This window comes from Pestalotiopsis fici (genome assembly GCF_000516985.1).
Source record: "Pestalotiopsis fici W106-1 unplaced genomic scaffold PFICI_Scf_6, whole genome shotgun sequence".
Classification (NCBI taxonomy): Eukaryota; Fungi; Ascomycota; class Sordariomycetes; order Amphisphaeriales; family Sporocadaceae; genus Pestalotiopsis; species Pestalotiopsis fici.
In genome coordinates this window covers 988,080-1,262,892 of record NW_006917096.1, presented here as the reverse complement: position 1 = coordinate 1,262,892, position 274,813 = coordinate 988,080, and the positions used below count along the sequence as shown (strand labels likewise).

Here is a 274,813-nt window from a genome sequence, read left to right as displayed (position 1 = left end):
GACCTCATCCTGAGGAATATTGTAGTCTTCGCAGAGTTCTTTCCACATGCCTGCCCGCGGTTTTCGGTAAATGTCCTTGCCGGTGGCTGCATATAATGTTGTGGGCAGATTGAGCTGCGTCAGCACCGCACTGCATTTTTGCTTGAACTTGTCGACTTTGGCCTTGGCGCCGGCCTTTGGACCCTTGGACTTTGGGTCAGGATGCAGTATCAGTCCGCCCTGATTGCTAAGTATTACAATCCGGTAGTTGTCCTCGTAAAGTTGCCTGAGCTTGGACGGCACCGACGAATGCCACCATTTCCAATCTGCCGGATCGTCTCCGAATTTCTTGCCCGAGGCAGTCGTGATCAAGGTCGAGTCCTGGAACGATACCTCGTCAGCATTCAGTGCTCATGTACGGCGGACCGACCCTTCATACCAAATCAAATGCAGCAACCTTTTTCCGTTTCCTTCGATCTTGTTCGGCCTCGGTTTCGTTCTCGGGCTCGTAGCGTCCGACCAGCAATGTGGCAGGCGTATCCTCGTCAGGCGTTCTTTCAGACCATACCGTCCGCTCCTTTGGCTTTTGCGAGGTGGGCGTGAAGAAACTGGCGACGGAGCTCTTGGTGATGGAGCTCTGCGCCTTGCGCTTCACTGGGGGAGGTGAGATGGCGGCGTCAACCTTGCGTTTATTCGAGGCCATTCTGTAGAAGCGGACGAGGGGAACCGTACGTAGTCACTGCATTGGAAATGAGAATGTGTCAAGATGAAATAGCGGGGGTAAATGAACTCTCAAACACTGTGGCTTTGTTGTAAACGCCCAAGGTTGTAGGCAGGCAAGGCAATTAATTGCATCAGCCTCTGTGAAAGCACTTTACGCGAGCTGGGGCCCTGAGAGACGCGTCGAGCTAGAAGGTGGGGCCCCGGAAGGTACTGGGCTGGGGGGTACCTATCACATAATGTGCTAACCTAGGTACCTATCTACTTCGCTTGGTACAAGACATTTACGAAGTATATCAAGTACATCAACCTTACGGGGCTCAATATACACCTGGGTATGCAATTGATGTCTATATTGTTCATTCTTAACAATGATCGCCGGAGCTTGCCAGCATATGGGCATCAGTAGCTTTTTCTTGTCCAAATCCCTTCTCAATAAGTATCTAATATCTACAAAAACTCAGCGCTGGTGGGTGCCGGATGTTGACGTTTTTTTTTTTTTTCCACTGCATTCTTTACCCACACGAAAGGGACCAGCTCGCCGCATCGAACAGTGGGTTGAGTAGACATATATATCAAAGCCGAATTTTGAGGCCCTTTTTACAGAGCATCTTCACTGCATTTTTAACCATCACAAAAGGGACATAGATTACACTACATCGGATGATAAACGCCGAATCTACTTCACTGCATTTTTAGCACTAGCAAAGGGGACCTAGCTTGCAACTCCAGAATTGACAGATAGACTGCCGCTATTATTCATCGAGACATCCAAATAACATGATAAGTCAACCTCGTTTGAAAGCATTCATAGGTAATTTGGCAATATTGGAAGTCTTACAGTTTCTGCTGGTGCAGCAAGACCGACGTGTGCAAAACGGAATACCATGCATCTACTACCTAAGCACGAATCTTGAAAACCTCAAGACTTATGAAGGAGGCAGTTGTAGAACCTTGGAATTTGCCAGATTGTCTTGAGCTTTCGGTAAATGGCGATGAAGCTGTCCTCTTCAGAGTGTGTGGAATATCCTTGTACGACAATGTAGACAAATCGCAGGCTGGCGCTGTTGACTTGCAGGCACTTGTGCAGAACTCCACGAGACGTGACTATCACCCCTCGCCATCATGCACTATGCAAAAGCGTGATGAACTGTCACGGGTGGCGAGAGCATGCAAACCGGTGTGTCGCCTGAGTGGCTGGTAGAGTCGGAGTCGTACCATTTGTTATTGGCTCATATTCACGGCCCGACGGTAAGGTGGTATTGATGCCATGCGGGAACCCCCGCGGACGGCCCGTTGGTTCCAAATACGGCTCAGCCTTGCACCGGCGATGACGAACAGAATATTCTGCCTGCAATTTGGTCATGGATCCCCGGTTGTCCATGGCCTGCTAATGTGGTAATGTGGCTTCGGTACCGGAGCGTCGCTACAGAGCATGCCTATTGAAGGATCCTACTGCACATCATGCATGGTCGACCAGAGTTGTTCGTCCCTGTATGGCGTACCGACATTCCAAGAAAAGTGGCACGGCGCCTAAACATGTGCATATATTGTGGTCGACACGTCACACGCCACTGCGATATGCATCGCACGCCTGATATGTTACCTCGCCTAGGTCATCAGAGTCTGATCCATGGTTCTCACCGAGATAGCAGCCTCATTTCAGTGATAGCGACATGAGAATTGGCGAATCATTAGATTTATCTCGTCTCTATTGAACTTTATCTTACTGGTGGTGTGAAGGGAAGTGCAGGTTGAACACTACGATATCGAGTCTTGTTCCTTTGGAGGTCCTTGAATACGCTGCTGGTGAGGTCATTCGAGGTCAATCATGTTAAATCATCCTCGGTGCCCACAAAAGATGGGATCCTAAAAGCACCAACATACCTACCTATTATTCATGTTCCACATCACATCACACCTTTATTCTGCATTATGGCTTCAGAATTGAACTTGTCCAAAATGGTTGAGACCATCAAGGCAACACTTGAAACTTTAGCCAAAGACAAATCATTTCAGCATCTTCAAAAGGTCATCACTCAAAACAAGGAGCTGACTCAGGACAATGAGCGTCTGCAGAGCCTCAACCAAGGCAACTTGGGCAACATAGCAGATCTTACAGTCCAGGTTCGAACTACCGAGAAAGCTGCGGAGAAGAGTCGTGCCGAGCTTCAGTCATGCCACAAGAAGATTACTTCGCTCTCTGATAGTCAAGAGAAGGTTGCGAGTCAAGTAACCAATCTTGTCAAGAAGCTCAAAGAGAGCGATGGACTCATGTCAGACTTGCAGAGAAAGGCAAATCAAAAGCAGGACCGCATCACAAACTTAGAAGACGAGTTGGCCCTGGAGAAGAAAAGGCTGGAAAGTGCTACATCTGCTCAAAAGCAACTACAGACTCATCTAGATACTGCAAAACAGCGTTTGCTCGAAGCAAGGGCCTCTCTTGAGGGCTATACATCACTAACACGAGAAGTGGTCAATCTTGAAAGAGATGTCATGTTAGTAATATATTCGATAGTTTTCGGGACACCACATTAATCTTTTGACCATAGTATCAGGACTTTGGAAACCATCATGTCGTCGATTTGCACACTTCTCATCACTTTTGTGCATACGGAGCTATCAACAGACGCCTTGTCTCGTGTTTGCAAATTGGCCAACAAATTCACCAACAAATTCCCAAACATTCCAATGCTCAATTCAAACTCCCCAGATGCAAGACATATGCGCCTGGCCGCAGCCATGTTTCTTGCTGCCCGAGCACTTGAGGAGCACATCTTCCAGGCTACTTATCTCTTGGAGGGTAATATTTTGTGTCAGCTACTTTCGGATATGGCAGAGACGGATCCTGTACGCGAAGCACATGTCCGAGCTGTGTTATTGCCAGTTGATCCGCCAGACGACTTGATACAAATACGCATTCAACAATGTGTACGACAAATTGAATCCACCGTTGGTCTCATGGTGGCCGAAAGCCGCAAGGAAGAATTCTCCTCTGCACTTGGCCAAGCATGCGAGCAGATTTGCCAGTACTGGATGGGACTTCAAAGGGTGGAAGGAAGTCTTGAAGTCAATTTCAATCTACACGACTCGTTGGATGAAGATAATTACATGCTACTGTCTCATTTCATCCCGGATGACCTCGAGAAGGTACAGCGTCCAGGTGATCCCAGCACAAGATCAAGCAATGGGCAGAATGCTGCAAAGAAGGGGCCTCAGTCTGTTAGTTATGAGCAGGCTGGGCCAGTCGTATGGCCTGCATTCATCTGGAAGTCTCCAGATCGTAGGAGGGCCGTTTCTTTGCAGAATTGCATTGTCCTCAGTATTGGTCAAGTCGATAGTGCAAGAGAGCGATCTCACCGGGAATGGCGGCAGGCCAGGAGGGAAAGCACAAGCTCAACCAAACCCGATGATAGCAAAGCAGGCAAGGATTTTTTATCAGGAAGCTCAGCAAAAAGGTCAAATCCTGGTTGATCTCAGGTCGCTGAAGCATCATCCCCGTTAATGACTCGACTTTTGTTCATTGAGAACACTTTCTTTTTCTTAGTCCGCACCTTTTCTAGTTACTTTTGGCTGTCGGGCTCGCGAATTCAATTCTTGGCAGATTGATGTTATGAAACGCGCTCTTAGGTATTTGGTTCTCAAGAAAATTCAATCATATTTTCTGTGCCAGAAACTTGTCTTGGATTTTTTTATGATTTCAAATCTGGGGGAAATGAATAGTTTAGCCCGCACCATAGCAAAAGTTTTCGCCATCTTGACTTTCTTTAACAGCAGTTAAGATCCCCATGTTCACGATGTAGATCTCATCATCACCCTTTCCCTCCTGTCACCACCAATAGCACCGTTCTGCAGTATGCAGTGAATGCAGTACCGCCAAACCATTGCCAGCATCGAGGACCTGTTCGAGCAGTAGGGTCGGCTGTGCATTGATTCATGTGTCATCGGTCCTGACCTCCGATCGACTGGCTTCAAATGCAGTCTCGCAGGCTACCTATCGGTGCTTACCGTCCCCTCAGAGCTGTACGTCACACCGAAGCGAACCCATGGAGGCCTACCAACTGTCAAGCTGCATATACGGTAGCACATTTTCATGCAGAACGGCTCAGACTACATGCAAGGAGGCCCAACAGATAAGGGAGGCCCACCACTTTGGAGAGCATTCAAGTCAGCCTATCATTCCAAGACACGATATGTGTTGTATGGTGATGGGATTCTATATTGATTTTTGGAGGCAGAAGCGTTACCTGTGCTTTCACCCAGGATAAAGCAGGATAACTTCCCCGTGGAATCCGTCTTTGAGTACTCATCTTTTTTTCAAGTCATACCCCAAAGCTGTCGTGAAAAGTGCTTATTACCTTCAAGAATCTTCCCCCCTTTTTGTTACCCATTGGAAACATGATTGAAGATCCCATCTACCCAACTTCCTCGAGTTATGAGCCGGACCATGGATCTAATATTGTGACCATTGATCCCCGACTTTTGGATGTCCGAAACCTGACAGTCAGTAACCAAGAGCCTAGCTTGGAGGTTACGGACAGCCCAATCAGTCATGTCCCCGTCCCCAGTCCGTCCAGCCCCCATACAGATTTTGGATCTACCGACGAAATGAGCCATGACGGTCGATTGACGCGACCTGTGCACGACGAGCATTCTACTCCTTAGAGTGGGATGTCCCCTCCGTTGGGGCAATCTTTGCCCCTTGAAACGTTTCGTCCATGGCACACTGTCAATCAAGACGCTGTCCGCTCTGTTGAAAATGTAGAACATACCGCCAATGTCAGCGCAAGTGTTGACATCTCATTTCCGCAATCTTCCAATGACAAGGCTTTGCCCAAGATCAAGTTTGCAGAGTACCCAATGCCGCCTTTGGAGACTTTCAAGCCTGATGCAAACGGCAAGTTTTGGTGTCCTTGGGAGGGATGCAGACATTACTGTGAGAAAGAAAAAGGTAGAAGTGGCGCAAGCCACCTGCTGTAGGTGCACATAATGATCAGCCTGACTCTTCTCCTTATTGACTTTGACTTTGAAACAGAAAACACCTCCGCAAGCACCTCAAACCTGTGCGATGCCCGATCGCAAATTGCCGCAGTAAGAAATCCAGAGCAGCATGGCAACGTGATATGAAAAGACATGTCAAATCGACCCACAAGCCCTGGGCAAGACAATATGGTCTGCTTTCATACAAATACACTTGCAAATTGTGCGGCCGAGGGTTTCCTCGTCGTGATCACTGGAAAAGGCATAACGACGAGCAACATTTGAAAACAAAGAAGCGGTCTTCAATTCAGAAGAAAAGGGACTAATGATTACTTGTGTCTTTTCGGCTTGCGGGTTGTGTTTATTTTTTATTTTATTCTATTTATTTTTGGCTATGGGATTATCTCGCGAAGTAAATGACCAAGGGCCACAAAGATGTTTGCACACGCTTCTATGAGTATTTGATATACACGGACGGATACAGATCATACAATTCCCCTCAATACTATGTTCTCCGACCAGCATCCCATGACATTATCTTGTCCTTCTTCCTACCAAACTGTTGTTTCTCTGGCCTATATTTGTCATTTATGATAGCGCCTGTCGCCAGCGACCATTGACTTTTTAATGAAAAGTCTTTCTTTCAATTTTTCTTCACCCAGCTGTGCCTTTGGAAGCTCCGAGTATACTATTCTGCATCAACTCGGTCAAGCCGTCTAGATGTGAACATAACTCGGAACGAATATTGAGACTTCTTGACAATCTTGACGCAGGTAGAATTTCAGTGTCCCTTATATCACATTTATCCGTACAGAGTCGCCAATTGAACCTCATATTTACTCCATATCTACCGCGTATCTCATTCAATTTGTTGTGCCTGAATCAGAAGCCACTATCGAAAGGGGATGACCATATTTCCCCACGTTCACACGGTAAATATGCAGTATGCTTGTCTCGCTTACTTCCGCGAACAATGACAAGTCAGACGGCTCCAACTAAATTTGGTGGAGCTATGCGAGAACGCTGTTGGTGCTGACCGGCTAATGAGCCAAACTTTGAGAAATTGACCAGTGTCCTTTTTGAAAAGTAATACTCAACTGTTCTCACCGTGGCTATCATCTTCTGAGCAGTACTTTTTACTCGTTGAATCGTATCATGCCTCATATATCACTGCGCTGGCTTCTGGGCTCGGGAGCACTGCTTCTGGCACTATTTGCAATTGTCTTTGACTCGTTCCAAGCATTCATACTATATGAATATGACTTCAACCTACCAAATGCTATATTCGCGGCTCCTGTCGTCGTGGATCCGCGGCACGATATTGAGTATAAAGGCAGCCTCGCACCGGGCGTCGAGCATTTCCAAAACATCTTTTATGCGCAAGACACATCGGGCCAGAACCGCTTTGCTCGGCCGGTCCCGCTCCGGTACGCCCGGGGCTCCGTCGTCGACGCCACAAAGGAGGGCGCCTGGTGTCCGCAGGGAACCGGCGACGTGCTGCCCTTTACGAGCCGGGTGAGCAATATCAGCGAGAACTGTCTCAGCCTGCGCATCGCCCGGCCACGGGGCACCAAACCAGAAGCCAAGCTCCCCGTCATGGTCTGGTTGCACAGCGGCGGACACGCGCTCGGCTCCGCGTACGAGGTCCTGTACACGCCGGACGGCATCGTGCGACAGGCAGCGACTGACGGACGTCCTCTCATCTTTGTCGCTATCAATTATCGCCTCGGCATTTTCGGGTTCGCAACCAGTGAGGCGTTGCGTGAGGCCAAGCAGACCAATGTCGGACTCCGGGATCAGCGCGCAGCCCTCGAATGGGTGCGCGACAATATTGAGATATTTGGGGGAGATCCAGAGCAGGTGACGGCCATTGGGCATAGCGTGGGAGCCAGCGATATTGGCCTACATTTGACCTCGTACGGCGGAACCAAGGGCGTGCCGTTCCAGAGCGCCGTCATGATGTCTGGTTCCCCGGGCGTCAACTTTAATACGATGTCGGACCTTGTGGCTAACAACACAGCCGATGTTGCTCGAAAGGTTGACTGCATCGAGGGCAGCGGTAGTCAATCCCCCGAGACGTTGGCCTGCTTGCGTAATGTTCCTTTTGAAATACTCACCAATGTCTCGGTCACTGCCGCTCGTACGGCCCGCCCAATGTTTGGCGAGGGCTTCTTTCATCCTACGTACGATGATGATTTTATTCTCGATCGAGCATCACAGCTTATACGCGCCAGAAAAGTCGTCAAGGGTGTTCCGATTATTGCGTCTTGGACCACCAATGATGGGGCCTGGTATCCTCGGCCCACAACATCGACGGACGAAGAAGTACTTTCAAGCTTCAGTCTCTGGCTCATCGGTCTATCCGAGTCCACAAAGCAGAAGCTCCTCGGGCTCTATCCCCTCAAAGATTTCAAGGCAATGGTACGACCAGACCACGACAGGGGCGTCTCGCCACAATACTACCGCGCCGCGCAACTCAGCCGCGACCTCTGGTTTACCTGCCCGGTGCTCGACTTTGCGTGGCAGTACCTCAAGCACGGCGGCGTCGAGCCATCACAGGTGCGCCTATACGAGAACAACATGACACAGTTCACGCCCATCTACGAATATGCCATGAAGGTGCCCATGTGGCGTGTCTCCCACCTGAGCGACATTCCGTACGTGCTCAATATCCAAAAGCTCCCCAATGCGGACAATAGTCGTCCCCAACTGGAGAGAGCCCTGGAGGTTAGTCGGCGGATCGTCAGGTTTGTTACTACGGGAAGTGCAGACGAGGACTGGCCAGCAGCTTTTGATGGCGTGACCAAGACAGAGCTGGAGAGCGAGTCACCCTCAAAGATCTCGCTTGAGCTGTTCATGCCACACGGCTCCTTTCCTGTGACGTCCCTCAGGTCTCAAGAAAGCTCTACAGTCAGCGAGACTGAAGCCAATTTGGAACAGCTGTTCCAAAGGTGTGATTTTATTAATAGCCTAGAGGTTCGAAGGGAAATGGGAGTGTAAGAGGCGGCCAACGACATGGTTTCGCCGTGCTCTAGTCCACGTATACCACGCAGCTGATGGAGAATTGCCATGCCGAACAATTTGTTAGGTGGTGGCAGAACGGGGACACAAGCTTTCAAGTTCTGCCCTTTTTGGAAATCCGCCGACTTTCACAGCAATTTTAACCTCCGCGGAGGGCATGGCTGTCTTTATTTAGCTGAGCCAATCATGACTAGGGTAATCCAGATTGTTGCGCCCGACTGAGCTGCAAATCTCCAAATCCTCCATGTCATGATTCACAGCACAAATAACAAAATGCAGACCACCTGACGTTTGCGAAAAGAGTTTCTTGAGAGTAGTGACATGGAGAAGGGTGCTGCACATGAAAATAAGAGATCTTTAATGGTGTCCATTGACTATAGTAGCGAATAGTCATGCCACAACGACAACAGCACCATTTCTTTTTCTTTAGCCTCGCAGGGGAAACTTTGAGATACTCCCGTCACTGGACCCTTTGGAGGGTTTGGTAGTAAACGAGAGATTGAGTTAGAATCAATCACAAGATACTTCCCTGCGTGGCCTCATGCCGGGGTGTGGACGTTGAAAGAATGTACTGGTTCTGGTAGCTCGTAATGATGTTGGGTAGTTTTCCCCACTATTTGTGACCAAGTAACACCACCACCTAACAACGTGCACGGGCACGGGTAGTTAAAGCACGACTTCACTGCAATTTTAAGCCTCCCAAAGGGCTTGGATGTCCCAAACCATTTTAGATATAATAGCCTGCCACATGTGCATGGTTTGTCACAATCCGCAGTTGGCGACAGACTACGGCTGCATCTGATTTGTTTCTTCAACATCATGATTGTTTTCAAACCTGACATCAAGAACCCATGTGGCACGGAGTCGTTAGTGTAGACCAGATATGAATCTTCTGCAGTACCTACCAGAATCTGCCGCGGCTCGTACTGCGGTGATGATATACACACAAAACGGGAATATCTTGGTGAGCACATCGAAGAACAATTAGATGACTGATCACAGCCCTTCTTACCTTTACACATAAAATCATTGGCATGTTGTAATGACCATATGGCCATTAACACGCAGACGAAAATTTATAAATTGATGTCACTGCACCAATTGCCAGCTTAGCAGCTCAACAAGAAGCTATCAGCCATGATCAGCCAAACAACATTCCGCATAGAGAGCAAAGGTTTGACTATTGCCAAAAATCTCTCAAATAGTGACTTTTATTTATTTACGTATCAGACTCAGCTACTTATTGATAACGGCTTCGTTCTGCCCAGACCCTCGCGGGCATAGTAATCCATGGGATAGACACCACCAGTCTTTGCCCAATCCTCCCTCTCATTGAGAGCAATGAGAGCCTCATAGGGCGTCAGCAGGGGGCGGGGGAAAGCGTATCCCCAATCAATGCTGAGACGAGGGCAGGCGACCTGGACCCAGCACTCGACATCCGACATGAGGGCGAGCTTGCCAGGGAAAATCTCGCTGAGCAGGAGGTTGACCCAGGGGATGCCGGCGGCCGTGAGCTTGGACTCAATGAGCGACATGGTGTGCGGGTTGCCCTGGCGGCCCAGCGAGCCCAGGATCAGCCCCCACTTGCGGGCGCCCTTTGCCGTGGAAATGGCCGCGCGCCGAAGGCCTTGCATCTCGTCGTGCCCGTACGTCTCGCGCGTCAGCTTGCGCGAGTACGGGTCGTACCGGTAGGCCGGGATGGCCGGGTTGTGGATCATGATGCTCTCGAGGTGGAAGCGGCCGTCGCCCAGGTAGAGGATGAGGTCGACGTTTTCCGAGTCGGGCAGCCGTGGCGACGTGCAGCCGAGAATCTCGCCCTTGGACAGGGGCGCAATCTGCGGGACCAGGACGCGAAAGCCCGCGCGCTCGAGCGCCGACCGCGTCCCGTGAATGGTGGCGTTGAACTGGATCGTTCCCACAATGGCAATGGTCTTGGGCGCGGCAAAGTTGCGCTCCAGCGTGGCGAGCAGGTGCGTCGTGTCGATGCTAATGTCGACAAAGACGTAGAGCGTCTTGATCTTGGTCACGTCGACGGGGATGAGGCAGCTGTGTGCATAGTGCACCAGCAAGTCGCACCCGAGCGCCCGCGCCGTGTAATCGTCGATGCAGCAGGCGCCATAGGTCACGTCGCCCATGATGAGCGTCTCGATCCCGGGGCAGAACTCGGTTAGTATGTCTGAAATAGTGGTCGCAAAAAGAAGAAGACCTTCGGGCATCTGCAGCGCGACCTTTTTGGCCCCCGACGTCCGAATGCGATGGACGGTCTTGGGTATCTCGAACGAGTAGTTTGATGGCAGAAGGCTCATGGCCTCGTTGAGGGCCGGATCATTGAGGATCTCTGGCGGCACCTGGTTCAGTAGCCTTGGTGCCCTCCGCGGTTGTGCGACTATATGATATCATCAGCACATGGGATTCCATCTCCTTTGGCAGTCTGGCACTTTGAACATAGAGCCAGACTCCCAAGACCCAAACTGACCTTGAATGGCCCCACTATCCTCGACTGATGGTACACCTCCATTGCGCGAGCCCTCGCCGGCTTTGCGTCGGCCGACGAACCTCTTTCTTGGTTGTCTCTGCACCGGCTCTGGTGCCTGAGCCTCCTCAATGTCGGCAGCGATGCCGAGATCTGCTTGTGCCCTGTCGTCTTCCATTCTTTGAAAGCGATATGGCTTTCAGATGTGCCCCGCTTCTTGAATGGTTTTGCCCCTCGTCCCTAAGACGTTGTCGGTAGTCAAAGTTTTGCGCAAACCTGTCTCCAAACTTCTGGCGGGTTTCAAATGTTCTCTGAAAATTTTCTCTTTCGTAGAATCAAAATAATAAGGCTCAACAGCTGGAAAGTCGGGAGACTGTCGCCGAAAACAAAAAAATTTCATGTGGTGTGTAGGCAAAAGAAGTGGGATCCACAGTGGCTCGAGGCAAACAATAAAATTGCATCAATCGAGGCTATGCAACTCGGGGTGTCCCTTGAAAGAATATACTCTATAGCCATGGTATGAACCAATACACAACCACAAAATCATAAAAATTGGGATTTCCTTCAGGTCATCATGTTAAATTGTCTCAATTATAATAAATATTAAAGTTTGTTTGACACGAACTAAATAGAGGTGGGCGAGTGCGAGTGCATCTCTCCGTCTTATATCCCCTAGTCCTAGATCCTTTTTTATTTTATTTTTATTCTTATACTTCTTTGGCAAGGTTCGCTAAACAAGAAAGACACACAAATCTCTTAAGAGCTCGTGCCGTTGATGCTAAAGACATAGCTAGCCTGCAGCACGTATGGGTCACCACCAGGCTCATAGATTTGTTTCTTCTCGCGCTGCCATGAGGGCTGGTTAATGGCGTCGATCCAGTCCTCAACCTCGAGCACGACGCAGCCGTACTGGGGAATCGTTCGCGGGAAGTCGGCATTGTCAAAGAGACCCTGCGTCGTCTTGAGCGCTACGCTGCCGTTTTGGCCGTTGCACGAGTACATCTGGAAGGCTTCCTGGTCAGAGTAGACGTCGAGCTGGATGCCTGACCAGGGCGATGCGAGCTGGGCGACGAATCCGTCGGTTCGCCAGTCGTAAGGGCCGTTCTGTTCTCGGTTCACGAGCCAGCAGTTGTCTGATGGCAAAGTCAGTATTGGTTCATTTGACAAGGGGAGCAAACAAATAAGGAGCATTGTCGAGGGACGCATTACTTACCATATCCAGTGCAGTTGAATCCACAGTTACCCTTGAGCTCGGCGTCGCCACTGTCGAAAGCTGCGCCAATCTGCTTGGGGCCACTCCAGAAGTCGTTGACAGAGCCTGGCTGATTGGCGAGGATATCTCCCGTGGGAATGAGAATATTGTCGACACCAACGCGCTGGCCACTGTAGGGCAGGTAGAAGGTGTGGTTCAGCACCAGGTTGGTCTCATTGTTGGCGAACCCATCGAGGTTCCAGTAGGTGTGACTGCTGAGCATGATGGGCGTCTTCTTGGTGGTCGCGAGAGCGATCATCTTGAAATCCCAGGTCCAATCGTGAACGGTGTAGGTGATGTAGGAGACAACCTCGCCGGGGAAGCCCTCCTTGCCGTCCGGATCGACAATGGAGAAGGTAATGGAGTCGTCGGTGTAAGCGACGACGGTGAAGTTGCGGTAGTCCCAGCCATCTGAGCCACCGTGTAGAGTGTCCAGACCACCGTTCTCGTTGGCGTCGACCTTGTACGTCTCGCCGTCGATCTCAAAGGTGCTGTTCTTTATGCGATTGGCATAGCGACCAGGCACGCCACCAAAGTGGTTGTGCTGCTTGTCGATTCCATAGTAGGTGGCATTGTCGAATCCGGCCACGACATCACGCTGAATACCATATTGGTCGTTTATAAGCAAGTGGCTAATGGAAGCGCCGTAAGCAATGAATCCAGCCGTGAGGCCTTCGCTCTTGATCCAGTAGATGCCATTCTCATCCGGGCCTGTGGAAGAATTGGACTGGGCCGAGGCAATTGGGATGAGCGATGCCCCCAAAGCGGCGATTTTTGCTGTTGGGAAACGCATTGGGACGGTATACTTATTGCAGAGCTTGGGATCACCGTTGGAAAGCAAATTGGATGAAGGGTGTACAGTCGAGGCCAAGCCAAGAGACACAAAACAAATGCGACAATTGGGGGTGCTTATATACACACACAGAGGGGAGCAGAAAAATGTAAGCGAGACAAACCACTTCCGCCAGCCAGGGAGAAGGCAAAAGAAAACTTGGACAGGAACAGAATCAGTACATTAGATAGACGGCAAGGAGCCGAGCCAGCAGAGTCAAGCATATAATGAGCGACAAGGGTCCCTTCTAGTGTTGACTTTTGATCACGAAAAAGTCAAGCTTCTCCCCGGCGCCGGTGCCATCATGCATGCATGCAGCTAGCTACTCCGCTCTGGAAAGTTGGGGTAAATGGTGTAGACGACGTAAAGCCGGGCCCCAAAGTGACAAGGGTAAGGGGGTAAGCCTCGAAGCGCACGACGATCAGTGGTGCGTTTGTGCAGCTTAGATTGGGGAAACATGATGTGGTGCAACTGTGCAAACGGGGAAAACAAGCTGCTGGCTGGTCTTTTTGGTCTGCACGAACGAGGCTCGACGTGGTATCGTCATGTACATGCCAGCCAGCCCAGAACCCCCTCCCCCTCCGTTGTACGTACGTAGGTGTCGATGGGTGACGGTTAATATGTAAGTAGGTATCTTGAGTTACTGTAACAGTAGGTAGGCATGTAGGGATCGGAAAGCCGAGCCCTGACCCAGGAGGTGGAAAGAGACAGCAAAGAAAAAAAAATTAAAAGATTACAGAGTTGATGCAGTCATGTCACGACCCAGGGACAGCTTATGTGACTGGCTCGTTTCCGTCCTCATGATCAATGTCGCTCGAGCCTGACCCATGGCCGTGGTACGGGCAAACTTCAAAAAGCATGCAGCTCGACCTCGCATCCGGCTGGCAGACCCAACATTGAACAAAAGTCCGACGCACCAGTCACCGTCTCTCTCTCTCCCCTTCCCTCTCTCCTCACCGTTGGGACTTGTTAACGTTCTGTCATCCCTCGTCAATGATGCCGTTTCTGCTGCTGCTGCTGCTCAAAGGGGGGACCAAGGTAGGTAGTGTTAAAGTAGACAGAGATGCGGGGATCTGATCTGGGGTTTGAACAGCGCGAAGGAAGACGATCGTCATTCGAAATCCTAGTTTGGACTGTCTGGCGTGCTCATGTGCCTTACAAGTGCTCGACACTGGCCGTTCCAATGGCAGACGGCTTCTGCAACTCATCCACTTGGTTCAGATGCTAGTTGGGCACATTGGAATAGGAATGCACAATTGCTCAGGTACCTAATGAGCCATGCTACCCTACTGGACACTAGATACATGATAGATCCCAAACAGCCACGAGCATTTGATGTCTTGCAGATTTCTCAAACCTCAGCTCGTGTACATTACATGTGTGAGCAGGACTGGTACATGGACTGAAGCAGCTCGATTGATGTCGTCAGATTCGGGGAAAGACATACATAATGGAGAGATTAACATCTGAGGGTGTGGCATACGTACATCCTATGTGTGTATGTTCGGTACGTTGCACGGAAGGATCGCGCTTTGCCTACATACCACAATACTTGCGTGCATTTACATACCGCCATATGGAATACATGAGAAGAACTCGACAAGTTCCCTGTGAATCCCCATGCAACAACAATCTTATTCGGCTCTTGTTCACTTATGCGGGGTTCGCTGCTGGCATTCCAATTGGCGCAGTAATACACCAGACCCAAGACCCCCGGCATCTGTGTGCTCGCCCCATTTCTTTCCCCGCGTGGGCTTTTCAGTGCGGTCATGGTGGCTGGTGGCTGGGCGGGCTAACCCACGAGCCGCCCGCGAGAGATCTTTGTGGACGTCGTCAGCATCGTTCTTTTTTGGTGCTTGTTACACCGAGCAAGCCGAGCAAAAACACTATCTGCGCCTTTTAGCCTTGCATACCTTGCTGCTGCCTTGCTGCTACCTTTGAGGCTTGATCTCTACCACTACAAATACTGGATCCAGATGTACCTAATGTATGGTATACTCTAGCATCCAGCTGATTCCGTACCGCAATACCTACCAACAACATTGAATGGAATCTGGTTGCCAGGTTCGGGTAACTTCAGCCGTCCGGTCCGAAGACATGGGACTCGACCATCATTGGCATCGTCATGTGAGCCAGGGCAATGCAAGTGTCGAGTCAATTTATGAAAGTATAATTTCAATCTAGGACCATTTCTTATGCAGCTGTCACAAATATGTGTTTCCAAACTGTATAATCATTTTGCTTCCATAATTGGCAGATGTCATGGAGTCTCGTGACCATATCGGGCTTGGCCTTTCTCTCTCTCTCCCTGTATCAAATTTAGGTTATTTATCTGCATTGGATCAAACATATGCTTGATTCTAAACTCCAACCAAAAACCTTGATCATCGAAATCGCGTGTTGAGCCGAACTCATAGTCTTGAATCAAAATAACGGAAAGTATCAATTGCAAACAACTGTCGACAACGGCTCATCCATCCTAATCGGTATACTAACTAAATATGCTATACACTGCTTTATGCGTCAATGAGGTTCTCCTCTTGCTGGTCTTCTGGGTGTGTCTTCTTGGTGTCCTTCTCCTTCTCCTTGCCCTTTCCTGCCGATCGCTGGTAGTACTCCTGGATGACCTTGGCGGGGATTCTGTTGAGAAGTTCCTTGGGGTAGATTCTCAGAAGGCTCCAGGCCAGATCCAACGACTCGTGAATGGAACGGCTCTCGTAGGCACCTTGTGCCACGAAGCTTCTCTCGAACTTCTCCAGGAATTCAAGCGACAGCTTGTCCTCGTTGGACAAGGCCTCCTCACCGACGACAGCCTTCATGGCTGCAGCGTCACGACCAATGGCGTACTTGGCGTACAGCTGGTTGGAGACATCACCGTGATCCTTGCGCGTCATTCCCTCGCCAATGGCAGACTTCATCAGACGAGACAAGGACGGAAGAACGTTGATCGGCGGGTAGATACCACGGTTGTGCAGTTGTCTGTCGACGAAAATCTGACCCTCAGTAATGTATCCAGTCAAATCAGGAATAGGATGCGTAATATCGTCGTTGGGCATGGTCAGAATGGGAATCTGGGTAATGGATCCATTTCGGCCAGTGACACGTCCAGCTCGTTCGTAGATGGTCGACAAATCAGTGTACATGTAACCAGGGAAACCACGACGTCCAGGAACTTCCTCTCGGGCAGCCGAGACCTCTCGAAGAGCGTCACAGTAAGCTGACAGATCGGTAAGAATGACGAGAACGTGCTTCTCGAGCTGGTAGGCGTAGTATTCGGCAGTGGTAAGAGCAAGACGAGGCGTGATGATACGCTCAATGGTAGGGTCATTGGCCAAGTTGAGGAACAGAGTGACACGCTCCAGACTACCGTTCTCCTCAAAGTCTCTAGTGAAGAATCTAGCGGTTTCCAAGTTGACACCCATGGCACCAAAGACAATGGAGAAGTTCTCCTCGTGACCGTCGTGGGTTCCCTTGTTGGTGATGCCGTGCTGTTGGGCCTGCTTGACGAGGCCAGCCTGTCTACAAATCTGGGCGGCAATTTCGTTGTGCGGCAGACCAGCAGCAGAGAAGATGGGAATCTTTTGACCACGGGCAATCGAGTTCATTGTATCGATAGTGGAGATACCAGTCGAGATCATCTCCTCGGGGTACTCTCGCGAGAACGGGTTGATGGGCTGACCGTTGATGTCGAGGTAGTCCTCGGCCAGGACCTTGGGGCCCTTGTCGATGGCTCGTCCTGATCCATCAAAGATACGACCCAGCATATCCTCGGACACACCGAGCTTCAAGCTCTGGCCTGTGAACTCAACCTTTGTCTTCTTGACATCGATACCCGATGTACCCTCGAACACCTGGACGACTGCGCGGTCACCTATTCAAACAAGGGTCGTAAGCACATGGGTTTCGCAAAGAATGGCTTCAAAACGGGAGAAAGTCATCAGCTGAACTGACCTCTGGCCTCCAGGACCTGACCAGACCGCTCTGTGCCATCGGGCAGTGTGAGGTTGACAATTTCATTGTATCGCGGGAATTTAACACCCTCGAGGATGACCAGCGGTCCGTTGACACCTCCGACGGTGTTGTACCGAATGCGCGGCACGATGGAGTAGGACGACGACTCGCGGGGGTCCGCCATTGTTGTAGGTAGAGAGGATCTGACGGATAACGGGTAGTGAATTCGGTGAGCTCGAAGCTCAAGAATGTCGTCGTCGGTGGAGGTTGAACTTAGGTTGACCTGATGATAGCTAGCTTGGAACTGGGGTGTGAGCTGCTTGCTTGCATTGGCCGACTGACTGACGTTGTTATGGCACAGCCACCGCCCGCGCTAGAACCGTTTTGGGTGTCGAGCTTGCTTGTGATAAGGCAAGCGCAGCCACTGATTGCAAGTGAAACACGACCAAGAACATGCGTATTCTTTCACATTAAACAGAAATAGTTGTTGTTATTTCAAGTTGATTTGATTATAATTCTTAATTGAATTCAACCGTCTGTATTGCGCCTGCATCAAACCAAGGACAATGCATGCGCAAGACGATGAAAGTCCAGTGATGTAAAAGCGGTGTGTGGTGCTACACTGGTTGCTACCACTACCGTTAAGTTGTTCTAACAAGTGGATATATAATGGTTTCGTGTCATGCTCTAGGTATTTCTATGATATGTCAAGATAATTTAATACAAGTGGCATTGCTTTCAATTTTGATATTTATTCATTTCTTATGCACAGGGCATTTATGTCCTAAAGTTGAAAATGCCACTACCTTACAGCCATGTAGACATACTACAACATACAGACCTACAGTTTTGCCGTTGCTGATCCAGAAGCACGACGAGCGCCTAGGACGGCCTTTCCGACGGCAGCATCATTTGGCTTGCCAATCTCCCCAGTGATCCATTGGCCAATGTCAGAAACGGCATCCAAGTCAACACCAGTTTCCATGCCGAGGCTCTCCAGGAAGTAGACCATGTTCTCAGTGGCCACATTGCCAGTGGCTCCAGGGCTGTACGGACAGCCGCCTAGGCCGCCTACTGCACTATCAAAAGTCCTGATGCCATGTTCCAGAGAGATGGCGGTGTTAACAAGTGCTTGGCCATATGTGTCGTGGAAGTGCATGGCAATATCTTCATTGCGTATACCAGCAGCCGACATGCAGCTCAGCAGCTCCTTGGTACGAGGCGCAGTGCCCATGCCCGTGGTATCCCCGAGCGAAATTTCATCGGCGCCCATTTCAAGAAGTGAGGTTGCAATCTCTGCAACTTTGTGAGGGTTCACATCGTAACCCTCGAAGGGACAACCCAGCACAACCGAGATATAGGCGCGAGCCCGAACTCCTGCATTCTTGGCCCCTTGTATAACATCTCTAAACCTCTCGAGCGATGTAGCAATGTCACAGTTTAGATTCTTCTTTGAGAAGCTCTCGGTCGCTGCGGCGAAGACGGCCAATTCCAGAGCAGGCTTGCCGCTGTTATCTGCACCGGCAATAGATTGGGCTTGAGTGAGGTACGCATCGGGGCTCTTTTGCAGGATGGCGGTTGCGTTTTCCACGCCTTTGGCATTCGGCGCAAGGAAAGAGTATGTGATTGGAACAGGTGACGGGATCCGTGATGCTAGTACGTGCTCCAGGATCTCACTCGAGTTGCTCATCTACACGCGGGTCACGGTCAGTGGATGCCAATCTACAGCCTTCTGCTTGACCGCGGCAGACAAGTTAGATAGCGCTCAACCTACCTGCGGCACCCATTTTGGCGAGACAAACGAGCCTGCCTCAATGAAGGATAAGCCTGTCTTGGAGAGCTTTTCTATAAGCTCGAGCTTGGTTGCCAGTGTAATGGACTTCTTCTCGTTTTGAAGGCCATCTCGAGGTCCGACTTCGACGATGCGCACGTAGTTGTCGGGCAATTGGGCTGAGTTGTTGACGTCGGAAGCGGTCGCATACTTTCGGAGTTGTCGTGCTCGGAAGAGAGCTGGAGCTGGAGCTGCTCGGGTGCGGGCTAGTCGGATCATTGGACGTAGCGACGCCATCGTGGGCTCATTGCGGAATAGCAGCAGCGCCCAATCCGTCTGTCTATTCTGCCTTTGTCACTTGCAATCAGGCAAGTTTCGATTTGACGTGATGGATTGATACGATGGCAATCGACGAATGCACCCGAATAGAAGAAGTGACGTCTGTTTCGCAAAGAGGTGCGGGCGACCCCATCTAAGCGACTTATCACGGTTAGATGCATGAGTGCTCGTGCCATATTCACTTGCCATGGCGGTTTGCATCGGCTTGCGATAAGTGTCTTCCCTCGGCTTAGAAGAGTAAGAATGAACTCGACATGAGCATTCAACCCTTTGTCAAAGATCAGCAAATTGATGATTGTATTATTTATAAATGCCCGCTGAGAATTAAATTCATTTCTCACGGATCCTGCCTTGAATGTCATATCCGCTGTCCTCTTAGAGTCGGATCATATCTGATACAGTTCAATTGTAGCGCCAGACCCTGCCTACGTTTCTCCTCCTCCAAACCATGGCTTTGCGCGAGTCACCCGACGGGACCAAAACAAATATGAATACAAAGGAAAATCAAGGCCCTCGGGCTTATTGTTTTACGAAACCGTGAACTCAGCAAGATGTTGCATCATTGAAGCGCCCTTGACGGGCTTCGATTTTCCAAGGTCTCCATATCTTGATCGGCCATTGTCCAAGGATTCCGAGCAGAATGCGTGAAAATATATAATATATCCCTATACCTACCTACGTTTTGACACATCTAGAATTTCTGTGCGACCAAATCACAATATTTTTTAGAATCACGGTCCTTAAATAGCAAACTCGAAGCGGACGTTTACGTCCGTATATGACAACCATTCACTTCCTTACAACAACGAAATTTGAGATGCAACAGAAGATGGTTCTCGGCTACGTGTCCAAGGGGAAATTCTGACAGTAATAATAAGCCGAGGGAATTGGCAAATGTAGGTAAGCAACACGAATACAATCTGCATTGGTGGAGTCAGGCTTGAGTATCCAATAGTAGGACTTCAAATTTATATCGCTTTTATATGCACATTCAAGTCTTGGTATACGAGACAACTCAAGACGCGAATAATTATTAAACCATCTCTTGGATCAATTCCTGATGTTATCCAGTCCGTCAACTCCTTTCACTGCACGCAACGTGATTAGTCACTCGGTAGTTGTGTTCGAGACAACCGCGCTTATAGATGAACGCTGATTGATGCATGCTGTAAAATTTGTTCACAGGCATGTGATCTTGTATGCCGTATCGGCGTGCAACCCTTTATCTCGTTCACAATGTTGATCAACATCAGGCATGATGTGATAATGTTGCCAAAGGCAGCGACGTCAGAAGTCGGAAAACATGTGCCACAAGTTGTCCACCAATCTTGGGTGCAGGAGGCACGGGAGGGGATCATTTGCAACCCTGGCCGTATGCATAAGATCTCGACGCACCCACAGACGCTGCAACAAGTATTACGACACCGTTGACAGGTGCGGCGAATGCAAGGGTTGGCGGCAACCCACGTGTCCACGATCCAGAGCACGAACTTCGCAAAACACCAGAAAACGTGTTCTGGACCAAGTCACTCAAGGGCGAATGGAAGATACTATTCTTTACTTTGATAATAATCTACCGGCACGGTCGAGTTACACCAAGTCACAGAGGAGGTGGTCCCCCCATCCCGGCCTTTGAATGGAATGCCTGACGGCACACAATGGACCACTTCTCCGCCCTGCCGAGAGTTGTGCCGTTGAACGGTTCACGGAATACAACCACCAAACCCCAACTTCGTCAACGGCTGCCAATCGCATGAATTCGTGTCATATGGTTGTCCAATATATATTGATTGAATAGCATGGATGGCGACATTTGTCCTTCGGAGCCATGCCGTTTGAGGAAGCCTTTAGCCTGAACCGGAATATACAGCGATCGTCATCTTGCCTCTTTAGGCAGCTTCGGCGGTGGCTTAATGGGACTTGCATATGGGTCCCCTAGACTATTAACAAACACCGACTATAACACACAATTGTCATCTCGCCACGACGACAATGACATGACTTTTGCTACCCGCCGACGAAACCATGTGAGGCATTCGCAGGGCGCACGCGTGCCGGGCCACGTCCACGGTCGTCGTGCGGTAGAATGGAACAAGAAGAAGAAAAAAAAAAAAGAGTGTGCGGGAGATCAACCCAACCTGACCCAACCCTCCCACGTTTTCCATCTGCCCATCCACATCATAAGCCTCATACCTACTCCCACACAGACCTATCATCATCCTCGGAGCCAGATAGATAGATTGCGACGACGGGAAGTCACGGTAGCTTCAATCTAAGAGGGAGAGAATTAATCCCCCGAGATCCTGGAGAAAAGCCCAGTCCGCAGAACCGAAAACCCGGTCTTTCGTTTGAATGTCCCCCCCTCCCTTACTTACCACCCGCGGCTCAAGAGGTTTTATTGAAGGAATACCAAAAATTAAAAGGACACCACTTCCCCTCTGCCCTCGCGCCCACGCGTTGCTTGGGCCAACCTCACCAATCCCATTGGACTTTGACTTTTGATTTGATTCTCCTTCTTTCCCATTCGTCTTCTTTTCTAGGTCTGGAAAGGGGGAAGGGTTTTTCCTTGCCATCTTGACGACGACCGACCATGAACAGTCCCAGACTCGAGCTGCCAGACTTTGACAAGTTTGCAGTGTCGTTTGATGAACTTTTGCAAAAGGGCATCGCAGTCAAGATCGAAAGAGGCGATCCGAAGCGAGGCCACCCGCAGCACCTCATCTTGGACCCGGCCACATTCAGAGAACGGTACCCATGGACAGACATTCCGTCGCCGTCTATCCAATTGTCCACCAAGGAACTCGAGGTAGCCCCGCGACCTCCTCTCTACAAGGACAAGAAGAGGGTCATCGTTTTCGTGGGGTTGATGCTTGCCTGGTTATTTGTAAGTAAAATCATAAACCTTGCTTTTTTCTCTTCCCCTATCATGTTGTACATTTGAAGCTGACACTGCAAACAGAAAGGATTTGATGATACGGTCATAAGTAAGCATACTCGTCGACAAGTTATGCTCTTGCTATACTGACTTGTAACACAAGCAACAATTGTGCCTGCCTTGTGTCGCAAATTCGACAGTCTCCCACAGATAGCATGGTTCTCAGCAGCGTACTTCTTGCCGCAGGCATGTTTGTACATTGGATTCGGAAAGTTGGCACAAGTAACAAACTTGCGGTGGATGGCCTTGTTTGATGGTCTCGTCCTCACCAGTAAGTTCTGTTCAGGTAAATATCGACGAAATCTTGGCTCACTTTTTGAAAAAGTCGGTTCCGTGATATGCATAATAGCAAGCTCAGCCCCAGTGTTTATTATAGGACGGGTGGTAACGGGGATTGGTATTGCAGCGGGCGTTCCTCTTTGCGCAACTATACTGATTGATATCACGAGTCCCGAGGAGAGGGCCACGTACATGGCATCGTGCGTGGGCGTCGACGTGATCAGTCTGGCTTTCGGCGCGCTGCTCGGTGGTTACTTGGAAACCAACATGGACTATCGTAAGTACTCAAGACTTGCACTTTTCTCAACTTCTGCAGGGGTCTGGTTTTGAGAACTTGTTTCCCAGTCCCAGATTCTGCCCCGGAAAATAACCACTGACTTGTCATCCGTGGCTGGATCGTACTGGGCACTTGTACACGTTTAGTCAACGACTAAGATGCTGACACATTTCGACTCATTAGGGTGGGCATTTGCCTTTACCATCTTCGGCGCTATTGTGTCTGTAGGCCTGATTGCCGCAGCCTACGAGCAGCCGCCGCGAGAGACGGACGGCCTGCCGGCAAGCGAACATCTCCGGCGGTTCGACTTTTTCGGCTTTGGCTTCCTGTCCATGTTTAGCGTGTTGCTGTTGATCGGGATCCAGCTGGCGGCGCAGAACAATCAATGGCTGTCGGCTCCGGTCATTGCCTGTTTGGCCGTGTCGGTCCTCATGTTCTCGTGCTTTGTCTTGCAGCAGATCAAGTACGATGATCCCGACAATAGGCTTTTGCCCCGCGGCTTGTTCAATCGCGATGTGTCGCTGCTGATGGCGTTTGGCTTCTTTGTCATGTTTGCCATGTATGGCGTATATTATTATTTGTCGACATATTTCCAGGTAAGACACCACCCATTGGTAATCTGGGTACCTGGGGCTAACGATGGGTAGACCGTAAAGGGACTGTCGTCTTTCGACGCGGCAGTATCTCTCTTGGCCTTCTTTTTGGCTTCAGGATTTTCGAGCATCGCGACCGGTGCCTCCATGATGTGGCTGCCCTACGCCAACATTATCATACTTGTAGCATCGACACTCGCAGTGGTCGGCACCTTTCTCCTGACCACGATGAACGAATACACAGAACCGCTACATGCAGGCCTTCTGAGCATCATATCCGCCGTGGGATTCGGAGCGTCGCAGACCCTGGCTATTGTTTTTTCTCAAAGCTGGGCAGCGCCCAAGCACCAGTCCTTTATCGTTTCGGTAGCGTTGATGGTGCAGCTATTTGGCGGAACGCTGGGCCTCGTACTGGGAGGATCGGTATTGAATACCCAAATATTGTACAGAGTGGAGGAACTGGACGGCAAGTTGACAGGAGACCAAATCTCGGCGGTTACGCAGGCGCTCGCTATGCCTGATCGGATTCGGGAATTTGTTCCAGATGATTTGATTGAACCGCTCTTGAGTGTGTTTTCATCGTCCATACAGACTGTGTTTTACGCCTGTTCAGCAGCGGTCAGCATTGCGTGGATCCTGTCTGTGTGCATGAGGTGGCACAAGATGAAGTAAAAATGGCCGAGTTCCAGATGTCAGGAGTATTATGAGCGAGTAGGAACATTGCTCGGAATTAGTTATTTCGAGAAACTAATATTGTAATTTTTTTCAGACAGTGCCAATTATCCTGATGACGGTCATCCTACTTTGACTTGAAATCTTGTCTTTGGCTGCACAAAGCCATTATTGGCATAACTAGTGAGCCATGGCCTTTTAGATTGGGCACTACGTATGCTTGATCATTTATTCTGTATAACTCTGATTTGTTGCGTGCCAATGATCCCTTTCAATAGCACTGGAAGAATCCGGACATTGATCAGATCTTCCATCGCAGCCCCAGTTTGCGCAAAGAGGATGATATAAAATGTACCGAAACATGAAAGACATACACATCTGCCAAATACCCAAGTATAATAAGCGAGATTTGCACAGCCTTGACGTCGGAGGTCGATGACAGAATGTCAAAAAGTAAATCATCAAGCTAGACAAGGGGAGCATGAGAGCAATCACGTAATCCCTGGCGGTAGAGTCACTTCGGGCACAAGAAGCAGAATGCAGTTCGTAGTTGAACCGTACGATACGCATGAACTATACGCATCTCGTCTTGCGTCTTGGTTCTTCGCCAAGATGGAGTCGACCAGGCTGTTTCAAGCAAACTTTCCAAGGACCGAATCAGGGACAATTGCTAAGGAGTGGATGTCTTCTTTGTTCTCTGTCCAAGATCGTGGCAGTGCCATTGGCCGACCTTTCTTTCCTCACTGGCATAACGACTTCTGGGACCCTTGGAAATTTTGGAATGGTTCTACGTATTTCCGGAATACCCAGAGCACACCGCAAGTTGGAATAGTGCTCTATCAAACGATCGAGTTGGGGTCTGCTGATGATCAAAGATACCATAGACGTTGCTCAATCCCTGTGACGATTTGTCGGAATGATTGTCAAGCTGGAACAGGATGGAGTAGACACTCCCCCCTTGTCATCTTCGGCAACAGGCGAACCTGAACTTCGGAATATTATGAAACCTAAATGGTTTAGGCTGAGCAGAACAGACTTCATAAGCAAGGGACACCGTAGTTGAGAGGTTTGTCCAGGTCTCGTTGGTCACTGGCTAAATGGACCGTACATTCAGTCGAGCCCCCATTCCAGTCTACTATTCCCGAAGCCGATTCTCGGCCGAAAAGATATACTAAACCGTTTAAAACATCACTCGAGGGGTCAATTAGTTCTTCTAATCGGCCTAGTATGTTTCATTCAAAAAGATAAAGTGACGAGAACTAGAGTAGGACAAGTTCTCGACCGCAAAAGTGGCATCATAACTCGACTCGTGTTCCCTGTCAAACCGTTGGGGCCATTACTGTGTACTTACACAGCAAGAGAGGGAGGGCCAGGATCTGGTTCGTGATCTTTCCAAAGATGGCGATTTCCGCGATGCTAGCGGCCCATTACGGGGAGTGGATTAGGGCGATTCCAAGGACGTTTTAGTGCAGGTTCAGGTGCGTACCCAGCGAATGGAACGGGGCGCCCCTCCCTTTAGTGGTTAAGATGGGCTTGATGGGGGGACTGCAAATCGCCCCCCCCCCTCTGGAATGGGATTTCACCGGATTGGTTCGGCTAGTGGGGGGCACATCGCAGACTTGCCAACAATATTTTTCTCTTCTTACTTTTCTCTCTATCCCCGACTAGTCTGACCCGCCGTATGTCCCCCTCCAACCAAAGATCACCCAATTCTCAAATCGTTCCGCCTCTTTTCGAGTCTGTGCTGTGTGTTTTTCTTTTTCGCGATCCAGCCTGAATTTCGATTGTCAGGTGGATCTTTCACGGTCCAATTATAATATGGCCGTCATCTGATAAACAACGCGGCTATGATGTAGTGCCGTGCAAGCCCTGTATTACAACAGACAGACAGTACGATCAGTACGCTATTATTGAGCCTCCGTGTGGGTACATTCCACCGTTCGGGTTACAATAATACGCGGCTAGGGCAACAGGCATCCGACTGTCTGGCAACTGGATCCCTCACACATTTGCCAGGCATCGTGAAGCTGAAGGAAGCACTTTACTGGGGGGAGAGGGCTCCGCGAGTCGTGCGGTTTGCAGGTGGACGCATTAGCATCAAACTCACTAATGGGCATCTCAACAAGCCTGCCAAGGGGTCCCCATTCAGGATCATATCATATTTGAGCTGAGTTCAAGGTACGATATCTAGTCAACTAGTGTCTATCTGGAGCAGATTCCCTTTTGATCGTCGAGCGTTATGTCATTCAAAGTCAGCTTGGCTGGTATCATGTATGATTCAGCTCAAGGCTAATCCCCGGCTCAGACCATTAGTAATCTTGACCCCCAGCGACAATGCCGGAACTATTGACTCGACCTGGTAGTGCTTGGAGAAGATTGCAAGCACCAGGCACTTGCAAGATTGTCTATCTACGAAGAGGCATGTCGACCCCCGGGGGGGGGTCATCGAGTCAGTGTTTGCTCGCCACCACGCGGCAGTTGTTTGTGTAGGCATGGATAATCTGAAGTGTGTATGGTGTAGCACATAACGGCTCTTGTTCAAATTACTGAGCTGACTGCATATGCCAGCCAGGGCTCCCCATGCATGAATGAATGCAAGTTGGCCAGGTACGAAGTTTGTCCATGCCAATCGGTCTAATCACTTTGCTGATACGACTCCGCAGCAGTTTGGCGCAACGGTGCGACTTTTTGATCCTTCGGGAACCTGTTCCGCGTTTTCCTTTTGATATTCGGTCGCCTTTTCATCCATTCTGAGGCCTGTTTGCTTGTCTGACGTTGGTTTCTCTCCATCGTCGCCTAGAATATTGGCTCTTTTTGGGAAAAAAAAAAAAAAAAAAAAGGGGGACCATGGCAGGGAGGACAGACCCATGCCAAGCATGCAGAGAGATGGAGGGGCCAAGATTTCAAGAATTGGCCCCTTTCAGCAACACTGGCTCGGAAATTGATCAACACCAACGATAGGACGACCCACTGTTCAGAACGGTTGCAGGGCCCAGCATTCTAGGGACCCTGGTCGCTTGCTATATCCGCAAGGCTAGAGGCAGTCTTCCTACAGGCTGGGCTTTTCTCAGTGTGCATGATGGGCATGCTAATCGGCCGCCCCGCGGATGCAAAGAACGCATCCTCCAGAATTAAAAAAACGCTGGGCAAGCCTGGGGTCGATTTGCAGATAGGTACTCCATACTGGTAGTTTGTATGTATAATCCCATCATCCCACGCGGCTGGCCCCTGGTGATCTCTGCTCTCTTTTTCGATCGATGCTTCCATCCTGCCGCGATACGGCACTCATCAGCAGCCGGACAAATGGTAAAGCTGTAGCAGCAGATTGTCGACGACACTGAGCAATGGCTCCGTGATTTCGAATATCATCGACAGCCACCGACGAACCCAAGAATTTTATATGGCGGATAAAGACGTGCTTCTCTCCATTCTGGGAGGGTACGACAATTCGGCTGAACCGACGCCAACATGGAACCATAAAGAGCTCATCATTGGCCTGAGCATTTCTTTTCTTGTGAGTGTATAATCTGATCTCTTCCTGTCCGAACACGATTTCTAATCAGAGAGTGTAGTTGTTATCGTGGATATGTGTCGTGTCCAGGCTCTACACGAGAATCAGAATTATCAAAGCTCCAGGATGGGACGATCTACTTGTACTGGTTTTCTTGGTAAGCCTATTCCATACTTTATGTGGAGCTTCCTTTATGCATAGACAGTATCAACTAACGAGCTGAGCATAGTTATCGGGGACTGCCAATGCGATAGGAATTTGTCTAGGTAAGACTTCAGAGCATGGTATAATACAAGTCGCAGTTGTTGACGCGGTATAGCCGCCAAATATGGGCTAGGCAAGCATCTTCTAGAACTAGAAGAGGATAATCTAGTCGCATTCCTCAAGGTAGGCAACACTGTCCAATCATAGTACCGTACAAACTGACATGATGTTTGCATCTTTGCAGTCCTTCTATGTCTCCAACGCATCATACGCCATGTCGACCGCGCTGGTCAAGGCATCGCTTCTTTTCCAGTACTTGAGGATATTCAAAAGTGGCTGCCACCGCATCATCTGCATTGTGATTCTTGTTATTACATGCCTTTGGGGCGCCGCGTACACCATATTGACTTGGTTTCCTTGCAAGCCCATCCATATTTACTGGAACTGGACTTCGGGTGGTGGTCACTGTTGGGCATTTGCATCCCTTCACGCAACACAATTCTACGGGGCATACTTCAGCCATGCCGTGACCAACATGGTATTGGACTTTTGCGTGCTGGCCATCCCGATGCCGTTGTACTTTCGTAGCACCACGACGGGGCCGACAAGGAGGAGATTACTGATGCTTTTTGGTGCTGGAACACTGTAAGGCGGCAACTGCACTCTTGAGTTCTCGGCTGGGCTAACGTGAGGACAGGGTAAGCGGCGTCTCTATTTGGCGCTTGGCTGCTTGCATCGAACACAAAGCAGCGACCGACCCGGTTTTTGATCCGACGTGGTACGGAGTGCCAGTGATAGTGCTGGGCATGATGGAAGTCAACGCAGCGAGCATATGCGCATGCGTTCCGGTATTCTGGCCGGCCCTGACGGCGCGAATGGACCAGATATTTGTGACGCAAGAAATCAAAATCACGAGAGAGCGCCGCTTCTCGGAGGAGGGCGACGACGAGATCGAGCTGCAGGATAGCAACAGTCGCACGCTAAGCATGTCGAGCCAACATAATCTCACAAAGAAGGAGATGCATTACATGGACGATTATGTGATAGAGCAGGTCGATCCATTGAGGGACAAGACGCGAAACGTCGAGGTGTCGACCGAGCTGCCATCTAAAACGGTGGGGAGGAAACAATCGACGAGGAGTATGTATTGACATTTTATATAAAGCGAAACACGAAGCTATGCATGAGGTTCCTTCATTATCCATGTTGCTTTCTACTTTTGTGTAGCCATGGCCAGTGCAACGCATGTATGAACCAGAGTGGCGAGTCAGCTCGGGCGAATCAGCACGGGACCGGGCACAACGAGCAACGTCTTGGCGCCTCCTTCAGGAGTTGTCCGACATGGCAACGAACACGACCATAGGCCAGTTGGTCATCCTGAATTAAACGAATTTCAGGCGAAGTCGAAATGAGGCTGTTGCGGGGCCGAAAAAAATCGTCGAGGCTTATGCCATCTAAGGTTAATTGAGCCACTGGGGGCCACTTTGGCAGCCTGCGCCGGTCTAGACTAGGGGTTCAGGGCGCCTAGAATAGCAAAGAAAGAATATTGCTTTTGAACAGCGCAGCCTGTACTACAGAATACATTGTACTCCATACTCAATAGGCACCCACAAGGCAGCAGCTGTGGACTTTAAGTAGTAATCATGTCATGGATATTTCCAGAAAAGACCAATGATGCATCCAATAATAAATATTGCTTGACCATTTCTGCCTTTTTCTGCCTTTTCCCTTTCCCTCTACTGAAGATTTTATCGTTGGAAACAATCATAATTGCTACGTGCATCTTTTTCTTCTGTTTTAAGCCCAATTAACACGAGATCAAGCCTACTTCTGTACAATGGCTCGCGTTGATTTTGTCGACGCCGCCTTCAACGGCCCCGAGTCAACCCAGGCTCGAGAAAGTTACGCCCCTCCCCCTCCTCGCGATCCTCCAAAGGCCCCCTACACCACATATCACGGCCCGCCCAGCGAATTTGACAGGACGCTGCGCAAGGCATCGGCCGTGGCCCTCGCCATCCTTCTCTACAGCGCCGCGATTCCCTTTCACCCGGTCAGCTGGTTTCTCAATGTGAACGGCGCCTTCTTCGTCGACAGCCTCTGCGCCGGCATTGTGTTGCTCTGCGCATGCTACTTTCAGTGGCGGATCGCGGGACTCGGCCACGCCCTCGCCATCACGCTGCCGGTGGGCAGCTCCGGCCCCCAGATCCGCAACGGCCGGATCGACCGCGACGCCCCCGCCAGCAGCACCGTATTCATCTGGCAGTCGGCCCATTACTGGCCCTACGCCATTTGCGAGGCTGTCTTGCTGGGCCTGGCCGAGTTTGGCCCCAGCGAGTACCTGCGCCGCAGCGTGGTCATTGGTGTCATTGCGGGCCTGTGGCTCGTCGGCTGGCATGCGACGCCGAGATCATACAAGCAATGGGCTTGGGGCCACATCAAATCATTGTGGTTTTGGATGATCCTGAACGAGTTGCTGAGCGTTGGGCGACCATCTGTGGGAAGACGTGCACGAAGATACTAAAAAGAGATACCAATGAGGCCTTAAGATTATCATGGATCACGGTCGTGCTTTCATATCTTTCCCCCCAAAGCAGAGTGGTGGAGCGGGTGTACGACAATACGACAACGGTGCACTGTATTGCAATCACATCACGACAAAAAGCGCCAATTTGGAAAGGTGATGGTTGCGACTTAACATTTGTCCACGATACACAATGACTACAGACATGCGAATCTGTCATATACCATCAGTTTACGCTACAAAAACATAAAAAGCATTCCAGCCGTTGCTTAGTATACAATATGATCCTCTACCAAAAAGTTTAAAAAGTCAATTCTGTATTTTGCAGCATAGAACCTCGAGATGAAATTTGGGACAGGCAACATTTGTCCCGGACCAGACCGTCCGGGCCAATAGCTTCAGTGCATTCACAGCGATCTGGAACCAGCGAATAGCCGTTTGATCAATCAGAATCAACTAACCTAGACGGACATGATGGTGGCCGAAATTCCAGCCATCTTTTATTGATATGGATACCGTATTGTTGAATGCATCGGCCCACTCCACCCAAACTGCTAGATGACGCACCCGGATCTCACATGCTCGCGTTCAATTGCAGCCTGAACGATAACATTCAAACTCCGAGACGAGGCATATACATGGCAGACGGGCACTAATCAACACCTCTGTTTAGCACAATTCTTCTTTTGCAACCACATGCATTGTGAAACCCAAATACTCGAATTGCTCACTATAGTCGCCCAACCAATAACAATAATATCGTGACAGCATCAGAAGGCACTTGGAATTCCACTCTAGAACTCGGCAAAAATGTCTCGCCTCACCTGGCCGCACGTCTTCAAGGACACGCGCGCCTCTCACCACCTCTGGCTATTCCCGCTCGTGGCGGGCGGCGTCTGGTTCATTACTCTTAGCATCCTGCTGATCCGGTGGTTCGCCATTGGGCAACCGCGATACCCGGGACAGGTGAACCCCGACGTGCCCTTCATCAGCGACATTGCCGCCTTTACCTTTAAGCCAGTGTTCGTCACGGGGTGCACCATTGTCGGCGTCGCGTTTGCCGGCACCGTCTTTGCCGTCCACCACGTCCGCTACAGCCCCGAGTTTTATGGTCTCGTCTCGGACGCGCCCTGGCGCCAGTTCACTAGCTTTGCTGCCTTGGTTGCTGGGTTGGCGGCCGCGTTTAATTTGTTCTTCCTCAGTGTCTATGATACTGTGGATGCCCATGTTCGGCATCGGTATCTGCTCATGGGCACGTTTGCCGGGTTGGGTCTCAGTGCCATCCTTACGACGGCCGTGTGGTGGGATCAAATCTGGGGACCGCCACGTTGGGCTGGGCTGAGAAAGTGGTATGTTCCCTCAATATGAAAGAAGAGACTCTCAGGTTTTTGTCGGGCTTGCTAACACGGGCAGGTGCCTCTTCAACACATTCCTGGTCGTCTGCCAAATGGGTATTGGTGTATCATTTGTCGTCTTCATGTACACTGGACGCTACAGGATTTCTGGGTTCCTAGAGTGGACTTTGACTTACTTGGGTTGTTTCTGGTTACTTTCATTCATCGGTTACACAAAGTAAGTCTTCAATAATTGAGAAGCACCACGAACTGCTGGCTAACAAAAACTAGATTTCGAGAGGGTGAGGATCCAAAGCCTCCAACCGAAGCGGAAAGAAGGCCCTTGTTGGCCTCTGAGGATTGAGTATCCTTATACTTGCTTGGTTCTTTCTCGGCATAAGAAATTTGCCAAGAAAACATAGCCGCTCATGGAGACTTGTGATTTAGAGCGACTGATATGAATGACCGATGAAATTATAGATAGAAATGATGCATATCCTTCCAATGCAGTATGCTTAGCATCACACCTGCCCATAGCTATCGCCCATCCTGTTCCTCTGCCATTCTCTCACTCATACGCTTGTTCTCAAGATCCAGGAGCATCTACTTCCCAGGGTGTTCAATCCTCATCGTCAGACTGAGTTTGAAGACCGAAAAAGTTCCTCAGTCTTTGCAAACCTCGTTCCACGTCCGAGTTCTGGAAATATTTGTATAGCCCTCTCCTTGGTCTTCCATTGGCCGAATTCATCAAATCTTGTTGAAGCTCCAGATAATTTGCCATCAGTTGCAACATTCGCTCCAATTTTGACTTCAAGTACCAGACGCAGTTTGTTCCCCAGGATCTGCGAAGTAGCAGAATTTCCCCAAGGCCAGCAAAATTATGACAGGGGCTGTCGCTGGACTCTGGCATTACGTGATAGTAGAAGAACACTTGGCCATATGGTCCATGTGGATAGCCATATCTCCGCCAGCGCTCGTAGCCACCATGGAAGTGCTTGACCATTACCACTCTTCTGAGCCAAGGTGGAAACTCATGGGGGAAACGGTGGTCGACGGCTTTGTCGGGCCTAAAAAAGTACTCGATCACCGTCGACATGCGGACAAACTTGTCAACATGTTGTTCTTGGTAGGAGATCTCGTAGTTATGCTTGGGACACCCAATTCCTAACCGAAACGACGGGTCCACTCTGCCATGAAACTGCTGGTGTATTCCCACCCTGGGCGGCTGGTGTGTAAACATTCGTCTCCACGATGCTTCTACTCTGCTAAAAGCTTCTGCTTTGTCTTTGATTGCAACCAGCTCAGTTGAATTTAAGTTCCGATTAGATAGAGTGGAGACATCGTTACTGGGGGGAGTACGATCTTGGGAGATGTATGTTTCCTCATGGGTATCTTCATCTATGGGACGGGGATGCAAGCAGAAAGCAAAGTACTCTAAGAGCAACGGATTGACCGTACTTCCCAAGGCGTCGTGGTCTGGAATGAAGAAAAGTCGTTTCTGAAAGTTGGGATTGCCAATGACATTCCACCAGCGTTTGTTGACTCTTTGTGCAGAGACAAGTAATGTGCGGTCGTCGACGTCGAGAAGTATGGCTTCGAGAAGCTCAAAGATATGCAGCACGCGGTTCGCCGCGGATGGGATATCTGAATCTGTTGACATGGCTGAGGCACTCGAGATGGTTCTGAAAGGTGCGGGACAAGAGGGTAAAATCTCCGTGGGCTGGTTTTGTTTTGTGGTTGACTTTAGTTTTGTCAAATTCAAGTGGAATCATCCACCGCGCCCAGACTGACATTATTAAATCTCTCAGTATGTTACCGACAGTGATTAATTAACACACTATTCTAGGAGTATTGCACTGACAAAACTTTGGTGAATAACACAGTGAATGATTTAAAGCTGTCAATGCGAATCATCTGCCCATCTATCAGAAAAATACGCGCTTGGTATGAATTGACTTAATTAAATGTTACAGAACCGTCTATGATCAACCATCTCCCAAGTTCATGGCATCGAGTCGTGTAATTAACGCACAACAATTGAGCTACCGCCCTCATCCGTAGTTCAGTAAACAGACGCAACTCGCTTTCAGTAATCCTCAGCACTCAGCAACGGCAGCGAGCAACATTTCACTCATTTTCTTGAAAACGACGGGGGGTGTGTTGCAGGCGAGATCCCCTGATAGGATATCGACAACGAACACAGCAGAGCGTGGCATTGGCGAGCCTCGATCGGACCAATATGTGTCGTCCCTTTTTGCAAAGAACGCGCCGACAGCTTTTTCACAACTGTGCGGCTCTTCCCGGCCAAACATTGATTGTATTAGCGTTGGCATTCGGATGATCAGCTCATCTTGTGCCTGTGTACGTGTGTGCACCTTACGCGGAGGAGCTTGGTTGATGAAACCCAACCAAAACTCCCGGCTTATACCCTGGAGGGGAGGCTGGTGAGTATACATCTTCTTCCACGATGCACCATGTCTCTTCAAGGCTTCCAACTTGTTGGCGATTTCCTCTGTATCGATGTAGCTCAAGAAAGGGGTCCAGTTGAATACTGGAAAAGAGCAATAGGCGGATTTTGCGATGTATGGCGCGATAAGGGGACGACGGATATGCCGTTGCACCACAGGAAAGCAGAATGGGAAGATGTGAGTCAAGAGAGGGTTGTGTGCGCTGTGACGCGCGCTGATTGAGATGTCATCATCTGGCTGCGTTCCGTCTGGCAGGAGGAAAAGCTTTTTCTGTAAGCTGGGCGTGTTGTTGACCATCCAATGCCAGGAGCGCTTTGACTCTCTGCGCTGACACCAGGAGAGTTCGCATATCAAGATGTGCGAGTATGGAGACAGCCAGTTCATTGGTATTTAAAGCCCGATGGGTGGCGGAATGGCAAGAGCCCCATTCTGTCGACATGACTTGGGACCGTGGGGTATTCGTTCAACTTGATGGTCAAGTCGTGAAGGGCAGTGGATGTAGTTGGCTGTTTTGTCAAGCGGTTGTTTGGCAGCATGATTCTTTTCCGAGAAGTATGAACTATAAATACTATGGTAACAATCAAAAAATTGAAAGGGCCTTGGGCGTTACTAGACTGGGGAGTTGAAGTCGACTCAGCCAGGCAACAATGGGCATTCTGAGGAGCAAAATATTACCAAATTGTTGAGCCCGCACTTCCTCCATGGATTATTCTCTGACACTCATATTGACATCACGATCTCAGAAACCTGAAGATGCCTGAAATCATATTTCATTCCAAGTTGAACAGTCAAGGGCATAATATTCTAGCAACGACGTGAAATTGGGCTAGAAGTCTGGAATCGAACAAGTTTGTCAAATACAGTACAATTCAATGGGCTATGATAAGTATTAGCAAGGGTGATTGTTCTTTTGGACGCATTCCTATTATTGCCCAACATGGATGAACCATGATTGCAAGGCCGATCTGGGAGTACTTTAGAAGGATGTACCATTCATTAGAAGTCACTCGAAACTTGCTGATAATATGTAAAAGGGGAGCATGTTTTACAGTCTCACAACTTCTAGGTCACTCGTCATATGTCGAGTATACAGAGTAATGACCATATTTCAATATCACACTACACTGCATAATTGTATACAATATTGCTGAACCAGGGTTTAGAGGGCATCGGCTCACCCCGCCAACGTCATCGGCGCCAGCGCGGGACATCCCACCTAAACACATGCCACCCGCATATGCAAGCTTGCGACGACTCTTGCAACAACAGGCATCCATTATACCAACAGCCTGAGCGGACCAACCTAGGCGTTGATTGTTCTTTGTTAATTCTAGCCCTGGGCGATTACTCATCCATAGACGAGCTCAGCGAGAAATCGACTCTCAGCGGCCCCATTTCCTTCGCTGCCCAACGAAGCCCCGACCGTCGCTACAGACCGACTGTCCATCTCAGGCCCCGAAAGAGGGACAAGCAGGCGGGAAGAAACAAAAGGAACAAAACAAAACAACACAACACAATACAGACAAGATGAACAGATTATTTGGCAGCGGGTCCAAGGCGCCCAAGCCGACGCTCAACAGCGCCATCTCCAACATCGACGGCGGCATCGCCAAGCTAGACGTGCAGATTGCGCGCATCAACACGGAGCTGCGCGAGCTGACGGGCAAGATGAACCGGATGCCGCCGTCGGGCAAGGCGTTTGCCAAGAAGCGGGCGCGCGACCTGCTGACGCAGCGGCGCAAGTACGAGCAGCAGCGCGAGCAGCAGCAGCAGCAGGTCTGGAACATGGAGCAGGCCCAGATGATGCAGGACAACCTCAAGGGCGTCATGGCCACCGTCGACGCCATGAAGACCACGTCCAAGGAGCTCAAGAAGCAGTACGGCAAGGTCGATATCGACAAGATTGAGCGCCTCCAGGACGAAATGGCCGACCTCATGGACGTTGGCAACGAGATCCAGGAGTCCCTCTCCCGCGCCTACGACCTGCCCGACGATGTTGATGAGGAGGAGCTCGACGCCGAGCTCGAGATGCTCGGCGCCGAAATGGAGATGGAGGCTCAGCAGAGCATAGGCGCCGGCGAGGTCCCTGACTTCCTCAAGGATGAGGTGCCCGACTTTGTGGACGAGCCGGTAGAGCAGGGCAAGGTCCAGGAGGCAGCCAGGTGACCAAATGCGAATCCAAGTTTGATGGCAATCGATTTCGGTCACTTCATATCATGGCGTTTTCTGGCGTTTTGGAGAATGAAATGCATACGGGCACAAGGTTGCAGATTCTATGAGATTAAAGAGCATATTATTCCAAGCACATTATGAAAACACATGTTTGCACATCTTAGGGTATGCGGCCTGTCAATTTGCAACTCTTGTGCGATCGTGTCAATTAGCATCTACCATGCCACGCGCAGCATGCTTTCATTAATTACATTCCATCATTCGTCGCTCTATACGTCTTTTCTTCCGCTTGAAAACGCCGGAATAGCAATGTACCGTACAATGCAACGCCAAATCATTAGTTTCATATGCATACCATAGCCTGCTAGCAGTCTTGAGCCATCGTCTCCTCGATCCTTCTCTTAACTAACCATCAAAGCGCGCTGAACGAGGTTCTCGTTGGTCAAATCCATAACCACAACCCAAACATTCAGTGAACACTGAAAAACATTCCATTTTGCACATAGATCATTCCACTTCGCATATAAAGCATTCCGTCTCGCACGCCAGAGCAACAGGGCATACAGAACTGCTGTTTCTGGCCCGGCATTCTCCCATCCCGATCGCCGGCAGAGTCCAAGTATGAAGGTTCCCGAGGCAAGGCTCCATAGTCGAGACATGCAGTGTCATGGCCAGTTCCACTTATTTTTCGTGTCTCAAGTCCTTACTCGATCGGAGCAAAGAAGCGAGCGACAGCCTCGAGTTCACTGTCACCATTGCAGAAATCCCAACCCACAATTGTCGAAGTCTGACTACAACAGATAATCTTGTGGGCATCGAATTGCAATTTGAAAACTCTTGGAGCTTGCTGGTCATTCTGTGGTATGTGGGGATGGTGAATGTGCAAAGGTCCAGGGACGGGAGGAGGTGCTCCTACGACCAGCGGCGGCTGTGATTGTTGATCCAGTAGTGCAAGCCCAGCATGATGAGCCGCCATTGTCGGCGGTCCAGCCGATGCTTGCACAGAGCTTCGAGGCAAGGACGTTGTCGTAGGGCTTGCTGCGGCCGAAGAGGACGTGGCCGAATCAGCCGATTCCATGAGGTGTGCAGCACTCGGAAGCATCTGCCGACCTGCCTGATTTCGCGACAGGGAAGTATTGGTTGGGCGAGAAGGTTGTCTCGAGGGCCGCGGGTAGGGGGCTTGCTGTGCCAGTTGTGCTGGTGCGGCCTGTCCTTGCGAAGAAGATCGCTCTGTCAGCGGGGCTGCCATTGCTTGTTGTACAGAGTCCCGGATCCGGCCTTGCTGCATTTGTGCTTGCTGAATAGCAATGGAAACAACTAATCTGAGTTCTGCTCGAGCTGCAATATCAGGCACTCTGTCGATCGCTGCCTGGATATGGGAATTGTATGCCAGCATGGTGCTGTGCGTGCCCAATGCTTGTTGAAGGGCTGCCGGCCCTTCTGCCACAGTATCCTCGATCATTCTCGTATAAGTCGCTGTCGTCTGGGGAACGGCAGTCGGGCGCTCGACGTGTCTCATGTCCGCACCATTTTGCATTGCAGGAGGAGCACTGGCTGGGGGAGCTGGGGGCGGCGGCGGGTGTCTTGCAAGGGGACGCGCATTGTGATGAAGAGAGGGCAAAGCCGCGTTGCTCCCACTCGGAATCGGCGAGCGGCTGGGTGATGGTACCTGGCCAAAGGCTGTTGAATTGGTCGACAGTCGCTTCAATTGTCGGTAGGCATTCGTGGCAGCTTCGGCCTGCTGGAGAATATGGACATTTTTCCATTTTCCCTCCTTGTTACGACGCCATATCATGACTGTCTGGTCGTATGAGCCAGATACAATGCGTCCATATGGCCCACCTCCGCCACCTGGAGGTAGTTTTGCACCGTAAGCTGTGATATCCTCAGGTCGCCGGCTACCCGCGTTGGGAGCTTTGCCTCGACTGCGCTGGGAATCATCCAGAGCGCCGTTGCGAATGGCCGCAAAATACTCGTCATCAATTGCCTTGGCAACTTTGCGATCCTCCTCTACGCTGTAGGGCAAGTCACCGAAGCCAGCCTGCACGGTGCGCACGAGATTAACATGGCCACGCAGAGTTGCAACTTCAAGACCAGTCTCTCGGTCAAATACCTTGACCTCATTATCGCTACTTCCACTAATGATGCGGCGCCCATCGTATTGAACACAAGCAATACCCTTGTGGTGGCCCAAAAATGTTCGACGACAAATCTGCTGCGGCCAGTCCCAGACCTTGATATGTCGGTCTCCGCTAGCTGACACAATCTCATCGTTATGTATCTGGACCGCATTCACGGCAGCGCCGTGGCCTTCGAGACAGCCGATCTGGGTCCAGGCAGGCTTGATCGGCAACTGAGCCAGGAGTGTGTCGTCGTATCCATAGTTCTTCAGGCTGATGGGTACCGGTCCAACGAGCTCTTCAATGTTTCCGTAGCCCACCTCGCCAGCCCGCAAAGGTCGTCGATTAAATATCTTGATACTCTTATCCTTAGAACATGTAACCAGGATGCGCTTATCGAACTTGACGTTGAGGACGGATTCGCTGTGCGCAGAGGAAAGAACTTGCAGTTTTTCACCTGTGGAAAACTTCCAGATAATAACATCCGAGTCACTGCTGCCTGACACAATGATGTCTTCTTGCGGGTCGGCGTCGAATTGAAGACACAGAACCGAACCGCGGTGACCTATGAGTGGCTTCCGCGCTAGGCGGCGAGTTTGGAGATTCCAGATTCGTATGGTCTTGTCACGACTTCCGCTGACTACCCAGTCCGGATCGTATTGCAATGAGTAGACACATTCCTTGTGGCCTTCATGAGGGTGGTCTGGGTGCGGAAGCTGAAAGTTGGTGTATTTTCCCGCCTCCCAGTTGTACTCGAGGCGCCGGCGCATTGTGTATAGATAATGCCAGTTGATTCGATATATGTCGCTCAGAGAGTCGTAGACCCACAGCGATGATTGAGGCAGGTCGGGCTGCACTATCGATGGGACAGGGCTGTCGTAGATTTGCGTCGCTTTGCCCTTGCCTTTCCTGTCGACGGGCATTGGGCTTGGCGATTCCATCATTAGATGTCCCAGATGCTGCACTACACTGCCAGTAGTCTTGGAAGAGGACGCACTGCCACCAGGCTGCACACCTCCACCAAACAAGCTTGCGCCAGCGCCTGCCACTTCCGTGTCATCATCGTTGTCGATGTCCATGGCGTCCTGCTGCACGTCTTCCTGGGCCGGATCCGAGATGGCTCTCTTTTTGTGAACATGTCCATATTCAGATGACCGTAGCCGTTGTGGCTGTATCATTCCGGAATGTCTTGCCGCCTCGCGAGAATTCGTCCGGGCCTCAGCCATGGAGATCTCTTTGGGTATGGCCTTCCAACCCTCGAGATGATACAGGCGCTCCCATAGCTTGTGGTCGAGGGCCAGATTGTTCCATGCCCGACAGCATACGGCAACATTTATTAGCGATACGGGGTCGAGGTATCCGAACACCTTGAGGCAGATCTCGGCAGGCAGTTGATGGACAAAGTCGATGTAGAGGCGGGGGTTCAGTTGCTCGACGACGATGTCTTGTATGATTGTGGTGGGGAGTTCACTGAGGAGCGACATGGCCAACTGCTTCTTCTGTGCAATAGTTAAGCTCGAGATTCGGGGTGTCAACCATGACACAAAACTTGCGGAATCGTGGGAATCAGCAATAGGGCCGAAGGTATTCTCCAAAGACGATGATAAAGGGTGTTCACTGTAACCCTCGTCGGGCTGCTCCGTGGTCGGGAATGACTCCATGGGTTCGGCAGGACCGCGTTGAGTCCGGGGCAAAAGGGGACAAAAGCTTGCGCAGCGCAGCCCAGCCTTGGTTCGGACCCGCGTCGGGGGCTTTCTTCGTCTGGTTGTGGATGGAGCTGGACGGAGCTGTTGGAGACCCGGAGTCGGGCTCAAAGCCTAAAGTGGACGTTGCTGCCTTTCCCGATTGGCTGCGGGACGTGCGTGTTGAGGAGGGCACTGCCTTGTTGAAGAATCAGAAATGTACCTCTCTCTTGTGAAGGAATGGGCCAAAATTGATTACCAATTCTCGTCGCAGTCGGTTTTCTAAAGAATGTTGTCGCGACGTCAATGGTGATCAAGGCAGAAGTCTCCGAAAACAGGTTAGAGGCTGGAACCGCCAAAGCGCGTCGGTCAGGTCGCTAGGCGTCTTGGGGGTGGGGTGAGATTTGCGGCAAGCGCAGGCCAGAATTGTCACCATCGACGACGGGTTCCACACCCTTGTCACACTCCTCCACTTAAAAAATGGAGTTTTTCAGCTGCCGCCGTCCACAACAGTTTATGGTTATTCTTAGTTTGTTCCTGGCCAATACATAATCAATACTCCTACTTGCACACGCATCCACTGTAGCATTTTTTAAAAAATACCAACAAAAAACACATTGGGTCGACATTCTATAACCAATCGATGGATTGACTTCACTCTTGTCGTCTGCAGAATTTGACCAAGACAGGAAAGAAAGATACCTATTCATGACTCTTGTCAGTCTCACCATCTTTGGATTAGCCCAATGATGAAATTATGAGTAGTTAGTTGTATGTGGTTTTAGTCAACATTATGGCGGCAGTGCTCATTGTCATTGCCTTCCTTTCAGGAAGCTTCTGAGGACCCCAGGTGGGAAAAGAAAAAATAGACTCCCAAGGGACAACGGCGTGGCGGCACCAAGAAAATAGGAGTCAATCGTTGACCACAGCATGACTTTGTATGTTCCCATCTCTGCACAGATATTGAGAAACTAACTAAAATTAACTTGTTGGAACCTTTAATAAAATGCTTGACTGTGCCAAAAATCTACATGTTTTGATTTCTCCACCATTGATTGCTTCTAATCCAAGTACGTCTGTGTTCATATTATGTATCGTACACAAAACCTTTACCCTTGGATTGACTGGCTGCCCTTTGAAGTTGTTTAATCTGGGATGCTGGTATAGACCTTGGCTCATCTGACAAGTGACGTTGTGGTCACGAGCATCTGATTTTTTTTTTATTCCAACATATTCAAGCCGTTTGTTATAATGGCTAGCAGGGCATTTGGCTTGTTGATGAGGGTAGTTCTCGTGCTGGGCGTAGATACAATCTCCCTGTGGGAACAACCAAACAAAAGACTGACAATTCCTCTTTCTACAAGACTGTGTTGTAGCTCGACTCAGCGGATCGTCACACGTTCTTGACTTTGAAGACCCAAGGTTTACATGTATGGCTTCAGTTCATAAGCTAGATATTGCATAGGAACGACATCTTTGCAGGAAATGAATTGTAATCATGACCATTGTCCACTCAGTAGGTGCTGGATTGCTAGAAGCAATCATAACTCAAATCACTGATTCCAAGGTAGCACGGAAACATCGATTACAGCATCGGGATTCTGGCCGTAGTAGTAAGGAGCGCCAGCGTGTCTATTCATAAGAGCAAACATTGTTTTACCCCGTTCCATAGCAGTGCAATGACTAGTAAGACACCACACTGGTTTTCATTCTTATCGAACCCCCAAAATTCCAACGTAATTGACTGATTCACTCTCCAATGAATTCAGCCACGGTGACTCGACTCTCCTTGGTCTGACATCAAGTTTTTTTTTTTCCCAAGTCATTCATTCGTAGGTGCCGATGCATCCACTTAGAAAATAACCCCAGATGTTCGAGATCTTTTGCCGAGAGAGCCTCATATAGTCAATTTGGGCGATCAAAGCAGCAAAAATGAGATGAGGATGCCGTAGTGTTGTAATACGTCAACAGATCCTCATCCATCGCAGTGCTTATAAATTTGCGCAATGTGCTCTTGGTACCTCTAAACAGCTCCTTGGTCACGACATTTAATAGTCTTTGTGTAAAAGTCAATATATTGCGTTTGCGCTATTCTCGTTTGATAAGCGCGAATGCATAAGCAGAAATGAAGTTATCGCAAGATTCACTTATTGGATATTTCGTGTGTTGTGGACATGAACGATCATGAGCAAGACGAAGCCTGCTCAGCATCTTTGCTTCTTTTCTCTCATATGTGAGGATCATCCAAGTTTTGGATGGATATGAAAAGCCCTCTTGAGTGAGCACTTTTCGTATGTCTTGAATACGAACTGAGATGTGCAAGAGCTCCATCTTTATCAGATCGTGATCAGCGACCAGGTCCACACATCACGTCACTGAGATATGCCTCGCAAATCGCCAGTGCAGTCCTAGAAACATTGTGGACTTGGTACTTGTTCTGGTCGGCATAAGGGATTTGGATGATAATGACTACCGGCCAAATTCTTTTTCCCCGAGGTTCATCGTCTCCTTCGGTAACTCCACCATGAACTGAACTTGGCCTGCAACATTAGGTCAATTTTATGTTCCAGTTTTAAATATTTCGACTATGATCTCAACTCTTTGTGATCGTGCTCTGGGTTGATACTTTGGTCATTCCGCTTTAAATCGATGTTTTGAGTCGTGAATAGGAGGTGAAAGTGGTTGTATGTGGGTACAATTTCCAAAGCATGCTGCGTTCACAAGCAGCCAAAATCTTCTTGACTTGGCGATGAAACACTTTTACTATTTGATATCATGTTTTAGAGGTAGATTAATTAATATTGATACATGCTTTCATTCCGGCCGGCGTCCATGTACTCTTGCACCTGTGTCTGTATGAAGCACATGACGGTGGAGCGACTAGTTGCCGCTTTACAAGCGAAAGAGAAACTATCAAAATTGGGGCATCAAGATATATCACGTCTACAAACATTCAATGATGATTGCCTAGTATTCCACTTGTAGCCAGCAATTTGAAAACAATTACAAAAAGAGAAAAAAAAAAAATGGCAAAAGCTGAAAAATGCTGCAAGACTTTGCTTGTATCACATGTTCGCTGCATAGCGGAAGCCAAACTCGCGAAACCTGGAGCATTATAGCCGTGACAGGGATGACGGAGCGGGCCTCTTGTACATACAAATGAGAATACCACCCTTGTCCATGTTGCTACGCATTTACTACTACTGCTGTCTATAACGCTTCCAGAAGGTTTCCAAGACATACGCACGCACGCAAGAACACAAACATTCGCAGACGCATGACGTTTCTAGAGTCTCCAAGGGTGTCCATTGGGCTGCTATGCCTTGGTGCGGCGTTATCTAAAGTGCGTACATATCGGCTTATGCGAGGCGGGCGTGTTCGTGGGGGTCCGCTGCGGCCATACTGCGACCGCCCACGGAGCATCGCGGGGTAGGATTGGGTCTTTCGCATCTGTAAATGGTAGTTCAGGGTCAATTCGCAAACTCAAGACAACATGACATGCAGAAGCCGGCTCGGTGTGGGAGGTTGAGTGAGATAGTTTTCATCGAATATGTGAACAGTGGTCTGGGGTACTCGGAGCCTAGTAAGAGCGCTGAACTGCTGGCGCCGCAACTGGACACCAAGTGTACTATGTACCACGAGGTTGATGTTGGTTCGTCAGCGGGGCCAAATCCTTGGGCAAAGCACGCAGGTTGGTAGTTGTCTCCAGTCCTGCGTGGTGGTACCAGCAGCCCAAGTCTTGACTCGCATGATGGCCCGTTTCAAGATGACGAGTCGAGATGCCTCGCGCCCCCTTGTGGATGGGGCGCACGAGTCGAGATATGATTTGGGGAAAGACGAAAGCTTGACCTCGGAGGACGGTTTTGGGATGCAAGAGAAGAGTCGAAGAACATTCTTTGCGACTCCTCCTTCCATGGGCTGCCACACTCCATTGGCGAGGCTAATCGTATTCGGCAAGCGTAGGTGATCGCCTGATGCACCCTATATTGGGCATCCTTCGTGTGGTATTCGTCCGCTTGGGATGCTGCTCACCATTCAATATGGAAGACGACGGGTGTTTAAGCAGATGCTGATGGCAGTCCCGTCATTTCAGTGTTATTCCATGAGATCAGCAATAGCAACGCTTGCTGACTTGAGGTGGGAGGTTGATCTCGATTTGATGACAGAGATGGCCGAGGCCGACCAAGTGTACGGAGTACCTACTTCGTACACTCCAATGTAAGAAAGAGCAGTCTTCTTACCAATCTGATGGTTGTACAACCTTGGGCAACGGGGCTCCATGCTGGCGCATTTGCGACCCGGGCTGACAGCTTGAAGAGCTCAAAATCCGATGGATTTGGCAAAGAATCACATCAGATCCAGGGTGAGCTCACTGCTAACTCCGAGACCGCGTAAGCTCTAAACACTGGTCCGCTCCCTGATCCAGATTATCTACATGTTAAAAGACCTACGCTTTGATGCACGCCGCCACGGAGGCAACAAAAAGGATCCATGAATGGTGCCAAGATGGACGGCATGACATGATCAGCCATCCTCCCGAATACAGGCAGACAAAGAATCGAATACCCTCTATGGGACAATTGAACAGGTCAGACCATCAATCGTTGTATCCGCGGGTTGTGCGAAGCGTAATAGGGAGGTACACTTGATGGTTGCACATTGACGGCGACTCGGGGTCAAAGAAAAAACTTGGGACGACGGACTACTGTTGCTCCCTGCTACTAACCCACCTCAACCCAATCTCCCCATTAATCTTCATTTGAGTTTTTGCGGCCCGATACGCTTTTGGTAGTCTAAGTGCTTTTAGTCGCACCGACCAGGCGTATTTGCTCATGCGCCCGACACGCAAATGTTGCTTACTATGTACTAGACCATGTGCATGCGGAATTTGACTGCGCATACACATTAGTCGAGCACACAGGGACCAGACGGCCGGTAACGAGAGGTGTAGGTAGCGCCAACTATATGAACGGTGCAATGCATTGTTTTGCTGATTGTCTCTGGTGTCCTAATAAGGTCAATAGGTAGTGATTGTATGTATATACTGTGTACGTTGGTGTGCTGGGTCATTGTAACACTACGGTGCTACCTAGCAAAGAAAAATCACAAGATGAATAACAGGACGTGAGGTACGGTGGACACTGGGCTTCTACTACTGAGTAGGTCTGCCTCTGCGTTATTCCCATCTGAACCGGTCCGCCGATGTCTGCTGCAAGGACAATAGAGACAACATCGATGCGGCGATACACAAAGAAAAGCAGTGTACCTACTCGCTCCTGCAGTGGATGATGATATGATTGTCTCGTCCCACCGGGAATCTTTCGGTCCGTATTCCGTTCAGTCCGCACGATCCCTACCCTCGTCTGGACTCTGGGCCAACAAGCGAATGGCTGGAAGGATGGATGAATGACCTGGTTGATGCAATAGGCTGCGTATGGATGGTGAGGTCCCAGGCGTTGTACGAAGTATCTCGTCAGCGCATTAAGCACACAATCCACTTGTCTCGGGAGTATCCTAAGTACTCGGTTGAAGTGGTAGCGATGGATTTTTGGCTTATAAATGGCCCAATATCGAAAGTGTGTCCGGCGGTGTGGAAAATGGGCAGGATTGGCAATGGGGAAAAAATAATGAGCTGCCGGTAACGATATCGAGAAAAGAAAAAGTGTGCGCTCATTCGTTCAATAATCTATTGCCGCCGACACGATAGTTGCGATAACATGGGCGCAACAATCAATACTGACCATGTCCAATTCCACCATGGAACACGTTATATTCACCTGTATCGAGGTTTGGCGGGGGTCATGGGCGGCGATTTGGTTCAACAACGACGGGGGATGTGTGAAAGGCCCCATTCCATTCCACTCCAGCTTGTGCTTGGAGCGGCAGCGAGGGGTGGCGGCGATCATAGTAGGTTTTTGGGTAGTCGGCTCGTGACGGGCGGTAGGCCGACCTAGGCATAGCGCAGACACCCGCTAATTTGAAACAGGACAGACCCCATAACCATCAATGCCCAAAAATGCTCTTACCCTGAGCTCTGCTCTCTCTTTCAAGGCATCTTTGGGTGCCAGGTGCCTCCCCTCCAGAGTCCCTCGATTTTCTCCCCCTCCCTGCTCCCTTCCCCCCTACCCAGATCTGCGGAGAGGAGCAAGCAACACTGCGCACTGTGCTTAGTGAGGGGTTCAGTACCAGGGTACCTCAACTGACTGTCTTGGGCTGTACAAACTGCGGATATTCGATTGGAGTCAATACCTATTCCATGGACACACGACAGCAAACACAGACTACATGATCTTCAAGTGAAGCTTTGTTACAACATTTACACATCCTAACAGCGTCACCATGGACATGTATTATCTTAGGCTGCGCCTTTGAAACATAAAAAGAGATATATTCACAAGAATCATCGTCTATGTGCCTGGATGAAAAGTAATGACGGTATTATCACTATTATTTTTTGGCCACTCTGAAATGCAAGTTTGCGCTGGCTGTCTGTCTAGTGGCACTCAAACTCACGGCACCATGAGACGCCGACGCGCCACTGGTCATGTTGTTGTTAGTGAAATTCTTCAGGTTATGCTGTGCTATCTCTTTTATATATATATATATCTTGGATGAAGGGTATGCAGATATGTGAGCATACAGGAGATATATTTTTATCTTTATCAGTTAGCTTAAAGACCAAAGACGAAATTCGACGTTGGGCATACATCTGCTCACGGATCGCACGCAATACTAAGTCTGCCATTGCCAGGAATGATATATGCAGGCTACATGCATGCATATATGCCTACGTTACCACAATAATGTAAGTACGCGCATACATTTTCGACGAACTTGGGTGCCTGGTGTTGCTGTTGAATGCTGTAGCGGTATGGTGCAATGTATCCATAGTACATACCTTAAGTATTCTACCAAACCAACCTAAAGCTGCAAGACCCGGGGGGCCATCCAGTGGGCGGGTCACAGTGCCCACGATTTTTCATTGTTACTGCAGCCCTCCCTCTGGCTTGCAGCCGTCGGCAGAAAGGCATTGGCGACACAAAGATACCTTCCACCTTGGCCTAATGTAGGTCCATGGTATTCCTGCCTCACGACCTCTTCTTCAACCTCCTTCCGTCCCATACAACTACACCTTGAAGGTCAGACGAAAAACGCCCAACAACAGGCCCCTTTGAAAGGCTAGAGCAGATCTTCGGCCGCAAGACCAGAGATCGCCTTCTCCATCTGCTGGTAGTAATTTCATATTGCCCGTAGTACGCAGCCGCCCACTTCGAGACCGCCGTCCTAACGGTCTGCAATTCCTCCGCCCCATCGCTCGTGGAGTCGACCCGAGATTGGCCTCCTAACCGCCGCTCTCGGTCATTGTTTCACCTCGCCTTATCGGCCTGACCTCCCGCCTACAAAACAAATCTCCAGCCTGGCGAGCCCCACGGATTTCCGATCTCAGCTCCAACACTGACTGTACCTGCCTGCTGAATCCTCGCGCGTCAGTCTGACCACGCCTGACCCCAGACCAGACCACCGCGGAACAGAGACGAGGGGCAGACAGCAGGAAAAGCAATCAACTCTCGCACCCACGCCCTCGCGCTCGAAAATTAGGGAGACATTTCGATACCCTACGACTCACCAGACGATTCAAATTCAGAGCAAGCAGGAAATCTCGCGAGTTACTTGACGTGAAGAGTTTTGGGAAGCCTGCAGCGCAAAAGCCGGGAATAGCAGTTCCAGCAAGGCAAGACTCGGCAGAGGTGATAGAAAAGACCGGCTCGACACAAAAAGGAGACTTGTGGCACGATAGCGATTCCATCACAATCACGACCACTGGAACACACCATTCACCATATCAACAAGTGACGCACCAAACGTTTAGGTCAGCTTGATCAGAAGATCGGCGCCTCGCGATATAATATCCCGTTTGATCCCAACGTACCATCCCTTTCGCTCCAATAACTTTCCGATCTAAACAAGCAACATTCCAGCCCGTCACTTAGATACTAAATCACGAACCACGATAATATAGCATTCCTCAACCTGGCGACAACTCGCTGGTACATCTGGCGCAAGCTATCACATTCCACCGAAACCGATAGAATCGAATGGGGTAGAGAGCGATGGCACATGCTCCAGCGCTTCTCAGGACGAACACGGCCCCGGTGTTTGCTGCGGATAGGAAAGTTAGCATGTCCGGTGCTTCAGGTATAGCAGGTCCCCGAGCAAGCCAGTTGTCTGGCTCAACCATCTATGCTTCTGCGTCCAACCCCTCGTTGTCGTCCATGGCAACGACTGTGGCCGACGCAGGACATGTGATCGCGACAGCCAATATCATAAATCAGAAGGCCGATGCATCGAGGTCTCTGTTCCAGATATGTTCATCCCTGAAGCAAAGATTACAGCAGGTTCCTGGTTTCGACCAGTACCAGGAGGAGCTCGATGAACTTACAGAGAAAAGCGAAGGAGGCGCGGTGGACGCTGTATGGCAATTGTTGCGGACTGGTCACCCCCTTCTGACCATCTTCAACACCCTCGAACCGGATCGTCCTCTAAATGTCGACAACGTTCCTGGAAGTGCCGCCAAAGTATCCAAGATCGCCGTGTTCAGATTTGTTGAGGGCTGTCTCCATCAACTGGGCATGAAGAGCGACGAATGCTTTGTCATCAATGACCTCATGGGTAATGACACCACCGGATTTGTAAAGGTAAAGGCCATCTATCTGCAAGTTTGAAGAGTGATTCAAGCTGATCAAGATTCAAGGTGATACAAGTAGTCAACAATGTCCTTGACATTGCACAGCTGCAATGTAAACTGCTACAGCCTCGTCAAGCATCTGTGTCGGAAGCCGCTGCTGGCGACGGTAGCAGTACTGGTGGTTCCATGTCCTACCGTGACCATATTATCAAGGAAATGGTAGATACCGAGCGTAAATATGTTCAGGACTTGGAAAACCTTCACGATTTGAAGAAGGCTGTTGAGCAGCAAGGTGACATCCCAGGTGATATCGTTCATCACATCTTCTTGAACATCAACTCGATTCTCGACTTCCAGAGACGATTCCTGATCAAGGTTGAAACGATGAATTCCATGCCTCCTGGAGCACAGCACTGGGGCACACCGTTCGCTACATACGAAGAAGGTTTTGCAATTTACCAGCCATTCATTGCCAATCAGCGAAAAGCGGCACAGGTGGCGAACCAAGTATTTGAGCAGATCAGGGTCATCCAACACCCAGTCGCATGCGACTTTAATACTCTGGATGGATTTCTTCTGAAACCAATGCAAAGGCTTGTAAAATATCCTTTGCTTCTCAAGGTAAGTTTTGCAATTCTTTTAGCAAAATACCTGGCTTCTAACCATGAGCAGGATCTTTTGAAAAAAAGTGAAGATGCTTCCATCAAGGAGGATCTTTCCACAGGTATAGCAGCTGCCGAGCGGGTACTCTCCAAGGCGAACGAGGCCGTCAACCGTGATATGCTTGACGAGGCGGTCGAAGAGCTGAATAGAAGAGTTGACGACTGGAAGAGCCATAAAGTGGACCATTTCGGCAGTCTTCTCTTGCACGGCGTGTACACCGTCATTACTGGGCGAAGTGACCAGGAGAAAGATGTAGGATTCCTGACTGAATACTGCCAAGCTGGAGTGCCACTTACTGATCACGATTATAGTACGAGATTTATCTCTTTGAGTCTATTTTGCTGTGTTGTAAGGAAGTACAGCCAACTAAGAGCAAGGAGAAGAAGGACAAGACGAAGTCAAACATACCCAAATCACGGAACAAGAACAACAAGTTACAGTTGAAAGGTAGAATCTTCATGACGAATGTGACGGAAGTTCTTTCGTTTGCGAAGCCCGGTAGGTATTCTCTTCATCACACTCCCTTGTTCTTGATCGCTGACATCTCTCAGGATCGTACACTGTGCAAATCTGGTGGAAAGGGGATCCTGGCGTCGAAAATTTCGTCATCAAATTCGTCAACGAGGAGCAAATGAAGAAATGGGCCACTGGCTTGGACAACCAGCGGAAGATCAATGCCCAACCAGTCACCGCAGCTCCAAACGGCGCAACAACCGACTTTGCATGGATGCGTAATGCCGAGGGTCTCGAGAATCCTTACAAACAACAAGAAGAAAGCGATGATGAAGATGCATTGCCTATAGCACCAGCCGAGGTTGCATCCCCGAACATTGGCTTCGGTAACATGCCACAGCTACCACAGTCAACAGGCGGTGTCATGACCCGTAATGCATCCAGCACCAGCTTGAGATCGCGCTCTGCTACAGGCGAGAGCACTCAATCTATTGCCGGTATGGCTCGAGCGCCGCCACCAAGATTCCCTCTGCCCGCACCGCCGAATCAGCTCAGCTTGCAAACAGGAGCTGGACCACCGCAGGGAGCCGGGTCGCCAGGACCTCGTCTAGGGGATTCATACTTTTCGCCAGCGACCGAGTCGCCCATATCGACGCGTACTAGCGCTGCCAGCAGCATGCAATTCACCGCCGGCTACCCGTTTCCAAAGGCGGGTACGCCCCTAGGAATGGAGGATAACAATCGTTACACAGCTCCTGCGATGCCACGGGCACCTTCACGAGACGGCTCATCCCCGGTCAACGCGTATGCTATGAGTGGAAGAAACCCCCGTGGACCCTCGATGCCAGTCATGGCCTCTCGAGAGAGCCTCGCTGCTCAACAACGTAACCGATCTTATAGCACCCCAGATATCAACGGTCAGCTCAGCAACGGCCGCAGATCGAACAGCACCACGCCGGTGCCCGCTGTCCCCGGCATACCTTCTCATCTCGCCACTCACGATCCATCGGTCCCCCGTTCTCAGAATGGGTCGCCCATGCCAGATATGCCTATGCGGACAAGCACCCAGAGCCCCGGTGCTCAACGTACGCATCAATCACACGGCTCGCTTGGAGGTCAAATGGGTCAATTCCCTGCAAAGCCGCTCTACCCGGGTCGCACAACGCCGGCACCGAGTGGAGCACCGTCGAATGTCCCAACGCCGTTGCAGCTGGACAATCGCACTGCAGTCTCGCCATCGTTGCCTACTGCAGCAAGTTCTCTCTTCAGTCCTGCGCCTGATGCGATGCCCACGCAGCTCAAGGTCAAGGTGCATTGCGATAGTGGCAACTATATTACACTGGTCGTCGCCTTTAACATCACATATCAGTCAATGATTGACCGCATCGATGCAAAACTATCCCGATTCACTGACAGCTCAATTGGTAAGGGCAACTTGAAGCTGCGGTATCGCGATGAGGATGGAGACTTTGTCAGCATAGAGAGCGACGAAGACATACAGATTGCTTTCTTGGAACACCGGGAAGGCTCCAAGAATCAGTACAACCTCGGCGGCGTCGGAGAAATAGAACTTTTCTGCGTCGGCGACATGTAATGCCTCTTATCAATATTATCCTCCTTGCATACCACGGCAGCATTCAGGCTCAACTTCCTAGATCATATACAGCAACCAACGACCTCGAGTTGCGAACAGCATATACCATTACCACATTTGCACGACTTCGATCATGGCGTACACCAATTGCATAGACAACGACAACCACTTTGATACCATAACCCTGCCTCGTTCTGTTTTGTTCTGCTTTCTTGCTGGTTTTTTTTTTTTTTTGGGGCAACTTCTCAACTTCGGCAAACGATTACACTCTCTTCACGACTTTACTTCTACGCAAATATTATGATACCAGATATTATGATACCAGACACTTCGGCGTATGTGGGCTGGACCGACGCTCTTTGTTACCACTCTTCATTACCATTTCCTTTTTTTACAACTCCCTTTTCCTTCGTCGCAAATGGAATTTACAGAAACTCTGGTTCGACTTGGGGATCGTGGTCGAACAACTATTGCTATGGATAGGTTGAAAGCCAAAGCGCATTGGATTTTTTAAATCTACACAGGCCTGATGCTCAGAATATACTGGAGAAATGGTCGGGGAACTGGGGGGTTGGCGGTGGAACTGGGGCGACGCCAATCTTGGCTTAAGTTGATGTTCTTCTTGTGTTATGCACAGTTCCGGCGCTAGTTATAGGCTGAACGGCGTCCATGGGGATTTTCTTCTCGTACAATGGAACTGCAGAGAGGAGAGAGAGAAGATGGTTGCGAAAACAATCAGTTGAGGTGGTAGGCTCTCTTGCGTTCCTAAATTATAAAGGCCCAATCGAGCCTGCAAATGTCTACTGCATCATGTAAGCATTGGACGGCGAAATACGAATCAATTATTCCACAAGTCTTGACAGCTACACAGAAAGTGCCTATGTTTCTCGTGAGCGTGCCCAAAACTTTTTGTCGTATCAAGTAGATTGAACGGGGGCTGTCTTCCGTGACTTACCCTTTGCGGTTGGGAGCCCATAACACTGGAGCATCCCCCATCCATGTGTCCCTATCCAGTGCCACGGTTCACTTGACATTGATGCTGTTCACTTGCAATAGTTGTCTGGTTGCTTCGAGCAAGAACATATATATTTGTCGTTGCTGACGCGAGTGAGCACAGCCAAGAACTAACTTGGATCTCCCATCCCTCAATTGTGGGTTATTGGATATAATTACTTGTTGAACGAGCTCTATCAAATAAGTGATACCACGAAAGTTAAAGGATCGACTTCTTGATAACCACCATGTTGGCTGCGGTACCGGTCTTATTTCTGGCCACTATGGCCGCGGCAAAATCGTACCAGATTCGCAGTGTGTCGGATCCAATCTACCACTTGTACCTTCAGTCTTATCCATCCGATCGTGAGTGCAACTCCCCATGTTAAATTTCCAAAAGGATCAAAACCATGAGGGCGAGGAGACGAGAAGGAAAGAATATGCAGAAGAGCAAAAGACAAGGTTGAATTACACGAGCTTACCGGTGGGAAAATTTTACACCCAATTAGCCTCGATTGCCGTCATGGGCCCCGAGCCCTCGTCCGAGTATTTCGACATTGCCGGCACCATTGCGAGCACCAACACGACGCGCTACTTCAACATTGGGTCGGACAGCACGAGCTACAAGACGCTGACGCTCGACGAGACGGCCAATACCACGGCGTGGGGCCTCGAGGGCGATACCATTATAACCACGACGGGCAGTACCTGGGGCAGACGTGAGTCTTTTTCATTCATTGTCGTGAATCATTTTCTGTGTTTACCTTTTTGTTGTTTTTGATTTCGAAAACTTTTTGCTGGAGAAAGGGGAGGGAAGAGGGGCGAAAGAAGGATAAAGAGACAAAATCTACGCATGCTCAGATTAATACTTGCTGACCACTACATCTTTAGAGCTGAATTTCCTCGCTTGTCAACTCGATGATTCGTACTGGCAGATTTACCTTCAGACAGGAAGCGACGTGCCCAGCGGGGCGACTTGCAGTAACTACCAGACCATACATTTGCCGTGCTTGTGTTGAGGCCAAGTTCGTAGGTGGTCGATGGAGTCTCATATCAGGATAGAGGCATCATATCAATATATGGAATTTCTATCAATTGCATTCGACTTCAAACTTGCATGGCTTAACCGTCATATTGACGGTGTTATTTCACTTTTTTTTCTGTTCCATTTGTACAAGAAATTATACAGAGTACGTTAAATGAACAAGATTCCCGTGCGAAGTGTCGGGTTTTCTTTGTCTCTTAAATCAAGAACGCCAAACCCAATGCTCTCCCCTCTTAGGCTACCGTTTGTCGTTCGTCGGATATCGTACAATGATTGGGACAAAATCGAGTTCTTCCCAGGCGCAGGGGGTGTTTTGCTAGTCCACCCATTGTTTGTCGTGGCATATTTTCCCGCCCATACATGCACATGACGGTGCCCGTATTTTGGACCTTTGGCCTTGTCGGTATCTCTTGTCCATCCGGCCGCCATATCTTTACTATCCTGCCATTGTCGTGCTGGCGCAGATTGATGCGAGTGTAGCCCTCTTTATCCAGCTTGCCAACTCTTCTTGCCCTCTCCCTTTCCCTCTTCTTAAGGCTTCTTGACACCAGCAACCCTCGACTGGAATCTCGACAAGTGGTAGTTGATCTCGCTCCTCCGGCCCCCCGAGGGCTGCGGGCCATCCATACACGCTCGAAGGGCCTGCTCCATCTGTGCGCAACCGGCCGTGTTGTATCCTGCCGAAGCCCAGCATGCTATTTCGAGAGCCCCCGACGTTAGTGAGCGTTTCCATCGAACAAAGTGGGGGGCAAAAGGGACTTGGCATCAAAGAAATCAGCGCCCAAGATTGGAGGAGCTTTCCACTCACCGAGGACCGAGGACATCATAGCCATGCACGGCTTCTCGCCCTGGCGGTTTGGGTTCTTGACGCGCAGAACCTTGAGCGGTGGGAGCCGCATGGGCTTGTGCGTTCCAGTCATGATGTGATGTGAGTTCGCGCGTTGGGAAAAAGTACGTAGAAGATGAGGGCAGCTTCTGCGGCGAGGAAAGGTCAATTGCTGAGGGGCGACAAACGGATTGACTCTCGTTCAAGATCTGAAGCTTTACAAAAATCTTAGCTCTGAGAGAGAGAGATGCGCTGCAGTCCCCATTTGGGGGAATCGCTGGTCTGTGCTTCTAGCGCCGCCAAAGTCCCCTGATTGGACCATATGCCGCCTTCTGGTACCTCGACGGCCCAGCATGTTGTTGTGTGTTCTTACATGTAGGTAACCGGCCGTTGAATATGTATTCCGCTACATAAATGTTGCAAATAATTAAGAGAAGGCCGTTTCCAAACTAGGGTTTGAAACAATTGCAATCATGTACATTTACAAATGTTGCCTAATGTAGGCACCATAACAGGTTGTATGTGAGCAGACCATGGAGCTTGATGATGCGAATAATTGTACTTGATCTTTACCCAGGTACCGACTGGTGGATCTGTATGTTTGCTCGGATCAGAAAATAACGAATTTCACATTACTAGATTCCATTGTTTCCTTCGAATATTAGGCATGGAAATATACTGTCACATGCCTTGTCTTGGAATATATTCTGCCTTCGAAAACCCACGGTGTATTCCTCCGAGCAACACACACACACGCGCGCGACTCTGCAATTATCTAATCTATGTGGGCGGCGCCTAAGGGGCCGTGCATTAAGCCAAAGGCGCCAGGGATTGGAATAAAAATATATCAAACTCCAATGACGACAAGCTTGCTCCAGTGGATATTCACTTTTCTAAATCCCCAAAACAAAACATAACCTTTTTTTATTACTCTCTTGCTTGCTTGCGAAACCTCATTGACTTGCAATCGCACAACAACCGCCATCTTACCCGACCCGCCTTGATTGTACAGATCCGAACCCAACAACAAACAACGACGTCCTTGCATACGAAATTGCACCCGCCGCAAAGCTGGCGCCGCGCTCGAAAATGTCAAGCGGGCTTGACTCCCAGAAGCTAAGCGCCGTCTTCAAGTCGAGGCCCGACATCCTCAAGGGCATCCAAAAGGAAGCCGACACGCCGAGTCGAGTAAAGCTTTTCAACGACATTGTCAGCTACGTCTACGAGCAGACTGGTGGCGACTCGGCAGCAGAAGAGCAGCCTGCCCTCAAACGGCGGCGAGTCGACATTGACCAGAATGGCAGCACCTCTTCCTCCTCTAATGGAGCTGCACCCAGTGTAGACGTCGCGAGTGAGGATGTGTTGTTGGAGATCAAGGACATCTCCGTCTCGATCCCTCAGCGCAAGAAGTTTGACCTATGCTTCACTGCGCACCACATCTACGCCAAGGCGCCCAACACTACGGCTCCGATTCCTACCATCACATACGCCTGGAAGGATTTCGAATATGTATTTTGCCTCCCTGTGCCCGAAAAGGCTCAAGTGCAACACAACTACGTCCTCCTCCCCCGAGGCTCAGCTTTGGCATCGCTTTCCAAGGATAGCCCATCTACGGCTGCTGAACCTCTCGTCTTCACCATTGGTGCCACAGCACCCAAGCCAGGCTCGATTGGCGGCAAGAATGCTGCAGCCGCACAGGCGGTTTCCGACTCTTACAAGCAGTTATTCAACTGGGCGCTCAAGATGTGCCTAAACGCCAGAGCCCCCGACGTGCAAATCGTCGAGGCAGACCCTTCAAAATTTCACAGCCAGGTACGGCAGGCTCATCGACCAAAGGAGCAGGCCGTCCACGTGGCGGCACACCGAGGATCCAAAGATGGCTTCCTCTTCTTCCTCGAGAACGGAATCTTGTGGGCTTTCAAGAAGCCCTTGCTCTTCATCCCGGTGGACCGTATCGCCGCCATCAGCTACACGAGCGTCCTGCAGCGCACCTTTAACATGGTGGTAGAGATCTTCACAAAAGAAGGCGGCGATGACGAGGCAACCGAAGAGATCGAATTTGCCATGTTGGATCAAGAGGACTATGCTGGTATCAATGAGAAGTATGTGGCGCGCAAGGGTCTGCAGGATCGAAGTATGGCAGACCAACGCAAAGCCAAGAAAGAGCTCGCAGAGAATGGCAAGGGCAAGAAAGGAGTAGACGCCGAAAACGGTGATGACGATGATGGAGCAGCGCCAGGCGTCGGCTTGGCAGAGCTTCAAAAGACCGATCTCTGGGGAGACGATGACGAGGAAGATGAGGAGGACTACGATCCCGGTTCCGATGGAGAGAGTGAGGGCTCTGGCAGTAGCTCTGATGACGATGACGACGACGACGACGAAGATGATGATGCAGGAGAGGATGGCGAAGATGACGACGAGATGGACGAAGACAATGCCGGCGCAGCTGACGATGAATAATAGACGCCTGCTAGACTGTACCATAAATTCTGACGACTTTCACGACTGAAGGGAATAATTTGGCATGAATTCAATCCGCGGGGTGTCCTGAGGAAATATACCAATAAGCATTCTGCGGGCCACTGCGACTACTATTGATACTTTAAGGGGCAATCTTGGTCAAGTCGTGTATATTTCGAGCAGAGAATAGTATCATGTAGTTATTATACATGATCTTGAGCCCCAAACCGCAAGCCACAGCGTGTACCGTGAACTAACTAACCTAACCTAGGGGACTCTCCAGCCCCACATACCCACCCCCCACTTACGATTGGGCAACTTCATCAATGCATTGAACATGGAGAGCGACAAAACAACAGCGTTAAACTATCTATTACTTCTTCTCGTTCCTCTCGTACACAGCAGCATACTAGCTCGCTCTATATCTCCATTCGGGCGTTATACTGGGATACTTTGATACGGTCAAGCTTCGAGGGACGACGCTGCAACCATGTCGTTCCCCAATGTGTGGCACCACCGCAAGGTAGCTGACTCGGCCGCCAAAGGTTGTGATATATGCTTCAGGCCGAGCACCAGCGTCCTGGTGACGCCTGAGAAGCAAGATTTCTTTTACGTATGTCCCGCACACCTCAAGGACACCAGATTTGCCACGCCCGTCGTCGACGAGGCCGCCATCGCCGCCAGGAAGAAGAAGGAGATGGACGAGGAGCTTGAGCGGGTCAAGAAGGAGTATGAAGAGAAGCAAAAGAAGAAACAGGACAAATCCAAAGGAGAAGACAAGTCAAAGTCCGACGACAAAGACAAGGATTCCAAGGAAGATGATAAAAAGGACGAGTCAAAATCCAAGGACGAGGTTGGCCTCCCTTGGTCCTCGCAATGTTACTATCTCCTGCTAACCATGTCTAATAGCCAAAATCTGAAGTCTCGACTCCAAAAGAAGAAGAGCCCAGGGTATTTTCTCTTGCAAAGTAAGCGTTCGAGATTTTCCATGTATCGTGTCGAAACTAGCTGACACCTTTTTCAAGGAGTTTCTATCAGGGCCGCCTCACCAAGAAGCATCAGGCAGAATTGGCCAAAAGGAACCGTGAACGAATGGCTACTCCGGGATTCTTTCCTTCAGTCCCCAAAGATGCACCATAAATAACAAATCACATTTCAACGCCAATTATTTGCAAATTGCTCCTCGTGAGCTGCGCGAGTCGTATAATCAGCTCGAAACTGGCCGCCAAAAAACGCCACAGCTGGAATGACACCTTGCCGAATATTGACTGACACCTTACCCACGAACCGTGAACAGGCTTGGTGAGGTACTTTTATGAAAAGTACACGCTCGAGTTCTATGGACGTGGCAGCCATATCAAATGAACATACATGACCACCCCCTTGCAACCCCAATGAGGTTCTGCCTTGGCTCGAGGGCAGGCGTTTGACCTCTTTCAGCATAGTATTTCGGCACCTCTCGCAAGATGCCTGCATATAAGAATACCGAGCAGCAAATTCAATAGGCTCCAAAGACCACACCATCGCAAGCGATAATGCCCGGACCTCTGTATCTCCAATGTACTCGAGCTCTGTACATTTCTAGAGCCACACCCGTTCTCGCAAGTGTGGGCCTTGTCCCGAGCTGCAGTCAGCAGCACACAATGAAAGGACCGAGAGATGCCGCTTAGGCCTCTTCCGCGGGTTGGCCCGAATGACTGTCATTTTGGTGAACCAGTCCAGGCCGATATGATCACATGATGATGATGATGATGATGAGAAATCGATCGTCTTGTATTACCACCAACCTGTCAGCCTTACCGGGCGATGGTTCGAGACGCCACGAAGGCGGCAGGCAGGCTTATGATATCCGGCCCTTCCACGACGTGATTAGCTTCAACTACAACCAGCCGAGCCTGCCGCCGAAACTTGTGTCTCTTTCTGTAAGAAGAAAAAAAAAAAGTACAGCTCCTGTGCCCGGGGATTGCTACCCAACAAAGTCCGGCCCATCAGCCCCGTGGTGTTTGTCCCACCCCTGAACGGGGCTAGTGCTTACGTCGTGGAGGACAAGATGGCAGAAGTCAAATCGTTCTCACGATCGAACAATGCGGGGTTATCTGCAAAGGATACCGTGATTGCTACCTCGCTTGCGTTCATGTGCTGCTATGCAGCTACCGCCATCTTGAACTCCAACTTCAAAGAACGACCCGTTCCCATCTGGCATTATTGGACGTCAACTAATGGCTATATGTATATCGGCATGGGAGGATTGTCGTCCGCAGGGCATCGGCAGGTCCATACTGGGAATTCCGAGTCCTTGGTATTTAGGACAGGAATCCTTCCCGCCTTTTATCGTGGAGAAACGACCACGGTCCGGGACCTTGCATATGATCGGTAGATATGCTATATTTCGGCCGTATTTCCGATAATGCGGGAATAAAATCATCAGAAATCTTACAATCCAGGAAACAAACTGACCAACTGCAACGATACGTCCCTCTTACCCGGAAGCAAATTGTGATTTATGACCAGAGATGGAAGTTTCCCCTTTCGGCCCTCTTGCAGTATACCAGGCACAATAAGGCAGTTCTGCAGTATGAGCATGATGCGGCCGCCTGCGGATCTCTTCTTTGAGATTATGCCTTGGCAATGCAACGCCATAATATGTCTCGCCCAATCTATCGTGATCATGGAAACTTCGACTTGGAGCTATACAATGCTTGTCACAACGGACATGATGCAGGCAAGGTCAGGGATGAATAGAGTGCCCGTTTTCAGATTAGGCCCACGGCTTGTGTCAAACTACAATATATACCTTTGGATATGAAGTTGCTCTGCCCGTATGCAACGAGACCTTGCCATGAACGACACATGGCGATCCAATTTCTGGCCCCCCAACATTTTTATATGGCTGCCTGTCCTCAATGATCCACTTCTCCCGGGACCTTTCAGACCAACCTAACCAAGTCTTTTTCTATTTTATTATTATCTATTTTATCTCTTTGCGTCAAGCTCCTCTTTTTTTTGGAATACGATGGTCTCAATTTCTTGTCCTTGATCTTGATCCCTGTATGCCTCGCGGTAGGGCAGAGGGCGCACGGCACATGGAAAATCTGGTGTTACACACCTTTATGTGGGAGTTTCATTAGGGCCCAAACTTGTCGTAAATGCTCGGACTTGTGAGTCAGTTGGGTCTTTTGCCGTGCCGGGCGATTAAACTTTGATGGCAACCTATACTGTCAAACTTGTCTCTCCCCCCCGTTGTGTCAGCGCACATTGGTGCCGAACTCCGAGATTCACCATAGTGGGCTGAAACTCGAGGAAGACAAAACAAAGCTGCTATCCGTGTTTAGGACATTCATAGTCGGGCCACTTTTCGCCTTGTTCTTGATCGCTTGGAAGGAACTTTTGCAGATTGATTCATCCTGTTCTTTGCTGGTTGTACACCTTCCGCGGACTGCTAGTACCTGCTCACCTGGTATAAGATGGGCATGCCTCATGGAAATACGTTCCAGTTTGGACGTAGATAGATTATCTTGTGCATTACACCGATACGTACCCTTTCCCATCTTCAGCAAGTCAAATCATTCATTGCGAATAAAAAGAGACCACTGGGCAAAAGGCCCAGGAACCGATATGCAAATATACGTCTCCCGTCTTTTGACTGACAGGGACATGCTTATACTCCGAGTACACTCCCCAGCCGGGAGGAGAAAGTTTATCTTGTTAGCTCCCGCCCTCCTCGGCTTCGTTCCGCAGGTTCCTATTCGTTGTACGTCTTGCCACCTGGGCGCCTCGAAGGCTAATTCCGCCATGTCAGGGAACAATATAGACCCCAGATGTACAAATTCAATCTGTACATGGCTGGTTTCTAAAAAAGAAAAATCGCCTGTATCTTGGCTTTGCGGTCCCATGAAATATTTACCATGTTGCTTGATGAGAACGTAGGAATACCCCATCTCATTCAGATACATGGCCAAATCAAACAGCTGCTCCGCTGTTTATAATGATGCCTAAGTGTACATTTATACAGTCTTGATACAGAAAGCAGTCGTCGACTACCTAGAAAGTTTTCCAGGCAGCAATGGATTCGGCAAAAGACATCAATTAATAACGTCCAGGGTACATGAAAGCCCTCTGGTACCTGCAACCCGAAACCGAGACCGAGACCGCCATATTTTTTAAAGAGAAAAAACTCAAACAAACTTCCCAAATGCAACAAAGCTGCGAGTGTCTTTGCCTCGTTACGTTACGGCGAGATATTTGTAAGTATGAAATAAAAGATGATAAAAATACGAATAGGTTCACCGTGTTTAACATGCCAATTCCCTTCTACCACTAGTTACGCCTCTCATTGACTATAACAGGAGCATTTGCTCCATTTCTTTTTAACACGCTTTACCATTGAGATAGCCAATAGCGGCGGATCGGATAAATGTAGTGAGTGAAATGACTCCATGCACAATTTTTTATTCCCCTTTTCCCTCCATGTACAACTGCTCTACTTGATCTATCCATGACCCTTGGGAGCTGCTACTCAAGGGACTGCAACTAAACAGCGGCCCGGATCGCGTGGGGGTTAGTCGCCAGATAACTCGTCCAACAAGGAAATATAGCACAAGAGCAGAGTTTCCAAATAAATATATTACCTAGAATGGCCGGCCACGTTTGGCGTTATGATGAAAGGGATCAGAGGCGGACCTCTCTCGCTCGTGGCTTGTCTTATTCCTCGATTTGGAAAGTTACCATAAATTCCCAGACGCCAAATAACACGCCATGAAATATATTTCATGTCTTTCCTCTTTTAATTCTTTGTTATTCTTTTTTTTTTTGTTTTTCCAAATTAAGGAAGCAGATTCTTTACATACCCCGGTGTCCCCGTTCCCCGGGAACCCCCCGCACGGCCGGTGTGGAGGAAAGGGGATCCGGAACCCGGGCATCGCCTTTCCCGCGGCAGGGGGGTCCATGTCGGTTCCCTTTGGTATTTGATCTTCTTGGTACTTTACGACTGAGTTCTTTTGTTCTTGAATTGGCCAATCATAGCGTGGACAAGGGAAAGAGAAAAAAAAAAAGGTTATCTAGTTTTTCTTTCTGTTGATAAGGAAGAGACTGCTTCTCATGTGTGCGGCCCGTTGTTTGCCTGGTACAGGGTCTTCAGAGCAAAAATCGGCTCGAACTTAATTGACCGTGTTTGTTCATCTCTCATGTCCTGCCTTTGGAACCTTTCAAAGGAGTAGGCTGATTTGAATCACCAAATCATACTATTCGTGAGCGTCGTGTTGTCCCTCGGAGTGTACGCCGCATCGTCTACTGCAGTGTGATACGTCCATCGGTTTGATCCGGTCGAGGCGAACGAGCGTTGTAGTCAAAGCGGAGCACCATCGGCAGTTGGAACGCGGGTTGGGTTTTATTTTATTTGATTCTACGTATTTTAGTTGCTTTCCATTTTCTGTTTGTCCTGCAATGGGTATATGTATATCCGACTCGGCCTAATTGATGCTCCCATCATACTAGGGGTCCTTGTTGTTCTTTCTTGCATCGAAGGGGTTTGGGCATGATGTTTACAAATCACATCCCATTTTTGGTATATGGTCCTCATTGCCATTCAAGGTACGCCCGCGGGGTTCTTGTGCTTGGCAACTCGGGTAAGCCAAAAAAGCGAATATGCAAGGCGATGCGAGTTCAAGGAATCGAATCCTTTTCAACGTAGCCTTGTTTCTTTCCGAAGGCGGCCTTTTATCTAGATTGGAAAAGACTCTGAGCTTGTGCACATGCACGGCACAGCACAATGTGACAATGACGCTAACATGTAAGTCCCATGATCTGATGATATCGATGCTCTTTCTTGCCCTTCTTTGCAAACCGCCTCGCTTTACACTTGAATCCTTGCCCCATTCAATAAGTTGGGGGCAGGTTTGGGAGTCTTTCGGAAATTGTTGTCAGCATCGAGAGGAAGCGGGTCGGAAAGATTCTTTTGGTTTGTGAATATTTCAAGAAAATTTGGAATATAACCAAGTTTTTTTGACAAGATTCTTGCTGTGTAAGTCGGGGAACCATTTTCATCATATGATGATAAGGATGGGGGCCCCTTGAGTACTGCATCTCCCCCATCCTGCAAAGAGCGTGCCTAGTGTAGAACTGGGACCATCAAGCGACCAGAGGACAGGGTGGATATGCGGGTTTGCGGCTGCGGCCGCGGCCACCGCAAAAGGCGTACAAGGCCAAAAGTCCATCATATGATACCGACAAGGACCAGAAAACATGAGGATTTAGGTACAATTTGCGGATGATCGACAGCATGGGGATCGCGGGAATCCATAACGGTGAAGTCGATCTAGTCAGCGGGCCGCCCGCTGTTTTGATTTTTGGGGGCTCTTTTGGTTTTGGAGGGGGAGGGGGAAAAAAAAGAAGAAAGTATATCAGAATTCCTTTAAGGAGATATCACTATATTTGATCATCATCAGCCAAATGTGGAGAGATTATTCCCAGAGGATACCTAGTAATGGAGAGACTGGCAGAGGATGATGAGCAAAACCGTCATATGCGACCGCCTTGAAAGGGGGCGTATTCCTATACATTGCAACACAGCACCGAAGAATAACGTCTCTTTAACAGTTATGCCGATATCTACAAGGATCTACTGCATGACTTTGCCGTGTGGGTCGATTTACTACTACATATCTCACCTACTTACTTTCTGTGCCTCTTTCTCTCTCACTTTTCTGCGATTGTCATGATCGCGTATATACGCCAATAGACAGCCATCTATCCTGCTGGCCCCCTTCCGCGCCACATGCGCCGCACCATACTACGCAAATATCATGATGCCATAACGCTCGGTAAAACGGGCAAAAAATTGACATGTGGAACGGATGAGGGGGTGGGGGACTTGTGGTGACGGATCTTTTTTCCAGCTCAAACATATCATCCTTATTTTTAAACCCCCATCTTGGGACGTTGTTCAAGACGAGAGTGACTTTGGAATATTCCTTGCAAAGGCGGTGCCAAGAGACCGGAAGTAATGCGCGGTGAGAATCAACGTCAGCAAAGGACCCGGGGGAAGAGAGAGACAAATTACCAGTGCGGTATTACCCAATTGGTAATGGGTGATTAATGAGGGGAAAGTTTGGGGGGAGAGATTTGACTAGAGTCAGAGGATGCGAAAAAAATAAATCAATAAATAAGTTTTTCATCTATACAGGGCGCGTCTTTAGTTTCTGCTCACCAGCAGTACATTGTATATTGGACCCTGTTCTAGCGCGCGCAAGCGCACAGCTCGTAAAGAACATGGTGGCTCTGGGATTGGTAACATCGCATCGCCAATACGTCTCGTGATTCTGACCCAGACAATCTTACTTGCGGGAAAAGGACATGGGATACAGTAAGGAAAGGAAAAATCCATGATAATGACCTCGGGAAAGAAAGAGAAAAGGAAAACGGCCACAATGCCCATGTTGTAACCTGCTTTGGGACCTACACACCTATGCGTACATGCGCGCGCACAGCAGTGACATATCACATTGCGAGAAAAGCATTGTGTGTTCTAGTTTCCTTGTGCTCCAATGCCGTCAGATGCGTAAAAAGGAATTATGGCAAGAATTCCGGGCAAGAACCCGAGCCTTTTGATTTGCTGGCTTCGCCTTCGGGATGGCAGGTTTTTTACATACATGTGAGGCTAGTCTGCCCAGCCGACTTTTGGCTTTGCCGAGAGCCCTTGTTTTGTTGCTGCTCTGGCCAAGGGCTTTGACACCACAAGAAGATGCTTTATTCATGGCCTGGCGCGAGGGTTGTATGTGTTGGAGCCCGAGCTTTGTGCTCATTGGTGGTTGTGTTATATACGGCGGCGGCCAGTGTCCAACGTCAGCAAGCAAAAGCACCTACCCTAGCTTTTCGGGATCTGGAAGTTTAGCTACCCTGGTCAGGTGTGCCTATACACTGAGCTGAAGTCATATAAATTGAAAAAAAAAAAAAAAAAAGTTTGGGCAGTTTGATATGTATTTCTTTCCTTGTTGAGCTTCACCGAGGCTAGTCTCAGACTATGGATTATGCAGATATTTCAACGTCCTTGCACCGATCCCTGCCATCACTAGGCGTATTCTCACGAGAAGAATAAACCAATGGAACACCTTGTTCTATCCCATTTACTTACTTAGCTGTGTACTTTCGTTTGGGGGGGGGGGTCTTCATCCGAGTGGTTGACTACAAGCTGCCGTTGCGACCCGGCGGCATGCGTATACCCATACCGGTCGGCCGATCCAGGACCTCATCCACGCGGCTCCGGTGGAGGGAGAAGGCGGGACAAACCCATTCCTTACAACTGCAGTTGAAGCCCCTCCAATCAAACCGACCGACAACGGCATTGCATTTGGCGTTTGGACATAGCAGGCGCCCGTCCAGAGCCCCTTCCTGCAGGTACGGCCGCATCCACGATAGCGTCTCGACAAAAATGTGCTGACAGTCAGCCTTCTCCTTGTTGTCATCCTGTCCGGTGCCGTTGTGGTCGACAATGAACTTTGAGTTGGCGAGCACGCGGCGGCACTTTTTGCATCTCATTTGCTTCCCCGATGTCTTCTGCTCAGCCGAGTCATCTGCAGGCTCGGCCTCGTCCTCGAAACGGATCCAGTCGGCATCGGGCGCCATACGGGCGTCTCGGGCCTCCTTCAACTTGTTCTCGTATAGCCACTTTTGATAAATCGGATGGTTCTCCACGGCATCGTCGCTACCAACGGGACAGCCCATCTCCCACCACAGCTCGAGCTGCCGCATGAAGCCGGGGTTGGGCTCGGCGAGGGAGCGAGCTTCTCTGACCGTGCTGAGGGCGCTCAATACTGCCTCGTATGCCGTCTGCCTCCGCTGCGCCGCTGATGCTGCCGACGGGACAAACTGTTTCCCGCCGTAGCGATGCGGGTACTTGTAGAGCAAATATGCAACCACGCACGTGACGGATCTCGACTTGCCCATGGCGCAATGTACATATACTGCGCTCGAGGGCTTTGTGTCGCTCTCGTCGTCGCCATCTCCTCTTTCGCTACCAGTATTTGTCGGGTGCAAACCCCGGTCAATGAAGCGCACGGCCTTGGACAGGTGAGCCAAGAGATCTTCGTCCTCCATGTCATCCACATCAATGCTCAAGTGCTCGAAAAGCTTGGCCTTTTCACCCCATCCGTCGAATGAATACTTGATTACCGACAAGATAGAGGTGATTTTTTTCTCTTCCATTTTCTCCGGGTTTGTCAGGGCAAAAATGCTATGGTAGGTAGTCATGTCAATACTCTGCAACTTCACCATTCCAGAAATTCTTGAGCTGTACCTACCCGCCCACCCAAAGGTTGTCATTGCCGGGTATCCTGTTCATAGCCATGACTTCTTCCTACGCCACTGACCGAGTGCAGTATGATTTGTCGCCCAAACGCAGGACTTGAGAGTGAATATGTGACTTCTTTTTTTGGCGTGTGGTTCCCTAAAGGAAAGCTTGGGATAATTGTCCTGCACAGTGACGTGAGATGGATAAATTCAAAAGGTAAATCGAACGACTAGCTGCGACTATGCACATAACATATACATATATAAACGTAATAATCAAGAAGAACAGGGGAAATAAAACCGAATCGTCAATTGTTTGGGTGCTGGCAGCAGTAGTCAAACTAGTTGTGATTCACACAGAGTAGAAATCACCGTTGAAGTTTCTTGCTGCCGCAAACCCCATTCACCTACCCATAGGGCTGAGTGAGTTTTTATCATGTGACGCGCTAGCTGGCTCAAGGCTCTGTAGCTGCTCAAGACTCCCCCCCCCCAGTCACTGACTGCCTATCGCAGTGGGCCGGCCTATTTATTCCACGCAGTGATTCATCGAGTGCTCGTTAGTAAGGGGCGCAGCCATCCTTTTTTTTTTTTTTTTTTTTTTGTACACACATTTCCGTTTTCCCGCCTGATCATGAGTTCGCCAAACAAATATGACTCAATATTGGCTACAGAGCCCCTTCTTGTTTCAATTGATTTGTTCTTCCTACTCATCAAAGCAATTTCACCCACCGTATCAAATGTCACCTACTGCAAAAAGATTGGCATGATTTTTGACATGTCTCATTTGAACTTTTATATACTTTTTGGCTTTTTTTTCTTCCTTCTTTCTTCTTTTTGGTTCCCATATCCGCTTTCCATCCAGTCCCAATCCAATGCCAGATATGTGTATATATCAACAAATATATGAGGGTATCGTGAGCGCTCGACGATCATCTACAGCTACATGTTTCTCTCTCCTTGAAACAGCTGGTTAGCAAGGAGGTTTGAGGAGCAATCAAGTCCGATGTGTTCATCTTCTCAATCCAATACAAACTGTCGCTCTGTTGTCAACCATGCACACCCCCCCTTTTTTTTATTTGCAGAGTGCTGCAGTATTACAGGTCTGTGCCAAGAATTGCTAACCATGGTGGACACGCCGGTCCCCTCTTCATGACCAACCTCTTCTGTGGACAGCTTAACGTATAGATAGGTAGGTATTTGTCGTGCGTGTCTCTGCATGGCCCCCAATCTGCGAGTTGTGTCCCTCTACGGCGCATTACATTACATGCGCTGATGATCTTGCCGCTACGTGTGTAATGTAAGCTGGCTGACAGCAGCTGCAATGGGCTCGTAATTTCGTCCGCTCTAGGCAACCGCTCTCATTCCCCGATACGAATGGCCAAGATGCAAGGTGACTGACTGGTACTTTCGGGGGGGATGCTCACACAACAGATGCGAGACTGGCAATGCGCTTGTGCCAATGAGGTGAGTCTCAATGGCACGACATAGTCAACGATCCGTTGACCATACACATTGAGACTTTTGTCCCTTTTTTCTCCGCGTGTGTTCAGATACGCTTGAATCGTAATGGCTACTAGCAATGAGCTAGTAGCAAACATAAAAAGAGTTGGTCTTTGCGCATGTTCAACGAACAACTCGGAAGTGTACCGCCTTGAAACAATATTGGTTTGTCTTTTCCTCAGCGTGGTTGAGGAGGCTCCTCCTCAATCATACACGCAGTTTCGAGCATATTTGTCCATTTACCGCTTGTACCTGCATGGCTGTGTTTGAGATGTTGCCTGAAATGGTCGGCGCGGAAGAATTTCTTGCTCGAGTTGCATTCTCTGAACTTGTGGACCTCTTGGAGATGGCGAAGCCGGTCGTCCCAGTCCTGCTCTGTTGGAAGACGTGCACGACCAGCACCACCACTCCGGAGAAATTCTTCGCCGCAATAGCCACATGCGTCAGCTTCGCCGGGGCGGTTTGTGCTCTCGTGGAATGCTTTGTCATAACCCGCGAGATGGAGCGCTGAGCATGACCAGCTGTGCCGCCGAACGTGCAAGCTATTTTGGTGGCGTTCGGCCTCATTCTTATTTTTGAAGCGGTTGCCACAGAATGAGCATTCATATTGCTTTTCGGCCGCGTGAGCACTAGTCGGATGTCAGCAAACTGACATCGGGGTAAATTGGAGCCCCACAGCGGCTCGGACGGGGCACGGTAATAGGCACCGCAATGGGATAAACTTACCTTAGCTCTTCGGCTGTCTCAAACTTCTTTGGTTTCTTTGGGCAGCATTCGCACATATAGAAGCCTTGAATGCGGGGGATGCTGGCCTTTGGCAGCTCAGTCAGCTTCCGCGGTGAGGACAATGGCCGGCTTTCGCTAAGCTGGCGCTGATGGGGGATGCGTGATATGGCGCTCCGAGGTGAGTGGGTCAGTGAAATCGGTGTGTTGAAAGGTGAATTGCAAATGCCATCGACTGGGGACATTGCTCCTGGCGAGAGTCCTCCAGGTGACCTTCGACCAAATGACCCGGTCATGCTCGTCGTGCTCGTAGCTGTGAGGGGAAGCGACGGCATGTATGAGTTGGCGCTACGGCCAAGAGACGAGAGTGAAGATAGCGAATTTTGAGGAATTGTAAGCCTGGGCGTTGGCGAAGCTCTGGAAGCGCCTTCTCGGCGGCGCAGCAATTCACCGGCGCCAGGAAGTCCTTGCAGGCTGGATTCCTCACCCAATGGCGAAGATGCCCGTCGTTTTTGCCCAGTAGTGTGATAATCCATTTGTGAATTGGACATTCCCGCATCCTCCATAGGAAAATCAGTGTCGTCGGGATTCTCATAGCTGCCTTGTGTGGAAATAGTAGCATCATCCGCTATGGATCCGCTATTAGTCCTCCTTGACCGATGAGGCGGCGAGCGGTCCATGTCGGTAAGCTCGCGAGCACCTGCAAAGCCCATGGTCAAAGCACTCTGTCTTGGGACGGCCGGGTGTGCTGGACCCTCGCCCAGCTGACGGATTGGTAATGACATGGCCCCGCGCGGATCCAAAGTGGTCTGACGTGGCACAGTATCATTCAAGGAGGCGCTGAAAGGAGCCCTTCGTGGAGGTGATCGATTATCCAAGGCCCTCCGACTATCAAACTTCTTGAGCATAGATGAGTCCAGGTCATTGGCGGGCTTGAATTTGAATTGGTCATGAGACATGAACATGGTCTTTGCGCCTGCATCTTGATGATATTCCCTAAACGAAAGATTGTTAGCAAGCAGATGACAACGGCCGTGCCCAAGCTATTTGCAAGCCAGCCCGACTTACACAGACATGAGACTGTGGTAGCCCTCGTCTCGATCCGTTGTTCGGAATTCCCGTCTGTCTCTCGGGCTATTGTCCAAGCTATTGTAACTACTCAGGCTGTTGCCCTTGAAGTGAAATTCTCGAGGCTGATAGCTATGCAATGGAGGCTGGTGGTCGTCCATAGGATACCTAGGGGGTGGTAGTGGTGGAGGGGCTCTCTCGTCTTCCGTCGGTTGGTGTCCGTTGCTGATATCCCTCGCCATGGAACCCGGGGCAAAGTGCTGTGAAGAAAATGGTTGAGGAGCCCTGGTCTCTCTATATCGTTCAAAAGGGTCGGTGTATATGTCTGGGGCGCCGCCCGGTCTCCTCGAGGAGAACCCCGGTATCGCCATTGTGACTTATATAGATCTTTCTTTGTACTTAATTTTTCTTTCCTCCGCTCCGGCCGTGTGCCAGGACTAGTAGTGTTGCGGAAGAGAATATACTTCTTCCCCAACGGCTCAATGATCCACTTGCCACGACGGCAGCTTTTCTTGTTGTGTGAACAGCTGGATCAAATCAGGGTTTAACCGAGGTAGGTACGTTGCGTCGGCGGTTCGTGGTTGTGGTTTGAGCGCACTGCAAGCTAGGAAGCAAGCACATGGGAGTTTTTGGCTACCTCGATTCTGCTTTAGCAAATATTTGTTTAGGTTGCCTCAGCAGGGGGGAGAATTGATTCGTATAAGTCGTCGTGTGCCGTTTCCGAGAATCAAATACTATGTTGCAGGAGTTGTTGGTGAAAGTGGTCGCGTCGGCGGTTCCGGTATCATGGGCTCTTTTGAGGCGCAGTCGACCCTTGTGCAGCAGACGGTCCCTCGTGTATTTGGAAGAGTATTAGAGCGAGGGCGAACTGCTGCTGCTGCTCATGCTGCGTTGGAAACCTTGTTGCCAGCAAAGGGTGTAGTAAAAAAAAACTAGACAAGGTCGAATTGTTTTATAAAGACAAGGATGGTAATGGAAAAGGGCAAATGAAAAGTATAAAATAATATCCAAGGTTTGCAGGCTTGTCTGAGCGAATACGTTCGTTCTTTCCTTCCTTCCTTCGAATTTTTTGAGACCTCTTGGTTCAATGACAGCTGCGACCTTTCGGGGCAAGTCCAAACCCACATACACTGGACACACACAGCTGGACGGGACAGGGCGATGACGGCAATTCTTTTTTTTTTTTTTTGGAGGCAACCCGGTACGAGACACTGGAGCGGCAACTCAAAGCCACGAGTTGTAGATGGGATTGGTTCTTCGATCTGGTACCTTTCAACAACGGTACAAGTAAAGAGCAATAATAATCGACAGGAAGAAGAAACTCGTGAGCACAAGGCAAGAAATATACGGCTTAGATAGAGACTATGTATGTCAGTCTGTCTGTCCGATGGCCGAGTATGAATGTATGGGATCTATGAAGGAGGGGCGGCGCCCATATTATTTAGTCTGACTTTGGGGGACTTGCTTGCTGCCCACGCCGCTACTCTGCTTCAGCCCTTTTTCTCTTCCATGTCCCAGGGTCTCAGGTTCGAAAGGGCATGGGCTGGGGTCGGACGGCTCACTAGCACTAGCGCCCTACAGGGAAGCGTGTTAGGCAGTGTAATGTTCTGTCTGGGTGACCAGCAGCAGCAGCGGCGGCGGCAAGCGGGTACTGACTGGGCTGGCTGGGTAGGTACGTACATGCTGCTGCTGGCTGCGCTGCACTTCAAGGCCTAATACCTACATTATCCACTGACGTTACCACCCCTGCCATAAATGTCATTCAACTGTCGGCTGCAGTACATCGTCGGTCGGGGTCTGGTGGGAATCAATGGAATGGGATGGTATGGGATTGGGATGGAGGGTTGGGGGGGGTGTAAGGTAGCCTGGGTAGGTACCTACCGGAGCGCAGGTAAGTGGTGGTCCCGCAAGAGGAGAAGCACCTTGCCAGTGCTACTCACTACCACTGCAGAAAGTAATGTCGGTACCACGTAAAGTACCTACCCACAAGCGTCCCATGTGGCCCATACGGTAGGGGTGGGAAGAAAAAAGATACATGGTCGCTGGGTCTCGCTTTTTTCTCTCAAGTTCGGGTATGGGATAGATGTACGTACATAGCGCGCCTGGAAGAGAGATCCAAGTCAGGTCGGTTTTGGTACGTAGATACATGGTAGAGTCGCACTCTGGTCTCTTAGCTCTGCAGACACTCAACTCACATTGCCTGTCCTCTCTCCTGTCTGTTTCTCGCCCTTGCCCGCTGCCCGCACGCACGCAAGCAACATGAATGCCAGCATGCCGTTGCCGCCGCCATGCTCATGTCGCGCTTGTCTAGTCCTGCTTTGGGGAAATCTCTCGAGTACCTCGAAATCAATGTTCACTCTGGACGTTTGGCAGACAAATTGCGGCAATTCTCGATCAAGGTACATTCGCTCAAAGTACCCACCCAATTCTCTGTCTCTGCCCTATCTATCATCACAGTATCTACTTATGTATACTCTTCCAGTTAGAATTCTCTGATTTCATCGTGGCCTTGTGCATACGGATCAGTAAAGTGTAAAGTGACTTTTGATTCATTCCACGCAAAGTCATTGGGCAAAAGTACCTTTATGCAATCATCCAAGACCAATATATACACGTAGTGTGATGATTTACTATTGGGTACTATGGTGCATGCAGTTGGCGAGGAGGTCATCTTCATTCTGCAGCCTGCCAAACACACCAATAATGTATACATGGTGCATATATTCTTCCATAGGTAGGTGTCGAGCCCTCCAACACACAATGGTCACGCATAATGCAAAGAAAAGCAACCGACCCCTCCTCAGCCCTGTGCGCTCCTGTTACGTGACGGAAATGCAGAGCTCCATCCATATTGGCGACAGCCGTGAACCCGTCGTTTTATTGAAGCATCGATTGTCCCTCGATCTCGATCTCTCTCTCATCCTCTCTCTTTCTCTCCATCTCTCGCGTGCGGCACACACGTGGAAGCCCACGTTGTGGTCACGACCGCCACGAGATCTACCTAGCAGACTTGCATAGCACATACGCTACCGAGCCTCTATATCTAACGTGTTGCCTGCGGGCGATTCGATCCCGCTCGCTCTGTGTGTACAATAAAATTCCAATCCATTATACCGGCCCCGGATGGTTGGTTTACATAACCAGACTCTGGAACGTCACTTGCGGGCCCTTGGTGCGAGGCCAACACCCACCGGCGCCCATACTAGGCGCGTAGCTTCCGCTACCTTTTCCGCTGCGGGCTACAAGATCCGCAAAGATATTTTGCAATTTGTGGAGCGAAATACCAGTAGTAATAGTGCAAAAAAAGAGGCGTCGGTCGAGTCTGCCGTCGAAAGTTCCATATTGAAATCTCGTTACCCGTATTCGATCTATTGCATTCATCGTGATTGGAAGAAAGGGGCCGAACATGGGCAGGCTAGTGTAGTTTCAGGGACCTTTTTCTCTTCTACTTTCTCTTCGAGCCGAGGTTCAGTTGCCTTGTTACATACTGCCACGACGCTACTGTTCTAGGTCGGAGATTCAGTAATAAACACGTTCCACCGTTGCATGAAACGCTTGTAATAGATTGTCCCAGGAAAATGGCAAGGTAAAAGTAATACTGGTAAGGCCTGCCCTGCGCCCTAGCTAGCTCAAGGCTGAGTCCTTTTCCCGAGTCCCAGAGATCATGGATTCAAGTCGATGTACCTGCCTACACAATAGACCACCACACAGCCCAATGCCGCTGCGAAATTGGACAAGAATTTGGGTCTGGCTGCTTATGGCACCGCAACTCACAAGTCAGTCCACGTTGCCCCACTATACCTGCGTGTATACTATAACCCAGGATCAAAAGATGGTGATATTTCAGCCCTAATCAAGAGGCGCATGCCAATGCCCCATGATTCCATGAGGAAAACACGTTTTTCTCCTTGAGCATGCGGCTATACTTCTTTTTTAGGCATCGGCGTCGTCAGACGCTCGCGTGGTGCCACCATTTTGGTCTCCAAACAGTTGGTTATCAATGTAAATATCGCCCAAGGAAACCCTCGTTTTGGCCTCCCGAGGATCATGTCAGCTCGTGCCACTGCTATAGGCGAGTAATACTCTGGACACATCTAAGAGGGTCATGGTGCCGGCGCCACCACTAATACGACGACGACGACGACATCACCCTCTTGGGTAAAACTGCCAAGGCTCAGTTCTTTGAGATGTCTCCCTACACTACTACACTACAGCACACATAATCAGTGCATACTTACAGACATGCAATCACCCTACTTTGTGCCGGCATCGAGGTCAGGGCTTAGGCATGTAATGGTTGCCGATTCATATTGGAGAAGAAGTCCCCCTCCTAGTCCCGCAACAAGTGCCGACTTGGGTAAAGTCGCCTCCTTCCCCCTACTAAGCGGAATACTATGTATGGCCGGAACTCTACATCACGTTTGGGCTGCCAGTCTTCTCCGGAGCAGGCTACTGGTTTCGGAGATGCACTCTTCGTGAAATGCTGGGTCGCCGGGAAAGGGGGTGCAAACTCAATTGTTGATTAATCGATTGGCTTACGCATCTGCAACGCGGCGCTCGTTCTTCAGGGCATCGTCGACCATGCCTAGAAGGGCAGTCGTCCCGCCATTTTAAGATTCGACGGCTTTGAAGACGATCGTCTTTCTAGTGTGAATTCATATTGGACGTTCTGCGTTGCAAAAAGACGGTAGATGGCATATCGAAACTCTGGATATTACAAGAGCAGTACTTTAGACTAGAATAATTATTTTTGGTCTCTTCAAGAAATAAGGTCGGGGATAGGCGCTCCAATGAGATGGGTCGAGTCATTGATGTTGCAATGAGAGACACACACAAGCACATGAGATGAGCTGGGGGCACGGTCTGCAGGCTGCCGATCGCAGTAGGCATCTGCAAATGGGCGAAATCTGAATTTCACCACGTGCTAGAAATCTAGTCGTCATAGACTTTGTGCCTCTCGCGACATGATCACCTGGGTCTGCGTCGTGGAATTTATCTCTGCATGTTTTGTCAGAAACGGAAGAAAAAAGAAACGAGCAAGAAACATGGCGAGAAAGAGGCAGGCAGGGTTTATCGTCCCAGTCAGCCTCGCTCATATTCCCAAGGGCCAAGGGCCCTTTTCACACTCAGCCCTACAGCCCAGTCGCAAGCTAAATCGCGCCGCATCTGATGGGCTTCCGTCATCAGGCAGGGATCGGCGTGCCACACGGTACAGATTTTACGGCACAGTACACTCAGTCACTCACTATCCCGTACCTACCTTACATACCCTACTCTTATATACATACACTGCGACCCTGACCGACTAAACGAACAGCCAAGAAGCAAAAAGAAAAAAAGAAAAAGAAACAGTCCCAAGCCTCGTAGGAGTCGAGAAATGGATACACACATAATCACTAGTACAGTCAACTTCCCTGCTTCTGCACATACCCCCTTCTGCACAACCCCTACTAACTACACATATATTCGATGGATGCTTTTATTTGTACTGGGTAACTGCAAACCTGCAAGTGCACGAAGCAATCGATAGATGTGCAGATAACAGGGGTTAATAACTAGGGTATAATCCAAAAAATTGCCTATTTATACCTAAATATACGATAACTTATAACGATTATCCTAAGTACCCGAAAAAAAAAAGCAATTATATATTTTATGCTGGAAATTGGTGTATGGCGGTGGACGCAAGTTCTAGGTATGGTCCGTGCGGTGCACCTTTTTGTGTGTATTCTCTATTAAATGCATACGGATCTGATGGATGGATTAGTTGCAAAATGTGGTACATCGACTGTACTGCGCATAACCAAAACTCCCTTGCAGCATTTGATCTGGAGCAAGTCAGCAAAATGTTGAAATCAGGCTACAAGGCACAAATTGCACATACTTCACCACGGGCGCCCGGGTATGCGTTATGGTATAGCCCGGTTGAGAAGGAGGAGGATGCACATGGCCAAAAGTCGGGGTTTGGCCCCCTCACGGAGCGACCACAACCTCCTGAGGAGCACAACATTTAGCCAAGAAGCAGACCGCTCCCTTGGTTGTGTCGCAATGAGGAAATGTAAATGTCCGTTTCTTTCTTCGTTTTTTCCTTTTTTTTTTTTGTTTTCCCTTTCTCTGCAGGGAAAACAATTACCAAAGAGGTTTGTTTCTTGACATTTGTTCTAGATCGCGTACTGGTAGGTCGGCTGCAGCAAACCGCATTACGCCGGACGCCGGTTGGGATATTGCCGCTACTATTGGTTCGAATAGACAAAAAAAAAAAAAAAAAGGCGCCCATTTGTCCAAGGTCCATCTCGGAAGCAACTGACGAAATGGACTTTCAGCTCCTTGGATCTGGGCCGCCCAAAGGCAGCTAGTGTGGAAGCCTTGCTAGGTAAGATCGGAGATAGAGTCAAGCGCCATCAGGGCGTACCATACATACGTTCTACCTACACTACTGTCTGTGTATGAACGGTGTCATGACCGACGCTCGGCAGCTCGGAATCTTGAGGGGCTTTCAATCTGGTCCACTGTGGATAAGCTCGCTTGCTGCTTGCGCTTGTCCAATTTTCGTCTCCATCTCCAGTCCCAACGGGGGTTTGAGGGGAGGGGGGGAAAGGAGGAGTTCTGAAGCAAGATCCAGCCTTGTCGAAATCTCACCGTTTCAGTGCATCAAACTAGACTGACAATGTACACAATTACCTCCGTTTGCTCCATAATAATATGCCATGTACATATGCAGACAATGGGGAAATGCTCATAATCGCTGCGCTGCCCAGGACATGGGACTGACGACCTGCCGTCCCAAATTGAAAGAAATTCTCGGAGCAGGAGGTATATCATGGCCCCCACACCGGCACTAATGCTGACTTACTGACGGCCACCTCGGGACTGACTGACTGATGACTGACTTGATTTGACCGATTGACTGACTCTGATCTTTCGGAAAGTGCCAAGTAAATTGCTCACTTGGATGAACAGACGGTAGTTGGGGGTGGGTGGAAGATCAGACAAGAGTCAACGTGCACGACACATACTTACACGCGACCACGCAATGCACGATGCGATCGCCCAGATGTAGGAACGTAGTTATGCCCCAAGGCAGTATAGCTCTTGAGCTTAAAACGAGAGTCGTGGTCCCGATCCATGGAACTTGCCGTCGGGTCCGGGAGGAGCAGAGATGCGAAAACCTGGGGCATGTCGTCGACGAGACAAGAAAAGGGACCCTATCGACAAATCCAACGATTGCACTAATAGAGCAAAATGGTGCTAACGAGACCGCCAGCTAAAACGGTTCGGCGACCATTCTGCTTGTCATGCAGGGCCATTTGCTTCGAGAAGCCTTTGTCAGCCCTTTTCCGTGGTACTATTAATTCCAAAACAACGACCTTCTCTTATTAATAGTCGCGCTACTATAACTCCATTACTAGCCTCCGAGGAATAAGCAGTCTTGATTGTCGTTGGGCTCTCCCATTCAAAGTGATCGGTGAAAGAATTGATATATTTTGGCACGGTTCATTTTATCGTTCAGTAATCATGTCATGTGGGCGGGCGGGCGGGCTGGCCACTGGTGATGACTTATCAAAAAGACTGCCACTTCACTTGCCCATTTTCAGTTTCGTAGGTAGCCATGATAACTGGGCGGGTCGGTGATGATGCACGGCAGTTATACTACTGCTACATACCGAGTTTGCTAGTGTACGGATGGACCTCTGCGCTGTTGTTGTCATGCTTTCACCTTGCTAGGATCACGAAAACTAAACGGCGTGGCTTTGTCGCACCCCAATGCGATCGATACCCAGCCCAAGCACCAAGCAAGCACCTTGGGCCGGGCTTGGCTGGCGGTCTCTGTCCCCTATTCTAATCCCACTACGCCATCCTTTTAGCGAGGTATTCTCTAAAACACGCACATCTCTGCACTACTCATCAGACTGGGACCACGGGCCTTTGACGATTCTCCACCATCAAGACTTGGTTCGTTGCGTTCAAGATTCCCGGATCTTCACAGGGGAAATTATGACATTTCAAGCTGGCAAAGATTCATGAGTGGGGAAATGCGGACGATGCGGAAATTCCCTTCTCACAAAGGGTACGTACGTCCACACCCTCATACGTTTACCCAGGCCATTGGGTAGGTACACTACCACCACCACCACCACAATTCTATTGATCATCGGCACGCGGCGCCGCCATGGGTAGGTAATCTGGGTCGGTTGAGGCTTTGAACATTGTCTTCATCTCCGAGTTTTGCGTTTCGGGGACGGAGAGACCCAGTAATACATGCAGCATGGCAGCACAGCGTGGCATTGAAACGAGGCAGTCCATGCCTCGTAAATAACATTGTAAGCCCAGCAGCCGGCAGTCGGGCAGCCTTGTCAGGCACATGGGTTGGTTGTCATTGCCCGGCATAGTCCATGTTCATGCCATGTTCTGGCACACCTTCTCGAAGGAAAGAGTATCATCTGCCTAATCAACACTAGATGAGACGACCTTTTTGAATGACGACTGACAGAAAAACGGCCCCCAAACTCCTCTTTCACTGCTTTTTTTTTTTTCCTCTGTCGAACTGCCGAAACCCTACCTTGGCGGTACCCAAGCCCTGGGGGATAGTTTTCTTGCAAAAAAAAGGGTCAGCCATCCAGCCCTACGGACGAGGCGCGGTCTTTTTTCGCATAAAGAGCCAAGCTGAACCAACCTTCGCTCTCGCGTTCGCCGGGCTAGACGGGGTGGGGCTAGAGACTACATTTTTCCAGGGGTGATAGAGTTCACGATAACGTAATGGCGGGAGTTGGACTATCGCTTGGTAGTGTAGTGTTGGTAAGGACCCGCTCTCATCGGCGACGTGGGGATTAGACACAAGGTATTCCGTGACCAAAGAAGACTTGCTGATGGGCACGAACAGAAGGAATGAATTAGTAAATTACATTGGAAATGAGGAAAAAAGGAGTTCCTGCTGGAACTCCTCTGTGTGGCTCATCTGCCTCCAGAACTCTCTTTATTTTCCGATTCCATGGTTTGAATAGTCCCAAATGGCCATTGCCGAGACCTAGCTATGAAACCATTAGTGCACTCGTTTTACGTTCACCCTTCATGACATCACGACAGGCCATCCTGACATAGGGCCGAATAAAGAACAGATGATAGGTTGAGCTAAAGACTGAGATACCCCGAGTTCCCGAGCCCGTCTCTTCATTTTCTTTTTTGTACGTTTATTTCGCTGCCTGCTAGTGGTGCTGATGGCGGCGAGGGGATCACCGGTACGGAGAGTAATCCGTAGGGTATTTGCTCGCAGTATGCCCACTGATAGGCGGCCGCGTTGGAGTAGCTCGGAGATGGAGATGAAGATGTCAGATCTTGGCCTTCACATGTAATCTGTCCATACCACTCACCTCACTCTGACATGGTCATTTTGAATATTGTTGCCCATGAAGTTTCAGTCAATGAATACGCCACTATGATGGTACACACGTTGCATACATCACACATACCCTCCACTCCATTCTGACTACCTACGTATTGTTCATTGCTATTATTATGTTTTGCTGCTCCTTTCCGCATCTGACGCTGTTTCCCGTCGCCCGAGACCTCCCGCTTCTGCATGCGTTACACGTGCCGAGTGGCTGTGCAGTGGTGATAGTCTCTGCAAGACAACCCGACTACTGTCTGATGGCCTGTACGGCAAATATGCAAAGCAATGATCATACTGCTACTATTACCAGTATTGGAATTAGCGCACGGCCAATCACATGCATTCGTTGGACCAGCGCCAAGAACATGGAGTATTGGCTCCCTCCACTGCCTTGTCATAGCGTGGCGCCCTACTGGGCCGGAAAGCCCAGCGATTCGCTCCCAAAATTCACGATACCTGCCATTCCTTGGTGATGGCAAAAAAGTTGAGCCAAGGCCAGCGACCAGAGCGACGAATAGTAATCCGGTATTGATGCTGCATAGTTTGACTGGTATGCAAAGGGCCCCAGGTGCTACGGCCACTCGAGCGTCTAGTGTAGCATTAGCTGTTGTTCCTTTCTCCCTTCGTTGTCCATTCTCGGTAGATGCTCTCGGTTCGCATCTCCCAAGCGAGAAGAGCCCCTGGTTCCGGTGGATCGCCTGTGCTCGCAGATCGGTCAAACCCCCACATTTGCCCCGCGGTCTACTCGTTTGGATATGAGAATTGCGCCGGGTCTTGGACCTGCGCCTGCCAACTGCCAGCCAACCTGTGCCTGCTCCCTGAATTTGGCGCCAGTACACTACGTAAGGTAGGTAGAAAGGTACTACAGAGCAAGTAGGGTAGGTAAAATAGCTACTAGCCAGAAATCAGGCACCCAAAGCAACCCAAAGGTGGCCGCTGTCCGAAAGGCGTTAGGGATTATCTCTCCCGAGATTATGCTGGTGCTGGCGCTGGTTCTGCTACAACCTAAACCCCTCGGCTTTGCTCAAAACCATTTTCCGACAGCGACATTTGGCATTTCCTTTCTCACCATAGCCCGCGCCCATTCAAATTGAACATCCATGCCTAGGTAGCTCACGACTCATGACCGGCGAACGCTTCGGCCGTTCTTGACTTTTACAACCCCCGATGTCACCTGAGCATGCGGCAATGCGACTTTAGCGAGCCATGGGGAGAAAGAGAGGGAGAGAGAGTTGGAGGGAGGATCGCAACGGCCGTGGAGCACGACTAAAAGAGTTCCAGGTTTAGACTCAGCTCCAGGTCCTGGTCCAGGTCCAGGTCCAGGGCCGCAATCGTGGAGCACTTCATCAAGATCAGCCAAACCCTGATATCCACAACCTCATCGACCGGTCTTCTTTTTCACCGCCCTCTGCGATCATCATTGCAATGAGATGGGACTGAAAGAACCTTCCGGCCTTCTATACATCCGCTATTCTGTACAATCTGACGCTACGTTAACACACTTGCACGATGATCTATCTCTGAAGCTATCGTTTCATCGCTTCTAACGGTTTTTGCATAACGCCGGAATACTATCGAGAGTTGTCCTGGTGAGCAGACTGGCAAAGGTGTGCTTGCCGGTGCAGTTTCCGACGTCAAACCACCATCTCTGGTTCCCACAATGGCAGCACTTTGGTGCCTTCATGACTTTGACTTGGTCATGACCAGTCAAAGGAAGAACTTCCGATGCCCAAACAAAAAAAAAAAAGGCCCGAGAGCATCAATAGTTACACAATGTGCATACATGTACCGACTTCATAGTTACGGGAGTTGACCAGTACGTACGGTAGGTAGTGCCTGCTATGCCGTCCTGGTCTTCCATTTCACGGGAGTGCTATTCGTACTTTCGCCTCACCTATCTGTCATGATTTTGCTTTGCACAGACTTGCACGAATTCTGGAAGCATGCAAGCAGTTTCAGCCCCGAACCTATACATCCCAGCCCGCTCCGCCGGCTTGTGTACCCCCTTTCTCAGGATGCAGGCAGTTTTGCTCCGACCTGAGTAATGATCCCAGCCCCGAGTCTCGGTCATTCTATTCCTGCTTCATGCCTTTATTTCCTCACGGGGTGTTTCCTATGCCGTGTCATTTTCAAGCCAGCCAGCATCACGGATATCATTGTCTTTCGTCCATGTTTTACGGCCGTGTGGATGTTGCCCTCCCACCTAGGTCTCTAGTGGTGGCTATTCTCTTTTCCACCCCATCCTCGCTTGTCGTGGCAAGGTGTTCTGCAAGCCGCGGATGCTATCATGTTGGAGGGGAAACAAATAAAACTAATCATTCACGGCCTATAATATCCGCGCATATGGGGCAATTGTTTGCGGCTTGCTCAGAAGTGGCACTTCGAGCTTTTCAGCTGAAAGCATCGTTGGCTGACAAAGATCTCCCCCCTCTGGAGCGGGCAAGTCGCCTGTCCAACAAGACCAACTACTACATGTAATTGTCCTACAGGTCTGAAGGCCTCGCATGTTTCAGCACTGGACACTGACTCTCTCTTGGACGCTGTGATTCTTTCTGCTGCATTCACTTGTGACACTCGAGCGGGCGTATCAGCGGCCTGTAAGTGAGAGCTCATATTGACCTCCGACTCAATTGGCTGCACAAATGTCGATCGCGTGCAGAAGGCATCGCGCGGCTCAGACAGTGTTCCAAAGCCTCCTCGCGCAATGTGTCCCAGTCAAAACGCCTAGCCTTTCCGAGCGGGCGTCCCCTCCCTTGCCTCCAGTACTGGTGGTACTCTTGCCCTGAATGTGATGTACCCAAGCACTGGCAAGCAGTATTGTCACACAAAAAAAACGCCACTGATGCGCGGGGACAGACTTTAACCGCAGCCAGTCACAATTGCGGGAATCTATAGGGCTCAGAGTCAAACCCTACAAGGCTGAATAAGCCCATGTTGAGCATCTTTTGAGGCACACTGATCCCTGCCGCTCAGGGTTACGCATTGGGCGACATGCATTTCTTCCGCCGACTGAGCATCAATTTTGCGTAAGCGGTAATGCAGCAGCATCACAGCCGTCAAGTTCAGCCGTCCCGGCATCAAAGTCATGAGTACCGCTCACACAAGGGTGGGCCAAAAAGAAAAAGAAAAATAAGAGTCAAACTCAATGACTCTCCTTTACATTATTCCGTGCCTGAGACGGTTCGGACTCCCTGTTTGAGCCTCCCGGGCCTATAGGAATATCCGAAGGGGCATTTCCGGCGTCTCGCGGTACCACACAGTTACTTATCCGCATCTGTCCACACATAAGCATGACTCTCTTCAAAATTAGCACTGAGATCTAAATCGAATCTTCAGCAGAAAGATGCTGACGCAATTCTCAGTAGAGACGGAGCCCTACATCCCGCAGCCGCAGCAAATATATCCTCTCCCGACACTGGAGGGCTGATTTTGACTAGCTCGTTGGCTGGCGATCTCCGACATCTTGCATATTGTCGCAGAACGGTACGGGTGTATTGCCGGCGGCACCCATGCCAAGAATCGCGAGTCAGTCGAAGAAACTATGCCAGCCCAAGACCGCGCGTCTGTCAGCCGTTGCGAGACTTTTTCCATGCATGACTGAAAACGTCGGTTAACTCTAATATATTCAGGCCGAGTGCTTATTCACCGTTACTCAAATTTGGGGATTGCGGATCGCCATGGCACTTGTTAGTTGCCAAACTAGATGATGAATTCATCGTCGTCGTGGACCTAGAAACACATGGTATATTTTTCAGGGGTTCGTTCTGTTCCTCGACCGACTAGAAAAATGGCTTGTAGTAGTGTAAATCGGAGGCTTTTCCGACCACTACCGTAAGCAGAAATTACTGGACGCCCATCACGCGTGTTACGCTGTTGTGAGCCCAGATACTGACTCGCCATCCTTCTAAAACCTAAGGGGGACTTGTTCACAGCTTGGCGGCAATACCGTTCAGCCCTACGTAGTGCAGCAGATCAAAAATTCAAATCAGCTACACCGCTTACTCATTCTTCAAGTATGTACCCGAGTTTATTGGATCCCGTTACTCTGTATAGTTGCGCGCAATGGGGGGGAAAGACAATAACAGGTTCGCTGCCAAGTCACTACAGGAACTCTGTTCACAAAGTGGTCCGTTATTACATGCACACCGCTGTCGTCACGCGGCACATGGTATTATTGGCTTGTGTTTTTTTCCGCGGTATGTATCTTTGTTATAATTCAGCCAACGATAGAGAGAAACACTATTTCTCAAGGAAAGGAAATGACAAACAATAGAATGAAATGACCAGAGTATCAATAGAAGCGATTCAGGTCCGAAGCTCAGGTTGTAAGCTGCCGAAATTGAGGACACTTGAGAAGGAAGCAAGCTTACTTGATACAACGTTTTGAGTTCCTAGGTCATAGATGGTTCATACTACTAATGACTGCGTACCTAGCAACCAGTTGACCAGCAACTGGATCGTGCTTTTAGCTCTCGTGTCAGCCTGCCCAAAAGGGCATGTCCAAAGAAGACCGAGGTTAATATTCCAGAACATTTCCACTCTCGGATCTCGGTGGTATTAGAAGGAAAAAACGAACCACAACCCAAAAACCCTGGCGGAGTGGGTTCACTTCTGCCCTCCCCGTTTACCTACATTAGGTATACAATAGGTACTATCACTGTGTAGTAGGGTGGTTTAGGAACCCCCAAATCCCGACATGCCCATCTCATGGCACTCTTTTCAAAATCTTTTTGCTAGAATAAGAATGTGTAAAAATGATCAATTTCCAGAAATGGTGCACTCAGATTTTTGCTGCTGCTACGTGACATTTTTTGCCATCGTTTCTTAAAATAAAAAAGAATAATATGGCCGAGATGCATATACCAAGAGATCTCCGAGGACCACAGCAACACTTAGCGCGCACGGGGCCTCCCAGAGAGGAAGAGGAAAGCCTTCGGGAGCGCCGCGCCAAGAGAGTCTGGAGTGTTTTTTTTTTCCTTCTTATTAGAACATGAAGCATGAGCATATGCAAAAGAAATGTTGCATGGTATCATTGCGAAACACTTTGTACAACTAGAACTAGAGAGAATCTCTCCCCTTTTTGCTCAAAGAAACGGTCAAAGATGTATCTAATGCGCGTGTGGCATGATCTCGTGCGCCCCAAAGTTGATACTATTGTTCCAATAGACGTACTAGGTTAGCCACGTTCTACCCAGGCATCGTGTACGCCGTGGCTTGCTGCAGCCGGCTGGCGCTTAAAGGAAAGTCCGAGCAGAGAACTCTGAACCATATTTTCCTCAGTGTACATATCCTGTTGTAACACCCTTTTTGGGAGGGAACGGCCTTTTAAGAATTAATAAATAAATGAATAACTGAATAAAATTTATCTATACTTTGGCCTTTATCGACTGATACAAGTGTACGTCCAAAAGAAGAAGATGTCTTTCTTTCTTGGGGGTTACAGTAGCAGCCAGTACCACCGAATGCCCGTATTGTTACGAGCTTTGCGGTGGATGAATCGTTACATCTCAACGCTACATGATGAGTAATAAAATGGGCATCATGACCGAAAACAACATGGAGAGAGACAAGGGGACAAGGGGTGGGTGTGTTATACGTGTGTGGTTGTACACTAGTTCCCACGTTGATCGCCCGGGGATTGAAGAAAAGAAGAGTCTTTCTCCTCCGCTATCTCGCAAGCCCTCGTCCGGATAATTTTAAAGAGTGCCGTGGGTTTCTCTCAACGTCGCAGTATTTTGGGGGAGGGGATTGGGAGGGGGGGTTCTTGTCCCTCAATTGAAGGGGAAGGGGGGGGACCTTGCTTGCGCATTGCCGATAACCATGCAGTCAGTAAAATGCCCTCATGAAGCATCATAGTTAGTATGTACTGTAGTCATGTCCCTGCCACCAAGCCCCCCCGGCTCTCGACACCGATGCCAGAGAGACGGGAAACAATAAGAAGACAAAGTGTTTAGTGCGAAATAGTAGTCAGGGTAGTTGTTAGTGCAAAGAAAGAGAGAATCAGAGATGCCCCGCGTCCAAGGGGAAAAAAACATACTGCTGACACACCCTAGACGGATCCATCCGACGACATTAGACAAGGCAGGGCTGCAGGGCGGGACACCCCCCCATACCCATAACCATCACAAAGCAGCAGCAGGCCCTGCTTCAGAAGGGCTGTTAAATAACGCTTTTTGTGTCTGAATGAGGGAGGCAGGGCCGAAGGGACTGTGCGTTTTATTCCGTTCCTCGCTTCGCTTGAAGGGGAGGGGGGGAAAACCGGACGATTACCTTACTACGAAAACCCACCATGGGCAGACAGGGTAATGAACCATGTATGGCCTTGCTTTACCCAGGCGGGCCAAATGACGCCGGCAGCAGCAAGAGAAGGAGTAAAAGAAGAAAGACGACAGTGTCGACGACGGATGGACAAGCCAAAACCCTGGAATAAGGGGACCCGTATCTGCCACCTGCGGTCCTTGTAAGGAAAAGAGCAGCAAAAGCATTGGCCTCTTTTGGGGCAAGGGGGGAAAGACTTGGGAATTCTTGGGAATTTGGCTCTTCCCAAGATGCTGGGCCCTTGTCTCTGGGTGATTCTTTTTGCTCATTTTCACATGCCCAATATGCTCATCATTTCTGCGGAGCGGCCAGCACCGCTAGTTCCCTTGAATACATAGCAGTAGTAGCAAGAAAATGGCTTTATTTTTAAAAGTAGAATGCAGATCGTCGTCTTCGGGGGGAGGTGGGAAGATAGAGGAGGGGTTTTGGGCATGTCTTTTGCTTCCCGCCTTTTTCCTTGCCCCCCCTCTCGTTCTCTCCCTCTTAGGTTGTCGGCAAGTGTGTAGTGCATGTAGGTAGGGCACACAAGGCATAGTGTGGGCAGGAACATTGCAGAAAAAGTAGCCCTATCGCGGCTATTCAAACCTGCACCCACGACCCCGTGTCAGGGAAGACGAAGAGGGTAGGGGGGTGGGAGGACCCAACTTGCCAACCCTACTTACATTACTTTTTAGCGCCCTTGGGTACTGCTTGCTCTCCTCCGTATCGTACTCCAGAGAGAATTAGTTTTGGAACAATACGTAACATCGTGACATGACAGGGGGGATGGGTGGTGGTGGTGGTTTTCCTCGAACCAAACCCCCTCCCAAAAAAAAGCGGATGTTGTCTAGGGATCATGATCGGGCGGCCGCAAGTCATGATAGAGCGACTGGCAGTTTGTTTTTCCCTATCTTTTCTTATTGTGGCACAAAGGGCAAATTAAGCGGCGAATGTAGTAGTAGATAGGACATTAGGTAAGGCAGTTTGTGCGCTGTGCTTCATGCGTGTTAGTGTAGTAAAACTGTCAGAACTGTACCGTGGTTGAGAAGCAGAAAACCCTTGTCCCAGGTCTTGCCCTTTTCATTCAAGGAATAACGATCATGAACTTGATCCGCAGGGTCTGGAGACGACCCCGTACCACTTGCTGAACCATGTGTCGTGATGCTTGTAGCCTGACCCTCTTTCTTCTTATCCACTTACCTGCTGTTGAACCCAAGTGGCCCCGAAGCCAACATCGGCATCGCTCCTTCACGTCAGAGGAAAGCGGTCGGGAAGAAACAGCGTGGGACAAGGAGAGATGTGAGAGAGAGACTGCATGCGTGGTAAAACTCCATGACCTGATGTTAACTTTGGACCCTGTTTTTTTCTAGGCTCGCCCTTGCGGCGAAATAGTGATAGATGATCCTCTTTTCTTGTTGTCCTCGCTCCAATGAACATCTTGCTATGGGGTCCTCGCTTACTGGCACGCCGATCACTGTTGCTGCTCTCTAAAGGATATACACGTGCATACGTAGTTGTCAGACAGAAGGATCATGTTGGTATAATCCCGTCATATCATGTGCAGTCAGCAGTGGGAACGAGAGAGCGGCGCGACATCCATGAGTGAGGGTCAGAATGGCCGGTACTCAGACCGGCCTTCGGTCGTTGATTTCGGTCGTTGTTTTCGGGCCTGTCGGTCGTGACCATGGTCAAGTTGTGCTCTTCTTGGAACCCACCCTTCCGTAGACCCGTCCGGCACTGTGGCAATACGATACTCTGCGAGTTGTATAATCATGTCAGAAGTGAAAATAAGTACCACAGTATGTAATGACTTTGATGTTTTAATCAGTGCTTGATTACTGGATCTGTTATATGAGTTGATTTGCATGAGCGTACCTTGTGATGACATTTGGTTTGTGTATAGTCTCCGCCGGGCCTTTTTGGATGAGTAGTATTCGTCGTGTGTTGGGAAGGACATGTGTCGCCAGATCTAAAGAGCATTGCCGAGTTACTATACTCTATATCATGATGTCTCATTACAAGTTCTGAGAAATTTCTAAATCGTTCAAATCGATCCTCCTTTGAAATAATACTAGATGGTAGTTATAATAATGGTCAAGCCGCTTCATCATCCGTTGCTAAACCTCTTCGAATTTTGCGCATTGTTTGTATATGAGCAACGCTGACTCTTGGTTAAAGCAAGTCAATTCCACACGCGAGTCATCGTTTGAACTCTTTTGTTTGTCGGGCATCTTAATGAGATACTTGCTCTGTGGTTTTCATCGTCACAGTCACCCAGAAGCGACTCCAATAGCCATCAGAGGATGAGCGCCAGTAGATTCGTTTTTACGTGTTCACCCTCCAGAATCCAACGGGAGATGGTAGCACTGCTGCCAGCAGTCATCACCGCAGCAGAACCGAGGTGCGAGTTGCTTGCCTACATTTCTACATGCGATCACCCCCTCCCGTCGATTATTGCTCTTTGGTCGAGGGATTCCAGTATCATGAGGAGAAACCATAAGCATATTCATTTGGCTGACCACTGGTATAGGGCGTCACCACCATTTCAAGGACGTACGATACAGCCTAGACCCCTGGCTTCGGTCCCGAAGAGCGTTTTTGTTCCCTCTCATATCTCGCCCCCTTGCGTGGCATATTAAGCAGGAGCAACAGTTGTACCAACAAAATCCAAGGGGGGAAAGTCGTCACTTTCCTCGTCCGTCGGAATGATGCCGCCCAGGAACCGATGACTGGTTGGTGCTCGAAGGATTCCTCGGCCTCATCTGCCTTCTAAGCACGGTTGCTCGCTAGAAATGTGAACAGGGGAACAGCGGTGCTTCTAGACATTTTCATGGCGGAGCCTCACGAAGGGCTACTGAAGCTCGGCCGGATTGCCCGCATTGTCTTCTCCTGGCGACCGAGAACACGTGGAATTTGCATTGTGTACATTCCTCCCTCCCTCGTGGCTTGTTTGCATGGCCACCGGCAACACCCGCTGGAAAAAACCAACTGCTTGAGCGATCACGTCAAAACTCCAATGAAGATCATTGGCATGTGCGTATAAGCACATCAAACGTCGAAAGACTGTTCCCCTCAAGCCTCACCAGTGGAGGAATGAAATGGGGTTTTGGTCTACAGCTTACCATGTGAAGAACTTCTAAGGATAGCAATCCTTTTTTGAAACGTCACATAACGATATCTTGCCTTGATGTTGCACGGCATCACATCACATACTGATTTCTCTCTGGTAGCACAGAAACGCTGGCCAAAAATCCTTCAGCCGGCTGCCTACTTCGCGAACGGTTGCCATTCATATCGGCTACCCCTTTACTGATACTCTTGACTGCTCTGGTAATCCTGGCAGGCCGTCTTGATTGTCAACTTCCCATCCCCCACCTGTACCACGTGCAGTAGTTTTGTTACGCCCCCCAGGAATCCAACGTCCATCATGATTTGGTGTAAGTACTATGAAGTCTATATTTAGAATAGAGTATAGATGCTTCATCAAACGAAGATCATCTCAAGTGGAATACCATATTCTCCATTGTGATGATTTGCCGCACACCAAAGTATGGGGTACCTTTGAATCGAGCACGAGACCTCATCTAATAGTCCACTCCCATAGGAAGAAGCTTGATTGATCTGCAAATAGTTGTTGCCATGAGAGGGTCCCTGATGCCCGTCAAGTTGGCCGAAGCCTCGGTACTATGATGAGATTACTCCAGTGTACTAGAAGGAATCAAGACCTAGCATAGCGGCTTGGTAAAGCCGGTACTATACTACGACCACTCTCCTTTTGGGTACCCTCAGACGGCAAATCAATGGATGATGAGTCGGGATCATGACATGGCACACCCGATGAAAAGGCACCATTCCACCATTTGTGGTCCAGGTCCCACGGGAGCTTCCAACAAGCACTCTACAAAGCTAGGCCTTGTCGCTTTCCCGATGATAGCGGATCATTGATAGACAATCGCCGGCAGGCAAATTGGAACCTCCTCCCGCCAGATATCCGAGGCAAGGGGTGGAATAGAGAGAAGAGACACAGGAGAAGGGAGATAAACGCCGGTGCCGTCTTACCTCACGAACCTTGGCGCGCCACTCCGAAAAACAAAAAAGGGCAATTGTTTTTTTTTTTTTTTTTTTTTTTTTCCAATCAACGCTTCGGTCCCGAAGGCCAGTAAACTCGCCCTACAGGGCTGTTAGGCCACACATATCCGCCGAAGGATTTCCACCAAGGCAACCCACTAATTCGATTTTAGCGTATCATGGCCTTTCGTTTTTTCTGATACAACTATCGTCGTATGTACTAGCTAGTATGTAAATCGGAACCCCTACTTTTCAAGTCTTCATTGTACTACTCTGTACATTACCCGACTGGGTTCTTTGTGACATTGAGATGTAAATCTAAACAGTCGGCGCCGATTGTTGGTTGAAATGTCATTGTACACACAGACCGACTGCCTAGCTAGGTATGTTTCCACTCTCTTCCCGTCGCATGGACAACTTCCGATCTATTTCCATTGTCTCAACCAAGCCACTGGAAAGGTACCGTACACGTAGCCGATGGCCAATCGGGATCCTTACTCGAATCCTAGATGAGATGATAGATGGGTAATGGGACACTGACTAGGGCCCTTCCTTCGGGCATGCGTCGGTTTCGCACATCAAACTAGTTCTATTCTAGTCGAGGCAAAGCAGCTCTTACTGCTCTGCGTAGTCAAGTTCAAGACATGAAATAGAATGCGAAGAACAAATGCGAAAGAAGAGGATTCAGATGGATATCAAGAAGTTTAGTCAGCCCTTGACTGCTCTCGTGTCATCCCGAAGTCCAAGCGGCTGATAGTTTCGTGGGCTAGGGAGACCCAGCAGACTGGACCAGCTCCGCCAAAGGAAGCAACTGGGTAGACGCGGCCGCACGACAACCCACAAAATATTATTGGTCACTTCGGACTTTTTTCTTACCATCTGGCAGGCCCAAGAAAGGGAAAAAAGCGAATAAGAAAAAGAGGAAAAAGAAAGACCAGGAGTCTGACTAAACTATAATGTTCTCCAGTTACCTTCATACTATTCTAACCCAAGTGCTTACGACAGACCCAGCTCCTATAATACTGTCGTTTACCATTCCCCTCTTCCCTGGAATGGGGGGAGGACCCAAAAGTCCATGGGGCCGAATCCTTCCAGCTGGAACCAAGAAGCTACAGCACCTTATACCGAAAACAAGAAGCAAAGACCTCTCCCAGTGTTTTCTCTCTCTCTGTGCGTGTGTGTGTGTGTAAGGGTGCCAAGCCTCGAAGGATCGCGCAGCCCCTGTTCGATGTACATGCACCTCTCACTCGTCGTAGTACATACCTTACTCACCATTTTCCATTTACATCGGCAACCCGCCGCCAGGCCGTTATGATTCCCACTTGCACCCACGGTCGATCCGCTACCATTATTGCATTCTACTGTTCGGCCCAATCTGGGGTGTTCCCTGAAGGAAACAAGACAAGGCAAACATCCAACGTTTGTGCAACCTGACCACGCCGAGTGTGCGTTTAGACCAAAGCTTGTTGCACATGGCATGGTACCGACAGTACTTGCTCGACATGTAGACATCTCTGGCAGCTTCGTACCTTCATCGGCAGTGAGAAGCATTGGGAGAAAACGTTGGCAGCACAGTCGCGGCACGGATTCGGAACATTCCTGTCTTCTCCGTACCGTGGAGCCTCCAGGAAAGTGAGAAGCGGATTCAAAGTCCCTAGCATATCGGCAGCATGGCTAGCCTCTCCTAGCCCTTCACGGCAAATGGTTATGAGTGTCTGTGAAAATTAAGAAGAGAAAAGAAGACTCCATAATTCGTAATCGTATCAAGAATCTCCTCTGTCTTTGAGCTCATTTTGATAAATTGATGAGACGATATTCTCTCATACCCTGATTTGGCCATGTTTGCTAGAGAAAGGCCTGTATGACCCAGCAGTTTAGATGGTAGCGACTTGACACATGAGCCGAAAAGCTGCAATAGTTTCGGTATGTGGCGGTCTTTGTTCTCGAGAGATTCGGAGGTAGTTGGCCGGCTAGCAAAGGCCACAAGCGTGTGCATGATCGCCAAGTCATCAACACCACTGTGCTCGCCGAGGTTCGTTGGGTCCGTTCCCCAGTCTCCACTGAAAAGAGTATGGACACTGTAACCATGAAGAAACCCTATATAGACGCGACTTTGTTCTTCTCATTGGATATTTTACGGTTCTGCAAGTCTTTCGGTCGTTTTCTTGGTGGATATCAAGTAGGTGCCTTGTGCATGGCCCGCCTTATGATACCTGTCTATTCATGCATCATGTATAGTTCTTTCCTGCCCTGCGTGGCCTCCCTGCTGCAGCTAATCCTTTATGTGGCACAGTAAGTCGACGGATTCCGGGCCCTGTAATTACTACCGAACCACGGTCACACCGGGTATCAAGCTAGCTTCATCTAGGTAAGAAGAAGGAAGCCAAAGCCTGAAGCCTGGTCCATTAATTGCAATAACTTTACTGCATACGGTTGATGATCAAGCGATAGAGGTCTGCCGAGATCCATAGCGACCTCGGTTGCGTCATGGGTAACAAGAAGTTATCAGAACATCATGTCGTGAGCTGGTCTATTACGGGGTATCGGAGTCTTTTATGGTGATTTGCAATGTCGTTTTGTACCAATTCATAGACGCTCAATACATTGGGTAATAGGCGTCACGGTTACCCTCAACGTGCTGTGGTCTTCCGCTATTCTTGAGGGACAGGCGCATGGGTCTATTACCGCGGTCGGTCGCCTTATGGGTGTTGACCCGGAACAGTGGGCGGTAATGGGATCCGCGGATCAAGAACACGTCTGTCGATGGGCACAAACGTGAAGATGGGTTCGAGCTCAGTTTTCACGTCCAAGAGCTCCTTCTGTGCTTGCCTCATCTTCTCGGGGTTGTTGTCCTCGATCACGTCCCGCTTGACCTGGAACATCCATTTCTTGGCCGGATCTACTGGTGTGAGATTCGACCACGCCGGAAGAGCTGGCGTTGGCCCTGGCTGTTCAGGCGACGGCGGTATGTAGTAGTGTCTGCTCAGGACAAACTCGACATTGTCCCTGATGAAGGTATATGTCTCCTGAACAAGCTCTGTCTGATACCTATTAGGACCGGTTAGTTCAAACGGGCAGAGACTCGGGAGATGATGGATAGGCTGGACCTACGATTGCCCGTTACTCGCCATGGTAGCAAGCAGTTGTTTCTGCTCTGGAATGTCAATCTTTTTGCGATGTGTCGTCAACTGGCCCTTTTCTCTTGGTGGATCGGGGAAGCCTTCCCAGCGCACCGTACCTGCCACGGCATTCAAGTCCACATTAACGCCAGAACCAAAGTCCCTGTCCAGGAGGACTTCGTGCACTACCTTGAAGACATGGGACAGACGGCTGAGCTCCTTGTGTAGCTCTGTCCAGGCAAGGCCGTGGCGTTGTGTGGCCTGTATGGACTTGATGGCAGGCAAGCCTTTTGGCCTGGATGGCCCAGCAAAATAGGACACGCGGTAGACATTGCGGCGAGCTGACATCCAGCTCAGGCCCTGCAGAACTGCACATGCCTTTTCAAGGTCGGCATCTTTGATGGTGGACGTGAGAAAGATCTCATGCATCTTGCCTGTCTGTGCAGTGTCGTCGCCTCTGTTCGCGTACGTACGTGGCGCGTGTGTATGCGTGTGTTTTGAGTGGGCAGGTCTCTGACCCGTAGGTAGACGATGGCCTGTGAGGGAAAGGTCTACAACGTTTGGCAGACTCTGATTCAGAACCAGTCAGTTGAATGAGACCGGGACGCTGCAGAAAAGCGATTTTATGCACTTTCGTCTTTTGCAATTGGTGGCTTATGCGGCAGGGCACCGATTGATTCTACCTGGTTGTCTTCCTGGATGTCCACCAAGAATGTCGTTGTAAAGGTTATTGGTGAGTGGCCGTAACCATTAGCTGGTTGCAGGTGTCCCAATGGATGAGAATGGCTGCTAACGCTGCTTTCGCCAACTGTTTGCCAGCTGGCACTCAACTAGGTCGCAACATGTGTGCCATGGGCGAGTTCAATATGGCATTTTGAACGCTGATCCGTCATAACTCGGTTGATTATCATGTAAAATGTGTTTATAGGTATTCTATGTTGAGTCTTCCAAATAACCTTCATGACTATTATCTACCAGTGGGCGAGCTGATTTTTCCGCATACTTGAGTTGAGAGAGTATACATCCATTTGCTGTGACTTGTGTCCTTTATAACATGACCTACATTCTGTTTCCATTACCAAATTGTTTGGCGGCAGAAAGTCATGCATGCATTTGAAATTGTGCTTGCGATTCCTCATTCTCAATCAATTTGCTGCCTAATATCGAAGATTTTCTTTTCTACGTACACCGACAGAAGGACCCTCGGAGAGAGCAACGTGAATGAACTTCAACCCCCTTAAGAGTTGGCTGAGGCAAACGATTATGGTAAGCTCTGATCATGCTCTCAATATTATGGCCTAGCTTATAAGAAATCTCATATTCACTCATCTCGAAAGCGTGTAGTGCAACCTCAATACGTATAGCAATCTTCACGTGCGAAGATGGCCAGAATGAGCTCACACATGACCGTCGGCAGTACATTCATATCCACCTGGCAAAGATAACGATGCTACTTATGGCCGACTGCACTACGCCAGCGGTACTGGCATGTAAATAGTCTGACAACAACATGCAGCATGAAGCGCTGGCGATAGTTGGCGATGTTGGTCTGACTGGATCTCGCAACCACTATCGTTACGTAGCCATGCCTAATGCAACACTAAAATGACAAGAAGACCCAGGACTCTGCTTTCTTCTTTAGTGTCTTGATGTAAATCAGGAAATACGTTGCGTGAAGTTGTCTGTCCCTCAAAACGGTCCGAATTGGGTTCAATCGCTTATTCAGGTCCTCTATGACGTCGAATCGCACTAGTTCAAGGTCAGGACCCCATACATGGTGGGAATTCAAAGTAACCGAACGGATCTCACGGGTAACCAGGGAATACCGGCATTAGATTTCGAGAAGGTTGGTTTGCAATGCAGCCCTATCAGGGTGATGGAATGGTCCGGACTCGAGGGCGGGAGATGTGGGAAAAAGAAAAAGTGTCCGGTTGGTTCCGTATAAGATGACGTTCTTGGCATCAACCTTATCCACATGCCTCGATACAGATGAGTATAATAAGTCCATCCGAGATATCCCAACTTGAAGTACGAAACTTCATCTCAGCAGTTCAAAACCATTCTCCCCTCTTTTACAATAGACACTTACACCACTCAAAATGGGTATGGATCAACACGAAGGTGTGGCCCGGCGCCCCGACATGTCCAAGAACAAGGACCCGAACCCCATTGAATACGAAAACACAATCTACCAGAAAGGATTAAGGTATGAACGGCCGCCCTTTACCTTCAAGGCGCTGGACTGGGAGCGCCTAGCCGAAGAGCGCATGTCGGCCGAAAGCAAGGGCTACGTGGTCGGCTCGGCAGGGACGGGCGAAACGGCGCGCAAGAACCGCGAGGCCTTTGGCCGGTGGTCGATTGTGCCGCGGCGCCTGGTCAAGACGGACGGGTTCCCGGACCTCTCGGTCGAGGTGCTGGGCAAGCGGCAGCCGTTTCCCATTGCGTGCGCGCCCGTGGGCGTCCAGCGCATCTTCAACCCGGACGGCGAGATGGCGACGGCCGCCGCCGCCGCCCGCGAGCGCGTCCCCTACATCATGAGCACGGCCAGCAGCACCAGCATCGAGGACGTGGCGCGCGCCAACGGCGACGGCGAGCGCTGGTACCAGCTGTACTGGCCGCCCAACGAGCGCAACGACGTGACAAAGTCCATCCTGTCCCGCGCGGAAAAGGCCGGGTTCTCGGCCCTGTTTGTCACGTTGGACACGTACATCCTGGGCTGGCGCCCGAGTGATATGGATAATGGGTACAACCCCTTTCTTCGGTCTGACCAGATCGGCGTGGCCGTTGGTCTCACTGACCCTGTCTTTCGGTCGCACTTCAAGAGCAAGCACGGCTGCGAGATCGAGGATGACATGGGTGCTGCTGTTGCCGAGTGGACGAGAACCGTGTTCCCGGCCATGAGTCACTCATGGGAAGACATCAAGTTCTTGCAGGAGAACTGGAAAGGACCTATTGTACTAAAGGGCATACAGTCCGTGGAAGATGCCAAGAAGGCGGTGGAAGTGGGAGTACAAGGAATTGTAGTCAGCAATCACGGCGGACGACAGACTGATGGAGGAAACAGCTCTCTGGGTGTCTTGCCACGAATTGTGGACGCAGTGGGCGACAAGCTAGAGGTCTTTTTCGATTCTGGTATCCGCTGTGGTGCAGACATTGCCAAGGCTTTGGCTTTAGGTGCCAAGATGTGTATCTTGGGGAGGCCATACATTTATGGCCTCGTACTCGGGGGTGAGGAGGGCACATCCCATGTTTTGAAATCCATGCTTGGCGATCTTGAACTTACTCTACACTTGGCCGGTATCGCCTCTTCATCGCAGAAGCACTTGAATCGGTCTGTACTCGTCAAGGAAGATGATTTATTCTGATGAGATAACTATATTAGCGTCAATGCTTGCGGTTGGAGAATAATGATTACCAATACCACTTCATAATAAGGGGCAAATCTGTAGAAATCAAGCTGTATTGAGAGTTCGTGGACATCAGAATAAGTCATGATCGTGTGTCTGGAATTGTTTCGTCACTCACACGGACATGTCCGAAGTCCGCGTAACTATAAAGACACGTGGAACGCTATGTGCACCCAGAGAATTGCTTGATCGTTTAAGCGAACGCTGTATTCGCGAGACACCAGAAAAAAAAGAAAATGCTGTGAGAGCCTCGAAGCTTTTGAAAAGAGGACAGCTAGTCATGTGTTGAGGTGTATCGTTCATACGAGTACTACAAAACCTCGATGGATGGTTCTGAGGCCAGGTGAGTGAATCGAGAAGTATGGTCGCACGTTGTCTTTCGCAAAGGAGACGAGGTAACTTGACATACGGGCAGATCTTCTCCATCAGAAACAATATGACTTATAGTAGTACAGTACAGATATTGTTCAAGGCTTGAATCCTACCTAAACTTATCAACCCAAGTGGCATATTCTGTAAGATTGAGCATTGAGTTGAAACAAATCTGCCTGATGCCGATCCCCGAGACATTGCTTTTGACATGTAATACAAGCTACATCATTCTTTCTAATCATCACAGCCCATCTACTCTCAGGCAGTCTGTATATATAGGACTGAGCTCACGTCCTCAGAGGATCTAAGAACCCAATCTTATATCTGACACTCGCAATTAGGACCTCTTTCTCAAAGGCCCCTGAGATTCATAATATCTTCAACATAATGACGAAACTTGCTGCAGCATTGGCTCTCGTTGCTTTTGCAATTGCACAAGAGCCCAAAGTCGTGCCTCCTACCATCAATTTTGCTCCATCGGGTTGGAAAGACTGCCGATGGGTTTCGTCTGGAAACCCCGGCGTGGACGGAAAGTGCTATGAAACGAGATGGACCAATGGCCAGGGCGGAGAACTCGGATATCTGGCGGCTCGAATCGACTTTGCTCCCGGCAGTACCGTCTGTCAAGGTATGGTCATTGTCAAAGTCGAGTGTTGCTCAAGACGCCTTGCTAACGTTACGAATTTGCGTCAGTCATTCCTTGGTCACAAGGCAATTGTACAGGTGATCAGGGCGAGGCTGTCACGGCGTCTACGTGTTGGAATATTACTCAAATTAGGTCGTTCAAACTCGAATGCAATGCCGCTCAAGTTGATGACAGTGGTAATTAATTGGCCTGAGAGACTTTTCTTCTCTCTATTCACTTGTACACGGTTGATGTTTGATGTAGAAGCAATATTCCCTGATACCATGGCAGCCTTCTGCAAGGCTTAGAATTCAATGTGTACTTGATTTACATCCAAATCACTATACTTTGTTGTTCACAGTGTCGTCATTGATTTATGCTACTTTGTTTTCCCTTCTATTTGGGGCATCTTCGTGTACGTAATGCTTTACTTGAGAAATTATCCCTTTACCATCTTCTTCACAGTCTCTTCCATTGTGATCGGCTTCTTACCCTTTGACGCCAGCAGTTTGGACAGAGTGGGATCATCAATCAGAGTCTCACCATCCTTGAGAGCATCAAAGACGCCAACCCACCACTGCACAGCTGACCGGTCCATCTTCTTCTCTCCAACATAAAAGTCCTCATGCCCCTGGTGATCGACAATCGTGACCCGGATATCCTTGCCACGGCCGCCCGCCGCCGTCACCAGCGCCGCCGTCTCCTGCAGCGTCTTGGCCAAAGCGGGCGGCGTCGACAGGTAAAACGTCTTGCCGGCGTACTCTGCGCCCGGGGGAACCAGCACGAGGGAGCTGGCCAGACCCAGGTCCTCAATGGCGGTCCAGCTGACCTTGCCGTCGCCGGGGACCCGGACCTCGTCGCCGCCCTCGTCGCCCTGGTGGTCAATGCCCAGCGCCGTCAGGGACTTGGGGTCAACGCCCATGAGGTACAGCGGCCAGCTCTCGTTGTAGAGGCCCTCGCGCATGACGGTGACGGTGACCTTGTCCCCGAGAGATTCTAGGTATGTCTCTGTCCGAATGTGGGCGCGCATCACGCCTGCCTTGCTGGGACGGCCAAAGCCTAGTGAAGAGTAGTAAATGTGCTTCACGCCAGCACGCAGAGCGGCATCAATGGCCACCTTGTGATGCTTCTCGCGGCCCTGGCCCTCGGGCGCGTCATTGTAGTCGAGCTCGACGCGGGGCGTCGATACCAGGAAGAACTTGTCGCAGCCCTGGAGCGCGGCCTCTAGGGTGGCACCGTCTTCAAAGGTTCCGTGCCGGACGGTGACGCCCTTTGACTCGAGGGATCTCCAGGTCTCGGATCCGGGTTGTGAAGAGGTGATGGCCACAATCTCCGAGGGCTCGGCGAGCTTGTATGACAGCAGTGCTGCCAGCGTAGCCCCGCCTAGTTTGCCTGATGCTCCGACAATGGCCAACATTTCTTTTATATATATAGAGGTGATGAAAGTTTGAGGCCCTATTTGTTCTGGTTGATTGCAAGAATGATTGCAGTTAGAGAAGAATGCCGACAGTTGATAGATCTTCTCTTGAACTCGATACTGTGGACCAAGAGAAATATAAATATATTTTATTATGTTGACTTTGTCTATCTGTCATGTATGCAAGTATAAACCCACTACCCACTATAATAACCCACGAGCGGTGACATTTAGTGCTTGATAATCTGTCTTACAGTGGGGGGCGAACCGCATCTTAACGCCGATATTTGAAGCCAAACTTGTTTCTTGAACCTAGCTCTTTAGTGAAAGCCAAGGGGCTATAGTACAGTATAGGCGAGTGAATTTAGCCAACTGCTGCTAATGCAATAACCAATTTCGGTCTTATTTGCCAAGGACTATATGACTTATCTCTTAATAAGCCATCTGCAGCGGGTAGTAGTCGGCCCTGGATGATTATACATACCTACCGATATCACCTAAGGCCCCAAAGACATTCACAAGCGGCCGCTGATCGTCGGGTATTAGCTCGCATTGAGCAAATAGTTGGAGCTCAATGTTCTTTGTGGCACCGCGCCGAGCATCCTTGTTTTGACTCCTAGATGCTACTGGCTACTCTGTAGCATGTCATAGCATTCTACTCGTCGTCCATTCAGCTTATCTACGAACAAAAGCCAGATTCTTACTCTCAATACGCATATCTTTTTAATTCTTGCCCAGGTCTTTCCTGAAATGCCCCCATGCATCCCTGTCTAGATATACAGAAACATCAACACCACCATCCTGAAGCAACGAATCCGCAATCACCAATATACCATCACATTTCTCCATGATCGGATGAACATATACCGGCCGTGCCCCTGTGCCCTCGAAATCCACCTCGTACGCCCTCAGCCTCTGCCACGACGTGGCAATGAGGTGTCGAGTACCCATGAACCCCAGCCACAATCGCTGCGGCGACACCTCGTAGGCGGCGTCGTGCAGGATCGCCCCCATCTTGTCGGGCGTAAACGCTGTCAAGGTCTCGCGCAGCTTGAGGGCAAGATGGCCTAAACCGTCGTCGTTATCGGCAGCAGTAGCAGAGGTGCACAAGGCCGAGGCCGAGGCGCCAATGTGCGTCATGAGCAGCGGCGAACCCAGAAACGTCTCGGGCAGCGGCTGCGCGACGCGGCGGCGGCAGTCAATGGAAACGTTGAGATAGACCATGTCGTCGTCGTCGTCGTCGTCGTCGTCGTCGTCGTCCTTCTGCTCGGCGGTGCGGTGCGCGGCGAGGCTGCGGGCTCGCGTGATGCTCTGGAACAGATGGGCCATGAGTGCGTCTGTCCGAGAAATGGTGGCCGCTCCTCCTCCCTGCTGCGACGCACCACTCTCCCGCGCCCTGCGTTGGAGCCCGAGCAGCTCCTCGCCCGTAAAGTGCACCAGTCCCCAGGACACCGGCCGGGTCAAATCCCAAGTGTGCCAGGGCGCGACTGTCGACGGCGAGACGTGTGTCTTGACGAGCACCTCGGCGGACGGGATGCAGTTCTGGGACGAGGCCACCAGCCAGGGCGAGTAGCCCGGCGCATCAACGTCCCACCAGCTATAGCGGTGCAGCGGCATTGCGCGCGCCGCGGCGGCGATATCCGTGTCTACGGACTCGCCGTCAATGTCCCCGGCCGCCCTGGCGTCGAGCTGCTGAGGGTCAAAGACGGGTTCATTGAATAAGCTCGAGCTCGGCATTCCTGTAAAGAGGACCCGCGCATTGGCTGCCCACTTGTGCATGAACACCATCATGGACTGGGCGTCGGCAACCTGATGAGCCAGTTTGACGCCGATGCCGTATCCGCCACATGAGAATACATTAATCCGCACTGACATGACGGGCCGGTCTTGGAAATCTTTCAGATTGTAGAGAGCCAGTCTCTCTGGCGACACCAAGTCTTTCTGCGGAAACGCGTCTCCAGCCTCCCACAAGCCCGAATTGAAGCTCCCGGTCCCCGTTGGCGCAAAGGACGCGATTGTGTAGTCATGCCGCACGACTGTCCATTGCACGCCCGGATCCGCCTCGCTGCCGTATGTGAGCATGGAGCGGTTGAATCGCTCAGTGTGATGCCCGTGTGCTCGAAACGGCGCCCAGTGGAGCTGTCCTGCCCATTGGGGAAATTTATTTAGTGTTTGCACAAACGAAGCCTGTATTTTCTCCACAAACTCATCGTCGACATTGCCGTTCGCAGGTGTCTCAAAGAGCCAGACGGCGCTTGTATCTGAGAAACGAGCACATGTCGCGTCAAGTATGGATAATGGAGTCTTGATGACTGTCGACAGCCGTGGCGAGGGGAATAGGCGGATCGACTCCTCGGTCTTTTCAACTGTAGCAGCCATCATGTTGTGCTAGAGTGCGAAAAGCTTATGGCCGTTTATCAGACTTGCAGCAGAAACGGGAAAGCATGATCAATTTTCATACGAGTAGTTCTCATGATACTTATATCTGAAATATGATCCCTGTTCAATAATAAGCCGCAGAAGCTCAAATAGGCAACCCATGTCGGACTTTAGCTTGGGTTTGAAAAGATGATGGAATATGATTCATCGCTAGCTCACTCACACGGGGAATGTCCGACCCCACATAATCCGTACAATATACCTAGCCATGCTTGCTGACACCGCTGATATATTCATGTTGATTTGAGGTGTATTGGCTTGCAACCCAGCCAGGCATTGACTCATGCTGGACAGAATCGTTATTTGGGAGACAACCTCAGATATCTCTTATTGGCGCCCGGGTATGCAACAAATTTGATAATAGTCGGCTACAACTTCGGACTGGATTATCACAAGTAGACTGGAGTCATCCAAAAAAGGATCCAGCCGAGGAAAAAAAAAGCCATCAACAAAATTAATTGCTGTGCCTGTCGCATATAACACGAACAAACGCTCTTTAATGCTAATTGATTTCCAAGTAAAGTAATGCTCCCATGCTACTCGTCCCGTCGTATGCCGTAATGCCCCCTTGTGAACCCATGAAAACATCATCGCGTCGTATATCCTAAATGGCAATGAAAAAGTTCTTCTCTCCTTCCTTTGGCTGGACTCTTGCCCGCTCCATGATTGGGTCGACACAAGACAACCTGATCCTCTCTGGCGTGGCTGGACTTTCGAGCTTGAGAATCCCGTCATCATCGCCACCTTCTGCGAGTTCCTTGGCTGTCACGCCGTAGTCTGAGCGCGCAGACTTGAGGGCATCACGAATGGCAAAGAAGACTGCGCTACCCATGAAGAGAGGAGGTTCGCCAACTCCGCGACTGCGCTGGATTGTGCGCAGGTTTTCCCACGTGACACCCTTGAGAAGACGCACATTGAACTCTTGGGGAATGTCACGGAAACCAGGAATCTTGTAGGCGCCAGGTCCTTTGGTAAAGAGGTTACCTGCCATGGGGCCGTTGCGGAGCCACAAACTTTCCTCCATCGTAAAGAGACCCATACCCTGGACGAAAGCACCTTCGATTTGACCATAGTCAATGGACGGATTGATTGATCTTCCGACATCCATCTTGATGTCCGCTCGGAGACATGTCCATGTTCCGGTCAGACAGTCAACCTCAACTTCGGCGGCAGTAACACCTTGTGTAAAGTAGAAAAACATCTTGCCCTTGTTCTCTCCCCAAGTATAGCCGATTTCAGGTGTCTTGTAGAACCCATTGGCACTCAGATTGACACGGTCAAAATAAGCGGCGTGTGCCAAGTCCTTCATGGAGGCGCTGGGACCAAGCTTTTCCCGGTATGGAGCCAGCCGAGCATTGATTTGCTCGCAAGCATTCCAGATTGCGTAGCCATTGAGATCAGATGATGCAGATGCAGCAGTAGCCGATGTGTTTGCCACGGTATTGGTAGATGTGTCGGAAATGTGCACATCCTCAAGAGGCACTTTCAGGGCCTCTGCTGCAATCATGGACATTTTTGTGTGCAAGCCTTGTCCCATCTCTGTACCACCGTGTGCGACAAGGACCGAACCATCGTGGTAGATATGTACCAGAGCACCGGCTTGGTTGAACCAAAGCGCGGTGAAGGAGATACCAAACTTGGTAGGAATCAAGGCCAAACCTCGCTTACGCCACTTGTGTGTAGCGTTGAACTCGGTCACAGCCTTTCGTCTGTTGTCGTAGTCCGACTCTTCTTGTACTTGCTGGTACATGAGTGGCACATGCCAATCTTGGATCTCCTGATTGAAATGTGTTTGCTCGTTTGCTTCGTAAAAGTTGATCTTCCGGAACTCTTCCACCGGCATTCCTAGCCTGTCTGCCACCTCCGACATGTACGACTCAGCAATGAACATACCCTGAGGGCCGCCGAATCCACGGAAAGCCGTGTTGGACATTGTGTTCGTCTTGCAAAGGCGGCCACGAACGTGAATGTTGGGGATCTTGTAGCAGCCATCGATATGGGTCATGGCGCGCTCACAAACAGCGGCACTGAGATCAAACGACCAACCGGCATTGTTGAAGACGTCAACGTCCAAGGCCTGTATCTTTCCATCCTTGTTCACACCAACCTTCCATTTGCCGAGGAACGGGTGGCGCTGGCCAGACATGACCATGTCTTCATCTCGGTTCAGCATGCATCTGACTGGACGGCCGGTCTTTTGGGCTGCAAGGGCAATAATGGTACTGAGCAAGACGCATCTTGTTTCTTTACCACCGAAACCGCCACCAAGACGCTTAACGCGGGCGACTACCTTGTTGGCTGGAATCTGAAGGATCCTCGATGCAAACATTTGACTGCGACAAAGATTAGCAGGAAGCTTATTTGTTATACCTGGGGCGCTTTCTTTACCTCTCTGTGGGATTTTGACTACTGGTCCAGATTTCAAACTCGCCCTCGGGGTGAGGGATTGCCAAACATGCGTTCGTCTCGAGATAGAAATGCTCCTGGCCACCCATACGGGCCACACCGTTGAAAGTGTAGTCGCAATTCTCGAAGGCTTCCTCAACATCGCCCTTCTTAATGTACCTAAAGTACTTGTGGAAACTCTCCTTTTCAATGGCCTCCTCCATGGTGAAAATGGCTGGAAGATTCTCGTACTCAATCTTGACTGCTCGCACACCCTCGGCTGCCTTTGCTTGTGACGTGGCCAGGACAACTGCGATAGGTTGACCAGCCGTGAAAACCTCATCTTCGGCAAAGAAAACGTCATCAAAGTTGGGGGCGCCCCATTTGTTGTCGCTTATGTGGTGAAGATCGTCCTTATCCACGACATCCACGACTCCTGGGATATCCAAGGCAGCAGAGTAATCGCGCGAGAGGATCTTGGCGTGGGGGCGAGTCGAAAAGACGATGGCTGCACACAGCTCATTCTTCAGAGGGGGAATGTCGTCTGTGTACTGGGCTTCACCAGTCACCTGTTTCAAAGCGGCAACATGGTTTGCGGGTTTACCAATGGTATCCTTTGCATACTCTGCCGTTGCTTCTCGATCTTCATAGCCCTTTGACAGCTCTCGCTCGAGTTCCTCAACAGCCTGACTGTCACCGTGTGCGCTTTCAACCTTCAGATCTGACAGTACCTCGTGGTAGAACCTGTAGAAGAAACTGAGAGCCAATGACCGTCTGTACGAAGCCATGCCTCCTGGCACACTAAAGTCCAAGCTGAAGTCTTGCTCAAGAGCGTTCATGGCACCCTCCAGGGTATCTGGGTGAGCCAACATCTTGCCAATGAGGTACTCATTGGCCTTTTTGGCAGCAACAGTAAAGGGAGCCATGCCACCGTAGACCAGGTTTGCGCCCTCGACAGTGCCCTTTTCATCCACAGTCACGTGCAGTGCAGCAGTGACAATGGCGATATCGTCATCCTTTCGCTTGGCCTGTTTGTAAGCGCGGTAAAAGTCGCCCTTCTCCTTGGTGATGGGAATGCGAATCGAAGCGATAATGGCGTCGGGTTCGAGAGCTGTTCGCCGATAGCCTTTGAAGAAGCCCGACATGGGGATCTCAGTGGTTTTGCCGTAAGATTTTGCAATCAAGACGCAGTCAGCTGCCATGAAGCACGGATTCAAATCGGAAATGGGAGATGCGGTCGCCAGATTGCCGGCTGGGGTTCCAACGTTTCTGATCTGTCGTCCAGCAAAATACTTGAGCTGCTTGTACATGGCCGCAAAGACTTGGCCACGGGCAGGACCATAGTGCTTGATAGCCTCTTGGCATATATTCTCCAGGTCTGTGAGGATAACGTTTCCACCAATCTCCAAGTGGTCATCGTTGAAGCTATAGTGTCGCAGCTCGGGGATATCACCTACAAAGACCGAAACCGGGTACTTCATAGCCTTGAATTTGACCTCAATTTGGGTTTCAGTGCTTCCACCAATGATCTTGGCATCTGGATATACACTCTTGATCTCCAGAAGCTGTGACAGCGTAACTGGTCGATACCACGTCTTTCGCTTGTTGCCAAAAGCAAGAGGCCTGAACTCGTGCTTCTTGAGGGTAGGTGGGAAGATAAGCTCAGTGTCTGGGTTGTACTCAATGAATCCGGGAGGGGTGAACCTCTTGATGGGCTGACCGTCATCGAGACTCTTGCTCTTGCAGCAGCCGCCGCCGCCGTTCGCACCGTTGCCATTTTCCATGCAACAGCCAGTACCACCATTGGAGCTGCTTTTACCACAGCCTCTATCAACACTGAAGGTCTGGGCGGCATCCAAGATGGGCCTATATCCTGTGCAGCGACACAAGTTGCCATCAAAAGCCTCCTCAATGTCATGGTCTGTAGGGGCATCATTGTTCCTCAAAAGGGCGTACAAGCTCATGACAATGCCCGGGGTGCAGAAACCACACTGGCTTCCGTTGCTCTTGGCTATCCGCTCTTGCGTGGGATGGGGCCTCTTTGTGTTTCCAATGCCCTCAATGGTAATGACATGCTTGCCATCGATACTCGCGAGTGGAGCCAGACAGGCATTGACGCTGGCATGATATATCTGCTTGGTCGTTGGGTTATATTGACTGACAACCACTGTGCAAGCACCACAACCACCCTCGGCGCAACCTCTGTTATAGGAGTCAGTGAGTGGGATTTTTCTTTTTTTATGGGTGGCGCATTTTGTCGTATCGGCAATCATACGTCCCTGCAGAGGGTGCTTACAGCTTAGTTCCGGTCAGGCCGATTCCTCGCAGATACTCCAGCAACGTAACTTCGGGGTCAATCTCATCAAGGACGACGCGGGTGCCATTGAGGAAGAATCTGATGGTATCGTCAAAGACGGTCTTCAGCGAAGGGGCAGGATCCCGCTCGGGGGAGAGAGCGATGGGCGCCATTTTCCAATCGCCGTTGTGATGAATTTACAGCGATATGCGTTCCTAGATTCACCTGATCATCTCCGCGCGAGATAGACAGATAAGACGTTGGGGCGCAGGTCCGGTGGCGTATACGGTCAAGTGCCAAATTTCACGCGACAAGAAGTTGAAGTTGAGACTCAATTCGCAAGCTCAGTTTGAGGAACACGGAAGAAATATCCACTCGACGAGAGAAAAATGTGTAAGTAGTGTATGTAGTATTCACAGATATCTCGAGGATTACACAACGGAATGGGGAATCTGTTGCTATCGGTGGGGTGGCAAGGGACGTTTGTCTTAAAGCTTGACCTCGAACCGCCAGGTCCCGAAACTGGAGACTAGAGAGACGAGACGAGATACACTCAGGTAAACGGCCGGATATTGGGTGGGTGGAACGAAGAGCTAACCAGCGATGACGCCAAACTGAATCAAGCTAGGGCTGATAGATGTCAGACAAATCAGAACAAGAGAATAGGTGATTAGGGTGCTGGGAGTGGAAGGTTTTCCGAGTCTTGGTGATGTTCTGGTTCCCATAGAGCGACCCTGACTCCCTGACTGATTGCCTGAGGCGGGGACCTGGCAGTGCTAATGCGGGCGCTGCCAGAGTGCGCACTACACTGCACATCCACCAGGCGGTCAACCACGGACGGCGGCGGGGGGTTAGCTCATTGAAAGCCCCCACAAAAAGTGCCCTCTGCTTCGGCCGGCTCCGTTGGCTCTTGAGTCGTTCTCATCGGTTTACAGCTCCCGATCAAGGCGTCTTTCTTCTCTGCACTTGACTGACTTTTTGCAACCAGCTGATCTGCGCGCATCATTCCCATGTTATGATGAGAGGATAATCATTATCCCCAATTGATACACACTAGAAGGGGATGATGGCTATGTAGATAATGCTGTCGACATCAGAATGTATAAAGTTGAGTATTTTATCTCAATCGCAGCAGAAAAAGGTATCATGGATTGCTGGCTTTTTTTTTTTTCCCCTCAATAGTAATGTATTACTCGGGAATCAATAGAAAAAGAACAACTGACCTATTCATTCGCATATAACTGGAAAAACTGCAAACTGAGCGAGTCGGGGCTTGGCGTCCATATTGCTATATCTGGTCAGTGTGCACACGGTTCAGCAACGATACAGCTGTTTTTGAGAATACTATATCTGAATTCGGAGAAGAGAAGAAGGGAGATCAAGAAATTGATATTACACTAAATCGATGATTCCCATCCGAAGCAGCTCAAGTGTCATTCTTAAGGCCGAACAAGGTCAAAGATCAATGTCCATCGGCGTTAACGAGTTGAAACGAGCACTAGTATACTACTATAAGCGCCGATGCATCATCGGTCTTTACCTCAACATCTCCCTACACCCAGTTCAGATTATCGTCTAACAGAGATATCAAAGGTTGATTATCAAACCGTGAATGTATTCGGTCATAGGCTTTCGAGTCCGGGCACAAAATGAGGAACATAGTATGCACGGTTGATACCTACTCACTCCGAAATCTTCTCGAGGCATCATGACATGCTTACGACATGCGACGGGCCAAAATCTAATTATCGGCGTCGGTGATAAATCCGTATATGCTCATTCAAATGGATGTCAGTCTGAGGCTCATACAGGTACCAGACTATCAGATATGCCATTCCAAGCACGATGACCTATGTACATATATGGCAATGTCCGCCAGAACAGTTCAGTCAGATCACTGTCGTTTCAAACAAGAATCCGAATAAATCTAAAATCCAAAATGTCTTCAAGCTCAAAGCGAGTCCTCTTGACCGGTGCCAACGGTTACTTGGCACAGCACATCCTATCACAACTGCTCTCGGCCGGACACTCGGTTCGGGGCGTGGTCCGCAACTCGTCCAAGGTATCGCAGCTTCGTTCCTCGCCCAGCTTTTCTTCGTACCCAGCATCACAGCTCGACTTTGCCGTAGTAGCCGACATTACGGCAACGGGGGCCTTTGATACGGCGCTGCGGTCGGATCGGCCCTTTGACTGGGTCATCCACACGGCCTCGCCGTTCAACTACCGCAGGGCAGCCGAGGCGACCGGTTCATCCAATGCCGACAACTTCCTCGATCCGGCCGTCAAGGGCACGACAGAAATACTATCGGGGGTACATCGCATCGCGCCAACAGTCTGCCGTGTGGTCCTGACCTCGTCCACCGCCGCCGTCTTCAACTGGGAAAAGGGCAATCCGCTCGTGACGCAGCCGGCCCGCGTCTACTCGGGCCGGGACTGGAACCCCATTGCACAAGAAGAAGGTCTGACAACCACCAACGCCGTGCGGGCCTATCAGGCCTCCAAGACGTTTGCCGAAAAGGCGGCGTGGGAGTTTATCACGACCGCCAAGCCGGGGTTCGACCTGGTGGTCCTCAACCCGCCCATGATCTACGGGCCACTGCTCGACGCCGCCCAGTTGTCGAGGGGCCCGCAGGATCTCAACCAGTCCACATGGAACATCTACTCCCAGCTCCTAGATCCCAGCCTCAAGAGCACAGACCCGGTTCCACCTACCAATTCGCATCTATATGTCGACGTCCGCGATGCCGCGCGTGCGCATCTGCTCGCGGCGAGCACTCCCGAGGCCGGCGGCAAGCGCTTCGTGATTTGTGCCGGAGAGATGAGCATGCAAAGAATTGCCAATATTCTTCGTGAGACTTTATCGGAGAAGAAGGATACTATACCCAAGGGAACCCCAGACGACTGGAAAATGGAAGAAGGGAGGTTCATGGCCAGCAGCGCTGATGCCGAAAATATTCTAGGCCTCGAGTTCAGGAGCCCCGAGTCCACCATTGAAGATATGGGAAGGCAGATGGTTGCACTAGAGAAGAAGGCTGTTCATTAAGTAATGGAATTTTTTCTTCTTCATTGGACCGTCCTATTGCAAGAAGCTTTATTTCTAGTCATTTCCTACCACAAATACACGTATTGGAATTTCCTTGGGTTATCTAAGTCAATGTATTGTAGTATTGCCTGCTCTATAAACTCCTGACATGCCACTAAGGTTATCGCACCGTTATTGATCGTAATGAGATAACGATTTAAACATTAAACATTTGATGACTAAATATGGAGCAAGCGGGCTGCGACAACTATGAATGGGTTTGAACAAAATGCAAAGCTTGAAAGCTAGAGAACTGACTCTACAGAAGAAGTACGGGACGTAGATGTCGTATGTTTGCTGGCAGTCAGCCAATGTGGATACGCGTAGTGATATACTCATTTTGAATTTTCCCAAGACCTAGTGAAAAGCGTGCCACAGGTAATTTCAGATAGAGGCCTACATGCTTCTATTGGGGCTTCTACCTCCACTAATGTATCGGGTTCTCGCTCTGAACTGAAGGGTCTATTCGCCTACGGATCTCATGCTCCGTGCCTACCTTTTCTTGTAGTTTTGATGAATGGATTAGTTGTGTCCCGTCCTGTAATGTCGACAAGCATCTCTCAGATAATGACGCCGCTCATGCATGGATTTATGACTTATAATAGGCAATATGATATGAGGGACTCTGAGACCCAAGTCGTGAATAGGGGTATCATTGAATTCTGGCTATTCCCTAGTACAATTCCAAATAAAGTATGAAAACCCAAAAACGCCGCCGCTATGCCATGTAATTTGACTGCTCATTGCAATTTTTCTTGTTCATCGTCCGACTTATCAATGTCATTCTGCTTATGGTCATTTTAATGTTCTCCGGAGATGGTCCTTACAATGCCAATGAGGAGACTTAGGAATACACCGGCCCCAATCATGACCTTGACTCGGTCACTGTGAATGCCGTGCTGCCTCGCCAGCCAACCGAAACTGCCCATGGGCCAGAGGAAGCCAATGGCGACGCCCCAGATCATGGCATCCAGCCAGCCCAGAAGCCCAACCTCATCGCTGTCGAATCCACCGCTCCCGACGGCGCCCGAGCCCGTGCCCATACCCGTCGTAGGCACCGCGGCGCCGTTGTCGTCGATCCATGAATCTTCCATCCGGCGGAAGCTGTCGGGCGAAGGCAGTGTGTCGGGCGTGAAGCGCGAGCTGTGTATGGAGCGAAACTGTAGCCGGAGCTGGTTGACCTCGGCGGCGGAGAAGCCGGCGTTGAGTAGCCGATCAAAGCCCCTCGGGGTAGACGACGTGGTGATGCCTGGTGCAGGTGTGCCGGGGCCCGCCGGGGAGCCCGCTCCTGCAGGCGACGACGAACTCAATGGCAGTCCTCCTCCTCCCAACTGGGACGACGGCGCTTCAGACACGGGGAGGCTTGCAGCCTCGGCCTCGGCCTTGAGCTCGGCATCCGTGAGCGAGTCGCCGATGCTGCAGTTGACGTAGATTCTTTGCGACGGTAGGCGATTCGCGACAGCTTTGCCTTTGGCATCGCCACGATTCCTGTCATCGGCCCGCGGCGGCGGCGGAGGGGGCGCACGCAGAACGGCGCTCAGAGCTGCACCATCTGGAAGGATCTTGCCGCCCTGAATGAAGCGAAGGCGTCGCTGGGAGTTGGGCTCAGCCAAGCGACCGCGGATCAGGTTCTTGAGGGAGATGACCGTGGTCTGCGACGGGTGTGGGATGTCGAGGTCCAGATCGGGGACGCTGGCGCTGAAACGAATGGTCAAGGACAAAGGGGGCGCCGTCGCCGCTGAAGTCGCCAGAGGGGGCGGCTTGAGAGTTGTCATATTGGAGGAGAGGGGTTTGACCGATTGAACCTCATCTCGCTGGACTGCAATGAAGGTGATGACCGACTACCAGCTACTGTGCAGGTAGTAGAATCAGAAAATGGGAGATTCCCGTATATTGGATACGGAATGATGATGTGCTGCAAGGCGGACAAATCACCAACGACAATCTGACAACGGCCGCCGATAAGCGCTATTCCTAGCTACATGGGTGCCTTGGAGGCTCTATATCCACTGCCGGGACTTTAAGCTACAGTGGGGGGTCGGGCCCAAGCTTTTGCCCTTTTCAGAACAACCAATTGCGTGATTGACTCCGAATGCTGACCGATGACGGCCGCAACATACCCGGAGATCGCAGAGGCATTAGAAAACCCGCAGTTGGAACGTTTTCATTTACAAAAGTCGATTGCAATTCGTGCGCAAGTCTTGCGGGCTGGGACTAGATCATCGCTTTTGTCTGGAAATAGAATAGACAGCTGGGGTCGGAGTATTGTTACTCATGAAGCTATCACCACTATTGCGTCCATACAACCTCGGCACAAACATCCTTAGACATTCTGTCACTCCAGCTAGAACACTGCTTCTGAGTCAGCGACTCTTTTCTACAACCATGGCTACCGGGCTCTCAGAGAAGCTGAAGCCTGCTGCCCGAGTTGCCGGGCAGAGGCAAGATGTATGGTGAGTTGGCCTCGTTCAGACTTCAAGTATCTCTGAGAATGCCATTTCTTGAAAGCCGTGACTTTTTACTGTTTTGTTCAGGTACACATAAACTAACTCATCAAATAGGTCCATCGTGAACGAGGCCGCAGCAGCTTCGCCAAAGCAGCCCATTGTGAACATGGGCCAGGGTTTCTTTGGGTACAACCCGCCGCCCTTCATCATCAACGCGGCCAAGGAGGCGCTGGACCGCGTCGAGTGCAACCAATACAGCCCCACCAAGGGCCGGCCGCGGCTCAAGAAGGCCATTGCCGACGCCTACACGCCGCACTGGGGCCGGCCGCTGAACCCCGAGACCGAGGTTACCATCACCACGGGCGCCAACGAGGGCATGCTGAGCGCCTTCATGGCCTTTATCGAGCCCGGCGACGAAGTCATCATCTTTGAGCCCTTCTTTGACCAGTACATTAGCAACATTGAGATGCCCGGCGGCAAGATTGTCTACGTGCCCATGCACCCGCCCAAGGATGGTGCCACCAAGACCTCATCTGCCGCCAACTGGACCATAGATTTTGATGAATTGGAGAGGGCTATTACGCCCAAGACCAAGATGATCGTCATCAACACTCCCCGTACGTTCTTCCCCTAAGATATAAGAAGCTACTCCCGGCTAGCCATGTCTAACTAGGTCAAATAGACAACCCCGTCGGAAAGGTCTACTCAAGAGAGGAGCTGCAAAAGATTGGAGACCTGTGCGTCAAGAACGAGATCATTATCCTCTCGGACGAGGTCTACGATCGCCTGTACTACGTGCCATTTACCCGCATCGCCACGCTCTCGCCTGAGATTGAGCGTCTGACCATCACCGTTGGCTCCGCCGGCAAGAACTTTTACGCCACGGGCTGGCGGGTAGGCTGGCTCATGGGCCCTGAGCACCTCATCAAGCATGTCTCGGCGGCCCACACGCGAATTTGCTATTCATCCGTCTCTCCTCTTCAAGAGGCTTGCGCAGTCGGTGAGTTTACGAGATGCCGGCGACCTCTTTACGGGCAGTTCACAGTTCAAGTACGTGATTTACTGATAATAATCCTAGGTTTTGAAAAGGCCGAGGCCGAGGGCTTCTGGGAGGAGACGGTTCGGGACATGAAGGCCAAGATGGCTCGGTTCAACGAGGTGTTTGACGAGCTAGGCCTTCCGTACTCGGAGCCCGAGGGTGGCTACTTTGTCATGGTGAACATGGCCAAGGTCAAGCTGCCTCAGGATTATCCTTTCCCACCACACGTCGCCAGCCGGCCGCGTGACTTTAAGCTCGCTTGGTTCCTCATCCAGGAGGTTGGAGTCGCCGCCATCCCACCCACCGAGTTCTACACGGAACCCAACACTTGGATCGCCGAGGACTACATGCGTTTTGCCGTCTGCAAGGAAGATGAGGTCCTGGAGACGGCCAAGGAGCGACTCCGAGGATTGAAGCAGTACATAGAAGGATAAACGGGACGTATATCCCAAGTTCAACTCACATTGCTCCCATCTTTATAACCCATGTCGTGTTTGACTGCATAATCATTCCCTAGACTTATTGGTCCTTTGCATGAAAAAAAAGAAGAAGAAAAAAGTGTCACATCACCACGCAAGAGAGGACGCGAAGAAAATGCCTGGTGCACCGTGCCAACCTAGCAGCGATGCTGTTGTGGTCTATCTAAGTTTCTACATACCGAGAATGCCAAGAGAGGTAAGACCGACGCTCAGTGTGGTTGGGAAAGCAAGATGCAAAGACTGGGCAGAGCTGTGTAGTGGAACATATCATGCTGAGTAAAACAACAGTGCTGAGTCTCGTTCCCTCGAGACCTAATGGTATTTTCCCATCCAAACCCCACAACGCCAAAGATATGCAATGAGAACCGACGAAGCCTGCCAGACCCTTCAAGATAAAAGAGAGAGCCCTTGTCACACACAAGAGATGTAACTATGATAAAGGACATTCGTATGGGAATTGTTCCTTTACAGATACAAACTCTGTGCGGAGACAATGTCACGTCTGATCATCTTGAGACTGGCGTTGAACTTCTCAGCAAGCTCTTCACTGCCCATAACCTTGGCAGCCTCGGCCATCTGGCGCAGCAGCTCCTCCAGACGTCGGAATAGACGGATAAGGGAGCCCTCGTAGGCGTCAGTCATTTTGCTGTGGGAGGGTTAGCTTGGTCGGTAATTCCGTATTCAAGTGTTTCGGAGTAATATACTTACCAAACTTCTGCAAAAGGCTTTCCTTGAGCCCAGGCGTAGACAGTCTCCATGAGCTGCCACTTGAGGGATTGAGCGTATTCCTCCTCGTTGACATCGAGCTTGCTTTCCTGGCTGACCTTGGCGATGATCTTGGCCTGAGCTTGTACCTGAGAATATGGCTTCTGTAGCTCGTCCTTGAGCGTAGCAGCTTCTACCTTTTCCTCAAAGATGAAAACACTGAGGATAGAGGCAATAATCTCGGGGCTGAGTTCGTTGAAGAAACGGTTAAACAGAAGCTCTGATAACAACAACTCGTGACCTTCTGTTGACGAAATTTCGCAAGCTACGCGAGCCTTCATCTCGACAACTTCAGCATCGTTGATGAAACCAAGACGACGCAGGACTCGCTTTCGAGACTTTAGTTCATCGAGTTGAGCAATGCTATGAGCCTTGCCAATCTGCTTCTTCAAATTCTTGATCTTGTCAGCCAGAGCCAGCTTCTTCGAGTATTGCTCCCATAATCCGGGAAGAAGAGGCGATCCGTGGAGGGGGTTGGCCAGTAGGCGAGACTCGAGAACCTCGATCTTGCGCAACAACTTCTTGAACGAGTCATCCGTGATGCCCATGTTCTCAATAGGGTCCAGAATGGGTACGCCATCGGGGAAACGGCGAACCACCTCGGACAGAGATTTGAGGACAGTCTTGCGGACTTCTTCAATGTCTTCTAGGTTCTTAATATCCTTGGGCATAAAGACTCTGATCTGGCTGATTGCCTTTATGCAGGTGAATAGACACGGCACGACCTCGAAGCGCGAGTTTTGAGATCCGTTGAGGGGGAGCACGCCGTTGGGCATCTCAGAGGGTGGCTGGGTCAAGGGAGTAAAGTCCTCGCCCTTGGGGTCGAGATGAAGGAATACGTCAACAAAGTAAGACTCTTGTGGTTCGTATGACTTTTCTCCAAACTTGGGACTGCGACGTTCTGTGAAGTTTGCAACAACGCCCCAGCCAAAGTCCTGGCCTGTCTTGGGGTTCTGGATCTGAATCAGCCTGCCAGGCTGCAAGAAGTCTAAGCAATAGTTCGGGTGCTGAATGACGTAGACCATATCTTTGGTGTATGCCTCAATCTGTTGGCGCAGGCCGTGGTAATCCTTGATGGTGGCTTCGTCCGGAATGGCCATGCCATCTCTCTCCTTCTGAAGCTTCATCAGCTCTTGCTCCAAACCAGCTACACTTGCAGTGTTCTGGAATTGGAAGAAACAGTTCTCCAACATGAACTCTGGAGAGATGGCCTCAATTCTGAGCAAGTTGAGGACCATGTTGTAACCCAAGTGGAAGGCCGAGTTCAGGCGATCTTGCTGACCAACGACAATCTCTTTGGCAGTTTCGGGCTCGAGCTTATCGTCAATCATCATGATGACGATTCCACGCTCGTCAAGCCCTCTACGACCAGCTCTTCCAGCCATCTGAATATACTCGGACGATGTCAACGGCCTCCTAGTAGTACCGTCAAACTTTTTGACTTGCGTGAAAACGACCGTCTTCGCCGGCATGTTCAAGCCAATTGAAAAGGTCTCGGTAGCGAAAAGAACCTTGATCAATCCTTCTTGGAATAGAATTTCGATAGTCTCCTTCAAAATGGGCAAGAGTCCTGAATGATGCACACCGATACCCTTTTCAAGAAGCGGCAAGATATTCTGGATCTGGGGCAATTCACGATCGGCTTCCGATAGCGATTCTATCGCGCTCGAGAAGACCTTGCGTGTCATGGCCTTCTCACTGTCATCGTTGAAACTGAATTTGGAAGTGAAGAGCGCCATCATCTCACACTCTCGCTTGCTGAAGTTGAAGACAATGACAGGGTTGAATCCCTTGGACATGACCATTTTGACAATCTTTTGGATATCAGCATTGGCATCATCCTTGCCTCCCTTGAAGGTCTTCTTCTTGTTGCCCCTGCCTCGCATTTTGGCATCCACATCGTTGGCTTCGCTGGCCTTTCTCTCCTCAATCATTTGCATGGTCTTTTGGAAGTTGTTTTCTCTGAAAACACTCTTCTCGTCCACAACAAGGAAAATACCATTTCCACCCGAGGGGAAAAAGTAATTCTGCAGAGGCGTAGGACGGAAATCCGTGTAGACAACGTGGCAGGCCTGTCTGTGAATCTTGGCAATCCATTCCGCGAATTGAAAGGCGTTGGGAATGGTGGCAGACAGGAAGACATAGCGGACCTTGTCAGGAAGGAGAATAATGGTCTCTTCCCAAACAACACCTCTCGTCTTGTCTCTCATGTAGTGGATTTCGTCAAAAACGACCCAAGCGACTTCACGCATAATCTCCGAACCTCGATACAGCATAGATCGCAGAATTTCTGTGGTCATAACAAGACAACTAGCAGTCGGGTTGATTGTGACATCACCAGTCATGAGACCGACATCACCAAAAGCCTCGTTAAATTCACGATACTTCTGGTTACTGAGGGCCTTGATGGGACTGGTGTAGATGACACGAGTATTTTTCTTGAGACATTGCGCAATGGCATACTCTGCAACGACAGTCTTTCCAGCACTGGTGTGGGCTGAGACCAGAACACTCTCATCTCTCTCAATGGAAGAAATTGATAGGCGCTGGAAAGGATCGAGGGTGAAGGGCCAGGACCGGGCAGGGTCGGCAGGCGGTTTATGTTCCGAAAGCGGCACGTATTCGTAATCAAGATCCGGTGGCAGTGCGACCTGATGTTGAATGTTATGGGACAGAACTAGAGACGACTCTTCATCTTGCTTGGCGAAGCCTGATGCAGCTGCAAGCTCTCTCGATTCGGCCGTCTGGAACGAGTCTGTAATGACTGGCTCTGCCTTCTCCTCCTTCTTCCTGCGCTTGATGTCCTGGTGGCCCTCGGATACGGTTTGGCCATCCTCTTCTATATCATCAGCCTCGTCTTCGGCCGAGGTGGGCTCTACGTCGGCCATGTCCACATCAGGTTCGGGTGCGGAACGTGTCTCGGTCTCGATGTCGCCGTTGTCCAGAGCCTCGACTGCCTTGCGCTTCTTCTTGTTCTTTTTATTCTTGGACTTGGCGGGCGGCGAGGACTGGGGCTCATCTTTGACCTTGCCGGGCTGGTCCTCGAAGACATCGAATAGGTCGTCGTCCATGGTGTTGAGCTCTTATCGATTGCCACCCCACTACAATGAGGAAAAAAAAAAAAGAGCCAATCGAAGAGGCGATGCGCGTACGCTGAAGAGGCAATGTATAAATTGATGATCACTTGGTTTACACAAGGTATACCAAGAAAGAATATATCTGTAAATAGTGAAAAAAAAAAGTAGCAGCGGTGCAAATCGTCGATGCTTGGCTGCGCAGGTGGACTGCTGCGATCGCCGATTTGCAAAGCGTCGGTACAAAACACCAGAGCTGCTTGCTAAGGAAAAAGTTGGCAGGCGCGGACTTTTGCAGCACTCTGGTTGGGTTGCAGCTTTGCGACGGCAGAAAAATTCCAAGTTCTTCGGAAGCCAGAGGCCAGAAGCTTGACTGCACTTAATCGGCAGGCGGTAGGCAGCCAAAGAAACCAAAGCAAAAAGAGACCCACTCACTCGGACTAGAGCTCAAGTGCTGACCAGTGAGTTAAGGTACCCAGGTACCTCCTCGTTCTGTACATACTCCGTAGCCGAGAATCATCCGGGCATCGTTCGACTTGACGCATTCTCATCTATCCGCTAAGAACCTCATCTCGAATTGCAAAGCTCATAAGCTCAACCCAACGACAAAAGCATCTCCACTCAACACAACTGACACCTCGTCGCGTCAATCAAGGTAGCTACGAGCTCGACCACCGCTACAAAAGCTCTGCTGACTCAATTGGGCACTCTAGATGTCTCCTCAGTCCATCCTCCGCGCCAGCCCGCGCATGGCCAACATCATGGGCCGCCGCATGTTCCACGCCACCCGCCCTCGCATGAGCTCGCCTTACCACTACCCCGAGGGTCCCTACTCCAACTTGCCCTTCAACACCAAGACCAAGTACTTCGCCGTCCGCTACTGGCTGTACATGATCACCGGCTTCTTCGCCCCCTTCGGCATTGCCGGTGCGTCATTTCCCCTACCACCCCGCGGCGCTCCGGGCTTCTGGCGCACGTCTTGGAGGATGATAGCTAATGATATTACACAGTCTGGCAAACCTACAAGCCCAAGGCATAAGCGGCTTGCATGGGACTTGGCAGCGTGGGCGCATGGGGGCTTCGTCGGGGCTGTTGGTGATAGATGGGCAAGGCGACCCGCGGACGGAAGCTGTACATATATGAGAACAATAGAGCTCGAGGCCAATCGCCACAACGCATTTCCATATGTCAACTTTCATCAAACGATCAAAAACAACTGGTTCCGAGGTGCCGCCTCATATATGTGTCCCGGATGGACTTGTCGAGAGTTGACAAGAGGAAGTCCTCGAGAGTCCTTTGTGATCTGATGGCATTGCCATGGATGCAGTGCCGGCTTATCTGGCTGTGATCAACTCAAGCCCAGAACAGCACTATTCGGTATGCCTAATTCGGCTTACTATTTATCATGGGTAAGTCTGCATTAACATGAACACTAACAGGAAAGCCAATTTTGTCACATGGTAGAGTATCACTATACGGCTTGATATCGGATCACATTCAATTCATCTCGCTGAATGAATCCTCTTTCAAGATTTCGTCTACCTCTGCAAGCAATTTGGCTACGAAACCAGGTCCGCACACCTGAAAATCTGTACGAGTGAACAAATTATTGACTGCTTGCTGGAGTATCTTGAGCCAAATGTCCATTACCACCTTCAAGTCACACTTTTGAGAGAGAGCACAGATACAAATTGTCAGGTAATCCTCGTAATTAATGTTTATTACATGGTTATCTATGATTATCCATTATATCTTGCCAGTAGAAGATTGGGCTAATGCAGTGCAGCAATCAAGCTTAAACTCACGCCTATTTATATCGCATTCATGGCATATTACCATCGTCATTCCTGAGCGCTTCAATGGCCATTCTTGCAACTGGGTATAGTCAAACGACTGCTCCCACAATACATCTATACACTTTGTAGTGCAGGTAGATGCCAACTCACCAGGTAAACCTCGTCACCTACCATTACATCTCAACTTTGCAGTCAAGTCAAGAGGCTTCGTCGTCCGGCGTTTTCTCGGTCCTCGCTTTCTGAACAATCAGATATACATTCTTTTCGTCGCATCCACCATCCACGGTCGGTTAGTGTAGTTGGTTATCACATCGGATTCTGATTTTCAGATTGTATCTGGCTTCAATCGAGTTTTCCGGTAACCGGGGTTCGAATCCCCGACTGACCTGCTTTTTGCCCTTGTGAATATGGAGTCAGCAACAATCTTTGTTTCGAATTCCATTTTTTCCCCCTTGTATATTCATGCGTCAGGATGGAGATCGTTGTATATAACTTGTGGGCGGCTTGAGATAAATGGTCATCCGTGAGACATATACTGTGGAGACTTTCAGTTTGGGCAGGAGAAAGGTATCATTTATTTTTGAAGGAGGTGCTCATGAAGTCCAGTCCAAAGATATAGTCAATTGCTTATTGTCATCGGCTCATGGGTATTTGATATGACAATAAATCGGGAATGATGAAAGCGCAGTTCACCTCGCAAAAGCATGTTGACTTAATATCTACAAACACTTGTAAATCACCGGATGTTGTTAACTATGCTAGAAGCCTAGATATCTCATATTCCTATGCACTTTTCTAAATATCTACCAGCAACTTTCAACTAGCTACTAGTAAATGTCATATTCCCTCAAACCGTGGGGAATTCCGCTATGTCAAGCATCTACAGCCACGCTAAGATCCTGATATTTTGCAAACACCTTTTCAAAACCTGGTTTTGCGGCCATAATAGCCAATTCATACCAAAAGAAGTATCACTCACACATGATGGATAGACTTTTTTTTTTTCTTGAAAAGGGGAATTTTCGAATCGTTCAAGTGAAAAGACGGGCAGTCCTTGGCACATGTTCGGCATGAGGCATATATATGGCCACTGCAAAACTACCGATAGAATAGCATAGGCAGTTAAGAAGATGATATAAGCGTGGGCTGCTACAGATCATTCTTGCCGCCATGTCAAGAAGCGACGTGTGCGCCAACTAATTGTCAGCGGACACGGACCTCCAAAAAATAAGAATATATGATCTGATATCGGGAGAAACCCTAAATCACGACGTAGGGCCCCAGAGTGTAAGCAAACTAGACACAGCACGGAAACGTTCCCGCACGAATGAAAATTGCCATTGGGCGTCGTGGACATTTAGCAAACTAGCCGACTCTGGGGAAATCTGCATTTTGTATCTGTCCTGTAACGTGAGACGCTGAAGATAACGATTTGCCGATCAAGGGCCAGGGTCCTTGTGTACTCGGATCAACCCAAAGAGAGGCACAGCCTAGAGCGATGAACAGCGGTTCGGTAAATTTGATCATCTATGCCGAAAGCTGTAACACCAACACGCCAAAGAGACAGAAATACATCATGAGCAGAGTGGGAATCACCCGCTCATGATTCTCTTGACTTGACATTGAGGCTTAAAAATATGGGTCAACTCATTAATAAAGCGGAACTGCCCGGATATTATCTGCAACAACATAGCGTCGTGTACTGTACCCGTGCCAAGTCGAAAGCCTAGAACGACAAAGGTCGTCACAGATGTAACCGACGACGCGCGCGCGACATCCGAGGCTTTATGCCTGGAATCACTACCATTTGAGTTTACAGTCGAAATTGCCAACTATACAGAGTACTTTATTCTTCCAGGCCAAGACTTTTCCCATACCAATAAGATGATGGTTTTTGCCCCCCACATGGAAGAACCCTGGGCAGCGGGCAATTAGCAATCCACATGCCAAAAAAGTCCCAACTCGGGGGGGCTGTCTGCCTGGTCCAGGTCCCCTTGGTACCCTCCCATGCGGATGCGATGCAAATGAAGTACCGATGCAAGGGTAGCAGCGGCACCACTCACTCCTCTCCAGAATCTCTCCTCTTGATCGACGGGTCTCCCGCTCCTTGTCTCGCCTTTTTGCCTTTGCTTGATGGTCTCTCCCACATGGCCAAGAAAGAAAGAAAACGACGACTGTGGTACAAATCTTGAGCGCGACTGCACCGAATCGCAAGAAAACAGCCCTTCGAAAAACGAGAACATTGTGTCCCCTTCAGGAAGCACCTATCCGCCGCCCCTCTCGACAGTAAACCAAAGCGTCACGCATAGTAGTAGCAGGAGGAGTATAGGGCTACCCGGCCCCCAAACTCTACCTGCACGCACAGGACGCCAACAACCAAGTGCCTCGCTTCTATGGGCGAATCTGCACCTGATTGGCGTGGTTATGCACGAAACCCTTGTCCGAGGTGTCGCCTAGGAGGATAGTATTTGGATTGAACTCCTCTTTGCGCGGCCGTGGTGAGTTGGCTATGGCTACTTCAAATCGTAACGGTGAAGGCGCCTCGCCGAGGGGGGCGTACGCGAAAGCCGAAGACTGGGCAACCCACCGCGACCTCATTACGCGGCTCTACTGGGATGAGGACAGGACGCTCAGAGAGGTGCGGGAGCTCATGAAGGTTATTCACGGCTTCAATGCGACGTAAGTGTGTCAAATTGGCAAAAGAAGGGAAAATTGCAGAGGAAGAAAAAGATCCTTAACAATTTGCCCCCAATCCTCGGACAGAATTCTAACTATGCCAATAGTGAGAAGATGTACAAGTGGCGATTCAAGTCTTGGGGATTACACAAGAACCTCAACCGCAAAGACGTGCCAAAGATTGTTTATAACGCCTTTGGCGGCAATCAGGTCGTTCTACCCGTTATCCGAGGTCGCCAGGTCGGCCCCAAGAAACTCAAAGACTACTTGTGCAAGATCACGGTGAATTGGGACGGTGCCGCTTCTTTGCCTATCAAGCAGCAATCCTCACCCGAAGCATTATTATCAGCTATACCCCAATCACTCGGCTCCCCAGAACCCGAGAGACTGGAGGACCGCGCGTTAATGGACGTGATCCTCTATACCCAACGCCGCATGCAGAGCCAAGGTTTCGGCATCTGCGCGGTAAGCCGGTACGACTGGGACGGCGAGTTTCGGCTCGAGTTCTGGAGTGAACTACAGCAGGCGGTGGCGAGCCTGGCCTCGGAGAACCACGGCGACGACCGCCGCGTGAACGAGCCCCGGGACCACGCGGACAACTTTCGCCTGCTGGACCGCGCCTTTGGCCACTACTCGCGGGCCCTCGACGGCGCCTGGCCGGCCCCCACCTGGACCTCGATCCACGCCGTGCTGCTGCTGGGCCGGGCCGGAGCGCCGCTGGCCGAGTCCTTTGTGCGCTACGCCCGCTCGCTGTGCAGCATCAAGCTGGGGCCCCGGCACGCCGTCACCCGGCTCTGGACCATGATCGAGTCCCTCACGCTGGGGCAGTTTTGGCACGTCGCCATTGCCATGCTCAACGCCCTCCTCTCGGCGCTTGTGACGGGCATCCCGCGCGAGGACGAACTGCTCCGGACCTCGGTCCTGTACACGGCCCGGAGCCTCGAGCACGTGGGCGCCATGCCGTTTGCGGCGGCGGCCGAGGCTTTCCAGAGCATCATTGACGAGTTCCGCAGCTTCGATGCCACCTGGGACCAGCACGAGTGGTGTCCCTGGGTGCGCTGGTGGCACGCCGAGGCCATGTTTGAGATGAACCGGCTCGACATTGCCAAGACGGGCCTCGTTGCCCTCGGGCCCATGATCCACGACGGGTATGACGACTTTGACTTTGACCACATATCCGCACGTGCCCCAGTAACCATGTATTATGAGTTACGGGGCAAACTTCACGAGGCCCTCGGGGAGACGGAACTCGCGACAGCGTATTATGTTGGGGCGTTTACTTCAGCCAAGGTCAGGGTTGCCTGGAATGCCAAAGATCGACTCATGAGGACGTCGTCAGAGTTGAGAGAGCATTATTTAAGAATTGGGGACGTGGAATCTGCAAACAGGACAGAGCGCGAAGCTCAGGCTCATTTGGAAGCATTCGCTGGTGGCGTTTCAACAGCAAAAGAAACAGAAATTGTATCAGTGGATGAAATATGAGAAGACCTGATTTGGTCTCTTGTTTCTCTAGCATATATCACGCATAAAGACACGGCTCGGATTGTGATTAAATTTTTCTTCTTCTCATTTGACAGCATAGATATTTACAAGGCGCAAGGACATTATCGCCTTATTGCGTTGCCCAAAATCGTGATGGGCTTTTCCACCTATTGTACATCTATATATAATAAATACCAAGACTCCTTGCAATGCTACATTGGTATCAGGGGGACATTGTTTGGACCCCAGCCTTTTTCCGAAATTAAATTGTGCAAGAAATCTAACATGAAAGCATCCGTCCCGTCGTCCGCCGGCCACCTGGCCCTAAGCTCTTCATATACAGCCAGAACCTCTTCTTTCGAATCTGTACATATTGCGAATGCCCGAAGCACCCACATTGCCATCCATGTGTTGATATACAAGCCGTTCGCACCTCCATCGAAGGCGTCGAGGAAGGCATGCCACACATCCACAAGTCTCTTGACCGACCAAGCTGTATTCGGATTGCCGCCATGTATAGAGAAGGCCTTGAACAAGGCCAGGAAGACTGAGCCATGCAGAGGTACCCTGAAGAATTTCATCTCGTCCAGGAATTGGACGACCTGTGACATCTGCCCCAGCCGCACGCCATAGTAATTTAAAAGAATTCTATAGGTAGCCAGGTCAGGAGTCAACGCAGTAGCAGATTGGGGTCCATCACTAAGATCCGGATGCTTCCGACTCAAACGGCTAAACATGAGAAGTACTTTGTTGACCATCTTGTTGAATGAGTAGTCGCGTTGAGGTATGAGTTTTGACCTATCATCCGACTTTTTCATCATGTGGTAAACGAACTCGGCCGAGGTTTCTTCGCCGCAGCGTAAAAACCCGGAAATGACGCAATTGAGCACACGCGTGTCAATGACTTCCCCATTGTCGACCATTGCCTTGTAAGCGGCGCGCATACCGCTCGAGTCCAGCTTGAGACCAAAGTAGTGGATCAAACTGACATGATGATATCGATTGAAATGGTGGCCCCGAGTGATCATCTCCTGGTAGGTCATTTCAGCAAGCGCAAATTTGCCCGCCTTTGCAGCAACGTCAAAGAGGATGTTGAAGGTGACCTCATTGCCCGAAATTCCTGCATCGTGCTCCATCTCTCGCCACAGGTGTAGGGCTGCCTCTGTCTCTGTTTGACTCGAAGCACCCACGTAGCGACTGGCAAAGGACAATGCCGTGTTCCATTCCGTCCTTGTGAGCGAAAAGCCTGCATTTTTTACATCGGCAACGACGGCAAAATAACGAAGCATATCCTTTGCGTTCTTCCGCTCTGTGGCGCCAAGCGCGGCGAACAGAGCATGCCTCTGGCGCCCACTCAGGTAGTGCATTCGAGGTTCGGGAAGGGATCGATACACATCATAAATATCGTCGTTGCTAATGCTATTTGCGCGCAGAAGCTTCTGGGTAATGGCGGATCGGAGGCGGCTGAGGGTCTGTTGCACTTCCTGATCACCCATCTCTAATTCTTCCGGCGAGGGAGAGAAATAGTCATGGGGTCCCTCGGATAGTCTCAGCGGTTGCACTGCGGCAGGAGCATATCCTCTCCGGTACGGATCCCTCAGGAATTCTAGTTGCTCTTCGACAGTAACCTCGTCATAATAGTCCAGGAAAGAGAGTAGTTCCTCGCGGGACTTGCTAGGCAGGGTGCATGGAGTGACGGGCCAATATGGCTCAACAGCAGCAGCAGCAGCCGAGCTAGTGTGATTTTGGTTTCGTTTTTGGGGGGTATGTGAGGTGAAGCTGATGGAGTTCGAAGGTCTTCGATAGTTTGGGGTCGTTATGGTCGAGTAGGCAGAGTTCGAGATGTTGGTGCCGGCGCACACCGGAGCTGCACTTTCCGATCTGGTGCGTCTGAGACTACGGGACGGACACGAAAGGCTCGACACGGCCGCGATAATGAGGTTGTGGTGGTTGGCGCCATGTTGGCCGTGGGCAGCAGACTGGATAGCTCGCGACACGGAGCTATGGGATCGTATGGCGCCGTATATCGACCCGTCAATTCGACCGAGGATTTTCATGAGCTGTCCCTGTCCCGCATTGTGTTCCGGTTATCACACATGCTTCTTCAAGCTCGAGACGACATGGAGCGGCGCGGGTGTATAAGGCAGGTGAAGAAAAGGAGCGGATGTTAGCTGTCGTAGTCGTCGTCGTCGTCGTCGTCGAGCTTTTTCAAAAGTTCCAGATTGGCCCCCCAAGACTTGATCGCGATAGGAATCAACTTTTTCGGAGCTGTAGGTATTTACTAGGTAGTTTAGGTCAGCGAATCAGGGATCCTAGCGAATCCCAATTGGAGAAAATTCCCCACGCTAAAAAGTAAGAAGTATTCCGTACCTATCTTTCTAAGCACCAATTGCAGTGACCATTGAGCTTGACGTCCCCTGTCCGGCCCGTTAGGTTCATGGATTCCACGGTGCGACGCCGCTAAAAAGTTCATCGGCCGGATCATTGACACGCCCGGAGAGCAGCAAGTAGCTCTCTTGGAACCTTTTCCCCAGCGACAACCACATACGTCGTCGACATAAGATCAATTGGGACGGTCATTGTAACCCGATTCCTTGCGGCCCAAGGACTCCGTCACCGACTGGCCAAGTAGATTCCACCGCAACCGCAGCCATGGTGCGAAAACCAGCCGTCCGGGCTTTCAAGCCTGCGCGCATCTACCAGACGGTGACTACTCTGATGGATCACCGCATTTACAGGAATCTCAAGGTTTCCCAGCCCGTGTGGTACAAGGTCGTCGAAAATAATCCGCCCTCGGAGATCCTCACGCGCCCATTGCCGCCGCAACACAAGCACTACGACCCCAAGACGAGCAAGATCAAGAAAGCCAGCAGGTTATTCCAGCCCCAGCAGCTGGTGTACGAGGAGGATGCGTTGCGACGCCGTTTCTACAAAGACCATCCTTGGGAGCTGGCAAGGCCGCGCATGATTACTGAAATGGACGGAAAGGACGCGCAACGGATAGACTGGAGCACCGGCCTCAGACAGCCTGGTATTCCCTTGAGCGGAGAATCGTGAGAGCTTTCCCCCAATCCCCCGAGCACTGATATTGCCTGGATTTCGAGGCGCTAACTGTTCTACAGTGTCGTTCAAGTTCAACTATGGCGGATGCACACCTTCGGCATGACCGTAGACGAGGCCTACGACGTGACGCGAAAAGAATTCTACCGTCTCCGTCACGAAGAGGACGTTGAGCGGAGAGTGGCGATCGAGGAGGCTCGCATGGTCGGAGGCTACTTTGGCAAGACATACCTGCAGATCGGTATGGAACTCGAGGACAAGGAGCACGAGAGGTGGAAGAAGTGGGCTACCAAGCAAATCAACAGGATTCGTGGTGAGCAGGCCGACATGCTCAGCACGAATGTGGACGAATCTGCTATGGATTTGGAAGGCGTCGATTTGGATCAGCTGTCCGAAGCTGTCGAGACTCTGGCAAGGTAAAAGTCCAGCACGTGTATTATTATTATATCCAATGTACAATTGTAAAACCTGTACAATCTCGCCAGGATGAGATGGCATGACCTCTTCAGGCAGCTAGATTCCAGCATAGATGGAATCCACAAAAGAAACGATGCATATCAATGTCTCCTTAATCTTTGTTGGGAGAGCTGAGTGACCTGCGGTGTGGTTGGTCTGAATTTGCCGTATTCAGAGTACAGTTCTTTCAATGATAAAGTTGGAAGCATCAAGTTCTTCATTGGCCACAGCCTACCAGGAATTTGGAAGATGCACGTTTAAAGTAACGTAATGTCGGCCCTCAAGCGGACGGCTATGCTGGATCGGAAGAGATGCTTGTTAATAGCCCTGAGTCGTGTGCAAAAGAAGTCGACCAAATCTATGTATGCTCCTCGTTCGAAGAACACATTACAGCTTGCAAAATGATGGCCTTGGCGCTAGGAGAAATGATATGGCCCTAAACGCTGGAGACGCATTACGAAAGGAAGTACCTCTCTCCTGCGTAGTCTTTTTCAGATTCCAATTCTGACTATCGGAGAGGCCGGCAACGCAGGAGCAAGCATGGAAGAGATAGCAGTGATCATCCAACGACTTGTAGCGAATCACTGCGCTCCACACGACAGTACAGGGTCAATCCCCCGTTCCCGGATCAGAACAGTATCCCGGGAGAAGCAGTCCACTAACAACACAGTTCAATCTGAGCAAAGTACGGATGCTTGTTGGAAAGGAGACGTATGTTTCCAAGGCAGAGGGATATACTCACCATTTTGCTATTGTTGAGCACGGGGAAGGAAGACTGCAGCACCATCAAAACCCGGGCCATGATCATGACCCATGTGAGATTGCTGGATTTTGGTTTCTTTCGTAGCAAAGCATTGGTTCGGTACATGTTTCTGCATGGGAATCTTTGGTGAAGGCGTGGCTATCCTGTTTCCAGAGATTAAGGACGTGGACACTCATAGCATCGATATTGATAACCGTTGAATAGTGGCGAGTAAAGCTCGAAATGACAGAATCGGTCACATTAGGTGAATTGCTTTACGTATAAGCAGAAGAAGGCCGGCATATCGGAGAAGTGGCGTGCTAAAGTTTTTCTTTAACTAGATTTTCTCTCAGAGTTTTTTTCTCTCTTATTATCGTTAGGAAAGAAAATAGAGATTGTTTTTTTCTCGAAAATATCTTTCCATTTCTCATTTCTACTGATCTATCTACGCCGGGGGCGCCCCCGGCGGCTCCGAAAGGAGACTTTTAAAGCAATCCATTTTGCGGCCTCAGGGCCTCACCACCCGTCCGCCGCCGCCCGCGCCCACGCCTGCGCCCTCCCCCCTCAGCGCCAGCCAAAGGGCAAAACCCCAGGGGGGTAGAGCCGCTTCACCAGCATCGGCTCGCAGAAGACGCCGGGGTAGACGTCTTCTACGCCCCGATGCTGGACGACGAAGGCGTCGGCAAGATCCAGATGGTAGAAGATCTTGCCCGTCAGGCTTAGGCTGCAGACGCGGGCGATTGACTCGACGAAGACGGTCATGCCGCGGTTGGCCGGCATCAGACCGTACATGCGCATCAGGTGCGAGACGAGGACGAACATTGACGATGAGCCGGGACCGTTGCAAACGATGGTCTGCGGATATTCGACTGTGGCGCCGGGCATGGCGTGAGGGCGGCCCATGTTGAGAATGCGGTAGCAGTCAAAGATGCACCAGAGAGCGGTAAAGGGCGTAGTGAGCCAGCTCTGACCAACGTATCGAGCTCGGGCGACGAAAACAATCTCGTAGACACCTGGCATCTGGCGTACCATTCCCATTCGCTGGGCGCGTTCTTCCTCAAACTGCTTGATCATATCGCTAGAACGCTCGTCTCCGCTGGTGATGATGTAACGACGGTAGAAGGACTTGTCAAAGGGTTCAAACAGTCGCATCAAGCTGAGGATCTCGGTTGTGTGTCCTCCAGAGCCAGCAAAGATGAGAAAGAAATCTCCATGGCTATAGAACCAGCGGCGTCGGGTAGCCTGTTGGATAGATCTGCGAATGTCGGCGCGATCGATAGGTCGGTACTGGGTGATGTTGCGGTGGAGGTTCTATGTTTGATAATTAGAATGTTGCTCTCCAGGTGACAGACAAGGAGATACCTACGTAACCATGAACAGGCCAGTAGATGCACTGGGACAGGACGAAAGGAGGGACCATGAGGCAGTAAGCCAAGTTGGGAGAAATGGCAGCAGCTCCGCAGGCAAGTAGGACGAAGAATATTGCAGCACACTGGTTGAATCAGTTTTTCTTTATCACGATGAGAGGAAGAGGGGCAAGATACTTACCAAAAACAGGTTGAATAGATGCATCGCCTTGAGAAACACGGGCAAGAAGAAGGGTGCACCGTATCCGGGACCGTCGTCATCCTGTTCGCGGCGTTGCTTGTAGGAGAGGTACTGGTACTTGAGCAGCTTGAGGTTTGGTGAGCATGGTCACTTTGTGAAATCAATCGCGATTTTCAAGCATACCTTGTACTGCTGGATGAAGACGATGGTGAGCAGGCTACTGACAACCATGGTAACCTTGTCGGCGAAGAAGAAGAAGATGGCGGAAAGCATGAGGAGAATGGGGGGCAAAATGGTCTCGCCAGCGCTGTACACGATGGGGCCAAAGTAGTCGGCATGGTGATAGACCGATGAGGCGATCGCCTCCTCAGTCGGACCCATGGCTGCTTGCTTTTCTTCTGACTTGTTCTGTGGTCCGCTAGATGTGGGTGATGATTGTGGTGATGGTTGTGGTGACGGTTGTTGTTGTTGTTGTTGTTGGGTTGGGGGAGAATGAGTGGAAGCTGCGTGGGTGCTGGAGAGTTTTGAAGTTGCTCGAAGTCTCGGGAATGCAGCATTGTCAATACTGGTAGCGGAGCTTTCTGCCAGAGAAGCTCTGGGCAGATTGCTTGGATGGAGATCCATATCGTCGGTCATGGTTTGACCCTAAAGTGACTTGTGCCTATGCTACTTTGGCTATACCTTCGTCAACTGGTCGGCACTCTTTGATCCAACGACGACAGCGAGCCTTTGTACTGCTTCCAGCTTGTAGATGAAGCGACAAGCATGTGTGTTGTGGCCCGGGACACTATCTTGAGAGGTGCTGAGGAATATGTTGCCTCTGAAGGTCTTGGATTGCACCCTTTTGTTCCTATACACGACGGCGTCTACCTCGAACGAGGCAGGGGTTGAATCCCCTGAGTTGGGTATCAATTCATAGAGTCTATAGTGCCTTGTTCGTGGAAGTTCAGGGGATAGAGAGACACTTGGTTCGTCTTCGAAAGCGGTTACCTTGAGCGAATTGCTTATCAGATATCCTTTTCTCTGACTGCCTATTGAAAAGTGTCTTGTAGGTCCAAATGAACTTTGTGCCGCAGTATCCTCAAGGCATAGCTGTTCTATGTGGGATATTGGAATCTCGACTAGAGATTGGTGATCGGGACTTAGATGGACAATAGTAACTCACTCTCAAATGTCGTCGTCGTTTTGACTCCACAGCTCCTGAGTATGATCACTAGATCTTCCACCTTTTCACTTCTACCAAGCGCAGAATAATGCCGCACAGCTAGAAAGCGACTGTCTTGCAGTGCCTACCCGCGACACAAGAGGGCAAGAGCTGCTTTGTGGAAGACGGTCAACCGAGTGCGCGGTCGATTCCCAAGCTCACAAGGATGAACCAACTGAGGCGTTATCCGTCTGCGTGATTCACAAGTGGCAACTCGGCGACTAGAAGGTTCCAATGTAAATTTGTCTGCTTCTTTTGTATTGAGCTGATACAAGTCATGAAGCTTTGGCCCCTTGTCAGCTCAACCACCAAGACACACAATATTTGGTCCTGGTTTCATGATTAGCTAAAATTCAACAAGAGAGGTTCTAAAAAAACTCATGTACAGTGGAATATTCACGAACATTCCTGGACTACAGCTGAGAAGTCCCTTTTTGTATGTCTCGGCGACCAAAGATGTTGATGTGCAAATAAACCTACAAGGTAGAAAGGCAGTAGTTGTTAGTTAGTAGTCGGCGCTCTGGGGATTGCCCCCCTATGTGATCAATTGGTTGAAGCAAGGTGGCATACAAACAGCGGCGACAACTGAGCGACAGGTGGCAGGCCTCCAGTACCTACTGCAATACCCGCGCTGGGAATAACGCGCTGGTGGGCCACAAGCTCTTCTTGTTATACTCTTTGGCTTGGCAATGGACATGGATTTGCGTTCCTTGTTGTTCCTCTCTTCTCTCCTTGCTATTCAGGCGACCCCCCCACTATCGATACTACTGATAAGGCGATAAGGTCCCAGAAAGTTGGATCGGGGTTGCAGGTCAAGTCAACAATCGCTGCAGCGGCCCGATGGATTTGAAGTCAATCAAGTGGTCTCACTAGGTCGCGTTCTCAGCGCTTCGAATTGTTTTCGAGAAAACACACCAACCGGCACTGATTTTAGTGTCGCCTTCACTGGACCAATCCAACGCGCCTTATTCCACGCGCATTGCATCAATGAAATAATTTACCGCCACCAGAGAAAAGGACGGCAGGAACCCCTGGAGCTCAGGGGGCTTGAAGGAAAGAAAAGATGGTGCCGACCTTGCGCTCGCGGTCGAGAAACCTGCTCAGTTGCTTCTACTGTGGTCGCCGATCAGATATCATCTTCACCGGGCAGAAATCGTTCGAATGCAGATACTGCGAGGCACGGAATTGGCTCGACAAGGTACGTCATCCTCCGAGGGCAAAGCCGGCATCAGCAGAAGAGAAATGATGGCTGCGCAAGGCACATGGAATCGCGCAACAACCGCTAACAAGAGACAACGCGTACAGAATGGAGGAATCACAGATCCCCCAGCATCAAGCACGGCAGCAGACGCGCAACCAGCCGCACCGATTCGCATCGCGACTAGTCCCAACGCGTCTTTCAGTTTCGAGGAGCTCGGCTCGCCGCCGCCAGAATCATTCATGGATGTCTTCAGCTCGACGAGCTCCATATTTTGCGCGACATGCCAACGGAACCAAGAGATTCTTGCAAGGACGCTGAAGGAATACGAGTTTCCAGACGACCCCAATGATTCTGAATATGCCGCGCGCATGAGAGGCTATCGCACATGGAAGAGAGACCTGGAAGCAAGATACCCCCAGGTCTGCATTGACTGCGAGCCCAAGGTCGAGGAGCAGCTGAGAAAAGCCAGCTACACCGCCAAGACAGATCACATGCGGCGGCTGATCGACCGGACAAAACAGCGCCGACACCAGGCAAGAACCCGCACCGCTCTCGACTACGTGGACATGGCAGGAAAATGGATATGGCACTTTGGCTTCCTTCTTCAGGCCTTGTGGCATATTGTGGCACTGGGCATCGTCTTTGTCGAGCATGGTCATGGAAGTGGCAACAACTTTGTGGTGGCAGTGTTGCGCGAAACCTGCGCTTGGATCATCGCAGTATTACCCAGATCCGACCGCTTCATCAAACTTGCCATTAACACGAGTCTGGTGGCCTTTGCCTGGAACCCGCGTTTCAAGCAGACCATCAGAGGCTTTACGTCGCATATTCTGGGATTCCGGCAGTGGTATACATACCAGCTTGTCATTATTCTGATCAGATGCGCATGTCTCTTCTTGTCCCAATACAATGATGTTGAGGAAATTTCAGCTATCGCGCAATTAGGCGCGCATCTCGTCATCGGTTGGCTGGTATTTTATGTGAGTATACCCTCGAAAGTCGCGGCAAGCTGTAATACTGATACCACCAAAGGTGTACAATGTTGCAGGAAAAGCTATCCGAACGGATAACAGCTCCTTATTCGGCTTGTTTGGAACACGACAAGCTGCTTCGTACCAAGAAAGGTCCCCGAGAGTTGCAGAGCCAGCACAAAGGCCTTCAAATGACATGGCGGGAGTCTTGGACGAGATTCTAGATGCACCACCTGCTGCAATAAACAACATCGATTCGTCGCCAACGGTCGCTACTGCTAGTCCATATTACAGCGTGAGCAGGGGTGGAAGCTTTGTGCAGAATGGTTCCTTTGGTACACCATCACGCCATCACCAGGACCGAGTGGGCAATGGATTCGGCTCACTCAGTTTCTCTAGCCCACCCATCAGTCCTGGAGTTCAAACCCAACCGACGCGCAACGGCGACGAGATGGATTGGTCGCCATCTGGCTCCCAACACAGGGCCTTTAGTACCCATAACCCTTACAAGGTCAAGAACCCGAATCCAAGGTTCGCCAATACACCGCTGGGCTTCAATGATACACCGATTGATCCCAAACCCGGTGCGTTCTGGTACAAAGTACCGCCAGCACCTACAACTCCAGCACAAAGGCTACGAAATCCTCCCAAGCCAGTTATACGAGAGAGCCCCAAAGAGAGGCAGGACAGCTTCTTCGCCAGTCCACGCAGAACGCTTGACCTGGGCGGGGGCTCTCAGCAGAATGACTCTGGTTTCATTCTTAAAGATGCATCGTTTTATGCGCCCGGTCCCAAAGATGACCCCAGAGATGGACTGTCTAATATGATGGGCTCTTTTAGTATCAGTCCGGATCCAGAGGACCGAAGGGCAGCAGCTAGAAAGAGCACGAAAAATGTCATTCTGGCCGCTGATGGCACCCCCGTGACATTGCAAAACAATAGCAAGGAGCGCATGGCTGAACTGGTTGTTCTCTTCGGCGCGCTTTGGTCTTGGGTCACTGCACTGGGAACCGAGGAGTCATATGGTCCGACACTGGGACTCGGAGCAATCTGCGCATGCCTCATCGTATCCATAAGGTTGACGGCCGATCTGCTAGTTAATGCGCAGGTGAGGCATGGAAAGCAACCAACTGTCTTTTCCTTGTCGTGGGCAACTCTGGGATATGCGCAAGTCTTTGCGGCGCTGGCGCTTGTTTGGAAGATATGGGCGACCGGCGGGCAAGATGTCAATTGCGGAATGCTTGGAAATGCATTACTGGGAGTCATGATTGCACATCAGTTCTGGCACGTCTTCAGTTGAAGGATGTGAATAAGGCATACGAAGTCAAACGAAGTCAATGGCATGGTTTCGGAAAAAAATACGGACGTACAATGGCGTAGGTTTATACAGCATGGCAATGGTGGTTTGGATTGAAGGAGGCGCTTAGCATTTCGGAGAGCGTTCGTTGCATGGCACAAGGCGTTTTTATTTATTTATTTATTTTGGAAATCATTGGCATTTTGATGATGCCTAAGGAACACGAGATAATAAGAATACAAGCAAAGGTCACCTACCCTTGCAGGTGGTTAGAGACCTTACAATTGCTATCCCTAACATGAGTCTGGTTCTATAAGATACATATTCGGGGTTTGGATTTGTTAATGTGATACTTTGGGCAATTGGCATCCTTAATGACACTTAGATGTCTACGCCACCAGGTCCGACTTAAAAGAAGAAAACTGATCATGATTTTGATGCATTCCGTGGCCAAAAAAAAAAAGAGGCCGGGATTTGCTTTGGTTAATAATTTCACAAGTGTCAATCTCGGCTTCTTCGGCGTCCGTCGACTGCCCAGGTGAATGCACTCGAGGCCGCCGTCTCCTTTCAAGCATTGTTGTCCGCTTAGGTAATAGGTAGGTGCATGGTAGCGAGAATCCTTTTCTTTACAGGGCCCTTACGGGGGGTTGCACGACAGTCAGGCCACCCAACGCGCCACGGCAGCGTGCAGTTCCGCGCGCTACAAAGTACGTGGTAGCGCCACTCTCTGTCGATCGGTGTCCAGCATCTTCATTAAACCCCTAAAACTCCACCTAACCTAGATCTTTTCCAAATAAACAAATCCCAAAGGCGCTTGCTTGGTTTCTTGGTTATTTTGCCTACGCTGACCAAGCCCCGTGGTTGTGTTTTTTCTTCCTCTTTTTCTCCTTGTCAGGTTCTAGACATTATTATCCTGAGTTTCCACTCCTTCAACTTCAGAGTTTCTCAACTGTTTTTAGGCTCCTTGCCTGTAAAAACCTAAAAAGGCTTGAAGCTGTTGAAAATACCCCTGTCGTCCTGAATCGGAAGAAGCAGAAGCCAGCAAGATAAAAAAAAAACCATATCGCGACCATGCCATCGCGCACCCTTCCAACCCTGACCCAGGCCGAGGTAGAGTCGCATAGCAGCAGCAAGTCCTGCTATGTCACTATCGGCGCAAATGTCTACGACGTGACCGACTTTCTCGAGGGTCATCCCGGCGGACCCGAGCTTATCCTTGACTGGGCAGGCAAGGACATCACCCAGATCCTCAAGGACCAGGACTCGCACACGCACTCCGACTCGGCCTACGAGATTCTGGAAGAGTCTCTGGTGGGATTCGTCGTCAATGAGAAGATCGCGGTCGATCACGATCTGCAAAAGAAGGTCAATGGCAACGATGTGCAGATCAACGAAAAGGTTACGCCCTTCGTCCACCCGCGAACGGGCATGAGCTGCGAGGAGGACCTGAGCAAGGACACCGACTACGATACCGATTACAAGAGGCACAAGTTCATTGACTTGAACAAGCCCATGCTGATGCAGGTCTGGAGGGGCGGCTTCACCAAGGAGTTCTACCTCGACCAGGTTCACCGCCCCAGACACTTCAAGGGAGGCGCCAGTGCGCCGCTCTTTGGAAACTTCCTCGAGCCTCTCAGTCTGACGCCCTGGTGGGTGGTGCCCATGGTCTGGCTACCGCCAGTCGCCTACGGCACATACACTTCACACGAGGGACTCACTGGCTGGACCCAGGTTGCGACATGCTTTGGATTCGGTCTCTTCCTGTGGTCTCTCGTGGAATACGTTCTTCACCGATTCTTGTTCCATCTTGACGGGTAAGTCTGCTGTCCCGAAATGATCAGATGGTGTATTTGCTAACCCTTACTCCTTAGTTATCTCCCCGATAACCGTGTCGGCATTACCCTGCACTTCCTTCTTCACGGTGTTCACCACTACCTCCCCATGGACAGATATCGCCTCGTCATGCCGCCTACGCTTTTCGTCGTGCTAGCAACACCGTTCTGGAAGCTTGCGCATGCCATCTTTTACTGGAACTGGCACATGGCCACGGCCGTATTCTGCGGAGGAATCTTTGGCTACATTTGCTACGATCTCACGCATTACTTTTTGCACCACCAGAACCTCCCTCTCTGGTACAAGGAGCTCAAGAAGTACCACCTTGCTCACCACTTCCTAGACTACGAGCTCGGCTTTGGCGTCACCAGCAAGTTCTGGGATCGCATCTTTGGCACTGAGCTGGTTACTGTCGTCAAGTCCTCTTAGGCTTCTTTTCCAAGGAGTCACGAGAGACGCTGCGCAGCAGAAGAACAAAGACATGAAATTCTTTATATGCCCTTTTAATGAAAGAAATACGTGTACATATGACTAGGGATTGATGGCAGGCATGATAAGGGGGGTTATGAATGAGATGCGGTAGACGCTCGAGGGCAAGCAAAACAATTGGCATTAACGGCGTCCTGGAGTATACTGGTTTTGGTAGACATGAATCTGCATGTGTGGCAATACTCACCTACTCAAACTAATACACAACTAATAACACAAGTCAAGATGAATGATTTATACTAGGTACGCAACATTGAACCAATAGTATCTGAATATATCAACGAACAGCAGCCATCATCAGAGTTCATGTCAAGATTTGGCACAGGCACGGCATGTAGCCGTCGCCACGTGGTACGGATTGTGATTTTGTAACCGTTTTTAGTCATGATTATTACTGCGGAATTGAGATATTCAATGCTCAAACATACTCATTCCATCTTGCAAATCCACATCTCGTTTTGTCAAAACAGTGGTTCGGTGGATTACTGTCCATCTGAATAGATACCTCGATGTCATGATTACCGCCGACTCAAGCCGTCTCCAAGTCTAATACAGCCAAGAAATAAATGATTTCAATTATGATGGCTCCCATCTTTGAAAGCGCTTCAATCATCTTCAATGGCTCTGACTCCCGAGGATGTCTTAGCTTTCAAAGGGTCGTTGTCCCCAAGTCACGTCCAGGGGCATACATGGATGTATCTGTACGCTCAGAGTCAGTGACACGGCCCGCTCACAAGACTTACTCGGAACTTTCTGCCCAAGTCACGGGATAGATGGAGAGGGAAATTCAAATTTACCGACGAATCCATGAGTTCGCTTTTGCACTCCTCCAAGAACTTGTCGACCTCGTCCTCGGTGCCCTCGCCCATCATGACAAATAACTTCTTGCTAATGCCGTCAATGCCCTCGTACAAGTCCTTTCGGCCCATCCACCCCAGGCGCTTCTGCCGCTGGCCCTTGGCCCAGGGCCCGAGCGGCGCCCGCAGGTGAAGCTCCTCGACGGCTGCAAAGCCGCGCCGCCGCAGCCGCTCGGGGTGCTTGAGCGCCCCCATCGAGTCAATGCCGAGGCGGGCACACACGCGCTGGATGGCCTGGCCCCAGCGCCACAGGGCGCTGCCTTGCCGGATGGAGCCGTCGGGCGACTCAATGGGGATATGAAACTCTTGCAGCTCGAGGAAGCCGCCGGGCTGCAGGAAGTTGTAGGCCTGGTCAATGAGGCGGTCCCAGTCGGCGATGCCCATGGTTAGGGCGCGGACGTGAATGTAGTCAAAGCGCTGGTGAAAGGACCATTCGTGAGTAGCGTCGTCAATGTAAAAAGTGCAGTTGACGGGCACATACTCGGGCTGGATGGGCGACAAGTCGGTCCCCACGACCTGGATCTCGGGGTGCAAGTTGGCAAAGTCAATGGTCCAGTTGCCAGTACCGCAGCCGACGTCGAGGACGTGTGTCACGTTGATTTGATCAATGGGCGCGAGGTTGTGACGTCCGCCGCAGAGCTCCAGCCATATTAAATGTTGCAGCTCCAGACGATCCATTTCTTGCTGTATATATGACAATGACAAGGTTAGGTCATCTCGGGCCTTGCTGAAACGACAGCTTACAAAGGTGTAATAAAGTGCCAGCATACAATGTCATTTGGCAGGTGATATGCGTCATTGGAGCTTTGATATCTCCTTCCATGGTGATATCTGAATTCATAGTCTTCACTCCTCAACGAAGTCGACATGCTGCTACAATGTGAGCCCACGCTTGTAGACATGTCACCACCACAACTCACGAGGTGATTTCGGATCCCAGCGAGGAGTCATTATCGGACCGATTTGAATCTACTTCGAGTTGACTGATAATCTCATCCTGGCCGCCAAAGAGCGCAGAATCCCGAGACCTATCGGGCTCATGATTATCATCATCTAGTGAGGCGCTTTCGGTTGTGGCGTCATGAGGAGGTGAGACATGATGTGCCGTGTCCACAGTATCCGATCCGTGATCCCCGGCCATGGTGACAGACTATCAGTTGGCTGCAACTCGGAAGCGAACAAGGCAATACAGAGTACGCAAAGACGATTCGTGGGTCGTGACCGAGGTCCTCATGGTTTGCTTGAACGGGCGCCATGGATGCAGGTAACCCTGGTCTTATAACTAGCTGACGGCATGGTAACAGCTAATGGGTTTCCAGCTAGCGGAGACTCGAAATATGCATACCAGGGACAGTAGCCAAACACTTGACTCGCTTATAGTCACGAGATTGGAATAAAGAGCTGGATGGAAAAGGAGCTTGCGAGACCAGCAATCAGGGCATCATGGTGATATTTGCTAATCTAGATCCATGATGCCCTTGTACAATGCTCGATCGAAAAATAAGTATTTGAACATTTGGCAGAATGTCTGGGACGCTTTTGCCCTTGCCAATCTAAACGCTTTACTCGATTATGATCCTTAAGGATGGATGTGACCCAGATAGAATGACCAAACAACACATCAGATCATCCAACGGAATTCGATACCTGGTTGAGGAATTGTTCCGCTGCCAGCCACGCAGGCCGTTCAGAAGCAGCCAAGATCCTGCCAATATACTTGCAATCATGTTCTGATTGTCCTGTGAAAGCGTCCCTGATTGCCAAGAAATGGAGCTAGAGTCAAACCAAATAAATGCTCATGTATTCGGTTCTGTTCGAATCATCTTGGTTCTTCTGCTTGAGCATGAACTGATAAAGTTGCGGGGCATCATTCAACGTCGCACAAAGACTCCGGCGGTGACCCCACTAAGTGACTGGGAGCTCAGTGGGACAGCTCGGAGTCCGTGCTTTTCCAACTACACTAGCCACATTCTGTTTCTGTCAGCCACAATTTTACGTAGCCAGGGCCAGGCGCCTTACCTTTTTCAATTTACAACCCACAAACGTCCACCAGAAATTTTTGATTTTGCGCCAGGACCCGAAATCTCGAGCCGAGCTGGTCTTTTGAAAGTCTCTCTTTTCCCTCCTCGATCTTCGTGCCCGCCCAATTTCTTCGACTTCAGTCCCCGTCAACACCACACCAGACCCGACTAACCCACAGCCAAAATGTCGAAGCACGCTGCATCCGGTATGAAACGATCCCAATTCCTGCTCGTCGTCGCTCTGTAACGGCAAAGAAGAAACTCGATTACTAACATGATTTGATTGCCTTTAGGTATCGCCAGCTCCCGACGCAAGTCGAGAAAGGCTCACTTCGGCGCTCCCTCGTCGGTCCGCCGCAACATCATGTCTGCCCCTCTCTCCAAGGAGCTCCGTGAGAAGTACAACGTAAGAAACGAATTGCCCTCATCTACTCGACATTGAACGACGCACGACCGTGCAGACACCCCTACAATCAGAAAGACCCCAGTCTAACATTTCCATCTTTCCCTTCTACAGGTCCGCAGCATCCCCATCCGCAAGGACGACGAGGTCACCATTGTCCGTGGCTCCAACAAGGGCCGTGAGGGCAAGGTCACCTCCGTCTACCGTCTCAAGTACGTGATCCACGTCGAGCGTGTCACCCGTGACAAGGCCTCCGGCCAGTCCGTTCCTCTGGGCATCCACCCCTCCAAGGTCGTCGTCACCAAGCTCAAGCTCGACAAGGACCGTGAGTCCATCCTGGAGCGCATCAAGGTCGGCCGTGAGCTCCGCGCCAAGCAGCAGAAGGCTTAAATGTCCCTTTCTCGGACATTCTTCTACTACTCGACAGCATCTAAACCCCCCTACAAACACGAACGAACAATCTCAAGACATTCGCACGATCTGAGAAGCGGATGAGCAACGACACGAATCAAGAGACGAAAAACCGGTGGACGGAAAACGGAAAACGAAATATTTTGACGAGTTCTGAAAATCAATGACATGGACGGCATGGCATTTATACCGAAGTCGATAAGGGACATCTGGCGTCTTGCGAATCACTTCCCTTGGCCCCTTCTCATCGTGGATGGGAAGCCAAGCGGAATGGGGGGACTTGCTTGGGTTTCAGCATTTAGATGCACGACTGCACCAAAAGAGAACAGTTTCACGCACACAATGGCCATTTCGCTTGCTTCTTACCAAGCTGTGAAATGCTCCATGGGAGGTTTATCCCGAAGCCCTTGCTTGTTTTTTTGACATGCTCCATTATTGCCACGGCGTGATGATGATCAGCTCTACTCTCCCATTCCACCGTCCAGAGTTATCAGTGCCAAACCGGCTCGCAAGTTTCCCAACTTCGAAGCCAGCATTGTATACTACAACGACCATAAAAGGTAAGACAAAATATCATTCCACTAGTGACTCGTTTCCCTATCTATCCTCCATAAAAGGACAACCGCTAGGATATCTCCTCGTTAGCCACAAGACCAATGGATTCCGAGGTATACGACTGGCGAAGAGCAAACCAAGTGGGGGAGCAAACTTGAATCACCGCTCCTTCGCTCTCGCCTGCAGACTTTCGCGGAATATATCATTGTGATGTTGAAAGTTTGATGGTGAGGCACATTATAACAAGTCCTTGGACTGTATGGTGTCCCAACAACTTGATGCCCTGTAATATGAAAGCCTTCCGTTTTACTTGCAATGAATACACATCAATCTGACGCTTCACCCAAGAACTTTCCCTGGACAATGTCAATCTTGATGGTATGTTGTCTTGACTTACCAACCGTGGGATCAGACCAAGAGATAATCACAACAGGATGGTAGCACACGTGCCGCTATCAGACTTCTCAGGCACTAGTACTACCATCTTGTCAAGCATATCAGTACACAAGGTCGTTCACAACAAGGTATGTACTAGTTCTTCAATAAACTGTCTCTCAAATTTAAAATCACTGTCTCTGCTCAAATTGTTTGATCAAATGTATTCATCTATCTGAAGATACTGTCTCGATGCTCCCATCATCAAAAGAGGAGACCTCGGCCATTCTTGCCATCGAAATACTGGAAGCATATACTGGGTACCATCTCGGTATTATAACGTTGGCTCATATCGGCACTCGTTCCCTTGCTTATAAAACATGAATTGCATAAAGCCATCGCATATCATTGGCCCTTAAACCTGTTGCCCTGGGTTGTACAGGTGAGGCTAAAACAAACGATGATGAGATATCAAATGAAAGAAAAATGACTTGTCATCGACATCGCGCGCTAAAGATGAACGATAACGGGTCGTGAGAAACTGGTTCATACGACGACTCTTGGAGGGACCATGTTCATCCTAATGCCAGGTAGAGTTGAGAAGACCACGTTGCTCAGCCTCGCGGAATACGCGCTTGTGGAGATCAGCGATGATCTCGTCGTGGTTTGTCGGAGGACGATTCTCTCCCATCTTCTCCATCTTGGGTTGTTGTGTGGCGTTGTCATTGTCGGCCTTCATACCCGGCAAGTTGCACAGTGAATTATTGGCGTTTGTGATGGCAGGCGACAGAGATGCAGCAGCGTGGCCGGCGAATTGCGGGAGATAGCCATTGGCAGTCATTGACGAGACTGAGCTGATAGTAGCAGGACCGTTGGTCGGTCCTTTCTTCATCATACTCTGCCAGAGGTCGTTGCTGGAACCCTTGCTGTGCATTATAAGTAATTTGCCTCCGAATATAGGAAAGAATCTTAGTACCTTGATCGATCCAAGCCACGACGGACATTGAAAGCCTGCATTCCCTCATTGACTGTTGCCATAGATGTCTTCGTAGGAGACGACTGTGGCTTCTCACGGACAGCCTTGCGCAGCTTCTCTGCGTCCATGTTGCCACGCATGCCGGCGTTGGTGCCAGCCTTGGGAGTAACATCCACGTTCTCGCGAGCCATAGTCTCAGGGTTGATGATAGGAACAGCATGGCTGATCTTTCTAGTACTCTTGGCAGTTCGAGAAATATCCATAGCCTGACCCATATTGAAAGGATCCTCCGACTTCTCGGTGCGGCGAGTAGTATCCGGTCTAGTTGTCAGGATTGAGTTTTCCAGTGACTTGACGGGCGATGGAGGGTAGAAATCCTTGCCATCAAACTTGGGAAGACCAGAGCCCTTGACAGAAATGCCGCCCCAGTATACATGTCGGGCACGCTTCTCCTCATCACTCAGTTCTCTGAGATAGGTATAGTCTGATGGGCGAGCAGTTGCAACACTCATGCCCACAGGCAATTGGCCTACAAGATACGGAGTGGGGATCTTGGGCTGCTCCCAAGGAGACTGGACTGCGAGAGTTGCATCAGTGACAGAAGTGAAGTCGCTGGGGTCTTGCACAGAAGGTGTTTCGCTCTTGGGCTCAAAGATGGGGGCCATTGCTGCTCTTGTGGGAAGAGAGGTCTTCTTGCTCTTGATCAGATGTGCCTCCAGAGCTCCCAAGGCTTCGCTGGTATCCGTATTTCTGGAACAGTTGATACCAACTCGTAGGCGTCTATCAGCATAGGATTTCTGACGGAGCTGATCGATCATGGTCTGTGAGTGTAGCTGTTCAGTGGATCTCGCTGCATCCATGTGCGAGGTGCCGATCGGGAAGTTCTTGTTGAAGCCTGGCGTCGAGGGAGTTCTGACTTGAACTGGGGGTGGTCCTTGGGTCAAGCCCGTGGTGGTCTCAATTGTCTCATCTTCCGAGCGCATAGACTGCTCAAACTTGATCTGTCTCTTGTAAGTCTCTTCGAAACTCTCGATGGTCTTGCGAAGCGACTGGACCTGATCCTGAGTAGCCCTTTCGTCAATCTGATGCTTGTTGTATTGGAGCTGGTCCTCGAAATACTTGAGCTGAGAACGAAGTGTTGTAAGCTGACTGTTTGTGATCTGGCTCGGCTTGATGGAGGTCATGTGAGTCTTTGTGGTGGTTACACGTGGTGTTGCAACAGACTTGGCATCTGATTGAGGAGTGTTTGTGACTTCTGCACCCACGTGAGGGACAAAACCTGGCGACATCAATCCATACGGGCTAGACATTGGCAGCATAGGAGATGGCTGACCGGTCGAGGCAATGCGAGTAACCGATGGATGAACGGGCACGCCACTAAAGTAGGGTGTAATCGGGGTTGGCTGGCCCTGCACAGGCAATGGACCACTACCAGGGTAGTACACGTTTCCGTTGAGGAAGTAAGGTCGATTCTGGTCGAACTGCTCTGGCGGTGAGATCTTGATGGGGCCTGGCTTGGTCTTCTGGTCCTCTTGGTCGGTTACAGGATTGGCCATGCGAGACTGGCTCTCATCCTGCTTCTCGCTTCGGAATGGAAGACCAGGTGTCGAGCTAACATCAGAGCCAGACTGTAGTTGGGATTGAGGTAGACCGTAAGGCATAGGCATTCCATTGGCCATGGGAAAGACCGGCATGGGAGCATACATGGGCGAGATACCAGCATAGATCGGATGAGCCATGGGCTGTAGCATCATGGGAGGGATGACTGTAGCTGGGGTTGGCTGTTGGTCACTGATGCTGTGAGTGGCAACAGTCTCACTTTGGTTGACCTTCTTGGTCAAATCACTCGAATCGCTCTCATGGCCCGCTCTCTCCGAGTCCCATTTTGCTGAGGGAGAAGTTGTTCCGCGGGTATTGGGGACAATGCGTCCTCCAGCGGTGACACGTACGTGAGTAGGCGACACGACTGCCTTGAAGAAGCGCTGAAACCCTTCGTTCTGCTGAGCATCGAGGCCGGTGGGAGCAGCAATGGGTTCATTGGAGTTGCGCTCGGAAGCGTTGCGGCCTCTGTAACTCCATTGGGTTTCGCCATCCAGATTGTTGATAGGGTGACGATTCAATCTCTTGCCTTTGAAGACAATCTGCTCCTCGCTGTCGGTAGACGATGACAGAGTTCCGTCATCTGCTCGCTTCGGACGGTGGGGCTTTGTAGTAGAATTGCGTCTAACAACATCACCTAGTAGTTGTTAGTCATTTTCCATCATGCGCAAATATCAACCATGGATGTGTATTTGAGCACCACGCTAATGAAGAATCGCTTACGGATGTCTGTGTTGCCGTTGAGCTTATCCAAGAGGACGCTGGAGACATTTGCGCCTTTGAGCTCCATCAGTTCGGCAATCGAATATTTTCGAGAGGCCATCTCGATGTCGAGATAGGCAAACACGCAGAAGCTTCTCTGGTTATCGTCGTTTTCAACTCCACGGAACAGCGTCGGAAACGAACAGCCCTGAGAAGTGGAAAGATGTGCGGCGGCGAATCGTAGTGTGACGCAAACCTGTTCAGAAGGTCTGACAGCGTTAGCAAAGTACGCCTGCGTATCCAGCTGAGATTGTAGAAAACGAGGCAATTGCAAAGACATAGTTGCCTCCTCAGTCAGATGTGCTTCCGGGACAGAATCAACCCAAACTTGAGCGCAACCAGGATGATTCTTGAGAAACTTCTTGATTTCGGCCATGCCATGCTTTCGAACAGCAACATCTCGATGCTGCCAGCTCTGGAGCCTCGAGTAGAAGCGTCTGATGAGCTCCTTTCTCGTCATCATGGTTGCGGTAGACCAGATAATGGTCAAGGATACGGGTATCGGATAGGGCTAGACCAGGGGATATTGGTGGAAGATAAATGAACGCTGATAGCAGATAGAAGGAGATCTGGTGGTCTGAAGAGTGGGAAAGGTTCAGACGGAATAAAAGTTAAGACGGAAGGAAGGCAGTGGTGATTTGGAAAGGAGTGGCTAAGTCCAGACCAACACAGACAGTATTATGGTGAGAACCAAATTCGGATGCAAGGAAATATTGTAGTTGTTTGTCAGGTAAGGTCTTTTGGGTTCAGACGAAAGTAGTAATATCACTTGGTCTTTGTGAACTTAGTAAGATGTGTATGGCCTTGAGTAAAGGGAGAGGGTGATGAGGAGGGAACAACCGCAGTCGAGGAAGGTATGCTTAACGACGGACTTCGTTGTCAAAGTGAAGGTGCGCAGTATGGACTTTGGAGATCGTGAAGACGCACAATATACGTCCTTGAACGCTCAGGCGGAAGCAGGAGTGCAAGGTGCTTTGACCTAAACGGTTCAAGGCGTATATGTGGCTTTGAGGAGTGGTTGAAAGGTGATAGTCAGAGGACCAAGGCAATCAAGGAAGGTATGGGTAATGGTCGATGGCGAAATTCGCTGTAAACGTGAAGATGCACCATATATGTTCTGGGAAGTTCGGACGGAGGCAGTGAACTTGAATGTGTACCATATAAGTTCCGTGTAGTTCGAACGGAGGCAGTGGACTACCTCTGCTTGACCGTGAACTGCCGAGAACGTATATAGCTTTGGAGAGATGTGCTTGACTCAGGTAAGAGTGTGTATGGGTAAATGTGTAGATGTGTGTGACTTTGAATAATGGTGTTGGTTGGTGGTAAAGGGACAGAATCAGTCAAGATAGGAAGGTATATGGTGGTTCGATGGCGAAATTCGCCCTTGGAAATATGAGATGCTTGGAGAATGCACTCAAGAAAACGAGCAGGCGAGCAGTATGCACCTTGGGGGAGTGCAGACACGCGAGCAGAGGTGGAAGACACTCTCAACAACGTATATGTACCCGCTGCTTGGAGACGGGTCTTGTTGAGAATGCCAGTGTTGTGGGGATACGTAGTGGTGATTGTGAATGGTGGATAGGTTGAGAATGGTTGAGTGATGGTTCTGAAGTTGAGGAGTGAAAATAATGTGTGTTGATTGTGAATAATGAAAAGGCTGAGAGTCTGGACTTTGTTGTTGAATTTGTAGCTGGGCCACTTGGCATGGGCTTCCATAAGCGAGAACTTGAAGGCGCGCAATGAAGCCATCGTGGAGGCAGTTGCACGGAGTGAAGCTGTCGCAAAGATGCAGGCGCAGAATGAAGCTATCGTGAACGTGAAGGCGCGCGAAAAGACACGTTGACGACGATGAGTCGAAAACTGGCAGGTAGGCGAAAATTTGTGCAGAGATCAAAACTCACCCAAAAAAAGAATCGGCGTCGACAAGTACACAGAGCAAACAGCAACAGTATACATACAAGATCCCGAGGTGGATCTCTGACGGCTCGTCGCAAAATTGGGATAGGAATTCGAGGCGCTTGGTGCGATGTTGTCAATGTCGACGATGGAGTGATGTGGCGGTCGGAGTGAAAGAAAAGGTTGGATGCGCAAGAGCTCCGACGACAGAAATGAGCCCGTCTGTCCAGCACTTAGCCAGAGGGCAAGTGCTCTGACAGCAGTTGGCAATGGAAAGTGTGATGTTGATGGCGACGAAGAAGGACAAGACTGTCAACGATGGGTTCTTGAAAAATAAGAACAGAAGTACCAAATTCAATCTGGACCGACACGGCGGGCGCAAGTCCTGCAAGCACTCGGATCGAAGTTGGGAAGGTGAAGGAAGTTGTGGGTTGGAAGTTGCAAAATCGACAAATTGGAAGGCGCCGGGTCAGGAGATGTAGAGTCTTGATTTCTGCCGGGCCCCGTTTGCAGGCGGCGGTTTGATTATTCCATTCTGCCATTATCCCATTTTTTTCACCACTTGGCAGGCATCACCTATTGATTATTCCATTGACTTATCGATTGTCCTTGCGAAGGCTTCTCACACTAGCTGTGGTCGATCTCTGTGCAGCTACAATCAATGCCATTTGACCTGCGTCATTAAGCTGCCATTGTTTGATGGCCAATGTAGTCTACCGTCTGCACTTGCATCGACACCTCAATCACTTTACTTTACTCCGAGGATTTACTCTGACGAGACTCCTGCAATGGTCTAATGCAAATACCTTAACGCACTCGGTACCATGTTCGTCAGTTTGAATTCACTATTACTCTATTTCTCCAGCTACACATCCTGTCAGGAAATAACATGTCAATGCAATAACACCAAATGACTCCAGTTCCAGTGCTGAGGAACATTCAGGCAGTGTGCGTGTTCTGGTAGGTCTATAGACATTAGTCCGTTCCGATATTTATTGACAGTGGGTGTGGAGACCGGAATGAAGCAATGAATCTTGATGGAGATACAGAGAGAGGTCTAAATTGGCGAGGGCAAGGCTGCGAGGCTGTAAAGATGTGAATACACCGGATTACTTTGATGCCTTGCTGGGCAATCAGATGGGAACAAGACTGATTCACGGTTCTTGACAGCATAGGATGGGTCGCCTTTACGGGAAGATAAAAAGGACATGCAGAGTTCCCTCTTGTCTGCCCCATACCTAGCAGCCAAAATCTACACATGCATCTCCAATGGCGGCTCAGCAGAAAGACCAACCAGGTGTTTGGAAATATGCCCACAATTTTTAGAGATGTTATACTCTTGTGCTCCACTCGGGTATTAGCAAATGGCTGCCTAGCTGCGCCAGCCCGCCACCACTCAATTGGCTAGCCGATTTGTGGGCACGGTTCAAATTTGGATTTCATGCATCTTATGGCATGCAACTTTATTGTGACTCGTGGCTTGGTAAATTTTGCATGTGGTGCAAGAAAAATGAGACTACAACAACGAGGCACAAAATCTACAATCCCCAAGTCACAAATAGACAAATAGACAACTGTTGGGTGTCGCCTGTTGGCTCGTTAGATGCCGGCCGGCCTTGGCTCTTTTTCCCCCCATGTCGAGTTTGCTCTCTCTGACAATGTCAGCAGGCCATTCCTCAGACCCATCAAATACATTACTCATGCGAACAAAGAGCACCGTGTTAGCCTACCCCCTTAGTGTTTGCGCCATCCATTGCTTAGCTGACTTGTCAATGAAAAACGTCCTGGCTCTTTGTCTGCTCTTCCGCCATTTCCAGATTTTTCCCTTTTTCTTTGTTTTCATCCCTGCCCTATTGACACAACAACGTTTCGACAACTAACGGAGTCGCTACTCTTCAATGCACAATCGTCAAGTTGGTCTATGAGGCAGCGCTTCCACCCTCACCATGAATGAATCACAACAAGTCAGAGAAGCGTGTGTCGGAGTCCAACTTTGCGCTGTATTTAACGGTGCGATTTGGCAGGAGGACGCAGAAGCATATAGCACAATTCCTTATTGAAGCAGATCAGCAACGAACCCCGATCAGACAAGATGACACTTACCAGCAAAGACGTTTACTTCACCAACAAAGTCGAAAAGATCCGGGACCAATACAACTTGTTTTGGTCGTACCCAGAGGCACAGGCCGACGTTGATGCGTACCTGCGCGGGGATCAATATCACGAGTATCGAGATGCCCAGAAGTGGATCAAGAAGTCCAACTGTTTCCAGCCGGACGAGCTGCTGGATTCAGACCCTGTGGTGTTTGCACAAAACGACAAGGCCCTCATCATTGGCAACCTTCACTCTTTTGATACGCAACAGCACCCCAAGGATCCCAAAAAGGCCGGCATGTCCTTCATCCATCTTCTTGGTATTCCCAGGGCGCAGATATTCAACGGGGTATCATTGACTCCAGATAACTGCAATATCATTGACGATATCATTAGCCTCTTTGAGTCAAGGTGGGGCGTAGAATGTGCCAATCATTCCTTTCGAACTCAAGTTGTAGAGCATCAACGCAATGCTATCAATGAAAACGCACAAGTACAGATCAAGGATGTTGAATCAGACAGAGATTCGAACCCTCGACGGTTCCAGGAGGAGGTACAGAAAGCCAAAGATCGAGCCACGGAGTCGACCAACCGCTGGGACTGCCTGCAGTCTGTCGCCCGCGAACTCAAGGTTGATGACTTCAACTATGGACTTCATCTTTGGCCCGACCAGTCCGTGCCTCATCTACACGTGCATGTTGTTGCACGTCCGTCGTTCATGCGTCAGTTCTCAACCAAGGAACACGACGAAAAGACGGTGGATGCACGAGAGTTGCGAAATTTCATACTTCCCTATGGATTGGAGGAAACAGAGCCTCTAGACGTTGAGGTAACGTCCGGCTATCCCTAGTCAGAGCGTCACTTCTCAGGCGCAAAAAAGTACGTTCGAATTGGCCTCGTATGATTTCAAGGATGTATGACCATTTGGCGTTCTCTGGACACATTGAGATCCAATAAGGGTTGGGAAACAATTCTGCAGACAATATACCAACCAGTTTGACGTCCCATGAAACATACCGATTGCGAATTTCAGTGCCTCAGTAATATGAAAGTACGAAAATGCCAATGTCCAAAGTAATGAATAATCATTAATTTATACCATACGACCACGATTTTGAATTGGCCAAGGTATGTAGAAATGTTCGAGAGGTGCTTTTGGCCCTGGATTTTGCCAGTAAGTGGTAATCTCAGTCTATATGCCCATGGTGATCTGAAAGTCAAGCATACTACCCACAAGACAGCACACCAGCCTCACAAGCCAGGGATCAACAAGCAATAAGATTGTGGCATTGCTTAGTCCATCAACCTTGAGGGTAATCCTTGGCTGCTCTGGTGATGTAAATTACTGTGTAACAGTATCTAAAGTGAGACCACCTGTGAGTTATAATAGATTGCCAGCATGTTTTCACTAGCAGCCAACACATCCGATATCGCACACACTGCAGCAGGCAAGTTCTTTCAAATGATCATCGGCAGCCTGTTTACATCTGGTTGGTACCTTTGGTGATACCGTGCGCCCCAAGCGGTCTGCGTAATGATCGTCATCGCAGGACCCGTCGAAAGAATACGCAAGGCAAGTTTTTGTCAGGAACAGAAACAAGAAGGTCGGGGCAACGTGGAAGCTGGATTGGCTGGTAACACTCTCAAGTTTGTGTCGACAGACAACAAACAGGGCGAACGACAACTTGGTGGCCAGTGTGTGACGACAATGGGCTCCATAATTTTCTCGAACAAGAATTTGCCTTGGATGAGCCCCCGATGGAGACACGCCCACCGATCGGCGCTCTCGCGCGATTTGTGATTGAGTGACGGGATATGAGTTCATTGCAAGAGTAGCACCGGCACCGGGGCACCGGAGGTTGGCAGGTGGGCTCCCGACAAGGCAACGGACCATGGTCTGCCGGCACGGTACCCAATTCCTCTTTCCCGGTAGGGTCGAGAAGCGAGATGGGCCAGCCAGCCAACCACCACTGCAGCCCAATACATAGTTTACTGGCCGGTCTAAACCAAACAATGGCACATCAGCTCCTGGTTCCTGGCTTACTCACCTGCCACGCTGCTTGGTAAAAAGCCACACGCGCGTTCAATATTGTAGATCAGATGAAGATCAGTCTGGTTAAACACGCGTGCAGAAAAGAGCGGGCATGCGCAGCACATGCGAGCTTGCCGTCGATCGGCTGAGAGCGGGCTGCTCTCGTCGTAAGCCTCTCCATTGATGTACACACGACTCGAGACAAGAAGCAACGAGGAAACATGGGACGACGGGCACATATCATCTCATTGTGTGTTCTTTCCACGAAGGAACTTTTGAAGGCGTTTTTGTGAAACTGGCCCTGAGCAAGCGCAAGGTGAAACACGGGATCTACAGGAGATGGTTTATACTTAGCACCGCCTTAGGCCGGGGGTTTGGCAATGGAAGCAATTTTTTTTGCGGGGAGATACTAAATGCAGCCGAACCAGCCTCGTGGGCAGAGCGTTTATAGCCACAGCAGCGTGTCATGCCATGAATTCATCATGGGCCAAATTGACGCAGGGCCGCGTCACCGCGTTTGGAACAGCTTGCGCGTAGCCCAAACCAGTCTGGCTCGCTGGTTGGTGGACCGTCCGATTGGGTGGGTTCTATACATGGGTTAAGTTCTAGACTGGATTATAGTACGGCTTATACACCTTTGCACTGGGTAGCAACCGGGGATTTTCTAAACAGCATACGGCATCGGAGACTCCACAAGAAGCCAGAACAATAGCGGCGTTTTGTCAACAGCACAGCAAGCACAGCCCAAAGTAGTACACATTGCAATTCGCCTTTTGGTCGTTTGCCGTGAACCGTCTCTGCCATCCAGTCAGGGCGCATGGCGGCCCGTTGAGGCTCACTGGGACATCCCTGACCCGTGACAATGACTGCCGGCATAAGGGTCCACCCAGTAAATCGACGGCACCAATATCGTGAGCTTGTCTTGCTCTTTCTCTGGAGCAAAGCCCACTCGGATTGAGGGATCCCACTGGGTCTTGGCGGGACCATGGAGACGATCTGAGAGAAAGCAAGCCAACAAAGTCCCCATGTTGCTTGACGCTCAGAGCTGAAGTCAACCGTCCACAACCAACCGTCCGTTCTCTGGCTGGGAGTCTGGGACTCTGGCTGAGCTGAGACTTTGCCCTCCACGCAATCGTCAACCCAGCGCTTGTCTGAGAACAGCGGAGCACTCGTCTGTCGTCTAGAGTATATTGCGAACCTGAGGGACCCACTGACCCTCAGCTGGGGATGATTTTGAGGCTAAGTATAACGTTATGATAATGACGAATGAAGCAAGCGACTAGGGTTATCGAAAAAAGAAATGGCTTGCGGCATCATACAACCATGACGAGAGTCATTGCTCAAATCACGTCGTCAATTCTGATTATAAGAAGACTCGAGAGTCCTCTCATCCTCCCGACTCGAAATATTCTCCAGAGCATCAAAAAAACAGCTTCAATACAAAACAAACAAAAAAAAAACCATCCCTTCTTCGCTTGTATTTCCATCGTTCCATTTTTGAACTATAGCAGCCGGCTGCCACTCGTCAAGTCAGCCTAGCTGCTCGACATTCTTTTCTCACCGTCGAGATCCTGATATCTCCATTCTTCAATATGAAGTTCTTCACAACCGTGGCAGTTCTTGCTGCCTCTGTGGCTGCTGCCCCCTTTGACATTGCAGCTCGCCAGGAGAGCAGCTCCTTGCCGCCGCCTCCCGACTTTTCTGGAGTTCCTTCGGGACCTCCTCCCTCGGGACCTGCTCCTACGGGACCGCCTTCCTCTGGCTTCGACCTTCCTCCCGCTCCCAGTGCGGCAGCAAAGATGGCTCGTCAAGAGAGCGACTTTCCTCCCCCTCCCAGCGGCATTCCCAGTGGACCTCCCCCAGACTTCTCGGGAGTTCCTACTGGCCCGCCTCCTTCAGACTTCCCTGCTGTAAGTGATGATGGCACAGATATAATCTATATAATCTTTGACCAAAAGCTAACAACTGAACTTTCTAGCCTACGGCTGCTGCCAAGCTTGCACGCCAGGACGCTTCGGATCTCCCACCTCCCCCCAGTGGCGTTCCCAGCGGTCCTCCACCCTCTGGTCCCCCGCCATCTGGACCACCTCCATCTGATGCTCCTCGTCCTACTGCCGCTGCCAAGCGCCAGGAAGAGAGCTCTGCCCCTCCCCCGCCTCCCAGCGGTATTCCTAGCGGCCCTGCTCCTTCCTGGTCCTCCACCCTCTGGACCTCCTCCTTCTGACGCTCCTCGTCCTACCGCTGCTGCTGCCAAGCGTCAAGAGGAGGGTTCTGCTCCTCCTCCGCCTCCCAGCGGTGTTCCTAGCGGTCCCCCGCCCTCGGGCCCCGCGCCGACCGGCCCTCCCCCCTCGGATGCTCCTCGCCCTACCGCCGCAGCCAAGCGTCAGGAGGAAGGCTCCGGTCTGCCCCCGCCTCCTAGCGGTGCTCCTAGCGGCCCTGCCCCCTCGGGTACCCCCCCTCCTCTGCCCAGCGGCGTCTCTGCTCCCCCGCCTCCTCCTAGCGGTTCGGCCGGTGCTGCTCAGCCCCCGTCTCCCTCTCTAAAGGTCCGCCAGGACGGTGATGCTCCCCAGCCCACTGGCCCGCCGCCTTCCGGTGTCCCCTCTGGCATCCCTCCCTCGGGTGTCCCCTCGGGCGTTCCCCCGCCTCCTCCCAGCGGCTCCGCTCAGCCTCCTTCCCCGACTCTGAAGGTTCGCCAGGATAACGCCGCTCCTACCGGCCCGCCTCCCTCTGGCGTTCCCTCGGGTATCCCTCCCTCTGGCACCCCTCCTCCTCTGCCTAGCGGTGCCTCTGCTCCCCCGCCTCCTCCCAGCGGTTCGGCCTTGCCTCCTTCGCAGACTCTCAAGGTCAAGGTTCGCCAGGACAGCGACGCTCCTCGTCCCACCGGACCTCCTCCTTCTGGTGTTCCTTCCGGCGTCCCCTCGGGCGTCCCTCCGCCCCCTCCTAGCGGCAGCGCCCCTGCCGGCCCTGCTCCCAGCAACTAAGAGGGTGGCTCAATCTTTGATACAAATTAGAGAGACTTGCGCGGCAGTATTCACCTCACCTCAAGGGTTACTAATTACAGTCATGCCCGTGACCGAGGTATCAATTGTATTTTAGGCGAGAAATACACCATTTGTGCTTTTCTCACTTGTTATTTGGAAGAAGGATCTCGGGTGATGGATATACCAACGCTCCTTTATGTAGACATATAGAAGAAAAATGAAGAAAAGGGATGACATGAGAAAAAAAATCCAACTACTGTGTGCAAACATGTGTGATAGGTTCCTCGAGTTGCAAACGTCTTGCCGGCAACTGCATGACAAGCTGGCTTCCCATACAAAAGGGTATCCTTACCAAATCATCTGAAATTCATTCGAAAGAAGTGTGGACATGTATCACTAATTTTTGAGCAACGATATGGTAGATTACTTCGTGTATTGTGCGTAAGATACATGCATGCTGCCTTTGACCAGAATAATGATACATGGTATATGGGGAAAAGACAAATCTTTGGCAAAAGAAAAGGAGAAGGGCTTGAGTGATCGATCCGCACCGGAAGTTCATCACGGTTCGGGGAGTAAGGAAGGCGTAAGGTTCTCGGGAGAGAAAAAGAAAAAACGATTCAGCCGCTTGATCCTTTGTACTGAGATAAGAGGGGGAAAAGAGTTATGGCGTATTGTTGTAATTTGGGGCCAGCTAAATTATAGTCGGGTCGGTTAGACGGAATCGTTCATGGCTAGGGTGGGTTACTTTACTGTGGAGCTGATGCCCAGGCCCGAAATTTGCTTTGATCGTTTTCCTCGTATATTCTCGACAATCCAAAAGTTTTCCCAGATATTGCCCAAAATAGAAGTCAGGATCAAAAAGGGGCATGACGGCTGGGGTCCGGACGAGGAGGGACTGGCTCTGGACGTGGTGGCGGTTTTGGTGCGTGATGATCAACGGCATCCGGCGAGGTAAACTCGTACCTGGCATTGCCACTGGTAGAAGACGACGCCATGGTGTTGTTCGGCAAGGTGCTTCGTAGAAGGAAACGAGCAAAGCTTGATAATGCCACTGAGTGAGCGTGGTTGCAGACTTTTCACTGAGTGGTTGGGAGGATTTAGTAAAGACGAGATGGAAAGAATGGTTGTCATGCTCATGAGAGCAACCGTCTTGATATATCACATTCAAAGATGAGTTTATCTACTTGTCAGCACTGGCAATCCCCCCCCACACCCACCACGGGAGCTCGAATTTGTTCGAGCTTAATTTGACAGGCGGATCAGATAACGAAGAGGTCTTCCGTTTATGGGGAGACTGTTTCATGCTCAGTGGTCCTCGGCGGGCTACAAGAGGGTATATTGGACAGTTCCCCATGTGGCCCCAATAGGCATGAAACCTTGTGATCGTTTGATCCTCGAACGGTAGGGTGGCGACACTATGTCCATGGCAATTTTTTTTATTTTATTTTATTTTATTGGATCGTGATCGGTGATATTCTTCGGGGAAGTTGGACGCGAAGAAGAAAGAGCTGGTACCCAGTAGTAAACGGCCCAGCTCAGCGCTCAGGCTTTCTGAAGAGTATGGCAGTCGAGAGGGAATTGTGACGAGTCTCGTAGACTGAGGTCATTGCGAGCAGGGATTCCAAACAAGAGGCCGGGCCGTGCCTCTAATGACCTTCTGGAACGAGATGCTAAGATTGCGCAAATACTCACTCGCAATGTAGATGCCACGCTCCTAGCGGCGGCGGGCTTGTTGTGCCGTGTGCACGCGCCTCTCCGGACGTTGAAGATGCCTGGTTTTCGATGGCCACGTTTTCGGGTAGATGCCGCTTGGATCAACTGGCACGTCTGGCAAGCACCAAGCCAACCAATCTTGGATCCTCTTGTGGGGAGCCATCGCTCACTGCTACTTCGGAAGATGTGGAGTTATGACAGGTAATAATATGACACGGATAGGAATCTGCATTTTCCACCCAAGCGAAAGAAGGAAGGATGCAAAACGTATTTTCCCTTGCTAATGTTCTGACCGTGTCACCGACCATGTTCTTGTGGTAATGATGATTTGAATCCTCTTGTCAAGCGATTATGCTGCTGGCTGGACAAGAGAGGTTTTACCTTTGATACCTCCCTTACTAGGTACCTACTTTCTTCAGATCAGATACCGAGGTGTTCGTTCGTGGCTCCATACCCTTCTGTGATCCGCGGTCAAACGTGCTAAGCGGGCACTAAAATAAGCTTCCAGGGAATATTTCGTCGGCGACAAGGAAAAGAATTAATGGCTACTTCCGTCGTTCGTTTCGCTAGAACGAACCATCGAACGACTAGAACGACTACCGAAATTTCCAGGCTCATCGAATGAAGACTAAACAAGATGTCATAGGTGGTATCGTTTGATGAACAGCACGCAGTTAAGAAGGAAAAAAATAGGAGAGTTTGGTTTGTTGTACGTAACTAACTGACATGGTTCAAGATAGGCTCGCAGCTACCTAGTAGGCAGTATGTAATGTGGCTTGAGGTAATGTACCAGCAATCCGTCAATCCATGCTAACAAACTAAACCGAACCCTCCTGTCGCGGCAGCTGCCGGAGCGAGGATTTGTGACATATGCGACTGTATCATTGTAACGATACCTTCCTATACACTGGACACGACACACATCATCCGGTGCCTTCAATGTTCATACATTGAGATCTCTACATGCAGGTACCTTGATGTACGGTACAGGTCAGTTGGATAGCCGCTTGGTATGTCACTGCCACCAAAATCTCAATTGCCGTCATGAGCAAGATTGTTTCTTCCCTCACTCCAAGCTCCTGAGTTGTCGCAAAGTGGCATTCCGAAGTCGTGCTCCGGAGGTTACACGGCCTTTTGGGGAAGTCTTCCCGGTACCAATAGGCCATTACAAATGTTTCAAATACAGACCAACGGAGCCTGGTTCATCATCGTCGTCGTCTTGGACCACCGCCACCGAGAGTCACTGACCTCTAATCTCTGACCCTGATTCGTATGAAGCGCGACTTGATTGAGGCTTTTGCTCGCGATATTGTTCTTTCTTTCTCATCGCGAGTCGCAACAAGGGTCCAATTTTGTCCGAGCGCGCAGGCATCATGTCCATGTACCTCTTTTTCTATGTATGTCACATATGCAGGTCAGACGAAGCAGCACCCAGCAACAGCCACGCAAGGCACCAGGCATCTACTAATAAGTACGCACGCACATCCATGGTCGGGGGGTGCGCTGTCCCCATGTTCGTGTGTTGCATGCTTCTATGCACGTCGAAGCTTTCTCGAACCTTTCCAGCTCTGTGCTGAGGCAAGCACAAGCACTCGGATCCTAGAAGCTGGCTGCAGAATGTTTTGCTCTCAGCATGCCAAGGATGGTATTCTTCTGCAGCACACCTTGGCTTTGCCCTGCTCTCTGTTGTCATCCCTTGTCATTGCTGTTTTGTCCATGCTTGATCACAAAAGGGCAGGCGGCCGTGATTGAGGCGTGGCCTCTCTCGTTTGTGCGCCATGAATATGGGATGGGATGGGATGGGCCCATAATCGGCTGTGCCTTGGCCCAAATCCTAGGCGCTGCATCTGCAAAACATCGTTGCTCTGCTCGACATAATAGCCGCGGATGACTCGAGCTCAAATTTACACTTGACCCCAGCTAAAAGTGCTGCTGGTTGCCGAAGTGGGCGGTGTCGTCGGTCCTGATAGGGCAGATCATGTCCCCAAGCCTGTCACTGTGGCTCCCCTATGCCCATACCCCGCAGACGTTACCCCGAGCGGCGGCAGCACATGGTATCGCGTCGCTCATCACTCACATTAGTCCAGAGCCTGGACACAAGCCGAGAGAATGATGCCGACTAAGTGGACAAACCAACGAGGGGTCAAGATTTCCGCTCGTCGCTTTAAACAACCTTCTCTTCACCTTTGTGCGACATTTATATGAAATCCTTTCGATTATTTTCTGCCGCTGACCAGAGTTTTGTATCCATTGCACAACAATCCCATCGCTGTAACAACGGCAACCCACATTTTGCAACGAACGGCCCAGCTAGGACAAGGCCTCTCCACTGAAACATGTAAGTCATCCTTTATGCACGATATGAATTACGTCTTGGCACTGGACTGAACAATGATGCGGAAGAACACTGCCGTCCCCAACAGCAAATCTTCAGTACTTTACTTTATCGACAACATGTCTTCTCCTCTGAAGCCCCATTGGCACCAGCCCTCTCACCCTGCCATCCAGGAGGTGATCATCAATGATCATGAGTTCACCTCCAAGAGCCTGTCCAAGGTGACACTGCCGCCCTTCGGCTTGTTTGCCAAGATGGACTTTCCTCCGTGCACTTGGGCCGAGGAACCGACATACGCCACGGTCCAGGTGGACAAGAACAAGCATCTCAACCTGAACAGCGATCTGCTCTACCTGAATCACAGCTGCGAGCCCTCACTAGTTAGTGGTTCCCAGTAATCATCTCCCGGTCTTCCTCTATTATACAGCATCCGCCCTAGTCCTGCTTGGAAGTGCCACCTCGCCCACCCGGTTTAGACCCTGCTGAAGGTGACATTGGCAGAAGCCACTCCTGCAGCGGCTCGGGACGTACGAAACCACGACCGTGACACTGACAACGCATTCTTCACATGCCCATGCCCGCCCTTCGGATTGCGCACTACCATGGAGGACCTGTAATGTGGTGTCATCAGAGCTAACGTGTTATCAGATCTTCGATACTGCAAACTTCAACATCCTGGTAGGCCCCAAGGGCCTCCAAGTGGGTGAGGAATTAACTGTTCGTCGATCCCAGGCAGGTATATCACATGTTGACCGCTTTTGCTCACGTTATCCCAGTTCTTTTATCCGTCCACGGAATGGGAAATGGCTCAGCCGTTTGACTGTTTCTGCGGAAAAGCCACGTGCCGGGGGCGAATTGCAGGCGCCAAGGACATAACGCCTCAGCAGTTGGCTGGTCTCTGGATCAATGGCCATATTCGTGAGCTGATTGAGCAGCAAGGAGCCGGTCACAGCGGAAAGTTGTCTGCAAATGGAAACACCGCCGCCGCCGCCTCCGCCAGCAGCGGCCAGGAAGCGATCGAAGATCCCACTGCACTTGCGCTGAAAGATGCCTTGAAGCAGGCGGAAAAGGTCGTTGAAGCTGCCAAGTACGCTCTCCGTGCTTACAGCGAGTCTTCTCAAACCAAGGAGAATGGAAGATTCCCAACTGCTGGTCAATCTGCGGTCGCAGAGGCTAACGCCGGATACACTCACCGAGGACCGACCTCCAGAGAACTCAGTGGCGAGATGGGCGGAGATACCGCCATTGCCGCTTAGATTTGAGTGACATTTGGGGCCGAATAAGCATTGCCGGCCTCGAGTCTCACTCCAGGAACTTCTTCTTCCATTCAGTTTCTCTTCTCTCATTACTACTGTTTTCAACATGCATATTTCTTTTCAGACTCTCAACAGTCTGTGAATCTGAATCCTCAAGTTTGCAACAATTACTATCTTGAAGCCTCTCAAATTCTATTATTCTTGAGCTTTTGATTTGTTCCTATCGTATAGCATTCTGCATGCTTTCCAAACTACCTACGGCCAATCTTGGTCATGTCGTGTTTGTTGATGCCGTATCTCAATCCAATGATCGCGCAATACAAAGTTTCAATGTGACTCTATGATCGGCGTGTCCATATTTCATATATATTATTGCACATTAAACTCGGAAATCTTATCAAAATGAGATTCTAGAGATGCTTTAACATCTTTTCAAAGGTGTCACCAAGTTTCTCATTCAATTATTGCGCCCTGTGATCCTCTTTCAGATCGATGACCCCTACAACTATAGTTCATTTTGTGATTGATCAAATGTCTGGCCTTGTCTCACCCACAGCCTTGGCCAAGAGGCCGAGAGAGATCATGATAACCAAGTGTCAGTAAAGCGCCATTTTCTTTGGTGGCAAAGTCTCCCGGACCAAGTCAGCTAGTCAGGCGAGTGTAGCTTCTCACTTTCAGGTTCCAAAAACTACATGATGTTGCCATTTTTGATCGCGATCATCGTTGGCTAATATATGGCAGTGTGCACCTACTGCTAAGGAAGCTGCATCCCGTACGAAGAGCTGTCTCGCAGCCGCACCATTCAGCATGGACCGGACGGTGATGATTATGGCCTGGAGGTATTCGAGATGCAACGTATCCACCATATAATCACAAATATAATGTCTCCTCTGTTGCCATCAAGTGAATTTGTTTTGAGAGAATATTTTACAAATCCAACATGACAGAAAACAAGAAACCGGGTTCTCTTGCTGGCTACCTTGTATAGTCGATGTCGTTTCCAGAGCTGATGCTGCTTATTAACTAGGCCATTGCAGACCTGCGGTGGTGACGAAGCTGGTTCCTTTGCGCCAGTATACAAGTATCATTCTGGCCAGAATCTTGTGAACCGCATTTCACTCATCCTACAGCACACAAGAGTGGGCATCACACGAATGGGTGCATTTTCAATAAATATTTCTATTGGTCTTGATCGCAAACGCCCAAAACTCCATGCCATCCGGAGCGAACAAAATCCAACAAACTAGACCCTTTGGTTTTTGGTACACTTAGTATTATGTTTCTTCTCTATTCCGATGCGCTTTGTTGATACTGCCAAATCAAATGCTATATGCAAGAACTCTACTCGGACCAACGACCCCATCCACCGCGTTTGGCTTCTTTGTCACTGCCCGCACCTCCTGCGTATCCTCTCTCTTCCTCTTCCCACTTGAGGCGCTCAACACGCGACCTTGCCAGGAATGCACGCGCGAATTTCCAGGCTTCCGTGTCCGCCAGGTTCCAAGCCTCGATAGCGTTACGGAGAGCGACATGGGCTGGGTCTTCGCTCTTGCCCATTTCACGGGCCCTTTTCAACAACTCGGGCTCCTGTGCGAGGTCTTCTTCGGTGGGGACAGGACCATCCGCGGGATCATGCTCCGGCTTGGGGCGGCGCTCAGGACCGGGTACAGGCGTCTCAGACTGGCCATTGTCTGTGCCGTTGACGGGAAGGGTAAAGCCAAAGTACCAGTCCAAGTCGCGAGGGACAGCTTCCCGCTCAGCCGTAAGCCATACAGAATGTGCGGTTGCAAAATCACCGGCTACGGCCTCCTTGAATGTGACAATACGTGCGGCACCGGAGACGCCGGTGCCGGAGTGCTCTTTTGTGAGTTCTGCCAACCACAAATCTCGGACCATCTTCCGGCGAACCCATGGAATATCAATATCGCTCTTCAACGCATTGAGGGATGCCATTGTGTAGGGGTGCGGTACTGTGCCGATGGTATACATTCCAGTCGTATTTCGGTAACGCGAAGGAGTAGAGATCTTCATCGGATGGGACGACACACAAGGTGAGCACTTTGGAAGATTCGGAGGGCAAGATGCCGGCATGGGCGTATCAGGACACGAGGTAAGCCAAACTGCCAAGTCCAGAGCGGGCTCAATCATGGTCGAGGTATGGCGGGGAAGAGGCTTCAAGACAGCCACGCCCTTGGGGAACGAATCCTGCCACGCGACATGGAGATGCGCATTGATGAGATAGTTCAGACTCTGCAATCCAGTCGCACGATTAGCCCCGAGTTGCTCAGCAACGAGGGGATATTTGTTCTCAATAGTCTTGACATTGTAGAATGCCAGACCGTCGTGCTTGGGGTCAACATCGAAGGTTTCGGCGGGTGTGGCGGCAATGAAATCCTTGGCATCTTTTCGCTCTGGATGTCTTAATGCAGTGGTGACGGCAACTGTAATCTCTGCCTTGGGACCAGAAAACAAGCCGTCCTCGAATCCTTCCCAACGCGTAAGCTTGGGGTACTCGCCTCGCCTGAGAAATGAAAGCAGGGGTTCATCCCGAGCTGCCATGGGAAGCAAGAGATGGTGAGCCAGCAGACCGCCGCCCATGTTTTCCCATGCCAGCCAACGCATCATATCCGTCTTGAAAGTCGGCTCCAGATCCATGAGCTGCAGCTCGTTGTACAGAGGATTATTCATAGCTTCGGCCGGACTGAGGATTATAGGCTTGAAACCCTGTGCCCACCATGCACGTCTCCATGTGAGCAGTAGGTCGCTCTCTGCATCCTTGGTCGCCTCTTCTCTCGGGATGGTTGGATCATAGTAACAGTAAATGGGGGGTCGCTCCATCAGCTGCGGGAGAAGCGATCGGTTCTCATCGAGAGTGACGGACGAGGAAAATGGAGAGCGCCAGTTCCAGTTCGAGTACCAAGAACTTCCAGCATAAGTGGAGTTTGCCTGCTCCGGCGGCTTATGTGACGCAGGCCTGAAGGGGTGCAGTATGCTTGCGGAGAATGGATTCGACACCTTTGGTATGGGAATCTTATGGTCGGCCAGGGTCTTGGATAGACTTGGACCCTGAGGGATAGAGCTTGGAAGTGTAACAAAGAGCGTGAACAGGGCAAAGATACCCAAGCTGGCGAGCAGCAGTGGTGCCCGGCGCGGGGACAGGCGTATCGGCATCTTGTATGAATGAGCGTTCGAATAGTCGTTTCGGGTAACGGAGTATTCAAGTGTAGAAGAGCAACGTCGTTGCTATCACAGATCGAGACAATCGACTGTGGTTGCAGTGGACGGTCCCGGCGACCAATTCGAGCCGCAATTGATGTGAAAGAGAGAATAGAATGGATTGTTTTTCTTGGTGCAGTGACAAGCTGTCAAAACACAGTTTGAGATTCCCCCAACTATGTCGCCATCTATCGATGATGGCAGCAACAATGTCCGGATCGATTCTGTCGTCGCATCCAGTTCGGAGCTTCTCCAACAGCAGTGTAGGTGAGGTTTGAAGTCAAAACTTCTTTGGTGCTTCCTTCGCCTGACCTAATGCGCTGGCGAGCGACGCGCAACGCCTAGCTAGGCGTGACTAGGTGCCTGCCTAGCACCTTTGTGGCCATGTCAGCGGGGCCCGTTTTATCTGCCTGGCAGTTTAGGTGCCGTCTAATGCGTCCGTCAACCACTACACCTTCCATAAGGGGGGGCTTACGTTACGCGACAATCTAAGCCACGCATGTCAAAAAAAGCAAAAAAGGGGTTCGGCCAAAGACGAGTCTGTGAAAAAGATAGGCTGTGCAATATCATCTCACATTTTAACAGAGATGTTATTATGTTATTATACTCAATCGATGAGATTTGTATCCCCAAGCAGGCCATTACTCAAGCTCTGCAATTGATGCTACTGTGTGAGAGTTGCGCACAGAATCATCCTGATATTACTGCTCGCATTCCATTTCAGCCCACTGAGCAAATGGCAGTTCACACGATCTTATTCAACTACCACGTACGGATCTTCCGTATAACGCATTGTAGTCCCGGAAAGTACAGTCATCATCTGACCAGGACAGGTCATGATAACTAGATTGAACAAAGTTAACCCTTTCTTCTCCGGACAGCCGTTATTTTATAACTCCAATTCACCTAAAACAGTGAATGATGATTGTTGCAGCTTTATAGTATCATCTTTTCCAATCTGAGAGAATGGAGGTGTAGCGCAGATTACGACGCAGATGTAAGGCGTGTTGTGAGAAGTAGCAAAAAGAGGATGCGCCATATCGCAAATCGTTGAATGTGTGAAACAGTCAATGGCTTTGCAAAGTGGTTGCCGAATTTCGTCATGGCAGCTGGGTCTCATAGCTCCGCCAACTGTGCCGCAGCCGGCGATCGCCTGGCGGTCCGGGCCAACGCCGGACATGCTCCGGAGTGGCGGTTGCCCCCGGAGCGCCGGACTCTAATGACTAGCCCTAATAGATCCTCCCGCAACTTATTGATTCTGCCAACAACAACAACAAACGGCAGTAAACTCATTGCAGTGCGGCACTCCTGGATTTATTTCACAGCATAAGGGAATCCTTATTCATTGAAGACTCGGGCACACTCCTCAATCACTGTTTCCTAAACCCAGCCAAGGGCAGGCCGACAACAAAAAGTGTGTACTCAGTCTCAAGCACGGGGAAAGCGGCCAGATCCTCCGTGAAGCTCCGTGAAGCTCCGTGAGACCCCGTTTTGCGACTCCCGTTTTGCGACTCCGTTTGAGGTCCGGCTCCGGAAACGCGTATCGTGGGTCCGCTCATTTGTCATTGGCCAGAGCTGATTCACTCAAAACTTAACGACAGCTTCCACTTTCCCAACTTCAAGCCGCCACGTTCAATTGAAATAGGTGCAACCCTTTCCTCTCTCACTACTCTCAGTCTGGTTTCTAAATCTGGAATCACTTTGATCCAGAATTCTGAGGTCACAATCCCGTTCAGCTCTTACCACAACCATCTCCGTCCATCACCATTGCAACCACGTAAGAACCCAAAGCAAGCTTCAACAATGGCCAACACGGGCACTCCCTTCATCTCATGCCTTGAGCCCACCAAGCTTGACAGGTACGACCGCTCCAAGCCTCACGACCAGCAGGATCCCTCGATTCCCCGTGCCTTTATGGACGCCATGGAGGTCCGTGAGGAGGTCTTTGTCAAGGAGCAGGGTGTCCCCCTCGAGTTTGAGCACGACAAGGACGACGGCAGATCTTTGCATTGGGTCATCTATACCAGCGTCAACCATATTCTCGATCACGAGATCAAGGACCCGGAAACCGGCGCCATCATCCAGCGCAAGCGCTCCGAGACCCGCTCGGTTCCCATTGGCACCCTGCGCGCGGTTCCTTTTCCCCACCCGCCTCACCCCCAGCCTGGCGGCCGCTACGTGGATAATGTCCTGCAGAATGAAGAGATCAACACTCTGACCGCCAGCCAGGAAAGACGCAGGTCAGTAACCATGAGTTGATGTGTTTCACCATGAGACACCCCAGTAGTCGAGCCCTCACTCATACCAGTCTGGGAGACAATCACTGACGAGAAAACAGAACTTCCATGCTTCCCTACGGCTATGACGCCCCGACCACCTTCCATGACGGTCAAGAGCCGTACATGAAGCTGGGCCGCCTGGCCGTGCTCAAGCCGTACCGCAAGATGAACGTGGCCGCCCAGCTCTGGGCCGCGGCCCGTCAGTGGCTGATGGAGCACCCAGGCTACTTCAACCCGTCGGTCAGCAATCTAGGACTCAACGCCCTCGCCGCCCGCGGTGCTGATGACGTTCCGAGCTGGCGCGGCCTCGTCTGCGTCCACGCCCAGGACGACGTTAAGGACGTCTGGGCCAAGTGGGGTTTCGTCGTCGACGAACGCATGGGCGAGTGGTGGGAGGAAGGCATCCGTCACGTCGGCATGTTCCAGCGCCTCCCGCTCCCGCCTCGCCAGGTTACGCTCACGCAGCTCCCGGAGCCCCTTCGACTCGCCTAGTAGGGAAGACACCGATGAAGGTTACGGGATCTTGACTCTAGAAAAGCGTGCGTATGGATGAGATCGCACAAACATGATGACTTCCGGAATCTGCCTACGGCAATGCTATGTGGATCAAGGCTTGTGCATGACCCTCTGAACGCGGCCGCCATGGAACGCTCTTAACCATAGGCCATGAAAGAACCTTGCAAGACGATGGAGTCCTTAAGTATTGGGATGCACAGTTGAGGTATGACGCTGAGAAATCATGGGTTCAGGACACTCGGCATTTGCACAAGAAAAGGGTCGTATTCATGGAGCAGTATCATGTTGCTCAATAATTGGCATGTGCACAGAGTACGCCAGACAATCCGAGAGCATGAGGGTATGAAGGTATGACGTGATGCGATGGCTGAGCTATGGACCTAAACAGCTACTGTTAGCGTAGGATGAGAAAGCAAGCAATGAACTGAATGACACAATACAGAATTTGACATTGTGGTCGAAATTTGTATATCCCGCTGATGAAAGCCCTTGATTAATTCGAAGCCGAGTCAAGCCTGGAATTCTCATCACGGGCAACTTTGGTTCGACACTTGGAGCTGGGACGGGACAGGTATGGGGTGGGAGGCATCAGGCCGGACTTGATTCATCACAAGCTGAGGAGAGAGCGTACAAGATAGTTCCAAAACCATTGACTCCTATTTACAGGCTTTTCAATGCATTACCGTCACATCCGAGTTTTCTCAAAGACGTTATTTGGGTAGTCAGATCATTTTTTGCTCATCCCTGAGCCGAGCCTTTTTCTTTTATGAGCCCTATGTGACATGAATGTCGTAAATCCGCATCCCGCCCTTGACCATAACGCGCAAATGCAAGTGATCGGCAAATAAAAGTCCAGATTTCTTTCCACGCCTGTGAACCCCCAATGCAAAGAAAACATTTATCGGTTGCTCTTGGCGACACGCTCCAGCTCGTCCTTCTTCTTGATGGCGTACGAGTTGCTGCTACCCTTGGCAGCGTTGATCAGCTCCTCAGCCAGGCACTCGGCAATCGACTTGATGTTGCGGAAAGAGGCCTCACGGGCACCGGTGGTGAGCAGGGCAATGGCCTGGTTGACACGGCGGAGAGGGGAGACATCGACGGCCTGTCGGCGGACGGTACCGGCGGAACCAATTCTGGTGGAGTCCTCACGAGGACCGCAGTTGACAATGGCGTCAACGGCGATCTGGATGGGGTTCTGGTCGGTCATCAGGTGGATCTAGAGGGCGTTAGAACAATTTATTTCTCTCAAGTATCATGGTGCGCGGCTAGCTTGGACGAGCTCGGGTAGGCGGTCTTACGATCTCGAAAGCGTGAGCGACAATGCGGACAGCCATCAGCTTCTTTCCGTTGTTGCGGCCGTGCATCATGAGCGAGTTGGTGAGACGCTCAATGATGGGGCAGTTGGCCTTGCGGAAACGCTTGACGGCATAGCGACCAGCAGAGTGGGGGATGTAGACGGGAGATCGGATCTGGATGTAGTCGCTGCACACAAAGATTCCATTAGCCTCCAATATGCTCTCTGACGTGGTGTTTTATTTTCGACAAGAATCCCTAAATGCTCTCCCCCGCTGCCTGGTTGCAATGTCGCCATTTTGCATAGTGGCATTGCAGCGCAGCGCAGCAACCGGAAGGAACAAAAAAAATTCGCAATGTCGATTCTGAAGGGGGCGCCCTTACGTCAAGGAGATGTCGCGGATCTCGACATCCTCGTAGGACCACTTGTTGAACAGCTTGATGGAGCCGATCTCAGAGGTCACGTCCTTGGGGAGCACCGAGGACTGGACGGCCTCAACTTCGATTTCACCGTTGTCAGACATTTTGGCTGGGAGTTGGCGCTCGAAAAATGTGTCTGACTGGTATTGTGACTGCGGTGTTAGTAAGGTCGGTGTTGTCGTTGGAAGTCGGTCTCGAAGTTCTTAATTTTTTGGTGATTGCGGCCCTAGCCAGAATTTGGCGACAAAGGTGCGGCCGCCCCACTTTCGAGCAAAATGTGGCCAATCAGACCCCGCTAGTCTAGGGTTGCGCTTGCCCGAAATTTTTGGTGTGGCCAGTAAACCTTTGAGTCTCATGTATTTCGACCCATCAGTATCATTCTGACTTGGAGACAACACACCTTTGACGATTCGAACCACCACCAAAGTCAACACCACAGATCGTCAACATGGCTCCCGCTGCTACCGGCGCCAAGAAGCAGAAGAAGAAGTGGTCCAAGGGCAAGGGTGAGTAAACGCACTTTTTTCCGAATCTTGTGCGCTTCGTCGACGAAACGGCCTTAGCGAGGGGCTCGCCAGTGGTGGAAGGGACGGCGGCCTTTGCATGGCAGCCAGCGAGCGAGCGATGCGTCATGACGACAACCATTCTTCAAAAGACACTTGACTGACTGTCACTGTAGTCAAGGACAAGGCCCAGCACGCCGTCCTGCTCGACAAGCAGACTTCTGAGAAGCTGTACAAGGATGTTCAGTCCTACCGCCTCGTCACAGTCTCGACCCTCGTCGACAGATTAAAGATCAACGGTTCCCTCGCACGCAAGTGCCTGAAGGACCTCGAGGAGAAGGGCCAGATCAAGTCTGTTGTCACCCACAGCAAGATGAAGATCTACAGTATGTCTCCCGTGCGCTCGCCCACACACAACATGCTGACATGTTTCTAGCCCGCGCCGTTGGTGCTTCGGACTAAATCTCACCACACAATTCACGATACCATGAAACGAACGTGACGTCGATCTAAAGCGGAACGGTTTGGCGACCAGATGGATCGAGGGTAAAAAAAGGGAACTCGATGGTTCTGGGCATTTTGATCTCCGGCGTAGCATCATAAGGACTGGTTTCAGCCTTCATAGTCAAGGCCGTTATTGCTTTCGACAGGGTGAGGTCAATAGAATGAAGTGTTGACCCTTCTGCACAACCTATATCCAATACTGCGCGATTGTCAGTTGTGATTCGTCTCGTGAAGTCTTGCATGGTCCTATGTATGACATCAACCTACCATGGAGTCTTGCCGTTGATTGTTACGCCCGAAGCAGATGAGCTGTTGGAGAGACTGAACTGTTCCACCAGCGGTATCAAGGTCTGTACCGAGGCAGTCTCGCTGCCACTTTTGCGTGCTGGTCTCACGTCTTTGCTTTGGGAGCACGTGCCTGGATACCGAGCAGAAGCCTTGCTTGTGTATGATTTCAACGCAAAGTGCCGTCGATTTGTTCCAGGTGGAACGGAAATGTGCAGTCACTGGCAATTGGCAGCTCGCTCTATACCTAGCCTGTAGGATATGATCGTGCCTCCAACCTAATTGCTGTCTTGCAAACTGATGTCACCGGGCTCAATGGCTCCATTCGCCTTTATGCTGTAATCGATAACCAAAATAGCATCACACTGTCCGGCGGCTCTAGACTTGTCTTGTTCCCGCTTCTCAAGCTTCTCAGCCGAATTTATCAGGTGTCATGAGCCAGTCCCAGTATGGTGGATTCTGTGCACTGCAGGTCGAGAACATAAGAGACACTTGTGCCTGTAATATCTATCGGCTGAGCGATTCAAAACGCATATTGGCTTTCTAGAGGTATTACTGCGAGATGGTTTCATACAGATCGAGAAACATGGAGAGCACCCGTCCAGGAGAAATGACATAATTCTAGAATCTATACCAAGCCGTCTCCCTATCTTGCCGTATCTCGTGCATCTGGGGCAAAATAATTTGTGTGCTAAAGATATGCAACTAACGGGAATGGAGTCTCCGAAAGAGACCAACCGAGATGGCGAGAAAAAAAATCTCTGCCACCTTGACTCGGGGACCCCTGAAACTGTAAGCTGGAGACTTTGGAGAGGGCCGCGCAGAGACCCGCAGAGGCGCTAGGAAATACCTACCCGAGATGGGCTTGCTGGTCATTCAACTGGGAGGTTTTGGCCACACGACACCAGGACCAAGGGATTGACGGACCTATTGGCGATTCCGTGTACCTCAGCAATCTTTTTTTTGCATGATAAGAATCCTTGGTGATTGGTAAAGAGTTCGTCCGACTTGTAACAATGCTGACAGGGACTAAAAAATGTGATGCGGTGTGTGTTCATGTACAGACTTTTTGTATGAAGCATCATCACCTACCTGTACCGGTGACTTGTTTTGTTTTCTCTTGAGTGATTTTCCTATGTCGCAGCTGCGTTTCGTGAAAATACGGGAAAGCTGGAGCGAAAGGGCTGGCTGACTTGTGAGGCAGCGGATCCCAATGAGGAGCACTGTTGTTGCGCTGTCATGGGCGGCATCCACACGAGCTGCTGGCGTCGACTAGGACTAGGTCAGGCTTGGTCAAGATACATAGTAGGTAGGTCCCCAGGTAGGTGGTAATGTAGCAGCAATTGTACCCAAAAAGCAAGGAAGGACTGAGCGCATTTTCACTATTTTCATGTGCAAGTGTCCTCTCAGGAGATCCACGAGTCGATCCAATAGTAGGTGAGCAGCAGCTAGAGAATCCCGTTGTACGACTAGCAGCAGACGGTCTGCACGAGTAGAAGCATATCCTGTTGTCCGGCCAAAGACGATTTGTGCACTGGACGGGGCCTAGGCTATTGCCGAGTTGTGCTCCGGAAAATTCGCGCGCGCTGGACTATTCCACGCTAGTGGGCAAGCGCACGGGCCACGGGCCATAAAAAGAGTTTCGGGGCCAGAATCAATTTTTCTGAGCTTCCAGTTCCTCTCTACATCGCGAGCTCGACGTTTAGCACAGCGTCTTTTCCTTTCCTTCATCAACTCTCCACTCCTGAAATCAAAGGTTGTCTTTGAGAGTAAAAGCGTCACAATGTCGCAAGAAAAGCCTACCGTTCTGGGCATGCCGCGTACGTTCTCCCGATGAAAATCCCTCGTATCAAGTATCCATCAATCCACGCATCTCGCGGCGCGTTCACCAGCCTGCCCGAGTCTTGCTCGATATCATCCATCGCATTCGTTTGCGGACCTCAATTGATCCATCAGAATCTCAATCGGGACCTGTTGCGTCTTTGCGGGCTTGGTTTCGGAGTAGACTCGCGGCTCCTGTTGATCCTGCTGCCGGTGCTGAGAAAATTTTCCCCATACGCAGAAACTTCATCAGAACCAATGCTAACATCAATCTTCTATAGCCTTCGTGGCTGACTTCTTGAGTACGTCTATCCGCAATGCTCCTTGAGCAGATTTCCTCGTCGAATCGACATCGCCAGCTCGAGCTGCAGTCGATGTCGCATATCCCGAGCGAGCACTCCGCATCCCCTGACAGTTGACTAATCCGATCCCACAGTGGGTGGTGTCTCCGCCGCCGTCTCGAAGACTGCTGCCGCTCCCATTGAGCGTGTCAAGCTCCTTATCCAGAACCAGGTAAGCACTTGTCCACATAGCATTCATTGATGCGGCGTCCAATTTCGAGCCGCGGTGGATGAACACGTGGTCACAAACAATTACTAACAAACCACGTAGGATGAGATGCTTAAGGTCGGTCGTCTCGACCGCAAGTACGACGGTATCGTCGAGTGCTTCAGCAGAACCGCCAAGGCCGAGGGTGTCATGTCCCTGTGGCGTGGTAACACTGCCAACGTCATCCGTTACTTCCCTACCCAGGCCCTGAACTTCGCTTTCCGTGACAAGTTCAAGGCTATGTTCGGTTACAAGAAGGACAAGGACGGTTACGCCAAGTGGATGGCCGGTAACCTGGCTTCCGGTGGTGTAAGTTACTTCGAAATGTCTCCCCTTATCGTTTCTACTTGCTGACATTCGTTCCTCAGGCTGCTGGTGCCACTTCCCTGCTCTTCGTCTACTCCCTCGATTACGCCCGTACCCGTCTGGCCAACGACGCCAAGAACGCCAAGGGTGGTGGTGACCGTCAGTTCAACGGTCTCGTCGATGTCTACCGCAAGACTCTTGCCTCTGACGGTATTGCTGGTCTGTACCGTGGTTTCGCTCCTTCCGTCGCTGGTATCGTTGTCTACCGTGGTCTGTACTTCGGTATGTACGACTCGCTGAAGCCCGTCGTCCTGGTCGGTCCTCTCGCAAACAACTTCTTGGCCTCTTTCGCTCTTGGTTGGGGTGTCACCACCGGTGCCGGTATCGCTTCCTACCCTCTTGACACTATCCGTCGTCGTATGATGATGACCTCTGGTGAGGCCGTCAAGTACAACGGTACTCTCGATGCTGCCCGCCAGATTGTCGCCAAGGAGGGTATCAAGTCGCTCTTCAAGGGTGCTGGTGCCAACATCCTCCGTGGTGTCGCCGGTGCTGGTGTCCTGTCGATCTACGATCAGCTCCAGGTCATCCTCTTCGGCAAGGCCTTCAAGGGTGGCTCTGGCTAAACACCTTAATACCCAATCCATATAGACGATTAAGATCACTGGTGGGGATGATGTAATGATGAGACCCGCGGACCATGGTTGATAAAAGTGTCATTTGGCGGTGGATGTTGCGGCGAAAAGGCTGTTACAGGCATCACAATTGTCGGTGGCGTTCTGGAACACGGAGGCCTTTGCAGCATGGGCGGCCTTTACGAAGATGTCCAGCTGCTGTAATTTAGACTCTAGGCAATTCCTTTATGTATTCGTTTTGCTCGCAACTGCACATCTCCGGATTCATTTTCAGCCAGAGGGAGTTCATTTCGATGGTTACGATAGACTTCTCTTTGCAATTGAACACTCGTGGTTACAATGAATCTTGAATTGGCTTTTCATGAGAATGAGTGTTTGCCTGCACAAGTATTTGCGAAGCCCATTACTGATCGCCATCAAAGTTCATCTGCAATGTTATGTCTCCTCCTGAATGTGGTGATGTATTGAGGTTGGTACAGATTAATATCCGTTTGCCGCCAGGTGCTTGACAGCTGCAGTCCAATAAACGCGTTGGGACGCGAAACGCGCATTTCTTCGAATTGCGCGTCTATCTCTACGTCCCGCAAAAGCGAGAACAACCAAAGTCGCACCTATTTATTCTGCCAATAATTCTGAAGCGATCAAGTTGCACGTAGGAACGCCTACCTGAGATTGTCACCATGCCTCGTGGACGTCCTGCAGGATCTACAAACAAGGCAAAAGCTTCTGGCACTTCGGCATCCAACGCTGCGCGAGCCCCGAATCGTCCGTCTATGGGCACCTCCGGAGCACAGAGAATGGCAAAGCGACAAGAACAAATAGACGAAGCTGATCTTGACCCTTTCGACGACTCCCAAGATGTCATGGACGTAACGCAAGACTCGGTCGCGGGTGCAGCCGACAACGACCATGAGGACGAGGAAGAAGAGGAAGAAGAGCCCAAGGCGACGATCCCACCTGAGCTCCTCACGAGGCTTCTACATGAATTCTTCGAAAAGGACGGCTCGAGAATTAGCAAGGACGCAAACGAGGCCGTTGCCAAGTATATGGACATTTTTGTCCGCGAGGCCATTGCTCGTGCTGCTGTCGAGAGGAGTGCCGCGTTCCTTGATGTGGAAGACTTGGAGAAGATTGCGCCGCAGCTCTTGCTGGATCTGTAAAAGTCTTTCCCCCAGACGATGACCTTGTGCAGTGCTCTGCACGGTTGAGCAGCAAAATTCTGGTTCGCTTTGAGATACCGGACAAATCTAGTATCTGCTTGAGGCCATATCTTAAGATCGTATGGTTCTGGCCATGATAGCATGGAATTCTGCTACAAAGTCCTTGGACCGCAAAGGACAAACTCTCAGCTTCTGCTTCCCACAGTATCGGAAGAGGAGCTGCAGTTCAGATCAGCAACAACAAGACTGCATACCTCTCAGTTTGACGGTACGACCTGCACTCCCTTGACTTGGTGTCGTCAGATTTTTAAAGGTACCAACCAAATGAAAAACGTCCTACGATTCTCTGCAAGCAAGAGCAGATGAAGTCACCCCGACAGACACCAGTGCGGGCAACAGATCCTAGATCCCGTGATAATCTAGTCGCTGGGTGTTGACACGATGAACTATAAAAACTTGTCATGGCATCGACCTCGGATAGAAACACTATACTGCTTATGTGTACGAGAAGTCAACATTAGATACACATCTTGTTCATTGATGGATGACATAGCCACTAATAATTCTTCGGCCCCCTTAAGATGTTTTGGGACGGAGATCTTCCATAGGCAGATCTTGGAGGCCGTTGTAGATCCGGAAGAGATGTGACCTCTACTATGAAGCCAGGCTCGATAAGGTCATGAGCAGCTCATCTATGTCAGCCGGAGTAGGGAATCTGGTTGCACATCAAGTTGCATGAGCTTGCTGTGTATCATGTCTTGGCACTAGCGGATACGAGATCGGATGATTAGAAGAGGAACCATGCTCATAAAGAACTTTGTGCACGTGGGACAGTGCTCGGAAGGACGAGAGGCTGCAGTGAAACAAGACTCATGGCCCAGAATCAGTCCACAAAGAAACCCTGAGAGTATTGGAGTTGTTGCACGGCTTTTTTGACCCACATCGGAGGATGATGGACAAGATATTCTGGAGCCGAATCACACATCAGTCAATCCGCACTCTGCCCATGTGTCATTGTTTCAAGCTGATCATTCTTGGCAAATCGGCTGAACGGCAACTTGTACATTGTAGTCGAGCATGAAGGAATAAGTGTGTGTCTTGAGCATTGCAGTTAGTATATGAATGCCTCAATTCATTCAATAACATCTCAAGAGATTCAGAAAAGTGCTGTCTTGTGTGGGCATCTAAGTTACTGCTTGGAGCGAGCAATACATGCCAGTCCCGTCTAGTGGGCTACCCTGTCTACCTGTAGGTTCGCCATTACTCGGGTGAAAGTCAGCCGTCTGAGTTCAGTGATGAGAAGCACTGCCTCGGAGGCCTTTGACGTTGGCTAGATCTAGATAGAAGTCCGGGGTACAGTAGCCAAGCTTTCCATGTTCCTTCACCCTTTGTTTCCCGGAAAGTCAGGATGGAATTAGAGTGACAGCAACCTCGTCTGGTCACATTCTTGCGACCACTGCGTGCACTAGGCAACCCTTGGTGAGGCAAAGGAGTGACAGGGTTTGGTAGAGGCTCGCTTCAAAGGCAGTGCAACGGTTGCAAAACTCCAGATTGGTCTATACTTTCGATGGTGATGGTAGCCTGTGTGCGGCTCTGCGTGGGAACATAGGACCACAATATGTAGGAGTTGCCCTGAGTCTATACCGATTACAGAAGCGCGCTACAACGGACCGGGGGGTGGCCTCTGATGGTGGGTGGTGCAGGTCTGCGAGATGGATCCATCTATTGCAATAGCCTAACCTGTACATACTTCTGAACCGGAGGCTCTGCAAGCAATCCAGCAGCTTTTCCATTCTCCTTCATCGCTTGCGGTACCAGATGCAGCCAAGCGCCGGATGAATTTTCAGCAAATGGCAAAGCGAGATTTTGCGCGCTGGGCAAAGGAGAGGGCTGAGATGGGATGGGAAACCGGTAGGGTTTCAGAAGGCCCAGTATGCTACAATGCTGAAGCACGACCCGTGCGGCTAACACCATTCCCACCTCCTGGGCCGCCCTGGATGCCCTGGAATCCCTGTAAAATGCTTAACGCTCAACCTTAAATCAACCATAGATTTTATATGGATACCGAATTGAACCTGGACTAGGGTCTCCTCCGTCTTTTCCGACTTCCATTGCCAGTTCTTTTTCTCTATTCTTTTCTTCATGAGAATACTAGGTACAGTGATCAGAATCTGGGGGAGACGTAGCAGCCCAGTCGCTCGCTTTTGGGGTTTCCCCCGGCAAAAAGAGGCCGTCTTGGCTCCAGTCAATATTGCTGGCAGTCACTAGAAGTATACACTACGCTCAATAACAAGGCCTTGTCTCATCAACAGAAGCGATAGAGAGCGACGCGCATGCTTTGAGCAATTCAATATTGCTAATCACGAGATTTTGTAATGCTTACCCAAATCCAATGACTATTTGGCATACGTAGAAACCGCACATATTTTGACTTTCTAGGTGCATGTGCCTATATCCATCTTCAACGGTTCTTCATCATTGGCCCACCCTCTCTAGCTCTCTAGCCTCCAGAAGTCTTGGCAAGGAAGATGTATACTGGACCAGCGTCCGCGCCCGGCAGTATGACAAGAAAGAGACTCATTAATCTCGGCAGGGCAAATGCCCGTTCGGACCTTTCAGCAATACCAGCAGGACTATATGTCATCTTTCCATCTACAAGCCGGTCGGCCTGCTGGTCAAAACGTGTTTCAAGGACCATCTCGTGCCTCCAGACATCCTCCCCTCCTTGCGCCCAATAGCACCCCTGTCACCTCGGACCATCTTCAGACGTCAAAACACTAGGGTATGGTTCACCATGAGACGATCCTACAGTCTTCCGGTCTCTTATAATCATGCTGCCCATCTCGTCCCTCTGGTGCTGGGGCCTTTTTTTCGTTTCTCTTTTCCCTCTTTCCTGGTTCCTTTCAGTAATCACTCGAGACGTCTCTGGCATTTTTTCCATTTCCTTCTTTCAACTTCACTTCAAGCTTTAATATTCTCTACTTCAAGGCCAGCCCTTCGAAGCCAACGCGCTAGTCGCTTATACAAACAATACGCTCTCTTGATTCCGACCGTTTCTTACTATTTTCGAAAAATACAACGACATTCTCTTTTCGACGTTCACCAGAAATCTCTTCGTCAAAATGCAGTTCTCAGTACTAGCTCTGTCCGCCCTGCTGGGCCTCGCTTCGGCCCAGACCGTTCACGTCGTCTCCGTGTCCACGGTCAACAACAACTCACTCATCTTTTCTCCCGACAACATTCAGGTGCCCGCGGGCGACATGGTCCAGTTCCAGTTCCGCGCCGGCAACCACAGCGTCGCCCAGTCGACCTTTGATGCGCCCTGCTCGCCCATTTCGGAGCACACCAACCAAACGGGCGCCTTTAGCGGCTTCATGCCCGTCGCCGCCAGCTCATCCACGGGCATGATCCCGACCTGGACCATTATGGTCGCCAACACGAACCCCTTGTGGTTCTACTGCGCCACGGGCAAGCATTGCCAGGCTGGTATGGTCATGGTCATTAACGAGAAGTGAGTGAAATTTATATTAGGAAGGAAAGAAGTAATACTAAACGAACAACCAGCACCGCCGCCAACGCTACTCGCTCTCTGACCGAGTTCAAGAAGCTCGCCTCGGCCGCCACGGCCAACGTTGCCCCGTCCAGCTCCACCTCGGGAGGCAACACCAACTCGGGCAACACGGGCACCGGCACCTCGGGCAGCGGCTCCACCGACTCGACCACTGGCAGCGGCAGCTCGACCTCGTCGGCCGTCAGCACCGCCGGCGCCGCCTCGGTTGTCATTTCGACTTCCTTTACCTTGCTCGTGGGTGCTGCCGCCGCCTTCTTCTTGGCATAGAGACTCCAAAGCCCAGGTCGGGAAGGAAGGAGTGGGTGTGTTTTATGGAGTTTGGGGAAGTCTCTTAATATTTTCTCATCTTGACTCTTCCATAAGATGAGGGATGAGAGAACTTGATGATGATGAACGACAATATAAAAAAAAGGGGAGAGGGAGAGGGATGCTCAAGCATAGCGCGGCCGCGATCAAGCAGCAAGAACGATGTGTAACCAAAATGGTTCCGCGAACCGCACTGGAGACCATCGCTTGTTTGCACGCGGCAGGACGTGTATTTTGCATGAAGCATTCTGGATGTTGATGTCTCCAGACTGGAGAATTATAGAGCAGAGGAAGATGCAGCACTCACTTCCTGTCGGGTCCGGATCTTTTACTTGTATTATATTTCCGCCCTTGGGACATGTGGTCTGCATCTAGTGCCCCGTGTGCACTCTGGAATCTGGCTTGAATCGTGTTGTTTTTTTTTTTTACTCTGGAGAAACTTATTCTTTTTTGTTTGAGATATAATAATATACCCCTATTTTCAGACACCTTTTTTCTGCATGTCATCGTTGTCCTGAATTCTGATTGCAATGTCTTGTCGATACCATTCCATCCCCCCGATATCTCTGAAAGATAAGCTGGTTGCATGCCGCCGCGCCGTATCAGTACAGGCTTGAGTTTTGAACGTCTTTTCATCAGCGTATGCACCGATCTTGTCCGCACGCTTTTGTCAATGATTTACCAGAAGCGTAATTTGAAAACAAGCTCTTGAAAACCGTAACAGTGGAATCGGCCGTCCAAAATCTCAAGTCTGATGAATCTACAGCACAATTGCCCGGCTAGTTGCTCCTCACCCGGGAACCATGGGTCTATCAGACCCTGAATATGATGAGGATCCAATGTCATGTCAAATCCATCCCCTCTCCTTTTCCTTTTCATTTTTTTTTTTCAAACAAACGTGGCTCGCTTGTAGTACTATTTCAAATCTGCCCGTCCCATTTTTCCTTTTCTTTTTGTATAGGCAATATGTTCCATTGACATCTCTCAGTTTGTCTCGGGCGCCTTCCTCTTCGGCCTTCCCTTCTGAGCCTGCTCGCACAGAGGCTTGAGAGGCTCCTTGTCGAGCCAGCCGGGCTCACGCTTAACGGTGCCGACGTGGGGGTACTTTGGGCTGCGGGCGAAGAAGTTGACCCAGTGGGAGAGCTGGTCGCGGACCTTTTGCTCGGCCTCGGCGCGCTCGCGCACCTTGAGGGCCTCGAGATCCGCGGCCGTGTATAGTGAGTCAACCTCCGGGTCGTCGCGGGGAATGTGCATCTCCTCAATGCCGCGCAGGTCCGCCGTCCGGTCATCGGCGAAACAGCCCGTGACGAATCCGCGCGCTGCATCCACGCCTGCAAAGACATGGTACGAGCCGCCCGGTCCGTAGGTGCGTCGGTTCGCTGACACGTCGTAAATGGTGCCATTGATCGCGAGGTAGATGGGCTTCTCTGGGTCGCTGCCGTCGTAGGCGGATAGCTCGGCTGGTGTGAGTTGGAGCGGCGTTTTCTAAACAAGAACGGAATTCCAATGATTAGCAAGAGTATTTCCCATTTCCCCCGAGCACCAATCTTTTGTGTTCCCCCTTTCCTCCGGGATGGTGTTTTTTTTTTCTTTTCCTTCAGCGTTCCATAGACTTACAAATTGCTCTGTCCACCAGTCCTTTCTAAAGTACTTTGGCGGATGCTTGGCCAGCTTATCGAGGCCAAATGTGGTCCCGTTGGAGATGAGATAGCTCAAACCGACGCCGGCGAGCACCAGGAAGGTGAGGACGCGCAGCACATCGAGCCAGGGGCTGTACTCGTCGTCGTCGGCCTTGACGCGGGCCTTTGGGGTGGGCTTGGGCCGGGGCTCCTGCTGCAAGGGGCCCGTTCCGTTCTTGATGAATTCCTCCTCATCGTCGGAGGTGTTGAGCTCGACGACGCGCGGTGTCGGCTCCTGTTCTGCCCGGACGGCTGCCGCCTTGCGCTGGCGGACGGAGCCGCGGGTTTCGGCGGGCATGGTTCTCTTTTTTCTTCTTCTTTTGACAAGGGGGAAATAGTTATTGCTTAAAAAGCAAGCAAGCTGGAAAACAAAACAAGCGAGAGACTGAACAAGTATGTACGTAGGAGAAAAGAAGAAGAGAATTGAAAGTAGTCTCCAATAGATGCAATTGGGGTATGTATTACTTTGGAGGTGAGGTGAGCTTCTCATTTACATGATGCGTGGTCTCATAGCTCTCCTAGTGGCAGCTGGCGGGCGACCCGATCCGGCAAGTGGATCACATCTCCGCCGTGCTTATTTCGGTTCGCTGCTGGTTCGTCACATTGATTATGCATGACGCTACATACCTACAGACTCAACATCCAATTATCTGGCCATACGGTCGAGGCCATTCGAGCGCCATTGTATAATCTGTCGCCATGGGACAATGGTCTTGATATACTGAAACAGAAAATACTCGTTCGCAATATCTGCCGAGTTCTTGTATACTTTTAAGGGAATGATGCCATTCTTTTACCAATAGTTGCTGAAATACGAAACTGCCCCAGAATTCCACACTGACCCCATCCCATCTCAATTTAGCTATTGCAAGGTGCAACCTCATTTGTTGTTCATCCTTTTCATCTACCCAGTACTCTGGAATGATTGGGGTATAGTATTAGAATATTTAGAGACAAAATGTACAATGCCACTCATTGGCCAAGTAAACGCTACTCAGCAGTTTTCGACGATAAAGGGCGGGAGGGGCCTCTGCTGTGACTCAGGCACCTCTCAAAACTGATTTCATCTATTCTGGATCAATCTAGGAGAGCCACTCTTTTGACATCATGTATGTATAGGGCTACTTATTGCAGATAGGGGTATAGTTGTAGCCGGCCTCAAGTCATGTCATGTCCTCTTTTTTAACACTCATCTCTTTCTACTCGCACCGTTTCTGTGACGCGCCTTATTTTCGGATGATCTTAAGCAATGGTGCGATGCGTGACTTCTTACTCAGTCCTACACGATAAGACATCTTCCCGGCTTGTGAAGATGCCATGGACTTACTCATTGACTTATCGGAATCCGAGACTGTAGACTGTGACCTGCCCAGAACATTGCGATCTGTTTCCTTAAGTGGAGACGCGCTCCCACTGGGACCCTTCTCTCTCTTGTCCTCAGTCTGTGTCACCACCTCGTCCTCAGTTGAGTCAACCGTTGCTGATTGTCCCCGACTCTCTTTCTCTGCCGTGGCATCATCCTCGCCCTCTTCATTCTCGGGCGGTGCATAGTTTCTACTCGGTTGATGTACTGGCTGCCCCTTCTCGATGAGCGGTTCGATTGATGCACCGGCTGGTTGGGTAGCTTCTGACTTCCGTGGTCTGCCCCTCTTCTTCTTCGGTTTCTCCTCTGCAGAATTTATTTCTGGGATTGTCGGAGGGGCAGTCATTAATAAGGGTTCGACAATTTTCACTTCATCGTCAATGACAACGTCATCATCGACTGGCAGTTTCTTCTTGCGACCGCGTTTCTTGGGTTCTTTTTTAGCAGCAGCACTGGACGAGTTTGCTGGCTGCTTAGCCTTCTTGGTGGGTTTTCGGCCAGCCGTGTCATAGTCCGAGTCAGGATCACTAGATGGTTGCTCGAAGAAGTTTTCGTCTAGGCCAAGTTCGTCGTCGTCGTCCCGAACAACGGGCCTCTTTCTCTTGACGGACGATCGTCGGACCGGGCTTTGGTCCCCTTCCTGATCCGCGCCGCCAACAGTGATAGCATCTGGTGATGATAAGGTCAAATCGATTGCGGCACTTGGTTTGCCAACATCAGCCGATTGCTCAATCTCGTATGGGAGCCGCGGTCCAGAAGAAGCATATCTGCTGGGCGTCGAGACAGCAACAGTTGTTGCACAACTAGACTTGTAGTTTGATGGTGGCTGCATCTGACCCACGGAGTCGGGTATGGCTGATTCGCCAGAGTGAGAATCTAGAACTTGCACTTTCCGATACTGACGTTTCTGGCTGGCTGACAAGTTGCTTTGGGCCACATAAATTTTGCTCGAGTCGTCTGTGCTTGGGCCAGACGATCTTTCGTTCTTCTTGTGACGCTTCCCCTCGTCTCCGCTGCTCGGAACATCCCATTCGTCCCGTTCTGCACTTTTCCGGGGAGTTGTGAGCTCTGTTGCATCACTGATCTGGGCCAGCTGACTCTTCCTGGGCCCAGACTTGGCTCCTGGAACTGGACTCGTCACATCAGTAGCGGCAGAGCTCCCATGAGCCACTGCCTTTCTGCCCCTGCCTTGTCCTTGGGTTGGCAGAGAGACATCGCCACTGCTGCGGCTGGCCTTCTGGCTCTGGCGTACAATGTTTTCAACAAGTCGCGACTGCTGAGCCTGTATTCCCTTGACCTGATGCACCTCGTGAATATTTGCAAAGAAGGATGGACTCGTAGATCCTGAGGTATCATCTTGCGCATTGGCGACAGCCAGTAAAGAATGTTGCCGGACCAATGGGCTGGCAGGTTGGTGCTGAGGACTCAGCGGCTCCATTTCAGGTTGCACATCTTGGAATGTATCTTCAGGCCCCGACGTCAGCTTGATGGGGCTGAAATCCTCGTCGTCGTCATCGGAGTCGGCAATGACTCTTCTGGGAGCCATGGCCCATGATCAAGCTGGACTTTGTTAAAATATTTGATGCCGAACCAAAGACGAAGAATATCCAGACGCCAATGTTTTGGGGTTATCTGAGACGCGCTTTGGGTAAAGTGCTGAAGGTGTGCCGCGTTCCAAGGTTCTGTCGCGAAAGCACGTGGGGCGCCACGGGCTGTTTTAACTCTAAATTACATGCCACGCCTGTGTACCTGGCCCTTATGGCTACATCATGCACAATACAATTACATGTTGTACCGAGCGATCTATCGATGCTTGGAATATATAAAATTAATATCGATAAAAGAATAAGAGAAACTATGTGTTCAAACAGTCTTATTTGGCATGCTAATGTTTTGCCAAATGAAATACTGCTGGCAAAAAAAAAAAACAGCTATCAAGTTACACGGTACTTGTGCCTAACCTAATAAGCTGGATTGAACCGTTGTTAGTAAGAAGGCTGCATAGTTCTGCCTGCATTGGCCGTTTTCTTTTTCATTTTCTCATTTCACTTTCTTGCCGACCGAGACTACGATACTCAAACAACTTTTTCATGACATCTAACATGATATAATTAGTCCTACAACAAAGATGACAGTCTGTAGTCGTCTACAGGCTTCGATGGACAGGGGTCAACCATTACCGTAGTACTACTTGCCTGGCATGGCCACTGCAAGCCGCTAACCTCCTTCTCAAGCTCCGACCTATAGCTCCCAGCCAATCACAGAGCAGAAGGTGGCTTTTTAGGGGACGAAATCAATTGATCTGGCCTCTTACGAGCTCCCAGGCTGGCCGGCATCCACCTCAACACATGCGCTTGACGTTAAAGTGGGCGAATACTCCAGAAAGTTAACAGCCAGCTGGTCCTTTCTGTTTTGACCTTGAGGCCAGATTATTTCTTCCTACCTACCACCCACGCAAGGATATATTACGCAAGGAGCCTGCTCAGTAGGCGGTACCTCGACTTCCTCATTACTTACTTGGCTGGCATTCCGAACAAAGCTTGCCGTTGTTTCTTCTCAATATTCTTGTTTCATCTTTCTTCTCCGATACCCAGATAATTGTTCATAGAATTTTGCTGAGCTTGCATTGCGCCGACTGGCACCCACAACTCCATAGACCGGCGGACACATCGCCAACTCTCCCTCCCGCAACCGCCCACCATGGCGCGCCTCTTCTCCCCGAGGTGGATTGTCGCCTGTGTGGTCCTCATCTTCTCGACAAATGTCTTTGCCGTCCAAGCTGTCCTTGGTGTGGACCTCGGAACTGAATACATAAAGGCTGCCCTCGTCAAGCCTGGCATTCCCCTCGAAATCGTTCTCACCAAAGACTCGAGGAGAAAGGAAACCTCTGCAGTCGCTTTCAAGCCCGAATCTGGCGGTCCCAAAGCTGGCGCTTACCCCGAAAGACTCTATGGCTCCGACGCCATGGCCATCTCTGCCAGATTCCCCAGTGATGTCTACCCGAATCTGAAGACCCTCCTCGGTCTCCCTGTGGACGATGCGACGGTCAAGGAGTATCTCTCGAAGCACCCTGCACTTCAACCCGAGACCCACAAGCTACGAAACACAGTTGCATTCAAGAGCAAGGCATTCGCAGACAATGAAGATGCTTGGTTAGTGGAGGAATTGCTGGCCATGGAGCTCCAGAGCATTCAGCGCAACGCCGAGACATTGGCTGGCGCCGATACATCTGTTCGCTCGGTCGTCATTACTGTCCCACCTTTCTATACGATCGAGGAGAAACGTGCCGTTCAGACGGCTGCCGAATTGGTTGGGCTCAAGGTCTTGTCCCTCATTAGCGATGGTTTGGCTGTAGGCTTGAACTACGCCACAAGCCGACAATTCCCAGTGATCAATGAAGGAGGCAAGCCCGAATACCACATGGTTTTCGACATGGGAGCTGGCTCTACAAGTGCGACCGTCATGAAGTTCCAGGGCCGCACCGTCAAAGACGTTGGCAAGTTCAACAAGACCGTTCAGGAGGTGCAGGTCCTTGGCAGTGGCTGGGACAGAACTCTCGGTGGAGACTCCCTCAACTACCTTATTGTCGACGACATGATCTCGCAGTTTGTGGAGACGCCTGCCGCCAAGAAGGTTTCCGTTGCTGCTGAGAACGTCCAGGGCCATGGACGGGCCATGGCCAAGCTCGTCAAGGATGCCGAGAAGGTCCGACACGTCCTTAGTGCAAATCAAGAAACGGGAACTAGCTTTGAGGGTCTATATGACGACGTTGACTTCAAGTACAAGATCTCAAGAGCTACCTTTGAGACATTGGCCGAGGAACATGCCACTAGAGTCGCCGCTACGGTGCAAAAGGCTCTAGAGGTAGCAGAGTTGGATATTAACCAGCTCGACTCCATTGTTCTCCACGGAGGAGCTTCGAGAATGCCGTTTGTGCAGAAGGCTTTGGAGAAGATTGCCGGAAGCGAGAAACTCCGTAGCAACGTCAACTCTGATGAGGCTGCTGTATTTGGTGCTGGCTTCAGGGCTGCTGATCTCAGCCCCAGCTTCCGTGTCAAGGAGATTAGAATCACAGACGGATCAAACTACCCTGCTGGTTACAAGTGGACAGATTCCAACGGAAAGACAAGACATCAGCGTCTCTGGACCGAAAGATCTCTGCTGGGCGCCGCAGCAAAGGAAATCACACTGAACAACCATGAAGACTTCACAGCTCAGTTCTACCAGCAAGTTCCCTCGGCAGATGGCGTTGTGGACCAGGATACAAAGACTCTTACCACCAAGAACCTCACAGCCTCTGTTACTCAACTCAAGGACACTCACCAATGCGCTGATTCTGATATTCACTTCAAGCTCAACCTCCGTCTTAGTGCCGAGGATGGTGAAGTAGAGGTGGTCAAGGCTTCTGTCGAGTGTGAGGCTGATGAAGTTGAAAAGGAAGGTTCGGTCATTGACGGTGTCAAGAATTTATTTGGATTTGGCAAGAAGGAACAGCAACCCCTTGGTGAGGGCGAAGAGAGCACTGAGAGCAGCGAATCTGCCTCAACAACCGCTTCTACCGATACGGCTACGACTTCATCTGTGGAGTCGAGCTCGACATCGACTGAGGCTGCAACGACGGCATCATCTGCCGACGCCGCCGAGGGCAGCGCTGTCACCAAGAAGACACTTGTTGTGATCCCCGTGCAGTTCGCTCTCGAGAAGTCTGGCGTACCACAACTGCCCAAGGCCGATATGACAAAGGCCAAGGACCGCATCAAGGCTTTCGAGGCTTCTGACAAGGCTCGTCGTGCAAGAGAGGAATCGCTCAACCAATTGGAAGGGTTCACTTACAAGGTCCGGGACCTCCTCGAGAGTGAGACTTTTGTCGCGGCTTCAACCGATGCTGAGCGATCTACTTTGGAGCAAAAGGCCAGCGCCGTGAGTGATTGGCTTTATGAAGATGGTGCTGATGCCCCCCGAGATGAGCTCAAGGCTCGCCTAAAGGAGCTGAAGGACATTGTGACACCAGTGGAGAAGAGAATCACGGAGAACGCAGAGCGGCCAGAGCTAGTCAAGTCACTTCGCGACTCCTTGGACCAGACGGCTACATTCATTGACAGCATTAAGAAGAAGATTGCCGAGGCTGAAGCTTTCAGCGCCTCGGCCAGCTCGAGCACAACTACTTCTGCCGAGTCGACCATTACCGAGGCGGCTTCGGCCACTCCTGGAGACTTTGATGGTTTGGAGGATGACGACTTTACTTCTTCCACCACTACTACGACTGCGGCCGTCGACGACCGTGGACCCGTCCCTCCCCTGTATACACTCAACGACCTGAAGGAAATCACCGAACTTTCCGAGTCTACCTTTAAGTGGTTGGAGCAGAAGTTGGTTGAGCAAGCCAAACTAGGCGAGAATGCCGACCCAGTTCTGCTCGTCAAGGATATCGCGGAGAGGACGAAGAAGTTGGAAAAGGCCGGCATGGATCTCGCCATGAAGGCTGTGAACAACTTTGACTCCAAGAAGGGCAAGAAGAGCAGCACAAAGAAGAACACAAAGACCAAGAAGTCGTCCTCTACCAAGACTGGAGGCGCCAATGCTAAGCAAACCCCTGATATCAGGGCCGAAGATGGTTACATTAGATTTGGAGACAGCAACGAAAAACCGACACCCGAGCAGCTCGAGGAGCTGCTCAAAAGGTTTACTCAGGACGTCCCAGAGAAGGAAGTGGAAAAAGAAGAGACGCATAAGCGGGATGAGCTCTGATTACCTTGCATGACATAGTTGAAGCCAAGTATAAATGATAAATGTTTTAGATGTGAACAATACTTATGAAGCTGAATTGTATGCCGTAAATACCTAATACGTGGCAGCTGTGAATGGTGCACGGATATAAATTACTGAGCACATCTTAATCAATTCCACATCCTCATAATGGCACTGGGCAGTGTTGATTAGTCTAGAGCCATGGAAGAGTCTGTCAACGGGAAGCCACTGCTAGGTTTAAGCACTGCCCTGCTTCCTGCACACAAGTCATACGACAGCTAGCATCGGCCTCTTGGTGAGCCATAGACATCTCCTGTTGCACACATGGATACACGCCAAGCCAGGAGAACGCAGAAAGCTGCGCAAGACGTATGACAGAAGTATGCATCTCAAAAGTGTTTGTCCACGGCAAGCCCCTATTTTCGACCGCGGCAGAGGGTTCGAACTGAAACTCATAACAAATTTTCTCTTCCCCATCGCCTCCCACTGTCGCCTCCGTTCGTCCTTGATCTTGGCAAAGTTGGGTAGTTGCTGAGTAACGTGGGAATTTTCTGCACCATCCCGTTGTTGTTGTTTTTTTTCAATTCATCTACGAATGCTCGTTTACGCATTCTTGGAACAGGCTAACCATGGAAATGCTACTCTTGTACACGTACAGCTCGGCGCAGTGCATTACGTAGATAATACATGTAAACAGAACATTTTGCAACTGTTTCTGGTGGGAGCTGGCGGTACATCAGATAGTCTTGCGCAATCTAGATAGTGTAGCATAGTACTCAAGGGAATCTATCATTTCTGGGCGAGCAAACCTGCTCCCTTTCTCTATCTCCTTCGCTTCTTCACTGCAATGATTCATGAAGCTGGTCATGGTATTTGAGCAGCTGGATTGGAAAGACCTGCGCGGTTGGCCCTGCATCCAACATATTTCAAGAGGCCAGTGTGTGAATGTACCATATCGCAACAACGCCATCATACCTTCTGTTGTCCATATGTACTCGGCAATCTCATCCGGCCGCATTGTAGACATGCCAACTGGTGCCTAGTAATGAGGTTTTCAATATATAGAACATGGACGTGCATGAGATAGCCACCAGACATGGACCCGATCGTATAAGCCACCTCCCGTTTACTTTACCCACAAGGTCTGAACTGAATTCGGGCAGCCGACATCACACAGACATGCATGTAAAAGTGAAGGAAGCAGGTACGCACCATAGTCCCGATTTTCAAACGCTGGGGGAAAATAGAAGTTATCAACTCAACACTGTCAATAAACCGACCTGGCTACTTGTTTAGCTCCATCTATCTACTCAGAGGTACCTCGGTGTTAGTTGAGCTGTCCTTCAACTCCATTTGGCCATTTTACCCGGTTGCCCACCCATCCAGTCAGTCAGTCAGTCAGTCAGTGCCTTTCGAACCGTTGCTCAGGTGCCTTCCTTGAGCTGTCAGTCGTTTGACCACGCCCCGAGACATTATAAAAGTGCCTGCCGGTTACAGCGTCCTGCTCCTTCCACTTTGTCCTCCCACCTCCCACCAAACAAACACAGACCCTTGGAAACTGGCAACGGCGTTCCAGATTTCCCAAGCTTCCTGGTTTGCACGACGCACAATCTTTTTATTCTCTTTGCGTTTTCACGTTTCTTTCCTTTCTCGTCCGTCAACGACTGCAGATGCAATCTTTCTGCTTTTCCTAATTCGACGACTTACTCTTCTTTTCTTCTCGTCGTCATCACCTTCTGTTCGGCGATCACTTCTTCGTCTTTCCCTTTTGTTGTGTGCCGGCGACATATTTTTTCCATCCAATCATTTCGTCGCCGACTGTTGTTCGTCAACGCCAATTTCTCTCATCGTCATCTGACCTTCTTTCGACATTCGCTTTCAACCTTGAGCCAGCATGTTTGGCCTCAAGATGGTCGGCCTGATGGTCGCAGTGCTTGCCATGTTTATCAACGTTGCTGTTGCCGTCCCTGCTCGTGGCATGATTGGTCCGGTTCGCCAGATCGCCAATCAGACTGCAACCCTCTCTGCCGCCGATGGTTTGTTCAAGGGCAGACGCAACGGCCCTCTGGAGTACCACCGAACCCTGTCAAAGTACAACATTCCCATTCCTGATGGTCTGAAGATCGCCGTCAATCGTTATGCAGAGAAATTGCCTATTGGAGACAGTACGTCATGCCCAAATCGAAATATAACTTCAAGTTCACATAAGAACAAATACTAACATGCGATATAGCTGGCCGTGTTCCTGCTTCCTCTCAGAATGGTGACCTCGAATGGGTTGCTCCAGCTGATATTGGTACCCCTTCGCAGAGACTTTACCTTGACTTTGACACTGGTTCTGCCGACACGTGAGTTACCTAAATCTGTCAACCACCTGGACCTGTGTTAATACTTGTTTGTCGACAGTTGGGTCTTCACCAATGATACTGCTACCAAGAACGTCAAGGGACAGACAATCTTCGACATCAATAACTCGACAACTGCCAAGCTGATTCCAAACTGCACCTGGAGCATCATGTACGGCGATTTCTCCAGCTCTTCCGGTGTCGTGTACAAGGACAACTTTGCCCTAGGAGACCTCATCATCAAGGACATGACTATCGAGTCTGCGAAGCAAGTTTCGACGCAGTTCTCCAACCAGAAGGAAATGTCAGGCTTGGTCGGCCTCGCCTTCAGCAAGATCATTGAGACCAAGCCAAAACAAAAGTCACTGACCGATTTCCTACCAGAAGTTCTGGAAGAACCTATTTTCACCACCGATCTTCGCCACAACAGCAGTGATGGATCCTTCAACTTTGGTTTTATTGATCGCGGCCTTCACGACTCTGAGATTGAGTATGTCGGTATTGACAGCAGTGATGGCTTCTGGGGTGTCTCATTCAAGGGCTTTGCCGCCAAGGACAGCTCTGACTACTCCTATGAATTCTCCGACCCACCCACGGTTATCCTGGATACAGGCTCGACGTTGTTCTATGCACCCGACGAAGCTGTTACGGCGTACTACAAGAACCATGTTCCCCTGGCTAACTTCTCGTACACTGAGTACGGCTGGATTCTTCCTTGCAACTCGACACCCCCGAGCTTCATCTGGGAATTAACGGACAAGGACGACAATGTTGTTCAAGGTGAGGTCCCAGGGGAGTATTTGCCATATGCAGTCCTGGACACCAAGGGTTCACCGGAAGGATACTGCTACTCCGGTCTCCAAAGCCTTGGAGGCTTCACCTCACTTCAGGGAATTCTTGGCGATGTCTTTCTGAAGTCTGGCTTCCAGGTTTGGAACCTCGTTCAAGAGCGCATTGGTTTTGCGCCCAAGTCTCTACCGCCCATGACACCACGAGGCCTGGCAGGACATGGCAAATGGTCAGATACTCGCAGTGCTCAGGAGATCATGGCCAACAAGACCCGAAAGATCATCCTGTGAGAGCCCAAGGACCAAATTGTCTATATCTAGTGGACGATTTGCTGGCGTCAGATGCATTCTCGTTGCAATTCATCTAGTTACAGAAAAAAGGGAAAAATGATAAAGTCTCCATGAAAGACTAAGCGCGTAGTGTATTTGAAAGTATGGATGAAGCGGATGCTCTAGATTAGAGACCTAGATTAGTTTGCTTCTAGATCAATGCTACAAATCTGAGTCAAGCTTTGCATCTCAGTATAAGTAATGACGTGACATCTCCTGCAGTCTTCAGGGATAGAGGACACGAGTCAACACGCTTGACTTGTCCGGCATTGTTCTTCATCAAGCACAGTTTCATCTTAGACTGGCAACAGCAAAATCCAGGTGCCGTTAGAGTTTAGCCGGCGTCTTTTTGTCCCAAGCAGGATCCCCATCATGGATCAACCCGCCCGTCCTTTGCCAGTCCACTCACTATATCCGCTTCCTCGAGTTCAAGCTCAATACTAGATTTAAGCCGATGGTGGAATATCGAATTGTTGGTGGGTTACTCTGGCTGTCTGCAGAAAGACCCTTTTCTGGATAAACCAAGTTTGGAGTCGAATTGTGTCTCAAAAGACAGTGGTTGACTCGTTATATTACATTGGTGTACACGGATTATTCTCATTATTTTGGCACAATCATTCTTGGGTAACCGAGTCCCCAAATGCAAGAAAAAAACTGCAATAAAAGCAAAGTTCAACAAGACACCAAATGGTATAATATCTATGTGAATTGATCTCACTCCTCGATAAGCAAATCAATTGCCAATCAAAAAAAATCATCTGCCTCTTGATTCATCATCCTTCTCCCTCGTGCTGCTCTTTCATTTGTACAAAGCCTCAATCTTGTGAGCCTTGTCTTTTCGCGTACATATGCCATGCCAATGTCAACGCCGATGCAACAAGAAAATCCCTTGGCATCCATCGTTGATGTCTAAAAAATCGATAAATCATGCAAAAAAGATAAATAAATCTGTTCCCTATGCGTGCCGTCGAGAAATTTGCGAGGTGGCGCCATAAAACGCCGGAAGTCGGGAGGGATTGGGCTCGTTCTGTCCGCTTCCAATCTCTGAACGAGGGTATCTATAGTGGTTTGCTCCCATGGTCGGGAGCTGTTGTTCATGGGTGGGTATTTGTCCTGGGGCTTTTCATAAAATCTTTAATCGGTGTCTGCGTGACTTATAGTCTCATGTGCCGTCTGATGCAGAGTCGAAGTTGTCCCAATCCGGATGATTTTCGCATCCAATCTCGTTTGAGCTTGTGACTTTTGGCATGTCGTTTCGTAATGCGCAACTTTGTAAAAGCTTGCTCTCGAATCCCAGGATATGTTGATTTTGCCGTATTTCGCACGCGTAGCTGTTTGATGCGTTGGTCCAAATCTTCTCAGGCGTCTCCTTTACACAAAATTCGTGTAGCCACTCGTGTCACGCCGACAAGAATTTACGAGTCGTGATCACCATCTTTAGAGACGAGAACCATGTCAGCAAAGCTTCGAGTCTCGAGGCCACTCTCAGAGTCATTGTAGGTATGGGTAGAGGAGGACAGGTTGTTGGGATGGCGTGGCTCGGGGACGAGTTCGTATTCACCTTCGCTGGCTGTGGGAGTGGGCGGCATGGCGCCTCCGTGGAGAGGAGCTGGCTGTTGGGCTTTGGCCGTACCTGGACGAGATGTTCTCTGGACGGGGGCCGGGGCGCCCTGCTGGCGAACCGGTAATTGCTGCTGAGCCCCGGCACTGGCCCCGGTTGTGGCGTGGGCCTTGTTACGGTTTAGGCGTTCCTCCATCTCGCGAATGCGGCGCTCAAGAGCCTCAAGCTCAGATGTTTGCGAGCTGACTTCTTGCTTCCTGAAAAGAGTTGCGATCTGGGCGTTAGCAACGGCACCAAAATTTTTATTTTTCCCTTGGTTTTTTGGTAGTTGCGTCGGGGGTTCTCACTTCTTGTCTACTTTGTCGTCGAGGTCGGTAAGACTGTTCTCAATACGGAAGATGTCCATCAACTCTGCGCTAAAGGAGCGGGCAACTGTGCTGTTGGAGCCAATGCTGGTTAGCCATGTCCCTGCATTCTCTTGGAGCCTATATCACACCCCTCATACTCGTTGCATGGCATTTCCAGACACAACGATTGTATTTGGGTGTATAGTTGGGCTGGTAATAAATTTACAGGACGACTCACGACTGAGGACGGCGGCCGTTTGGCTTCCAGTCACGGTCGAGCTCATCGTCGGACCGGTGAATAGTAGCGGTATCCTGAATTCGAGACATCTTGGTGGGTTGGACGTCTTGAGGGCTGAGACGATGATGATGCAACGTAATGTATTTGGTAGCCGCGAGGCAAAGCAAGGCAGGGTAAAGGCAAGCAGGCAGGAGTAGCAGAGAGAAGAATGAGAAGAGAGAAAGAGAAAAAAGAGGAGGAAGAGGAGGAGAAGTCGAGGCAGAAGAGCAAGTAGTAGTAGTATTAGTGGGTTGCGAGTTGAGGTAAGACTGCACCGGGGCACGAAAGGTACTGGGGGACTTTGGAGCTCGCAGTGTCAATGGTCGTGGGGGGGAAAGTACTTTAATGTTATGGGGCCAGCAGTTAAGAGTCGGCGGGAAGAACGAAGTAATATGGGTTCAGTTCCTGTTTAGAGGAAGGGGCTCGCTAACTAGGGAATGGTCGCAACTCAGGCCAAGCCTACAAGTAGGTAATCGGTCAGACAACAGCGACAGGCCATCCCATTAATGGAGGGGCCCCAGAAAAGCAGCGGTAACAGCAGCAACAAAGCAGCAGATGGGTGTAGCATGGAAGCTGCACGGCAAGGCAAAAAAGCAGCTGACCGACTCAAACGACCCTGGAGGGGAGGAAGACGGAGGAAAAAAAGGGGTGTGTCAGGCTGTCAACTTCCCCCAGTAGCGGGCGTCTAGATACCTTGAACCAACAGAAAAATCTAGGGTATGTAAATGTACTGTACTACTCATTCAGTCGTAGATTGAGAGGATGCAGGTAGGCATGTGGAAACCTCGAATCCTAGGGCCTGACATGACTTGGGCATACATAGTTCAATTTCGGACAAAGACGTCTGAAACAGATTGGAACAAGCCTTTTTCTTTTCACGAGTTGCACCGGCAGAAGGAAATTCGATCATGCGAACCATGTACGGGCTGGCTGCTGATTGATCATGATGCTCGTGTCTACCCGAACCAACAGTTATTAGGGTGCTGCTGGGGGAACTGTATTATATAGTATGACGGAATGCAAGCAATAATATGAGCAATCTATCTCATGACGATGCTGCCAATAGAGTGGTACATAGTGGGATATGGGCAATGATAATCTCATTGGGCAACGTTTACAGAATAGTGACCCGACTCGAGCGTACAGACGCAAAACGAGGCAGTAGGCGCAATGCAAGACAACTCGCCTGTACAAAACTGTTGGATAATGCGAGACAATTATTCACATCCCATGAGAGGAGGAGGAGGAATGAAGTCTCGAGGTTGCTGGCCATTGACTGACTGAGAGCTGAGATATGCTTTAGAACGCTGGGTTGCTAGCCCCTGGAAGCTCCCGGGGCCACGAACTACCTAGTACTACACTACTTCACACCTGGGTATGTCGACGATGTACACTACATTAGACCATCACATACATAGTACTCATCTGGCGCGTAAATCAGACATCTGTCAATACTGGACTTACTATTATGATTTTGTACAAGGCATGACGCTAGATTCTTTTAGCATATCGAAGGGTCCCGTCAATTGGAAATCGAAACATTCGAAATGAGCGTAGTCCGCCGCTAGTTGGAGATGATCCAAATCAGCCAGGAGAATGCCTGGGTTCGAGTTTGTGCCGGCTTCCCTGGCCCAATACCAGACCCCTCTAGGATACATGAACAAGTCAAGTTTCCTCTTCATCCACCCACTTCGCTCGTCTAATGTATCCATGCGACCATGAATCCCATCCTCCATCGCTCAACTTATTAGTCACCTGCGGTACATCGTGTCGGTTGACCATAAAGAGAGTCGACATTCGCTAGCCTCAGCCGATAGCCGGGGCGGCAGATGAAAGAAAGCAAAAAAGAGAAATCGGATGCTCTTCTCAGTATGATTCGCCGGGCGTTTTATGCCGTCATCGTCAATCCCGGACTAACGCATGATAAAGTCAAGTTTGATTAATATCATCACACAGGTATTCCACCGCAATGCGCTTGAGGAGGATCAAGCCCCGCTGCGGGCTGGAGGTCCCCTGATTTTCTGGAGCTCTCTTTTGGCGGCTTTAATTGACGAGCCAGATATGGATATGCCCGCTTCATTTAATGTATCAATGTACTATCGTATCTGCTATACTACATTGAAAAACATGGATCGTAACCGGGTTTTACGATTTGTAAATCCTCGCTTCTTCTTAGTTTCTTCTCTTCCTCTTTCATCCTGTTCATTCTAGACAAACCGCAATGGCAAGGCTGTGACCTGGATGGTAAAAGTCATCCCAGAAGCGGTGACTGCTGGACACACCCTTGTGACGGAGGGGTTCCCCCCTCCATCATCCTGTGACGACGGGGTCTGATCGTGACAGCAGACCAAAGTAAGCGCACGTGTTTTGGGCGAATAATCGCTGTAGCTGTAGTCAGCCGCACATGCTACGCTACCATACATACCTACATTACCGTCATCTTGGCCTGCAAACTGGATGTACATACATCGCCCGCCCCTACCGCCCTACATGACGGTACCTGAGGGGCTAAAAATAAACTCAATGCCAACAAATATTCTGACACTGGCCTGGTCGACATACTTGCGCAGCATACAGCAGTGCTGTATCAGGAAATGTCCCGTACAGATCAGGACTTGATAATGCCGCGAATGCAACTGCATCACGTCACAAGCTGCTCAATTTCGGTGTCCGGCACCAGGTCTCGCAAAACCAAGACTACAATTACTCCGTGCTACGTTTTGTCATCTTGTTTCGTAGCAGATTTCTGCCACTCATATTACATTATTTCGAGAGGCGTTAGCCAAATCATACTTCAAACAAAGCCTCTAGCCCCCAGAGTTTAACCCCAGGTCTCAGGAGATGGATCTGTCTTCCCCCCCTCGGGGCTGTCAATGCATGTGAGAATGACGAACGCCATAAGCTGCAAGCCACTTGAGATGCGAGAACGCAGAACTTGTTTCAGCATTTATCGGCTTCCGGCAGTGGGTGGGCACGATTTCACCAATAAAGAAACACACAAAAAGGGTAAAGTGGTGAGCTCTTATTATAGAATGGCATTCGAGTCAGCTTATATTCGCCGTATCCGTCTCGATGACATGACATTCTGCATGAGTTTCAGGTCTTCCCAGTGGCTTGGTGGCTCTTCTACACGTACGTACTGGGTACAGTACAAGCAGCTGAACAATTCAACAAGAGCCATTGTCCAATGAAATTTCTTGTGTGACGTGGGGATCGTCGAGCTCCCAAGGATGCTGGACCTGGACCTGGACGACATGCTCTGGGCGCGATGTGCGCCTTGCAAGAACTTGACTTCAGACGAAATAGACAAGAGTTTGCCCCGTCTGTCATACGTGTGAACGATCTGGGACATCACATCATTAATGGGCCTCGACGAGAGCTGACTGGGTATAGGATATCCCAGCCCTTGAGCTTCGACAGTTGACTGCGTATGCCTATGCTGACTACGATATACTTGTAATGGGTATTAAGACTTGCAACACGTTGTGCTCGCTGCTGGGCCAACTACCTACGATGGGCCTTCGCGACCTGTTTGTCTGTGCATCTTTCAATCAACCTTGAATTGCTCGGCATTTGGGGGCACTTGGTGCTCTGTCCATTTGGTAGTTCATGGCCAAAGCTTTCCGGGAACCTTGATTCTGTACGCAAGGTATCTTTTTAACTTACATACTCCCGAGTTGGGCTCCAGGTCTCTTCCTCAAAATGGCACTCATTCAGGTAGTCACCACCTCATAAAGTCGTCCAAGTTTACACAGCACTTGCGAAGGGCTAGATTATTGATGAGTATTAGGATACAGGACCAACTTGCCTTCTCTTTGGGAAAAGAGGAGGGATGAGGTTGATACTTCACTGTGAAGTTGTGTGACTGAACATTTCGGGAACCAAGGATACCACAAGCGATCGTGATGAGTGACTGGCCAAACATTTCTCTCTACCCTGTCTCCAGAGTCTCTTTGCACATTTTCATCCATCACACAACAACAAGAATTACCAAATTATTCTCTGCCCATGTACGCAGTGCAATTGTCAAAAGTCAAAAGTAACGGTCCCAGCTACTAGTTATTAACGTGCATACATAGACAGAGCTGCAACGCCACGATAGTACATGTATTTTCGTACGTTGCAGCAAAAACGTTGGCTTGCCAGCTTGCCTACATACACCTTCTACCTAGACTCACTTTAGGCTTGGCTTTGGAGCTCCCCCAACCAGGCCTAGCCTCACCCAGTGTACCTTGTAGTTCGAGCCTACCAAAGGTCGCGGTTTGATCACTGCTTGGTCAACTTTCCATCAATCCCCCCGCGAAACACCGGATTCCTGACGCGCTTTTTGAAAATTCTGCCATCCAGACACTGCGATCACGTGACAATTCCTCGACAACGCAATCCAGCATCGCCAACCTCATCGTCGATACGGCTCACTGCGACGCGATTTTCATAGGGGAAGTCATCGGATCAGGTTTAATAGACCCCAGCGATTGCGATCCAACCCTTCAGTACGTCCCTTCCTCCGCGTTTCATCGCGTTTTTGATGGCTTTGCTCCTCCCTCTGCCCGTCAGGCACTGACCATCACCTGTAGACGTGGCGCCGGTTCACCTCTTGCAACGACGCGACGGTCATCCCGACCACTCGCGAGGTGGATTTCGTGGCATGAATCACACGGCGACCGAAAACACGCCTATTGAATCGTTATTTCTTTTCATACTCTTGGCCAAGCACGGCATCAATCCCGAGGCCTTCCCGCGCATTTCCGACGAGCTCAAGCAGAACGGCTTTATCAACCTTCAAGACAGTTATGATGCTGAAAGATTAAGCCCGGAAAAGCTCGAGCAGCTTGCTCACCGCCTCGTTCGCGAGGATCAAGTGCGCGAGCTCGGAGCCGACGACAAGACCGCTAATGGTGGAAATTTATCGCCGACGTCTCGAAAACGAAAGCTGCCGAGCCCATCACCATCGGCGCTCAAGGATATAGAGGCACATAGGGAAAAGCTCCCGCAGCTTGTCGATAGGCTTCATACTAGGTATCAGGAGCATATAATACGTCGCATTCGGGAAGATGAGGAGGCTCTCGACAGACTCGAGCGCGAGATCAAGGACCTAGAAGCACCGCCGCGACCGCAGCCTACCCTTCCAGCGGCAGTGGCACCGGCAGCAGCGGCACCGGCAACAGCAAGCCCAGTGCCCCGTCAAACACCAAACGTTCCGAGACCGAATGGTGCGCCACCAGTAGTTGACACAAAAGCAGTGCAGCCCCCACGACTCAATGGCCATCCAAATCATACACCGGTGCCTATACCGGCTGCCCAGGCGCAAAGCATCGCCAAAGCTGGACCTGCTTCACATCCTCCGCTGCCCTCGCAGCCTGCTCTCGAGCGCAAACCATCGCAGGCTTCACCATCGCCGATTCCGACTGTAGTGAGACCGCCGGGCGATGTGCGCCAAGTCACGCAAAGTCCCAGGCCAAACAACATCAACAGACCGCCATCAGCTCCTCCTTCCGGGCTGCAGCATCCTCAAGCAGCGCCAGCATATTCGCTCCCTCCCCGTTCAGGGACTCCACAACCTCCTACTCCGGATGGACTGCAGCGCCCGCATGGCATACCCAAGAGCCAAAGCCCGGCACCACATGCCTCTCCGCAGCTCCAGCAACCGCAAACACCAGGGACTTACAAATGGGAGCCGCCCTTTAATCCTCAGCACCCTCCGTACAATGGCCAGACGATCGCGAGACCGCCATCCTACCAGAATCAACCACAACCCGGGCTTCCACAACACCCACACCCTCATCCACATGTACAACCTCAACACCCGCATCATCAGCCCCACCCGCATTTACACCAGCAGCATGCCCAACATCCTCAGCATCCTCAGCACCCTCAAGCTCAGTATGGCAACCGCCAGCCATCTCAGCCGCATATACAACCGCATATGCAACCTGGGAGAACACCAACTCCAGGGAACGGCCCATACGCTCAACCTGTACTAGTACCTCCTCAAGGACCTGTACAGAATGCTGGTCAGACCCCTCCACCGCCTCGTCAAACCCATCAGGATGTACCTGTTCAACAGGCGCAGCCATATCGGCACCCAGCAGTCAACGCCAGCGGGCCTGCTACTGCGCCTGCGATTCCCTCCCCTCAATATGCCCAGCAGCAGCCTCAATTGCACCCAGGACAACCGGGACAACCTGGAGCACGACAACAAGTTTTGCCTTCACAGACTCATCCGGCTGGTCGTGGATTCCCAGTTGCGCCCCCGGCTGGACATAGGCCTCCTTTGGCGGCCCCCGTCCCACCAGGACAACATCCTAATGTGCAATCTCATTCACTGCCGTCAACGCCAATTGCTCAGCGTTCGGCTCAACAACCATTTCCCCAACAGCCGCCTCATCCTGGAGCACAAATCACGGGTGCTGCCCGGCAGCAGCCGCAGCAGCAACAACTACATCAGCAACTACCGGCCCGGCCGCCTGGTCCCATGGTTAGAGTGCCACCTTCAACCGCTCAGCCAACTCAGCCATCATCTCAACCACAAACGCCAGTATCCGCTAGTATTTTGTCTCATGTGGTTAGAGGTCACGGTACAAGATGGACGTCAACCCCCACTCCATCTACTCCTAGATTGGAGGTAAGCGGTTATTTTGAACCTCAGAGTCCGGCTTTTGAACCCTTGAGTCCCTCGCCTCCACCAGCCAGTATTCCAAAAACTTCACCGCCAGGGGCCAAGAAGGAAACACGCAAGCCCTCTTCAAAGATTGATGCAACCATACCTAAAGCGCCGAGCAGGCTGTCAAGAAGCGTTCAGAAGCCGCCGGCCACCAAGGAATCTACAGAAGAGCCGGATGTAGGTCGTATCATTAAGAACGAAGAAGCTACACCCAAACCTTTTGAAGATGCTGGCGATACTGAGGTAGACGAGGCTGGCCCAAGCAAGACGCATGGAGCAGGCTACCGCACGACCAACAAGCGCAAGAGACAGGACTCTCCAGTCAACCGTGGCCCGCCAGCCCCCCCTACTCATGTGCTGTGGACTCGCTCGTTCAACAAAGTCAGTCAGTCTGCGCTGGAGCAAGTCACGAGTCATCGCCATGCGAATATGTTTGCTGCGCCAATCAAGCCTCGAGATGCGCCGGGCTACCCCGACATTATTCTACGCCCGCAAGACCTCAGAGGCATCCGCTCAGCGATCAACGGTGGTCAAAGAGCCGCACATGCTCTCGAAAAGACCCTCCCTGATCTCGACCCGAGCGCTATGAATGTGTGGCTCCCCATCTCGGTTGATCTGATTCCTCCCAAGGGCATTATCAACATCGCACAGCTTGAACGAGAACTTGTTCACATGTTTGCAAATTCAATCATGTATAACCAAGATCCCGATCGAGGGGTTGGCCCTTCTTTTGTGAGGCCAGACTCGGAGGATAACAGCGATGAGGCTGTCGGCTACGAAGTAGACGAGGATGGTATTGTCAAGGAAACTCGTAATATGTTTCTTGAGGTTGAGAAGCTATTGAGCGACCTCCGGAGTGAGATTGAGCGCAATGCTCAACCATCGACGGTTGGCCGTACAAGCGTCAGTCGCGGTGTCAGTGTATCTGGCGGCGACGTGAGCAACGTTGAGGACGATGCTGAACAGCAAGCTGCCGACGCCGAATCACAGAACACTGCCAAGAGAAGACGCAAAGGTTAGATACCGGAGAGCCGACAAGTTTCTCTACGACCAAGAAGATGAGGCGTCGCAGCAAAGCTAGCATTTACGTGTGTAGGATTGTGCTTTTTTTGAGGTATAGCCGAGGAGTTGGGGAGAATTGTACGTTTTTGGTTCACGATTGATGCCTTTTCAAATAAAGGCTTCTGCCTTTGATAGGTGCTTGACTGGGCAATTGCCCTTTTGAGCCATAATTGATTGAGGCGGCATGACCCGTTCAACACTACAAGACTAGCTATTTGCGAGTGGTGATGCAATGAATAGTTATAATGCCATCGTCTAGGCTCGATCGGCAGATATAGTAGCTGACGCAAAGGTACTAATACTGTGTTGACCGGGCTCTCCAATGCACGTCACTCACAATTCTCATATCAGTGCTCTTTGTACGCATCTCACCCTCTCTGCAATCACTACCAAGGCCATGAACAATAGTTGGGTTTTTAAGACGCAGCTTGGTCTTCTGTGCCTACCCGGTGCTGATGCTACGCGCGTTGGTTTCTGGCATCTGGTTTCAACAAGTATGAGCGCCTTGGGTTATTCAGGATGTTGTACAACAGCTTTAGGTAGCATTGTTTGTCTCTTCTGCTACAAAAATGTGTTACCGGATTGCGGCTGCTCGAAAAGTCTACGAAGCTGAAGGGCGTCTAGACCGGTAATGTACGTGTACAGGAGTTGCTTGGTGGTACTCCCACGTAACCACACGACTGGATCTGGAAATTGGAAATGGAAGCGTATTACAGAGGCAAATTCTATCCCACTATGGCTCGGTGTTTTACGTGCATTTTGGTTTATTCTTCTACTTTGCCATTTCGCTTCTACATATTATGACCTCTTGTGTTCAGATTCCTATCGTTGGCCATAGGGCTTGTGATATTCTCTTCCTCGTCCCCCAGGAAGTCAAAGTACCATCCATCAGCCGGCAGCCATGAGTTTGGAGACCTGCCCCGGAAATATTACAGTTTCCAGTCTTGAGGATATCCAGGAAGGACCGTTCAGACGATGTGACGGGCCGATAGACAACCTCCTAATCACAAGCTCGACTGATAAGCAGCTCAACTTTACGTCGCGGCCTTTGGCGGTTCCTATCTCGAATATTCTTGTCCAAGATAATCCAGCGTTGGAGAAGATACAGCTTCCATTTCAAATTGTCGACTTATCGGATCGTGAACTTGGAAGAGTCGAAATCACGGGAAGCCCAGCCCTGAAAGATATTGATTGCTCACACTTATCTCAGTACAGCCAAAAGAATTTCAGTATATCTGACATCTCTGATGGGACTATCGACTTCGATCGTGACGCCAGTGCCAGCGAGATTTACTTAAGAAACAACGTTATCAGCATCAAAAATCTCCCGGAGTTGAGCCTCTTGAAGTCGGTAGGCACAGTTTTCACCCTGTGGAATGTGTCTGAAATACATACCATGGAGGTTCAGCAAGCTCATCCCACATACTGGTTTTGGAGAGATCTTCAAAGTATTGACACAATCATATGGACAAATATATCTACCGGCTTCACTGGCGGAAGCCAGTACGAGATACGGAACGACATGATCGTGGGACCTTCCATCCTCGACAAGCCTCCACCGATTGAGTGGGTAAATGGCAACATGGTCACTTCCATGATGTTCGAAAACGTGGTTTCAATTGGCAGAAATCTGAATATAACAGAAAACATGTTTATTACCATTGACGTTCCCAACCTCGAGAAAGTTTCCGGCGGCCTGAATATAGAGGGTAATGTCAATTGCACTCTGAATTTCAATACAATCACTCGGATTGGATCTCTATATGCTGTCAACAATCCATTCACTACATTGCCCGGATGGTTTCCAGAGCTAGAAGAAGCCGACGATATTTACTTGAATGGGTATATTGACCCGTAAGTCCGTAATAAACAACAACGTCATCATCAATACCCGGCTAAAGTCGTATCTTTGAGCAGTTCGCGCGCATCCAACATATTTCCCAGTTTGAAAATTGTGCACAACAGCATTCGACTCGAGCCTTGGAACTCGGACTTTAATTGCACACATTTCCTTGCCCAAGCCAACAATCTTGGCTTTGGAGGCACACCATATTGCAACAGTACAACAGACGACTCGAGTATCACACCCGAGAGCATACCGACGTCGGGAAGTGCGACCTCTAACGCCCCGCCCTCACAGACGTCATCGTCAAACTCGCCACCGCCGTCAAGCTCATCGCCAATCAGCCCTGCGAGTATACTCTCGCCAGGGGCTTGGGGTGGCATCGGTGCCGGCATCGCCGTGGTGCTCATTGGCGGCGGCGGCCTGGCCTACCTGCTCTTGCGCCTCGCCAGTTACAAGAAGAAGCTGCGGCAGCAGCAGCAAGGGCATGCAGGACAAGAAGGGCAGGATGTCAATGGATGCCCCGTGGATGGGCCAGAGCAGAAGGAGACTGCTGCGAGGGGAGTGATACGATATGAAGCAGACGGTGCGCAGATCCTGGAGTCTGCGAATAGACAAGTAGCTCCTCAACCTAGAGAACCGGGAAACACTGCTGTACCGGCAGAGATGGGGGCGCCGAGGCTGTTGGTAGAGCTGCCTTAGACCAAGCTGGCCATCTACAGGTCACTTGTGGTTGTTTTCATTATTCTGACTTTTATTTCTTTGATTTCTTAGAGACACATATTGATTTACTGTAGGAGAAAGCAATACCCCAAGTAATCTCTTAGGTTCAAATGATACGAAGAATGGAGCTGTGAGACTTGAGTCATGGACGTTTGATAGAAAAGGCCTAATAAACAAGGAAAGTCTTCGTTGCCGAGATATGCATAGAATCAGACTACTTTTCTAGAATTGCTGTTACAAATTCAAAGAAAGATACCTAAACATGAACAAACTAGTTGGTGCATAGGTAGGTAAAAGAACAGCATGCCGGTATGACCGAAAGAATAAAGACAAGCGCGATGCAAGTCGACCCTTGGGCAATGAAGGTCTTTCTGAGGTGCATATTCTGAGGGCCTGCTGAAGAATTTTCAAGGATCGTTGTTGCTTGGGAAAATCTCAACTAAGGAAGGTATTCTGCAGTAACCAAGGCACTTCATTACGCGGGAAATTTTCTATATTTAAAGGGCGTCTGACTACTACAACTTTTCCCATTCCATCTACTCACAAAACTCAGCCTCGAGTTACGTGACAAACCCCTTACACCATCGTAACTCATACCAAGATGGAGCCCAACATCTCTGGAGAGGAATCCAGCCAGCTTGTTCAGTACAATGGCAGCGGAATGCTTGATATGACATTTGAACTCTTCAGAGCCCATGACAAAAGCCAGTGGAGAGCCTTGGATCGTTCCCGCGATCTTTACGAGGACGATGGAGCCGGCAATGTCTCTCTTCAGTACGCCCTCGTGACGAGATACGAGCGAGGTAAACTGCCTTACAATTTACATTCCATCGTTGTTCAGAGTCCCTACTTGAGGAACTTTCTTGCTACAGTCTTTGATGGATATCCCGGAGTCTACACTACCACCAAAACCATCAAGTTTTCTGCACCCTTCCCCCAATTCTACTTCCGTTGGAACAAGTTTCTCCAGTGCATGGAACAAGAAGAGAACAAGACAGCGCTTATGCATATTCGCCTCCTCTACGACGTCATGGCCAAAATCATGGACCCTCTCAGGGCTACTGCCAAAGACCTGCTTGGCAATGGCCTCATCGACTTTGAGCATCTCTTTGCTCTTTTCGAGCCAGGCACTCAGGTCTACGCAAAGATCCATGGTCAGGACCGCATGCTCATCACAAAACACTACAATACTGATCGTGGTTTACTGTCATGCATGTTCATCGATATGGATGGCAAGTCCTTTGGCTGGAGTTCACATTCAATGTCCATCAAGGCATTTGAAGGCATGCTGCCAATCTCGGACTTGCCTTTCATTCCCATACAATTTCTTGCCGACAAGTCCATTCGCCAGAGAATGGTCGATCGGGGCAGAAGATTTGAACAACTCAACGGCACCAAGCACATGGCATACTCGGGAATTGCCTCAATCAAAGAGAAGAAAGTGCTGGTTAGTTTCAGGACCGGTCAATTTGATGCTTCGTGGTTCTATTCCAGGCTAACACGTTGCAGATTACGGATGGTCGTATTGTCATTGAGCCAGTGAAGGACTTGACGCCCAAGATTCAAGCTCAGATGACTGACGAAGAGCTGGCGTGTTGTACTCCTGAGGTCCATGCTTATTGTCTTACAAACAAAGATTGGGTGAGTCGAGCAACAAGCTGGAAATGTGGCTGCACATGAGCTGATATCTTCTCTCCAAGGGAACATTCATCGTGGACAATATAGGAGATATCGCTTGGGATGATCACGCCTTCGATGCTCTAGTCTTGCAGCCCGAGGTCAAGAAGGTGATTCTGAGTTTTGTCCAAGTCCAGCTGTCCCAGAAGAACAACTTTGACGACATAATCCGCGGGAAGGGCAAAGGCATCGTCATACTGTTGCAGGTTAGTCGAGGTTCATTTAAGATAGTCACTGAATAGGCTGCTAACATGAAGTGTCCACCTATAGGGAGATGCTGGTGTTGGCAAGACCTTGACAGCCGAGTCCGTGGCTGAGAAAATCAGACAGCCACTCTATGTCATGAGTGCCGGAGAGCTGGGGATCACGGCCGTCGAGGTCGAAACCAACCTGCGCAGGGTGATGGATCGCTGCACAGCCTGGCGAGCAATTCTCTTGCTGGATGAATGCGACGTCTTTCTCGAAAAGCGATCTGAATCGAGCCTGGTGAAGAACCAGCTCGTGGCCGTCTTCCTCCGGCTCCTCGAGTACTATCAGGGCGTGCTGTTCTTGACGACCAATCGCATATCCGCCTTTGACCCAGCTTTCGAGTCACGCATTCATCTGACCATTGACTACCCCATGCTCGATCGACAGGCCCGACAGCGTATTTGGGGCAACTTCATCAATGCTGAAAGCCAACCCAGTATCACAGCCGACCACCTGCGCATCCTCGGTCACTTGGGACTCAACGGCCGTCAGATCAAGCATGTGGTCAAGACGGCTGCCCTTTTGGCCACTGCCGAGCAAACAACGCTTCGATTTGAGCACATCGAGACGGTCATCAAGGTCAAGGGTCTCGAGTTGCACCAGGAGAAGCATGATGAAGATGAGTAACGGTTTCATGGCAGCTGACGACCCGATAATGGGGCGAGATCACTTGGAATGCTTTGGGCCTATTGTACTGGATTGTTTTGGTAATGTGAATTGTGTTGGATCTTGGAATGGGCAAACTTGTGCAGTTGGGGAGAGACTCATGTATTGGTATATTTGTTTACTCTGACCTGTTTTCATGATTCGATTGAAGGATCTCGAATTGCATTTGATGCTTGCTCAAATTCGCACCAAGACGTGATCCTTGACTTTGAATAGAACCATTGCTTTACGCTCGACAGCGCCAAGAAGAAAAACGCCTACAGGGCTGAGTCGAAGGCGGCATCCCGTCCCCAAGGCATTATGCCTTGTTGATCACCGAGATTGCTTCTTCTTACATACGACTTGATTTTCCCAATTGGTAACCTAGTTTTTCAATGATCTAACCAAAAATATACCAGGTGCTTAGGACTTTGCTAGGCCAGGCAGCTGAATCATTGTTGCTTCACCCGCAGCATCATCCCTTGCGATGATCCAGATTTATCCACGGCGGTCCGCCTCGCGTAGCCCTTGATCAAAAGTGTTTCAGGCATGCAGAATAAAGGAATATAGGACCTACACGAGGCAGGCATGGCCATTGATTAAGAGGTGAACTGTTTGTCAATTCTTGTTCGTCTTTTTTTCTTTCTTGAACTTATCCCCATACGAGTGTTGGTGTTTATACTCCACGTAACACGTCATTATGCCTCGGAAGCAACAACTTGTCAGGCTATTAGGCCTCACCCACTATATTTTTTGTTTTATTAGTAATTTCTGTCTGGTCGTTATTTATTACAACGCCATCACCAGTTTTCTCAAAGCGCGCATCTTCTCCAAGCAAATATTAGACGACTGTCAACGTGGAAACAATTGGTTCAGCAACGTAGGAGCCACAGATGTTGCCTCTACGGTCATTTATTCGGACGCTTGTGTTCCTCCACCTCTGAGGGGAAATCTGGTTGTGGCTATAGGGCCAGCCGACGGCATCATGCTTCCCTATCTGTCGCACGATGGTATGAGGAATTACACGAGGCACCACCATATTTCCGGCTTCACCTCTCGAAGTGCAATTGCAGAACCCTGTCTCAAGACTGCCCATCTGCATCTAGACGGTAATGGACAGCTCCGGAGCCATGGCCAAGTCGTCGTAGCGGAAAATGGCCAGGGGCACATGACGCTGAGGGTCCCCCCGGGCACGATATCTACCACGCACGAGGTCTACCATGGACTATTGGAGTGGTATGTCGACGACTATGCAGGCAAACACATTCAGTTTTGTCAGGATGCCTCGGGTCGGGTCTTTGCCCATATGGGACGGGTAGCTTGTTTGCAGATTTATATCACCGTCTCTGAAGGTGAGATTTCTTGTCATGAACACTATTTGCTCGAGTAGCTGCTAACGATAATTCTTCTGTTCGGTAGAGCCGCAGGGAACTATCGATAACTCTGCATCACTGGAATCTCCTCCATTGGTTCAAGGACAACCTGATAATAGCGAAAATGAGTACGACAACGACATCAACAACAATAGAGACAGCAACGGAGGAATGGACCTCAGTTTCATGACAAGCCACCCAGACTTCCGTGCCATGCCGAATTTATTCCCGCTGGGCCCCTCGCCTACGAGGGCTGACTGCGTGCTTATGACACGTAGCTGGAAGATGGGAGAGTCGACATTTCTGCCATGAAGACAAGAAATAGCATCAATAGCTGAGTTTAACAAGCTCTTATGATATGCGATCATGAGTTGTCTACTTTTGATACAAGGCAGATTGAGTTGTCATCATCTAGAATGGATCAGTTTCGTCCTTGCCACCAAACGGCTCAAGAGATATGGGTACGTCAAGAGACTGTAGCGATTCGTATGATCCGATTAGATGTTACTTCATTCCGTAAACATTGTCAACAGCATTGTCGAGAAGGAAAGCGAGTATGATCTTGACGTTCATCGTGAGAGGTTTGTGGGCATCATACAACCCTTGGGGGCAACTCCTTCTCTCTCTCAAAGCATTGTATTGTTACGAAGTCATTGGCTCTTCAATCTACTATTTCTTTTGTTTATCCGCTCATTGCAGCTAAACTTCATCTCCTAAAAGCCTGTCCAAATTGTTTCTCCATGATAAAGACTTTGGCCTCAATGTCGTTCGATCCATGCATTGGATACCAATAAATCGATCAATGTCTAACCGTAAACGCCAGAACCGCTAACCTCCCCCCCTCAACGCCGGGCCATGATGCTTTCTCTTGATCCGCAGCCTCCGCAAGGTGTCGTGAGACCCTTGTAATGCAAGCACAAAAAAAAAAACCATACTTCTCACGCGCTTATCGCCCTTCATGCTGCGTTCATCATTTCCTATTATAACCGCGGGGGATTCTCCCTGTATGTATCACTGGTTCTCCGTGGCAGATTTGGATTACTGCTGTCTTGATTCCTGGCAGCCATGGAACCAGTAGCCATGCCAGGAGCAGCAGCTGCGGCGGCTGCCGGGCCGACTTTGCCGAGCTCCTGGAGGCGGAAATTCATGAGCCAGCGTACATGCATACCCAGGACGCCCAGGGTGCTGCGAATCTCGGTGAGCTGGTCCTTGATCTGCAGGGTCTCGTTGATGAGCATCATGGAGTGCCGGCCCTCGACTTCCTGCAGCGCCGACGAGAGGCGCTCCACCTTGGACTCCATGGTTTCGAACAAGGACAAGAAGTACTGATCCCGCGACTCGTACGGCGCCATATCCGTTGTGCTAGCGGCGGCGGCGGCCGTAGAAGAAGACGACTCGGGCAGGCTTATGTCGGTAATGGTCTCGGGAGATGCGGTCGCGGCCGGCATGGTAAAGTACTTGTTCTCAAGAAACTTGATCCTTCGATCCTTTAACCTGTCCTTTTCTCGCAATGCACCGAGCTCAGATCGTAGCTCTGCAATCTGCTCGCCCACGGGCCCAACAACGCGGTACTCGCATTGCCCAGCATGGTCATCGAGAAACTTGCGCGCCGTCTTTTGGACACACCCAAAGGGCGCAAACTGGCAGTCGGTCTCGACTTCGGGGCATTCCTTGGTATGCTCCTCTTGCTTGTTCCTGAGGAACGGCGAGCCGCAGAGCTCGCACTCCTTTTCACGGTTCGGGCACTGAGAGTCCTGGTGGTCCTGCAGGTCCGCCTTGAGCATGGAGCCCTTGCAGTACTCGCACTCGACGTCGTAGTGCAGACAGCCTTTGCCGGCGTCGCGGCGGACGACGGTGTGGGCGCAGCCGGGGTGCGGGCACGGCACCATGGTCTTGTCGCAGTAGCGGGAGACATGGTTCTCGACGAGGCTGCGGGCAACGACGAGGGTGCAGCCGCGGGCGCGGTTGGGACACTTGACCGTCAGGTTGTCGAGCTGGTTGTGGACAATCTTGGGGGCGGACCGGACGTCGGCGGCCAGGTCGTTCAGGGCGGACCGGTCAATGGGGCAGACGGGGCTCAGGGCGTGCGCCTGCGCCAGACAGCGCTGGCAAAAGACATGGTCGCAGCGGGTGATGACGGGCTGGACGAGGGCGACGCGGCAGATGGGGCAGATGAGGTTCTCGTCAATGGCGTCTTGGTAATCGAGGAGGCGCAGGTCCACGGCGGCGGATGCGGGCGATGGTGTACTGCCGCCATTGCTGCTGGCCACGGCTGTTGCTTCTGCTGCTGCGCCGACGAGGGGCCGGAGGGGCAGCGCTGTGTTGCTGGTTGGGGCTGGCGTAGTGTTGGAGGGCGCCAGCTCACCCTCCTCTGGAGTATTTGGCGGCGGCATGTTTGCGTTGTTCATTCACGACATTTGCGCTTGCGCAGCAGATGAGGTGTTTTGTTACCTCTGGGTAAGTATGTAGGTAAGGTAGGTATGCAGTTTGCGACGAGAGTTCGTTGCTCTTGAGAGCCGAGGCGTGGGGGATCGACGGGCGGAATCGGCCCCGCAATCCCCCAAATGCCGCCCGGACAGACGGGACTTTGCTTGGCGGCATCCGAAACGCAGCGCCTCATCTACCAACGCATGCCCATGTATACAAAACGAGCAGACGACAAAACGATCATGGCAATGACAAGAATCTCGATAAATGTAAAAAAAACCATTCATCAACTGATGCATTACGTGGTTCCTCGTAGAAGAAAAATGATACCTCTTCCTATCTTGTGCATGTCCCTATGCGATCTTTGCTCATACGTGCTTGGTTCAATTGCATATGGCGGAAACTTGGGTTATCATATCAAGATCAAAAGTTCCGAAATTGCCTTTTCTGCACTGGTCCTCATGCCTGTGCAAGTCCGCTATCAGATCAATGCAGCTCGAGGCTTGGCGAGTATCGGCTTGGGTGTCTGTCTGTAAGCAATGGACTGATCCATGGGGCATGCTAACAAAAACCAAAATTCCGTCATTAACATTCCCGATTCCGAACTTAAAAACACAGTCTAGGTCTCCATCTCAGGGCACACACGCTTATCAGACAGCAAGAACAACAGTTCAATCCAGCGGGCGGAATGTCCCGAGTACTCAAATTGCCATGACGAGTCTTGGTGGAGTTGCAACTGGCTTACACAAAACCAATAGAGAAGCAGTACCCATCTTTTGGACAGGGCTACTGGAGCGGCCCTTGTCTGAGACAGAGCTAGGTTACTGTATAGTACCGCGACTTCAAATAGGCTGGTTGACTCAGTTTTAAGTTTTTGAACGTGGCGTTTCTAGTATACTCACCACCTATAGTAATTAGCACAAACATCGTTTTGGTGAAACGAATCTAGAAATATATGTGGAGGATATCATCCTTCGAATGCAGATCTCGCAAGCTCGGATTAAATTGGCGTCATTATTATTGGTGCTTACACATGGAGATTTTTATGACCTCAAATATTTTCTGTCATGTGCACGCATCTTCTGACCAAATCAAATTCAGCACACTTGCTCAATGTTACGCTTAGGCGAGCAATTATTGACAGCAACATGCTAGGGTTATATTCTCGTATCCTGTCCCCAATTCCTATGGTAGATGAATGATCGTAGATGGTCAGGGAACGTATAACCTAGATGTGTGGCACCTGGTTTCATGGTGGAGGATTCTTCATGATTCCGACGACTCAGATCCAGCCCTCAGCCAAATGACAGCCCTCCATCGTTTTATGATCCCGGTGAAGACCTAGGTTTCACGGGCTGCTGCAGACCAATGTATGAAGATGCAAATCTTTGGACTCGCGATTCAGCGTGTAGCACACGCATTAATTGTGCAGAGCAGGGTGGTTTTCACCCTCGGGTGCCGCGTCCAAAGCCTGCCAGCTCAACTTGGTGGGGTGGATTCTATTCCAGGCCACAGTGCTCAGTCTTGATTAGCCTGTTTTCTTGATTCTTCTGGTTACTTTGTCTTCCTGCTTGGGTTTCAATCCGGTAGCTTCCACGCGTCGCTCTGGCTCTTGCATGTAGCATCCATCGTGCTCATGAAATCATCGACCCGGTCTACCAACCACCCCGACACCAAGCTTGCCTCGGGCTTCGTGCTTTTGGCTTGTCGCTCGCCGAGTTTGATCACAGAAGACGTCTTGCAGCTCGAGTCGATGGGGTTGTAGAGATACTGAAAGCACTGTGATTTATCCTGGCAGGCCTGACGACAGTCTGCAAAGGTTTCCATAGCACCTTCATCATCGGCACACTCGTTGTCCCAGTTCTCAATTCTGGGCGTAATATGCGGTCGTATTAAATGATGGAAGACGTCACCGTAGCGGATCGGTTGTGAGTGCTACAGATTGTAAGCTTTTGTGTCTGCTGCAATCAGTGTAGATAAGGGGGGGGGGGAAGAATTACGTACCTCAAGCGCCCACTTTTGATCCAGGCGATAAGCCTCTTGAATTCCATGAGATGAAATGTGATGATATGCGTTCACGGAGTAACACCAAAAATTCCGCTTAGACGATCCTCCGAATGTGGCGTTGTAATCCATGGTGTAGGGAGACTCTCCAGGAAAGTTTGGGTATTGCCAAGACAGCTTGACCCCAGCGTCATCGAGAGCCTTGCCCAGGACACAGTCTCCAGCCCAGTGTCCGGCAGTAATTTCCTCGTAGACTCCAGGTTTGGTCGCCAGAAAGACGAGCAACTTTTTCATGCCCGGATTAGAAATGACGTAACCGGACCCGCCGTGGGCAAAGATCACATCCCCTATTTGCATCTCGTGGCCCAGATACAGCGGCTTGGAAGCATCGATCTTGGAGAGCCATTCGAGTAAATTCCTCCAACTGACGTACGTGTCACCTTCGGCGAAAACATACCATTTGGCATCGGGCCTCTGGCGGTAAGCTTTTTCCATGACGGGCAGGAACTTCCACTTGTCCAATTTCCAACCAGGCGTGTCGCGGCCACTGGCTCCGTTGGGGGCTGTGGCCCACTCGTCGAGCTCATCGGCAGAAAATGTACCTCGTCCATGCTTCTGGAGGCGCCGGTAGTAGTCAAAGTCGGGATGGTTCTCCATGATATCGGAGGGTATCCGATCGAGAGCATTCATGACATGGTGGCCCCCAATCATCTCCTCATAGTCTGACCAGATGCCGTATCCACCCGGAGAGAAGCAGCGCAGCGTGGTGTTGAAGTGCGCAGGCAGCTTATCAAGAGCCTCGTTGGCGCCCGTCCTCAAGACCAGAAAAACGTCCTGGAGCCCATGTAACGAGTCGCACGGCAATTGCGGTTCCGGGACAACGGGTGTGGCGGAAGGCGCGGCGGCGGCAGAACCGACGACGGGGTTCAATTGTTTCACCTCATCGTATTCACCACCGTAGGAGCTGAGGCTCAAAAAGTGCCAACATAGGAGGACAGCAGTGATGGCCGCGCCGATGCGCAGTGGAGTGCGCGACGACGAGCGATACATCTGTGGGTGGGCTCTTTTACTAGCGACAAGGAAGAAGAACAAAGAAGGATATACACCAAAGCCCCTCCACAAACGCCCTAAAACATTCCAGAATCAAGTGATACTGCTCAGACAAACAGAGGGAAAGAAAATAAACAAGAGGAATAACAAAACGTAAGGCAACAGAGGAAAGAAAGAAAAAGAGGGCCAAGAAACGGGGGCGTCACTCAGGGCACGAATCTATTCCTGGGGAAGCAGTAGTAGTAGGATCGGCATAACGAAGTGTGGGTAGCAAGTAATTCGTAGGAAAGCAGTTGGCAGCCACGCAAAAGGACAAAAGGGTGTGGATATTCTGGCATCTCTTTTACGGGGAATTTATCTCATCTTCAGTAAGACCGCCCGTTGGTAGCGTAATGTAGCGCAGACAGTAGTGCCATGGCCGCGGAAACTGGACTCGATGGGGGGGGCCCACAACAACTAGTGAGCTGGTTAATGAAGCTTGAGCATTGTTTTTAGGGGTCGTCGTTTAGACTAATTGATTGGAGTGTTTGCCCTGATGTACGTAGTTGGAAGTCTCGCACAAAGCAAGATCCCGTTCGGCAAAGCACTGGTTGTAGTCTCTTTGTGTTCAGTCGCCTTCCACCCGGATCGGGTCAGAGATCAGATCTTCGAATGCAGAGAGACAGAGGGTAAGGGGAGTAACGAACGAACCGGGTTCGTGGCCTGGTAAGCATGGGAGGTTGATAAGCATGAGTTAAAAAACCGACGAGTAAAAATAGCGCAAATAGAGCGTTTGGACCGAGAGGAGGAATATCACATCATCTTTTTCTCGGAAGGAACGGTTACCTACTTCTCAAGTTTTGGCAGCTAAGCAGATGCGTTTGCTGCTTGCTTGCAGTCGGTTGGTCACCTCAAGGTTCCCAGCCAATGGTATCCTCTCACAGTGTACAGAGTACATGGCATTATTGACGATGGTATTCTCTATTGATTTCTGCTGTTCAATTCAGCTCTGTATTTAGTATCGGGTACAAGACCGGGATTAGCCGCGGCGCAGTTCAAGGCAGCAAACAAGCAATTGATTCTTTTTTTTTTGAGTGCCCATGGACCTAAAACCCCTGCACATGCATCCCGTCAGCTCAGCCCTGAATACATAGTTAATGACAAGGCCACCGTTACATTCCGTGTCTATTGCGTCGTTTCGCCAACCAAAGACAAGGATCCAATCAATATACTCAAGCCCAAGGCCATACTAAACAAAGTCTATACGAGAAATCCTTTGCGGGCGCTTCAATCTCCTCACCCCCTCGTCATTCTGTAGCCTTAATAGGCCTTTTCTTCGCCCGAATGGAATTGCACATATCAGTATGGCAGTTCATCCGCTATAATAAAGCGACACACATGGCCAACTGTCATTAATCTAGACAGCCCCAAGAAGCCGGTTGAAATCTGCTAACGTTCTGCCGTTTGGTCCAAAGTCCGATTTGTGGATGGAAACAAGGCAAAGTTCGTGTTTATTTGTTCTAGTCACCTCTTTGTATATACTTGCTATGGGGCAGAGTCTAGCGGGTTGTTCAGAACGTATATATTGCTGGCTTTTCTGTCATATTTACAGCCGAAGAACAATATTGGTCTTTACGAAAAATTTTCGAATTTGGCAGGCAGACTTGGCAGTTTCTCGCCCCTGGCTCTCTTAGCATCAGCCTCTCTGACACGATCTTCCCACTCCTTCTTGCCGTCTTCCGTCTGTCGAAGATAATAGTTCTTGATCTAAGTACCGCACTTCGGTAAGCATGTAGCAGGATCACGAAGTGCACAGGACATACCATGACAGGGGTCTTGGTACCCATATGTGCCGCTATCTTTGCCCAGTCACTGCCAAAAGCTGACAGAAAGAGAGGAAAGTCTTCAGCTTCGTAAACCTTCCAATAGCTCGTCGGTCCGTCATCATTCTTCTCAAAATCGCCGGCGCGGCGGACACTGTCTATATGCTTTCTTTCCTCCACAGTCAACTCTCGTGGAAGTTGGACCGTGAATTCATCCGTCACTCTCGATCCAATCTGTGGCAGTTAAGGAATCACGCCTTCAGGAGAGGGCCTACTTTGGGTTGTATGAACATCACTTACATCTGTTTTTTCTCCTGGGAAAAAGGATTCCAATGCAGCAGCTAAGTTCCGCCGCGACAATTGGTACGACGGAATAGACTGATATACGGTCAACCTAGAAGGTGTTCGCTCTTCTCCACTTTCGCTCCCACTTGATTCTCCAGGAGTCTTGAAATCGTGGCCTGTCTCCATCGTGGCATACTCACAATGTGGAAGCGCGAACAGAGAGACGTCTTCAAGATGGTGTCCAACATGGTGTTGATAATGTTTGACAGATCTCATTTCCTCCGCGCAAAGGGGACAAGGCACCGTCGTCCATTCCCTTCTCGGTCTCGATGCCGCTTGCATCAGCTCGGGAATAAGCCCTTCCGGAGCTTGAAAGTCTGGATGTGAAGTTGGCATGTGTTTTTGAAGTTTCCTCTCTGTGTCAAAGGATTCGCCACATCTCAAAGGGCACAACCAAATCCTCCAATGCTGTTGGCGGACATGCTCAATCCAGTTGCGCCGTCGTTGAAAGTTCTTCATTGGTGTTTGGCAATCATCGAAAAGACATATGTAGGGTCTGAGGTCGGCAAACACATGCTTTCTGATAGTAATGTCAGTCAGTCTCAACGCAACCATACGTAATGTTCCAAGCAAACTTACTTCCAAGACTTCCTGGTGTGAGCCGATACCATCATAAAACAGAATGGGCACTCGAAAGCAACATCTTGTGATGCAGCTGGAAGAGGAGGGACACGAGGCCTATCAAAACCAGAAACTGTAGTTGCGTAGGAGGTTTGTGTTAAACCTCCATCAGACATTTTGTCTTCGTCTATCATGGGAAGGTCCTGTTCCTGATTACTTTGATTCTTCAGTTGCTCGGCAATCGAGGATGCCTCTGTGCTTTGACCGTCAGGGTCATAGTTGGCCACACTAGCCATTTTGATGTGGCGTGCCTCACGATATTTAAAATACTGGCGGCGATAAGAATTTGCTTTCCCAAGTCTTTCTGCCAAAGCGCGGCTGGATGAAGGATACTTAGTGGCCGTATGCTCCATGTCGTGAGCCTCAAAATGCGATGTGTCGGTAATATCCGACAATGCAAATCTGTCGTGGGGTGCTGGATTCTGGATTGTGATCGACAGTCGTAATAGACAGGTCACAGTTCTGGCTATACTCGCAAATAAATCCTGAATTTCGGAAAAGTGATTCATGTCATCCTGCTCTGCAAACTCTTTGGGGAAACTGTCTTGGTCTCTAACAAGGTTCTTGGCTGCTATGCCATCAGCGACTCCGAGCATACATGTACACAACAATGTCGGGCGTCGTAATCATACCGTCTTGTAGTGACTCTTGCATACTTTGAAGAAGACTGAAAATCTGACTGCGAATATGGGATGCGTCCCGCAGCCGAAAATCGAGAGATCTCCTGTCTGTCTGGTGTGCTCCGATATTACGCACATAGACTGAGAACCTATCCCTTTCGTCGTTTATCGTTCCTGACAGCCCCAGAAGCTGAGGTTGGAGTAGAGACGCAGCTTCGGATATCTCGTCAAATTGGTCCAGACAGACGGAAACAACGTTTGCAATTGATTTCGACATGGTGAAATCTAGATGACCGAGGGAGATCTCAAGTTGCGATTTGACCCGGCTGACACATCAACCTGCCAAGTGCTTTGCGGCTGAACTGGTCCCAGTCAACGTGCTGTGGCAGTCAGTCAGAGGGAAGAGGGAGTAGACAGGATCGCCAAAAAGTCACTGCCTTCCGAGCAAACAAAAGAAGCGGATTTATTTGTCATGATTTCTGTCGCTCGATTGGCAGATGTATATGAGAGATCATCGAGTCGAGCAGACATGGAATACCAGTTTGATGCGACATTAGGCGATTGTCTCGCCTGCGTCCTACCAAATAATTCGTCATCTTTCCTTCTGGGATCTGCATTACCCCGCTCTGAGGCTACACATGCGATTGGTTGACTGCAGTCGAAATCTGCTTTACATTTTGATTCTTTCTGCGAAGCCTCGTTATTTCCATTTGGATGGAAACATGTCATGTGTTTTAGAAGGAGCACTGTCTCCTAAACCATCAGGAAATGTCTGGCTTTGAAGTAGCTGGGATAATCTTGGGTGGGATTCCGTTAATTATCTCGGCGCTGGAAAAGTACAAAAAGGTTGGTAATCGTGGAAGATGTCACCTGCCCCAATGTGATGTTGACCACTGGTTGCCATCAACGATGGCGTCACCGAGACCATGCAACTGAATGGCTGACGGTCCTCTCACAGGTTGTAGATACGGGTCGCGTATGGAGACATTTCGTACGCCATATTCGTGACCTGGTCCAGGAACTCGAGACTGAGCGCATCATTCTGAGAAATACGTGCGAGAAGTTACTTGGTGATATCACAACGCCCAAGAACATACTGGCAATGATTAATGAGCCGTTGGGGTCTTTATGGCACTCCCCAGATATCCAAGACAGGTACGTAACGAGCAGAACATCAGTAGCGCAGACAAAGCTGACACAATTGAAGGATCGTTGTGCGGCTTGGGGATTCCCTTGATTGCTTCAGGAGGACCCTCGACCTCATGCAAGAAGTCACGAACCAATTTCACGAGAAGTTGACTAAAGCTGAAGTATGCATGCCCAAAAATCAGTACCGGTCCATGAGTCGAGCTAATCGAAAACCAACTCGCCTTCGTCCGTATCAATCCATCCGGCTGACCATCATTGTAGAGTAGTGGCACATTTTCCATTACTCGCCTGTCCTTTGCTCTTAGCAGAACGGACTCCGACAAACTAATAGATGCGTTGCGGAAACACAATACACGACTGAGCGAACTAGCTGATCAAAGCATATACCTGGAGCCACGGAGACACGATCGGTCTCAATGCCATCTGATGGAGTTGGCACGCAGCCTGGCCAAAGGCATATTCGCGGCTCTCAGGTCAACCATTGTCTGTGCATGTCCGGTATCTCACGGGATTAATCTTCAGTTGACTGCCTTTCCTACGAGTCTTATGGCCCATGGGGATGAGGAGATGGCTGCCAAAAGAATGATGTTCCAGCTTGCACTTTCTTTCGATCCAGATAACACTGGACATGATAATGCTCCGTGGCTCTGGGAATTAGTCCGTTTGCAGCTGATCGACGACAAGATTGTGCCGACACAAGCTATATTCAATGGACGACCTCTCAAATCTAACCAGAAAATAAACAAAAGAGCCCGTTTCGCTACACTCAGCAATGCAGGTCAACAACAGCCCAATATGGATAACACTGGAACCCATCACGCATTCAATTCAGCGCTAGCGCTTCCCATGGCGAGTGGAATGCAAGCGAATGATGCTAGTCCCAACATCAGTGCGAGTTGCGTCCATGACCTTTGCGGTGCCATCGCGAAAGGCCAAGACAAACACAACGTTCACTGCTACGGGTACATTTCCGATAAGTCCGCAGTCACAGCTCCAATGTTTGGTGTATATCCATTTGGACAGATGCCATCGCCATCGTGTACAGTCATATCTTTGAAGGATGTACTTGAGGATCACGGAAAGACATTCCCACTCTTACGATTCAGGCATAAAGTGCGACTTTCCCATTTATTTGCTTTGAGTGTCCTTCAACTCTCTAGTTCACCATGGATGCCCAAGATACTCACAAGCAGAGACATCATTTTCCTCAGACGAGACGACAATGTCTTATACGAGTCGGTATATATCGCAAGCAGATTGCCTTACTCGTCGCCAGATCGGCTGGTATTCGATGACGCCCGCGTGTCGCCGCTCGTCCCGAACAAGGAGCTATTCTTTCTAGGAATTTTACTCATTGAGCTGGCTCTTGGGACCACTTTTGATAAGCTTCGAAGCTCGGTCAGCGAACAACGCTACACAAAGCCTCTCGATTTGGAGGCTGACTGGGCAATGGCAATCAATGCCCTCAGTGAGCTACAAAGCACCATGAAGGCAAGCCCGAACTACTTCAAGTCTGTCAAAGTGTGTATCAAATGCGAATTCCTTCATGAGAACATCGATTTAAACGACCAGATATTCCGTCAAGAAGTATACAAAAGGGTCGTTGGTCCTTTAGAGGAGGATTTGTTACCGCTGTCGTTTTGAGATCAGATATAGTGCGCCGCACGAAGCACCTCGATACAACCATTTCGTCATTTACTGCAGCCCGTCGATATCGTCATCAATAAGATCATAACATGATTGAATTTGAGACGTTTAATGAAAATTCAAAATCGTCTATGTAACTCGGTCCTAAGTCACCTCCTAAGTGCGAAGCTCCTTATGCGATATAGTCGAACAATATGCAATGTGTCATAGCTTGGATACCAAGGGACAGCCCCAGCCTGCGGGTTCTAGTGCGGGGGTGGAACTCTGCTCGGCGACATTCACCTCGGCCGATGGCTTTGTGCTTGACGGCATGCTAGAGCTCATATTGAAAGGAAATTCAAAGGTGTTTCGATGACAGGATCGTATATTAATGAATGTAGTGATTTCTGAACTGTGGTGGATATGAAATTGTTTGAAATATGGCTTATTATAGTGAATGAAACCTTGTTGAGTATTTATATTCCGTTCTCAAGCGTAGGACATGACTCCAAGGTCACACGGACGAGTGACGTCGGCTGCGGCGCGGTAGACAGACATGATGTCACCCAGTCAGCACGTGCCGTCGTCTCTTTCACGTATGACAAATAGCAGGCAAGAAACACGAAAGGCAGATGATCAGGAGAGGTTGAAAGAAAGTAGAGAGTAATTAGGGAAGATAGAAAATGACAAAAGAAAACTAAGCAGGTTGAGGTGCTCGCGCCTTTATTACGAAGCTACCTCTCTGCCCGTGTATTAGTGGAAATCGACAATAGATGCAATATTGATTGCTCAAAGAAGAAATAGGTAATGGAATAATTCGTGGTGAAGGTCGTACTAATCGAAAATCTAATAGTCCAACAATTTTTGTCTGGTACGTTGCTCAAACCTGAGCGATTCTACTCGTATACTGGGAAAGCCGAACTTTCTTCGCACTGACTTTCAATTTGAGACGCTTGATGATCGCATTGCCGACGAGTATGTTCAAGTGATATGGTATTAAGAAGACGAATTGGATGAAGGGGATTCAAAGCAGAAGCAGTAGGGAAACAAGACGAGATCGTGTTATCAGGGGGAGAGCAAAGACGGGGAAGTGACCCCTATATTCAAGACCCATTCTCTCTTGGGTATGGAACTCATCTGGACTACGGCGCCCTCTCTGCCGTCCACATTCCATCTATTATATCATTCCTACTAATGGGTACGCTCGGCGAACTGGTGGATCCTCTTGTAATCCTCCATTCGGTACCGATTCCATGGTCCCGGAGGTTGATCCACTAGAATCCAAGTAGATAGGATTTCTTCCTTGCATCTTCTTTTGGTGGGTACCATTGCACTATCAATGCAGGTACTCTCAGGGGCATCTCTCAGTATCATGAAGTACTAACTAGGTCATCCAGTGCCCGAAATTGGCACGAACCTGAAATGGGAGCAAGCGATAGCTCCGTGGACGTGAGGACACTGCTGCAAGACGCAAGTCCCTGCCGAGTATAGACATTACGAGAATTGAGCCTGTGAAATAGCATTACAGGCTAGACAGTACAGAGAATCTCTTTGCCCTACGTAGCCGGCGTTGATCTCGCACGACTGGTATGGCGGTGTATACAAACAATGGCTTGGTCAGCTGGTTAAGACACAATTCCAGTTATTAGTGATGTCTACATCATGACGTATGAAGCAGTGTTGTACTGCTCAACCAAACTTGAAGTACCCCCCCGTCGCCTTTTCCAAGCCTCTGTCCGATGATGAAGGGACAGGGCCATGGGACACCACCACGTTAGTTTCGACTCTTACCTCTCCAGAGCCCTCCATTATCTTTTGTAGAGTTCGGCTGTCACGATGATGTCTCGGGTTCAGCTCTTCCTCACTATCGGTCCCCGGAAAGAAGTCATCATCCTTTGATGCTCCATAGCCGTCGGCTTTGCTCCTCTGCTGTTTCGACCCAATCGTAGCCAAATGACCGAGCTCATAGCTCCGACCATGCGTGCCCGACGACGTTCCTTGGCTCGACTTGTTCTTGCCGCGCCAGTTCTGGTAAAAGGCGGCCACGCCCGGCATATTGTTGGTGATCATGGCGACGGCAAACTCGATCGACGTGACAATGGTGACGGAGCCAAAGACATAGGTTGTGTCGGTCGTGTTGCTCAGTTGGTAGAGCACGATGAAGCGCAGTAATGACACGAGCACAGCGCCGCCACCGGCGGTGAAGATTGCGATGAGCTCAATGCGGCGCCGTCTCGAGGTCTGCAGTTTCCAGAGGGGGAAGATTGGTAGAATATATATCACGACATCGACCGCGACATTCTTCAACACGTTAGAATATATATTTCCAAGTTGGTAAAAGAGAGGGCACATGAAAGAGATCTCAATACTTACAACAGCAGACGGCAAGTAGTATGATAACTTTGTGGCAACGCATTTCGCATTCGGGTATAGCTCGGGGTGGAAGTAAGCTTGTATTGGGATGCACTGCAATATTCAGGGTCAGTATGTCCTTTTGATGTGTGTGGCAGGATTTAAAGATGTCTGTCCTCTTTGAGTTCTCGCTTCAGGGGTAGCCATGTCGACATACTAGAAACGGCAACACTCATTGACGAGACCACCCAGAAAGGGCAAAGAATGGAATATCCAATCACTTACCTGCAATCCATAAAAGAGCCACGTTCCAATTGTTTGACAAACTACCACCCCCATGACGACATATATCGTAGTTCTGAAGCGGCCGCTCGTGCATATCGTTCGGCGATAGAAGAATAGAAATGAGGTCTTGATAATGAATTGGAGTAGCAAGTACCAAAACTCTTCGACAAAGAGGTACTGATTGTCAAGTTAGCGGAGGTCATGTAGCCAGGATATCGACCATTTCGTACAACGCTGATTTTGAATTGATTATCGGCCGAGACCTTGTCGACATGCCTGAATATTGAGATCAAGTAAGTAAACCTCCGCAGCCATATTCTTTGGGTGATTAAAAACTTACAGACCTCCTCCAAGTATCGTCCACATCCAAGCAATGTACTGCTGGCCTATCCATATGAATGTTCCCACAAACATGAGCCAATCATCCGGACCAAATGATTTTGCAATCATGTGTCTCGCATAGAGACGAATGATACATGATGTCAAGCAGATGATTGCAAATGGGATCGTGACGGCCCAGACAACTGGCTGCATGTCCTCAAGAACAACTTCTCTTTTCATGATCGACTCCATCGCTTTTTAAGTGCTGATTCGTGACGGGGTCATCCAAGATATGCAACCGAAATGTGTGACCTTCTCTTTCCTTTTTCGAGAAAAAGAAGATTCATCGAATCGGCTGACTCAGGGACTTGCATATAAGTACGAGCGACCGCGGCTTGTACTGCCAAGGAGAGAGAGAGAGCATGAATTACCTGCCGGCAGGCAAGTCAAGGGCCACGATGACAAGGGATGGTTTCAAGCAATACTAGTCTTCATTCTATTTCGTACTGCTACCCTGTCTACTTCTTCCTTCCTGTCTCCCTAACCGAACAATCAGTCACATGAAAGTGGTCAGCTTGCCGACTGTACATAGGTCATTTCTCATTCTACGTTGGGCCCCACGGGCAGAATTTGATCAACAGGAGGATTTTGTCTCTGCACGCCGTAGAAAGACTCAACCAGGTCAATTATTAACCGGGTAATCGGGAATAAACCGTTCTTTTGAACTGTCGTGAGCAGATGAATAGCCTTTCTGGGAAATATAGAGGTCGGCTGCAGGCAACCGAATATCCTAGATAAGAGGTCGTCGTACGAGAAGGAATTGGGGAACCAACTCCACTGGCCCACTGAAAGGATTTCGGCCTGGTATCCCCGCTGGACTATATACTATGTAGTTGCTATTGTTCTATGGTCATCCACCGCTGGATCCAACTCAATATGAACTCGTCATATAATAAACCCACAAAGGCGGACCGCACCCTGCAGAGAATCCATACGGGAGAGCGGCTTGCGTCCCGAACGGAAGCTATCGACAGTCTCCGTCAAATATCCGGGATATGGAATCCGTCTCTTGCAGCTCAAATGCCGCAGCACTATGAACCCCAAGGGAGCACTTACCGGAGGGAAGAGAACCTCCGGGCCCGTCAGTCTGGGTCTGAAAGTCTCCAACACGCGCTGAAGATATATGCATGTCAGCTCCACGCTGCAAGGAATCTCGTGCAGAATATGGAGATTCCAGAAGTTTACTTAATCTGGATGCAATCGCAGCCCCCAATCCTTCAAAATTCATGCCAGACAGAAATACAACCCAAGACCACGACTACCTACTGATATCGAAGAGGAAGAATTAACAATGTCTTCTACAGAGATTCGTATCAAGCCACTTGGCTGGCAAGATGCCCCAGCCAGTGAGCGTTTCGAGCTTTCCGACATGGACCACACCATGCCCAAGATCTATGTCCAGATTGCCGAGATTTTTGAGCTTCCTGAAGGCTCCGATAAGCAAGTCATCATCGACAGTGTGTCCAAGGGGCTTGAGTTCGCCCTCAGCCAGTTTCCTGCCCTCGCGGGAACAATCCACATGGATGAAACGAATGGTCGCATGTGGGTGACAAAAAAGAAGGATAGCAGTGTTGGGCTCTACGTCAAGACCGCAGATGACGATGTCAGCGACCTCCCGTCATTTGACTACCTCAACCAGCACGACTTCCCGGTCCATATCTTGGACGGCCACCGCCTCTTGCCCAAAGTCGTCACGGAGAAGCAGCTCTTCTCCCCCTTGGGCCACAATGCAGACGATCAGACCATCACATCAACCTTTCAAATCAACTTCATTCGTGGCGGCGTCATATTGGCAGCTGCAATTCATCACAACTGTTCGGACGGAACTGGCTGCAACGGTTTCTTGTCGACGTGGGCTCAGAGCTCAGCAGCTGCAAGAAACGGCGCGCCATTCAAGCCGATTGACAAGGAGAGCTTGAACAGAGAAAGACTGAGCGCAGCAAAACCTGACTCAGCAAGGTGGGAGACACTGGACGGAAAGTACCCCATCTTGAAGGACCTCGGCGGGCCGCCGCCACCGCCGCCGGCCGACTTTAAGATGCCACCCCTGAAGATCCGACTCTGGCACATTCCCAAGAGCAGCGCCTCGCGTCTCAAGCAGGACATTGGCTCAGAGTTGGGCGATGCTTGGATATCGACCTACGATGCCATCATTGCCCTTCTGTGGAAGTCGGTCACACGATCCAAGATCCCCCTCCTCAAACCCGACCTGGAAGACGAGGTGATTTTGGCGTACGGCATGAACGTCCGATCGCGAATGGAGCCACCGCTCGCCGACTGCTACCTGGGCAACGTGGTCGCGCTGCCCTCGACGGAGCCGCGACCCATAAAGGCCATCCTCGCCGACGGCAGCCTCTCGGAGATGGCGCTCGCGGTCCGCCAGGCCACGCAGTCCATCGACCACAATTACGTGGCCGGCGTGACCGAGTGGGTCGCGGGCCTCGAGGACCGCCGCTGGATCACCATCAACATGCGCTCGTTCCTGGGCATGGACCTGGCCGCGACCAGCTGGCAGGCCATGACGCCGTACCAGGACCACGACTTTGGCTTTGGTCTGCCTCGCGCGCTGCGCTGGCCGCACCCCCAGTTTGAGGGCTACGTCTTTATCCTCCCGAGCCGCGCCAACGTCAAGGTCGACGGCGACGCGAGCGATGAGGGTCTAGAGGCGATTGTTTGTTTGGAGGAGTCGTGTCACGATCGCCTGCTGCAGGATGAGGAGCTGCTTCGTTATGCACAGCCCCGTGGTCATGAAGCGTAGTGGAATCTAGAATAGCGTTTTTTTTTTTGTATATGCACCATCATATATTTACGAGTTCATTAATTGATTTACCAATACCCCTATCTCCAACATTGTTCATCATGACCATTAACCCCTACAGATCAACTTTTGGCAAGGACACCACAGGTAGGTGTGCCATGTGCAACTTGGCGCTCGCATAAGGAACAAAGCGTGCACTAAAGGGCTCACCCTTGATCACGGGATCAAGCGGTGGGATATCCGGCGTGTCATGGAGCAGTGGCCAGTCAATCTCGACAGCGGTGACGCGCAGCTCTACGGGCGGTGCGCCAAGCTCCCATACGGGGCTAGGAATCTCCGTCACGTTCTTGTGCACCACCTGGATCTGCGATGGGTCAATTGCAATGTTCCATATGCTCGTCGGCACCATGATGTGATCGTGCGTGTGGCTGTTTGTGGTGTTGGCAGGGAGCACGGCCTCGGTTCGGTATTGCAGCGGTACTGTTTCTGTCACGTTGTATTCGATGGCCAAACTGTACAGCAGCGCGCCGTAGTATATACCGGCAGTGTTGTTTGCCCTCATCTCAACCCGAGGTTGTGTTTCTAGGTCGATTGTGAAGGTGGTGTTCTCGCCAGCTGGAATCGATACCTTTTGCAGGCCCTTGTCAGTTGGAGTGACGGGCTTGCTAGAAACGTCCGTTGGGCCGGTAATGGTACTCTGATTGTTTGCCCAGGTTGGAATGCGGACGTAGAATGAGAATGGTGCCGCAGCAGAAACTGAATAGGTTAGACTCGTGCCGAAAGGATAGGTGCCGCTTGCGGATACTGAAATGTCATTGCCGTTCAAGGTTACGGAGACGTCGCTGGGTGCTAGATATACGTGAGCCAGTCCACTGTCGGCGGTGCCCACAAAGGCATTGGCGAGGAATTTTGGATATCCTTGTGGGAAATTGACAGTACAGCAGGGCTATTTTGAATCAGAACATGGTATCCTGAGCATGTCAGGGAACGTACATAGTTGGGCTCCAGTCCAAAGACATTTGCGTACGAGTTCACATCAACCCACATAGCTGATCCGTCTGTGAGGTTACGAGACCATGGCTGATTCTCTTGTTGAACATATTGATGGCTGTACCAGTCTGAGGTAATCGATGCTGGCAATGCATTGAACGCGACTTGCTCTGCCCAGTCCGCTCTGATGCATGTTAGCTTAACTAGACATGACGACCAATGCTTCTTCGATACAGGCAAACTTACAGATCATTATCTGCGAGATACTGATAAATCCACGACAGGGAAAAGATCATCTCTGCTGCTGTGCACAGTTCGGCTCCCCTATTTGGGTTCAGATCGGTGATGTACTCGTCTGCGATAATAGTTCCCGCCAAGGACTTGTGATAGTTGGCAAGCAAGTCTACCGCCGTCCGGGTTTGCGTTTTTAGAGACTCTTCGTGGGTCATTCGATAGATGGCCAATGGATATCGTAAGCCTTTCCGTGTTAGCAATTCGCACTCCGCGACGAGGGGACCGCAATCGGATTTCTACCTTCTGCATGATTGACCCCATGTAGAAAGACCCAGCTGAGATTCCAGGGCGTGATGCCATCATAGTATACCTCTGGATAGACCCCCTCGACAAAGTAGGTTCTCCAGTCTGCGCCCCAGAGTACACCTCCATCAATCATGAGCTCCATTGTTTCCCAGATGATCTTCGAGTTGTTGCGAGGGTAGTTTTCGTAGAGCCACTGCAGTGGAATATGATACTCGTGAGTTCTGCCCACACCAAATCCAGCAGTGTCAAATACGTCGTCGCCGTGAACCTTGATGAATACCTGGTTTAGCGGAGGTTTTGTACTTTCCGTTATTTAGATTGAACTCACGAGTAACCCTGTGTAGTTATCCTGCAACATGCTATGGGCAAGTTCAACGTATCGATGCATCGCATCCACTATCCTGTCAGTTTCTGTGGGATCGGCTTCAGCATATTGCTGGCAAGATGTTAGCATTACAACTCATGAAGCTGTATAGGTATCTCAAGGATGTGCAAAGACTATGATTGAAATCGCTAGATACTCTTTACTCACCACTAAACCCAGCAAAAGGAGGCAACGAGCCCACAGCCCCCGAGTTTGATGTGTGGTCTCGAATCCAAGCCAGCCGTCGCTCTGCTGGTGGTCAATAACATAGTCGAGGTAGTACTTGACTTGCCCTTTCAGTCTGGTGTCGTTCAGGCCAAAGGCAAGCGGCACGATACCGTTGAACCAGTAGGGCGATGCCTCATCGAGAATAGAGTACTCAGTCTCGCCACCGATCCACTTTGAGTCGTCGACGAAGCGGTAGAAATCAAACATGTCGCCCGCCAGCCCACTGGCCTCCAATTGGAGCTGGTCTAGAAACCATCCCTGAGGCTGGATAGATCCCAATTTTAGAGGCTGGTATGTAGGCTGGACGACTGCGATAGAGATGAGTTTTGGACTTGATCTATTTGCAAAAGATCTTGGGCTTACATGGCGAAGTCGTATCCTTTTGTAAGAAGCGTTGTTCTGGTATCTGCTGTGCCTGGCCCGAAGTGCAGAATACCCAAAGGGACGTGAAGGCGAACGCACAGATCATGGTAGCGTGTTGGCGATATTGCCAATCCAAGTTGTGGATTTGGATCTAATGCAAAACACGGAAGATACCCATTGATGCGCCTTGTTGAAATAGGCTTTGACTGCGGTTATATAACATGTTACATTCGCGGGGTAGTTGCGATAAGCATATGCCGACCCCGCGACCATTGTTAACGTAGCATTGTGGAGGCCGATGATGGTCACGATACGGTGAGGCAACGATGAACCGTTGTGTTTCGATATTTTTTACACGAATGGGCTCTTTGCTAATAGCACCTCCGAACTACCCGATCACTACCTGCACGACGATCTACTTCCCAAAACAATAGATTGAATACCTAACGACACAAGTGCTGTATTACATACCTGATTTAATACGATGATACTTTTCATTATTTGACCACTACCATACGATTTTGCCACTAGAGAGATATTGAAATCAAAGCTTATCGGAACCATGCTTCGGCATGCTCTGCTCAATTCCCGAACAGATTAAAGAAAACCCTTGCCTCAAATCGCTTATTCGCACTGCAGGCAGCCCCCTGTCGATTCTATAGCAAAGGGCTCTTGGCACTCAATCTCTTATAACTTTCGGCGTACGCTCTGTCAGCTAGCAGATTAGACTGGCCACTCCCAGACATGGCAGTGAAACGCGATAATCGCTTTGCGACTGCGCGGGTTGGCGCATCTCGCGCATCCTCAAAGTAATAATGATTTGCTGTGTCGGCGTATCCTACTCTAAAAGATACTCCAAGATCTTTGTAATTTGGCCCACGACCGCAAGCACCCTGATTGATCATCACGTCAGTCTCAGTATTTACTAAAATATAGAGCTTGCCACGCCTTACCTGCAACTCCTGACTGGGAGGAGAATTGATGGCAAGCGTGAACAGATTCTGCGGTTCCGTAAAATCCGTCACCATGCCCATGCGCGAGAGATGATGACATAAACACATAAGGCTCATGATGACTACTGTTAACAAGACGGCAAAGGAGAAGACCTGTCCAGGGGTGGTTTTCCCGTCAGCCAAGCCGGATCTATAACTTTGATAACGATACTTGGTGATTATATCTTCTGGTGCTCCCGGGACCGGCCATGTGTCGTTGACATCTCCGTGGCGCCAGTCGTGAAAGAAGGTTGAGCCAAGTGAGCTGTCGACGAGAAGCGGACTGGCGAAAACAGCCAGAGTTTCTGCCAAGGAAGGCAGGTTCTCATGGAGCTCGGGTTTTGAGAGAATCAAGCCACTCAAAAGACGGACATTTGCAGAGCTTGCATTGATGACGCCGTTATTGAGGCCCACTGGACGATGGTTTATTAGTCACTCATTACGTCTATACTCGATCACACGCTGCTGCGAGTGTAGTTGATACTTACAGGCTATGTTCCACTGTACAGCGAGGTCCCGCCACCCCGAAATATCAAAATGATCTTCTTCCAAGGAATATACCTCCTTGTAAGACTTCTGGTCTAGCCCCCTCACGTTTGCGCCACAAAATGCCGACATATTGCCAGAAAAGCTTGACACTTGGAAGCGCGTGATGCAGTCGGTTGTGAGTACCGACCGAAGCTGACAGACTGTATAGTCGTCACTTCCGCCAGACTTGCCCATGGTGTAGACTGAATCAGCTCTTGGAATGGTGTCTCGCGGGTCCGTGACGAACTGATAGTCGGGTGCCAACTACATTGATCAGTTAAAATGCATAAAACGAAGAGGAAGCACTATTCACTCCTTACGACTTCAAAAGTTGGTCGATAACGACCATTGTATTTCTTTCCCCAATGAAACACATCATCCAGCGGGGATTCCTTGGCTTTGTCGTCTTTTTGACCTAGCAGCGGCTTGACTTCGGACTCTTGGGCGGTAGCACACAAGACATTGATAGACGGGGCAACAATGCTGGCCCCTAGGTCATATTCGTTGAATCCAGTCTGATCACCAGGCTGTCGGATGTCTTCCGAGGTACTATAGGCGTGAGAATACAAGATGGAAAGTCCAGCGTGAGGCATGGCCAATGTGACATTGTTGATAACCCGGCCATCTACTTCCGTAACGATCGGATGGCCATCATTGACCCAAGTCGATGACAAGGTGGTGTTTCCCATGATGATGCTTCTCGCACCTGGCCGCTGATATCCCGCAGGGTACTTCTCGTTTTGCCAATCGCCCAGGTAGGCAAGAAGCGTGCGGTACGACTCTCCATTAACTCTCATGATGATACAGGAGGAGGAGTATTCCTTATCATTGACAGCGCTATCAATAGCAGGACATGTTGACTTGATGTAATTGATGTTGGCATATGCTGTCCTCGCATACGTAGAGATGGTTTGGTTGTCCTTCCAGGATGTCCAAAGTATCTGGGGCGTAATCAAAGAATTGCAAGCTGAAGTATAGAAAAGAGCGCTAAGAGTAGCGAGCATGGTGATGCCACCCAAGAGTGACATCCCAGCATGCGGGATGCCTTCGTAATGGGATGCAACCGAGCCAGGCTGGATGACCCAATTCCGCATGGTCATCTCAGCAATGTTGAAGGCTTTTGAAGTTTTTGAAAAGGCTCTTCGCGTAAGCACTTGACCTAGAAATGTGATGTATACTCCGGCAAAGAAGATTTCAATTGCCTTGTATCCGTAGTTCCAGTAACTCAAATAGTCATTTGTCATCCAGGTGCCCCATTCCACGCGTTTAAAAGCGACAATGAAGGCTGCTGTACTTCCACAAAATGCCAACAGGGACATGATTGTTTGCCAGATGTACAGCCAACTAAGACGATTGATGAATACATCATTTGTTGCATGACATTCTCTCGGTATATAGCCTATGACCTCAAATCAGTACAATGGCTCTCTTCACGGAAGCGGGTCCGTCATTGGCTACCGTATTTTTCAGCAAGCTCATCCATGGCCATCCTGCTTTGCGGTCCACGGCCATCGTCTGCAGAGGCACCATCGGCGTTTCGTCGCCGCTGTGACATTGAAATTGTCCCGCTTCTCAGCGAGGTTGAGAATGATCTGAACATCTCTTTAAATTTGCTTTCCCTTGGCATATTATTCTGCACCTTTGGAGGTTGACTAAACCGTGAGAAGGCCGATTCGTGATCGTCACTGATACTGAAGGACGGGCGCATGGATGGACCAGACGACTTATAGTCATCACCATTCCCCAAGTCTACCTCGTCGTCGGGATTCATTCGGTCACTACCAAGAGGTGTGTAAGGAGACCGATATGAGTATGCACCAGCCGCACTGTTTTCCAAGCGGCCATCAATACCTGACTGAGATGGATTATAGCCAGCCATCATGCACAATGGATCCCTTGATCAGGCCAGAGAAAAGAAGCCAATCAAACACGAAGCGCAGCCTGGTAATTTGGCGAGCCTCAAACTCCTCAAGCCGTTGTGCATGACTGCCAAAGAACAAGTCTCCTGATTTTATCTAACATACAGAATTGATTTTTCCATGACGTTTCCAAATGTTGCGTGACACACCGTGACCGTACCCGGCGAACAAAGATAGCTCAGCCGTGGACTGACTGGAAAAATGACAATATCTGTAAATGGTCTCAAAAGTCACAACCACTTATGTGGAATGGCCCGTGCAAGTGAGACAGGTACGAAAACGACGGTCACGACACTTTCTAGAACAAAGAACTGATCGGCAGCTCTTCAAACGCACTTCTATGAGCGTAACAAAGACTCGAAATAGTTGCCACTACAATGCAGCTTGCGTAGAGGTATATCGCACTGCTGAAGAAGGTTTTGTGTTGATGATGGATATTGGCGTCAGAATGATATATCTCTCCGTCGTTGGGCGATCTATCAATGATAAAGGCAGGGACTTTAGAATAAACATACTTTTTTCAAGGGCCTGCATACTTTCCGAACACTGGTTGGGTAGAAGTCTGGTCATAATTCATGTCTGAGACCCACTTCTATGATCACAACGACCTACCATCTAAACCAAGCCCACTCGTCACCAACCCGCCGCCTATGGTGATCATTCAAAGACAAGACCTTTATACTATGTAACGCTTACGTCTAGATTTCACGATAACCTCTTGTATCCACTCCAGGACGATTTCTTTCATTGCGCGTTCGAGAAAATATCTCATTAGGCACGAATTCAACAAGCAATCACCCGGTGAGATGGCCGAGTTGGTTATGGCGCCAGGTTAAGGTCACCTTAACACCTACTTCCTGGTACGGAAACGTGCGTGGGTTCAAGTCCCACTCTCATCACTTCCCCCAGATCCAATCTGGGAAATAGCTTTTTGCTCTTTTGTACCGATGCACCTCGAGCTGAATACAATCCTGCAATCAATGTCTTGCAGGACACTTTATGTTTTGGTTCGGCATTAGGAATCGCCTGAGAATGTAAAGGCACCGAAACGGAAATTTTGCCGCTTGCCTGATCGTCTGAATCTGGGCTATGAATTATTGTGCTTACTCTTGATTATCGTTGTGCCAGCCTACCAAGTTGGACAGAGAGCAATATTAGTATGTACTCCCTAGGTTACGAGTGGCTTATAATGGATGACAACCCTGGCTGCCGTAAGCTGAACATGTCCAGCCAATACCAGTCATTCCCAGGCAAGTCGGCAGCTTGTCTGTCGGGAATCATGGATCCCCTGTGCCTTTCTATCTGACTCTTGGCATTCCCTTAGCTTAAAGGCATGGGGACAAGGTGAGATTGTTCGCATAGGATTTGCAGAACCGAGCCACCATAGAGTTCACAGAGGGTCCATTCGAGATACGTCATCGGCTGACATTGCTCAAATAACACCTAGAAATCGCCTGGAATCATATCATTTTGCATCAAATCGCATGCCGACCAATTAAGGGGCAGTAGTATTTTCGGACGTGAGTGCATCTGTGGAGAACTAGCGCTTGCTCTTGGGTAATTTCAAGGACAAACGTAGTTGGTATTATTGTACATATGGTTTGGGCTTTTGTGTTTGGGTAAGGATTCATTCTACCAAATGTGATACCCAATGTGGTCTGCCTGTTGCACTGACCCGCATACAGTTAGTCACCTATCGGCCTATACAAGTTACACAATTCTGGCCCATTCCAATTCTCACTCAATCCTGCATGCGGACTCGATAAGTGATTCAGATGATGGCGGAACTAATGGTGAGCAGACCACGACTGGTCTTTGCCATTGCTCATTGAGAGACACTTGACCTGACGCCACGCCGTGGCTCGCCGCCGACCTTTGGGCATTGATTTAGGTACAAAAAGGCAAATTGCACCGACTAAAGTAGGTAGGCAATAACCTAGAGAAAATCAACTAAAAAGGAAAGAAAAATGGAATTATTATTAGGTTAGATTGGATTGGGTAATTCCTCACAGCTGAGCAAGTGAGGCGGTGCAAACTCTCTTGGTCTCTTGAGTCTGCCCAAAAGGTCCCTTTCCGGTCTGATGTGGTCTGGTTTTAGGTGGTGACTTTTGGGTGGCACTTTTTTTCTCCGTCTTGGGGTCAGGTCGGGGGGTGTTACGACTAGTTACGACATTGTTTTTGAAAGGTGACCAAGCTTCTCGCCCTCTACTGCATGTGGAACTCTCTCTTTCATTGCCTTTCTTTCACCTCGCCCAAGAGTGGCTACTGGCTACCTTACGCAAGGCAAGTGCACAACAGCTGCGCTTTTTGCTCTCTGGGCGGCCTGCGGGCATTTGATCTTATCTCTCTCTCTCTTTTTTATCTTCTCGCCTCCATTGTCACGGGGGGGATTATCTTTTCTGACAATTCCCTTCTTGCAGCCGACGTCTTCGACTACTACCCTGTCCAACCCAACATCCACCACCCCTCCTCCCCTCACATCCCGAATCTCGCTCTTCACGTCGACACCCCCGACAGCACATTTCATTCGAGGACAGCCGAAAAATAAAAAGACCCCTCCGTTGCAATGGCTGGCCCCGCCTCCCCGGGCACCGAAGGCCCCACGTACGAGCCGCCGCAGCTGCCTCCTGGATGGATCGCGCAATGGGACGGCACGAGCAAGAAGTATTACTTTGTTTCCATCTCGACCGGCGTCTCTCAGTGGGAAACCCCGAATCAAGCTGCCCCGGGAGGCACCCCGGCGCAGCAGACGGACCACCCGTTTGGCGTCCCCAAGCCCGAGCTGATCACCCACCCCGACGGAACGCAGACGATTAGACATGCCGATGGTCGCATGGAACCCATTCTGCCTCCTGGTGATGGTGCAAGAGGTGTTGGAGGAGAGACTGGCGATCGGTCAATTGGAGTAAGCACATCATAGTCCCCTGCCCCGATCTATGGAGTCAAGACCTGATGGCTAATCATGGAAATTGTCGAATAGAGTTTTGCCTCAAACTTGCTCATGAACCAGCTCTCGGGCGGAAAGCAATCGCACGGCGGTAGCAGCGGTAGCAGCAGCGGCGCCGGCAAATTGGTCGGCGCATTGGCATCGAGCCTTTTCAGCAGCGGCAAGAATGATCACCAACAGCCTCAAAACTACCACGGCGGGCAGTCGTCTTCATCGCAGCCGTCTGGTGGCTTCGCCGGATCGGTAATGGGCGGAGTATCCAATATGTTTGGTGGCAGCAACCAGAGCCACTCGGTATGTCATATATATCGTGCCTGAACCCAGATCACAGTAACACTTCAGTATTCTGACAACCTACAAGTCTCAAAACTATGGCTACTCGAACTCTGGCCAGTCTGGATCCTACAGCGGCCAAGCGCCCCCGACTTCGTATCAGCCAAGCGGACAGCCCAGTGCCGCATACAGCTCACCTCCACCTTCCGGCCACCAGTCGCAGCACTCTCAGCACTCCCAGCACGGCGCACCTTCTTACGGCGCACCTGCACACCAGCAACACGGCACACCATCGTATGCGACCCCAACGAGCCAGCATGGTGCATCGTACAGCAGCCCAGCCCCGGTCCAACAACATTCAGGATATGGTCACCACAGCCCTGCACCCCAGGGTCAACATTATCGTAAGCAATACTGGAGGACATGTGCATATTGGTCTCTTTGCTGACTAATGTTTCTATAGCCCAGCAGCCGTCCTACGGATCGTCGGCGCCCGCTCAACACGCGCCAGCTCAACACGTGCCTCATCAACCAACATACGGTGGCCAACACCAACAGTACCCCCAGTCTCAACCTAGCTACGGCCAGCCTCAGTATGGACACATGCCGGCGCCTCCTCAAGGTGCACCTGCGCCGTATGGTGGTCAGCATACATACGGCCACCAGAGCGGACCGGCCGTGCCAACTGGCAGCCATCCTCACTACGGCCAACATGGAGGCCATCAGCAGCAGGGAAGCTACCACAACAACCAATGGTAGTAAACGCCAGCTTGAATATCCCAAAGAACACTATACAAGCACATTGATAGGTAGACACTAAACTCATTTTCCTTTTCTTGGTTAAATCATGTCCATATCCGCCATGGCGACCTATAAAGCTCGTATATCTCGGGCAACCAACCACCGTCCCAGATGATTATCAGGTTGGACGGGGGAACTGCATAAAGTGTTGCCGGTTGTTTTCTGGCATATACGTACGTTGACGAATAATGATCCGTTGCTTGGCGACCTGTACATTCCGTAGGATTTAGAAGACATCCAGGTTAGGTCTTGACTCCAATACATAAACTTAAGAAGTCTTGAGAATGCTACTGGTCCTTTTTCGTTTGACTTGTTTCTGAAGCTGCTAACCCCCGGATCCGTGCTGAGATGCGTTTCGCAAGGAACCAGGAAAAGACAGCGACAAGGACGACGTAGCCTACTGTTGGAGCCAGTGAGCGTGGTAGCACATTGAAGATGAACGGGTCTAGGATGATATCCACAAGTACTGGTGGAACCTCGTCCATCAATGTTTGGTTTGTGGTGAAATAGTCTGCAGCCGCCAAAATCTGTAACAAGAGGACTGAAGCTTGCCTCTCCTCCTTGGACACCGGCTTGATGATCTCGGGAGTTTCCGAATCATCATCATCAGCTTTCGGTTGTTGGGACCACGAGAAATCAGACAGTTCCGATATCAGTTCAGGAGTTTCAAATACAGTACTGAGCTCATATGTATTGATACGAAACTCTGTGGGTTGCTGAGGTTTACTTTAGCACAATTGTCGACAATTCACCATGGAACAGCATTTTCACATGACTCCAATAAGAATAGTAAAATATATATGACGTACAGTAGCAGCCCAGCAGACCCGTACTTCATATCTCTGACCTTCGGTCAACTCGTCCAGGACTAACCACGTAGCTTTGCCGAACCTGGCCCCGTCGGTCGGGAATTGAGCATTAAGAAGAGTGCGAATATTCCATTTAGCCGGTGTCAACGTATCAATGCGCAAGTCTTGTAGGTTCGGATGAGTCGGCGGTAGGTTGATGGTCTTGGGCCCAAGGAAGATGGCCTTCTCCGTGTTCGCCAGTGCCGTGGCAACGAAGAGGCTCGCCAGGCAGACGTGTTTCCACATGGTGTCGAAAAAAGGGTTTTGTTTGCCTGACTATGATGGTCCTGAGCTCAATGACCTTATCTCCAAATATGAAACTGGCGTATGATTGATCGAAATTATTCGGCTGCCTGGACAATGATTTATGTGTTCCAGATCCCCGTTTCCTTGGCCAGGTCTGGTAATATTGAAGGTTTCATTGCAATGTGACGAATAGTACCGGCATGAGTATTTGCAGGACCCTGAATAGTTTGGTTCTGAGCTGTCGGTGACGGGAGCGAGATTCGGACAGAGCGAATGCGGCTAGACTTGGAGGCATCCAACCAACATGGTGAGAGCAGTCAACCCTCTCGCTATAATGTTAGAGATCTGCTTTTGAATGACAAGAGACTTACAAAAGAGATAGGCCTCTCTTCTCAAGCCAACATCCGGACATGAGGAATGCAAAGTGTCATGTCTTGTGCCATCATATTGTGGCTCACGTGCAAGTCTCAAGCTCATTTGTCTCCCCATGCTAATCACAATAATACGATATATGGAATCGTCCCTGTCCAGGTGTCCCAATTTGTGTTCGGGCACTGTCGCTGCTCGTTTCCCGCGCTGGCGCCAATGAGCCCCCTGGATTCTAGAAGCGGGGGCCCGAACTATTGGGCAATTGGCCCCTGCTTTTTTCGTTTACTACAGGCGCGGTCTTGGGACGCGCTTGCCCCAAAGCGGGCTTGGTGTATTGGATTATCAACAAATGCCCATGCCCGTTTCCCCCCCACTAAATTCATCTTCGACTGTTGACCTCCTCTCCCCGATATCTTTCGACAATTTCCGCTGCCAGAGACAGCTGCACCCTTGGCTGCTCCATCTTTGCGACTCTCCCTCCTCTTGATCTTCGTTCCACCATCCCTACACCTCTGCCTCACTTGTACTGTCGCCCAGAATGCGTGAGATCATCAGCATCAACGGTATGTTATCTGGAGTTTATGCCCCTCGCGGACCCTTAGCTCTGGCGGCGGCACGCGTTTCTGGCTTCACCGCATGATCCGTGATCCCAACCCAGAAACGCCCCATTCCCAGCAACTTCCGACGAACTGGTCGCTGACTCTCTTTCTCTGATTATAGTCGGCCAGGCCGGTTGTCAAATTGCCAACTCCTGCTGGGAGGTAAGTTTTAACGGCTTTTAACGGCGCTTAGAGTATCAGTGGGCAGTGCCTTGCGGCAACGACCCTACTGAGTCTATTTGACCCCTGCACGAGAGGCAAGAGACACCAAGACTTTGGGACTGACACGATTATATTTTCTCATAGCTCTACTGCTTGGAGCACGGTATTCAGGTACGTTTTTTTTTTGTTTAATACCAGATTAATCCAGTCACTTGGAATGTCAAGCTGAAAAATCATCTCTATAGCCTGATGGATACCTGACCGAGGAGCGCAAAGCCGCCGACCCCGACCATGGCTTCAGCACTTTCTTCTCCGAGACTGGTAGGCAACAACATAGTCGAAACCGAGTGCGCAAGTGGTGATCTGACAATACTTGGGGATCTAGGTCAGGGCAAGTACGTCCCTCGCACTATTTACTGCGATCTCGAGCCCAACGTCGTCGATGAGGTCCGAACCGGCACCTACCGCAGCCTTTTCCACCCCGAGCAGATGATTACCGGCAAGGAGGATGCCTCCAACAACTACGCCCGTGGTCACTACACTGTCGGCAAGGAGCTTATTGACTCCGTTCTGGACAAGGTGCGCCGCGTTGCCGACAGCTGTGCTGGTCTTCAGGGATTCCTGGTTTTCCACTCTTTCGGTGGTGGTACCGGTTCTGGTTTCGGTGCTCTCCTGATGGAGCGCCTGTCCGTCGACTACGGCAAGAAGAGCAAGTTGGAGTTCTGCGTGTATCCCGCTCCCCAGACCGCCACCTCGGTCGTTGAGCCTTACAACTCCATCCTGACTACTCACACCACCCTCGAGCACTCCGACTGTTCCTTCATGGTCGACAACGAGGCCATCTACGACATCTGCCGCCGCAACCTCGGTGTTGAGCGTCCCAACTACGAGAACCTAAACCGCCTGATTGCCCAGGGTATGCAATATTCCCAAACAGCCGGTCCTGCGGCAAAAGTATCCCGAGACGCATGCTGACAATTTATAGTTGTTTCTTCCATCACCGCTTCGCTCCGTTTCGACGGTTCGCTCAATGTCGATTTGAACGAGTTCCAGACCAACTTGGTCCCTTACCCTCGTATTCACTTCCCGCTGGTCGCCTATGCTCCTGTCATCTCGGCCGCCAAGGCCTCCCACGAGGCCAACTCTGTCCAGGAGATGACCATGTCCTGCTTCGAGCCCTACAACCAGATGGTCAAGTGCGACCCCCGCCACGGAAAGTACATGGCCACCTGCTTGTTGTACCGTGGTGATGTCGTCCCCAAGGATGCTCACAGCGCTGTCGCCACCCTCAAGACCAAGCGCACAATCCAGTTCGTTGACTGGTGCCCTACTGGTTTCAAGCTGGGTATCTGCTTCCAGCCTCCTCAGTATGTGCCGAACGGTGACTTGGCCAAGGTTGACCGTGCTGTGTAAGTTTCGCCATGATTATTTTCTTGTGAACGGGCCGGGATACTAATATGTTATAGATGCATGCTTTCCAACACAACCGCCATTGCCGAGGCCTGGTCCGCTCTCTCGACCAAGTTCGATCTCATGTACTCCAAGCGTGCCTTCGTTCACTGGTACGTTGGTGAGGGTATGGAGGAAGGTGAATTCTCCGAGGCCCGTGAGGACTTGGCTGCCCTCGAGCGCGACTACGAGGAGGTGGCTACCGACTCTCTTGAGGCTGAGGGTGACCTGGAGGCCGAGTACTAAGCGGAGCGATGAATGTACCAAGCTTAGGAAAGACGACACGATTGCACCAAGACCCATGCACGAGTGCTTATATGCAAGTTACTTTGCGACGATCAACTGGTTGTCCTAAAAGCACACACTTTGCGACTCTGCGAGCGTATAGATGCAATTCATTTCAATGAGAGTTGTGGGAATAACCAAAAGCTCGGCCGTCTGTCAGTTTGATTTTCATGCAGCGCCAGGCGATGGGGAGTAGTATACTACACTTTATAAATCCGTTTAATAGCACGAAGGCATCAGTGACACATTTTTTCTCTCGCTACCTACCCATGCAGAATAAAACTGATGAAGCGTTGACGGTGACATTCGCATTGCGATGCACATACAGTCCAGAATGACTCAATACAATATTCAGTTGTGCTGCGGCTGCAATGTGACGGAGATGCAGGATGCCCAATTGATGCAGATGCACCCAACTTATGCAGCCATATAAACCGTCTCCAATGTAAACGGAGCAATGAGAGTCCACGAAACATGGGGTTTTGCATACGAGGTGCATTGCGCTACTTGACTCTCATGATCCCCAAATTTTCAATGATTTGGATAAAATGTACCGGCACAGATGAGTTCTTTTTTTTTTTTTTTTTTTTTTTTTTCGTCTTCAGAACGACATTGGACCATCATTCCAAATAGTCTGCCCTTTTTTTCACTTTCGGGTGCAATTCTTCCTAATCTAGATCTTTGATTGTAGATTCGCTAGTGGCAGTTCCGGCTGTCATTTACGGGGTACGTTCGTTCAAGTAATAAGATGTCCAGACTGGGTCAATGACGCCTGAAGAGGTTCGTGGAGGATCTGATAGGCTACCTGGAGGTGAACCGTATGGGCCCCGGGGTCCGTGACCACTCACTGATAGTCCATGGTGTTATTTGTAGCGACTATCCACAGTTTGTCTGAGACAATACTGTAGAATGATTCTTCATCTACTTCCTCGTTCTTAAGGTCCCCTTTTTTCTAATAAAACTGTACTCACCACAGATTGGAGACCATGAAAATAATATTCGAGTGCAAATAAATATGTAGTATAGTTCTTTAGGGGCAGGAATTACTCAATCGCGCAGCCCATCATTTGACAGCATCCCACTCGGCAATGTACCAACAAGCCTGAAATTGAGTTCCGTTACACTGTACCCCCCGGGCCAATTTTACGGACCTCACCCCCCTACCTCAACTCCACCACTTTAGCGACATTGACGTCCATTTCAGTCCAGCTTGCCAGCCTCCCCCAAGCGCCCGATCGTGGACACTTGCTTTCATTAACGACTTTTGCATCTGCCAGCCCATAGACTGAAGCTGTAAAGATCGCCTCTTTCGTATCGATAATCTCGTACAAAGTTGCGATCACTGTCGGCGTCCATTTCTTGCAATTATTGACCTTCCCTTCTTCCCATCCCCTGAAGCTCCGCCGAGCTCCCGCTACAACCGACCATCTTACGACCCTGGCCACATAACGATGTCGGCCGAAACGGGTGCTGAGGGTGAGTTGGTCCCCCATTCCATACAGAAGTTACAGAGCCGGAGAAGGCGACACGAGAAACTTCATCATCATTTGTACTGAAGCTCACCATGTTTCTTGCTCACAGCTCCGAACCTCAATCTGGGCCCGGAAGAGAAGCGGGTATACGGCCAACTATTCCGCCAGGCCGACACCGATAATGTCGGGGTCGTTACTGGCGAGATCGCCGTCAAGTTCTTTGAGAAGACGAGGCTAGATTCACGGGTACTTGGAGAGGTGCGTCCAATTCCAGGCTGCTCATGCTTGAGTCTGCAGGCAGCAAGGAAACAAACACAACCCCAACGAGACGCGTACGGCGACGCTAACACAACGTATCTTTTGTGATAGATCTGGCAATTGGCAGACCGAGAGAATCGCGGATTCTTGACGCCTGCAGGCTTCAGTATCGTTCTTCGCCTCATCGGCCATGCGCAGGCTGGTCGCGAACCTACTCCTGAGCTTGCCCTCCAGCAGGGCCCCATCCCCCGTTTCGATGGCTTCACTCCAACGCCCGCCGCTGCACCCCCCACGCCACAGCCGCTCCAGGCACAAGGCACTGGCGGAGTACCGGTACGAATTCCTCCGCTCACGCCGGAGAAGGTATCGCAATATGCCGGGCTATTCGAGAGACAAAACTTGCAAGTAGGAAACATGTTGCCAGGCGACCAGGCGAGAATCATCTTTGAGAAATCGGGCTTGCCCAATGAGACACTGGGTAGAATATGGCAATTGGCAGACACTGAGCAAAGGGGCGCGCTCGTGATGACCGAATTTGTCATCGCCATGCATCTGCTCACCTCGCTGAAAACGGGGCAGCTCAGGGGCCTGCCCAACGTTCTCCCGGCGGGTTTATACGAAGCAGCGACCAGACGAGGCTCCATGTCGAGGCAAAGCCCAGCAACGACAGGACCACCATTGTCTGCCATTCCTCGTCAGTTGAGTGGCCAGGCGCCGTTACGGCAAGCCAGCCCTCTTGGACGCGCGCCCCTCTCTGCTCAGGCTACAGGACTTCAACCGCAGACTACCGGATCAGATTGGGCCATCGCACCAGCAGACAAGGCGCGCTTCGACCAATTTTACAACGACTTGGACAAGACGAACAAGGGTTTCATCACTGGAGAAGAGGCAGTTCCCTTTCTGAGCCAGTCGGGTCTATCTGAGGATGCTCTGGCTCAGGTATGGGACTTGGCCGATATCAACTCTCAGGGACATTTAACTAGAGACACATTTGCCGTGGCCATGTACCTCATCAGACAACAACGAACGAGACGTGACGGTTCCACAGCTCTGCCAACCTCCCTCCCACCAAACTTGATTCCTCCATCTCTCCGAGTTCAGTCGCGCCCCGCGACCGCAGTCGCCGCTTCGCCTTTTGATGCTCCTGCACCCGAGCCCCCGAGGCCCCTGCCACCGCCGGCTCCCAAGTCAGCTCTCGATGACTTATTTGGTCTCGATGCCCCTGCTGCGCCTGCATTGGCTCCAATGGCTACTGGAGGTTCCGCCGCAAAGGATCCTTTTGCCAATGCTTCACCTATGCAACCAGGCTCACCTGTTCGCGCCTCGCCAACTACTAACACGTTCAAACCCTTTATTCCATCATCTTCCTTTGGAAGAACTCTCCAGACCCATGACACGGGTGGTTCTGCTGGCTCGAAGCCAACATCGGCAGTGGACGACTTGCTTGGCGATAATGACCCCGAAATCAGCAGCAAACTGACAAATGAGACGACAGAACTTGCCAACCTGTCAAATCAAATCAGCTCTTTATCTAATGAGATGCAGCAGGTCCAAGGTCAGCGTGCTACAACGCAGAAAGAGGTTAGCCAGACCAGCCAACAAAAGAAGAACTTTGAGGACCGCCTGGCGCAGCTCAGGGCACTATACGAAAAGGAGGCCAAAGAAGTTGCAGAACTCAAGGATCAGCTGCAGAAGTCCCGGGATGAGACGAGGAAGTTGATGACAGAGATGGCTACAATCGACGGCAACTATCGTGATATTCAAACTCAGCACCAGCAGCTCTCGGCTGCCCTGCAGGCTGATCAGCAGGAGAACCAAAGCCTGAAGCAAAAGATCGCTGCTGTCAATGCCGAGGTTGCCCAGCTGAAACCTCAAATCGAAAAACTAAAATCTGATGCTCGCCAGCAGAAAGGTCTTGTTGCCATCAACAAGAAGCAGCTCTCTACGGTTGAGGGTGAACGTGATAAGCTCAAGACTGAAGCCGAGGATCTTACCAGGAGCACCGAGGAACTCAGTCGCCAGATCAACACAAGCTCACCACCGCCAACTGCGCCCGCTCAAGTGGCAAGCCCTGCTCTATCTACTGCTAGTGGTAACAACCCCTTCTTCAAGCGAAGCGGCAGCACCGATATGATGGGAGCATTTGCCACATCCCCGGCAAAGTCTTACAATGACAAGTCGTTTGACGACATCTTTGGCGGCTTCGCGGGCGGCGCCTCTTCCAGCACGCCGCCACCGCCGACGTCCTTTAAGCAACAAAACACCGGTGCCTCAACCGCAAGCGTAGGATCTTTTGCCACCCCTGCCGCGTCCACTCCCACAAATGTCAGTCGAGCTGCGCATCTTGCTTTTGGCGACCCACCACCTCCCCCTGCTTCGAGACAAATCAGCTCCAGTTATCTGCCCTTTGGAAACATAAGCGAATCTCTAACCTCTTCACGACAGGCATCCCCACCTATGAGCCGTGCTGGCGACAATGGCACACCCGTGACTGGATCCCTGGCGCCCGCCCCCCTTGAGGCCACTGCTACCGGCAACAGCGCCATCTCTAGCCACGATGCTGTCAAGGCTGCCGCTCCAGCTGAAAGCGAAGTCCCGGATTCCACGACGAGCAACGGAACTATTCCTGGTGCATTCCCCGAGGATACGCCGCGGGCAGAAGCTGGCGGCGCAACGCCCTCATTCGCCGGTAACCGTGACAGTGAAATCTTTGAAGGCTTGAAGAAGGATCCTCTTAATGCAAAGGATGACTTTGATTCGGCTTTTGCTAGCTTTGGCTCGCCCAACAAGGCTCAGGAAAAGTCAAAGGATACAGGCAACGCGTTTGGTGCCTTTGACAGCGAGTTCCCTCCTATTTCAGAGCTTGAACGGGATGATGACTCGGACTCTGCGAGTGAAGGCAATGGATTCGACGACGACTTTGCACCGTCTTCGCCGCCCAGCAAATCAGCAGAGGGCAAGGAGACTCCCAAAGCCCCCTCGTCACCCGTTGCAACGAGCAAGTCTGCTGCTGTGCCCAATGTCCCGGCAGCCGAGGGTGCCAGTACTGCTAACCAGGCATCAAAGTATGATATCATCTTCTGACGTGAATCACGTCGACCCCACCGGCTGTCTGATACTAACCTTTTCGAAAGTGACTTCTCGTCGGCGTTTCCAATGCCACCTGCTACATCCCAGGCCGACGATCCTTTCCAGCCCGCAGCTGATTTCGCACCCGCTCCTGGCACCGTGACCAACACTGCACCAGTGGCCAAGAATGCATTTGACGATCTTGACGACGAATTTGACGGTCTTGAAGACGCAAAGGAGGGCTCAGCTGATGATGAGTTTGCCAACATTTCTCGTTCCAACCTCGATGACTTCAACCCAGTCTTTGACAGCAGCCCTCCGCCATCTCAGCCCAAGAACGAGTCCACCAATGTCTCTTCAGCATTCGGAATGGACAGCAGCTATGACTTTGGCAGTGTCTCTAATCCTTCTGGTGCCCCATCTCAAGCAGCAGCTGGTGCTTCCACTGCTGCAAACACCAACGGCACTGGCGCCCAGGCAGCTGGCAACCATGACTGGGACTCTATCTTTGCCGATTTAGACAAACCTGGCACGGAAGCGGCTACTACCGAGGATGATGCCCCCAAGAGCCCAGAGTCCAGCCGACCGACTTTGCAAAACTCTGGCAGGGCATTGACTCAGGAGGGTGTCCACGACGATCCCATTCTGAAGAACCTGACAGGCATGGGATACTCTCGGACTGATGCAGTGAATGCTCTCGAGAAGTATGATTACAACCTCGAACGTGTAAGTGTCCTGACCTTGAGAGGCACTCATTTCCGAGACCAAGATAACAAAATGAGCGAGACGACTGACTGAACGTTTTAGGCTGCAAACTATCTTGCGAGCCAATCGTGAGGCTTGACATTACTATAGGGGTAGAGGAGACGGGATTTTGGCCAGGCGGGAACATGAATCAAGATGGCGGGCTCCTTTGAGCCAAGCATATAATATACTCAACTGGTGCATAGATGGCGAGACCGTTCTTTTTCACCATTTAGTGTTGTTGTTGTTGTTGGCGAACCATGTCAAGCATTCGTTATTTTTGTTTTTCTCTTCCAAGCTCAGGAGGTTTTCCCCCAGTGACCCGGAACTCCTTTTCCCTGTTTCCACTGTGTGTGGCCACGAGGGAATACGTTGGACTACCGAGTAGTAATGTATAGTTCAGACATTGATTGCATTTACTCCCCGTTCTGGACATGTGCTGGATGAAATGGGGATGAAAGTTGTTTGTGCGCAGCACGACCTGGCAATAAGTTGCACATGCCCCGCGCGCCAATGCTGCATTCGAGCTCAAGCTCAAGCTCCAAGGTGATTCAAGGCTGACGCACATTTTCTTCTTCTTCCACAATGTTACATATATCGGTACCAAGGGGCGCGGTTATGACCCTATCACGGACGAGAGCCCAGCGGCATTGGCTACTTTCGGGGGAGATGTCAGCCGTTCCAGGTGGGGCCGTGACCCGGGGGGGTTGTTGGCGCCCTGATATTTCTGTCTACATTAGGTACATACCAAATGCAGCAACGGATTGCCCAAAGTTGTATGGTGGCTTCAAGGCGCCTTTTTTTGTTTATTGCTAACCGAATTCGCTTATTCTGCATGCATTGTGACTAAGATGACAAAACAGCTTGATCGACATTTGTAGCTAGAAAGATGACGACGCACATACACACACATGCTCATTCACGGGTTGCAGTAGATTATAGCCCCAGTAGAATCCAGCCCGTCCCAACTTTTGCTACGGGATGTGGGATGACGGGCGACACCAACGGGACACACCGGCTCCAACTACTCACTACAGACCATCACCTCCAAGATGATGATTGCAGAGAGGAGAAACCAATGAATGACTCGTAAATATAGGAAGCCTTGTGGGCGGTCGTTGGAGTTCCGGGACGCCCAACTACAAGGACTGTGTTGATGATCCTTGCAGTGTTGATGGTGTCTCTGGTCGGGTTTTCCTTGTGTCAACGCCCGTGTGGGAATGAGATGTGAATATGCCGATTTTTTTTTGACTTGATTCAATGGCCTGACGCTACTTACCATGGACCTGCCTCCCTTGATTAGAAGCTGCTGGGAACCCCCAGAAACATGAACCATTGAGGCTCATCAACATCATTTGTCTACTTGGGATGGTTTTGCCTGACTGGACGACCATGTTTGTCCAGAACACTCTCCACAGTTTCCCCATGTATAGTGTTAAGCTTAAGAAGAAGATCATATGGACATCAGAAAAACCTACTATGCTCGCTCTAGCGCCCACGAATTGAAAAGTCCCTGTCATAATCCCCATCTGTCAACTCCAATGACACCCCCATCGGATAATGTATGCAATGGCGGGAAATTTGACATTAAGCAAAGAAAAAAGAAAAGAAAACTTACCCTCCACCGGGTCCTGCCCTGGCTGGCCCTTGCATTCCGGGAGGAGGGACTACAGCCGATGACTTGCCATCCGACATTTCATGGTACCATTCTGTCAGTGAGCACGCGCAGGTTGGGAAATTTGCTCCTCATTCCTATAGTGGAGGAGAATGGTGCATGTTCAGGGGAGGGGGAAGGTTTTGTGCCGGCAGTGAGTTTACAGAGAACATTGAGCAAAATGCGGAGTAACCCTGTAATCTACCTACCTAGTTACATACTACCTAGACTTGCACGGCCGAATGCCGCCATCTATTCCGTCACTCACGACTTTTTTCTCTCTCCCCTCCAATTCGAGCCTTGTCTAAAGAACAAGACAACTGACAGAAGAGCTGCATCTTGCCTTTCCCGTGCGTCGATCAATGGCCGCGTGGACCCCTGGCCTTGGTCTATCTGGGGTAGCTTTTGCTTGCTTCGACTATGGACGTGGATTGTGCATGTCGTCTACACGATCCGCAACTATAAAGACACTGGGTTATATCCTTCCCGGACCAATACTGACCACGGGGTCTTGAAGATTCAAATTGTGCCTGCGATTGAGGTATACTTTCAAAAAAATCAATTTTACATGCTCGCTCCTTCAGGGCCAATTTCTCCAGAGGCACGTCTCAGAATTTGATTCTCATCGCCTTGGTGACAGTTGTGCCCAAAGTCATTGTATTTTGAAAAAGTCTCTCCACATCTGTATAAGATGAGTTTCTCCAGAAGCCTCCTCGGGCTCTTCCTCGCCGGCACCAGTCTGGCCTCGGTCACTGTCGAGGACCCTTCGGACGTGATCGACCCGGCTGACTGGGCTGCCGACAACGCCCTGCTGGCCGACTACAATGTGGCTTTCCCCTCGACTCAGCCATCAGATAGTGAGTCTTTTTTTTCTTGCCAGAAACTCTTTTGGGCTCCAAAACCAAAAGAAAATATGAACATGTGGAAGAGGTTAATCAATTTAATCTGCAGTCATTGCTGGCACTTCATATGTGTCCGAGAGTGTCGCTATTGACCATGAATCCTTTTCGGTCGACGCCAATGATACCAGTGTGATTCTGGTCGCCGAAGGAGCGACTTTTGATGGATCCTACTTGGACATTCTCAAGTTTGGTTACAGCTCAAATCTCCTGTATGCCAGCTTCTGGGGCTTCAACGCAGCAATCAATGTTGTAAGTTGTTATCCAGATCATGAAGCATTGTGTTTCTTTAATTTCACGTAGCGGTTCTCTAATTATTTATATACAAGGCCAATGCATCAACGGCGAATCTAGACCACGTCAACATCACCGTCCACAATGGTGGCGCCAATGTCTACTCGTACGGCACTGACACGGTCGTGACCGTCGAGGACTCGTGGTTGTACAGCAGCGGGCCCGTGAGCCACGGCCTCTACGCCTCGGGCAACGGCACCGTAATCGGCCGAAACCTACAGCACTACAGCGGCGGCTACCGATCGTCGTCGTTTAGCGGCGACAGCCCGGCGGGCTACGTCTACGTCTACGACAGCGTGGCCCACGCCGCCGGCGTCGGCAGCGCAACCTACTACGCCCTAGGCACCATTTACGCCGAGAACGTGCTGTCGGTATCCGAGCAAGGACCCGTCGTTTTCATGGACGGTGTGCAAAACGCCACCCTCGTCCACTGTGACGCCACCGCGGGCCTGCTCGGAGGCGTCGTGCTCTTCAGCTCCATGGACCGGCAGTCGGGGGGGCGGCTCGAGCTCGTCGACTCCAAAATCACCACCGTCGGCGACGACGTCCCCGGCCTGTGGTTTGGCAACACCATTGTCGACGTGGTCATCAACAGCTCCCAGGTCATCTCGCCGTCGGGCGTCCTCATTGTCGCAAACTACTCGCAGGTGACGCAGGACTTTGACTACTACGGCGGCTACCCCGACAACAACAACCTGCAGCCCGCCGAGGTCTACGCCAGCGTGTACGAGTCGAGCCTGAGCGGGGACCTGGTGCCGTACAATGGCAGCTACATTTCCTTTTCGCTGGAGCAGTACAGCGCGTGGGCGGGGGCCGCGTACGCCGGCTACGGAGTCGGCCTCGTCGACGTCAGTCTTTCGGCCGACTCCAACTGGACGCTGACGGCCGACTCGACGGTGCAGAACCTCACCGACGCCGACGCCTCCCTGGCCAATATTGACAGTGCCGGCTTTACCCTCTACTACAACTCGACTCTCAATGATTGGCTGGACGGCCAGACGATTTCCTTGACTGGTGGTGGTTCTGCGACTCCGGCTTGATTTTCTTGTGCGTTGTTTGTTGTGTTTAGAGAGGGTTGGAGATTTTCAAATCTGGAAACCGGAGGACAAACCAATCAGTGGAAAGAAAATGAATTGTTTTACATGTCAAGTAATACTCTCAGGGGTTCAGGTATGAATCTTAATCTGTAAAAGTACATAAACTTCTTTCAAAATCGTCATGACATATAACCTGGTCCGCTCGCGCATGAATAGTGAACTATAATAAGACTTAAAGAACAACAATCGTCTTGAAATAATGAGACTTTGTAGTCAAAAGGTCAAACCTGGTGACATATATTGCACAGTAACAGCAAATCAACTTGATCCCAAAAGCAACGTCGCAGCTTGTGTCGACTGTCATGATGATTTGGTTCATCCGTAATCCGGCCAAGCCCCGTGGTAATGATCCACTTTCGCCCGAGGTCGCCGCTCCAGCATTTCCCATTGATCCAATTTCCCCAACTACTGATATTGATAGGCGACTGACCTGAATGCAGTGGCTTGCTTGCCATGTTGGTTCAAGCTCAGAAACACTCGTAGGAAGCTTCTGGGCATTACCACGGTGACGTTGACAACACGTAGTATTCTGCGAGTATACAACCTCCCAGCACAAGGGAGGCGCCTAGGAAAAATCCCTTGTTCCAGCCATGACCATGTTTCGGCGTGGCATCACTACCACGCTTCTCATTTGCAGCTTGAGCCCGACTATCATCTAGACGCTTTCTGAGAGCGTCGGCCCAACCCGGTTCAAGTGTCTTGAAATCAATATGGGTGACTTCGCCGCAGCTCTACAAGAATTATAAAGTGTTAATATCGAGAATGGACCCCAGTTGAAGTCGGGGAAAAGAATTCAAGGGAACTGGGGAGGAAGGGGAGGTGCTCACGCAGAAATATCTGACACGAGTATCCCCCGGACCTGGTGCGTCACGGAGATGCCATGGCAAGAGATCATGGAGCCGTGTTGACAAAGGTATCGTGCTGCCTTGGAGGAGAGTATCATCAACGACGCCTCTCTTGGGTGTGCTGGCACTGAGTTCCATGAGACGTCTGCAGCTTTCCATGAAAAATTGTGTGTCCTTTTGGAGGGTCTGAATGAGTTCTTCCGCGCGGGATATTCGTATTGCGCAGTCTGATGACTGGGACATGTTGCGGGCGGTCATTTCCGCGTGGTGGACGTTTGTGTATAATTTGTTTGCATTGGTACTGCAAGAGGAGGCAATAGTAATGGTTCCGTCATCAGTCTCTACATTGTTGGTTGTGTTGCCGAGATATTTTCTGGCCAATGATAGGTTCTTTTTGATGTGAGGAATCTCGAACACCATTTTTCTCAAATGAATCGAGCGGACCCGGAGGGTGCAGCGAGAGCCCGCGGCAGATATCACATGTCCTGTCAAGAAAGAGCATCGTGAACTTGATTTTGGCATATACTGCGACAGCAGACATGGTTATTGACCTAGAGAATAAATGCGTATAATGAGTTGTGAGAAGAGGAGAGGAGTCAGAAGGGATGGGGTGCTGATGATGGATTCTAACTTGCCTCATTTGCAAGTGACAGTTTATTTATATTTTTAATCACAGCTACCTGGTAAACAATGTTCTTCTAGTATGTTATTGTGGCAACTGCAGTCTCGGAGAAAGCTGTGTACCTCTTTGACATAACCTAAATGACTTTTATTCCCTATAGAGTTTTGTGTTCTGCACATTGGTGTTGGTTGTACCGGATGAGGTAACACTAGTACTGCATCTTTCGTGCATGGGGAAAGGGCATGCATGAGTCTACCCACTTGTCAATTTGCATGAACACGGCAAAATATGTCGAAATGATGGTGATACTCCCAAATCGACGTCTCCCGCACCATGGCCGCCTGGCTGTCGCAATATTGAGGATTCGCTCCCATGATTCCATACATGTTGGGGAGCCCAAGCCCATTTATCAACAACCTTGGACCCCTGGCGCCGATCCCGAAACTTTCGCGGAGGCATGGCCAGTGTATGACGTTTGGTGACGCTTACTCACCACCTTCAGCCAGATATATGTTTGGATGCAATGGCAGGTCATATTTAATTGGATCGCAACTTACAGTATCCCTCAAATATATCAAATTTCTCATACAAAAGCTCATGATTCCACATCAAGCAATTACCTAAATATTTCCCAACGTTGTCGTCATCACTGCTCGACTCCCCTGCCACTCTCAAAACCCCCCCTGCTCCTCGCATAGATGAAAAGGCTTCACATGGTTTCTGTGTATATATAAGTTGCTAGTTCTCACCCTACTTTCAGACAGAAAAGATAGAAACATGTTTCCTCCTTCTACATTTAAAATTGCGAGGAATCTGTCTTGTCGCTTCGTACAAAGTCAATCTCACATAATCCCAACTACAAGAATATCACCTATAGTCAGACCATCATCTTCTTCAATAACACCATTCAGCACAACCCGTCATAGCAAAATGTCTCCCACATCCTCTCGTACCTTTTCCACGCCCTCGAGCGATCCGCCCAAGCACGAAATGCAGCACTTCCCCGACATGCTCTCGGCGCTGCCCTCACAATCGGGGGAATTCCGCCGCGTGCTGTGGACAGGCCTGTACTCGCAGCTCGTGCTCATGACGATTCCCGTCGGCGGCGACATTGGCGAGGAAATACACACGGTGGACCAGATCCTGACCTTCACCTCGGGGACGGCGCTGGCGCAGGTCGGCGGAGCGGAAAAGGACGTCAAGGCCGGCGACCTGGTCGTCGTGCCCGCGGGCACCAAGCACCAGTTTATCAATACCGGACCCACGCCGCTCCTGCTGTATACCGTCTACAGCCCCGCCGAGCACAAGCCTACTTCGGTGCACGAGACCAAGGAGCAAGGGGACCAGGAGGAGGAAGACGGTATTGATGTTGCGCCCGATTGGAGTCAAAGGAGTAAGGCGCAGAATGAAAAGGAGGGTTGGGTCAAGGCAGAGGAATAGCCGGTAGTCATGGATTATTCTGTTATTTCTGTCCGTCCGGAAAATCACACGAAAGCATTTCAATCATTATGAGTATCGATGAATGTGGTATATCATTCTTCCTATCGTACGTCTCTGTTTCTTTTTCATGTTTGCTTTTTTTGTCCGGTTCGTGAAACAGTCCATGAAAATGCATCCTCAAGAACGCCATTCGTAAATGCCCTGACAAAATGTATGGGTGACGTCGTATCTTTCTCCCTGTCTCTCTCTCTCTACACTCCAAGCATGTGTACTACATGTACAAGAATTGAAAAAGGAATCCCATTGCAGGAAACAAAAAATGTATATGTACAGAAAAATGTCCTTGGACCAAAAGAAGAATCGAAGAAGAGAATTGAAAAAAGAGGCCTCAGGCCTCGATGAGAGAAGAAATCGAGTGAAAGGGCTCTTCACTCCCAAGAATTGGGGGGCGTCAGATCTTTAGATGATCTGGTCGTAGGCCTCGTAGCCGCGACGGACACGGCGCATGTTGGTGCTGCGACGGCTCATGTTGAGCGTGTCCGAGATACCAGGGACGCAGGAAGTGCCAGCAGCCATGGGGATGGCGGCACTCCACTGTCCACTGGCGCAGCGCTGGAAGCTGGCTCCGTCCGAAGCACAAGCCCAGGCACCATCGTCAGTGCAGGCACCAGACTGGGCACTAGTAGATCCAGCACCACTGGAGGCTGCGGGAACAGAGCTGCTGGTCTTGGTCGCAGCGGCGCTAGATCCAGCAGCCTTGGAAGAAGAGGAAGAGGTGGTGGCGGCCTTGGAGGTCGAGGCAGCGCTGGTCTTGGTAGACAGCGTCGTCTCAGAAGCCTGGGCGGCAGTGGACGAGGCAGTGGATGACGCATCGCCGCCGCCGGGAGAGGTGATGAAAACACCTCCAGGACTAGAGGATGAAGTCATTAGCACACTGCTCGACGACTTGGTGATGGTGATGGGAATAATGGTGAGACCCGTGGGCACAGAAGACACCATAGAGGACACCTCCAATGTGCCACTGGCTGATGCCACAGGCACTGATGACGATGACAATGGTGCTGATGACGATGATGTGCTGGCTAGGGACGATGAAGAAGAAACATACATTGACGCCGAAGTCACAGCAGCAGACGTCTCAGCAGCGGCACTCGTGGCAGCACTGGTGGCAGCACTAGTAGCAGCAGCAGTAGTAGATCCAGCACCAGTTGCAGAAGAGCCAGAGTCAGATCCACTGTCGGAACCAGCAGCCACTGCCTCGCCAGAGCTGCAGTAGGTGGCGGGGCCGAGGGAGGAGCCGGTAGAGTCGACATCAGGGCCAGGCTCGGGGTACTGGACATCAACACCCTCGGCGACACAGTAGGGAGAGATGCCGTCCAGCTGAGCGACAAAGAGGGCAGGGCGGTCGGTGAAGGCAGTGTCACGCTTGGCGGGCTTGTTGACCTTCTTGGGCTCCTCGCGCTTCTCCTCAACGACGTCACGCTTCTTGGAAGAGCCAGCAGCCGTAATGGTGATGGAGGCGCAGTTCATGTAGTACTCGCGGTTACCGGTGTGGTTGATCCAGGACCAGGCGAGCAAGACCTTGTCGCCGGTGGGAGCGTCCGAGGGAACAGTAAAGTCGAGCTCGGGAGTCGTGGGACAGTCACCCTCCTTGGAGTAGATGACGGTAAAGGTGGAACCGCTGTCGTAACTCAAAGAGGCCTGGCACGATCCTCCATTGTGGGAAGCACCGCCCTCAATCTTGATGCTCTGCTGGGAACCCTGTTCCCAGGTGGCGACGGAAGCACCCTCATCGGTGTCAAAGACATCCAGGGCGCCCTTGCAAGGGTAGGATGAGGCCGTGTTGGGCGAAGTGATATCGCTGTCGATGGTCACGGCATTGGGGTTGCCCTTGTACTTCAGCGGCGGCGGGTCATACATATTCATGTGTGCCGAGGTCGAGGCGGCCAGTGCGGCGACGACGAAACCAGTAGTGGTGAACTGCATCTTGAAGATGATTTTGGGAGAGAAAACCCGGTTTTTTTCGTGATGCGAGATGATAGAAAGTATGAGTGTATAAACGAGCTACCAGTAGCTTGTTTGAACTCGAGAATGTTGGTTGGTTAAACCAAGAAATTTGAAATGGGATGCCTTAAGTAGACTTGCACGGCAAAGTCGACAATGAACAAGGCAAAAGAAGGTCGAAATGAATCGATTGTCCCAGACAATAGCCCTGTGTTGGGTTTGTGTGTCTTTGTTAAGGAAAGTGGTTGTCGAGAATGTGTTGTCAATGGAGCGTTTGACAGACGGTGGTGGAGGGGTGATGAAGATTGTTTGTCACCTTTTTGTCACCTTTGTTGTCACCGGGACGACGTCAAAGAATCCAAGTAGAAAAAACTTCTCGAGAAAAGATGAGAATGGGAACAAAATTGTACACAAAAGTTGTGCAGAAAGAAAAGAGAGAACACAATCCAAGCCCGAGAGACCTGGCACTTTCTTGAAGGAGTGAAGACTTGATGGGGAAAAGAGAAGGGGAGAATCAGAGGTAGAACAAAGAGAGGTTATATGCATTCCGTTTGTGCCCCCCATCCGCCATCCACCCAAAACCCACCCAATCCCCATTCCCTCCTCGTGGCAAGCGAGTATGCGGCCAACAAAGCGGGTCTCGTCTACAAACTATGCATATTCTTTCCATGTCAATACGGTGGAGAGGTCCAGCGATGTCAGTACGAGTGTGAGTGTGTGTAGTGCCTGACTATCACCCCATCCGAAAAAGAAGCCCATCCCTTGTGATTGACGTGCACCCCTGCCTTAGTGGCCCGGGAATTATAGTATCATCCCTGGGCAGCATTAAGGCAGTAGTGTCGGTTTTTTTTTTTACTGACTTGGGGGTAAAGAGACCAGCCGATGTGCCTAGAAGTACAGGCATTGTCTAGGCATGAATGCACTCACACTCTTTCTCCCCGTGGTTGGTTACGAAGGGGGCAAGAGAACAAACGGCCGGTTCTCCCCAAGTCTCCTTCCAAGCTTTCTAAACGCTGCGCGCCGACCAAGCGTCAGTTGCGTATACATGCCTCTTGGCGGCAAACACAGCCCGTTTGCATGAATTCATTGGCTGGAAAGGGATCTGATGCAGGGTCATGCATTTGTGGGGAAGAGGCTGTTTAGTCCGATCTTTTTTTGCTGTCCCTCTTTGATGGGCGCCCTCCGGTGAAGAGGCTAACTAACTAGGTGAGGTCAGGTCAGGTCAGGTAGGTACCTAAGGAGGTAGAAAGGCATCAGACCAAAGAAGCTGTTCGAGATGATATGTGCAACACCAGCATGAATCTGTCGTTAAAAAATGGATGATGCTGAACCATCTAGTATCTACACTAAGGTAATGGGTACTAACCAGTTGCACCCACTTATGCAATGCACCCCCTTTTGCAACGGATTTTTAACAAAGTCCGATACAGAACACATAATATAATTAAATATTTTCCCACCACAACATACTTAAATTGATTTTTTCAATTATAGATCTAGTTTTTACGTCGTTTTTTAATTATAAAAGGCTATATTTTAAGGAAACTATTAATAGGAACCTATTCCTTTTATAGCATTTCTCGCAGCCGCTTATTTAGCTTATTTTAAATAAATTTAATATATGGAAAACTGGCAAATGCTTAATTCGGATTAAAAATAACTATTTAACGTTTATCGGGCCTATATTTACCTAATTTTATATTTAAAAATAAATTATCTTAGCGCGTTATAGCTAATTTTGCTATTATTAAATTTAATATTTTTGCCGTTTTCGTTATTAATTGCCTTACCTCCCGCCCTAACGCTAAATGCTTCTTTTAAATAGAAAAAAAAATATCCCGAAAATCTTTATTATTATAAAAAGTTATAATAGCAATTTTAGCTATATCCAAAGGTTTTAGTAATATATATAAAAAAGGGGTCGGGATTAAAGGAAAAAATTTAGGGTTATTTAATATTTAACTAGGATTTAAAGGCTATATACCCGTTTTACGCCAGCCACTTTATATAATCTCTTATATAAAAGCTAATTAATAAACCGTAGTATAAGCTATAAGCATTTTCTGCTTTTAAATAAATCTAATTACTGCTATTTTACGCTATTTACTAAGCTATTAATAATAATAATGCTTAAAAAAGGAAAATACACTTTTATTAAATGGCTAAAAAGCTTCGCTAATATATATAAGCAGGTATATTAACGCGATCCTTATACGATAAATTATAAGCATAAATTTTAATAATAAATAAGTGTTATAGCCATTTAATATTAATATCCTTTAAAAGCGTAGCCGTTACGCATTTTTACGGGGCCTCGTTTCTAAGCCGAATATTTACTTAAGCTATAAAAGGGCTATAATAAAATTAAATTATCCTTTATATATAATAATAAATTTAGCTTTTTTTAAATTTTTAAGAAACTATTACGCTTATAACGTTATTTTTTTAAAATATAAATTATTATAATTATTAAGCCGAAAGCGTTAATATTATAAATCACAATTATTTATTTAATCGCTCCCGACTTTTAAATACGAAAGCGACGTAATCTCGATATACTTATAATAATCCTTTTTTTAGCTTTACCTTTTTAAACCCTAATTTTATTTATATTATATATATTTTTAAGTTTAATTAAATATAGCTTTAGGACTTTATTTATAAATATATAAAATTTTTAAATAGCCCCGGAATTAATCTTATTAATCCGATCGGTATTAATAACCCGTTTTAGCTTTATAACCAAATATAAATAGCGTTATACGAATTTATTCACCTAATTCTTCCTAATATAAATAGCCTAATTATTAAATTTAATACTAATAGCGATCTGCGAAGCCACGTCTCGTATAATTCGTTTCTGTCAAATGGTAGATTATGGTTCCCATATATTAGGGTGTGCTTAAGCACACGGATCAACCTTATAATATTTAAATAAATATACGGGACCTCCCGGGGATTAGCCGGGGCCACCTAAATAAACGTATACTTTATTAAAACTAAAAAGCGTAAAATATAAATTAATATATTATATAATTAACACTTATACTAAACCAATTTAAACTCTAATAAAAAAACACTATTTTAATTAATAATTAAAAGTCTTAATACCTCCGCCGAAACTATAAAAATAATAACCACGAAAAAAGCCGGAATCGGCTTAACGGTATCGTTAAAAATAATTTCCGATTAAAATAATTAAAAATATACGTTTTAGATTTAGGCATAGATTGCCGGATTAATTAATTACTTTAAAAATAAAACGACTTTAATTAAAACCTTAATCGAACCGGATATAAAAAAAACTAAATATACAAAAACCGCGGCTGCTACCCTCGAAACTATAAATGCAAACGACGATCTAATTATATAAAATAAAAAGGATAGAAAATAAACGATTACGGATTTTATTAAAAAAGGTTAAAAGTTATTTAACTTCGATTATAACTATTATAAAACAAAAAAGGCTATATACGCTAAATAATATATGGCAATTAAAAAGATTATAAAGTGGATAATTATAACGATTTTTCCAAAATTTTTTTTTATATATTATTTAATTAATAAGCTTTTATATAAATAATACGAAAATTTAAAGGCTTGCTATAGCAAATTAGCTATAAATAACAAAAAAAAAGCAAAAAAATAATATTTAAAAACTTTTAAGCCTCCGAAAATATTAAAAAAAGCTATTAATTAGGTTAATAAATAAAAAATAATTATAGCGAAAGCCTAAGCAAAATAAATAATTAAAATATAAAATAATTCGGTTTAGGCTATAGATTTCCTAAATATAATTATTTTAATTATACTATAATAGGCCGCTTTTTATTAAATTTACAAAAAATAAAGCATTTTAAATAAAAATTTAAAATATCGGGTAATAAGCAATAACTTCCGTAAAAGCTTAAATATTTAATAGCCGATTAGGCTAAAAATTAGGAAAAGCGCTTTTGCAATTTACGCTAATAAAGCTAAAAAATAGCCCTAAAACGGATAAAATAAAAACGCTTACCCCGTTAAAAATTAAATACCTCCCCGATTAAATGCGGTTAGTTTACGTAAAAAAAAAGGTAAACGAATTATTTATAATAAAAGGCAAAAAGATACTAAATGCCTTATTTGCCACTTTTTTTACGCTTTTAATTTGTGTTTTTACGTATTTTTAAAAAAAGCCTATCCAAATTTCGTCCCTAAAAATAAAATATAAATACGAATAAATAAAACCTTTAAAAAAGACCCTAATTTATAAAAATAAGTTTATAATATAAAAAGGATTAAAACCAGCCGAATTAATATATTACGAATAACTAAAAAGAAATCGCTCCCGATTAATATAAATTAATAAAACAAATAACTAATAACAAACGTATAAAACAGTTTTATAGCATTTACAAAAAACTACCTTTTACGCTATTTAATTATCCTAAATCCAGCGATAACGATTTTAATTATAAATATAAAAAAAAGGCTTATTAACTATAAGCAAGCTCCTAATTACGATTTTATCTAATTAAGCGACCGGAAATTACTTATTTATAGGTATAATATAATAATTATATAACTCGGATCTAAAATATTATTATTAAATAATATAATTTATTATTTTAAGCTGCTAATTATACTAATATTACTCTATTAACTATAAGGATAAAAATATTATTAGGATAATAAAAACGACCCTATAATACTACGCAAAAAAGATAAATTTTTAATTAGCATATTTTAAAACCGATACGGATAATACGTCCTCGAATATAAACCTTACGAATTACCTTTAGCGTTATTTATTATTTACCGGAAAAAATATATAATATAAATAAAAAGGCTATTATTAACTAAGAAAGCTATATAATAGCACTATAAAATAAAATATTTAAGCCCGGCAGCTTTCGAATATTTTATCTATTTATTTTAAAAAATAAAAATTAAAGGACCAACTATAATAAAATATAAAGCCTATATATTTGCAAAAATTACGCGTTAATTACGGCAAGCGCTACGGTTAATTAACGAAAATTATAGCGAACGATTAATTATAAATTTTTATAATTATATTAAAAAAATCGAAAATTATATATTTTAAATATTAATTATTTATCGGTAAACGAAATATATATAAAATTATTATTTTACGAAAAAGATTACGGTTATATTAATTAACGCTTTTTAATCGTTTTTAAATATAATAAAAACCTAATATAATATTAAAATTAAAATTATCGAATATAATAACGAAATTATAAAAATTAAATAAATAATAAAAAAATACCTCGAAAATAAATATATTAAATTCGAGCCTTTAATATTATATATATAAGCTTAAAATAGAGCTGCTAAACGCTTAAAAGGTATAATTAAAAAAAAAAGAACGGGTAATGCGTATTAGCGCAAAATTCTTTTATTAATTTTGGCCCGAAATCGGCAAAACCGCGGTATATTTATATAATCGCACGCCGAATTATAATTCCCGATAACGCATATTATATATAAAATTCTATAAAGCAATTGCGAAAGCAAAAGGAATTCTAAATCTAAGCTATAAGCCTAATTAAACCTATTTTAAAATATTCGGATATAAAGCGTACGTAATAACGCTAACGGTATAATAAAAATTCGGCCGTTTATAGCGATTAGCACCTAAGGTATAAATAGGATATTTAATCGGATATAGGTTATTTAATATTTATAAAATTTAGATTTTTAATTAAAATAAATTAATTAATACAAAAAATATAATTATAAATAAAAAAAAATTATGCGATAAAAAATAGGATATATTTAAAAATAAGCTTTTAAATATTAATACTTAGCTTATCGCCGATTTCGTAACTAATTACGTAATATTTAAAAACGAAATTTTATAAAAATTAAAAAATAAAAATACCGCCGTAAAAAATATTTTATTAAGCAATAATTAAAACGATTAAAAAAAAATAATAACTAAAAAAGTAAAAAAATAGCGCTAAATAAAAAGGATAAATAATACCTTTTTATTACCGCGAAATTTGCCTTTTAGATTTTATTATAAATATTTTTATTAATTTTATTAATATATAGCATAAAGGCGATTACGATTAAAAATACGGCGTTATTAAAAAAAGGACCTAAAATAATTTTATAATAAATAGCTTTTTTAGCTAATTATAAAGCCGTTTCTAAAATAGGATAAAATAATAATTAAAACGATAAAGCGAAGCTAAAACGCTTTTTTTATTAAAAGGTAAAAATTTATAAAGCGGAAATCCTAGCTTCCCTTAAATAATATTATAAATTGCATTATTATCCGTTTAATAAATTATTTTTTTAAATAAAAGCTAATTATTTATAAAATTATAAAAATATATAATTTTAAACCGAAATTAATAAAAAGGATTTATAAATAAAAGGCAAATAAATCCTTAATTATATATAAATATACGTATATAAATTCGATAAATACGGGAAATTCTAAAAATATAAAGCAAAATTCGTCGTTTACGATAATTAATAAGCGAAATCCTAAAACTAGGAAATTTACGCGGCTATATTAGTTAGAAAATTATTTCGCACCTTAATCGCGATTATAGCAAAATTCGATTTTAAATTAATATAATATAACGTAATAAACGCGTTTATATACGCTTTTATTAATTAAAATATATTTATAAAAATACTAAATAAATATCGAAAAAAAAACGTTATATTATTATTAAATAAAATATTTTATAAATTACGGATATTACCGTTATTATAATAAAAAAAGTTTATAAAAACTTTAGCCGAAATCGGTTATACCTAAATACTATATAAACCTTACGTATTTATTAAAAAAAAAATATTAATTTTTTTTTACGTTAATAATATAATTATCGCATATAAAAACAAAAATAAAAAAGCTATTAATTATTTAATATAATATTTTATAAAAAAATATAAAATCAGTAATAACGAGCTAATATAATAATTCTTTAAAATAAAAATAATTAGAAATCGTATATTTAAAATAATTTAGCTTTCCTAAAAGGCTTATTTTAAAAAAATCGCTAAGCTTATAAATAAAAAAAAAATTTATATAACGCTAATAAACTGCGAAAAACTTATACCTCGATTAATTATAGCGTTTCCTTACGAAATATAAAAATATTAAAAAAAAATCGGATTACTACTATTCGCGATTATATCTACGAAACTAAATATCGCATTCGTAATAGCCAAATTAGCTCGATTCCTTAATAATTTAAATTAAATATATTAAAAAGCTGCTAATCGAGCTCTAATCTATTTAATTAATACTAAAAAACTTTCGCTTAAAATCGGAAAATCTTTTAATTTAATAATTATTAATAACGCATTATTTGCCGATAATAGTATCGATTACAAAAATATTTAAATATTCGCTATAAAGTTATTCGGAAAATTAATTAATTAGCGATTAAATAAACAAAATATAATTATTATTTTTACCATAAAAGCTAAATTATTTGCCTTAGCGCAAACTACTAAAAAAACACTATTCGTTAGCCGATTATTAAAAAAACTATTAATATAACTAGATAATAGCACTATTACTATTAAATATAATAATAAATAAATTATTAATTTAATTAACGCCGAAATCGCGTTATTAAAAATAAAACTCCGTTATATAAATATTTATAATTATTAATTACGATAAAAAGCCTAAAAAAAAGGATTAAAGTTATTTACAAACTTTTAAATAAAATAATAATAAATAAATTAACGAAAAGCTTGCTAATAAGCAAATAGCAGAATTTTCTGCAATAAATAAAATTTAACGTTACTTATCGTAATTAAAACGAATAGCCCTAAAAAAAGCTATATTTTATTAATTAGCAACTTTAATTTAAATATAGCTAAATTTACGATAAATCGTAGATTTAAAAGGGTATATTAAATAGTAAATTATAATTCTTATATATTAAAATATGCTTAAGCATACGGATTAACCTTATAATATTTAAATAAATATACGGGACCTCCCGGGGATTAGCCGGGGCCACCCAAATAAGCGTACACCTTATTAAAACTAAAAGGCGTAGAACATAGATCAATATATCACACAATTAACACCCATACCAAACCAGTTTAAACTCTAATAGGAAAGCACCACCTTAATCAATAGTTTCGAAAAAACTCGTCCGCATTATTCCTTGTATAAAATCCAGTTTTCAAACTCTTATTCTTATAATTTTAAAAAAATTTACGTTAATTCGTAAGCATTACGATAAAGCCGCGCACCTTATAGCTTACGCGATAAAATAAATATATAAATACCTAAGTCGCGTGTAATTTTAGTTAATTTTTCACCGTTTTCGACCTTTTTAATTGCTTTTTTTATATCGCGTTCGTTTAATTTAGTTATTTTAAAAAAATAAAATTAATTAAATAAATAGCTATTAAAATATTATAAAAATATTATAATTAGGTTATATTATAAAATGGAAATAACACGTTGCAAAAGGGGGTGCATTGCAAAAGTGGGTTCAACTGGTTAGAGTAGTTTGCCAAGTTATGTGTGGTTTTGGCGGCGGGTATGCTATTGTGGTCACACATATATACAGATTAAGGTACATACATGGCGGCTTGAGGCTTGAGCAGCCAGCCCAAGATCCAGCGAGCGTTCCCCAGGCTGGACGTCTCCACCCACCACTCAGGGAAAAAAGCAGCCCGAACGAGTTTCGGAGACGTAGAGTGGCGGCGCTTCCCGACCAATCAATCCACCATTCCACCATACGGACCTGACAAGAACAGGGGTCTGCCAAGAGCTTTAGACCTTCTTTGCTTCTGCTTCTTGCCTTTTCTCCCTCTGGCTTATAATGGCTAGCTACCTACTACTCGCAATCCCTCCCTAGTCATGTAGCTCGTAGGCATGTCACCATTTTCAACTTGTGCTACGTCAGTATGAAGAAATACCCTCACTACGTGAACAACTAAGTTTAGAAGAAAAAAAATTCGCAAATGGCATACGTCAATAGTTTGCCTCATTCACTTCCGTCATGGTAAGTGCAAACGAGTGTGAGTAATGGGGAATACAGAATTCAGATACCGTATGACAAGGTAGGACAGAGATGGACAGGGGGCCCTTCCTCTCTCGATGTCCCTCTCTTTCGGCACTCAACTAGCGGCGCTAAGACCTTAAAGGCACATGCGCCTATGCTATTCCTTTACCTTCTTGGGCAAATGTCGCCCATGCACTGCATACCTACAGTTGGAACATGCCAACGTGCCGACCAACACACCAGCCGAGCCAGCCAGCAGTCCAGCAGCTCAGCCAAAAAGTCGGCGACTCCATTTTAACCGTCCCGAGGGTGAAAGAAAAACATGAAACACGTCCATCGATCCCACCCCCTAGTGCCCCCTATCCACGCATTGGCTCCAAAGACTACACCTGACACCCCTCATTGGCCACAGCTGCCCTTGTTCTGAAACAACCATCCGTGGGCTATAGGCAGCTTGTTAACTTTTTCATGGTTGGTTCTTGTGCTATCCTTTATTTTTCCTTCTCCTTTGTACAACCTGTTGTGGGATGGACCTCTCCCACATGCTTGCAATTTTCATCCGAATAATATCAGAGCTGTATAATAAAGCCGATAGGATGCAGCATTAGGCCGGCTGTGATCGATCGACTCTTATTTTGAAACGGAGAAACAAACATCACGGATCCCCCGCCATCCATGAGACGATCGGTAACTACAGGATTTGGTGACCACACTACACTATTACACATTACTACTACATTCTACTACAGTCAACACTACCGAGACTACCTACTTCCATGCAAGCAAATACACTACCGGATCAGCTTCCGACGAGACCATTTTGACTAGTCCATGGAGCTCGAATGCATGGACTAATGGATCAGAGACATTCGCTGGAAAGAATGTCGTATCATCAATCTGCCTGTCACTGCCCTTCACCTAGGTTCACCAGGAGTCAAAGTCTTGACTGTAGCCAGCATCAACAGTCACATCTCTGATCCCCTTCATTTATTGAGAGTCTAGACCAACGACATGACGATGCTTGGTAATTCTTGTTGAAAGAGAAAACTTCATCTCTTCTGACGGCTTCCAGCTTTTTCGATTTCTCGCATTGCCTCCACGTTGATATACGATTAATACGAGGTCTCTCACAACCTTCCTAACTCATTCAGCCATGGACCCACGTCATTAACCTTGCAGTACAAGACGACTTCTTCTCTGAAGAATCCCTAAATAATAGCACAATGGCAAATACTACGTAGTAGCCAGTCCGGTGCCCATCCTTGCAAGGTTGTGATCAAGAACACGACTCGCTCGCTTGCCTGACTGACTGACATCCCACTTCGCATCCCAAAGATCCACTTCGGCTCCAAACCCGGGGGACCAGCTATCTTGACAGCAAGAAGAGCATAGAGGCTCAGCTCTGCAGGGTTTCCTTGTGGGGTTGATTTATTGCGTCCTCCAACATGTCACGATTGGCAAGGCATATTTGTGTTTCTCCCCTTTTCTTGAAAGAGAAACTTCAATGTTGTGCATGCAAACGTTACTGCTTGGAAAAGGAAGGAAAACATCCCTCATCACCCCTCATCACCACCAACGAACAAGCAGATGAAAGAAGCAAACCATGGTCAACGGGCAGACAAGTCCTTCACGAATATGTGATTGTGATAGTGCCAATCTAATAACTAACATGGCCAGTCACTTTTCTTGGTCCTTCAGGTGAACTATCATCTGGTACATTAGCACCTGTATTCAATCAACCACGTCTTGGCATATGCGCTTGGCATGAGTAATATTCCGACGAACACACGCTAGGTGACATTATACTTGAGAATATGTCGTCCTAGGTGACATTGACGAGTGTCAGCTTCTAGACTCATCCATCACCACTACCATACTCTCTTTATTCCATCCTCGCTACTTCCACCTCACTCGCCGAAAATCTTGGTTGGTCTGCACAAAACAAGATCACATGGTGACCACATCGCCGACACCTGCTGCTGCTCATCTGTAACCTCAATAGCTAGACGCAAACACTAGGTCGAAGCGACTCCTTCGTCACCTCTTCACTTTGACTCTTCATGTGTCGGCCATCCTCGGAATTGTATCCCCACTCCTGGCTGTGGAATGTCATCACCAGTGGCCTTGCTTCGGCCGACCGTTGACTTTACCCTCTCCTACGTCGCCATTTTTCAATCACTCACTCCAACCTCCAGTCAGATACCACGCTAGAGACATTTGAGAAGAATGTTCAATGCGCATCCTTTCCAAATCTCTGCCCATCTAGCCTGTTCATGCTCAGGAACATGCAAGGATTTCCAGATCGCCATAATAGTGGCTAATATCTTGCTAATGTTCTTGCCGCCCGGCAATAATGCTATCTGCGAAGGATGCTGATATGTAATAATGAATCGAGTGATGGAATGGGAACGGCGTAGCGCGGCGCCGACTTTTAGTTGCCATTCATGCATCAGTCACTCACTTGGCCTCATCAGTGCCCTCGGGAGTGCGTCCGTGGGGCCCTGAAGGGACTGGGTGACCAGCTTGCGGCTGTTGGTGTTGATTGTGTCCCTGAAAGTTCTTGTTGTTAAAGTTGTTACTTCCATTTCGATGCTGCTGGGAGTATTGATGAATTTGTTGAGGACTGGATCCGTATTGCTGATAACCCGGATTACTGAAGCCTCTCATGTTGTTCACTGGGAAATAGGTGTCAGTTATAGGGTGAACGCCTCGTTTGGTAGTTTGAGTTCCTACTTTGACTTTGTTGTGGGAACACTGGCTGTCCATATTGCATGCCAGGACTCATTCCGTAGATGGGTTGTCCCGATTGGGAACCTTGCGGCACCATCATTGTGGCGGCAGGTCGACCAGGGCTCGGATAGCCGTTAGCTCCAGGCATAGGCTGAGGCGGGACGGCACCGGGAGGCATGAACGGCGGAGCACCGTACATCTGCATCTGTCCGCCCGGCATACCCTGGGCAGTCACGAACTGAGGCTGCATCATGACGGGTGTTCCCATTGGCACTCCTTGGGGAGGCATGTATCCCGGATTGTTCGAAAAGCTCCGGGGGTTGTAGCCCATTTGCTGAGGGTTTCCGGTCATGAACGGCATACCGTTTTGGGCATAAGGCACCTGACCCTGAGCATTCATGTTGGGAGGGTATGCTGCTGAGACCGGCCCGACACGTGGCGAGGAGTAGGACTGCGATGAGTTAGAGTGCATCATTCTATGGTCATCCGCTCCGTTGAAGGGCCCGTGAGCCATTGGGCCATGCTGTCCTGGGTGGATTGGAACCGGTGGGACGTGAGGTGAAACGCGAGGTCCAACATTGTGAGCGCCTTGTTGCAAGTGGAACGGCAACTGGTGCTGGTGGGCCATTTGCGGCATAACATGCGAAGGGTTAGGTGTTGGGTGTGTGGCGAACGGTTGTCGTTCAAAATACTCCGTGTAAGACAAACGCATTGTTGAGTCCGGCTTCTCATCGTCCTGAGCCTGGCGCCAGGCAGGTGCAGTATCATAAGGTGGCTTGTAACCGTCATTGTCGGCCCAGTTCTTTCCCTCCGGCTTCTTCTGGCCCTTGAGGTGGGACAAGATGTTGCACTTCTTCGCGTTCGGGGCTGTCTTCTTTCTGGTAATGAAAGTGACAACGCCCGCATGATTAGATGCAGCGTTAGGATCAACGTTGTTCAAAGCCGACTTGGGACTTGATCCTGCACTAGGATGGCCGTTGGGACTGAAAGCCGCAGCAAATGGACTAGGTCTAAATTCGTGGCTGTTGGGGTTCAGCTTGTTCATATGACCTGGCATTGGTCCTCGTCGGCCGAATGACGGATCGACATTAGCAGGACCAGTGGGCGGCTGGCGCATATCTCCACCCATCTTCTGGTTGTTCTGGATACGGGCAGCCAACCCTTGAGATTGGCGTCCACCAGCTGGTCCCATGTGCGAGGCTCCGTTTCTATAGGGCGGATATGGCTGAGGGACATAGCTTGAGCGGGCACCAGGGTGCCGAGCTGCAGCTGCAGCAGGCTGTGAAGACGACGGAGCACCACTAGCACGTGTACGATCATTTTGAGGAGCCTGAGAAGATGTGCCGGCCTGGCCATCTTTGGGGGTCGGGACTTGCTTCTTCTGCGATGCAGCCTTGTCCTCTTCCTTTTGCCGCTGGCACTCTGCAGCATCTCTTGCGGCCTTCTCCTGAATGGCCTTCTGCTTGGCAGGATCCTTAGCGATGATACCAATAAGATCGACGGGTACAGGCGTGGGTAGCTTGAAACTGGAAGCAAACTTCTTCAGCTCCGTCAACTTCACCTCCTTGTCGGCTCGAGCCTTAGAGCTTCTAACTTTTTCGGCATTGTGTCGCTGTTGGTTGGCGAAGGCCTTGAATGACACCAAGACATCGCGTTCTACCGTCTCAGTTGCATTCGGAGCAGGTGCTGCATCCTTGTTCTGAGGAGACATGGTTCGAGCTGACGTAGTAGATGGCTTTGATGGTGCAGCAGCTTGGGGTGCAGCCTTGGTATCAGCCGTCTTCTGAGAAGTTTCAGCAGCCGCTTCAGACTTGGGCTCTACAGGCTTGGCTGCAGGTGCAGCTGGTGTAGCAGTCTCGGCTGGTGCAGCACGAGTCTTGAGATCATCTGCTGGCTTAGCAACAGTTTGCGGCTTGTGGGATTTCAGTTGCGAAGAGATAATCGCGGGATCAAATGGAGCGCCCTTCACGGTTGCCGAGCCCGTTGGAGCTCTGCGCGCTGGTGGAGTGTACTTATTCTCTCTGCCGCCCGGCAAAGGAGGAAAGTCGTTCTGCTGTTGACGTTTGACGCCGCTGTATCTAAAGAAGCGAACTTTTGTCAGCGGGCAATGCACATGTACGGAGTTATTAGACACTACTTACTTGTCTTCTTCATCACCGCCATTATCTCCGCCGACGAAGTCCATTACTCTCTCCTCTGCCACATGAGAGGTACTTGCAACGCTCGCCTCGATCTCCTTGGCCTTCTTGTCGGCAATGGCCATTCTTTCTTTATATTTGGGATTGCTCTTGTCGATTCGAGTAGTGTACATATTCTCATCGTAGTCAGTCTTGAGGCCGAAGAGCCGTTCGTTAGTCTCGAATTGGTTCCAGGAACCACCACTAGACTTCTCGAGACTATGATCAACGTTTGATGATGGGGTGTCGGGTTGCCATCTTTGCAGAACGCGCTGTTCGCCAGCACGGTTGCCAGAAATGGCTGTGTCAGTGCGGAAATTGCCTGGACATGTCAGTATTAGTATTCGGAGATGAAACACATTGAAATGTCAAGGTTCGCTTGAGGCTTACCATTCTGGCTCTTTCCATCCGCCTTTCCTGCCATTGTGTCTCTCTTCTGATAGTGCGGCAAGCTTGGAGAGTCTTTTCTGTTCGTGCCGTTGGAACCAGTTCCGTTGGGAAGCGCGGTGGCCGTTTTCTTCGACGGCACCATCATCGGGCGAAGCTCGACAAGATGGCAGGGCGAGCCGACGTTTCGTCCAAACTCGCGAGAACTGGAAAATAGAGTTCGTGACCAAGTATGCCCTGGAAAACTCGAGGAATCAGTATCAATCGGATGAAGGGTAAATAAGTAGCTCGATTCTGCCGATCATGAGAGCCATTGGGCAATGCTGTGACGTTCAATGGAAGCTAGAGTGCCGCGGCCAACAAACCGGGAGCGCTACAAGAGCCAAGTCGAATGGAGAGGGGGGGAAGCCAGCAAGCTGAAAGTATGGAACTCGAAGCATTACTGCAACAACAACAAAGTCGCGGAAAAAAATGGGATGTGTCTAGCACAAAATAGAAAAGTAGGACTTACCGGACTGCGAAAAGTTGTCCACGTCCTGCCTGTCTCAAAGACGCAGATGACTGTCGTGTGTTTGACAGGTGGGAACTTTGGCTGGTGCGAACAAGTATTTCGAAAAGCAGCACGCTGTGGAGAGTGGCCTCGTTCGTCAGCACATGGAGAAAATAAGGCCAACGATGAGTGCGCTCAAGCGCGCAATGAACGTCTGAAGGATAGCAGCGGAAGGTGTGTTGCAAGTAGCTGCTACAAGGGATGGGGACGGTCAAGGAGGTGGAGGACGGGTGGGATTTCGATCAGGACCGGGCTGGCAAGTCGGCCGATTGAGAGGTAGCCGAGCTCAGACGAGAGATGGGAAGGTGCTGCTGGGTGAAGATGTGTTGTCGACACGACCAGCCCCGAGATAGAGAGGGAGAGGGCGAGTGAGCGGGAAGTTGTACGGAGGTAGGTAGTTCGAGGTAGGTGTAGTAGTAGTGCGATGTGTGCACTTGGATTAGTGTGAGGTGGAAGGTAGTCCGGAAAAAAGTGGTCTCCAGTTTGCACCTGGGGATTGGATTGGTCCTTGGGCGGACGGGGTCTGTCTTGGGACTGGGCAGACAGACGACAAGAGGTAGAGAGCAGGCAAGGTTGAGATGGGTATGGGAGAGAACGGACAGACCTCGTGCTATGTCTTTTTTGGGACGGTAAATGGGCAAGTGTCAACCAAACCCCGTCTCTGCAGTAAATCGCACTCGAGAGATGCGAGTACAAGGGTGGCCGCAGCTGGGAACAGCAGACACCAAAAGCCAATGTGCGAGACAGACAGCGGCCTCAACAATGGATGGATGACGAACGAGCGCTCCTGCGATCGAACAGTATGAATTAGTGTTTTGTGCTCCTAAAGTCCGTCCTCTTTCGCCTGGTGCGCGCCCACTATGATCACAGCGACTCAGCAAGCTTGCAGAGTCTCTGCTGACTCTCGGAGGGGGCTGCGATGGGGTCGGGATCCAGAATTGGCAGTTTTGGGGGAAGGGAAGGGGAGTTCGAGCCCGCTTCTTACGTTTCTGGTCTCTGGGATCTTGGGATGGATGCTAGAGCTAAGGTGGGCTGGTTGGGCTGGCCGCTACCTGTGGAACGGTCTCTTCAGTATGGAGGGCAGTAGGTCTCACCTCGGAAGTAAAAACGGCCCCTCGCCTTGGACTTGCGCCAGAATAAATAGTACCAGGTGCGCTGGGTCCAAAACCTTGTTCCCTTCTCTCTTAATCGTGGACTTTGGGGGGGGATTATTTTCTGTTCGAATGCAGATAGCTTGTGCATAACAAGATGCACAAGGTCCCTCTTCCGTCTGAATTTTCCTCTTGCCTTTCCAGAGTTGAAGAAAATGCTCGGAAACAGAGACCGAGGACACGACAAGGTCAGTCAATGTAGCTGATAGGGGGGTGGAGAGGGTGGGTTTTTTAGGGAGTGTAAATCGCAACTGAAGTTCGAGAATTGGTCTCGAAGAACAGGTAGGTACCTACTCGGTAAGGTAGCTTAAGGATTGAGGGTCCGCCGTGGTGCGGGATTGTGCTCTCCCTACATACCTTAGTCCTTGCTAGATGCACTGAACCATCCGGTAGCTACTCCGTACAGCCTACAGGTACTCTGCCTCAGGCACTATCCTGTTACAAACGATGGCCAGGTATTGTTGACAATTGCCCTTAGAGACCCTGTCCTGTCAAAGGCCTGGACTCAAAGGTGTGAAGATTTTGGGACAGGATTGGGGTTGGTCTTGAATCTGATCCTTGCCTTTAAAGTTGCCCACTATTGTTCAAATGTGCTGTTTCCTAGGCCGCCACGGATTGATACCGTACCTATTAGGTATTTGATTATTACAGCACATACTTCAGGCCCCTACCCGCGAAGCTCAAATGTAGACATGCACCAAACAATGAAGTGTTGATAGGCTTTCCAGGCTTGTTGCTAGGCCCAATCCGTCATGGTGTGCTGCTGCTGTCTGGGGTAGCGGGTGCGAACCATTGAGGATCACTGTGCCGCGACTTTGGGAACTCAACGAACCAATTCAAGAGGGCAATGCTCCCTCGACGAGATCCGCTCCTATCATATCTATAACTCGATTCAATGAGCTTTATACATTCTGGAGTATCGAGATTACAGAGAAATGGTTACTGCATATAAAGCTCTTGAGGGAAGTCTAGCAGCCTCGTCGGCTCGTTTATTCGTTCATAATCCTTTCACAACACTGGCAAAGTTGGATTTGTACCTACGTACTACCTGGATTACCTAGTAACGTCTGGACAACCCACATTAAAAGCCTAATGCCTAGTTACGAGAGGGACATCCGTTTGTGTAGAATAAATCTGTGCAACCCCGCTGTGAAAGCGGGTTACGTTCTTCGGTGAAGATGCTATGGTTCAATGTGCGCTGCGAGGATGATGTGATTGGATAAGCTCTTGCCCTCTTGCAGACATCATTCACATACTCTGACAAGACCTGCGGCTGTCCTACCGCCATCTGCGATAGCTCTAAGGGTAGGAAATTCCATGGCAGATGTGCCAGGTCCCCAATGGTACTCATTAGACGAAGTTGGACGGCAAACCTAATTGTAGACATCAAGGCCTTGTTCTTGTTCAAGGCAAGCTCGCCCATTTTCAATAGCTCTGGCAAGCTAACCTAAAATAATCATGTGTGCAAAACCGACAAAGGTTGTACACCTTCCTGAGCTCGGATCTATTCAGAATCTCATGATTTCATGGAGAAGACCGAGATTGGGAAGTATATTTGTTAGTGCTGCCAGCACTTGATGTACGATGCTGCGAATCCAGATAACTGAACTACATATATGAAGATGTATCTTACTGATTGAGGCCACGGCCATAAGAATTGTCCGCACTGTGCCAACAGCCCACCACCACAAATGCAATAAACCCAGCAATAAAGCTGGGAGCAAAAGGGACTTGCTGGACAGCACATTTGTACAACCTTTCACCAGCTCAGAGTGAAGCGCGGGCTAATCTCTGTCAGGGGAAATTTGTCTGGTATCAATGACAGTTGGGATCTATCTAATTATTTTGTGGTTCGGCCATGATGCATTCCATTGTGTCGGCAAGAGTCAAAGACTAACAATGCTTAATGAGTCTGCTCGAATCCGGCGTCGTTTGCAACTCTAAAAATGTATTTTGAAAGCTGTCAGTGTCAGTCAGTCAGCCCACTCCAGATCACCAAATGAGCAACCCACCAAACCGACCCTGATTTTCGGCTGTCACCTAAATGAGCCTAGCCTTCTGGGAGCTCCCGTCCCCTGCTCTTCTGGTTGAAACTCCCACTGTTGGAAGTTTACGGGTGCCTGAGTTGCAGGAAAAATTGGCTTTGAATTGTAGCACCTTTTTCATACTGGCGTTCCAACTTGACTTGTCGGCGTGCTGGCTCCGCAACTGTTCGTTTGAACAGCTTCATGACAAAACAGCACGCGACTGTCTATCAACTTCAAGAATGTTCTTGGCTTGTGGGTACTGTATCTGATCCTTGCCAGGCTCCACGATCCTTGATCGCCAGGGTCCTTGGAATGAGGTAGTACGGTACCTAGCACTATCAATCTGCTTCATGGCCGCAAGCGGCGTGATAGTAGTAGTAGTAGCATCCCTCCCCCAAGGACCCCACTGTCACATTTCAGGAAAACGACGTCCCTTTCTGTACCGCATCGGGGAATAATAACGATGCTAGCTATTCAGTTTATATACACAAAATAATATCTGTGCTTCTACCACAAATATAGCCAGCCTACCTGTCTAGGGACATATTCTAAGCAAATATAGTAGTCATGTTATTTCTGTTGGTCTGCGTACTGTCTATTAGTGGAAAGCCTCTCTGCAGGTGACCGGAATCCTAGCAACCTACCACACGAGCATGAGAACTGGTGCCCAACATGGTGTTCTAATTCGAGAGCGACAAGTTCATACGTGTCTGCGGAGCGAGAGTGAGGCTCAGCCTACAGCTCAATCCACACCTCCGCCCTCCATTGTCAGCCTGCATGTCATCTGTCGCCGAGGTTTCCGCCAAGACATGGAAGGAGATGGCAGTAGCATTTATTGGGCGGCCAGCTTGGGCGGGCGCACAAGTGCTTTGCAAGGCCGCCATAGCCAAGCAATTGTGCGCATCACACCGAAATTATTAGTTTCAAAGCCGACGCCTTGGAGATTTTGTGAATACCGGAACCTAATTCACGAATATCATTTGCAAAATTCGACGGAAAACTTGGGCTTTACTTGGAAATAAAAACCTTAGCAGTATTTCATTACGTGGTGCGTACATAGGTACACTACTCTGTACAGCCCTGCCCTGTTTGCAGGTGATCGGCAGCGGCTATCTGCGTGAAACCCCGGCCGTCACCTCCATTAGGAAACTGTGGAGCGCCTCGACCGGCACTTCGACTTCATACCGTAAACCCCGGAGAGGCGCTCGTCTCGTCTGTAATGATGCATCTTCTTTTCTTTTCTATTCTATATCATCCTAACGTAACGATCAGACTTGTTTGCCTGAAACATCTTGTTGTGGTGTTCTCAAGGACGGTGTAAAGATATTCTACGTCGAGGGCAGTAAACCTGGGTATGTCGTGCAATCTAAACGGCCACCATTATTATGAATTGTGAGTTTTTACATTGTTTTTATTTTGATAGATTCCCAAGCAGAAGAAGCCGACCAAATTTATCGTCTATTGAGTTTCCATGCCAGCTTATGCTTCAATATAAAGAGGATACAAATAACAAACATGCACATCTTGATATGGTTGCAGATATGCATTGGCAATCGAAATCACGCGGCTGCTTCCCAGTGTCATGTCCAAACGATATGGATGCATTTCTCTCGAACGAGGTCTATCAACGGTACAGACGTGTACAAAACGCCCTCTAATCAACTCCAAACTCCTGTGCTATCATCATGTAAGGCATTTTAGTCCAACCATCTGTGTCTAACCAAAAATACTCTCTTTCAGAGTCTTTGCCTTCCACCAGCCCTGAATAGCAACCGATAAGAGAGGGTGTGCAAACGAGGGTGTATCCATCGATGCGTGGGCCATGAGGACCTTTGGCATTACGTTTTGTACATCATCGCTGAAGAATTGCAACTTTAATAAGGTCTCAGTGAGTTGCTGAAATTTGTTCATGCGAGGAAACATCGCCTCTTCTGCCTCCTTCACCTCGGTATCTAGCGAAGAGCCCGTTTCTAGACTCTTTCGAATCGCGGCAGCTAGGCATCTCGCGTCGTCGAAACCAACATTGACTCCTTCTCCGGCAAAAGGCGTCATGACGTGAGCCGCGTCGCCAATCAGGGTCACGCCGGCTTTGTGTTCCCATTTGAAGTCTGGGGGCAGCATGTATAGACTCCTGGCTTCGACTCGGTCTCGGGCATAATGGACCGCCTCCTTGAGTCGGGGATCCCAATGTGCAATCTCCTGGAGTATGGCTTGCCGGACTGCCTCGAGATCGTGTACATTGTAGCCACACCAATCCTTTGAGTCCGGATCTTGCCAGCTCTCGGGCCGCACCGCGACGTAGGCAATGCGAAAGCTACCGTCACCCATCTGCTGGACCGAGAGCCTTTGGTGCGCTGCCGAAGCAAAAACGTTACCGCTATTGACGAGTTTGTCGAGGTTTGGCACGTTCGTCTTGGGGTCGGGGATGGTGAGGGATTGGTAAGAGACTCCAGCATAATATGGACGGACATCCGTGACGAACTGTCGAACTTTGCTCCAAGCACCTTCAGCGCCAACAATGAGGTCAAATCCCGCGGCTGCGCTGCCATCTCTGAATACCAGTCTCTGGTATTGACCATCAGATTCAACGCGGCTCACATGGCATCCCCATCTAATCATGCCCTCGGGCAAAGAAGCGGCAAGCATGGATCGAAGGTCTGAACGATCTATCTCTGGGCGCTCGTTGCCCTTTTTGTTCGGGCCGAAGGTGAAGAGGGTCTTGAGGTTCTCGTTGCAGAATAGATAGTAGTCTCCGTCATGGCGGGCATACTTGTTGAATTCTTCTTCTAGACGCGCATCCTTGATGGCGGCAAGGCCAGTTTCTGGATGAAGATCGAGTGAGCCGCCCTGAGATCGGAAGTTTGGCGAGCTTTCGGATTCATAAATGGTCAATGAGATGGAAGGTGCAGTGACGTGAAGGATTCGAGCCAGCATACAGCCTACCGGCCCAGCGCCAACAATTGCAATCTTGGTTGAAGCCATGTGAAATGATTCAGTATAATCTCAGTTGGTGAAGTTGATATGGACGGAAATGTGCTGGAATATATCGGCAATGACTAAGAGGGCCTCGATGGTCAATAAATACTCGAAAGCTGAACTACTTGCGGTATCTATATGACCTACGGGCTGAGATGCAACTCCTTGGTGAGATCTCAGCCCTGCTTACCTAGGAAGGAATATTCCCCGTTGTCCCCGCGAAGTTACCATAGTGAGAACCTGGGAAAGCCTTTATGAATGTTGCAACTAAGCACTAACCTAGACTATGCCGGCTGTACGAAACCGAATGCGAAGGGCAGAGCATGCATAGTACCACGACTCAACCATCAATGTTACAAGTGCAATCTCGTTGGCCAGTGCCAGTGATGCGAAGTCATTCAGTGACAGACACATACGTTACCTCATGCGGAGAGGCGGGCTTTTGGATTGTATCCGTGCCTCCCACATCCGTTGCGCCGGACTCGGGACTTGGCTCGGCGCTCAAGCCAGCGGTACTTGTAATAATGCCCGTTTCTAGTGTGCTCGCTATCGTATAAATATAGCTTGGGCCGCGCCAACGTACCTACCCATGTATTTAATGTCATATTAACTTGACAGCAGGCGTGAAAGCTGATGCTCTATACTGGTCAAAGATTCGTCTTTAAGAGTGCAGAGAACCGTTGCTTCTTGCCCCGGTTCAAGTTGAACCCGACAGTGCGCAATAAGTAGAATCCATAGCTGCCGGTCGCGAGACAAACCTGTTACATTTGTAACCATGAAGATGTGCTTGAGCTCAGAAGCCGAGTGAATATCAAATGGACTTCGTAGCAGCGTATGTCGTGTCACGTTGCAAGAATTTCATCGATCAGCAGTCGGATCTTTCCCAGCATATACTGGCCGGTCAGCAAGTACCTTGAGATCCCGTCCTACATACACCGAGTCATCGGGACACTCTTAAAGAGAGCTTGGAGAATGAAGCGGATGAGTGAGCGAATAATTCAGCAAAGAAGCACAACAAAAACTCAGAGTATCCGTCCGAAGCCAGCAACAGGATAATCATTGGTCATATTTGAATAGTTGGTAGGTTGGGCAGTTGGGGCTAGCAAGGGTGATGAACATTGTCGGGTTCAGTTCAGCCTGAACTGGATAGGATCAAACATGCCAAGATGGGTTGATGCACAGTAAGCTAGATGTCAGCAGGCTGGTTATTGGCGTAGGACATACATCTTGGCCAGTATGTGCCAGCATCCAAAGCACATATGGTCGCATTGAAAACAGATTCGAAACAATGTTTTAGGTAGGTATTTCTTTGGTGAGTAGAATAGTTGCCGCATTGGCAATTGAAACCATGCAATGTTGATGTTACCCTGGGGTTTTAGCGGCTGGAATGCACGTGCTTTTCTGGCCGCTTGGGGAGACAATTGCCAATAACCCTGGCCTGGGCCCGCCGTATGTTCTGTTTCTGGTGCTGGTCAAGCTAAACTTCGAGCCTGACTGTTCCTCTTTTGTGGTTCCGGCAATGTTTTTCATTGCAAGGTCCAGGGGGTCCATGGGGGGTCCGTTCACCCATTTTCCCCAGCGTTGCCCAGCGCCCAAGCCCTACCCAAAGGTACAGTTAGCAGCGAGTGATGCAGTACCTAGTAGGTATGTGAAGCCAGCAGGCTTGCCTGGCCGGCCATGTGGCTCACCAAATGACTAGAAGCAATTGCTGTTCTCGATTTGCAATTGCATGGAACAAGTGCTAGCAGGGCAGTGTCTTCTGGTGTCTCTCTCTTTTTTTTGGACCTCGTCGTCGGCTTGCTACGTCCCTCACCTTAGCCTAAGCTGCACCTGACTTCCAACTTCGAACGACATTATTCGTAATCTCTCATCTGGACAGATCCCACCGATCCCCATTCCGCTTTTCGCCTGTACCATTAGGACTTTGGGACCACGAATTCAATTTGGTCTTCTTTACAACACCTTCGCTCTGTCCTCACATCTAATAATCCGCGCGACGACACGATCCTTTTCCCGCTGTACATATGATAGGATAGATTGGGCCGCGACAGCTGTTGAAACATTCCAGGCGACCGAGGAAGATACCATCCGCGACGGATACAACAACGACATACATTATTGCAAAAGGAGACTGATCCACGCAAATAACTGGCAGCGAATATAAAATCGAGCCTCGAAATGCAGAACCCCAACGCAGCGCAACACAGGCTGCAGCGTCGCTCGCCCGGCATGGACCCCCCAGGCCCCCCTCCGCCCTCTGGTGTTCCGCAACGGCCAATGTCACCAGCAATGCAGCCACGGTCTTCTACTGCCTCGAGTAGAAGCGGTAGCTCTCGACGAAATGTGAGTGCCTTTGCCAACCTACCCATTCCATGCAGGGCCGCAATGCCATCTGGAACTGCAGAGCAAAGGCCTCGCGATGATGGATCCATCATCGCAGAGCTTGGTCTCCGACCAAGACGTAAGCACGAATGACTGACTCTTGTGTTGCAATAGCAATCCGGCGGCGGCTCGAATATGCCGCTGTCACAAATAGAAAAAAGTGTTACTCATCTGCTTGTCGCAACAAAGCAACTACTCGAGACATTGACGCAATGGTCACGCGGTGCGGCGACCGACACACAGGTGTCCGACGTCTACGTGAGGCTCGGTTACGAGTTTAATATGGCTTGTCGGGCATTTACAGCCATAAATGTTGATACCTCAGACCTCGGAAACGTCCCCGAGAACCTCAGGCACATCCTGGAATCAACACTGAGCCAAGAAGCAAGCACCGAGAGTTTGGAGAAATACCTGCCACGGATACGAGATATTATCATCAACCTTCTCCACGGCCTCAAGCGGAAACAGCAGAAACTACGGCAGAAACAAGCCAGAGATAAGGAAGGCGGCGCAGCTTCCCCTGATGACTCGAGCATGGTCAGTCGAACCATGAGCAGCAGTACCGCGGGTAGCTCTGGCACTGGCCTTACCACCTTGCTCAACGAAGGCTTGGACAATAATTACAACGGCGCTCGTGATAGTTCAGGATCTGGTCCATCAGTTTCAAATGGCTCTCCTGCACGCAAGATTCAGGCTAGGGAACAGACTCTGTCGTCAATATCTTCGGATCAGTCCTCGCTTTCGAGCACCACAATGCAGAACATACCAGTTCTGCCACCATATCCTGGAGACGAATCGACCATTCCTGCAGGCCCTCCGCCGCCGCAAATCGACATCGATGCGTTCCCGCCGCCGCCGCCTCCTCCAAAATCCCAGCAAAGCGCTCTCGCTGCCTTGCAGAGAGGAGGCGACCTGGAAAGAAGGGCGTCAAGGCGTTACTCTGCATACCAAATCTCAAAGCATCTTGGCGCGCCCACCAATGGCGTACCTATGTTACCTTCGCAAAATACTCCCATACCGAACCGAGGACGTGGCGAGATGCGCGAATCGCTCCGCGCTGTCCAGGTCCGAGAATCTATGAGACACAACCGGAGTGGCTCAAGTCAGTCAAAGACAACACTCGAGCCCCCCTCGGTGGAAATCCCGAGCACGGTCACCGAAGGTTCTTTCTCTTCAGGACAGGATAAATCCAGCCTTGAATCGCCCCAGACTTCATCTCCTGATGAAAGGTTCAGGCCGAGTGCGACAGTTTCTGGTCCGTTGGCAGATGATTTCCCCATCAGCCCCGAGTCTCCCGAAAAGACGAGACCGCCACCTATTGTTGAAGTTACTCAGGCCAAGCCTGAACAGGTGCAGTCCCCGGAGCGACCAAAGACCCCACCACAGCAACAGCAATCGACCAGTCTAATTGAACAGTCTCCAGCGCTTGATAAGGAGTTGACGCTCTTTCTACAATACAAATCTAAAGTCAAGAAGTTTGTTCTCCCAGAAGGCTACACAGGTCTTACAATCGGGAAGTTGCAGCTCGCTTTTATTGAAAAGTTTTCCTGGAATACAGCACTGAATGGCGCTGATTTGCCTGAAATCTACATTCAGGATCCAGTGTCCGGTGTTCGCCACGAACTGGAGGATCTATCAGACATCAAGGATCGAACGGTTCTTGCTCTGAATATCGAACCTCTGGATGAAGTAAAAAAGCATATTGACGAGGGTATTGGTGCTCTGAGAAAGGCTGTAGACGAAGTGAAACAGAATGTCGATGACCATGGGACGGCCCTGCAGAGAGTGTCGGATCGGCAATTGGAAACGGCCAAGGAGATGGCTCGCCTGGCAGCTGCGCCTCCAACGATTATAGAGAGCGCAAGTTCGAAAGCTACTGGACCTGGACCCAAGCTGAACCCGAACCAGCTCAGAGAACTGCAAAGTCTTCGCCGAGATTTGGCCGTTATGCGTCAGACGTACTCCAACTTCCAAACCGAAATCCAAAGCTCCATGTCTACACTGCGGAACAAGGCCAACAACGTCAAGGTCGCCGCAGCCAAGGCCTCTGTGCCCAGCTCGGATGATGGTTCTGGCCCCATCTATGTCAGTAAAGGTCGCAAGCAACTCAACACAGATTCAGATCGTCTTGTCACCAAGGTGGACGATCTGCAAGATCTTGTGGAGGATCTCCGGAAAGATGTGGTTCATCGCGGTGTCCGGCCCATGCCTCGCCAGCTCGAGGATGTGTCCAAGGATATTCAGACGCTTACCAATGAGCTGACCAAGGTCCGCGAGTATATGAAGCGGGAAAAGCCCATTTGGACCAAGATTTGGGAGAAGGAGCTGGAGGATGTGTGCCAGGGCCGAGATGAGCTCAAGGTTATGGAAGATCTCATGGTTGACCTGCAAGATGACCTTGAGAAGGCGTCTGAGACATTTGCTCTTGTCGAACAAGCGACCAAGGAACAGATGAAGGAAACCGCGCCTGCAGCACGTCAGCTCTCGAAGGGCCTACATAACCTTGGAAATACTGCCGACCCAAGCGCTGCAAAAGAAGGTGTCCTTGGTGAAGTGCGGGCACTCCAACC

At 49.6% G+C, this 274,813-nt stretch overlaps 77 protein-coding genes across 77 annotated transcripts in view; 41 read left to right on the top strand and 36 right to left on the bottom strand.

Annotated features, from left to right (window-relative positions):
• Positions 1-682, bottom strand: part of PFICI_08850 (uncharacterized protein) — a gene marked incomplete at both ends in the record, with an annotated part of 1,414 nt that extends 732 nt beyond the window's left edge. Inside the window, 2 exons of the mRNA XM_007837431.1 lie at positions 1-360; positions 419-682. The exon at positions 1-360 is cut by the window's left edge and continues 732 nt beyond it. Coding sequence (XP_007835622.1) covers positions 1-360; positions 419-682 — 624 coding nt within the window. The remainder of the gene's footprint in view (positions 361-418) is intronic.
• A 1,979-nt stretch (positions 683-2,661) lies between these two features.
• Positions 2,662-4,173, top strand: PFICI_08849 (uncharacterized protein; the record flags this gene model as incomplete). The annotated part of the gene is made up of 2 exons (XM_007837430.1): positions 2,662-3,197; positions 3,252-4,173. The coding sequence occupies 2 exons, from the start codon at positions 2,662-2,664 to the stop codon at positions 4,171-4,173; spliced, it is 1,458 nt and encodes a 485-aa protein (XP_007835621.1).
• Positions 4,174-6,834: 2,661 nt separating this feature from the next.
• PFICI_08848 (uncharacterized protein) lies at positions 6,835-8,679 on the top strand (the record flags this gene model as incomplete). The annotated part of the gene is made up of 1 exon (XM_007837429.1): positions 6,835-8,679. The coding sequence occupies one exon, from the start codon at positions 6,835-6,837 to the stop codon at positions 8,677-8,679; it is 1,845 nt and encodes a 614-aa protein (XP_007835620.1).
• Positions 8,680-9,932: 1,253 nt separating this feature from the next.
• On the bottom strand, positions 9,933-11,351 carry PFICI_08847 (Diphthamide biosynthesis protein 1; the record flags this gene model as incomplete). The annotated part of the gene is made up of 2 exons (XM_007837428.1): positions 9,933-11,086; positions 11,177-11,351. The coding sequence occupies 2 exons, from the start codon at positions 11,349-11,351 to the stop codon at positions 9,933-9,935; spliced, it is 1,329 nt and encodes a 442-aa protein (XP_007835619.1).
• A 578-nt stretch (positions 11,352-11,929) lies between these two features.
• Positions 11,930-13,218, bottom strand: PFICI_08846 (uncharacterized protein; the record flags this gene model as incomplete). The annotated part of the gene is made up of 2 exons (XM_007837427.1): positions 11,930-12,306; positions 12,387-13,218. 2 exons carry the CDS (start codon positions 13,216-13,218, stop codon positions 11,930-11,932), a joined length of 1,209 nt encoding a protein of 402 aa, XP_007835618.1.
• Positions 13,219-15,773: 2,555 nt separating this feature from the next.
• Positions 15,774-17,392, bottom strand: PFICI_08845 (V-type proton ATPase subunit B; the record flags this gene model as incomplete). Its single annotated transcript, XM_007837426.1, has 2 exons — positions 15,774-17,128; positions 17,209-17,392. 2 exons carry the CDS (start codon positions 17,390-17,392, stop codon positions 15,774-15,776), a joined length of 1,539 nt encoding a protein of 512 aa, XP_007835617.1.
• Positions 17,393-18,049: 657 nt separating this feature from the next.
• On the bottom strand, positions 18,050-19,276 carry PFICI_08844 (uncharacterized protein; the record flags this gene model as incomplete). The annotated part of the gene is made up of 2 exons (XM_007837425.1): positions 18,050-18,898; positions 18,983-19,276. 2 exons carry the CDS (start codon positions 19,274-19,276, stop codon positions 18,050-18,052), a joined length of 1,143 nt encoding a protein of 380 aa, XP_007835616.1.
• Positions 19,277-21,908: 2,632 nt separating this feature from the next.
• Positions 21,909-24,074, top strand: PFICI_08843 (uncharacterized protein; the record flags this gene model as incomplete). The annotated part of the gene is made up of 6 exons (XM_007837424.1): positions 21,909-22,202; positions 22,278-22,302; positions 22,357-22,524; positions 22,579-22,809; positions 22,993-23,405; positions 23,457-24,074. The coding sequence occupies 6 exons, from the start codon at positions 21,909-21,911 to the stop codon at positions 24,072-24,074; spliced, it is 1,749 nt and encodes a 582-aa protein (XP_007835615.1).
• Positions 24,075-28,015: 3,941 nt separating this feature from the next.
• PFICI_08842 (uncharacterized protein) lies at positions 28,016-29,175 on the top strand (the record flags this gene model as incomplete). Its single annotated transcript, XM_007837423.1, has 3 exons — positions 28,016-28,434; positions 28,487-28,929; positions 29,048-29,175. The coding sequence occupies 3 exons, from the start codon at positions 28,016-28,018 to the stop codon at positions 29,173-29,175; spliced, it is 990 nt and encodes a 329-aa protein (XP_007835614.1).
• A 451-nt stretch (positions 29,176-29,626) lies between these two features.
• On the top strand, positions 29,627-30,310 carry PFICI_08841 (uncharacterized protein; the record flags this gene model as incomplete). Its single annotated transcript, XM_007837422.1, has 1 exon — positions 29,627-30,310. The coding sequence occupies one exon, from the start codon at positions 29,627-29,629 to the stop codon at positions 30,308-30,310; it is 684 nt and encodes a 227-aa protein (XP_007835613.1).
• Positions 30,311-31,120: 810 nt separating this feature from the next.
• Positions 31,121-32,008, top strand: PFICI_08840 (uncharacterized protein; the record flags this gene model as incomplete). Its single annotated transcript, XM_007837421.1, has 3 exons — positions 31,121-31,659; positions 31,724-31,882; positions 31,936-32,008. The coding sequence occupies 3 exons, from the start codon at positions 31,121-31,123 to the stop codon at positions 32,006-32,008; spliced, it is 771 nt and encodes a 256-aa protein (XP_007835612.1).
• A 255-nt stretch (positions 32,009-32,263) lies between these two features.
• On the bottom strand, positions 32,264-33,304 carry PFICI_08839 (uncharacterized protein; the record flags this gene model as incomplete). The annotated part of the gene is made up of 1 exon (XM_007837420.1): positions 32,264-33,304. The coding sequence occupies one exon, from the start codon at positions 33,302-33,304 to the stop codon at positions 32,264-32,266; it is 1,041 nt and encodes a 346-aa protein (XP_007835611.1).
• Positions 33,305-35,639: 2,335 nt separating this feature from the next.
• PFICI_08838 (uncharacterized protein) lies at positions 35,640-36,278 on the top strand (the record flags this gene model as incomplete). The annotated part of the gene is made up of 1 exon (XM_007837419.1): positions 35,640-36,278. One exon carries the CDS (start codon positions 35,640-35,642, stop codon positions 36,276-36,278), a length of 639 nt encoding a protein of 212 aa, XP_007835610.1.
• A 709-nt stretch (positions 36,279-36,987) lies between these two features.
• PFICI_08837 (uncharacterized protein) lies at positions 36,988-40,065 on the bottom strand (the record flags this gene model as incomplete). The annotated part of the gene is made up of 1 exon (XM_007837418.1): positions 36,988-40,065. The coding sequence occupies one exon, from the start codon at positions 40,063-40,065 to the stop codon at positions 36,988-36,990; it is 3,078 nt and encodes a 1,025-aa protein (XP_007835609.1).
• An 8,132-nt stretch (positions 40,066-48,197) lies between these two features.
• PFICI_08836 (uncharacterized protein) lies at positions 48,198-51,482 on the top strand (the record flags this gene model as incomplete). Its single annotated transcript, XM_007837417.1, has 5 exons — positions 48,198-48,782; positions 48,899-49,393; positions 49,445-49,687; positions 49,747-49,933; positions 49,987-51,482. 5 exons carry the CDS (start codon positions 48,198-48,200, stop codon positions 51,480-51,482), a joined length of 3,006 nt encoding a protein of 1,001 aa, XP_007835608.1.
• Positions 51,483-52,998: 1,516 nt separating this feature from the next.
• On the top strand, positions 52,999-53,494 carry PFICI_08835 (uncharacterized protein; the record flags this gene model as incomplete). Its single annotated transcript, XM_007837416.1, has 2 exons — positions 52,999-53,194; positions 53,367-53,494. 2 exons carry the CDS (start codon positions 52,999-53,001, stop codon positions 53,492-53,494), a joined length of 324 nt encoding a protein of 107 aa, XP_007835607.1.
• Positions 53,495-54,051: 557 nt separating this feature from the next.
• PFICI_08834 (uncharacterized protein) lies at positions 54,052-54,440 on the bottom strand (the record flags this gene model as incomplete). Its single annotated transcript, XM_007837415.1, has 2 exons — positions 54,052-54,278; positions 54,329-54,440. 2 exons carry the CDS (start codon positions 54,438-54,440, stop codon positions 54,052-54,054), a joined length of 339 nt encoding a protein of 112 aa, XP_007835606.1.
• Positions 54,441-55,435: 995 nt separating this feature from the next.
• On the top strand, positions 55,436-56,806 carry PFICI_08833 (uncharacterized protein; the record flags this gene model as incomplete). Its single annotated transcript, XM_007837414.1, has 1 exon — positions 55,436-56,806. The coding sequence occupies one exon, from the start codon at positions 55,436-55,438 to the stop codon at positions 56,804-56,806; it is 1,371 nt and encodes a 456-aa protein (XP_007835605.1).
• Positions 56,807-57,296: 490 nt separating this feature from the next.
• Positions 57,297-57,778, top strand: PFICI_08832 (uncharacterized protein; the record flags this gene model as incomplete). Its single annotated transcript, XM_007837413.1, has 2 exons — positions 57,297-57,659; positions 57,716-57,778. The coding sequence occupies 2 exons, from the start codon at positions 57,297-57,299 to the stop codon at positions 57,776-57,778; spliced, it is 426 nt and encodes a 141-aa protein (XP_007835604.1).
• A 7,206-nt stretch (positions 57,779-64,984) lies between these two features.
• Positions 64,985-66,146, bottom strand: PFICI_08831 (uncharacterized protein; the record flags this gene model as incomplete). Its single annotated transcript, XM_007837412.1, has 2 exons — positions 64,985-66,032; positions 66,100-66,146. The coding sequence occupies 2 exons, from the start codon at positions 66,144-66,146 to the stop codon at positions 64,985-64,987; spliced, it is 1,095 nt and encodes a 364-aa protein (XP_007835603.1).
• Positions 66,147-67,766: 1,620 nt separating this feature from the next.
• Positions 67,767-69,750, bottom strand: PFICI_08830 (uncharacterized protein; the record flags this gene model as incomplete). Its single annotated transcript, XM_007837411.1, has 3 exons — positions 67,767-68,217; positions 68,315-69,307; positions 69,380-69,750. The coding sequence occupies 3 exons, from the start codon at positions 69,748-69,750 to the stop codon at positions 67,767-67,769; spliced, it is 1,815 nt and encodes a 604-aa protein (XP_007835602.1).
• Positions 69,751-91,831: 22,081 nt separating this feature from the next.
• On the bottom strand, positions 91,832-92,680 carry PFICI_08829 (uncharacterized protein; the record flags this gene model as incomplete). The annotated part of the gene is made up of 2 exons (XM_007837410.1): positions 91,832-92,180; positions 92,244-92,680. The coding sequence occupies 2 exons, from the start codon at positions 92,678-92,680 to the stop codon at positions 91,832-91,834; spliced, it is 786 nt and encodes a 261-aa protein (XP_007835601.1).
• Positions 92,681-94,350: 1,670 nt separating this feature from the next.
• Positions 94,351-95,616, top strand: PFICI_08828 (lactate 2-monooxygenase PB1A11.03; the record flags this gene model as incomplete). Its single annotated transcript, XM_007837409.1, has 1 exon — positions 94,351-95,616. One exon carries the CDS (start codon positions 94,351-94,353, stop codon positions 95,614-95,616), a length of 1,266 nt encoding a protein of 421 aa, XP_007835600.1.
• A 1,478-nt stretch (positions 95,617-97,094) lies between these two features.
• Positions 97,095-98,072, bottom strand: PFICI_08827 (uncharacterized protein; the record flags this gene model as incomplete). The annotated part of the gene is made up of 1 exon (XM_007837408.1): positions 97,095-98,072. The coding sequence occupies one exon, from the start codon at positions 98,070-98,072 to the stop codon at positions 97,095-97,097; it is 978 nt and encodes a 325-aa protein (XP_007835599.1).
• Positions 98,073-98,795: 723 nt separating this feature from the next.
• On the bottom strand, positions 98,796-100,451 carry PFICI_08826 (uncharacterized protein; the record flags this gene model as incomplete). The annotated part of the gene is made up of 1 exon (XM_007837407.1): positions 98,796-100,451. The coding sequence occupies one exon, from the start codon at positions 100,449-100,451 to the stop codon at positions 98,796-98,798; it is 1,656 nt and encodes a 551-aa protein (XP_007835598.1).
• Positions 100,452-101,115: 664 nt separating this feature from the next.
• Positions 101,116-105,365, bottom strand: PFICI_08825 (Xanthine dehydrogenase; the record flags this gene model as incomplete). Its single annotated transcript, XM_007837406.1, has 3 exons — positions 101,116-102,844; positions 102,900-105,098; positions 105,193-105,365. The coding sequence occupies 3 exons, from the start codon at positions 105,363-105,365 to the stop codon at positions 101,116-101,118; spliced, it is 4,101 nt and encodes a 1,366-aa protein (XP_007835597.1).
• Positions 105,366-107,131: 1,766 nt separating this feature from the next.
• Positions 107,132-108,235, top strand: PFICI_08824 (uncharacterized protein; the record flags this gene model as incomplete). Its single annotated transcript, XM_007837405.1, has 1 exon — positions 107,132-108,235. One exon carries the CDS (start codon positions 107,132-107,134, stop codon positions 108,233-108,235), a length of 1,104 nt encoding a protein of 367 aa, XP_007835596.1.
• An 839-nt stretch (positions 108,236-109,074) lies between these two features.
• PFICI_08823 (uncharacterized protein) lies at positions 109,075-110,049 on the bottom strand (the record flags this gene model as incomplete). The annotated part of the gene is made up of 1 exon (XM_007837404.1): positions 109,075-110,049. One exon carries the CDS (start codon positions 110,047-110,049, stop codon positions 109,075-109,077), a length of 975 nt encoding a protein of 324 aa, XP_007835595.1.
• A 610-nt stretch (positions 110,050-110,659) lies between these two features.
• On the top strand, positions 110,660-112,194 carry PFICI_08822 (aminotransferase C6B12.04c; the record flags this gene model as incomplete). The annotated part of the gene is made up of 4 exons (XM_007837403.1): positions 110,660-110,727; positions 110,836-111,338; positions 111,404-111,721; positions 111,800-112,194. The coding sequence occupies 4 exons, from the start codon at positions 110,660-110,662 to the stop codon at positions 112,192-112,194; spliced, it is 1,284 nt and encodes a 427-aa protein (XP_007835594.1).
• A 510-nt stretch (positions 112,195-112,704) lies between these two features.
• PFICI_08821 (uncharacterized protein) lies at positions 112,705-116,075 on the bottom strand (the record flags this gene model as incomplete). The annotated part of the gene is made up of 2 exons (XM_007837402.1): positions 112,705-112,885; positions 112,948-116,075. The coding sequence occupies 2 exons, from the start codon at positions 116,073-116,075 to the stop codon at positions 112,705-112,707; spliced, it is 3,309 nt and encodes a 1,102-aa protein (XP_007835593.1).
• A 716-nt stretch (positions 116,076-116,791) lies between these two features.
• PFICI_08820 (uncharacterized protein) lies at positions 116,792-117,117 on the top strand (the record flags this gene model as incomplete). Its single annotated transcript, XM_007837401.1, has 2 exons — positions 116,792-117,005; positions 117,089-117,117. The coding sequence occupies 2 exons, from the start codon at positions 116,792-116,794 to the stop codon at positions 117,115-117,117; spliced, it is 243 nt and encodes an 80-aa protein (XP_007835592.1).
• A 3,266-nt stretch (positions 117,118-120,383) lies between these two features.
• On the top strand, positions 120,384-122,032 carry PFICI_08819 (uncharacterized protein; the record flags this gene model as incomplete). The annotated part of the gene is made up of 2 exons (XM_007837400.1): positions 120,384-120,553; positions 120,658-122,032. The coding sequence occupies 2 exons, from the start codon at positions 120,384-120,386 to the stop codon at positions 122,030-122,032; spliced, it is 1,545 nt and encodes a 514-aa protein (XP_007835591.1).
• A 212-nt stretch (positions 122,033-122,244) lies between these two features.
• Positions 122,245-124,089, bottom strand: PFICI_08818 (uncharacterized protein; the record flags this gene model as incomplete). Its single annotated transcript, XM_007837399.1, has 1 exon — positions 122,245-124,089. The coding sequence occupies one exon, from the start codon at positions 124,087-124,089 to the stop codon at positions 122,245-122,247; it is 1,845 nt and encodes a 614-aa protein (XP_007835590.1).
• A 595-nt stretch (positions 124,090-124,684) lies between these two features.
• PFICI_08817 (uncharacterized protein) lies at positions 124,685-125,512 on the top strand (the record flags this gene model as incomplete). Its single annotated transcript, XM_007837398.1, has 2 exons — positions 124,685-125,085; positions 125,155-125,512. The coding sequence occupies 2 exons, from the start codon at positions 124,685-124,687 to the stop codon at positions 125,510-125,512; spliced, it is 759 nt and encodes a 252-aa protein (XP_007835589.1).
• A 1,342-nt stretch (positions 125,513-126,854) lies between these two features.
• On the bottom strand, positions 126,855-128,474 carry PFICI_08816 (uncharacterized protein; the record flags this gene model as incomplete). Its single annotated transcript, XM_007837397.1, has 4 exons — positions 126,855-127,601; positions 127,657-127,782; positions 127,839-127,964; positions 128,022-128,474. The coding sequence occupies 4 exons, from the start codon at positions 128,472-128,474 to the stop codon at positions 126,855-126,857; spliced, it is 1,452 nt and encodes a 483-aa protein (XP_007835588.1).
• A 1,631-nt stretch (positions 128,475-130,105) lies between these two features.
• Positions 130,106-132,514, top strand: PFICI_08815 (uncharacterized protein; the record flags this gene model as incomplete). Its single annotated transcript, XM_007837396.1, has 4 exons — positions 130,106-130,240; positions 130,348-130,436; positions 130,506-131,223; positions 131,276-132,514. 4 exons carry the CDS (start codon positions 130,106-130,108, stop codon positions 132,512-132,514), a joined length of 2,181 nt encoding a protein of 726 aa, XP_007835587.1.
• A 1,068-nt stretch (positions 132,515-133,582) lies between these two features.
• PFICI_08814 (uncharacterized protein) lies at positions 133,583-134,773 on the top strand (the record flags this gene model as incomplete). Its single annotated transcript, XM_007837395.1, has 2 exons — positions 133,583-134,325; positions 134,383-134,773. 2 exons carry the CDS (start codon positions 133,583-133,585, stop codon positions 134,771-134,773), a joined length of 1,134 nt encoding a protein of 377 aa, XP_007835586.1.
• Positions 134,774-135,475: 702 nt separating this feature from the next.
• On the bottom strand, positions 135,476-136,368 carry PFICI_08813 (uncharacterized protein; the record flags this gene model as incomplete). The annotated part of the gene is made up of 2 exons (XM_007837394.1): positions 135,476-135,532; positions 135,577-136,368. 2 exons carry the CDS (start codon positions 136,366-136,368, stop codon positions 135,476-135,478), a joined length of 849 nt encoding a protein of 282 aa, XP_007835585.1.
• Positions 136,369-136,606: 238 nt separating this feature from the next.
• Positions 136,607-136,831, bottom strand: PFICI_08812 (uncharacterized protein; the record flags this gene model as incomplete). Its single annotated transcript, XM_007837393.1, has 1 exon — positions 136,607-136,831. The coding sequence occupies one exon, from the start codon at positions 136,829-136,831 to the stop codon at positions 136,607-136,609; it is 225 nt and encodes a 74-aa protein (XP_007835584.1).
• Positions 136,832-137,895: 1,064 nt separating this feature from the next.
• PFICI_08811 (60S ribosomal protein L26) lies at positions 137,896-138,504 on the top strand (the record flags this gene model as incomplete). The annotated part of the gene is made up of 3 exons (XM_007837392.1): positions 137,896-137,917; positions 138,005-138,117; positions 138,229-138,504. 3 exons carry the CDS (start codon positions 137,896-137,898, stop codon positions 138,502-138,504), a joined length of 411 nt encoding a protein of 136 aa, XP_007835583.1.
• Positions 138,505-140,035: 1,531 nt separating this feature from the next.
• Positions 140,036-143,255, bottom strand: PFICI_08810 (uncharacterized protein; the record flags this gene model as incomplete). The annotated part of the gene is made up of 3 exons (XM_007837391.1): positions 140,036-140,381; positions 140,432-142,667; positions 142,754-143,255. 3 exons carry the CDS (start codon positions 143,253-143,255, stop codon positions 140,036-140,038), a joined length of 3,084 nt encoding a protein of 1,027 aa, XP_007835582.1.
• A 3,525-nt stretch (positions 143,256-146,780) lies between these two features.
• Positions 146,781-147,632, top strand: PFICI_08809 (uncharacterized protein; the record flags this gene model as incomplete). Its single annotated transcript, XM_007837390.1, has 1 exon — positions 146,781-147,632. One exon carries the CDS (start codon positions 146,781-146,783, stop codon positions 147,630-147,632), a length of 852 nt encoding a protein of 283 aa, XP_007835581.1.
• A 2,774-nt stretch (positions 147,633-150,406) lies between these two features.
• PFICI_08808 (uncharacterized protein) lies at positions 150,407-151,795 on the top strand (the record flags this gene model as incomplete). The annotated part of the gene is made up of 3 exons (XM_007837389.1): positions 150,407-150,724; positions 150,793-150,919; positions 150,978-151,795. The coding sequence occupies 3 exons, from the start codon at positions 150,407-150,409 to the stop codon at positions 151,793-151,795; spliced, it is 1,263 nt and encodes a 420-aa protein (XP_007835580.1).
• Positions 151,796-155,965: 4,170 nt separating this feature from the next.
• Positions 155,966-157,102, top strand: PFICI_08807 (uncharacterized protein; the record flags this gene model as incomplete). The annotated part of the gene is made up of 3 exons (XM_007837388.1): positions 155,966-156,226; positions 156,495-156,563; positions 156,623-157,102. The coding sequence occupies 3 exons, from the start codon at positions 155,966-155,968 to the stop codon at positions 157,100-157,102; spliced, it is 810 nt and encodes a 269-aa protein (XP_007835579.1).
• Positions 157,103-158,443: 1,341 nt separating this feature from the next.
• PFICI_08806 (uncharacterized protein) lies at positions 158,444-160,273 on the bottom strand (the record flags this gene model as incomplete). Its single annotated transcript, XM_007837387.1, has 1 exon — positions 158,444-160,273. The coding sequence occupies one exon, from the start codon at positions 160,271-160,273 to the stop codon at positions 158,444-158,446; it is 1,830 nt and encodes a 609-aa protein (XP_007835578.1).
• A 1,848-nt stretch (positions 160,274-162,121) lies between these two features.
• On the top strand, positions 162,122-163,089 carry PFICI_08805 (uncharacterized protein; the record flags this gene model as incomplete). Its single annotated transcript, XM_007837386.1, has 2 exons — positions 162,122-162,558; positions 162,657-163,089. 2 exons carry the CDS (start codon positions 162,122-162,124, stop codon positions 163,087-163,089), a joined length of 870 nt encoding a protein of 289 aa, XP_007835577.1.
• A 922-nt stretch (positions 163,090-164,011) lies between these two features.
• Positions 164,012-164,930, bottom strand: PFICI_08804 (40S ribosomal protein S5; the record flags this gene model as incomplete). The annotated part of the gene is made up of 3 exons (XM_007837385.1): positions 164,012-164,329; positions 164,412-164,595; positions 164,791-164,930. The coding sequence occupies 3 exons, from the start codon at positions 164,928-164,930 to the stop codon at positions 164,012-164,014; spliced, it is 642 nt and encodes a 213-aa protein (XP_007835576.1).
• Positions 164,931-165,274: 344 nt separating this feature from the next.
• Positions 165,275-165,791, top strand: PFICI_08803 (40S ribosomal protein S25; the record flags this gene model as incomplete). The annotated part of the gene is made up of 3 exons (XM_007837384.1): positions 165,275-165,332; positions 165,506-165,715; positions 165,766-165,791. 3 exons carry the CDS (start codon positions 165,275-165,277, stop codon positions 165,789-165,791), a joined length of 294 nt encoding a protein of 97 aa, XP_007835575.1.
• Positions 165,792-167,901: 2,110 nt separating this feature from the next.
• Positions 167,902-169,420, top strand: PFICI_08802 (ADP/ATP carrier protein; the record flags this gene model as incomplete). The annotated part of the gene is made up of 5 exons (XM_007837383.1): positions 167,902-167,938; positions 168,221-168,241; positions 168,376-168,452; positions 168,552-168,797; positions 168,857-169,420. 5 exons carry the CDS (start codon positions 167,902-167,904, stop codon positions 169,418-169,420), a joined length of 945 nt encoding a protein of 314 aa, XP_007835574.1.
• Positions 169,421-170,109: 689 nt separating this feature from the next.
• On the top strand, positions 170,110-170,589 carry PFICI_08801 (uncharacterized protein; the record flags this gene model as incomplete). The annotated part of the gene is made up of 1 exon (XM_007837382.1): positions 170,110-170,589. The coding sequence occupies one exon, from the start codon at positions 170,110-170,112 to the stop codon at positions 170,587-170,589; it is 480 nt and encodes a 159-aa protein (XP_007835573.1).
• A 3,122-nt stretch (positions 170,590-173,711) lies between these two features.
• PFICI_08800 (uncharacterized protein) lies at positions 173,712-174,427 on the top strand (the record flags this gene model as incomplete). Its single annotated transcript, XM_007837381.1, has 2 exons — positions 173,712-174,100; positions 174,154-174,427. 2 exons carry the CDS (start codon positions 173,712-173,714, stop codon positions 174,425-174,427), a joined length of 663 nt encoding a protein of 220 aa, XP_007835572.1.
• Positions 174,428-175,450: 1,023 nt separating this feature from the next.
• On the bottom strand, positions 175,451-176,443 carry PFICI_08799 (uncharacterized protein; the record flags this gene model as incomplete). Its single annotated transcript, XM_007837380.1, has 2 exons — positions 175,451-175,951; positions 176,084-176,443. The coding sequence occupies 2 exons, from the start codon at positions 176,441-176,443 to the stop codon at positions 175,451-175,453; spliced, it is 861 nt and encodes a 286-aa protein (XP_007835571.1).
• A 928-nt stretch (positions 176,444-177,371) lies between these two features.
• On the bottom strand, positions 177,372-179,054 carry PFICI_08798 (uncharacterized protein; the record flags this gene model as incomplete). The annotated part of the gene is made up of 1 exon (XM_007837379.1): positions 177,372-179,054. One exon carries the CDS (start codon positions 179,052-179,054, stop codon positions 177,372-177,374), a length of 1,683 nt encoding a protein of 560 aa, XP_007835570.1.
• A 1,154-nt stretch (positions 179,055-180,208) lies between these two features.
• On the top strand, positions 180,209-183,256 carry PFICI_08797 (uncharacterized protein; the record flags this gene model as incomplete). The annotated part of the gene is made up of 1 exon (XM_007837378.1): positions 180,209-183,256. One exon carries the CDS (start codon positions 180,209-180,211, stop codon positions 183,254-183,256), a length of 3,048 nt encoding a protein of 1,015 aa, XP_007835569.1.
• Positions 183,257-185,150: 1,894 nt separating this feature from the next.
• Positions 185,151-186,680, top strand: PFICI_08796 (uncharacterized protein; the record flags this gene model as incomplete). Its single annotated transcript, XM_007837377.1, has 3 exons — positions 185,151-185,421; positions 185,490-185,604; positions 185,663-186,680. 3 exons carry the CDS (start codon positions 185,151-185,153, stop codon positions 186,678-186,680), a joined length of 1,404 nt encoding a protein of 467 aa, XP_007835568.1.
• Positions 186,681-188,134: 1,454 nt separating this feature from the next.
• PFICI_08795 (uncharacterized protein) lies at positions 188,135-188,954 on the bottom strand (the record flags this gene model as incomplete). Its single annotated transcript, XM_007837376.1, has 3 exons — positions 188,135-188,537; positions 188,628-188,765; positions 188,866-188,954. 3 exons carry the CDS (start codon positions 188,952-188,954, stop codon positions 188,135-188,137), a joined length of 630 nt encoding a protein of 209 aa, XP_007835567.1.
• A 4,598-nt stretch (positions 188,955-193,552) lies between these two features.
• Positions 193,553-196,588, top strand: PFICI_08794 (uncharacterized protein; the record flags this gene model as incomplete). Its single annotated transcript, XM_007837375.1, has 1 exon — positions 193,553-196,588. The coding sequence occupies one exon, from the start codon at positions 193,553-193,555 to the stop codon at positions 196,586-196,588; it is 3,036 nt and encodes a 1,011-aa protein (XP_007835566.1).
• Positions 196,589-197,531: 943 nt separating this feature from the next.
• On the top strand, positions 197,532-199,175 carry PFICI_08793 (uncharacterized protein; the record flags this gene model as incomplete). Its single annotated transcript, XM_007837374.1, has 2 exons — positions 197,532-198,484; positions 198,548-199,175. 2 exons carry the CDS (start codon positions 197,532-197,534, stop codon positions 199,173-199,175), a joined length of 1,581 nt encoding a protein of 526 aa, XP_007835565.1.
• A 622-nt stretch (positions 199,176-199,797) lies between these two features.
• PFICI_08792 (uncharacterized protein) lies at positions 199,798-201,749 on the top strand (the record flags this gene model as incomplete). Its single annotated transcript, XM_007837373.1, has 4 exons — positions 199,798-200,643; positions 200,706-200,837; positions 200,897-201,079; positions 201,144-201,749. The coding sequence occupies 4 exons, from the start codon at positions 199,798-199,800 to the stop codon at positions 201,747-201,749; spliced, it is 1,767 nt and encodes a 588-aa protein (XP_007835564.1).
• Positions 201,750-204,120: 2,371 nt separating this feature from the next.
• PFICI_08791 (uncharacterized protein) lies at positions 204,121-205,533 on the bottom strand (the record flags this gene model as incomplete). Its single annotated transcript, XM_007837372.1, has 1 exon — positions 204,121-205,533. The coding sequence occupies one exon, from the start codon at positions 205,531-205,533 to the stop codon at positions 204,121-204,123; it is 1,413 nt and encodes a 470-aa protein (XP_007835563.1).
• A 1,612-nt stretch (positions 205,534-207,145) lies between these two features.
• PFICI_08790 (uncharacterized protein) lies at positions 207,146-208,621 on the bottom strand (the record flags this gene model as incomplete). Its single annotated transcript, XM_007837371.1, has 2 exons — positions 207,146-207,502; positions 207,572-208,621. The coding sequence occupies 2 exons, from the start codon at positions 208,619-208,621 to the stop codon at positions 207,146-207,148; spliced, it is 1,407 nt and encodes a 468-aa protein (XP_007835562.1).
• A 1,611-nt stretch (positions 208,622-210,232) lies between these two features.
• On the bottom strand, positions 210,233-212,286 carry PFICI_08789 (uncharacterized protein; the record flags this gene model as incomplete). Its single annotated transcript, XM_007837370.1, has 5 exons — positions 210,233-210,367; positions 210,424-210,657; positions 210,724-211,288; positions 211,348-211,957; positions 212,022-212,286. 5 exons carry the CDS (start codon positions 212,284-212,286, stop codon positions 210,233-210,235), a joined length of 1,809 nt encoding a protein of 602 aa, XP_007835561.1.
• Positions 212,287-213,584: 1,298 nt separating this feature from the next.
• Positions 213,585-214,802, top strand: PFICI_08788 (uncharacterized protein; the record flags this gene model as incomplete). The annotated part of the gene is made up of 1 exon (XM_007837369.1): positions 213,585-214,802. The coding sequence occupies one exon, from the start codon at positions 213,585-213,587 to the stop codon at positions 214,800-214,802; it is 1,218 nt and encodes a 405-aa protein (XP_007835560.1).
• A 1,671-nt stretch (positions 214,803-216,473) lies between these two features.
• Positions 216,474-217,982, bottom strand: PFICI_08787 (uncharacterized protein; the record flags this gene model as incomplete). The annotated part of the gene is made up of 5 exons (XM_007837368.1): positions 216,474-217,085; positions 217,158-217,250; positions 217,422-217,598; positions 217,652-217,697; positions 217,762-217,982. The coding sequence occupies 5 exons, from the start codon at positions 217,980-217,982 to the stop codon at positions 216,474-216,476; spliced, it is 1,149 nt and encodes a 382-aa protein (XP_007835559.1).
• A 1,111-nt stretch (positions 217,983-219,093) lies between these two features.
• On the top strand, positions 219,094-220,560 carry PFICI_08786 (uncharacterized protein; the record flags this gene model as incomplete). The annotated part of the gene is made up of 1 exon (XM_007837367.1): positions 219,094-220,560. One exon carries the CDS (start codon positions 219,094-219,096, stop codon positions 220,558-220,560), a length of 1,467 nt encoding a protein of 488 aa, XP_007835558.1.
• Positions 220,561-220,675: 115 nt separating this feature from the next.
• On the bottom strand, positions 220,676-223,151 carry PFICI_08785 (uncharacterized protein; the record flags this gene model as incomplete). Its single annotated transcript, XM_007837366.1, has 7 exons — positions 220,676-221,506; positions 221,554-221,734; positions 221,797-222,028; positions 222,085-222,358; positions 222,419-222,526; positions 222,623-222,990; positions 223,046-223,151. The coding sequence occupies 7 exons, from the start codon at positions 223,149-223,151 to the stop codon at positions 220,676-220,678; spliced, it is 2,100 nt and encodes a 699-aa protein (XP_007835557.1).
• A 550-nt stretch (positions 223,152-223,701) lies between these two features.
• Positions 223,702-225,884, bottom strand: PFICI_08784 (uncharacterized protein; the record flags this gene model as incomplete). Its single annotated transcript, XM_007837365.1, has 4 exons — positions 223,702-223,938; positions 223,999-224,450; positions 224,526-224,829; positions 224,886-225,884. The coding sequence occupies 4 exons, from the start codon at positions 225,882-225,884 to the stop codon at positions 223,702-223,704; spliced, it is 1,992 nt and encodes a 663-aa protein (XP_007835556.1).
• A 3,166-nt stretch (positions 225,885-229,050) lies between these two features.
• On the top strand, positions 229,051-230,463 carry PFICI_08783 (uncharacterized protein; the record flags this gene model as incomplete). The annotated part of the gene is made up of 4 exons (XM_007837364.1): positions 229,051-229,389; positions 229,465-229,725; positions 229,793-230,108; positions 230,168-230,463. 4 exons carry the CDS (start codon positions 229,051-229,053, stop codon positions 230,461-230,463), a joined length of 1,212 nt encoding a protein of 403 aa, XP_007835555.1.
• A 329-nt stretch (positions 230,464-230,792) lies between these two features.
• PFICI_08782 (uncharacterized protein) lies at positions 230,793-231,599 on the bottom strand (the record flags this gene model as incomplete). Its single annotated transcript, XM_007837363.1, has 2 exons — positions 230,793-231,221; positions 231,315-231,599. 2 exons carry the CDS (start codon positions 231,597-231,599, stop codon positions 230,793-230,795), a joined length of 714 nt encoding a protein of 237 aa, XP_007835554.1.
• A 907-nt stretch (positions 231,600-232,506) lies between these two features.
• On the top strand, positions 232,507-234,424 carry PFICI_08781 (Tubulin alpha-B chain; the record flags this gene model as incomplete). Its single annotated transcript, XM_007837362.1, has 7 exons — positions 232,507-232,531; positions 232,689-232,729; positions 232,874-232,900; positions 232,975-233,050; positions 233,115-233,645; positions 233,715-234,138; positions 234,196-234,424. The coding sequence occupies 7 exons, from the start codon at positions 232,507-232,509 to the stop codon at positions 234,422-234,424; spliced, it is 1,353 nt and encodes a 450-aa protein (XP_007835553.1).
• A 1,490-nt stretch (positions 234,425-235,914) lies between these two features.
• Positions 235,915-240,099, top strand: PFICI_08780 (uncharacterized protein; the record flags this gene model as incomplete). Its single annotated transcript, XM_007837361.1, has 5 exons — positions 235,915-235,939; positions 236,045-236,193; positions 236,305-239,258; positions 239,328-239,988; positions 240,070-240,099. The coding sequence occupies 5 exons, from the start codon at positions 235,915-235,917 to the stop codon at positions 240,097-240,099; spliced, it is 3,819 nt and encodes a 1,272-aa protein (XP_007835552.1).
• Positions 240,100-242,351: 2,252 nt separating this feature from the next.
• On the top strand, positions 242,352-243,893 carry PFICI_08779 (uncharacterized protein; the record flags this gene model as incomplete). Its single annotated transcript, XM_007837360.1, has 3 exons — positions 242,352-242,517; positions 242,612-242,811; positions 242,889-243,893. 3 exons carry the CDS (start codon positions 242,352-242,354, stop codon positions 243,891-243,893), a joined length of 1,371 nt encoding a protein of 456 aa, XP_007835551.1.
• Positions 243,894-246,347: 2,454 nt separating this feature from the next.
• PFICI_08778 (uncharacterized protein) lies at positions 246,348-246,857 on the top strand (the record flags this gene model as incomplete). The annotated part of the gene is made up of 1 exon (XM_007837359.1): positions 246,348-246,857. One exon carries the CDS (start codon positions 246,348-246,350, stop codon positions 246,855-246,857), a length of 510 nt encoding a protein of 169 aa, XP_007835550.1.
• Positions 246,858-247,316: 459 nt separating this feature from the next.
• Positions 247,317-248,843, bottom strand: PFICI_08777 (uncharacterized protein; the record flags this gene model as incomplete). The annotated part of the gene is made up of 1 exon (XM_007837358.1): positions 247,317-248,843. The coding sequence occupies one exon, from the start codon at positions 248,841-248,843 to the stop codon at positions 247,317-247,319; it is 1,527 nt and encodes a 508-aa protein (XP_007835549.1).
• Positions 248,844-260,320: 11,477 nt separating this feature from the next.
• PFICI_08776 (uncharacterized protein) lies at positions 260,321-263,194 on the bottom strand (the record flags this gene model as incomplete). Its single annotated transcript, XM_007837357.1, has 4 exons — positions 260,321-260,538; positions 260,597-262,671; positions 262,735-263,092; positions 263,161-263,194. The coding sequence occupies 4 exons, from the start codon at positions 263,192-263,194 to the stop codon at positions 260,321-260,323; spliced, it is 2,685 nt and encodes an 894-aa protein (XP_007835548.1).
• A 5,407-nt stretch (positions 263,195-268,601) lies between these two features.
• Positions 268,602-269,867, bottom strand: PFICI_08775 (uncharacterized protein; the record flags this gene model as incomplete). The annotated part of the gene is made up of 1 exon (XM_007837356.1): positions 268,602-269,867. The coding sequence occupies one exon, from the start codon at positions 269,865-269,867 to the stop codon at positions 268,602-268,604; it is 1,266 nt and encodes a 421-aa protein (XP_007835547.1).
• Positions 269,868-272,039: 2,172 nt separating this feature from the next.
• Positions 272,040-274,813, top strand: part of PFICI_08774 (uncharacterized protein) — a gene marked incomplete at both ends in the record, with an annotated part of 3,162 nt that continues 388 nt past the window's right edge. Inside the window, 2 exons of the mRNA XM_007837355.1 lie at positions 272,040-272,204; positions 272,358-274,813. The exon at positions 272,358-274,813 is cut by the window's right edge and continues 388 nt beyond it. Of these exons, the coding sequence (XP_007835546.1) occupies positions 272,040-272,204; positions 272,358-274,813 (2,621 nt within the window). The remainder of the gene's footprint in view (positions 272,205-272,357) is intronic.